The 265,350-nt window shown below is 34.2% G+C and overlaps 11 protein-coding genes across 28 annotated transcripts; 8 read left to right on the top strand and 3 right to left on the bottom strand.

Annotated features, from left to right (window-relative positions):
• Window positions 1–1,919: 1,919 nt before the first annotated feature.
• Window positions 1,920–5,324, top strand: LOC131943371 (uncharacterized). The gene is made up of 5 exons (XM_059303456.1): window positions 1,920–2,046; window positions 2,929–3,059; window positions 3,894–4,041; window positions 4,960–5,075; window positions 5,222–5,324. Exons 1-5 carry the CDS (start codon window positions 1,924–1,926, stop codon window positions 5,283–5,285), a joined length of 582 nt encoding a protein of 193 aa, XP_059159439.1. The 5' UTR covers window positions 1,920–1,923; the 3' UTR covers window positions 5,286–5,324.
• Window positions 5,325–21,366: 16,042 nt separating this feature from the next.
• LOC131943368 (uncharacterized) lies at window positions 21,367–24,798 on the bottom strand. Its single transcript, XM_059303453.1, has 4 exons — window positions 24,651–24,798; window positions 23,810–23,974; window positions 23,015–23,041; window positions 21,367–22,847 (listed from the first exon to the last, which is right to left on the bottom strand). The coding sequence occupies exons 2-4, from the start codon at window positions 23,859–23,861 to the stop codon at window positions 22,150–22,152; spliced, it is 777 nt and encodes a 258-aa protein (XP_059159436.1). The 5' UTR covers window positions 23,862–23,974; window positions 24,651–24,798; the 3' UTR covers window positions 21,367–22,149.
• A 17,793-nt stretch (window positions 24,799–42,591) lies between these two features.
• Window positions 42,592–46,296, top strand: LOC131943367 (uncharacterized). Its single transcript, XM_059303452.1, has 2 exons — window positions 42,592–42,650; window positions 44,794–46,296. Exon 2 carries the CDS (start codon window positions 44,798–44,800, stop codon window positions 46,010–46,012), a length of 1,215 nt encoding a protein of 404 aa, XP_059159435.1. The 5' UTR covers window positions 42,592–42,650; window positions 44,794–44,797; the 3' UTR covers window positions 46,013–46,296.
• Window positions 46,297–58,855: 12,559 nt separating this feature from the next.
• Window positions 58,856–164,393, top strand: LOC131943378 (zinc finger protein OZF). 9 transcript variants are annotated; one of them, XR_009386887.1, is made up of 4 exons: window positions 59,031–59,094; window positions 106,146–107,450; window positions 161,618–163,224; window positions 163,582–164,393. XR_009386887.1 is itself a non-coding variant. In XM_059303464.1 (3 exons), exons 2-3 carry the CDS (start codon window positions 106,171–106,173, stop codon window positions 162,195–162,197), a joined length of 1,860 nt encoding a protein of 619 aa, XP_059159447.1. In that variant the 5' UTR covers window positions 59,031–59,094; window positions 106,146–106,170; the 3' UTR covers window positions 162,198–164,393. The 9 variants fall into 9 exon arrangements, 7 of the variants coding, with proteins under 7 accessions (XP_059159450.1, XP_059159447.1, XP_059159448.1 ...); XM_059303464.1 differs by having other exon boundaries at window positions 161,618–164,393; XR_009386888.1 differs by lacking the exons at window positions 59,031–59,094; window positions 106,146–107,450; window positions 161,618–163,224; window positions 163,582–164,393 and adding exons at window positions 122,791–122,893; window positions 131,710–133,662; window positions 134,215–134,418.
• LOC131943376 (zinc finger protein 271) lies at window positions 58,987–110,122 on the top strand. 3 transcript variants are annotated; one of them, XM_059303461.1, is made up of 4 exons: window positions 58,987–59,115; window positions 64,534–66,991; window positions 67,545–69,617; window positions 109,848–110,122. In XM_059303461.1, exon 2 carries the CDS (start codon window positions 64,560–64,562, stop codon window positions 66,726–66,728), a length of 2,169 nt encoding a protein of 722 aa, XP_059159444.1. In that variant the 5' UTR covers window positions 58,987–59,115; window positions 64,534–64,559; the 3' UTR covers window positions 66,729–66,991; window positions 67,545–69,617; window positions 109,848–110,122. The 3 variants fall into 3 exon arrangements, with proteins under 3 accessions (XP_059159444.1, XP_059159442.1, XP_059159443.1); XM_059303460.1 differs by adding an exon at window positions 62,436–62,483 and having other exon boundaries at window positions 59,073–59,115; window positions 64,534–69,617; XM_059303459.1 differs by having other exon boundaries at window positions 64,534–69,617.
• LOC131943377 (zinc finger protein 883-like) lies at window positions 82,441–87,031 on the top strand. The gene is made up of 2 exons (XM_059303463.1): window positions 82,441–82,543; window positions 82,828–87,031. Exon 2 carries the CDS (start codon window positions 82,853–82,855, stop codon window positions 84,734–84,736), a length of 1,884 nt encoding a protein of 627 aa, XP_059159446.1. The 5' UTR covers window positions 82,441–82,543; window positions 82,828–82,852; the 3' UTR covers window positions 84,737–87,031.
• LOC131943380 (uncharacterized) lies at window positions 145,451–151,232 on the bottom strand. Of its 3 annotated transcripts, XM_059303472.1 has the most exons (3): window positions 150,481–150,513; window positions 145,736–146,537; window positions 145,451–145,562 (listed from the first exon to the last, which is right to left on the bottom strand). In XM_059303472.1, the coding sequence occupies exons 1-2, from the start codon at window positions 150,503–150,505 to the stop codon at window positions 145,774–145,776; spliced, it is 789 nt and encodes a 262-aa protein (XP_059159455.1). In that variant the 5' UTR covers window positions 150,506–150,513; the 3' UTR covers window positions 145,451–145,562; window positions 145,736–145,773. The 3 variants fall into 3 exon arrangements, with proteins under 3 accessions (XP_059159455.1, XP_059159457.1, XP_059159456.1); XM_059303474.1 differs by lacking the exons at window positions 145,451–145,562; window positions 150,481–150,513 and adding an exon at window positions 151,166–151,232 and having other exon boundaries at window positions 145,598–146,537; XM_059303473.1 differs by lacking the exon at window positions 145,451–145,562 and having other exon boundaries at window positions 145,598–146,537; window positions 150,508–150,557.
• Window positions 164,394–172,088: 7,695 nt separating the features above from the next.
• Window positions 172,089–180,384, top strand: LOC131943365 (zinc finger protein 271-like). Of its 3 annotated transcripts, XR_009386885.1 has the most exons (3): window positions 172,095–172,233; window positions 174,878–178,385; window positions 178,739–180,384. XR_009386885.1 is itself a non-coding variant. In XM_059303449.1 (2 exons), exon 2 carries the CDS (start codon window positions 174,885–174,887, stop codon window positions 177,357–177,359), a length of 2,475 nt encoding a protein of 824 aa, XP_059159432.1. In that variant the 5' UTR covers window positions 172,089–172,170; window positions 174,878–174,884; the 3' UTR covers window positions 177,360–180,384. The 3 variants fall into 3 exon arrangements, 2 of the variants coding, with proteins under 2 accessions (XP_059159432.1, XP_059159431.1); XM_059303449.1 differs by having other exon boundaries at window positions 172,089–172,170; window positions 174,878–180,384; XM_059303448.1 differs by having other exon boundaries at window positions 174,878–180,384.
• Window positions 180,385–199,628: 19,244 nt separating this feature from the next.
• LOC131943366 (zinc finger protein 883) lies at window positions 199,629–210,373 on the top strand. Its single transcript, XM_059303450.1, has 3 exons — window positions 199,629–199,736; window positions 207,569–208,621; window positions 208,790–210,373. Exons 2-3 carry the CDS (start codon window positions 207,594–207,596, stop codon window positions 209,451–209,453), a joined length of 1,692 nt encoding a protein of 563 aa, XP_059159433.1. The 5' UTR covers window positions 199,629–199,736; window positions 207,569–207,593; the 3' UTR covers window positions 209,454–210,373.
• Window positions 210,374–228,711: 18,338 nt separating this feature from the next.
• LOC131943402 (uncharacterized) lies at window positions 228,712–230,884 on the bottom strand. The gene is made up of 6 exons (XM_059303503.1): window positions 230,777–230,884; window positions 230,497–230,598; window positions 230,202–230,291; window positions 230,044–230,112; window positions 229,854–229,946; window positions 228,712–229,749 (listed from the first exon to the last, which is right to left on the bottom strand). The coding sequence occupies exons 2-6, from the start codon at window positions 230,570–230,572 to the stop codon at window positions 229,199–229,201; spliced, it is 879 nt and encodes a 292-aa protein (XP_059159486.1). The 5' UTR covers window positions 230,573–230,598; window positions 230,777–230,884; the 3' UTR covers window positions 228,712–229,198.
• Window positions 230,885–240,969: 10,085 nt separating this feature from the next.
• Window positions 240,970–255,572, top strand: LOC131943381 (zinc finger protein ZFP2). 4 transcript variants are annotated; one of them, XM_059303475.1, is made up of 2 exons: window positions 240,970–241,099; window positions 252,124–255,572. In XM_059303475.1, exon 2 carries the CDS (start codon window positions 252,149–252,151, stop codon window positions 253,955–253,957), a length of 1,809 nt encoding a protein of 602 aa, XP_059159458.1. In that variant the 5' UTR covers window positions 240,970–241,099; window positions 252,124–252,148; the 3' UTR covers window positions 253,958–255,572. The 4 variants fall into 4 exon arrangements, with proteins under 4 accessions (XP_059159458.1, XP_059159459.1, XP_059159461.1 ...); XM_059303476.1 differs by having other exon boundaries at window positions 240,970–241,162; XM_059303478.1 differs by lacking the exon at window positions 240,970–241,099 and adding an exon at window positions 241,212–241,552.
• Window positions 255,573–265,350: the final 9,778 nt, after the last annotated feature.

Genomic DNA, 265,350 nt, shown 5'->3' with positions numbered 1-265,350 from the left:
TGCAAAAGAATTAATTCACCATGTATGTCATTTAAATTACTTAATTACGTTGTGTTGTCCTATAAAATACAGAGGAATACATTGTTTCCCTTGTACAATCAATACAAACCTGTTAAAATTGAAGAGCTAAGCATGAGTTATACTACATCTACCATGAGCTACGTTTTGGCTTTTCTGCTGATTGCAAGTCTGACCCTTTATAGAGATGCGAGCACAGCTTCGAATTGTGCAGGTAAATATGTTTTTAAAAAGTTTATGTAATACTAGCATGCCCGTCCCCGGTCGTTGCCGCGGAGTTAGAAGAAATTCTGACAAAATATCTTAAGAGGGTTTCATCATTTCGTTACCAGTCATGTATTCTTTAACGTGTGACTGAGTTGTTTAAATGCAAACAATGCCCACGTAAAAGGGCGATCTCGGGAGCCTACAATTACATTACCAAAGGGGCGCCTCGTAGACCCCTGGCTCCATAAAACTAACGTAGTTGCCATTGTGCTCACAGATTAACCCAAGGGCGCTGGGGCGCAGGCAGACGCTTCTCACTCAATGTAATGAGCGACTATAACGTCCCATTTAGAACGAACGTAGGCACCATTGCTCTCACGGAAGAGTTCAGAGCGCCATATATATATATATATATATATATATATTGGATTTTTAAAAAAAGCTATTTAAATTTCTAAAAAAGAAAAGTGTGTGTTGCTTATATAATTTTAGATATATTAAGTGTTTAAGATACAGGAAAAACGATCCACGCTTTTCGTTTTATAGTTATATAAATAATTTTGCATCATATCATACGCGGCCAAGTAGTGTGTCATACCTTTGGTCCTTGAATCATCGGTCTGGCCACTTTGTTTTCACAGGTGGGGTGGTGTAATTAGAGAGTTTCATGCCTGGGGAGGGCTCTCCACTTTATTTTATATAAAAGTTGCGTTACTAAAATGTGTGCACCATTTGAACGCACCGATTTGTGTTGATAGCGTGATAAACTTAGTTACTTTTATAAGAAACTTTAATTAATTTAAAAAAAAAATTATTAAGCAGCTAAGACAAAGTTATGTCACATTGCATTGTCATCGGATCTTGATCCACGTGCCAAGTTTGAATGAAATGGTCCGGTAGAAGTGCTCTAGATTTCGATCGCCAAGTTTGATCCATAATGGACGACAGACAGAGAAAGTAAGTTTGTATAATGACATTCGTATTTTGTATGTTACATGTTTTTTTTTGTTGTCAATATCATTATTTTGTTAATGGCATTCTTTTTAAACGTCAGTCTATTATCTATCAAATTTCGACACTGTCAAACTTTTGTCAATTTATTATATCTATATCAGTCCATATCAATTTCAGCCGTGTGAGTTTTTATCCGTCAGTCTTAAAAACCGTCACTGTATGTTTACTTTTCCTTGATGGATCTTTAGCAATGATAAAAGTTCCAATCCAACACTGGCATCACACAATTTTATTCTGACCACCGCCTAAAAGATGTTTAGGACTCTGCCGTCCAACCTATTAGGTTTAGTAAATAAATGTAGGGGTGCGAGCAAATCACACCTAGCTCACCTTTGAGAAATGTTGATGCTCAGACTAACACGAAAGTGTCGAGTACGAATTCGGGTTAAATTTAGTAAAATGTCTTCGACGAAATTAATACTATTCACACAAAATGTCCTACGTACACTTTTTAAAATCATCATTCGACGCAAGTATCATTTTTCAACAGAGCCATTAAAACACAAACGTTTTCATCTCAGTAAAAGCTCTATAAATACCAACACTATCTATTGAGAGAACTATTTTTCATGAAACAAACCCTTCTCTACTGAGACACATTTTAATTGAAAGAAACCTATCTATTAAGACAATAAACTGTGTACCTCACCAGCGCCATCTTCTCGCCTGTCCACCTTCCTCTACATGTTGAGCGGGTACTACAGCGCCATCAAGATGGTCAAGAAGGACATCCTGTTTGAAGAGGACGTCATCCATGACGTCATGAACGTCACATACACCCCCATCCAGCTGGACGTTTTACTGCCCGTAAGTAAAAGTTAGTTCAGTTGTTTCTGTGACTTCGATATATGCAGAGATAGACTGGTTAGCACTTTCCCATTCGCCTTTACTTTCTCTAACGTAAAGCAGGGCATATGGAGCCGGGTTTAAAACTTAGGGACTAAGCCCAGGATCCAAACTAAGAGACGGAATTCGCAGGTTCTACCATCTGACCACCCCATACTCCGCGTAACCTTTCAGTGAAACAAAAAACTAACCGTTTCCTTCACCTATATCTTTTAAATCCTAGCTGTATTCGTTAGATAAATTCAGCAGATAGTGCAAAGATAAACATTGTAAGCAACATTTTAAAACTGATTAGCTCTTCTTCTCACTACATCCAATTTTAGAGTAATAGCGAAATAAAATTATATCATTAATTTGCATTTCGAATTTTAAATGCACAAGTCGTCATTTTTTATAGATATCAAGATGCTCATAAATTATTTTTATTTGTATAGCGCGTCTCTGGTGTTTTCTGTTAAAATTTGAAAACAAAAAGCCAGATTACTGGTAGAGTTCAAGACAGACAACTCTGAATACCTGTAGTTACCGGCCTTTACTCAAGCATAAGTTAATGGAAAAAAACTATGACATTTTTCATGGCTATATATATATATATATATATATATATATATATATATATATATATATATATATATATATATATATATATATATATTTGTCAACAAACTTCTTTAACAAACTTCTTCAACAAATAAAAACGTATTTATTAAAAGTGATTCAAAATTAGATAAGGATTTTTAAGCCAATCTTTTAAGCTAGTATTAAATTTACGTATGAAGATAACAAATAAACAAGCTAGTAGCATTCATTAGTAATATATTGAACGGATCTCAACCCTTTCAGGACTGTGCGTTTCTGTTGGAGGAAGATATCAACGGCAAGGTGTTCAGACTGCAGGTTTTGAGAATCTCTGAAGATGACATGGGCTTGATCCGTATACAGCCGTACAACTTTACTGACCCTTCTAAGTACAGGTAAACAAAGAGACAATTTTTCAATTGGCCCTCTTAGCATATGTAGGCAACTGTGGCGGAAATAGAAAAATAATGCCGCCACGCAAAATTATAGTGTATAGTGACATATATATCTGAAATAAAATGTGAAACTGACTTGACATCTGTAAATGATGTGACATGTGGATCTGATGACATATGTTACTGACGTGATATCTATCTATAAAATGACATATAAGTCCACCATTGCGTCTTCAGCCCGATTAACATGCGGTATAGTCTAATAGTTAACACTCACAGTACACTAGTTATGTTACATTCGAAATTAATTCATCACTAACATTTGTTTTAAAATATGTATTGCATGGTCATATAGTGGTTTTTAACCTTTTTGGTAATACCGAACCCCCACCAGTTTCATATGCGCACTCACAGAACCCTTCTAAATAGCTCTGAACTGGCACAATCCAATCTCCAATCACATGAGTCAGCTGTGTGTCTTGACCTCCACCGAACCAGTGAGACTAACTCACGTAACCACTGGGTTAAGAACAGCTGATAAACCAACACTGTCCATTTGCTTGATTTACATTGTACATACTACATCAATACACTATCTGTACACGATTCACATAAATCTGTTTTTAACCAAGTAAACTGACGAATATGTAAACTATTGTAAACTTTTTTTATCATGTAAACTGAACACAATTCTAACAATTGTAAGCTATATTACACATTAATTTGTCAACGATTCTATTGTAATCTATTTACATAAATTAAACTAAAGAAAATGCCTTCTATTATAATCTATGTTTTAAAAAAGTAAACTGGCTAGGAAGCTAACTATTGCAGACCTCGTCAGTTTGACCTAACCACACTGAATGACCTAAAGATGGAGGACCTACACACGAGGGATGAGTGCGATGTCGTCTTTAAACAAATAGACGACACAGTCTTCGTTGGGACCTGGCCGGACTGTTCTCGTATGGACGAGTATGGGGTAATAAGTCAGATCTGTTGTAGTTTATATCTTATGGGCTGCACATAATAGTACAAGAACACGAACACGAACACGAACACGTACACGTACACGTACACGTACACGTACACGTACACGTACACGTACACGTACACGTACACGTACACGTACACGTACACGTACACGTACACGTACACGTACACGTACACGTACACGTACACGTACACGTACACGTACACGTACACGTACACGTACACGTACACGTACACGTACACGTACACGTACACGTACACGTACACGTACACGTACACGTACACGTACACGTACACGTACACGTACACGTACACGTACACGTACACGTACACGTACACGTACACGTACACGTACACGTACACGTACATATATCTTGCAAAATGATGTAAGGAAGCAGTTATTTTTACTTTCTCGTATATACGAAGTATAAAGAAAGTCTTGTATTTTATCAAAATAGTAGATCCTGATCAACTTTTGAGCGATTTCCGATAATCGGAAGTGGTACTTTTTCTTCTTTGAATTTTTCAAAAGCCTATAACTTGAGTTCTATTTCAGATAGATAAATGAAATTTCACATGTAAATGAAAGATCTAATTGTCTACATTCGTTCAAATTTTGAGTAATTTCCGTTGACTGGAAGTACTACTTTACGCTATTTCCGACTTCTCAAAAAACGCATGTAAATTTATAAAGTACTAATAATATTGCGCACTATTATGCACATTTTGTTTTGGCGTTCGCTTGGTGCGCAATTCTTTTTCTATGAGATTCTATTCTATTTTTAAAAGTTTAAGTATTTAAAAATCATGTCTATATTCCAAGTTATATAAGAATATTCGAGAAAGTTTAGGGGAGATCACTCCCGGTTTATTTTTTTACACTGATATCATTTTGTATTTCTGATAGCAACATCCTAAGTACCCTGTCACATATTCATGCAACGCGTTTGCCGCACTGATCTACTGGCGGGAGTCACGTGAACAAGACAACGCGGTACCATATGACAACAAGAGGCTGGCCTGGTAGGTAGCTCTAAACGTCATAGTCCGTGGCGTTGTAGGTAAAGTGTCACTTACTGCTGCATATATATATATATATATATATATATATATATATATATATATATATATATATATATATATATATATATATCCATCTATATATCCAGGTTTCCACTGTTGCCCTACATGACAAGTGGAGCTGTGGACTTTCAGCCGCCATGCAAGTTTTAGTGACGTCATTACACACAGAATCATTTTCTTATCAACATACTGGCGGTTTTAAGAATTTATGTTACTTAGTGTGAAACCTATTTTCAAAATAAAACTTTGGTAGACCATGGCAACCACCAATGGCTTTCTAAATGTAGTTATTTGTGAAATTGTTGTTTTCGGTGTTCTACTTACGTGACGGTAATTGTTTATGTGCAGAGAAATTGGATAAAAGAAAAGAAAAAAAAAACAACCTTTTCTGACATAGCGATCCGTTGTGCAGATGAAGTAGAGTTTACATTTCTTGACCTCGGCCAATGAAGCGAATGTGTGGTCAGCACTTTGACCAGTCGTGTTTACCTTTCATAAAATACTTAGGTACCCATCAGAGCTGGGTGGACTCAGGAACGTTCTACTGACTTGGACCCGGACTCGAACTCGAGGCTTTCGGGTTAGAAGCCTAGCGCTATACCACTTAGCGCACACCGTCCCAGACAGGTAATTTTGTACACCAAGTTAACGGCGTCACACCTGGTTGTATCATTTACGTCTGTGGCAGGTGTATCGACATTTGATTTAATGCTACTGATCATTAAGATATACAGAGGCTTAAATTAGCAATTGTTTTGTTTAGCAGGCTACATAATTTAAAAGTGAAATGACTGAGGTCTAATGCTGTATTGGTTTGGATTGTTGTGTGTTGTGCTCTGACCCAGTCTGCCGTGTAGCCAGGACTACAGATTAGAAAGTCTGGTGTGACGTTGGCATAGAATATTGGCTTTTGTAGTAGCCTAATGTTCGAACAGGGTTGCGAATCTATCGTCTATAAATATATATATATATATATATATATATATATATATATATATATATATATATATATATATATATATATATATATATATATAAAGAATATAAAAAATAATGAACGCTACTGTTGTATTATTGACTGTAGTGGTGTTTCTTTTACTTCTTTTTTTTTGTTTGTTTATAATAAACGCCGTTAACCCCAAATATAGGCTGTCTTTTTTGTTTTGGAAAAATGTCTTCCATAGTCTCTGTCCATCCAAAAACCAATTACAACGCAGCAGTTGTTTGTTTTTGGAGTCGTCTTTCAAAGAAAAATTGAGCCAGGTATTGTGCCTCATCTGCACGGGTAGCTGCGGTTAAACCTTTCGCACCAGCGAACGCGATTTAACATGTTGTAGGTCAGTTATAGATCACTCATGTCAATGAATCACCTCCCTTGTGAAGGGTAGGTGATCTATATTGACCTATATGACAGCATAGCTGGCGCAACTTCTGTTATGCTGTAATTTCTTTCGTTTTTTATTGTTTCATCCACTTTTTTGTTGGACAAAATTCATAATTTATTCAAAGTTATAGTCAATAATTAATAATTTGAATATAAAAAAATGAATTAACGTTGTACCCAAAATTGTCCAAAAAAATGTCAATTGACTAGAAGGAACTGATTTGTCGTACACAACAGTAAATGTTCAGCCTTTAGCACTGAATGGTAATAATCTACTCACGTTTGTTATGTGTCTGTTAAATTTAGTGTTGGTTTTGAATAGCTCCATGTCCACCACATTTCTAATAGAACAAAATAAAACTAAAATCTAAACCTAAAATTTTAAACTCACCAAAACAAATTTTAGCCTAATTTTGTAACTTTTCTTTTTTCGACCCAAGTCTATTCACTACATTTTAATTCATATAAATATTATATTTAATATATCATCTAATACCTCATGCTCCACACCTCACACCCATATCCCAATATATATATATATACATATATACATATACACATTATACACATATATATATACACATATATATATATATATACATATATATATACATATATATACATATATATACATACATATACATACATATATATATATATATATATATATATATATATATATATATATAAATATATATATTGTGAAGTCCAATATTAAATTAACATGTCACTAATGGAGAAATGCCTGTAACAGTACAAAATGCGACTTTTGTCCCGTTTGAGCTTGGGTGCAAGGCTTAGAGTATGACTACGACTATGCTTAGTATCAATGTGCAGCGACTACTTGTAGGTCAAGGTAATGTCTAAATATAGCGTCTTTACACAAAATAAAATGGCATCACTGATTGTTGAATGAAAATTAGAATAAAAATCGAATGCCGAAAATAATACTCATTAATAATGAAGTTATTGATAGATAAACACATTAAACGCCTAATTTGAATGTAGATATAGAAAGCAAATACCGGAATAGTAACATGTTAATTGTATCAGGATTATCGTTGGGGTTATTAAGTCTTTTATTTCAGTTTGAATTTCTGGATCCGGTTAAAATGCCCTTTCGTGATAAACATCCGTTGTCCTTAAATATTAATTGAGGTGGCGAATAGGGTTTTCATTTCAGTTTCGAGAAATTAACCTAGCGTCCATTGTATTTCTCCCTCAACGGGCCATTTGTCTAGTTATAATTAATTAAATAACATAATGCAAAACTTTCTCTAGAATAATTTTATGTTACATTCTAAAGGTTTTCATGTGATGTTTTGTGGTTGTAATGCAAATAATGTTAGACCTGGCATCTGAAAAAGACTTGTTCTAATTTGAATAACGATATGATGATAGTGTTAAATCCATGTTAAACAGCAGATATCGCTATTTATCTCAAACTGAATCAAACTTTTTTTAAAAAAAGGTAGGGTTTTAAATGTAAATTTAAAAAAAAAATGTGTGTGTGTTTGAAAACTCTAAAATGTTTTCAGTCTTTTTCAGATGCCTGGTCTAACATTATTTGTAAATAATCACATGTCCTACCAAAATTAATTTAAAATGCACCTACATTCAATATTATTTTTTTTAAAGGATGATTTTCCATACTTGTAATATTATTAAAAAAACATTTATAGATTTTATGAAGGTATTTAAAATTAACAATTGTGTATCTTAACTAAACTTGTTATGCACTTTCTAAAACCTTTAAGATAGTTAAATGAATAAATGTCAACGTTTTTAGACGTTTAATTTGTTCAATGGTATAGCTCTTTAAAACATTGTTCAACCATTTTTTTATAAATTTAATTTTACCCATATTAAGACAATGAGATTCAATGTAAAAGAACTGCATAGTTTGATGGCTACTTTTATAGTTCCAAAATCTTTAGCGATGACTAAATGACTTAATGACACACTACTACCAGCCTTATATTATAGATATATAAGAAAATCCATTTCTAGACGTTTGAATAAATGTGTTGAACATTTTCAAAATAATCGTTTTGTACATATCAAACCTTTAGCTCCATCACGTATTAGCTATTATGTAAATAAATATTACCTTATTACATGTTGCTGTAAATATCCTGATTGCTTCTACAGACTTAGAAATAAACAAACATGTTGTTGTAATTTGTTTTATTGAAAATAAAAGTAATAAAACAAAACAAAGAAAACATTTAATTTTACTTACAACCAAAACAGAAATCAAATAGTAATTATCTAGTCGATTCTACTAAAATAAATTCATACAAATAAAAATGTTCTATTGTAGATACCATCATGAGTTAACCACAATATCAATCCTTAACAAATATTAAATATAGCACTTATCTCCATATACCAATTAATCATGCAATAAAGATAAGCGCCCCAGCATGGTGAGATTTGGCTCCCCGGGCTGGGCTAGAAATGCAATCTCGCTTAGACACTAGCTACATTCTCGACTCGGGTAAAAAAAGAAAGACCAAAGCGGTCAGTCGGCCTTATTTACATTTGCTCGGCTGGGAATTTTATATATATATATATATATATATATATATATATATATATATATATATATATATATATATATATATATACTAGACTACCAGTCATCCCTTGGATAACAGTGGATTACGGGGGTCATCCATAAACAGCACGTCTGTCACTTATCATCACAAAATAACAAGACCCCCACATTCAAAAATACTTTTTTTATCTTTTAAATACACCGATTTCGGCTGAGCATAGGTCTGACCACACGATCACTTCATATACTGACGTCACTGATTACCTACTCAACTCTACTTCACCTGCCCAGTGTCCCGCCAAGTCTCAGACAATATGTCTGTGTCGTTTTAAAAAAAACGATTCCGGCCGTGCATGTCTCTGACCACAATATCCCTTCATATGCTTAGGACAAAGAAACAAATGAACTCTGACTTCACCTGCCATGTATCCCGCCAAGTTCAAATGAACTTTATCATTCACATCTAAAAAAAATTGAAACATTTTTTAAACATTGCCGTGATGTGTCTAGAACCAGTGCCACCCACATGAAAGCCTATTACACTAACAACTTAGCTATCTAGACTCGTGATGTTTTTTTGTGATATAATTTAATACTTTGAGTCTCCTTATGTAACTTGATTTACGCGCATAGGTCCTATCTAGATCTAGATCTTAAGTCTAGTAACTTTCAAATAACATTTTATCTTAAATTAAAACTACTTTAGTCCTTAAATACTTGATATAAATCTTTGTGATTTATCTATCTAGATCTAGAATAGGTCTAATCTAGATCTAGCAAGAGTTACGCAAAAACTAGACTTAAACAAACGAGTCGTAAAATCTAGATTATTTTATTTAGATCTAGATATTAATGAGTTTCTATAGTAAACTATTTTAGACCTTCGTTATTTTATGTAAATCTTTGTTTAGCTATGGAATTGGCTAATAAAGAAACTCAAAAATGCATTATAATTTTAAAATGGATTGTATTTTTAACTAATTAATCTTTAGCTTGGCCTAGATTCTAAATCGAGATCTATTAATACACTTCTTGTATTAGCTTTATAACGCGTTAAAGATTTAAAAGGGCAACGAAATGTTGTATTGAAGCTGTCATTTATTGTAATAAACAAATCATGTGACGTCACTATTCCCACAAATTAAAGTCAATGATTTGAACTTTTATATCTAATGTGGTTAATCTACATATGAATAAATCAATAAATTAATTAACGTCTTTAACAAAATGTGTGATTAACAGACTGTCTCGGAAAAAATATGTTCTCTACCTACATACTATTTTACAGCTCTACACATAGTGCAGATTCTCTGCAGTAGCCAATCAGACAAACAAACAAACAAATAAATATTCAAACATGTAAACAAACTTGAGTTTTATATATATATATATATATATATATATATATATATATATATATATATATATATATATATATATATATATATATATATATATATATATATATATATATATATATCAATATTTTTGACTAAACAAGAGACTGGTGATTTAAAAATGAATGTTACATGGTGTGGAAACAACGTTCACAATAAAACTTCTCTAGGAACTCGAGACTTTCAGTTGAGCTACTAATTGACTACTCCCACGGTATTCTAATTGCGTGAAGTTAATTTGTTGACGCTGGAAATGAACATGTCCTAACTGTCTACGCTTAATTAACCGTGTCAAGCCTCGTTGCATCGACCAGTCACATGAGTAACAGGTGTTGTTATGTGATCATTGCATATTGGCACGACATTATTAATCTCTAACCTGTTAGGCTTACAGAGTCGCTTTTTCAAAGGCTCTAATTAACTATTATTTTGAAAACTAAATTTTCAACGGCCTGATGCTTTAACGTTATACTCTTTACCAAATCACACTTTCAGTAAAACAATAAATAAAAATAAAACCTGAAACTAAAATGTAAACCTAAGATTTAAATCCACCTCACAAAGACTCATTTTGTTGCATTGTCTTTTCGACCAAATTTTACTAACTTCATCATCGTCCATATACATTTTATCATCCATGTATCATTTCCAAATATAATATCTGAAACACCACTATACATCTTCCATATCCGATATCCATCATTATACAAACCATATCCATTATAACAGTTCCCTTTCTATAAATCGCATTTATTAAATTCCGAATATCACACCATATAATCCACATCTAATCCACCAAACACTTTTTGCTAAAACATGTTCGAACCTAAATTATATCCACAAACAAAAGAAGTGAACCTTATCCATATATTTGTATTCAAGTCTGTACAAGAACTCAGACATTTATCATTTTAATTATGTGCCTTAAACCTAACCTAACATAACCCAACCTAACCTATTCTAACCTAACCTAACCTAACCTAACCTAACCTAACCTAACCTAACCTAACCTAACCTAACCTAACCTAACCTAACCTAACCTAACCTAACCTAACCTAACCTTACCTAACCTAAACTAACCAAACCTAACTTAACCTAACCTAACCTAAACTAACCTAACCTAACCTAACCTAACCTAACCTAACCTAACCTAACCTAACCTAACCTAACCTAACCTAACCTAACCTAACCTAACCTAACCTAACCTAACCTAACCTAACCTAACCTAACCTAACCTAACCTAACCTAACCTTACCTTACCTTACCTTACCTTACCTTACCTTACCTTACCTTACCTTACCTTACCTTACCTTACCTTACCTTACCTTACCTTACCTTACCTTACCTTACCTTACCTTACCTTACCTTACCTTACCTTACCTTACCTTACCTTACCTTACCTTACCTTACCTTACCTTACCTTACCTTACCTTACCTTACCTTACCTTACCTTACCTTACCTTACCTTACCTTACCTTACCTTACCTTACCTTACCTTACCTTACCTTACCTTACCTTACCTTACCTTACCTTACCTTACCTTACCTTACCTTACCTTACCAAACTAACCTATTCACAGCACGTAGGCCCTATTTGTTTTTTACATTTTTAACTAGCACAAGCTGTCTGGCCCTTTCAAATACTAATCATTGCTTCACATTATCTCTATACAATTTTGCAAGAGCAAGGCTATTTGTTTTCAACGATGACGTATTTGGCTTGAGGTTCTTAAATTATTCGCCCATCTGCAAAATAATTAATTCACCATGTATGTCATTTAAATTACTTAATTATTTTTTGTTGTCCTATAAAATACAGAGGAATACATTGTTTCCCTTGTACAAATGATACAAACCTGTTAAAATTGAAGAGCTGAGCATTTGTTATACTACTTCTACCATGAACTACGTTTTGGCTTTTCTGCTGATTGCAAGTCTGACCCTTTATAGAGATGCGAGCACAGCTTCGAATTGCACAGCTTCGAATTGTGCAGGTAAATATGTTTTTAAAAAAAATTATATTATACTAGCGTGCCCGTCCCCGAGCGTTGCCGCGGAGTTAGAAGAAATTCTGACGAAATATCTTAATAGGGTTTCGTCATTTCGTTACCAGTCATATATATGTATATATATATATATATATATATATATATATATATATATATATATATATATATATATATATATATATATTGGATTTTAAAAAAGAAAAGTGTGGGTTGCTTATATAATTTTAGATCTAGTAAGTGTTAAAATAGAGCAAAAAAGATCCACGCTTTTCGTTTTAGTTATATAAATAATTTTGCATCAAAATATACGCGGCCAAGTAGTGTGTCATACCTTTGGTCCTTGAATCATCGGTCTGGCCACTTTGTTTTCACAGGTGGGATGGTGTAATTAGAGAGTTTCATGCCTGGGGAGGGCTCTTCACTTTATTTTATATAAAAGGTGCGTTACTTAAATAGGCGCACCATTTGATCGCACCAATTTGTGTTGATAGCGCGAAAAAAATTGTTACTTTTATAAGAAACTTTAATTAATTAAAAAAAATCATTAAGCAGCTAAGACAAAGTTTATGTCACATTGCATTGTCATCGGATCTTGATCCACGTGCCAAGTTTGAATGAAATGGTCCGGTAGAAGTGCTCTAGATTTCGCTCGCCAATGTTGACCCTTAATGGACGACAGACAGAGAAAGTAAGTTTGTATAATGCATTTGTATTTAGTATGTTACATGTTGTTGTTTTTTTTTTGTTGTCAATATCAGTATTTTGTTAATGGCATTCTTTTTCAAACGTCAGTCTATCATCTATCAAATTTCGATACTGTCAATCTTTTGTCAATTTATTGTATCTATATCAGTCCCTATCAATTTCAGCCTTGTCAGTCTTTTATCTGTCAAATTTTGACACTGTCAACCTTTTGTCAATGAATTGTATCTATATCTGTCCCTATCAATTTCAGCCTTGTCAATCTTTTATCTGTCAGTCTTAAATACCGTCAATGTATGTTTACTATTGCTAGATGGATATTTAGCATTGATAAAAGTTCCAATCCAACTCTGGCATCACACAATTTCTATCTGACCACCGCCTTTAAGATGTTTAGGACTCTGCCGTCCCTTCTATTAGGTTTAGTAAATAAATGTAGGGGTGCGAGCAAGTTACACCTAGCACACCTTTGAGAAATGTTGATGCTCAGACTAGAGACACAATATGGGCCTAGCGGTAGAGAGCTAGACTGTTAACCTAAAAGTATCGAGTACGAATTCGGGTACAAACTACTAGAATGTCTCAGAGTCCACCCAGCTTTGATGGGTACCTAACTAATTTAATGCAAACAAGTGCGTCAAAACATAATGCTGACCGCACTATCCTATCCCTTCATATGTCGAGGTCTCTGAAACAGATGAACTCTAATTCATCATTCCCGTGCGTCTTGGGCAGGAACGGGAAAAGGAGAAGAAGAATTGACACGATACTTGTCCAGAAACAATTATTTCTATAAACAAATCTGTTCTTTTTTTTTTCAGAAAATTTTCACAATTGTTTTTAATCAGGCAACTACATATGTTGGTACACCCGTTTCAATAAAATGAACTGTGCCATTATCAAACCTATTCTAATATCAAAACATTTCTATCAACACAACTATTTTTTCTTCACCCAGTAATACATATTGGCATACAGTCTTATAACACATATTTTCTATTCTACCACTTTTTCTTCATAAAAAACAAAGCCCTTTTAAAACAACCCACCTATTTTTGATAACACACCATTATTTTTGTATACTTTGTATAAAAAAATTCATAAAAAACGTTTTAATAACAAGCTTTTATGTACTAATGCGCTAAAAAGTAGAAAATAAATTATACACTACTATTAAAATTACTATAAAGGAAAGCGTGGGGCACATTAGTATCTATTGGATACCTTTACTAATATTTAGGAAGAGACTCGCGCTTTTCTTTATAGTAATTTAAATAGTAGTGAACATTTTTTTCTACTTTTTAGTGCATTAGTACATAAAAACTTGTTATTAAAACGATTTTTATGAATTTTTTAGTACTTTACATGTTTTATTTACAATAGAGTTGCATGACTAAAAACCATTACGTGCCTATTGAACGGGATGACGCGCTTTTGCCGTGATGACGCGTGTGGATAGAACTGCCTATTAATTTGGTCAAAATTTTAATTAATTCATAAAAAATTAATCAAGCGACCAATTAAGTCAAATTTAATGTCACGATGCATTGTCTTCATCTCTTGACCCACTTACCAATTACGAACCGTATCTGTCAGTTAGAAGTGCCTGCAATTTCGCTCGGCCGTTTCGATCTAGACAGACTGACGACTAACAAGGAAATGAGTTAAATATAAGCTTGTAATAAAAATAAAACACATATTATTAACATTTCTACTTATTAATTTAATACACTTACTATAGACATTTGTTATTATCGACGAAATTAATATCATTCACACATAATCCCTTACATTATTTAAAATGATCATTCGAATACAATCTTAACTATCGACGCAAGTATCATTTTAAACAAAGCCATTAAAAAACTAACATTTTCATCTCAGTAAACGCTCTATAAACACCAACACTATCTACAGAGAAAACTATTTTTCATGAAAACAAGCCTTTTCTACTGAGACAATTTTTAATTAAAACAAATCTATTACCACACCATCTTTTGATACGACACCAGCGCCATCACCCCGCCTGTCCACCTTCCTCTACATGTTGAGCGGGTTCTACAGCACCATCAAGATGGTCAAGAAGGACATCCTGTTTGATGAGGACGTCATCCATGACGTCATCAACGTGACCTTCACCCCCATCCAGCTGGACTTTCTGCTGCCAGTAAGTAAAAGTATAAGCTAACCTTTCGAACCTGGCCGTGTCCATAGGGCAGCTGAAGTAGAGTTCACCAGTTTCTGTGACGCTTTTACTTTCCCTAACGTGGGTGGACTCTAGCTAATGATTTAAACTCGAGACTTCTGGTTAAGTACTCATTCGTCTACCATCCGACCACGCGGTCCCATACTGAAAAGTAAAACATAACAGTCGTATCTTTCAACGGTTTCTTTTATACCCTGGAAAGAAAAAAACATTTTATGGAACTTTGAGAGTTAGGTCAGAAGGAAAAGATGATTAGCACATTTTTATTGTGATTGGTAAAAAGTTAAATTTGTTCATTTTTAAAGTCAGCAACAGATCTTGAGATGTCCCTACATTAATATTATTTTAGTTATACAGAGCTGCTTTTTCTATCCCGTGAAAACTTGAAGAGTAAGAAGCGGATTTGAGTAACCAGCACAGATAGCGGAAGTTACTGGCCCTTAGTTTAACAATAATTTGGAGAGGAAACGAAGACTATCTTTATTTTTATAGCAATTTACCTCAGCAAATGAAACTTTAGTCATTTAAAATAATCATGACAGAAGTTTTTTAGTATTGCAGCTATGTGTACGCTGTATTTTCATATGAAGATGTTGTATAAACAAGTATACCTACGGGTTGATCAGTAGGGAAATAATGAACGGATCTCAAACCTTTTAGGACTGCGTGTTTCTGATAGAGCAAGACGACAACAACAAGGTGTTCAGGCTGCTGGTTTTGAGAATCTCTGAAGATGACATGGGCTTGATCCGTATACAGCCGTACAACTTTACTGACCCCTCTAAGTACAGGTAGGCAAGGGGACATTTCACTGACCTCTCTACAGAAAGGCTAGAGAAATAATATTTTGAACTAATAAAATGCTGACTATAACAAAATAGTGTAATCTATATTGTAAAGGTGAACTTTCCACAATGCTGAATTTTGTAATCTGGATTGGGGGTCGGCGTGGTCGATGAGGCTCGTTAGCTGGGTACAGCCACTCTTCTAGGAGAGACAACTCCTAAATCAAACAACTGCTGTCTTGTAGTTTGTTCTTGGTTGGACGAAGGCTATGGAAGCAAATCCAAAAAGAAAAGCAGGCTGAAATCGGAGTCAATGGCCTCAATGGCGCATAACCAGTTGACACGTAATCCTTAATTGTGATGGGCGTGGTCGAGTCGGCAAAAGCTCAAGGTCGATAAATTCGAAAAAAAAGTCTCGAGTTCAAACCCTCTGGCAGATAAGGCTCGATCCCTTCCAACACTGAAAATTAAGAACGAGGAAGAAAAAGAAATAATCTGTATTGAACATGCAAAACTAACCACTCCGTTGACTAATGTAGTCAATGCTGAGAGCGTGAACTGACCACATTGCTGATTATTGCAGACCTCGTCAGTTTGACCTAGCCACACTGAATGACCTCACGATGGAGGATCTACACAACAGGGAGGAATGTGAGGTCATCTTCAAGCAGATTGACGACACTGTCTTCGTTGGGACCTGGCCGGACTGTACTAGGGTGGATGAATATGGGGTAATAAGTCAGATTTGTTGTAGTGTTAGGGGGGGATTGGCGTAGTCGGGCATGTAAACTTAAAGATAGCTTGTCAAAAATATAGAACCCCCAGGCTGAATAGGTAGTTGAGGATAGCTAGACATCTAGGAGAGAAAACAGTACTATCTGATGTCTTGTAGCTTGTCCTTGATATTCTTCAAATCTATAATAATAGTTTCGCTGTCTGTCTATCTATCTATCTGTCTATGTATCTGACAAGAACGCTCAAGAGAAAACACAAGCAAATTAAAAACATGCACAGTCAGACGAAAACGAAGTATGACGTCATATAGTAAAAAATAATCTCAAGCCGGAGAGCGCACACAGTAATATGACGTCATTGATTCTCGAGTAAACAATTAATAAAAAGTCAATTTTGTCTAATCTAAATGATTTGCGTGAAGAGTTTCTTTCATACAATTCTTCGGGTAGGGGCGAAGCCCCACCCCCAGCGTAAGAACGTCTGAGCCCCCCCCCCCCCCTCCCCAGCTCAAAAGAAATTTCTTCATCGATACTCTATAATAAAATTACCGCCTAATTAATGTGTCTAATCTAAAAAGTGGTTTTCTTGCAATTTCTTTAATGCAATTCTTCGGGTAGTGGCTAAGCGCGACACCAGTGTTTCTTTCAGACTTTCCGGTCTTCCGGTAGGGGCGAAGCCCCGCCCAGATTCTTCCTTTAGTTTGTATAATCTACAAATGCGAACAGTGTTTCTTTCAGACTTTTTCCTCCCCGGAGAGGGGTGGGGGTACTTGAAATTTTCGGGGGCGGGGGTAGAATTTTCTGGGAGAGGGCGGACACTGGAAAAATTATATAATTATATTTCGTTGAATGGGACGGTAGACATGTTTTGGGGGGTGTGTGGGGGGGGCGGAGCCCCCTCCTCCCAATTAGAGTTGCCTGAAAGAAACTCTAAATGCGACTTTTGTCATGAATGAGATTAGGTGCATGGTTTAGGGATATGCCTATGACTATATTTTGTATAAATTAAAGTACCGAGAAAATAGACAGCACTATCAACCTAGCGCCCGTTGTATCCTTCCTCAACAGGCCATTTTTCTCGTACAAAAAGAAAAGCGGAATGAAATTGAAATCATCGGGCAATAATGGATCGTAAAATTTTGGTGCGTAATACTTAATTGTGTTGGAGCGAATCTTGTAAAACATTTCAATTGAGATCGGAGAAGGACTCCTTGGGTAATAAGTTAGACCTATTGTAGTTTATTTATTTGGGCAACCTGACTGGAATTAAACAAACAGAATGAGGTAATTACTCCGGTTAGTGATGTGAATAATAATTCTTTGTTCTTGGTCGGATAGAAATCGTATAGGCGAGTAGACTAATGGGTAATTACTCAGACTCGTCGCAACATCGTGAAAGATTTTATAGGGGTCTTAATCTAAATGTAATGGCAGAGAATGTGTCATTAAATCAGTATAGATAAACAGTGACGACTTTTTAAAAAAAAATTACTTACAAAGCAGTTACGGTAAACTACTCTTTAAAGCCCGATTGTTCACAAAGTAGTTGAAATAGAGTTGAACTATGTCGGTGAAAACGGATAGTGTGGTCAGCCGCCACGCTCTCACGAACTTAAGTCAGGACCTGACTAGAGCTGGGTGGACTCAGGTACTTCAGACTTAACCGCGGCACGACTATCTTGTTAGAAGTCGTATACTTTACCCACCAACCCATACAAATCCGAATTGTTTCGTTATCCCCCCCCCCTACCCACTGCCTACCCTGTTCCACTGTTTTTGCAAAGTTGTTGTGTTTATGAACATCAGTTTTTCATTAAAATTATAATATGAGGAGCGTAGTCAAATGCTGATATATGATGATGGGTACAAAACTTTACCCCATATATATATATATATATATACATATATATATATATATATATATATATATATATATATATATATATATATATATATATATATATATATATATATATATATATATATATATATATATATAATGTATACATAAATAAAAAATATGTATATATATATATATATATATATATATATATATATATATATATATATATATATATATATATATATATATATATATATATATGTACATAAATATAATATATCCATAAGTATATTTATTTATTTTCCTCAAAAATGAAGTAAGAAAGTAACAGTGACTTTATAACATTTGACATACGGTTGTACTTGCCATAGGAACGCCCTAAGTACGCATTTACTTTCTCCTGCAACACGTTCGCCACGCTGATCTATTGGCGGGAGTCACGTGAACATGACAACGTGGTACCATATGACCACAAGAGGTTGGAATGGTAGGTAGCTCTTTACGTCATAGTCCTCGCCATTTTAGGCAAAGTGTCAATTAATGCTATATATATATATATATATATATATATATATATATATATATATATATATATATATATATATATATATATATATATATATATATATATATATATATATATATATATATATATATATATATACGTATACATATATATATATATATATATATATATATATATATATATATATATCATATATCCATATATATATATATATATATATATATATATATATATATATATATATATATATATATATATATATATATATATATATATATCATATATCCAGGTTTCCATTGCTGCCCTACATGACGAGAGGAGCTGTAAACTTTCAGCCACCATGTAAATTTTAGTGACGTCATTATCGACCCTTTGACGTGATGTAATCACTGGCAATAAAAAAAACAAGAATAAAAACAAATGTTCAAAAGTTTGCTTATGTTTTTTTTTTTCATTTGAATTTGATTAGCAAAAACTAAAAACTGTAGCAAGTCCTCCATGAACATAAGTATCCGGTTACATAGTGGTATAGCAGATTGAGATTAGAATTGCGACACCTCTAATAGGTTAAGCCGTAAGGTTGTTTGACTAGCCATAAAAGTAAAAAGTAAAGTTTCCCTTTCAAACCTGACGGTCTATTGACTAGCCATAATGAGCCATTATCATCGTATCATGTTTGTGCACATATGACGGATGAAGTAGAGTTCCTCTGTTTCAGCCGCCTTTTCATTCCGTAATGTAAGTCAGGTACCCATCAAAGCTGATTGTACTCAGAAACGTGGTACGGACTCGCGCCTGGGATTCGAACCTAAGATTTTTGTATTAGCAGTCGTTAGCTCAACTCTTCGAAACGACCATCTAGAATAGCTTCTGGGCCTGAATAAAATAACAGTTTAGTGCAATGTGTTAGAGGATTATAGAGTTGTACACTTGATATACTTATCACTATCTTCGGAGGTTCTACACAACGGCGTATCATACGTATCAAATTATCTGCCCCTAATAGCCGTCACTAAAACCGGCTCTACGATTGTAAAAATTTAGCGTGAACCACAGCTCACCAGACCATGTAGGGGTGGGGGTGATAGGGAGCGCGCTTACAGCATGGTGTTTTCTATCGTCTCCAAGAAGAGAATTATATATATAGATTGTTACATTGTGTCAAAAAAAAAACGTATCCAGCAGACGTAATTATGTAAGTTCTGCATTCTATAAATACCTGTCTACGCCTATTGAGTTGAGTCATGTCTGGATTTCGCTACCATTCACGTCAGTTGCTTGTGTCACGTCAGTTGCATGTGTCACGTCAGTTACTCGACGTGTTATTATGTCTTCTATGTGTCATCGATCACACAGGTGTACTAAATATGCTACCTTTTTAAAGGTGTCGAGTTCAGCATACTTTTATTTAGATAGATAGAGGGTGTAAAAGTTGATTGATAGCTGTCGAATGGCGTATTGATTGTGGTTGTATTGTGTGTTGGGTGCTGAGGTAATCAGCCGTGTAGTCAGGCCTCTACTGATAAGTTTAGGTGTGTCATTGGTAGTGTCTGTTGGCTTATGTAGTAGCCTTCATTTGTAAACCGTAACACAGTGAAATCGCTTACTCTGTCTTTTACATGCACACACACAGTTTTTCTTCCAGACTTTTTTCTCCGGGGGGGGGGGGGCGGTAGACATTCTTCGGGGGGGGGGGGCGGACACTGTTAAAAGTATATATTTTCTATATAAATTATATAAATTTAATTTCGTTCGGGGGCGGGGGGGGGGGCGGTAAAAAAAATTCGGGGGCTCCCCGAAGAGATTCCTGGAAGAAACTCTGCACACACACACATACTCGCACGCACGCACACAGACTCGTAGATACACACGCACACATAGAGACACGAATACACACACATACGCACACACAAGCTCACACATACAGACACAGATACACACGCACGAACGCCGACAAACACGTACATGCACACACATACACAGATACACATACACAAGCACACATAAACACAGACACAGATACACACACGCACGCACACGCAGACACAGCATTTATATACACTCAATACAAGGCGCTAACAATTACAAGTGGAAATCACTTTTAATTTTTAATAAAAAGATACACATCTAAAGGTAATGCGACAAAATAATCTGAAGCACAATGGTAGTAAATTAAAAATTAAAAAAAAATTCTAAATACTAGTTTTTTTTTAAATAGAACGCGGTCCTAAATTTACAATATGTTTTTGTATACTCTCATCCTAGTTCGGTTTCGAAAGAAAAAAAAACATCGTTTACTAATAAAAATACTAATGCAGAAATTCGACAGATACGATTCTTATAGTTATAGTTATATTCACATTACTGCAACAGAAATAGATTTCTCTAAACAGGTAACTTCAAGTGAGAAACAACAGCTAAATATAACATTTAAACAGTAAAAATCAATAAACATGTACTAGGGGATTGAAAACCACATTTATACCAACTAGCCATTTATGTAAATTTAGGCCTAGTTATTACTCATATAAAAACTTTTTTACTGCTACGAAAAAAGTTTAATGAATACACATTCTTATAAAATGATTGTCTCTTTTGAAATTACAAACTTACTGTTATTAAAGCTGTTCTAACTACTTTTTAAAATCTCATGCGATCAGTTGTTTGTGCATTAGCGGGATTAGCCCAAGGTAAAGTGGCAATGTGTAGCCACACTTATTTTTTCTCCCAATCTTGGTTCTGCCAACCCTTTCCTTGCCAACCCTGTCCCTGCCAATCTTTACCCTGCCAACCCTGTCCCTGCCAATCTTTACCCTGCCAATCTGTCCCCTGCCAACCCTGTCCCTGCCAATCTTTTCCTTGCCAATCTTTACCCTGCCAATCTGTCCCCCTGCCAACCCTGTCCCTGCCAATCTTTCCCCTGCCAACCCTGTCCCTGCCCATCTTTACCCTGCCAACCCTGTCCCTGCCAATTTTTTCCCTGCCAACCCTGTCCCTGCCAATCTTTCCCCTGCCAATCTTTACCCTGCCAATCTTTACCCTGCCAACCCTGTCCCTGCCCATCTTTACCCTGCCAGTTCTGTCCCTGCCAACCCTGTCCCTGCCCATCTTTCCCCTGCCAACCCTGTCCCTGCCAATCTTTCCCCTGCCAATCTTTACCCTGCCAACCCTGTCCCTGCCCATCTTTACCCTGCCAACCCTGTCCCTGCCAATCTTTACCTTGCCAATCTTTACTCTGCCAATCTTTACCCTGCCAATCTTTACCCTGCCAACCCTGCCAACCCTGTCCCTGCTTATTCCAACCTAGCCATAAACGTAGTGCAGCCACCTTGGACCACACATCTCCCCACTTTTTGTCACCTTCCTCTGACGTCTCCTCCTCCTCAGTTTCATCGTCGTACACCTCCATGTTGTCAGTCGTCTTCTGCGATTCCCCCTCCACATCTGTCACGTCATCGTACACCTCAGTGGTGAGAGTGGTCCCATCGGGGGTGCGAGTGGTCCCATCGGGGGTGCGAGTGGTCCCCTCAGCTTTCTCCACTGGGCCCTGAGGTGCCACTGTCGTCTCTGTTGTAAAAAAATAAAAAGAAAATAGTTTAGGTACTGCTTGAAAAAAAATTATTTGATACAAAAATTATCTATATAAAAAAATAATTAAAAAAAACAACTATGAAAATATAAATCAAGAAATAAATAAACGGTAGGTTTATGTTGTATGTAAAATATCTTTTTACCTGTTAACTTTTCGTCTTTAATGGCGGCTGTTTTAAAAAATAAAATGTATAAATTAAGGTATTAATAGTCAAACTATTGATGAAATGTAAATAGAAACATACGTATTATTTAAACGTATTTACCAACATTTCCTCTTTAGGACTTAATAAGAAATAAATTACAAAAATAAATAAAATAATAACAATGTTAAACTAAACGAAATGTTAAAAAAACGGTTGTATATCTAGTTGCAAAAAAATATTTAACAGGCCTACTATTAGGAGACACGTATAAGAAAAAAGAAACGCTTCAAATTTTAAACTAAAGCGTCACTCTACTTTTGATAAGTAACATGAAATCCGATTTATTGATACATGCACGTGCTAAATAAAGAGCAAGAAAAGTCTTTTTTTTTTTTAAAATGGAAACGAATGAATATCTCAGGTACCAGAGAACTCTTGACACGTCAGGTATAAAAATGTGAGCACTGTCTAATAGAATTGGACAACAATCGGCAGTGGCGTAGGTAAGGGGGGGGGGGTGTTAGGGTGTTATAACCCCTCCCATGGACCCCTATATATATATATATATATATATATATATATATATATATATATATATATATATATATATATATATATATATATATATATATATATATATATACATATATATATTTATTTATATATATATATATATATATATATATATATATATATATATATATATATATAAGATAATATACGTATGGAAACATTTTTGAACCCCTCCCACGACCAATTCCTGGCTACGCCACTGACAATCGGTCCACTCACCTCCTGCAGCCAAGGTAACCATGGTTACCAGCACCGCGATCTGCAGCTGCATGATGTCAGCTGACCAGCTTGGTGTAGTGAGATGGTGAAGAAAATGTTTTCTTTGCTTGTTGCTGCCGCAAGGATTCTCTTCTAGGGTGTTCGCCCCTGCTGTCCTTACTGTCTCTGTATGAGATTTTCAAATAAAATGCTGGTTATGTGATGCCAAAACTAAAACGAGCATGGTGAAATAACACTCGGGTAAACGAAACTTGTGAGTATTCGAAAAAGTTTTGCTAAAAATCAGATCCTTTTAACATGGTTTAAAATCATGATATGTGACTGTTTTTGGCCATGGTGTAGAGCTTAAGATTAAGTTGAGGTCTACGGTTCGCATCTAGGAGTTCCTAGCCCGTACTTCGTCGCTGGCAAAATCACGAATGTAAATCTCATTAAGAAATGACGTCACCTTGAATGTAACTTTAGGAGGGGGGGGGGGGCGCTAAGATATTATGACGTCAGACTTTTGTATTTAAAAAAAGGTTCTGTTAGAAACATAATTGTAGCTATTATTTCGCGCTTTTAAAAACTTTTTTGTAAATTGTAATAGGAGTTCCTAGCCCGTAGTACATCGCTGGCTAAATCAGGAATGTAAAGCTCATCACACCGTTTGTAAAAAAAAAAACATGAACACATGGTCTAAGACCAAAAAAATTTGCTGCAAAATAGTACTTTTTTTCTTAATTATAAATTTTATAATGATATTTAGACATAAATATATCCTCTGTACCATGCTACTGAAAGACTAAAGTAATATCGTTTTGTTTGTTTTTTATTTCAATAATTAACACTTAATAAGTACCTTGACTTGTCTGTAGACTGAAGCGTAGCTTTGATTCAATTCAATGAAGTCGGTAGCGCTTTGTTTATAGATAAAGAATTCTGTAAAATTGCAATCAAACTAACAAGTATACCCGAATCTGACGTCCTAGAGTCGATTAACCTAAAGCTTCGAGGTGACCGACTTATATAACCCGAGGTGCACATTTTTTTATCTATTCCGTGCTGACATCGGAGTTTCTTCCGCCCCCCCCCCCCCCCCGAAGAATGTCTACCGCCCCACCCCCCACCCCCCCCCCCCCCCCCAAATGAAATGAAATTTATATAGAAAATATATAGTTTTAAGAGTGTCCTCGCCCCTCCCCCCTCGTAAATTTTAGTCCGCTCACCTCCCCCCGAAAATGTCAAGTGCCCCCACGGAGAAAAAAACCTGGAAGAAACACTGGCTGACGTAATCACGAAAATAAGGAATCTTTTCTTGAAAAAAAGTAATTTGTAATTTCTTTGAATAAAGGAATGTGTATTCTTCGCAAACCTCGTCATTTGAATTATATTATGCAAAATTTTCCTGAAAAAAATAAAGAATTTTTTTATTGCTATATTGGGAGAATGTTTATTCTATTGATTTTATACATCTATTTTTGATTATATTACATACAAGTAGACGAACGAGGCGCTGACGCAATGTTTATGACTGGCTTACCTTTGGCACCAGACAAAAGATAAATTTGTTAGCTGTTTTGTTTTTGAGGTTGTGGTGGAGGGGGTAGGCTTAAAGTGGTTAGAGGCTTTTGTTTCTGTGAAAATGTGTTGTCAGACTAGGTGAAGTTTGACAGCCTATGTGTCAGGGGCGTCACAAGAGTCAACGACAGCCCAGGCGTCAGGGGCGTCACAAGAGTCACCGACAGCCCAGGTATCAGTGGCGTCATAAGAGTCGACAGCCCAGGTGTCAGGGGCGTCATAAGAGTCGAGAGCCCAGGTGTCAGGGGCGTCACAAGAGTCAACCACAGCCCAGGTGTCAGGGGCGTCACAAGAGTCAACGAAAGCCCAGGTGTCAGGGGCGTCACAAGAGTCAACGAAAGAATGTTAGGTCATTATGTAATGTTTCTTTTAATGTAATGTACTGTAATAGTATAAAGTTGTTTAAAACAAATGTAGTATCATAGTATAAAGTGCTCTTTAAAACAAATATAGTACCATAGTATAAAGTGCTCTTTAAAACAAAAGTAGACCACAGTATAAACTGCTCTTTAAAACAAATATAGTACCATAGTATAAAGTGCTCTTTAAAACAAAAGTAGTACCGTAGTATAAACTGCTCTTTAAAACAAATGTAATACCATAGTATAAAGTGCTCTTTAAAACAAAAGTAGTACTATAGTGTAAACTGCTTTTTAAAACAAATGTAATACCATAGTATAAAGTGCTCAAAAGTAGTATTATAGTCTTAAGTGCTCTTTAAAACAATAGTAGTAACAGCTGGGATACTCTGGGGCGCCTATTCGTAATCTACTGCAGGGCGCCACCCTAAAGACAGAAACCTTCCCAGGATTCATAGCTTCTTTCTGGCATCTCTTCGGTAGAGGGGGTGGGGCACTGCTCTTCTTGTGTGGGAGTGAGGTAGAAAATTTTCCAGTCAGTTCAGTTGTAACTATGTATATACATCTATAAGTTCCGGATGCAACAAAGAGTCAAAGTTCAACTTGTAGCTTAACAAAAGAAAACATTGCAGCAGTCACAGAAAAACACGTTTGGCGGCTGTAAGGTGTCAGCCAGGTATCGCCTATCTACGCCTCTATTTATAGGTTAATCCCCTCAATAGCTTGCCCGAGAAAACATATTTATTAAGAAAATGGGAATGTGCTGCGAAACAGGCTCAGACTGGTTCCCTGTACCCAAGCATGCCGATTTCTGTAAACTATGGAAACACATGGGATCTTTTACAGATTTTAAAATATTTTCTACAACATCGAAAAAATTTAATTTCCATGTTCTTTTAACATTATGTATGTATAACAAATATTAAAATTCCAATGTGAAAGTTTAAATTTTTCGAAGTAGGAAAAGTCTCCCCATTTTCCGTGTGGACCTTGTGCCCTGCTTATGCTAGCTTTACGGTACCTATGCCGTTGGAGTATTTAAATAAACAACTAAGTGTTCAGAATATTTTATTTTTAATGTATGGAAATCGTAGAATGACAAAATCTTATAAACTTTAAATAAACAATAACATGTTCTAATTCTCCTTTAAGCAAGAACTCTAATTCAGTAGGCATTAATTTCAAAGATGATAGTTGGTGATCGTTTATCTGCAAAAAACAAACACAAATTAAGAATCTAGCTAAGCTGCGCTCATGTTTAAATTAAATACATTCCTAGAAGTTATAGAGCATTCCTGTTATCAAAGAAACATTGTAGAGAACATCATATTTATTTTTATCTTCCCTACAAATAACTTCTGAGATTATAATGGTGTTTATTGGGAAAATAAATCAGCCAGAAATAGAATTCCCGAAGTTACTTTTTAAAGCTACGTTTGCTAAGACGAATAAACTAATAATAGTATTCTTTTGTCAGCGTTATGGAAAGACACGAAAACGAATAAGTGCGACAGATTAGAGGATTGGTTTATGAGCAGCCTAGTGTCGTAAATGTCAGTTGTTTGATGCCTAAATCTAATGTTAAACACCAATGTCAGCTTTTTTTTGCGATTTCCAGTTCTAATGTTTGACGCTCTTTTTAGTTTTTGAGAGATGTCTTACATCAATGTCAAGTTTTGAGCGATTCATAACTCTAATGTCTGACATAAAACACAGGTTTTTGATTGATGCTTAACTCTAATGGATTACAATTATGTCAGTTTTTGATTGGTGTCTAGCTTTGACATAAATGCCAGATTTTGTTTGATGTCTAGCTCTATGTGATGCTAGTTCAGGGTAGAAGCTAAGTAGATGGTAGAAACAGACTGTAGCTTAGTTAGTTAAACAGACCAATGGATATAAAGAAGCTGGCCGATCACGTGGGACGGTCAGCTGACCACTGAGGCGTGGGTCGGAGACGGTGGGTATCCTGACAAAAGGCCGACATGGACTAAAGGCCGACAAGATAAAAGGCCGACAAGACAAAAGACCGAAAGACAAAAGGCCGAAAGACAAAAGGCCGAAAGACAATAGGCCGACAAGACACTTTCTCGCTTTATGCCTAGGTCAAAAAAACAGGTCAACTTGGCTCTTGGACAATAAAGTTTGAAAAGGGAGCTTTACTTGTTACGTGTGGAGATCATATATTTTAATAAGCCTTATATATGTAGATCTTGTATTTTAATCAGCCTTATGTGTGCAGAGCGCATGATTTAAACAATCTTATAGGTGTATATCATATTTGTTATACAGCCTTATGTGTGTAGATCATATTTGTTATACAGCCTTATGTGTGTAGATCATATTTTTTACAGACTTATATGTGAAGAGTATATTTTAAACAGCGTTATACGTGTAGATCATATGGTTTAAACAGCTCGTATTCTTATCATTTAAAATCATGTTCCATAACAATATTTTTAGAACCACTTTCCGTTTTTATCTTCCAACAACTACCACGGGTATCTTATTATCTTGTATTGTCTGTTTATAAAAAAAAACTCCAGACTTCAAACCGTACCTGCTAATTTATTCACGCCACGTGATTATAATCACCACCTTGACCAATAATACAAATATTAATTTTACAAACTAGCTCAATGAGTAAAGTTTTGTGTGGCGAAAAAATAATTAGAGTGATTTTGACTTGAGAGTTATAGTTAGGAGGGGAGATTTACGCTTTAAATGTGTAAGGAGCGTGGGAATATTGAATCTAGATCTATATAGCTGTAATTTTGTTAGACACATTTTCATTTGCTGGGGTAAAGACGAGGAGTACTAACTAAAGGTAATATACATAGAATGTTTGGTTCTGATTTTGTCGTTACCATAATGTCACGTTACGTTTGTTTAGTTCTGATTTTATTATCACTGCAATGATTTAATACTTTTGTGTATATATTCTGATTTTTTTTTGTATGACAAATAGCTTCTGATTTCTGTGTCGATTTGAATGCGTTTTTCCCTAATGACAAGGTTCGATAGCTGGGGCAGTAACTCTCGGGTCGGCTCGTAAATTATATTGTGACAGGTCTGATTGCTGCGCTGCCACTCCAAGCGAGGTCGGGTGTCACCCGATGCGGCACTTAATGGTGTCACTTCCCCAGAGGCGTAGCGACCCTTCTCGGGGACAAACTTTCAAGTTTTCGATTTGCATCCCCCCCTCAAACTTTCGATTTGCAACTCCCCTCAAGTTTTCGATTTGCACCCAACCCCCTCAAGTTTTCGATTTGCAACCCCCCCCCCCCCCCCTCATGTTTTTCTCTATATATTTTGATATTTTTTGCCTTGGTGTCACCCCCCTAAATGGTATCACCCGGTGCGGTCCGCACCCCCGCCCCCCCCCCCTCGCTACGCCCCTGACTCCAAGTACGTAGTTTACAGCCGTATCAATATAATAAAGATCATGGCTGACGGGCCAGAAGATCACGTGACTGAAAGATTTACGGCAGCAAATAAATTTCAGAACGGTTCAATGTTTACGAATTGATTCTATGCCCTCAGTTTACGACCTGTAATAAAATTAGGCTCATATATTCTACTTATTTAACACTAGGTTAACTGCTACATGTGAATTTATCACACATAGAGATTCCTGGTCATTTAGGTAATAATTTATGAGTTACAGTGAATATAATAATGATAACTAAGTACGAGCCAAGGAGGGAAAAACCAGATTATCTCTTGGAACTCGAGGAGCGCTGGCACAAGGGACGCAACCACAGATAGACCCACAGTAGAAAGTCAAGTAGTTAGCGATGTTGTTTATTACCGCCCCTAATACGAACATGAGCCTTTCTGACTAAGGGATTGGTCACTATATCAACTCCACCCCAACTGGACAGTCTAACGGCCGGATCAGAGATCGCTGTCAGCATCCCTGTATATAGGTGATTAAGGGTGGGGTAGCAATAGCGCAGATACCGTGACGTAACTGATCAGCCTGTGGCCCGTGGACATTAAAAAAACTGGGGGCCCTTATCACAGGGGGGTCCGCAGGTTCTTAGGATAGGGGAGTGGTGCAAGTCCAGATAAGGGACATTGGGGGCTCTCGGTTCTTGGGGCCGGTGAACTTTGTCTTGAGTAGATGGGTGTCCGCCACTGACGCTGGTAAAGGTATTGCACAAAATGGATGTAACTTGTTTTACAGTCAAACTTTAGTTTTGGACAATATTTTAAAAAAAACTGTTTCTATTTATAGATGGAGAAAATGAGAGGTCACGTGATAGAGAGACTCATCTTTCACCTGGCTCTGTGGGCGGTCACTGCAGGTATGTCGCTGGTTAGATCACATGCCAGGTGTACGCTCCTATAGACACTTTATACTGAGGTAACAAAAAAGTAAAGTTCCCTTTTCAAACCTGTCGGTCTATAGGGCAATTGAAATAGTGTTCACTTGTTTCTGTGACCTCGTGAGTTAGGTACCTATTAGAGTTGGGTGTACTCAGGGATGGTCTACTGACTTGAACCCGAATTCGAACTAGCGACATACGGGTTAGCAGTCCACCGAGACCACTCCGTCCCCTGAGGTGATGATGAAAAATTCTCAATATTTTCATTTCATCTATGTGTATGTGTGATTGCTTATGTGAGTGTCGCTGCGCGAGATAGTGTTTTTGTATGACTGTATGCATGTTTGTGTGCAAGAAAAAAAATGTCAAGATTCCTCTTTAGACAGCGATCCATTAAGATGATGAAGTAGAGTTCACATGTTCGTTGACCTCGGCATATGATGGGAAAGTGAGGTCAGCCCCATGCCCAACCGAACGTGAGTTCGGTACTCATCAGAGCTGGTTGGATTCATGGACTTTATACTGAAATGGACCCGGATTCGATCTAGAGAGTTTAGGGTTAGCATTCTAGCGCATTACTGCAAGGCCACACCGTCCAATTGTGTACATGAAGCAATAGTTTGATATACAAAAGCGACCCCCCCACCCATTCCTCATTTTCTATCAGTAAATTTGTTAAACAAACACCCATAAGTGATTTACGTTTTAAATTAATTATGGTTCTACATTTATTCATTATTTTAATATTATTTACAAATGCAAAAACAAAAATAATTCGTCCGTAGATAACATTTACACTTTTTTAAATATAAAAATATTAACGAAAACGTAACCTTTATTTTACTATTCGTTTGCAATATTTTAAAAATTAAAAAGCAATCAATTACTGTCGTTTATAAGCAACTGTTAAAACACTATTCGGTCATTGTCTACCTTGCACATGCCAACATTTTTAAATTAATTAATACCGTAAGAAAATTTTATTCTCTACAAAACATTTTATAGTCACTATGTCCCCCCCCCCCGGCCCTCCAGCACAGAAAATAAATAATATATTATACTTTCAATACAGTCCAGCCGACAATAGTTTCAAGATTTATTTCTCCTTCCCCCCACACACCTCAAACTTCCGCCACAGGGAAAAATGTATGAAAGAAACAAGAAGTTCCAGAAAAATATTTAAAAACACTTAGTTTAGAATGTTTGGTCTATATAGATTAATTTTTTTGAAGTTTTGTCCGGGGAGGGGTTGGGCAGGTTAGTTTTTTTATTAAATTGTTTCTTTTTATCTACATCCCCTTTTCGGTGCAGTTAAATTAATATCCCATACTAACCTTTAAAAAATGCAACGATTACATTTTAGTTTACTTTTGTAAAATAAACAAACCTTTTTAAGATCTAGTTAGATCTAAATCTTGCTTTGAATAAAAATCGTGTAACGGATGACTTTACTTTGTTTTTATCTTTGTTGTCTATGTATTTTTATGTATATTCCCAATGCTTAAAGCTAGACATTATTTGTGGTCACTGCACGTCTTTCTAAGAGCCTCATTTGTTTTGAGTCTCAGAGGGTTTCTTTCATACATTTTTCCCTGTGGCGGAAGTTTGAGGTGTGTGGGGGGAAGGAAAAATAAATCTTGAAACTATTGTCGGCTGGACTGTATTGAAAGTATAATATATTATTTATTTTCTGTGCTGGAGGGCCGGGGGGGGGGGCATGTGCCCCACCCCAGTTTGCTGGAGAGCTGCCTGGAAGAAACACTTCAGAGTTTTATTAAAGCTGGCATTACCGGACTGTATGTTTTAACTTCCCGTTCTCTACACGTCATTGATTGAAAACAAAGCAATTCAATCAGCCCATTGTACATGCTTTTTTTGTATTATTGCCCTGAGACATCCCACGAGTCGTCGTCCTGAGCGATTTACGGTCTTTTTATAGCCTCATATATCATACAGTCAAACCATTGAGCCAATGTCTTATCTTATCAACACTTGGATAGTGAGAGAGATTAGGTGGGCGTACACTGTAGGTATGTGTCTAGATCAGGGGTTCTTAAACTGAGTGGGGTTTGATCGAACCCCAGGGGTTCGGTGAGTCAATTTCAGTGGTTTGGCGGAGGTCAAGACACACCCGAATTATATGATTCGCGATCAGGTTTTGTCCAGGGGGGGGGGGGGGGGGGTCGGCGGGGGGGGGGGGGGGGGACTAGATAACCATCATGAAGTGTACGTTAAGTAGGCTATTTATTTCTTTTTATTAGCCATGCATATCATAAATGCTAATATTAAACTGGTGGGGTTCGGTACCTCAAAAACTGTTAAGTATAACTGCTTGAGACAGATCACGGCAAGATTTATAGACACTTAAACTGAATGATTGATAAATTGTCTCTACAGTTGACATTTCTATTTTGTGTTAGTGTGATTGTTTGAATTTCTCTATGTGAAAGTGTGTTTGAATATGTCTGTATGTGTGTGTGTGTGTGTGTGTGTGTGTGTGTGTGTGTGTGTGTGTGTGTGTGTGATGGGTGGTGATGAGGTAGTCCTTAAATGAAAAAAAAAACACAATCCTCAGTTTTAATCAATACATATGTAGAAAAAACACAAATAGGCTACGTGTTTTGAAAATCACACTGGATTTACATTTGTCCATTACTTTAATATTATTTAAAAAAAAAAAAACAATTAGCCGAAGCTAAGCTCACTTTGACAGATGATTTTTAATAAAAATTCTTGCTATAAAGCTTACATAAGAATGATATAAATATATAAATATAAAAAAAAACGTCAGTAATATATTCTTCGCTCTACAATACCACAACATTATAGTAACATGTGGTATTACATAAAAAAGATGTAGAAAACACTTAATTTGTTATTCTCTAAAATATGAAGAATTTCGGTCAACATAATTGAATTTAAAAGAAAATGGAACAAAAAATAATTGGACATTTCCGCTGTGTAAATATAGACACGTTTCATAAACACGACTAATTGAATTTAATTAGACATGCTGTAATGTGTTCTTAAAAATGAATTGATATATTTAAGAACAAAGCCAATGTCATCGCTATAGTTAAAAGTTTTTTACAAATCATTTAAAAATGGACCTTTTCTTAATTAAACCCAGATTGGTAATTTCCGTTGTAGAAAGCAAAGTGTAGTATCGGAAATTCCCTTATGATAAAGTTTCACAGATTTATCGAGCAGCCATATTGCAGGCAAGTTTTATTGATCTTATAATCTTCACCGTTTATTGATCTTATAATCTTCACCGTTTATTGATCTTATAATCTTCACCGTTTATTGATCTTATAATCTTCACCGTTTATTGATCTTATAATCTTCACCGTTTATTGATCTTATAATCTTCACTGTTTATTGATCTTATAATCTTCACCGTTTATTGATCTTATAATCTTCACCGTTTATTGATCTTATAATCTTCACCATTTAATGATCTTATAAACTTATAACCCAACACAATACGTTGTGTATAGAAATAGAACGAGCATAAATACGAATAGTAGACTGAGTTTGTTTTAACTAAAGTCTACATTCTACATTAATGTGTATTGTGAGATCTTTCACACATACTTTGGTAGCATTGTTTAACTTGATTCATTACTATCCAACACAATATTACGCTTCAAGATTTTTAACAATGATTATGTTACTGAACATTCCTACTGGTGTAGGCCTATGCAGGTTTTGGGATAAAGGGAATAGTTGGTAGTGGGTCGATATATATATATATATATATATATATATATATATATATATATATATATATATATATATATATATATATATATATATATATATATATATATATATACATATATATATATATATATATACATTATCATTATTTTAGTAAACAAAACACTACTACCTCCTGTCAATTACCTTTATAAAACATAATAGTCACATATTATGATATTTCAGGTTTTTAGCAGGAGCAAAATGTCGCAAACGGTTGTTGGAACAGACAGAACAGTGTCTAAAATAGATGTAGAAATAGCCGCCGATGTTTTCCAATGTTTCCAAAACAACATGGTCAACTTTTGTGACTTTACGGTCAACGTTGACGGCACCAAGTTCAACTGTCACAAGTTTGTCTTAAGTTCCTGCTCTGGTTTCTTTGAAGCTCTCATGAGGACAGATATGAGAGAAAAATCGGAATCTAGCTGTACCATAGAGGGCATCTCGCCAGAAATATTTGGTATGATACTGGGTGTTATCTATAAAGGAGAAAATGTCCTGAATACTGGAAACATGTTGGAAATGTGGAGGGCTGCAACCCAACTGCAAATTCAATTGTTAATAAAAGCTTGTGAAAAGTTTGTGATTAATCATACGAACGTTAAAAACTACATAACTATTTTACAAAACGCAGAAATGCTGAATTCTTCAAGTGTAATAACTGCAGTAAAGAACGTACTTGCAACATCATACTATGACTTAGTGTATTCCAATAATTTTAAGCAGGTTTCGTTTGAAGAACTGCTAGAAATTTTTCAAAACTCTAAACTTAAAGTATGCGCCGATTTTTCTGTTAAATCCGTGTTGATGTGGGCGAGTGCATATGGTAAACCAAGTGCTACAGACACGAAACTTGAGGACTCGGCAGAGATAACATTCCGCAGACAATGTATGTATGAATTATTTAAAATGATCCCACTACAAAGCACCAGCAAAGAATGGCTGTCTAAGTTGATGAGCAATGAATTTGTCGTTGAAAACAAAAGTGCAATAATATGGGTAAACAGATTTGCGGCAGAGAGAATGGATGTTCAAAAGTATATCAAGCTGAATGAGAATAAAGAATGTCAACATTGCAAAAATTCGATAAAATATTGGAAATAGTATAATAAATGAAATTATTTTAATGCCGTCATTACATGAATACAATTAGATGCATCTCCAAAATGTGCAATAATTAAAACACATTTTATAATAGTCTTAAAACGGAAATGATATTAAGCCTCGTTTTATTGTGTGTAAAGTAAAATAATGATAATAACTGCTTTCTATGACTCGACTAAACAACGCCGCCGTCTTTGACCAACTGCGCTAACACCACTAACTTCTAACTTCATTATCTACGTCCAACTCTTTGCACGTTCTAGTGACCAGATCAACTGCTAAATACTGACGCTTGGTCAGCTGAGTGACTGTCTCTAAATTTCCTCCTTCTATTTGACCTATTTATAAATAGCCTAAGGGGTCATCCATAAATGACGTCACGCTTTTTTTACGATTTTTACCTCCCTCCCCTTCCCCCCCCCCCCGTCACACATCGTCAAAAAAAGCCAGACCCCCCCCTAAAATGATGTCACACATCAGCCTACAACCCCCATCAAAATTGCAGTTAAATTTTTCTTAAAACATCGATATTTTTTCCAAAATCTTATCTGAACTCTCTCAACATAGAGTATTTTAATCCATTCCTATTACAATTTATTAAAACAGTTTTCTAAAACGCGAAATAACGGATAAAATTCGTTTTCCATCATTACTTTTTGTTAATTACGGACCCCCCCCTCCCCTATGAGTGTGACGTCATTTATGGACGACCCCTAAAGTGCGTCATCACAACAAGACATAAAGATTCAGACCTTGGGTTGACAACGAAGAGTGAGACAGATCAGTATAGGTAGTGTATAGTGTTTAACTTCCATTTGTTGCGTGTAAATAATTTCTATTATAAAACCAGGATGTTGTTCAAATTTATTTTTATTACTTTTAGTTGTTAATACATTGTTATTAATAATTTGTATTTGTTAATGCCAAATATTTATCTCTGTAATTTTTTTTAGTGTATGTTAAATCTTTCAACATAATGATTTCAGTATTTGGACAAAGGACTCGAGCTGTGTTTAGATAGGGTCTGGTGGTAACAAAATATAAGATAAATCAATACGTTCTATTTATTAAAAACTCTGAGTTTTGCTTTTAATTATGCCTTTTATTATTATGAAATATGTAAAAGAAAAACATATTTGTATAAGTACAATGTAATATTATAATTATAAATAACACACCGAAATAATTATAAATTTATAACAGCCTTACTTGGGTTCAAACATTTAAAAAAAATATATATTAAAACTGGTTTCTTAAAATTTCTTTATTTGTTGTATTTACTTTTCTTTTCCTTTACTGTTCATCTGTAAATGACACGTGATCAATGTAAATAATAATACAAACATTTATTACTGTATTGGGACGTGTATAAAATTGTGATAATGATTGTGATAAAAATAACATTAAAAATTAAATATGTTACATTACATTGTAAAAAAAAACAGCAATCTGATTTAGTTGTTTTTTTCAAATATGTATTAACAGTATGCGTTTTAAAGATTTAACTGATTTTATATGAAGCATGTATTCGGAAATATGAAAAAAATTATACGTTTTCTGTTGTAAACAGCCTTTCATTGAATGTTGAATTGCAAGAGGCTACAATAAACTTTTTTATATTCGATTTTTATTCGTGTTTTGTTTTATATACGTTTTATGTATTTAAAAAAATCACCACTTTAATATTTCTTTTGTGCATTATAACTTGCAAAAGCAAAAATTACACCAACAAAATCGGATTTCTAATAGACTGTTTCATTTCTGTGGTGAGACGAATGATATCAACATGAAGCAGCTAAATGCCAATATTTATGCATGATCACGTATGGAGTATTGATGGAGGGTTTGAATTATTTTTTATAGTCATAAAACGTACACTAAACAAAATAAACCGTGAGTGATCTCCTATAAACTTTCTAGAATATTCTTATATAACACTACGGGGAATGCAACTCGGGATGTAGACATGATTTTTTAATCAATTTATAGAAATCTCAAATAGAATCTCGTAGAAAAATTAATTGCAAACCACATTTATAAGCGTTTTCGAGAAATTAGAAAGAACGTAAAGCACTACTTACGTTAAACGGCAATTACTCAAAATATGACAGAAGGCAGAGAATTAGATCTTTTACTTAAATGTGCAATTTCATTTATCTATCTGTAACAGTACTTAAGTAATAGGATTTTGAAAAACTAAAAGTAGAATAAGCCCTATACCAAAAATCGCTGAAAAGTTGATACAGAACTACAAATTTGATATAATACTTATATATGCAATTACATTAACCTAGCTGTAACGGTACTCAAGTTATTATGTTTATACACACAAACACACACACACACATACACACAGACATACGGACAAGATTGCAAAACTATGTTTTTCCGACTCAGGGAGCTGTAAAACGTCGAGATTTGCGAAAATCTCCATTTTTTTTGCACGATTACAAGACTTTCTCTATACTTCGTATATACCAGAAAGTAAAAAGGATTAGGTAAAATCTTAGTTATGGAAATATTTATATTTCTTAATGAACATGGTTCCACTTTCAAATGATATTTTGAAACTGGTTTGTGTACAACATGTTTTAGGGATCAATACGAATTTCGTAGCAATTATATTATACTGTAAAGAACAAAATAATTAAAGTGTAGCAGTCATTATTTACACAACTACTATACAGCAGATATGCTGGTGTATTTCCAAATGTAATATAATTATCGGCCCAACTTCTGATAAAATAAAACAAAATACTCATTAAGTGAAAAAAAATTTTAATACAATTTATGTCAATGAAATAATACTAAAGTAACATTTTACAATAATAACATTTCAAATCTTAGGACCCATCTGAAAATATTTCGACTTTATATAAAAAAAAACAATAACATTTATCGCAGTATATAAACGAAGATTATGCTATTTTGAGTATTTAAATAAGCGTCGAATTCGAATAACCTGAAAAGTACATTTTGACGTGAAAAATATTTGAAAGTAATTAAGTATACACTTTAACTCTATTACATAATTAAAATACATGATTTTTTTTCCATTAGTGCCATTATAGCTCTGATTACAGAAATTTACTTTGAAGATGCTGTTTAGCAAAGTATGCAAATGGTCATCAAAACAGAAACATGCGCTGTTTAACAATCCCGCACGAGTTGAGCAATAAATTGAACATCGGATATATCAATTTTCATGTAAACAAAAAAGTAAAAATTATGGTGGTTAAAAAAAAACACGAAAAATGTACTGAATTGCGTACGCACCTGTATTTTTTTTTTATATATATTCTAGGCAAACTTAAATCGTATAATATTACATAAACAAATAAAAATGTATAAGTGTATGCTATATTTTATTTTTACTTTCTCGTATATACGAAGTATAGAGAAAGTCTTGTAATCGTGCAAATAAAATCGAGACTTTTACAAATCTCGACGTTTTACATCTCACTGATACGAAAAAAACATAATTTTGCAATCTTGTCCGTATGTCTGTGTGTCTGTCTGTGTGTCTGTCTGTGTGTGTGTGTGTGTGTAAACACGATAACTTGAGTACCGTTACAGCTAGGTTGATGCAATTTCATATATAAGTATTTTATCAAAATCGTAGATCCGTATCAACTTTAGAGCGATTTCCAATAACCGGAAGTGGTACTTTTCCTACTTTGAAATTTTCGAAAACCTATAACTTGAGTACTATTTGAGATAAATAAACGAAATTTCACATGTAAGTAAAAGATCTAATTTTCTACCTTCTGTTATATTTTGAGTCATTTCCGTTGACCGGAAGTAGTAATTTACGCTACTTCCGATTTCTCAAAAAACTAATATAAATTTTTAAAGTACTAATAATATTGCGCACTATTATGCACTTTTTTATTTAGCGTTCACTTGGTGTGCAATTCTTTTGTCTACGAGATTTTATTCTATTTTTAAAACTTTAAGTAATTAAAATGGATTAAAAATCATGTCTATAGCCCGAGTTCCCATCCCCTGTTATTTTATATAAAAATATTCGAGAAAGTTTAGGGGAGATCACTCCGGGTTCATTTAAAAATATAACATTGTAAAACAAAATAGGATACAACACTAGTAATACTCACATGATATTTTGTATGAAATTAAACAGCAGAAGGTAATTGTTTTGAAACAAACAATCCGTTACCGCTCTATTCATTTGTATCTAGCCAATGTACTAAAGGTAGTTATAACTTATTTAATTGTAATTAAGCTAAGCTTACCGACCTTGCATCAAACAACAGCTATGTGTTTGAACTTTATTGGTGTCTGTCATGGGGTAACAACTTTAGTTTTTTCTATCTAGCAGTCAACATGAATTAAGAAAATTGATAAATAGCAATCAACATGACATCAGAAAATTAATGAATAGCAGTCAACATGACATTGGAAAATTGAGGTGGTTTATTTAGTTGATAAATCTAGTAAGGCATTCGTCTAATTTTTACGTATAGAGTGGTGTGTGGCGTATACATCTAGCTGGTGTGGTGTGTGTTGAATACATCTAGCTAGTATGGTGTGTGTTCTATACATCTATCTAGTATATTATGTGTGCTGTATATATCTAGCTAGTGTGTTGTGTGTTGTATACATCTAGCTAGTGTGGAGTGTGTTGTATATATCAAGCTAGTGTGGTGTGCTTGTATGCATCTAGCTAGTGTGTTGTGTGTTGTATACATCTAGCTAGTGTGGTGTGTGTTGTATACATCTAGCTAGTGTGCTGTGTGTTGTATACATCTATCTAATGTGGTGTGTGTTGTATACATCTAACTAGCGTCGTGTGTGTTCTATACAGCTAGCTAGTATGGTGTGTGTTGTATACATCTGGTTAGTGTGGTGTGTGTTGTATACAGTTAGCTAGTGTGGTGTGTTGTATACATCTAGCTAGTGTGGTGTGTGGTGTATACATCTAGCTAGTGTGGTGTGTGTTGTATACATCTAACTAGTGTGGTGTGTGTTGTATACATCTAGCTAGTGTGGTGTGTGTTGTATACATCTAGCTAGTGTGGTGTGTGTGTGTTGTATACATCTAGCTAGTGTGTTGTGTGTTGTATACATCTAGCTAATGTGGTGTGTTTTGTATACATCTAGCTAGTGTGCTGTGTGTTGTATACATCTATCTAGTGTGGTGTGTGTTGTATACATCTAACTAGCGTCGTGTGTGTTCTATACAGCTAGCTAGTGTGGTGTGTGTTGTATACATCTTGTTAGTGTGGTGTGTGTTGTATACAGTTAGCTAGTGTGGTGTGTTGTATACATCTAGATAGTGTGGTGTGTGGTGTATACATCTAGCTAGTGTGGTGTGTGTTGTATACATCTAACTAGTGTGGTGTGTTGTATACATCTAGCTAGTGTGGTGTGTGTTGTATACATCTAGCTAGTGTGGTGTGTGTGTGTTGTATACGTCTAGCTAGTGTGCTGTGTGTTGTATACAAATAGCTAGTGTGGTGTGTGTTGTATACATCTAGCTAGTGTGGTGTGCTTGTATACATCTAGCTAGTGTGGTGTGTGTTGTATACATCTATCTAGTGTGGTGTGTGTGTTGTATACATCTATCTAGTGTGGTGTGTGTGTTGTATACATCTAGCTAGTGTGGTGTGTGTTGTATACATCTAGCTAGTGTAATGTGTGTTGTATACCTCTAGCTAGTGTGGTTTGTGTTGTATACATCTAGCTAGTGTGGTGTGTTTGTATACATCTAGCTAGTGCGGTGTGTGTTGTATAGATCTAGCTTGTGTGTTGTATACATCTAGTTAGTGTGGTGTGTGTTGTATACATCTAGCTAGTGTGGTGTTCTTTTCTATACATATAGCTTGAGTTGAGAGTGTTGTATATATCAAGCTAGTGTGATGTGTGGTGTATACATCTAGCTAGTGTGGTGTGTGTTGTATATAGCTAGCTAGTGTGGTGTGTGTTGTATACATCTAGCTAGTGTGGTGTGTGTTGTATACATCTAGCTAGTGTGGTGTGTGTTGTATACATCTAACTAGCGTCGTGTGTGTTCTATATAGCTAGCTAGTGTGGTGTGTGATGTATACATCTAACTAGCGTCGTGTGTGTTCTATATAGCTAGCTAGTGTGGTGTGTGTTGTATACATCTGGTTAGTGTGGTGTGTGTTGTATACAGTTAGCTAGTGTGGTGTGTTGTATACATCTAGCTAGTGTGGTGTGTGGTGTATACATCTAGCTAGTGTGGTGTGTGTTGTATACATCTAACTAGTGTGGTGTGTTGTATACATCTAGCTAGTGTGGTGTGTGTTGTATACATCTAGCTAGTGTGGTGTGTGTGTGTTGTATACATCTAGCTAATGTGGTGTGTTGTATACATCTAGCTAGTGTGATGTGTGTTGTATATATCTAGCTAGTGTGGTGTGTGTTGTATACATCTAGCTAGTGTGGTGTGTGTTGTATACTTCTAGCTAGAGTTGTGTGTGTGTTGTATACATCTAGCTAGTTGGGTGTGTTGTATACATCTATCTTGTGGTGTGTGTGTGTGTTGTATATGTCTAGCTAGTGTGTTGTGTGTTGTATACATCTATCTAGTGTGGTGTGTGTTGTATACATCTAGCTAGTGTGGTGTGGTGTGTGTTGTATACATCTAGCTAGTGTGGTATGTGTTGTATACATATAGCTAGTGTGGTATGTGTTGTATACATCTAGCTAGTGTGGTGTGTGTTGTATACATCTAGCTAGTGTGGTGTGTGTTGTATACATCTAGCTAGTGTGGTGTGTGTTGTATACATCTAGCTAGTGTGGTGTGTGTTGTATACATCTATCTAGTTTGGTGTCTGTTGTATACATCTAGCTAGTGTGGTGTGCTGTATATATCTAGCTAGTGTGGTTTGTGCTTGATACGTGTCAACTGGTTATGCACCATTGAGGCCATTGACTCCGATTTCAGCTTACGAGCCTCATGTGCCCGAGGCTTCGAACTTGAGACTTTTCGGTTTAGCAACCAAGAGCTCTACCGACTCACTATCTAGCTAGTGTGATGTCTGCTTTTTACGTCTAGCCAGTTTTTTTTTTTGTCAGCTTGACAAATCTGTCCAGCGTGGTGTCTGCTTGTTATGGTGGCTAATATGTGGACTGTATGGTCGACACAAATTTCTTAGCTGTGCTAAACATAAAAGCGTTAATCACGTCATGAATGATCTTTTTTTTTACATGATGCACATACACATTACATTAGAACGTCGGAATTTAGTCTTTAGACAGATCAAGAAGATTTAACCTATTTCAATGACCACGGCCTTCTTGAGGATAGTAATCAGAATTCCACCCTGTCGTATGTTTTTCTCTTACGTAATTCACGTACTCGCCAGAGCTGGGTAGGCTTAGGGATGTCCTACAGACTAGAGCCCGGGATCCGAACTCGTGACTTTCGGTTTACCAGACGTTAGCTCTACCATTCGACCACTCCTTCCAGTAAAATGGTATTGCCTATAAAGAAACAAAATAAAATCGTAAGCAAGTAATAATATCATGTTCATTAAACTATTCTTAAGGCAGAAATATCCCAGGGTCAACCCAGTCTTTCTCTTTTCATACTCACAACACGAATATCCAAAAACTTGCTTGGTTGAAAAGTAATAGACGCACTAGCACCATTAGTGAACCATTTGACATGACTTTTGGTGCGTCTTGTTTATCATGACAACAGCTTCTTGTGAAGACCGGACGACCCGCGTTTAAGTAAGGCTGTAATTTTGGTATACCTTAAAACATTGTTGTTTACTCATACCTGAAATGTAGTGGGTGTTATTGTATAGATCTATGCTTTTTATTTTCATTATTTTTATATCCCCTAAACTTTCTCGGTCTAGAATGATCAGATAAATAGATCTATAACTATTCTAGATTCTATGTCGGTAATATCACGATATAAAGTCGGAAATTATCCGGTAATGTTTCTTGAGTTTCGTACACTTTTGTTACTGTAAACCCATTGTTTATTTGACCGTTGATATATAAATATAAATAAAGTCGAGTGTATTAAATTAATATTGTAACTTAACTTTACGGTTAATTGACAGAAAATTAGCAGCAATTAATAGACCTAGATCTAAATATTAATAATAAACTCTAGTGTAGTAATTAATTTTTTTTTAAAGAAACACAGAAACAAAATGTAACCCTCACTCAGTGGAGATGCTTTTACCCACTGAGGTGTTGTGGTTAAGACGGACTGACTCTGAGATTTAGGACACACTGACACTGACAGTTGTTGTCAAGTACTGGCTTTATTCACTACATCGAGCCATACACGGCGATGTAGAATAACAGTAGACACGACTTATAGGTGAATAATGAAACAAAACAAAAAACTGTAGCCCTAAAACAAATGTAAACAAAAGGTGACATCAATGATAATACCACGTGTAGGCTACAAACATACACGGGTACAATAAAATATGTTTCGGCCAGTACACAGTACTGCCAACAAGTACCAATAAGTAATACAACAATAAATACTTAAATAAATACTCAACCTAACTAGTGTGCAACATGCAGCACTAGCAGGAATACACAAATAAGTATTCTAACAATAAACATAATTTATATAACCACATTACCTTCATTAGGGGGTCTATATTGTTATTTCCACCTCTAGGTACCGTCACCCTCCGTGCCCACAGACAGCAGCCTTGGGTTTGACTGTCACGGCTAGGCACGAACTACCCATAATCCCATGTCACATGACATGGGACACAGGTAAAATCGCTCACTGAAGAGCATGCAAAAAAACATCAGTTGCGATCCCACAGGGGCCGCAATCCAATAAATTATAAAGTTATACTTATCCCGCCTTGGCTGGTAACCATATGTGTTACAAAAAAGTACGAGATTGGCGACAACTAGATCTAGATCTAGGCCTAATAATATAAATTAATTGGATCTACTAAAGTAGCAAGAATGACTAGAACAATATTTAGTAGCAGCAATAATAAGCACATACGCTTAAAATAATTAGAAATACAAAATAATTGGGAAAACAGTATTTAAAATGCAATAAAAATCAATATATTCATTTTTTAAACACCATGTATTACAAAAATAAATAAATAAAGCGTCAAATAAAATACGGTTTACAGTACTTCCCGTGGTTTCCGGTACGGCGTGACAGTCTTCGGCGTGGTTTTACTGTTTTTTACTGCTGTACCATTTCGGAATAATAACCGACGCTATATCGTGAGTTTACCTCTATGTCTTTCAATGTTTTCTTGGTCTTATTAACCCAAATGTTAGAAATTGCAAAAGTATTATTGTAGTTTGTGAGCGACGTGGTTTTCATTTAGACTGATCATTATCCAAGCGTTGTTGACATAAAACTGGGTCCTATTTTGTGTTAAGGCTATTGCTAGCTTTAAACAGTTATATAAACTGAGATTCTGTGGACTGTACAAAGTAACGTTACACAATGAAGCAGGAGGAGACGAAGTAAAGGCCCGATGTTCCATAGGTCATGTGAAGTAGAGTTCACCTGTTTATGTGAACTCTGCATATTTAGAGCTTCTGTGATCAGCACTATGCCCAGCCGCCTTTACTTTCCCTAACTTTAGTCAGATACCAATCAGAGCTGGGTGGACTCAAACATGTCGTATGGAACTGAAGCTGAATTCGAAGAGGTAGGGTAAACTTTGGAGTTACATTTTTAGAAGTATTTTGGACATGAGAGGGAGGTTGCGTTCGGGGTTTATAATGCGCACTGTCTACCATAAGACCACGTCGTCCCCGCAAGTAATAAAACAACAACGAACTGATTTATAAAAATATTTTTAAAAATATTTTTATAAAATTAAAAAAGTTTACATACAAACTTCTTTCACGTTCGCAGCGTCATGAACGAACACGAACCCAACGAAGTGGGCGGCGACAATGCCAGACACATCATGGCACACGCGGCGACTCAGAAAACCAGCAGCCACAGCATCCACCCTTTGATGAACAATCAACACAACACGCAAAACCCTCATCACGATCATCTTGCTGCCGAACGCTGTTACAAACACGAATGTCTGAGCAGACACCACCTTTCACTGAGCCATCACCACCTTATATTATCCCAGACACGCTTCAACCCATCTTTGATTCATCAACATCTAGTTTCATGCCGCCGGCACCAAGCTTTAAGCCATTACCATCAAATGTTAAGCACCAACCAGTTACCGTTGGATTACCACAGTCTGAGACTGAATCTCTACCGACTTTCAATGAGTCTCCCCCACATGTCCAACCACCAACAGCTATCAACAAGACGCCTCCCCCATCTCATGTCATTGACCCCCCAACGCCATACGCACATGCAGTCATCGATCCCTCCGCTCATGAGCTCAACAAGCCACCACCACCCACAGCTGTTTAAAGGCCGACCTCAACCAACTTCTTTTAGTCCCAGCCCTATGTCTTTCAAAATACAACCCCAACCCCTAAATTTGAAAAGCCAACCCCGTCCTCTACTTTTGAAAAACAACCCCCGCCTGCTATTCATGATCCCCCGTCCCATAAAGTTGAACCAACTGTGTAAGAGCCCGGACAACCTGTCCCTAAGCCGTCGTCAACACCTCATGATGAGCCGTCAGCTCCTGACCTTGAGGGGTCAGAAACTGTGTATGAGTCTGGACGACCTGTCCCTCAGCCGTCGTCAACAGCTCATGATGAGCCGTCAGCTCCTGACCTTGAGGGGTCAGAAACTGTGTATGAGTCCGGACGACCTGTCCCTCAGCCGTCGTCAACAGCTCATGATGAGCCGTCAGCTCCTGACCTTGAGGGGTCAGAAACTGTGTATGAGTCCGGACGACCTGTCCCTCAGCCGTCGTCAACACCTCATGATGAGCCGCCAGCTCCTAACCTTGAGCGGCCAACAACTGTTGATGACCCCGGACAACCAGTCACTCTACCGTTTACAGCTAAAATTGAGCCGAGGCCACATAGCGTCAGCCCACCGCCTCCTGTTGAATCCCCACCTCAAGTACCCCAGCCGACATCGTAACTTTAGCCAACACCCCCACCGTACAACTCTGACAGACACAGAACCGCACGAGAATGATATCTAACCACCTAAACCAAAGATCTCACAATCAAGAGATGGTGAAGCCACATGGTTCTTCTTATGCCGGTTCCATGAGTATTTTTACCTTAACTTAGCAAATGGTTTTAGTCTTCGGGTGGAACTTAATTGACGGGTTGTCTATCTTTCCGTCACGGGTAAAAACTTATTAGCAACATTTTAACAATTTACACTATTCCTTTTTTATGTACATGTGATGTGAAATTAGACTTAGTTTGATAATGACTTTTTAAAATATAAATTACGGTTTAATCATTTGTTTGATAAAAATGAAACTTCTAACAATGACAAAGTGTATGTCATAAATAATCGTTCCTATGTCTTTGTTTACGTGTTGTGTTTTAAATAAATCGCGCGGCAAAAAATCAATAAAAGCTTTTATAACGCTTGTACAAAAATTGTAGAAATAAAAAGACATACCACTATAATCTCTGCTATTTCCCTATTCATTCTTTTTTTACACGATGCATGTTATCAAAAGTATTAAGCAACCTCTAATGCAGGTAATATAAGTATAAACAAAACTTGTAGATCCCCCCCCCCATGCCAGCAAAGGGCCTCCTATTCTAAACTTTTTAGACCTAGCGATCCATTGGGCAGATGAAGTGGGGTTCATATGTTTCTGGACCTCGGCATATAAAGGGATAATATTATGGTCAGCACTATCCACTTTACTTTCCCTAACATGAGTTAGGTACCCATTAGAGTTGGGTGTACGTTCCACCAACTTGAACCCGGATTCAAATTCAAAACTATCGGGTTTGCAGTGTTGCGCTCCATCGCTAGGCCACGCCATCCCACATGTAAAGGGTGAGTTTCTATAGATAGTGCGACTTCATCGGGAGTGAGGGACTGCTGACCTATGTTGTGTGTAAATTTGTGTGAGGGCCTTTTATTTACATATCGTGAGGTTGTGTATGTTACTCTCCCCCCTCCTTCCACCGCATAAGCTTTCACTCAACACCCCATCCATCCCATAACCATCCTTCACACCCATCTCACACACACACCATCCATCCCATAACCATCTTTCACACACCCCTCACACACACACCATCCATGTTAACTCACCCATTTGAACATCTGCTTGGACATGTGTTAACATTAGAGATTCTTAACAAAAGGCGCGGCTACTTCGCCTGAATGTCACAATTCCCCCCCCCCCCCCCCACCTTTGCTACCCCAGTCATTGCGATACACGGACAAAGGACAACACACGGGCAGACACACGGGCAGACAATTGGGCAGACACACACGATCAGACACACACGGGTAGACACACATGAGCAGACACACACGGGCAGACACACACGGGCAGACACACACGGGCAGACACACAGACAGACACACACGGGCAGATACACAATATGACACACACGGGCAGATACACACGGGCAGACACACACAGGCAGACACACACGGGCAGACACATACGAGCAGACACACACGGGCAGACACACACGGGCAGACACACACGGGCAGACCATCAGACAGACAATCGGGCAGACACACGGGCAGACAATCGCGCAGACACACGGGCAGACAATCGGGCAGACACACGCGGGCAGACACACGCGGACAGACACACGGGCAGACAATCGGGTAGACACACACGGGCAGACACACACGGGCAGACACACACGAACAGATACACACGGGCAGACACACACGGGCAGACACACACGGACATACACACGGGCAGACAATCGGGCAGGCACACACGGACAGACACACGGGCAGATAATCGGGCAAACACACACGGGCAGACACACACGGACAGACACACGGGCAGACACACACGGACAGACACACGGGCAGACACACACGGGCAGACAATCGGGCAGACACACACGGGCAGACAATCGGGCAGACACAAACGGGCAGACACACGGGCAGACACACACGGGCAGACACACACGGGCAGACACACACGGGCAGACAATCGGGCAGACACACACGGGCAGACACACACGGACAGACACACGGGCAGACAATCGGGCAGACACACACGGGCAGACACAAACGGATAGACACACACGGGCAAACACACACGGGCAGACACACACGGGCAAGTGTGCTGTATTGGCTTTTGTTCCCACTTAACATATTAAGTGGAACATGCACACTTTTGAAGGCTGGCCATTAAAGAGTGTTTGCGAGGCACCGCTCAAAATCTCTCTTTTTAAAGTTATAATAAAACACTTTTTTTTTCTAATTTTTGTTTTGTTTTTAATTATTAATTTTGGTTCCCATTCAGAGGCGTAGCGACCATTGCCGGCGCCCGGGGACAAACTTTCGATTTGCACCCCCTCCCCACTAGAACTTTCGATTTGCACTGCACCCCTCCCCCCCTCGAACTTTCGATTTGCATCCCCCTCAAACTTTTGATTTGCACCCCCACCCCTCAAACTTTCAATTTGTCTTTCAAACCCATTTTGGCGCCCCCCCCCCTAAGGTCGGCGCCCGGGGACATATGTCCCCCCCCCCCCCGCCCCATCCCCCCTCGCTACGCCTCTGTTCCCATCATCTATGGTTTTTCGTTATATAAACTTCAATTGGGGGGTGTCCAGTGGGTTTATATATCGCGGGGGGGTTTTGTCCACGGTGTTCATAACGCGGGGGGTTTATGACCAGGGGGTTTATGTCGGGGGGGGGGTGTCCAGGGGGGTTTTGTCCAGGGGTTTATGACTGGACACCCTAAAAGACTGAGTTACTCCAATGCAAACTTTTTCAAGTACATCCACTCTGGATTTAGCATTCAGTCTGATCTAGAAGACATACTTCTGATGCAAAGTGGTATTCAAAAAACTGACGAAGAAAAGTTGTCTACTGACCCAGCACCTGGTAAGCCTCATTCACAAATATTGACAGACCTTAAGCGATTAGCCCCAGAATCCACGATGACAATAGTACAGAAAACAATACCAACGCAAGTCAAAGCTCGGCAAGGCGGGATGCGACTTCTTTATGGTGGTTTCATCAATTTCAGAGATAAAATGCAAGAACAGAGTTTCTTCCAGGCATATCATCGGAGGACTGCCCCCCCCCCTCAACCCCCCCCTACACCCCTCCCCCCGTAGAAAGTCTACCGCCCCGCCCCCCCCCCCCCCCTTAACGAAACGGATTTTATATAGAAAACATACTTTTACCAGTGTCCTCCCCCTCACCCCCCGAAAATATCCTGGAGAAAAAAGGAAACACTGTCCAAGAATATGATGTATTTGCGATTTTTACTACGCACTAATTGCAAAGGTAGATTGAAAACAGGAGAAGGGCCTAGATCTAAGCGATATACTTAATAAATGGATGACGAAATAAAATAATGTTTTGCTCATTTTGTTTCTAACTCGTATGTATTTCAATGAATTCATAAATTACATATTTTACAACTGACAAAAAGTCAGCTTTTATACCGCAATCGACCTTGGGATAATAATACATAAACACACCGATGTTAACAATACTATAGGGTAAACGCAACTCACACACACACTTTCCTCTAATTCTAGATTATTCTATCCTATTTCCATCTAACCTACAACTGACCCGTAACACCCTCTCCTCCCCCCCCCCCCCCCCCGCCCCTACGAGTTTGACATCTTTTATGGACGACCCCTTATACAACGTTGAAAGCAAAACCAACCCATACTTTAAATTTACTAAAAATTGCTTATAATCAAAACCATAACTAACCTAACTTTTCATCCAAAGCATAATCTAACACAACTCCAAGCTAATATATGAACGCGTATGATTATAATAAACATAGATCTAACATAGAACATCGCAATGTAATCTCAACATATAAATTAAACTAAATTAAACTAAACTAAACTGAACTAAACTTAACTAAATTAAATAAAACTAGAATATGTAATCTATAGTAATTTATAGATTGCCTCTAACATACGATTAGATTAATTGTAACTCTAAGCGAATCCTAACCTTAACACAACACCAACAGAGATTTTAACTGTAATATAATAACTTCAAATTAGGATTTCCCCACCCCTCACGCTAGAAGTGCGACATCCAGTGGCATAGCTAGGATTTTTGGGCTCCTATGCAAAAATTGTAAGTGGGCCCCTTAGTCAGACGTTAGGCTACAACGAAGTTCAAAAAAGAAATCAACTGCTACTCACGATGAAGGGTTTTAATTAATATAAATATTCTGTACTTTTTGTATTGTATACGTACTGATACTATATTATTATGTAGGCCTACAACCGCTTAGCTTTAAAAATGTTACAGGCTTAAAGATAATTTGTTTGTTTTTTAATGTGACTAAACACAGTAGCGTGACAAGGTGGGGGTAGAGGTGTGGTCCGCATCTAATGACAACATTTAGGCATGACACAATGACAAAACAATGAAAAATTTACTTTCAATAAACGATGCACAATTCTAAGGGGTCGTGAGGTGACACCTTTAGTAAAAGCACATGGTGACACCTAACCTTGAGACGCCTCTCACCAAACACATTTTTAAAAATTGCTCATGAGATTTTTTTTATCTTGTTTTTTTTTACTTTCTCATATACACGAAGTATGGAGAAAGTCTTGTAATCGTGCACAAAAAAATCGAGTTTTACAAATCTCGACGTTTTACACCTCACTGATACGGAAAAACATAATTTTGCAATCTTGTCTGTATGTGTGTGTGTGTGTGTGTGTCTGTGTGTGTAAACACGATAACTTGAGTCCCGTTACAGCTATGTTGATGAAATTTCATATATAAGTATTTTATCAAAATCGTACATCCGTATCAATTTTTGAGCGATTTCCGATAACCGGAAGTGGTACTTTTTCTACTTTGAATTTTTCAAAAGCCTATAACGTGAGTGCTGTTTCAGATAGATAAATGAAATTTCACATGTAAGTAAAAGATCTAATTCTCTACCTCCTGTCAAATTTTGAGTAATTTCCGTTGATTGGAAGTACTAATTTACGCTATTTCCGATTCCTCAAAAAACGCATGTAAATTTATAAAGTACTAATAATATTGCGCACTACTATGCACACATTTCATTTGGCGTTCGCTTGGTGTGCAATTCTTTTTTCTACGAGATTTTGTTCTATTTTAAAAATTTTTAGTATTTAAAATGGAGTTCCCATCCCCTGTTTTTACTTTCTCGTATATACGAAGTATAGAGAAAGTATTGTAATCGTGCACAAAAATCACTTGAAATTTTAACAATTTTCACCGTATTACACCTCAGTCATTCATCACATCCGAAGTATAGAGGACTTATTTTAATCGGGCAAAAATTATCAATCCAGATTTATCAAAATTAAGAGGTTTTATGCGTAATCCAGTCTGAAAAACTGGGCTTTGCAATTCTGTCCGTATGTCTGTGTGTCTGTGTGTGTGTGTGTCCGTGTGTAAACACGATAACTTGAGTACCGTTACAGCTAGGTTGATGAAATTTCATATATAAGTATTTTATCAAAATCGTAGATCCGTATCAACTTTTGAGCGATTTCCGATAACCGGAAGTGGTACTTTTTCTACTTTGAATTTTTCAAAAGCCTATAACGTGAGTGCTGTTTCAGATAGATAAATGAAATTTCACATGTAAGTAAAAGATCTAATTTTCTACCTTCCCTAAAAATATGAGTAATTTCCGTTGAACGGAAGTAGTAATTTACGCTACTTCCGATTTCTCAAAAAACTAATGTAAATTTATTAAGTACTAATACTATTGCGCACTATTATACACACCTTTATTAGGCGTTCGCTTGGTGCGCAATTGTTTTTTACTGAGATTCTATTCTATTTTTAAAAGTTTAAGTATTTAAAATGGATTAAAAATCATAACTATATCCCCAGTTACCATCCCCTGTTGTTTTATATAAGAATGTTCGAGAAAGTTTAGGGGAGATCACTACCGGTTTATTTTATATAAGAATATTCGAGAAAGTTTAGGGGAGATCACTCCCGGTTTAATTTTTATAGTTTTAATTTTGCAAAATGATTAATAAGTTCTCTGAGATCCATTTTAGCTGCTTCTGTATGTACTATACTTTGGATGGTCAAGTTACTGACCCATTGGGCATATATGCAATTTGTTTCATTGCTGCGATGTAGTTCCACATACTGGGGTAACGAAACATTTTGTGAGGGTTTCATCAACGCGTTACCAATACAAATTGTGTATTTTTGTCGGGTGACTTTGTTTACTAAAACTGAGATAACTGAAATGTAAACAATGCCACTGCTATTTTTTCGTATCTTTGTTGCTGGGGTGTAGGTTGGTCCACATTAACGCTCAGATGCGGTTTAAATAATCGAACGCAGAGGCCGACAGTGTCCTTACTATAGAATACTCGCCATTTATGTCATCCGTACGCCGGCGGCGTCAAAAGTCGGCTCTCATACAGTTTGACCGTTGAATCAAGAAGTAGAGCCTACCCCTGACTCTGCAGGACGTGAAATAATCGGATCATTTGTACTCAGGTAGTCGCTAGGTAACTCGGGGCGCCCAATAGTCACTACTGCTGATCCGTATCCATAGTGTATGGCGCCCATTTAAACGAATATAGGAGCCGTAGTGCCCGGGGCACATCGCTTTACACGACCGCCGGGGCGTCGGCTGATGCGCCCGTGCAATTTGACAGCTAAAATCAAGTAGTAACACTAACAAGCTATGCAGGTCCCCAATCAAACGGACCCCAGGTGGAAAGATAGCCGCTGGGAAACTCTGGGTGGCAAACCGCACCACCTACGGCCGGGGCACCCCCCTCAGAAATAAAATAAAAGTTTAATGGTAGAAACCTTCCCTAAAGTCAAAGTTTCTTTCTGGCACTTTAAAAAAAAAATTGAAAAATAACTCTGCCTAAAGTATTCTCAACTACTTCCCAACGTTTCTTGGCGATTTGATAAAAACCAAAAACGGTTAGTGTTTATAGCGCCATATTGATTAAAGATTAATTACATGAACAAATGAAATGTCATTAAGGTAAAAATGAGAAAATCATTGATAACTGTAGGCAATAGCTTGTTGTGAAAACACTGTCCATGGTTGTTTTTTTTTAAATGCCTCATTTGTTATCATGGCATTTTAGTAGTATGAAATTTTGGGAGGACTGACGGATGGGAAGGAAGTGCAAGTACACGTACGATTATTTTGTAACACCGATTTGCGCTGCGATTATCTTTTTACTTTCTCGTATATACGAAGTATAGAGAAAGTCTTGTAATCGTGCAAAAAAACGAGATTTTTATAAATCTCGACGTTTTACACCTCACTGATACGGAAAAACATAATTTTGCAATCTTGTCCATATGTCTGTGTGTCTGTCTGTGTGTGTGTGTGTGTGTGTGTGTGTGTATGTGTGTGTGTGTGTCCGTGTGTAAACACGATTTCTTGAGTACCGTTACAGCTAGGTTGATGAAATTTCATATATAAATATTTTATAAAAATCGTAGATCCTTATCAACTTTTGAGCGATAATCGGAAGTGGTATTTTTTCTAATTTGAATTTTTCAAAAGACTATACCTTGAGTACTATTTCAGATAGACAAATGAAATTTGATATGTAAGTAAAAGATCTAATTCTCTACCTTCTGTCAAATTTTGAGTAATTTCCGTTGACCGGAAGTACTAATTTACGCTATTTCCGATTTCTCAAAAAACGCATGGTAAATTCATAAAGTACTAATAATATTGCGCACTATTATGCACACCTTTATTTAGCGTTCACTTGGTGTGCAATTCTTTTTTCTACGAGATTATATTCTACGAGCCGACCCGCAGCGTATCATACGCCGCTATATAGTTGTTTTATTTTCTACTTTTCAGTAATTCATAATTTGTAAATTCGACAATACCAATGCTGCCACTGAAAGTATTTGCTTCAAAACACTACCCCCCCCCCCCCTTTCCCCTAACCCCGACCCTGCCCCTAATAGAAACCCGGCTGTACGGCTCAACGATTTGTAAACATTTAGCTTTGTAAAAATTTAGAGTGAACACCGCTCACCAGACAATGTTGGGGTGGGGTGGGAATGGTAGTGATAGTGATAGAGAGAAAGAGAGGGGACTGCAAGGAGGCGCTTGCAGCTTGTTTTCTAACTGATCCCAGAAGAGAATTATATATACAGATTTTAAAAAGTGTGAGTATTTAAAATGGATTAAAAATCATTTCTAGAAGTCTATATCCCGAGTTGCCATCTATCTATCTATCTGTCTGTCTGTCTGTCTGTCTGTCTGTCTGTCTGTCTGTCTGTCTGTCTGTCTGTCTGTCTGTCTGTCTGTCTGTCTGTCTGTCTGTCTGTCTGTCTGTCTGTCTGTCTGTCTGTCTGTCTGTCTGTCTGTCTGTCTGTCTGTCTGTCTGTCTGTCTGTCTGTCTGTCTGTCTGTCTGTCTGTCTGTCTGTCTGTCTGTCTGTCTGTCTGTCTGTCTGTCTGTCTGTCTGTCTGTCTGTCTGTCTGTCTGTCTGTCTGTCTGTCTGTCTGTCTGTCTGTCTGTCTGTCTGTCTGTCTGTCTGCCTGCCTGCCTGCCTGCCTGCCTGCCTGCCTGCCTGCCTGCCTGCCTGCCTGCCTGCCTGCCTGCCTGCCTGCCTGCCTGCCTGCCTGCCTGCCTGCCTGCCTGCCTGCCTGCCTGCCTGCCTGCCTGCCTGCCTGCCTGCCTGCCTGCCTGCCTGCCTGCCTGCCTGCCTGCCTGCCTGCCTGCCTGCCTGCCTGCCTGCCTGCCTGCCTGCCTGCCTGCCTGCCTGCCTGCCTGCCTACCTACCTACCTACCTACCTACCTACCTACCTACCTACCTACCTACCTACCTACCTACCTACCTACCTACCTACCTACCTACCTACCTACCTACCTACCTACCTACCTACCTACCTACCTACCTATCTATCTATCTATCTATCTATCTATCTATCTATCTATCTATCTATCTATCTATCTGTCTATCTATCTATCTATCTATCTATCTGACAAGAACGCTCTAGAGAAAACACAAGCAAATTAAAAACACGCATAGTAAGACGGAAACGAAATATGACGTCACATTGGAGCATATAGTAGAAAATAATCTCAAGCCGGAGAGTGCACACTGTAATATGACGTCATTGATTCTTGAGTAAACATTGGATTAAAAAGCTAATTTTGTCTAATCTTAAAAGTGGTTTGCGTGAAGAGTTTCATTCATACAATTCTTCGGGTAGGGGCGAAGCCCATACCCCGCGTAAGAACGTCTAAGCCGACGCCCCCCCCCCCCCCCATCTCAAAAGAAATGTCGTCATCGATACTCTATAATAAAATTACAGCCTAATTCATGTGTCTAATCTAAACAGTGGTTTGCGTGCAGAGTTTCTTTCATGCAATTCTTCGGGTAGTGGCTAAGCGCGACACGAGTGTTTCTTTCAGACTTTTTCCTCCCCGGAGTGAGGAACTTTTTCTAATCTATTTAGCGTGCACAGCTCTTTTCATGCATCTCTTCTGGTAGGGGCTAAGCCCCGCTCAGGTTCTTCCTTTAGTTTGTATGATCTACAAATGCGACCAGTGTTTCTTTCAGACTTTTTCCTCCCCGGAGAGTAGTGGGGGTACTTGAAAATTTCGGGGTCGGGGGTAGAATTTTCTGGGAGGGGGCGGACATAATTATATTTCGTTGAATGGGACGGTAGACATGTTTTGGGGTGTGGGGGGGGGGAGCCCCCTCCTCCCAAGTAGAGTTGCCTGAAAGAAACTCTAAATGCGACTTTTGTCATGAATGAGATTAGGTGCATAGTTTAGGGATATGCCTATGACTATATTTTGTATAAATTAAAGTACAAATTCTGGATAAAAATCCGTTGTCAATGTCATGTTTGGTTCCGGTTAAATTGAATTAAGATGGTGATTTTGGTTTTGGTTTTAGTTTAGAGAAAATAGACAGCACTATCAACCTAGCGCCCGTTGTATCCTTCCTCAACGGACCATTTTTCTCGTTTTAAAATAAAGATGGCAGCTGTTTTTCAGATGATGTTGAGATTGCGTAACTCATCCATTAAGTTGTTATTTTATTATTTGGCTCTCGCATGGTAATATTCATTCAGGATGATTTTAGATACTGATGTCCGATAATAGACTCATGCATAGAATAGGTGTGTTTGGTTGTTAGTAGTATTGTTGGTAATCTATCGTTTTAAGTTTTAGGGTACGTAAAACACCCGCGACTAGTAATGTGAAAAACATATTACTCCTAAAATTTTAATAATTATTTCACGTTTCGAGGAGGATTTATGTTTTGAAAAATACAAAAATGTTTCCCTGTTTCATTTATGTACCTGTTTTTAAACAAATTGAATTAAAACTTTTCAGTAATAAATGAAGACTAACGATGTTTCCAACAGATGCAACCATGCTCATTTTCTATAGCAGCCATCTTGTTTAAGTTCTTTTTTTGTTAACTTATAGCGCGAGATTCAGGGGAAGGCAACTCTATTTTACAAATGGCTGTATACAGGAAATCGTGCTCGCAAACACTGCTGTTTAAAGTCAATTTCTTGCCTATATTGATATATTTAGCTATTGATTTAGGTTTATTATTCATTTATCTATAATATTTGACACAAATTAATTTAAATACTTATAAAAATTCATTCTAGATGTAATCCAGGAAATTCATCATGACTAAAAACCAATTTAGTGTCATTTTTAACATAAATAATTTAATACTAGAGCAAATTATTATTTAATTTTTTCTCTTAACATAACTTAACTAGTGGTCATGTAATAGTGCGCCATTGTTTATTAATTTTAATATTTGTATTCTGTAAAGGTTGTTTTGTCAAAGTGTATACCATGTCAATTATTATACATACTCTAAAAAGAAATTGCATTCTATTATGTAAGCTGCATGTGTACAACTTTTTCTTTATGTAGCCTACTTCTTTTTGTGTTATTTGTAAATGTGTATATTAGGAGAAGTAAGCTATAACTTGAGAAACCCAGGGTTTTCTTTTTATACCGGCATGGTTTTGTTCAGGCCACACAGTTAATTTGCCTATTGTTTTCAAATATTATAAAATTGACATTGCACGTTCATTGGAACAATGAAGTGAACTAAATATGCTCAAACAAATTACACACATTATTAACAACGAGTCTATCCGCGGTGTATCATACGCCGCTATTTAGTTGTTGTTTTTTCTACTTTTCAGAAATCATAATTTGTGAATTCGACAGTCCCAATGCTGCCACTGAAAATATTTGCTTTAAAACACTTACCCCCCCCCCCCCCCCCCGTGAAAGCAGCCTCCTCTAAGTTTAAAATTGTTTCAAACTAAACTATCTGCCCCTAATAGCCGTCACCAAACCCGGCTCTATGATTGTAATAATTTAGTATGAACCACAGCTCACCAGACCATGTGAGAGGGGGGGGGGTGGTAGGGGGAGTTAGCGATAGAGAGGAAGAGAGGGGACTGCAAGGCGCGCTTGCAGCTTGTTTTCTAACGTCTCCCAGAAGAGAATTATATATATAGACTAGCGTACCCGACACCCGCGCGTTGCCGCGGGGATAGAAGAACGTTTGATGAAATATATTAGGGTTTCACCAACGCGTTATCAATTATAATTATATGTTCTTAGACGCGTGACATTCTTTTCTAAAAATGAGTTATTTAAATGTAAACAATGCCTGTTCTTGGATCATAAATATCAGGACACGGGTTTACCTACACTACCGCATGTAAACCTTGAGTGTACATTAATCACTCACCGAAATAATATGGTAGAACACACTTCGGTGACCGAGACGTACAGGGGTGCTTTCAGGGCCCCCACCCCCCGATTACACTACCGCATAGGCGCGGCGTACGACCCCCGGCTCCTTAAAAGTAATAGGCGCCATCGTACCAAATAGCATCATGTTAATAATGATGCAGATTTCATCATTCGCTAAAATCCCAAAAATGAACAGGCTTTTTTTGTTTAACACGTAAAAAAGTATTTGACAGGTTTTAAAATTCAGTGTGACTGATGCAATATGCTAGCGTTACTAATGGTCTATTATTAGATGCTCGATCTCAATTTCTGACTGGATTGTCTAATAGTAGATGCTTATTGCATCATTCGCAAAGTGACGAAACTCTACAGTAGGCTCGTCATATTCAAAAAGTTAGTTTTTCATCTTTCGCAAGGTGACGAAACCGGACAGAAAGATTTCCTTCGCGTTACAAAGTTATTTTTAGAAGCCTGTTCTAGTTTTATGGCTGAATATAGTAGTACCGCTTTCTCGCGATGCAGGACACCCGATTAACGGCTGCCAAGTGCCAACATGGTCGCTCTAAAACTCTGGGCTCCAAACCGTGTATTGACGAAAGTTATACCATATATGGCGCCGCCCATAAGAAACTTTAGTTTTCTTTTTCGCAGAAATATTCTCGGGAGTATTCTCATCTACTCCCTAAAGTTTCATGGCACTCGGATGAACCGCATTCGAGTTTGTGTACCGTATATAGAGAAAAAATATCACCCCCCCCCCCCCCCGGGGCGCCCCCCTTGCAATATTAAACAATATTTTTTTTTTTTTTTTTTGCAGAACCCTACCATTGAGTGATCTAATCATCTCCCCAAACTTTCATGGTACACGGATGAACGGTGTGAAACCGAAATTTTATAAAAAACAAAAATAATATTTATTTTATTTCAGTACTTTTGTTTCGGTTCATATTTTAAACATTTTTTTCCCTTACAATAATTGAGTATAAAGTATTAACACGTATGATTAATTTGTAACACCGATTTGCGCTGCGATTTTTTTTTTAATACACAAAATTGCATATTGCATTTGTGATATATTTTGAGGAAATCAAAAACGTTTATAACTATAATCAATATCTAATATTTTAAATAGCAAAAAAGAATTTCGCCAGTACTGGCAGTAGGCCTAAGCAGTAAAATTTCGGTACTTCGTGTCGCTTGATTGCTAACCTAATTCTTTGTGGCGCCACCTACCGGCGCTTTCTGAAAAATACGGCCCATTTTAAAATAAAGATGGCAGCTGTTTTTCAGATGAAGTTGAGATTGCGTAATTCAGAAAAACTGATCTATTAAGCTGTTATTTTATTATCTGGCGTTTGCATGGTAATATTCATTCAGGATGAGGTAAAACTCTATTTTAGCGTATTTTATCCCCCCCGCTTCACGTTCCCCTCCAGTTGAGCGTATTTTATTATAAACACAACCGAAACACAAAAACACTAGTGACTAATAATACTAATACTAGGCTTTTCGATTCGCCGCCATCTTGCGATCCAAACTACATCCGGACTTTTTCAAGCGTACTTGAAAAAATTCGCCGTTCCGATGAATGCTAATTCTAGCCATCAGAATCGAAAAATTAAATATATTCGATACTATCATATGCGTTGAATTTTATCATTTAAATGTTTCATTGATAGAAGTAGCTGTCACTTTACAATACTCGATACTGAAAGCGACCTAACGATGATAGCGAAAATGGATCGAAACCGCGCAGTACCGAACCGATACTTTCAGAACTATATTTCGGCTTTAAAAAAAAGAGAATAAGTACTACTAAATAAGTAATGCCAAACCATTTTGATGGATGGAAATGTTGGTTTTATGGGCTTTAGAGCTCCTTATATATGAGATATTGCTCCTTGCGTGAAGTGATATACTAGATCTACGCAATTTTAATAATGGCGGCCGAGTTAGAATTTTCATGACGGCCCATAGGCATGAAATAAAAAATTCCCACATTATTGCTATTTAACAGTCTTTATTGAATTGGCAAGATCTAAGCTTATAAAATAGCTTTTTTATGGATTAAATAAAATTTAAAGCATTGGAATTAATAGTCCCATTCATTAATAGACTCAATAGGGTAAATAATAATTTAAATTTTAAATAGGTCATAGATTCCTCTAGATCTAAATATTAAATAAATATTGCTCTCCAGTCTAAACAAATTCCATTTAAACTTTTTATTAGTAGTCTATATTTATAGCCTAACCAATGAGTAAAATAAAAATCAAATAGTCTAGAAATAATGGTAAACACTTTAACAATGTGATCTAAAGTCTAAAGCAACAGTAATACATTTTTTTTAAAAGTCAAAAAGAAAGCAGTAACACTTTCAACAATGTGATTTAATTTTACTTAAAAATAACAAACTAAACAACAATAGGCCTAATGTTTTTTTTATTTAGAATCTAGTAGGTTCAGATCAGCAAATAAGGCGGTTGTCTATCCTTTGGTTGCCACACATCTCGTCTAGTTTCTGTCACACTATTTATTGATTAGCAATCCTTGGCTACTTATTAAAAGTAGCCTACAACTAATGCTCCTAATAATTTGATACTTCAACATAATCCTAAACATATCATATTTCAGTATGAGTGTAATACCCAGGTATTATTAATGCAAAATTTCAGTCCCACCCCCTTAGTTAGACTTCATTATATGTGATAGTCTTTTTCTTCTAGCATGTATTAAACTTGTAAGTTTCTATTTCCAACATCCTTAAGCATCAATGTGCTATGTTTTATCTTTATATCATCAATAACAACATAGATATGCAGTGTGAAAAGTGACTTGCGACAGTCATTGTAGAACTGCACCACACACCTTAATTGGGCTTAATTAAGTTAATTATAAATTCTTTTCCTTTAAATTGATCTTTATTTCACTTGCATATTCCTGTTGTCTACACTCTCTAGCATCAGTATGAACATTTTTTACATTATATGTTTAATAACAACAATGTTATACAAACCCAAAGAAGGGCACTAAATATTTTGCAACTTTACTTGAACATATAAGCTGTTTTACCTAACACTTTAAAAATTCTTATAAAAAAAACTACTGGGCCTAGAATGATAATTTTTTGTAGTTTATTAAATGGCAGATTCTCTTCTTGATTCTATGTAAAATTTATCATTCTGTGTTAAATAGAAATATTTTTACCAAAATGCCTAACTAATACTAATATTAATATAGTCACTATGAAAACACTAGATTAGATCTAGAATCTAGATCTTATTTTTTTATGAATGTGATTTTTAATTAGAAAAGGTAAAAAAAAAAAACATAAAAAATCATTAGAACTGTTCCAATTAAATATCGTGATCGTCAGCGGGAGAAAAATCCTATCACGGTCATGGGTTCACCGTGAGTTCACATTGACTTTAATTATCAGCATACGTCATAGCTCGGGCAATAGATCTAGATCTAGTTGTTTGAAATTGTGTTGGCCTCAGTTTTGGGGTCATTTTAATTTCATAAATGTTTATTTATAGTATAGTATCATGCCTGGGATGTACTTGTAACAATACAAACTTAACCACCTTGCAATTGTGAGTTACGTTTACGACCTTCACCCATTGACCATTGCCATGAAAATTCTAACTGACACACGAACATAGCACATCCAATATTCTAAATTTGGATTTTTCTCAAATTTTGACAAAAGTAAATTATCAAAATCTAAAACAAAGTCAGTCTTTTTTTTTTTTTTAATTCATTTTTATTCATTTGTTAAAACAAGGTGAGGGGTGGAAGCAGGCGTTGTGACTGAAATAGCAATGTAAACAGAAAGTGTTATTTCAACGCCAAGGGTAGACAAAGGTACAGAATATAGTCCAAGTTAAGACAGAACAGACAGACCCGACGGGTTCCGAACCTACCACTCCTCACGGCACCGAATCGCCTCGCCTTCCATGCATCAAGTCAGAAGTGTAACCGATTCTGCCAATCAGCTCTACAAAAATAAAGCTTTCATGGCAGAGCACAATCACAACCTATGCACGAAAGACGCGGGCTGGCGTGACCTTTGAACCGCGAATGGGACTGACCGTTAGCCTCAAACACAACAAGGACCATTATTCGACCACTCAGGCGACACAAGTATAGGGACGATGATACAGACAAATAGTAGCTTCCTTAAATGGGTATTGTGTAAACATGGTGAGGGGTGGAAGCAGGCGTTGTGATTGAAATAGCAATGTAAACAGAAAGTGTTATTTCAACGCCAAGGGTAGACAAAGGTACAGAATATAGTCCAAGTTAAGACAGAACAGACAGACCCGACGGGTTCCGAACCTACCACTCCTCACGGCACCGTTTTAATTTTTGTAGAGCTGATTGGCAGAATCGGTTACACGTCTGACTTGATGCATGGAAGGCGAGGCGATTCGGTGCCATGAGGAGTGGTAGGTTCGGAACCCGTCGGGTCTGTCTGTTCTGTCTTAACTTGGACTATATTCTGTACCTTTGTCTACCCTTGGCGTTGAAATAACACTTTCTGTTTACATTGCTATTTGTTAAAACAAAAATACAATACAAATAAATAAATTGTGTTTTCCTAATGTTTTGGTGTGTTTCGGTTATAATAATAAAATATGCTCAACTGGAGGTAAACAAGCAGCGGAGAATCAAATACACTAAAGCATAGTTTTACCCAGGATGATTTTAGATACTGGTGTCCAATAATAGACTCATCCATAAATTAGGTGTGTTGGGTTGTTAGATGTTGATCTAGATCTAGATCTAGTACTTAACTTTAGTAGTACTAGTAGCATTGTAATCTCTGCTAGATCTAGTTTTATTAGGCCTAGGCCTATTTATTATAATTATTATAATTATTATTTTATGAATGATTAGAAATGTTAGGCGTATGCATACGGTAGGACTAACTACTCATAGTAACTAGGGTTTGGGTTAAGGACAGGGTTAGCATTGACATAAGCCAGCAATGTGTTTATTTAGATAACTACCAGTAGGCCGTTCGATTCAACGCTTTGATTCATTTTTGTGGCATCTCACAATGAAAAACGTGGGGCGCCGGGTTTTTTTTTACAGTTTTTAATACTGTTGACTCTCTACAAGCTTCCTAATAAAACGCAATAGTATTATATAATCAACAGTAATATAACTTTTACATCTTATATTAGCAATGACCGATAAAAAACTTTTACTTCGGCGCCCCAAGTTTTTCATTTTTTGGCATATTGCGCACGCAGTTTGCGATCACTTATAGTAGAGTGATCGCTTGCATTATTGTGATGTATAGCATTTATTTTCTACTTTTTAGTTCAATCAGAAAACGTGGGTTTTTAAAAACTTTTTTAATGATAATTATTTAGGAATTATTAATATTTTTTTTAGATACATGAATAATGTATTATATGGAAATACTTATTTTATAGCCACGAACAATAGAGAAAATGCATCAATCTTATATCCTCTCAAATCTTGTGGTTATATTTTGCTTGAAGGCTTACATATTTTTTTTAGAAATTTTTAATTGAAGTGTATATTTTAGAATTTTTCAGAGAGGTTTATTTAATTTAATATATTATTATTATTTTTACTAATTATTTCGAGCACTGCATGGTTAGAATCACTAGTGTGAAGAAATATCAAGTATGTGTTTTGCACTTAAAACCTGTTTTAATTGAGTTTTTTGTTATTAGTGCTAATGACATTAATATTTCATTTTTTTTTTCCTTATATCTTAAGTTTAGGGTCAAGGTTTGAGTTGAGGGTTAATGGCTAGGTTAAAAGGTCAGGGCTAGAAATAGTCTAAGAAAATAGTATTAATTTATTTTTCAATACAAATATTAAGTATTTTAGCTGAATTAATATAAATAAGTATATTTTGACATATAAAATGTGTCATTGTTTTTCATCTGCCAATTAAGTCTTATGTTCGAAGAAATATGCAATATCTTTTCTCATTTTTCAAAGACATAAACACTGTTCTTATTTCCTGCCAACCAAGGCACAATATATATAACCTCGACTGGATGTGAGAGGATCTAAGCACATTTGGTAATTCCGCAATCCTTAGCCAAAATAAGCAGTACTGGATTACAAATTTGTGTTTTTAAAAGAATATTTAAAGAATATTAATATGCAGTCCTAATCTATTGATAGCCTTGGCATTACTGGCAATCTACATTTAGATCACATCAGACAGAGTGAAAAGATTAACAGACCTTCAGCCATTAATTTTGCCATTTTTATAATAATTATAAATAAAGAATAAAGTATTATTATTGACTTACTTGACTTAGTCCTCTTTGCTCCTTATGGAGCATAGGGCCTCCACCATTTCCTTCCATTTCTTCCTATTCTCGGCTATTAATTTTGACATCTCCCAAGACATCCCTATTGGCTTCAGTTCTTCAAGAAGACTCCGCCTCCATGTCTGTCTTGGGCGCCCTCTCTTCCGCTTTCCCTGGGGGTTCCACTCAAGCGCTTGGCGTGTAACATTTGTGTGAGCCTTTCGCAGTGTGTGACCCACCCAATCCACTTCCTCCTTATTTGCATACCTATAGGCTCCTGCCTAGCTTTCCTCCATAGTTCCAAGTTCGGCACTTTGTCCTGCCATCTCAGTTTCAGCATCTGTCTAAGGCATCTATTCATGAAGGTCTGTATCTTTGCTGTGCTTGCCTTGGAGACTCTCCATGTCTCTGCTCCATACAATTAATAATACTTTATTCTGACTTTATAATCACCACTTTTCAATTTAACATTTATAACATTTTTAATCATCAGTTGATTTATAAAAAAAGCTGTCAAGAATGGAAGAGGAAAAAGAACATTTAGCTGCAATGTTATCAATTGTAGATGAACAGTCACACAAATTAACAGAATTTTTAAACTCTGAAGATTTGAAACCAGATCTATCAACAATATTTTCATCTTCTCAAGACATAAAAACAGAATTTACAACATTTTCATCTATGGTTGATGCAAAACCCAACTTGACATTCACAGCTTCTCAAGATGTTAAACCATATACTACAACAGAATTTTCATCTTCTAATGACACAGAAACAGAATTTTCAAGTTTTTCATCTCTTGATAAATTTAAACACAACAAAACATTTATTAACTTGCAAGATGTTAAACCTGATGTTACAACTGAGTTTTTAATTTGTAAAGATAAAAAGCCTGCTGTATCAACATTATCAACATCTGAAGATAACAAATCAGAAGTAACAACTTTATCAAGTAGTAAAGATTCAAATCCAGATTTATTTACAGGATTTTTATGTTTTGAGAATAAACAACAAAAAAGGCTTGAACTTCAAGTTGAAGAAAATCTCCAACTTTCTAGAGACAAAAGATATCAAAATTTTTCTAGTCACAAACACAAATGGTTTTCTCAAAGTTCTAACTTAAAAAAACATAAAACAGCTCAAGAAGGAAATAAGCAAGTTGATTATGAAAGCTACCATGAGAATCTTTCTCAAAGTTGTAATTTCAGTAAAAATAAAAAAGAGCACTCAAGAGATAAGCAATACATAAGTAATGTTTGTAATAAAAGGTTCTCTTATCAATGTAAATTATATACACATGTGAAAATGCATTCAGGAGATAAGCCACATGAATGTGAAGTTTGTCATAAAAAGTTTGGTCAGAAGAAAAATTTATTACAACACAAAAATGTTCATTCAGGAGATAAGCCATATGAATGTGATGTTTGTCATAAAAAGTTTGGTCAGAAGAAAAATTTATTACAACACAAAAATGTTCATTCAGGAGATAAGCCATATGAATGTGATGTTTGTCATAAAAAGTTTGGTCAGAAGATAAATTTATTACAACACAAAAATTTTCATTCAGGAGATAAGCCATATAAATGTGATGTTTGTCATAAAAGGTTTACTCGAAGTTCTGGTTTAAGTAATCACAAAAAAATTCATACAGGAGTAAAGCCATATGAATGTGATGTTTGTCTTAAAAGGTTTTCTCAAAGTTCTACGTTAAAAACACATAAAAAGGTTCATTCAGGAGATAAGTCGTATGAATGTGATGTTTGTCATAAAAAGTTTTCTCAAAATTCTACTTTGAAAATACATAAAAAGGTTCATTCAGGAGAAAGGCCACATGAATGTGATGTTTGTCATAAAAGGTTTTCTCAAAGCTCTACGTTAAGAACACATAAAAATGTTCATTCAGGAGATAAGTTATATGAATGTGATGTTTGTCATAAAAAGTTTTCTATAAACTGTCTTTTAAAAACGCATAAAAAGGTTCATTCAGGAGAAAGGCCAAATGAATGTGATGTTTGTCATAAAAGGTTTTCTCAAAGTTTTAATTTAAGAACACATAAAAAGGTTCATTCAGGAGAAAGGCCACATGAATGTGAAGTTTGTCATAAAAAGTTTTCTCAAAATTCTAATTTAAGAACACATAAAAAAATTCATTCAGGAGAAAGGCCACATGAATGTGATGTTTGTCATAAAAAGTTTTCTCAAAGTTCTCATTTATTAAGTCATAAAAAGGTTCATTCAGGAGAAAGGCCACATGAATGTGATGTTTGTCATAAAAGGTTTTCTCATAGTTCTACTTTGAAAAACCATAAAAAGGTTCATTCAGGAGAAAGGCCACATGAATGTGATGTTTGTCATAAAAAATTTGCTCAAAATTCTACTTTGATAACACATAAAAAGGTTCATTCAGGAGAAAGGCCACATGAATGTGATATTTGTCACAAAAGGTTTTCTCAAAGTTCTAATTTATTAAGTCATAAAAAGGTTCATTCAGGAGAAAGGCCACATGAATGTGATGTTTGTCATAAAAAATTTTCTCAAAATTCTACTTTGAAAACACATAAAAAGGTTCATTCAGGAGAAAGGCCACATGAATGTGATATTTGTCACAAAAGGTTTTCTCAAAGTTCTAATTTATTAAGTCATAAAAAGTTTCATTCAGGGGAAAGGCCACAAGAATGTAATGTTTGACATCCAAGGTTTTCTCAAAGTTCTTGTTTATTTTTACACCAAAAAAATTTTATTATAGAGAGAAACAATGTAACTGTTATATTTGTCACAAAAAGTTGACTCAGAATAATAATTTGTTATGATATATGTGTTTTTACAGGTTGTAAGCCATATGTATGTATACAAGATTTCATTCAGGAGATAAGCCACATGAATGTGATGTTTGTCACAAAAATTTTTGTCAAATATCTAATTTAAATACTCATAAATAATTCATTCTATAGGTAAGCCAGGAAATTCATCATGACTAAAAAAAAACAATTTTTAACATAAATAATTTATTTTAGAGCAAATTATTATTAAATATCTTGTTATACTTTTTTCTCTTCACATAACTTTAACTAGGGCCATCGAATAGTGGGCCATAGTTTATTAATTTTAATATTTGTATTATGAAAAGGTTCTTTTGTCAAAGAGTATACCATGTCTATTATACATACTCAAAAAGAAATTGTATTCTGACTGTAAAAGGAAATAGCATTCTATAATGTCAGCTGCATGTGTACAATTTTTTTCTTTATGTAGCCTACTTTTTATGAGTGTTATCTGTAAATGTGTATGATAGGAGAAGTAAGCTATAACTTTTAGAAACCCAGGGTTTTATTTTTATACCCGCATGGTTTTGTTTACATTATTAACAATAACAGAAGCTAACTAAAATAAAACACAAAGTTCAATTCATTTATTTACATTTACTAGATGTTTACAATATATGTAGGCCCTACTGTTACACAATCCTAATTCATAACTTAACACATTTACACTATTCACAAACAGCTCAGTCAGACATACAGCAACATGACAGAATATCAGGTTGACAGGTAAAACAACCTGCATTAGACAAGTACAATGACATCAGGCCAGCAGTCACAGTGGCATCTGGCCAACAGGTAGTGACATCAAAACTTCTGAGGAGACAATCTTTTTTTATAAACACTTTAATAGCATTAATTCTAAAAGTATAAAATTTCTGAACTAATTTTAGGCTTAGGTTTTTTTTTTAATTTATAGCGCAATTTCCATACTGGCAATTTCATTTTCACTGGCAATGCGTCATTTCTGGATGGATGGATGGATGTGTGTCCGCAGCTTCAAGTCGTATCTCCTCCTCAACGAAGCAATATCGAGGACTAGTTCCAAAGCAAATATGTTAAGCAAGTTCCAAGGATGATTGTGGGCCCAAAAAATTCCCGGAATTCCTTCCTGGATTTCCCGGAAAAGCCAAAATACCTCAAAACAACCCAGACCACTTAGCGACTTGAAACATTTACCAATCGATTCCTGCCATCATTTAGAACAATATTGCCGAAGAAAGTTTTCAAAAATATCCTTTCGTTCAGTCAAAAAAATTAATTAAGAAATATTTACTACTTTTTTAAACTGAGCATCGTGTAGGCCTACTCGTTACAATAAAACTATTTCCGTTCCTGAATATATGATTTATCTCGATTTAAAATTTTTATAGATAACATAAGGAAATTGCGCTTAAATTGTCACTAGACTTTTTATTAACTTGTTTATTTTTACGGTCGCTTTATTTGCTAAATATAAAAAAGCATATTGAATACCCATTTAATGAATTATAAATGGTTACAAAGTGCTAAGGTAAAAACAAAGTAGTACATATTTTTCTTCAAACCTAGCAACCCATAGGGTATATAAATTAATGTTCTTATGTTTTTTGACCTGGTCAGATGTAGAGATGCACCACATGCAGCTGCCTTTACTTTATACCATATACTCACAAGTCCGAACTAGGATCCGAACTCGAGCCGCACTGACTAGCAGCATAACGCTCAACCAAACAACCACGCCATCACAAAATAGCACGGTGAATATAAATTAACAATTTAAAAATACAAATTCCAAGTAAGTATCAATCGAAAGCCTCTGTAGCGCAGTTGCCAATAAAAAAAAAAGAAAGCATTCGTTTATTACCGGCACTTTTTACGGCCTTGGCGAAGGACCTGTAGCATATCAATGGTCTCGGTCGCAAACCGTCTAACTCAAAAAAATTCGATTTCCTTTTTTTTTACATAAATCAAAAGCCAGTATGATTCCCCATAATGCCTGAAAATATTAGAGAAATCTGTTGAATTATTATCGAGATATAATCATTTGAACAAACCGCCTATTATTTCAAGTGCTAATTAAAAATCTCGGCGCAAAACGAATATCGCTATATTTGTCATTACGTGGAAAACGCAGTAGCACGCCGCAATCACACAATTTTACAGCACATCAGTCACAGTACTTATAGGTAAGGATATTTGGTTAATTATGTTCAGATATTCTATTACATTATCATTTAAAAGAATAATAAACATATAGTATTTGTTTATTATAGCCTATTTCCAGATTTTCAATAACCAAACTGATGTTTTAAAATATATAGGCCTATAATTCACGTGAAACGGATACCGATGGCTAGTCTATTACTATTATACAAACAAATGAATCTTTTTTTACTCATATTAGAACAAATATGATTAAAATGGTCTTTGCATTATGTATTTATTTAATCTTACTTGTTATTTACATGTCAAATATATAATACCAATTGCAATTCTATATCTAAATGTATATTTCTATTCGCTGGGTCAAATGTAACCGGCGTGCGGCACATAATAGTGTCAAACACCCCCCCCCCCCCCTGAAAAATATCTATTTATGGCCTAATCCGTTTTTTTTCTCATATATACTTTCATGTTTATTAATATTATGCAAACTAGCTTCCAATTGCTTTTTGAAGGGAAATTTCATTGTGTTTAAAATGTAACATCATAGGCTTGAAAAGTCTAGGTAATCTTACTAAACTTAAAATACAATCTTTAAAAAATATGGGTGTAGGTAATGAGTGAGGGTGGGGTGAATGATGTTTATACTTTGTACCCTATCCCGTTCGTCCCTATTCAAAGCTTGTGCTGTGAGTCTAGACAACCAGCTGGTACCTGTTTTCTGTCACGATATTTAAGGTGTGTGAGAACGATTGTCTCAGTTTAGCTGGGTTCTCCAAACAAGGTTTGTGTAGGTTAGTCCTGCACTTTCATATTTCTTTGTGTACTAGCGTGTGTATTTAGAATAGCCTATAGTTGTAGATATTATTAAATTGATGTATTGTTATTGAGCCTTTGTTTTATTTACTCGCGTTTTGTAACTTCTTGGTGGTTGTTTTGTCTTATATGCTGTTTCTTCGTGTGTTCACAACGACGCCATATTTGAAAAGCCGTTTAGAATTGTTTTATAAACTCAAAAATTTATAACAACTACTCTCAACTCCTTCTTAAAGTCATCTGGAGTGGCCAGGGTAAGTAAAACAATGAAAGTCACAACAATTGTTTTTCATGATAAAATACACAATTGCTGTCTATGGGGTATATCCTAATAGTTTTTTAATATTTAGTAATATAACATCGCCTGTTACTATAATTTAAAAATTAAAGAGTTGACTGTATTAAGGGGGAAGGCTCCGGTAAAAAAAAACTTTTTTAATACTCGTTAGAAAACAGTTATTTCTTTACAGCTTTATTAAGATACATCCGCACATGCATTTCCACTAAAAAAAAATTTTGAAAAAATCTTGGTAACTATGACAATGGCGGCCATCTTGAAAAATTAACCCCTTCGTAGGTTTTCCACCATTCATAAAATATTACATTTTAAGCCCAAGAAACAATCAATTCATAATCTACTTCCATATTTTGGGGTAATCAGCTAAAAATTTTAAGTGCATATCTTCAAACTAATGTTTTATGAATTTTCAAAATTTGTGTCCGTTCAAAACACTTAACATTGGGGAATTTTGGGGCATTAAAACTAGTGTTTTGATCGGACACAAATTTTGAAAATTCATAAAAAATTAGTTTGAAGATATGCACTTAAAATTTTTAGCTGATTACCCCAAAATATGGAAGTAGATTATGAATTGATTGTTTATTGGGCTTAAAATGTAATATTTTGTGAATGGTGGAAAACCTACGAAGGGGTTAATTTTTCAAGATGGCCGCTGTTGTCATAGTTACCAAGATTTTTTCAAAATTTTTTTTTAGTGGAAATGCATATGCGGATGTATCTTAATAAAGCTGTAAAGAAATAACTGTTTTCTAACGAGTATTAAAAAAGTTTTTTTTACCGGAGCCTTCCCCCTTAAATATTTATATGTAGACTTCGGGAACGTTAGCTTAATATTTATTGTTGTAGATGAATCGGCCAAAGTCTCAATACGAACCGTTGTCTTGACTAATTATTTTTGATAAAACAAAAGTAAATATGTGCTTTCACAATAACCACATGGTTAGAAGAAATTAGTGTTTATGGAAGTAAACACAACAGTTTTACATATTTCAATTGTAAGCAAAATCCAATATGACATAAATACTGTTTGCTTATTAAGTGTATTCTAAACGGATGTGAATTATCTAACATATAGCATTGAATTAACACCAGCACACACCCAGCACTACGTTTAATATAGGTTATTTGACCTGCGAGATAGAGGGAGTAACACGTCATTTGACCTGCTAGATAGAGGGAGTATTTGCGATGTTTGCTACGCATTAATTGCATAAGGTAGATTGAGAACAGAAGAAGGGACTAGATCTAAGTGAAATAATTAATAAATGGATGACGAAAAAAAAAATTTTCTCATTTTGTTTCTAACTCGTGTGTTTCAATGAATTCATAAATTACATTTTTTACAACTGACAAAAATTCATTTTTCCGCTCTTTAAGCTATAGATAAACGAAATTTGCAGGCGCTTAAAATGGTAGGTGTACTCTATAAATTATGCTAATTGTAGTGACGTTCTCGGAGCTGAATCATTCACATCTAAGCACTAACTGACTCGCCTGCTGTTGGGGCGCTCTGGGTAAAGGCATTAGATTTCGTATGCATGTTCAACTAAAAAATAACGAAGCCGCCGAGGGTTGGCAAGTTATATACTTAGGCCGGCGATGAACCCAAAGCTTCGAGGCAGCATTTCGGGGAAACCTCCCATTAATTGATTGAGTATGCTCAAAATTTACATCGTTTTTTATTTCATGTCGATCAGATGAAAGGTGTAATCATGCATAAACGACACCCCCCACACATAGACATTTTTTGTTCACTTAATTATGTGACCAAATATAAAAAAAGATTTATGGACGACCTTATACAACGTTGAAAGCAAAATCAGTGTTTCTTACAGATTTTTTTCACCAGGAAGGGGGAATTAATGGATTTTAATAGAAAACATACCTTTACTGTGTCCGAGTGGGGGTGGGGGGGGGGGGGGAAGCGGACACTGGAAAAGTATGTTTTCTATATAAATCCATTTTATTCCCCCTCCCCCCCCCCCACCCACCCCCACCCCCCCCCCCCCCCCCCCCCAGAAGAGATGCCTGAAAGAAACTCTGACCCAGACATGACACAAAAAGCACGAGGAATCAAGTCAAATAAAAGCCTGTAAACATGCCCTTAACTCTGTTTCTAAATGATGATTTCAGTTTTTGTTAATTAAAAAAATAAACCGGGAGTGATCTCCCCTAAACTTTCTCGAATATTCTAATATCAAATTACGAGGGATGGTAACTCAGGACATAGACAATATTTGTTATCCATTTTTAATTACTTAAACTTGTTATAATAGAATAGAATCTCGTAAAAAAATAATTGCACACCAAGTGAAAAGTTTCCCTTTCAAACCTACGGTCTATGGGGCAAGTGAAGTAGAGTTCACTTGGTTCTATGACCTCGGCATATGAAGAGATAGTGTGGTCAGCACTATGCCCAGCCGCCTTTACTTTCCCTAACAGGAGTTAGGTACCCATCAGAGTTGGGTGGACTCAGGGACGGTATACTGTCTTGAACTTGGATTCGAACTCGAGACTAACGGGTTAGCAGTCCAGCTCTCTACCGCTAGACCACTCCGTCCCACACCAAGTGAACGCCTAATAAAATGTGTATAAATGTGCGGGATATTATTAGTACTTTATAAATTTACTTGCGTTTTTGAGAAATCGTAAATAGAGTACATTAGTACTTCCGGTCAACGGAAATTACTCACAATTTGACAGAAGGTAGAGAATTAGATCTTTTACTTACGTGTGAAATTTCATGCATCTATCTAAAATAGTACGCAACTTATAGGCTTTTGAAAAATTCAAAGTAGAAAAAGTACCACTTCCGGTAATCAGAAATCGCTTAAAAGTTGATCAGGATCTACGATTTTGATAAAATACTTATATATGAAATTTCATTAACCTAGCTCTAACGGTACTCAAGTTATCGTGTTTACACACGGACACACAGATAACGGACAGAATTGCATAGTCCAGTTTTTACGACTCAATGACGCATAAAACGCCAAAATGTTTATATATTTGTATTTATAATTTTTGCCTGATTAAAATAAGTCCTCTATACTCCGGATGTGATGAAGGACTGAGGAGTAAAACGGTGAAAACTGTCAAAATTTCATGTTATTTTTGTGCACGATTACAATACTTTCTCTATACTTCGTATATACGAGAAAGTAAAAAGCGAACAAAAATAATATTTATTTTATTTCAATATTTTTTGTTTCGGTTCATATTTTAAAACAATTTTTTTCCCTTAAAATAATTGAGTATTAAGGGGGAAGGCTCCGGTAAAAAAAACTTTTTAATACTAGTTAGAAAACAGTTATTTCTTTACAGCTTTATTAAGATACATCGGCATATGCATTTCCACTAAAAAAATTGGTGGAAAAATCTTGGTAACTATGACAACTGCGGCCATCTTGAAAAATTAACCCCTTCGTAGGTTTTCCACCATTCATAAAATATTACATTTTAAGCCCAATAACAATCAATTCATAATCTTCTTCCATATTTTGGGGCAATCAGCTAAAAATTCTAAGTGCATATCTTCAAACTAGTTTTTTATGAATTTTCAAAATTTGTGTCCGTTCAAAACACTTAACTTTGAGGAATTTTGGGGCATTAAACCTAGTGTTTTGAAAGGACACAATTTTTTTTCCATCTTTCGCAAGGTGACGAAACTGTACAGGATTTCCTCGCGTTACCAAGTTATTTTTTAGAAGCCTATTGTAGTTTTACCACTGAATATAATAGTACCCCTTACTCGCTACGCAGGACGCTCGATTAACGGATGCCAAGTGCCAACATAGTCGCTCTAAAACTAAAACTCTGGGCGCCAAACCGTGTATTAACGAAAATTGTACCCTACATGGCGCCGCCCATAAGAAACTTTAGTTTTCTTTTTCGCAGTAATATTTTCGGGAGTATTCTCATCTACTCCCTAAAGTTTCATGGCATTCCGATGAACTGCATCCGAGTTTTATTTTTTATATACCGTGTATAGAGAAAAGAATCGCTCCCCCCGGGGGCACCGCCCTTGCGATATTAAAAAATATTTTTTTTTTGCAGAACCCTACCATTGAGTGATCTAATCATCTCCCCAAAGTTTCATGGTACACGAATGAACGGTGTGAAACCAAAATAGACTTTTTATTTTATAAACCGTATATAGAGAAACTACAATCGCGCCCTGCCGGGGCGACACCCCTGCGAATTTGAAAATGTTTTTAGCGCAGAAACCTCCCCAGGAAAATTCTCAACATCTTCCCAAAGTTTCATGGCGATCGTGTAAACGTTGTCACTGCAATTCACGTTCATTATTTTTATAAACGGTATATAGAGAAAAATCGCACCCTCCCGTGGCGCCGCCCTTGTGAAATTAAAAATGATTTTTTTACAGAACCCTTCCTTAAAGTGTTCTAATGAACTCATCGAAGTTTGATAGCGATCAGATGAATGGTGTCAAAGTAAAAATCAACTTTTATTTTTATATACCGTATATAGAGAAAAACAAATCGCGCCCCGCCGGGGCGCCACCCCTGCGAATTTGAATTGTTTTTTCGCAGAAGCCTCCCTAGGAATATTCTCAACAACTTCCCAAAGTTTCACCGCGATGTAATGAGAGGTATAGTAATGCATAAAGGACAAAAGGACAAACAAACAAACAGACAGACATACATTGTTATATATATATATATATATATATATATATATATATATATATATATATATATATATATATATATATATATATATGACATAATTTAATTGAATTTGATGTACACAAAATAGAGGTACATTTTAATATTTTGATCTGCACTTGTTTTGTTGTGATTTTTAATTAAATAGATAAATTTTTCACAAGTAACAGCACCTAAAACGACCAATGTCATTGATACATAAGTTATTTTGAAAAACAACAAATTGAGTCAATACATACAATAAAAAGTTCATTAATATAATACAGCAGTTCTTTACAAAATACAAATTGAAGCATTGGGAGATACAATATTCTTCCTGAAGTTACATAAAAAAAACATACCTTAAGTATTTAAGTAGCTAGTCTACTTTCTGATGAATTTAAAGGCTGTTTACACATTTTGTAAACATTTGCCATACCAATAATCCTTTCAACATGAACCCTTTTGCTTGAAATGAACTCCTTTTATGCCACATATTTATTTCCCCCCACTGAACAGCACAAAAATTAATCCATGTAACAAATATATTTTGAACAGTATAACTGGAAATATCAAACATTCTAGCAAGTTCAATTACAGGGTAATGGTGCCTTAATCTAATTAACATTAATAAAAATTGGTCATGTGTACAAAGACATTCACAAGACTGTGTATAAATGTAATTTAATTTATCAACCCCTCTCCCTAATGACCAAGACACAGTAAAAAAAAGTCGCTGTACTGTCCAAGCCAGTGTAGTGCTTGACAAGTTTGTCATTGTCCTTTATCCTTTCAAATGAAAGATAACGTTGTTTAACTGATTCTAATACATTTGTCTCCTCTTCTGTGGTATTACTGCACCCAATAGCTATTACTTCTGGACCTGGGTCTTCACAGAACTCACCAACAATTTCTTCTTTATCTAGCCACTTTAAGTGTCTTTTGTGGATATTGTTCATTCAAAAATAGATGGCACTGCCATCTTTTTCAAACATTTAAGAATTCTGGGATTGCCTGAAATAAATATTTTATCATAGAATTAATATAAGCAGTTTTTCTGGCAATGGTTAATTCAATTTAGAAATAGTAATTTTAAATTTATGCCAGGTCTCTTTTACTTCTCTCTTCTTCTTCGTTCTTAATTATTAGTGTTGTTATTATTATTATGCCAGGTCTAAAGTAATAGAAATCGAATGTCGGACCTAGATTATAATGAATGATTATAATGAATAATACAGTAGGCCTAATCAGATAATTTGACCTACTTAATAAATTACCAGAATTTATGCCTAATCTAAAATTAAAGACCTATTATTAAATTTAAAATAAATAGGCCTAGGGCCTATAAAATGGTAATATTTATTTGAGAGTATAGGCCTATAGATTATTGAGTAGCGTGGTAATAGTAGTCTAGATAGAGATGTAAGACTACGATTGGTGATTAGACTAAGAGTACAGGCAACACTTAGTTCAAGGCCTACGATTCTGACATATATATATAATAATATATATATATATGGTAATCTATCGTTTTGGGTACGTAAAATCGCCCGCGGCTATTTATGTACGAAAACGTTACCTCATTGTCAAGGCTTTAAATTACTTTAATAGAAGTATATTGTCATACTTTTGTGTCAAATATTATAGATAAATGAATAATAAACCTAAATCAATGGCTAAATATATCGATATAGGCCAGAAATCAACTTTAAAGTACTTTAAACAGCAGTGTCTGAGAGCAAGATTTGCTATATAAACAGCAGCCATTTGTAAAATAGAGTGGCTTCCCCCTGAATCTGGCGCTAAAAGCTTATAAAAATAAAACTTAGACAAGATGGCTGCTATAGTAAATGAGCATGGTTGCATCTTTTGGAAACATCGCTAGTCTTCATTTATTACGGAAAAGTTTTAATTCAATTGTTTAAAAACAGGTACATAAATGAATCAAGGAAACATTTTTGAATTTTTTAAAACATAAACCCTCCTCAAAATGTGAAATAATTATTAAAATTTAAGGAGTCACCTGTTTTTCACATTACAAATCGCGGGCGATTTTACGTACCCAAAACGATAGATTACCGAAAAAACTGTTTATATCGCAAATTCTCATCATTATTTTAATGCAAATTGCTAATAAAATGGATAATATGCCTTAGAATGTCAGAAAAAATCGCAAGATTCGTGGTTGTAAATAATGAGAGGATTTCTAGTGGAGCACTCTCCGTAAAAACTGAACCGCCGCCAAAAACGACCGACTAACGGGGAAAACGGCTCGACTAACTGTACATTAATATATAATTGATATATTTATCATGTATATTTACAGTATTTTTGATTACTTTTTCTAAAATCTTCCTCGAGGATGAGGTACCCACGCTGACATTTCTATCCGCTATTTTTAGTATCATGACGTCATTGTTACGCTAGTTGCCAGACTGAAACAACTAGTTTTTGTTTTTTACGGAATGAACTGTTAAGTCTAGTATTTTAATTATAATTCAATTGTAGCATGTGTGGAAATAGTAAAATTATAGACATTATTATTGTATTAGTAATTTTATTAGTATATTAATTTTTTTCTTCACTGTGGGCCGACCGTTGCTGCATTCGTGACCGGTGGTTGACCTCGTCAACGCTGCGTGGCCTATTCGTTTATATAATCAGTGATGCTCGTTCAGTGGCCTTTTTCAGAGCTAGGCCTAATTACGGGCGATTTTTAGACTTAATTTATTGGCCGTTAGCCTTTTTCATTGCTGCGTATTGTAAAAAATGCTCGTTCAGGGGCCTTTTTTTTTTGCCGCTAAATAATCTGTTTACGGGCATTTTAAGCGTTTATTTATTAATTTTTTTTAAGCTAGACGTAGATCATCTAGATCTAGTTTAAAAAATATTTTTTTTATACAGCTGGCTGTCTAGCATGCCTGATATGTGAACTAAAAAAAAAATTGACCGAACTTTAAAAAAAAAAATGACCAGAAGTAGGGAAGTAGGTCTCTTTTTCAATTTGCTTGAAGAAGAGGGGGGGGGGAGAGAGAGAGAAGTGAAGACACCGACCATCTCGTGTACGCGTGTTCATTCTATGACGTGTACTATAGGCCTGCTGAAGTCACGGTGACCCCGCGACCGTGGTGGGATTTTTCATCCACAGGATAGTAAACATAAGCAAGCAATCACGCGAGTGTTGATGTTTGGAGATTTTATTTTTAAAAAAATCACATACGTCATGTTTTCAAGAAGAAAAAAATGTAATGTAAAAAAAAAGACATTAATACCATGTATGAACCTCAGCTGCCACACTGTTGACTCAATATAATGTGATTGAGTGTAAAATGTATTTGCATTTATAAACTATTTAAACTATTACTATCATATTATTTTATGCATATTTATTATTTAAAATTAGAATTTGAAATAAAAAATATTTATTATGGTCGTTTGATTTATGTAGGTGTTCATTATTTCTTAAAATGTTATGAATAACACGTAGAGTAGAATTTAATAAATAATAAAATAACTAGATCTAGTTTTATTATCAACCAGTTGGTTTTTGTTATTTTCCGGTGAGTAAATGACCTAAGCTGACGCAATTACCATGGCGGGAATTAAAAGCTCGTGCACACAAGTCCACGGCGTCATGTTATGCCGGTCCAGGAGCAAGATTCTTGTTTTGTCGTTCATTTTCCATTCTAGCTAAATTTTCAAATTCTCTCTTTTCTCGTCAACCGAATAAGCTAGATATTTAAATGTGGTGTCAAATGTTCTCTTAAGGGGTAAGGAACTTAATGGTGTATTTGAAATAACAGAATATTTTATTTTAAAAAATCCATAATTCAACCTAGTATTTAGTATTGTAATCTCGACTAATTTTTAGTAATTTAAAATAAATAGGCCAGAAATTAACTTTGAACAGCAGTCTTTACCAGCAAGATTTGCTTTATAAACAGCAGCCATTTGTAAAATAGAGTGGCTTCCCCTGAATCTCGCGCTATAAGTTTACAAAAAAAAACTTAAGCAAGATGGCTGCTATAGTAAATGAGCATGGTTGCATCTGATGGAAACATCGCTAGTCTTCATTTATTATGCTACTGAAAAGTTTTAGGCTAATTCAATTGTTTAAAAACAGGTAGATCTCTACATAAATGAAAAAAGGAAACATTTTTGTATTTTTCAAAAAATAAATCCTCGACAAAATATGAAATAATTAATAAAATTTAAGGAGTCACCTGTTTTTCCCATTACTAGCCACGGGCGATTTTACATACCTAAACGATAGATTACCCTAATTTTATTAGGCTATTATTTTAATTATTTTTATGATTAGAAATGTTAGGCGTGTATGGCGTATGGTAGGACTAACTAACTACTCATAGTAACTAGGGTTGGGGCTAGGGTTAAGGACAGGGTTAGCATTGCCATCAGCCAGCAATGTGTGTATTTAGATAACAACCACTACCAGTAACCTAACACCCCCCTTTTAAAGAAGATTCTATTCTCAGACACTGGTATATATTATAAGGTCTCCCTTCATTCAATTAGAACTGAATTTACTGTTAATAAACTATTATCTAGTAAACTAGTAATATCTAGATTTATAGCTCTAGGCCTATTTAAATTGAATTTTTTGTTTTAAAATGTTTTTATATTATAATTTAATGGACTTTCCTTCTGCGTCACATGGTCTTGCCTCGGTTTGTATCTTACTAGATCTAGAATAGATCTAGCGGATGTTACTAGTATAAACACAGCCAATGCTCGCTATCTCTCCTTTATTACAACTCCAATATTTTCAATACTTTTACAAAATTTTAATTTCTTTGAATTTATTAACACTGTACTATGAAGCATCTAGATCTATTCTAGATCTGCTCACAAATCATGATAAAATTAAAGGAAACAATTTTTAAATTGTTTCTTGCTTGAAAGACTATCACTGACAGTCAGTGATAGGGTTAGTATTGATTTAATATTTTTATGTTGATCTAATCTATTTACTATTCAAAGTGTCTATCTCCAGACAACTGTTGAACTTGGAATAGCCGTATTAAGGCTATTCACCATCATGACTTTTGTTTTATAATGTTAAAAACCCCCAAATGTTCATGAAGCAGTGTGGTCGAATGAGCATGATAGTGTGGGTTTGAACCCATCAAATGCTTTTTTATTGATGGCATGTGATGTAGACCACCTGTTGTCCAAATTGTATTTTTTGCAATTGTTAATGATAGGGTTTTATATTTTCAATTTAGAAAACCCTGATTGATTAGTATAGATTTAGTTAGAGTGTATAATTGATCACTGAGACTAAGACCTATGTACTATGCAGCTGATATAACCCAAAGGCTTAACTAATAATAATTTTGTTTTTTAAAACTATAACATAATAAAAAAACAAAATTCATAAAAAACGTTTTAATAACAAGCTTTTATGTAATGATGCACTAAAAAGTAGAAAATAAATTATAGACTACTATTTAAATAACTATAAAGAAAAGCGTGGGTCACTTTAGTATCTATTGGATACCTTTACTAATGTTAAGGAAGACACCCACGCTTTTCTTTATAGTTATTTAAATAGTAGTCTATAATTTATTTTCTACTTTTTAGTGCATCATTACATAAAAGCTTGTTATTAAAACGTTTTTTATGAATTTTGTTTTCAGTACTTTACATGTTTTATTTACAATAGAGTTACATGACTAAAAACCATTGCGCGCCTACTGAACATCACGTTCAGTAGGCGCGCAATGGTTTTTGAACGCAGCCATTGAAGCTATTGAAGGTGATGACGCGTGTGGTGTGGTTGGCTAGACATGCCTGCTAATTCGGTCCAAATTTTAATTAATTAATAAAAAATTAATTAGGCATCCAATTAAGTCAAATTTAGTTTCAGATTGCATTGTCTTCATGTCTTGACCCACGTGCCAACTGTGAATCGTGTTGGTCAAGTAGAACTGTCCGAATTTTCACTCCTGCGTTTCTATCTAGACAGACTGTCGACAAACTGACGACAGAGGAAGTGAGTTAAATAAAAGCTTGTAAAATTGAACTGCTCTCATAATTTATACTTCATTCCCCAGTCACAATAAATGCTTTTGTTATCTTAAAATATTAGGCCCATTCCCAGTCATATATAGCAAAAATGACAGCTGACTGTGAATAGCCTTGGGTACTATTCCTAGTCTGCTTGAAATAATCCAAATAGTGCTATGCCTAACCAGCTGGGAATAGCCTTGGCCTTTACTATTTAGTCTCTACCTTGAAAAACGATTGCTATGTGCAAGAGTTAAATGTAAATAATTGAAATACAGAATTTTTTTTTTTTACAAACATGTTCCAAGCCGACATGACATTGGAAAAGTCACTAAATGTAGACTATATTTTGTGGCAGCAACATTTTTTTAATAACTTATAGTACTTATAGGCCTAGAAGAATCATTTATGGTTGATAAATGGGGAACTAATGACAAAATATGTTTTATTTTTTTTGCTCAATTGTTTGTGTACCTAAAAAGCCTTGTTATAAATCACAATAAAGACAAACAGATCACATGACCGGTGGCCATTCAAATATATTTTTAGGAATGACTGGATTTTTTTTTAGATACATGAATAATGTATTATATGGAAATACTTATTTTATAGCCACCAACAATAGAGAAAATGCATCATTCTTATATCCTCTCACATCTTATGGTTATATTTTGCTTCTATTTGTAGGCTTACATATTTTTAGAATTTTTTAATTGAAGTGTATATTTTAGAATTTCCAAGAGGTTAGTTTAATTTAATATATTATTAATATGTTTACTAATTATTTCGAGGACTGCATGGTAGAATCGCTTTTGTGAAGAAATATCAAGTATGGGTTTTGCACTTGAAACCTGTTTTGAGTTTTTTTTTTGTTCTTAGTGCTAATGATATTAATATTTTATTTCTACAATGCACTATATCTTATTTAAGTTTAGGGTCATGGGATGGATTTAGGGTTTAATTGATAGGTAAAAGTTCAGGGCTAGAAATAGTCTAAGAAAATAATATTAATTTTTTTTCAATACAAATATCAAGAATTTTAGCTGAATTAATGAAATAAGTATATTTTAAAATGTGTTATTGTTTTTCATCTGCCAAGTTAGTCTTATGTTTGAAGAAATAAGCAATATCTTCTCTCATCTTTTCAATAAAATAAACACTGTTCTTATTTTTGTCAACCAAGTGACAATGTATATAACCTCGACTGGATGTGAGAGGATCTAAGCAAATTTGGTAATTCCTCAATTGTTAGCCAAAGTAAGCAGTACTAGATTACAAATTTGTGTTTTTTAGCCGTTTGAGCCAGACAAGCCGGTAAACTGGCTTTAACATTAGGCAGAATTTTTTTTTTTTTTACAAACATGTTCCAAGCGGACAATGACATTGGAAAAGTCACCAAATTTAGACTATATTTTGTGGCAGCAACATTTTTTTATAACTTATAGTACTTATAGGCCTAGAAGAATCATTTATGGTTGATTAATGGGGAACTAATGAGAAAATATGTTTAATTTTTTTTGCTCAATTGTTTGTGCACCTAAAAAGCCTTGTTATAAATCACAATAAAGACAAACAGATCACATGACCGGTGGCCATTCAAATATATTTTTAGGAATTACTGGATTTCAGAATCTTGCTGAATTGTTGTTTGATACTGAGCCTTGATATCAGATGTGGTTTGATTATCTCAAACAATACAAAAGTTATAGGCAAAGCTAGAAACAGGTAAGTGAAAATAGTTTTGGGCCTGGGAGCTCAGGAAATGGGAGAAATTAGGCCAGGGAGACCCGGGCTCAAAGGGTTAAGAATATTTAAAGAATATTAATATGCAGTCCTAATCTAATGATAGCCTTCGCATCACTGGCAATCTGTTTTTAGATCACATCAGACTGAGTGAAAAGATTAACAGACCTTGTGCCATTAATTTTGCCATTTTAATAATAATACTTTATTCTGACTTTATAATCACCACTTTTCAATTTAACATTTATAACATTTTTAATCATCAGCTGATTTACAAAAAAGCAGTCAAGAATGGAAGAGGAAACAGAACATTTAGCTGCAATGTTATCTATTGTAGATGGACAGTCACACAAATTAACAGAGTTTTTAAACTCTGAAGATTTGAAACCAGATCTATCCACAATATTTTCATCTTCTAAAGACATAAAAACAGAATTAACAACATTTTCATCTATTGTTGATGCAAAACCCAACGTGACATTCACAGCTTCTCAAGATGTTAAACCCTATACTACAACAGAATTTTCATCTTCTAAAGACACAGAAACAGAATTTTCAATTTTTTCATCTTTTGATAAATTTACACCCAACAAAACATTTATAAACTTGCAAGATGTTAAACCTGATGTTACAACTAGGTTTTTAATTTGTAAAGATAAAAAGCCTGCTGTATCAACATTATCAACATCTGAAGATAACAAATCAGAAGTCACAACTTTATCAAGTAGTAAAGATTCAAATCCAGATTTATTGACAGGATTTTTATTTTTTGAGGATAAACAACAAAAAAGGCTTGAACTTCAAGTTAAAGAAAATCTCCAGTTTTCTAGAGACAAAAGATATCAGATTGTTTCTAGTGTCAAACACAAAAGGTTTTCTCAAAGTTCTAACTTAAGAAAACATAAAACAGGTCAAGAAGGAAATGAGCAAGTTGAATATGATGGTGACCATGAGAATCTTTCTCAAAGTTGTAATTTCAGTAAAAATAAAAAAGTGCTCTCAAGAAATAAGCCATACATATGTGATGTTTGTAATAAAAGGTTCTCTCATCGATGTAGCTTATATACACATGTGAAAATGCATTCAGGAGATAAGCCACATGAATGTGATGTTTGTCATAAAAGGTTTTCTCGAAGTTGTAGTTTAAATTTACATAAAATGGCTCATTCAGGAGAAAGGCCACATGAATGTGATGTTTGCCTTAAACAGTTTGCATATAAATCTAATTTAATAGCACATAAAAAAGTTCATTTAGGAGATAGGCTACATGAATGTGATGTTTGTCAAAAACGTTTTTTACTTAAGATAAATTTATCACATCACAAATATGTTCATTCAGGAGAAAAGCCATATGAATGTGATGTTTGTCACAAAAAGTTTTCTCAAAATTCTAGTTTAACTACACATAAAATAGTGCATTCAGGAGATAAGCCACATGAATGTGATGTTTGTCATAAAAAATTTAGTCAGAAGATACATTTATTACAACACAAAAATGTTCATTCAGGAGATAAGCCATATGAATGTAATATTTGTCATAAAAGGTTTTCTCAAAGTTCTGGTTTAAAAAGACATAAAAAGGTTCATTCAGGAGAAAGACCGCATGAATGTGATGTTTGTCATAAAAAGTTTTCTCAAAATTCTAGTTTAAAAACGCATAAAAAGGTTCATTCAGGAGAAAGGCCACATGAATGTGATGTTTGTCATAAAAGGTTTTCTCAAAGTACTTATTTAAGAACACATAAAAAGGTTCATTTAGGAGAAAGGCCACATGAATGTGATGTTTGTCATAAAAGGTTTTCTCAAAGTACTTATTTAAGAAGACATAAAAAGCTTCATTCAGGAGGTAAGTCATATGAATGTGATGTTTGTCATAAAAAGTTTTCTCAAAATTCTAGTTTAAAAACACATAAAAAGGTTCATTCAGGAGAAAGGCCACATGAATGTGATGTTTGTCATAAAAGGTTTTCTAAAAGTTCTACTTTAAAAACACATAAAAAGGTTCATTCAGGAGATAAATCATATGAATGTGATGTTTGTCATAGAATGTTTTCTCTAAATTTTAATTTAAGAACATATAAAAAAAACTCAGGAGAAAGGCCACATGAATGTGATGTTTGTCATAAAAAGTTTAGTGAGAAGAGAAACTCACAAAAATGTTCATTCTGGAGATAAGCCACATGAATGTGATGTTTGTCATAAAAGGTTTTCTCAAAGTTCTAATTTAAGAAAACATAAAAAGATTCATTCAGGAGAAATGACACATGAATGTGATGTTTGTCATAAAAGGTTTTCTCAAATTTCTTGTTTATCTTCACACGCAAAAAATTCATTAAAGTTAGAGGCCACATGAATGTGATATTTATCACAAAAAGTTGACTTAGAAGAATAATTTGTTATGATCTATGTGTTGTTACAAGTTATAAGCCATATGTATGTATACAAGATTTTCTTAAAGCTATTATTTGAGTTCTCTTGAAAAATTCATTCAAGAGACAAGCCACATTAGTCTGGTATTTGTCAGAAAAGATTTTGTCAAAGTTCATTCAGGAGATAAGCCACATAAATGTTGATGTTTGTCACGAAAGATTTTGTCAATCATCTTATTTAAATACATATAAAAATTCATTCTAGAGGTAAGCCAGGAAATTCATCATGACTAAAAACCAATTTAATGTCATTTTTAACATAAATAATTAATACTAGAGCAAATTATTATTTAATATCTGGTTTTTTTTTCTCTTCACATAACTTTAACTAGTGGTCATCCAATAGTGCGCCATTGTTTATTAAATTTTATATTTGTATTATAAAAAGGTTCTTATGTCAAAGAGTATACCATGTCAATTATTATACATACTCTAAAAAGAAATTGTATTCTATTATGTAAGCTGCATGTGTACAATTTTTCTTTATGTAGCCTTCTTCTTTTCGTGTTATTTGTAAATGTGTATATTAGGAGAAGTTAGCTATAACTTTAGAAACCCAGGGTTTTCTTTTTATACCAGCATGGTTTTGTTCAGGCCACACAGTTAATTTGCCCATTCTTTTCAAATTATATAAAATTGACAATGAACATTCATTGGGACAAGGAAGTGAACTAATTATGCTCAAACCAATTACACACATTATTAACAATACCAGAAGCTAACTAAAATAAAACATGAAGTTCAATTAATTCATTTACATTTACAAGATGTTTACAATATATGTAGGTCCTACTGTTAAACAATTTTTAACTTGAAACTTTTACACTACTAACAAACAACTCAGTCAGACATACAGCAACATGACAGAATATCAGGTTGACAGGTAAAACAACCTGCATTAGACAAGTACAATGACATCAGGCCAGCAGTCACCGTGGCATCTGGCCAACAGGTACAGTGACATCAAAACTTCTGAACAGACAAAATATTTTTTGTAAACACCTTATATTGAGAGGTATAGAATCTCAAATCAATTAATAGCATAAAGATGTATAAACAAGATGCTCATTATTGTTCCATTTACAAATGCTTGCTTTGTACTCAAGTTTCTGTTCCGATCAGTAAAATGATGCAAATAACTTTCTATACAAACTTATTTGGTGAAAATAAATTTAAAACTTCTACTTTAATTGTTTGACATTATTTTATTCATCCCATTTAAGAATCCCTCCTCCTTCCTCCCCCTCATTTACATGTCTTATGGAACTAACCTTAAGTTTCAAGTTGGTCCAACCATTGCTAAGGCTTATGGTCACTTCCTTACTTTTGATAGATGAATGTTTTTTATTCAGTTAAATTAAATGCATTTGTAATATGTTATATAAGCCTATAGATTTTATCATTCTGCACGCCTTCTCAATATGAACTTTATGCCAAACCTCAGACACCTCGCTACATGCAATGTGTTTAACAAGAGTACAGAATAATTTTCTTCACATATTCACATGAGCTATAGAATTTAGATATTAACCACACATAACAATTTTATAAATAAACTTTGAAATTTTTTAAAACAGCATAAAAATTATCAATTTGAAGAAAAGAAAGACTTAAGCTGCAATTGTTACATTTTGGTATCTTAGTTTCAACATAGTTATTGTTGATTAATCATTATTTAATTTTGTATTCTTTACTATTTAAAAAACAAACATCGTAGGGCTTAATGAAAATTCTAAATCTAATGTAGTGAATCATTAGAAATTATAACATGAAAATTTCATAAAATAAAATAGCTAAATTGTTTTTTTTTTATTGTTATTGTTATTTTTTTATCAACACTTCCTGCATGTTAAAATTCCAATGAGGCCAATGTGTTTTGGATGCTGGGGTATGTTTTTCTCTCTTGTGATGCTCCAAAGCCTGTACGTGCCAGGTATGTGATGGTCAGTGTCAGTCAACTTATGCTTGTTAGGGAAACATTTCTAATTTCAAACACTTGTTTTACTAATTATTTTTTTTTACCAACAATAAGTAAAATAAAAAAAAAATGAATGACTATCCTGCAGTCTTGAGTTGTTTTCTCCAAAAAATGATGGTTGTGTCAAAAATTTCTATAAATAGACTACAAAAAGTGCACAATCCAGACTATTACTATTATATAAGTTTATACCATTACCATAACAACACTTAGTTTGCTTTATAATAGCATAAAAGTCCGATGACTAGGCTACACTCTTTGAGGTTAGTTTACAGAATAAAACAATTTATTACAACCAGGCAAAATGAACACTCAACAAGGGTTTTGGGCCGGAAAATAAAACAGGTCTATTGACTAAGAGACAATTCAAAGGCGTCAGTTTACGGCCTGTAGTTAAATACTGTTTAAATATTGTTAAAACGTATTGATACTTATTTTCAAAAAAAGTTAAATGAAAAAGAACTAGAGTCTATTTAATATACTTAAAAGAAGCTTAATCATATTGATCACACATTTAAAGAATTATAAATGGTTTCAAAGTGCTAAGGTAAAAACAAAGTAGTACATATTTTTCTTCAAGCCTAGCAACCCATAGGGTATATACATTATAGTTATTATGTTTTTTGACCTGGTCAGATGTAGAGATGCACTAAATGCATTTGTGATGAAACAAAAATAATATTATGCAAGTTCCAACTGTATTATTAACAGACTAAAGATACACATCGTTATTTGGGTGACACCCGATCTAGCTATGGTATTGAGCCTTAGACCAAAGCACTTTATTTAAATTTTTACTACTTTCAAAGCTTTAATCTTCATCTTCTCTCAACATGGAGACAGGAAAAGGACAGACACATGGACAAAGATAACAACGTTTTAGACTTGAACTCTTTTAACATAGAGCATTTTTATCAATTCCTATTACAATTTATTTAAACCGTTTTCTAAAAGGCGAAATAACGGCTAAAACTCGTTTTCTACAATTGCTTTTTTATAGTCACGTCAAACCATCTGAACCCCCCCCCCCCCTCCCCCTCATCATTACGGTCCCCCCTCTGTTGCGTCCGGGTTTAGTTCAACTAACCGCTACCAACTAACTCTTTACAACCGTTCACTCCAGCTTTTATACCGCATTCGACCTTGACCGCCTTGGGATAATAATATATAAACACACCGGGGTTAACAATACTCTAGGGTAAACTTAACTCACACACGCACTCTCCCCTAATTCTAGACCATTCTAACCTATTTCTATCTAACCTTCAACTGCCTTATAACACCCTTCGAGTGTGACGTCATTTATGGACGACCCCCTTATACAATGTTGAAAGCAAAACCAACCCATACTTAAAATTTACTAAACAATGTTTATAATCAAAACCATCAGTAACCTAACCCTTACCCTAACACAACACCAACAGATATTTTAAGTGTAATATTTTACAAATCGTCAATTTCAAATTAGGATTTCCCCACCGCCCCACCCCTCAAGCTAGAAGTACGACATCACTTAGAATCCCTTACATATTTTCCTTCTTTTCCTTTTACTAATTATATTTTATTTAAAAAATTTAAAAAAAGATTTCTAAGTTTAAACTTGCTCGGAGAATTCCAATTTCAGCTTTAAACATAACGAGCCGACCCGCAGCGTATCATACGCCGCTATTTAGTTGTTTTATTTTCCCACGTTTTCTTTAACTTGCTTTCTCTGTTTGTCTTTCCAATCAAATCTTGCGATCGAAATTTCTGGCACTTCCCAGTTAGCTAGCGCGCTGAAATTTTCAGGGAAGCTTTCTTTTGGATGACCATAGAATATTCAATTGTTATTATTACTAAATTGATCAATGGAAACATTTTATTGAGCATTTTAGACCGCTATATAATCTATATATATAATTCTCCTCTGCGAGCCATTAGAAAAAAAACGAGCGACGCGTAGCTCGCCTCTCTCTTGCCGCGCGCAGTGAAGCGAACGATCCCACATCGCGACAGGCTTAGGGGCAGATAATTTAGTTTGAACCGACTTTAAACTTACAGGAGGTAACTATTACCACTGGTGGCCAGTTTGGGGGAGACGATATGGTCGAGTGGTTGGGCACACGATTGCTATCCCACTCGACACGGGTTCAAATCTATGTGTTCTAGTCAGTAACCAGCCCTCGTCCTAACCGCTATCAACTAACCTCTGACAATCATTCACTTGCGATTGAGACCGAAGAAGAAAGGGTCTCTCGTTTTTTACGAGTTGTCTTTTAACGAGTTGTCTTCGTTTACCCAAAAAAAAGTGAAAAGATAAAATCGATGGCAAGATTTCAATGCAAACAAACACACAAAGACTAAAAAGTAGAAAATAATAATCATTAAAAAAGTTTAAAAAAAACCCACGTTTTCTGATTGAACTAAAAAGTAGAAAATAAATACTATACATCACAATAATGCAAGCGATCACTCTACTATAAGCGATGAAAAACGTGGGGCGCCGTGATTTTCTTACAGTTTCTAATACTGTTGACTCTCTACAAGCTCCCTAATAAAAGTCAATAGTATTATCTAATCAATAGTAATATAACTTTTACTTCGGCGCCCCACGTTTTTCATCGCTTATAGCAGAGTGATCGCTTGCATTATTGTGATGTATAGTATTTATTTTCTACTTTTTAGTTTAATCAGAAAACGTGGGTTTTTTAAAACATTTTTAATGATTATTATTTTACTTTTCAGTAATTCATAATATGTGAATTCGACAGTACCAATGCTGCCACTGAAAATATTTGCTTTAAAACACTAACCCCCCCCTTTCCCCTAACCCCGACCCTACATCCCCCCCCCCCCCCCCCCCGTGAAAGCAGCCTCCTAATAGTTATTTCTTAGTTACCTCCTGTAAGTTTAAAATGGAACTAAATTATCTGCCCCTAATAGAAACCCGGCTCTACGACTCTACGATTTGTAAACATTTAGCTTTGTAAACATTTAGCGTGACCACAACTCACCAGACAATGTGGGGGTGGGATAGGGGTGGTAGTGATAGTGATAGAGAGAAAGAGAGGGGACTGCAAGGAGGCGCTTGCTGCTTGTTTTCTAACGGCTCCCAGAAGAGAATTATATATATAAATAATTAATGCACCACATTTTATATGAACCAACTAGATTATATAAAATAAAGCATGGGCTGCTGTATATTATGCTTGGGAGAAGGGTGTACGTATAGTTATATAACGAGCAGTTGTGTAAATATGGCGCAATTATATGTTTAAAGCTAATAATTTTTTTATCATTATGTAGTTTTAGATCTAGATTTACATCTGTTTAGTGCACGCATATATTTTGTTACTATTTACGTATTTCTTTTTTTAAAAAAATACCTATATTTATTATATATAGGTCTTAAATTATAAGCAAGTGTGCACTGTAGGCCATAGGAATGTTTAATTAATTTTAAAAAGGAACGAAACATCTCTAATTATGTCAAAGTTCGTGGCACATTGCATTATCAGATCTTAACCTAAGTGACATTCAAGTTTAAAACACATCGGTTCGGGTGTAATTATGTTAGCAAAGTTTTCACCCAGACCAGTGTTTCTTACAGACTTTTTTTCACCTGGAAGGGGGAAATTAATGGATTTTAATAGAAAACATACCTTTACTATCCGAGTGGGGGGGGGGGGGGGTGGGAAGCGGACACTGGAAAAGTATGTTTTCTATATAAATCCATTATTTTCCCACTCCCCCCCCCCCAGAAGAGATGCCTGAAAGAAACTCTGACCCAGACATGACACAAAAAGCACGAGCAATCAAGTCAAATAAAAGCTTGTAAACTCTGTTTCTAAATGATGATTTCAGTTTTTATTAATTAAAAAAATAAACCGGTAGTGATCTCCCCTAAACTTTCTCGAATATTCTAATATCAAATTACGAGGGATGGTAACTCAGGACATAGACAATATTTGATATCCATTTTTAATTACTTAAACTTTTTATAATAGAATAGAATCGCGTAAAAAATAATTGCACACCAAGTGAAAAGTTTCCCTTTCAAACCTGACGGTCTATGGGGCAAGTGAAGTAGAGTTCACTTGTTTCTGTGACCTCGGCATATGAAGAGATAGTGTGGTCAGCACTATGCCCAGCTGCCTTTACTTTCCCTAACAGGAGTTAGGTACCCATCAGAGTTGGGTGGACTCAGGGACGGTCTACTGACTTGAACTCGGATTCGAACTCGAGACTAACGGGTTAGCAGTCCAGCTCTCTACCGCTAGACCACTCCGTCCCACGCCAAGTGAACGCCTAATAAAATGTGTATAAATGTGCGGGATATTATTAGTACTTTATAAATTTACATGCGTTTTTGAGAAATCGGAAATAGAGTAAATTAGTACTTCCGGTCATTGGAAATTACTCAAAATTTGACAGAAGGTAGAGAATTAGATCTTTTACTTACGTGTGAAATTTCATGCATCTATCTAAAATAGTATGCAACTTATAGGCTTTTGGAAAATTCAAAGTAGATAAAGTACCACTTTCGGTTATCGGAAATAGCTTAAAAGTTGATCGGGGTCTACGATTTTGATAAAATACTTATATATGAAATTTCATCAACCTAGCTCTAACGGTACTCAAGTTATCGTGTTTACACACGGACACACAGACAACGGACATAATTGCAAAGTCCAGTTTTTACGACTCGATAACGCATAAAACGCCAAAACGTTTATATATTTGTATTTATAATTTTTGCCTGATTAAAATAAGTCCTCTATACTCCGGATGTGATGAAGGACTGAGGAGTAAAACGGTGAAAACTCAAAATTTCATGTTATTTTTGTGCACGATTACAATACTTTCTCTATACTTCGTATATACGAAAAAGTAAAAAGCGAACAAAAAAATATTTATTTTATTTCAATATTTTTTGTTTCGGTTCATATTTTAAACAATTTTTTCCCTTAAAATAATTGAGTATTAAGGGGGAAGGCTCCGGTAAAAAAAACCTTTTTTAATACTCTTTAGAAAACAGTTATTTCTTTACAGCTTTATTAAGATACATCGGCATTTCCACTAAAAAAATTGGTGGAAAAATCTTGGTAACTATGACAACGGCGGCCATCTTGAAAAATTTACCCCTTCGTAGGTTTTCCACCATTCATAAAATATTACATTTTAAGCCCAATAAACAATCAATTCATAATCTTCTTCCATATTTTGGGGCAATCAGCTAAACATTTTAAGTGCATATCTTTAAACTAGTTTTTTATGAATTTTCAAAATTTGTGTCCGTTCAAAACACTTAACTTTGAGGAATTTTGGGGCATTAAAACTAGTGTTTTGAAAGGACACAATTTTTTTTTCATCTTTCGCAAGGTGACGAAACTGTACAAGATTTCCTTGCGTTACAAAGTTATTTTTTAGAAGCCTATTGTAGTTTTACCACTGAATATAATAGTACCCCTTACTCGCTACGCAGGACGCTCGATTAACGGATGCTAAGTGCCAACATAGTCGCTCTAAAACTCTGGGCGCCAAACCGTTATTAACAAAAATTGTACCCTACATGGCGCCGCCCATAGGAAACTTGCGATATTAAAACATATTTTTTTTTGCAGAACCCTACCATTGAGTGATCTAATCATCTCCCCAAAGTTTCATGGTACACGAATGAACGGTGTGAAACCGAAATAGACTTTTATTTTATAAAAAGTATATAGAGAAACCAAAATCGCGCCCTGCCGGAGCGACATCCCTGCGAATTTGAAAATGTTTTTGTAATATATTGAGAATTGTGAAGTCAAGGGAACTCACTCTTCTTGTATTAGTCTTATATTTATAATGTTATTTTGAGTGATATCCCTTGTTAATATATATATTATTGTCTCGTCACTTCCTGCTGTTTCCATCATGGTGGCTGAGGCTGAATAAAGTTCTATATACAAACAGCATGGTTTCTGTCGTCAGTGTTTCATTCTATTACAACTGGCGACGAGGATGGGATCAATCCACTAGAAAGAGCACCTGCTTACTTAAAAAGAAGCTTGCTAGAGCATATTTCTAGGATAATGGCGCTGTATGGCCAAATAAAAGAATTTGATTCATGATTATCTAGATAGGTTAAGGTTTTACCTTGAAGCTAACGACGTGACGATAGAAGCCAAAAAGAGAGCTGTTTTGTTAACAGTCATAGGGCCTCAACAATTTATGCTATTAAAGGACTTATGCGCACTAGCTAGTCTAGCTACCAAGAGCTTTAATTAACGAGCTGAGCAAACTGCTAACAGACCACCATGCGCCCACACCACCCAAGTTCCTGTGTAGAGCCAGATTTGACGGTAGGACTCGTCAACCAAACGAATCAATATCAGAATATGTTGCTGCTTTACGTCATCGAAGTGAATTTTGTGAATTCGGGGACACGCTGTCTGACAGACTATGTGAAAAGTTTGTGACAGGCGTAAACAGCCCTGATCTTCAAAGAAAGTTGCTTCTCGAGTCAGATCTAACATTGGAAAAAGCAATACAACTTGCAACTTCATTCCAGCAGTCATCCGAGGCGGCAAGATCTCTAACGCCCTCAGGGATCCATGCAGTAAACAGCAGGTTAGTCAACAAACACCAACCCCATCAGAGCATTTCAACTTATGCTAAACAGCCTGCACGTTCAAATCTTAGATCTAAATCTAGTAATAATTATCAAAAATGGCATCGATGCAATGGTCCCCATGCATCTCATCGATGCAAGTTCAAGTCAGCAACTTGCTATATGTAAGCCTTGCTAGGGGGGGGGGGGATACCTAAAATCTACCCTTCTAGGCTTATCTAACTACTGTCCGGTCAGTGCAAGTCCGGCTAAACCCAGACTGGTTAATAACCTAACCTTAGTCTCAATAATAAAACTACTAAAAATAAAACAAAAACTTTAACAATATAATAAAATTTATTTAACAAAAAAAATATGGAACCAAGCTTATAAACAAACTAGAATTTAGGTAAAACAGAACACTGGAGACATACAAAACAGAAACAGAACTCAACGGAACAAAACACCCAATTTCGGACCACCGTCCTAGAAAGAGGAAAAATAGACAAATCAATTCAAAATGTAAAAACAGATATACACAAGGCACTAAGAAGTTGACACAATTGAAAATAAAATGGATATTGTACAAAATGAACTTTCAAATGAAAGTAGTACAAAGAACACACTTAAACGTAAATATCAGGTCACTGAGCATAAAACTACTAGTTCAGTGCACACAATAATCAGCCTCATCAAGAGGTTCTCATAAAATATGTAAGTAAAATCTAGAGATAGATTCTAGATCCATGACTAAAATCTAAACACAGACCACCATACTACCACGTGGTCTAGATACATCAACCATTGAGATTTCTCAAAGTCGAAGTGACTAAATAGTATGTAGTCACTTCGTATATAAAATAAGAAAACCATTAAAAGGAAACCATAATAAAACAGTATAAAAATAGCTCTACGTTACCATACACCATATACATGTGTTACAGAAACACTTAACACACAGGCCTCGACATTCCCGCTGAATGTCCCTCCCTGTCCACACACCAAAAGACAGACTCGAACTAGCCGAAAATCGACTTCCACACACCTCACACACTACACGTAAACAAATAGTCCCTAATTCACGGATAACAAACCATACGCCACGAAACATGCAACAGAAATATATAAAAAGACACTTAATATAAACAATGACAACAATATAAACGAAATATATACAAACTAGCTATAAACAGGGACATAAACAGTGAGACAGCGGCGCCATAATACGGGACTACACAACTAAAAACTACGAACAATTTACGACATGAAACGAAACGATACTAAGTTACAAATAATAATATTACACTCCAGCCGCTCACATATAAGTGCAGTAAGCAAGGTCACATTGCTAAGGCCTGCTTTGCAAAGTCTTCGTCTGTTGCTAAATCTAGCCAGTCAAGACAGTACCGCAACCAAAGGCAGCACTATGTTAACTCTAACCAAGACAACCTAACCCAACCAATGAACCACTCTATCTGTGAAAATTCTCAAACTGATTTGCAGCCGGAGTTCAACCTGTTCTCTGTGAAATCAAAAAGACATGCTCCCATCAATGTACCAGTTTGTATAAACGGTAAGAGCATTATCTTCCAACTTGACACTGGAGCATCTCTAACTGTCATCACAAAGAAGGACTTTGACGCTGTCACAGGAGGATCAGTGCCTCTACAACCATGTCACAAGTACCTAACAACATACACAGGTGACAATGTTCCAGTGATAGGAGAGTGTATGGTTCATGTAAGTTATAATGGTCAAAGTGTTAAACTTCCTCTTATTGTGGTTGAAGGAAATGGACCACCGTTACTAGGTAGGAACTGGTTAGTTGATCTTAAGTTAGACTGGGGGAGTATATTTTCAGTGAACAAGGCAAGAGATTCTAGTTTTACTTCAATAGATAAAGTAATATCTGAAAATGAAGGTGTCTTTGGTAATTCAGGATTACTAAATGATAGAACGGTGAAGATAAGCATTAAAGACACAAATCCAAGATACTGCAAAGCTAGAGTTCCACCTTATGCAATGAGGGATACAATTGAAAATGAGCTAAGTAGATTGGAATTTAATGGCATCATAAAGAAGGTAGACTATTCCGATTGGGCAACGCCCATTGTGCCAGTATTAAAGAAGGATGGTTCTGTGAGAATTTGTGGAGACTATAAAGCTACAATGAATAAGCAAATAGAGCTAAATACTAAAATAGGTACCCTATTCCTAATATTGAGGAAATTTCTTTGAATTTGGCAGGAGGAGACAAATTCACTGAATTAGACTTTAGTCATGCTTACACTCAACTAGAACTGCATCCAGATTCAAAAGTCTATACGACAATAAACACACATAAAAGACTCTACCAATATGAAAGACTATGTTTTGGTATATCATCTAGCCCTGGAATTTTCCAAGCTGTCATGGAGAGTATTTTTAAGGATATTCCAAATGTTTGTGTTTACTTTGACAATGTGTACATAACTGGTAAGAATGACACTGAACATCTTAAAACACTTGATAAAGTCTTGAAAATAGTTGGTGAAAAGGGTTTAAAGATAAACAAAGATAAATGTCAATTCATGCTGACAGATATTAGTTTTCTTGGTTATATTTTAAGCAAGCAAGGCATCAGACCTCAACCTGAGAAAACAAAAGCCATTAAAGAAGCACCCAAACCTGAAAATACCCAACAACTAAGAGCTTTTTTGGGCTTGATAAATTACTATGCAAAGTTCATAGGGAATCTGTCTGGTAAACTATCACCACTGTACAAGCTGCTGCAGATAAATGCAACTTGGCACTGGGGTATACAACAAGATGCTGCTTTTAATGCAGCAAAAGAAGCTTTGTCTTCTGACACCTTACTAACTCACTATGACCCAGGGAAAAGACTTATCTTAACATGTGATGCTTCACCAGATGGTGTAGGAGCAGTCTTATCCCACATAGATGAAAAGGGTGACAGACCCATTGCTTTTGCCAGTAGATCTTTGAACAAGGCTGAGAAAAATTATTCTCAGCTAGATAGGGAAGGCTTAGGCATCATTTTTGGTGTTAAGAAATTTCACAAGTTTCTGTTTGGTAGGGAGTTCAGCATCTTTACAGATCATAAGCCATTGCTAGGTTTGTTTGGGGAAAACAAACCCCTGCCTGAGCATATATACAAACCTGGATCTGATAACAGTGCAGATAGTCTTAGTCGTTTACCTTTAAGAAACCAAAGCCTTAGTTATGTACCAGAAGGTGTATTTGTTCTGTTCACTATCACGGATAACTCCAATATAAATGTGAATGATGTTAAAAGAGAAACACAAAAAGATGAGTGCTTGATAAAAGTATATGAGTACTGTAAGAATGGTTGGCCTGAAGAGTCAGTGAATGATGACTTAGGCCATATAAAATAAGAAAAATGGAGTTAAGTCTAGAAGATGGATGTGTACTATGGGGGTCAAGAGTTATTATCCCCAAAATGTTACAAAAAGAAGTTTTAAGAACTTTACTTGATACTCATCTTGGTTCTTCCAAAATGAAGAGTCTTGCACGATCGTGGTTCTGGTGGCCACATATGGGTGCTGATATTGAAAAATATGTAAAGCTTTGTTCAAGATGTGCACAACATTCAAATCAACCAGCTACAGCACCTTTGCAAAATTGGGATTGGCCAATCGAACCATGGAAACGTATACATATAGCTTTCGCAGGACCCTTCATGAACAAAATGTTCTTAATTGTTATTGATTCACATTCTAAGTGGTTAGAAGTTAAAATCATGAACACAATCACTGCAAATGATACCATTATAGAACGTAAGGAAATATTTTCAACTCATGGATTACCAGATCAAATTGTTTCAGATAATGGTCCTAGTTTGACTGCTTATGAATTTAAACTGTTTTGTGTAGCAAATGGTATTGAGCATATAACCACATCACCCTATCATCCTGCTGGGAATGGTTTGGCTGAAAGAGCGATAGGCATATTCAAAACCGCTATGGTAAAAATGAGTACCGGTAACAAGTTTTCTCTCAGAGAAAGAGTAAACAGGTTCTTAGCCAAATACCGCACAACTCCTAATATAACAACAGGTGTTGCACCATGCGAATTGTTATGTGGTAGGAAAATTAAAACTCATCTTGACCTACTACATCCAACTGTTCAAAGGTCTGTTTCCCAACATCAACATACACAAAAATTAAATCATGACATATCATCCATTGAAAGAGAATTTGCAATTAATGATAATGTGTATCTGAGAAATTATGGGAGAAGGGAAAAACGGATACCAGGTCAAATTGTTCAATGTACAGGACCTGTGTCTTATAAAGTAAAAACAAATGGACTTGTTGTCCGTAGACATGCAGACCAGTTAAAAATAACTTGTGCAGATAATAAGTGTGAATCTGTCAATCCCACCAAATCTGAACAGTTCACACCAACTCAGTTTGTTCCACAACCAAGTTCTGTTGATATGAGTGAAACAAGTAGTCTAGAGTCAGAAAATGTAAATTCTGGAATTAATGATTTAGATCCTAGACTTCCTGAGATAGAGAATCCAGATAGTCAGAATCTTGAGTCACTAAATCAAAAGCCACTGAGAAGGTCAAACAGGACAATCAAAGTCCCAGATAAGTTAGACCTATGATTTTAAAGGTCAAAAGGACTTTGACATCATTGTTTTGTATTTTAATTATGCTGTGGCATATTATGCATTTGTTTGTAAGGGTGTAATCTACCAAATGATTCAAATCATATAATGTTCATGTTGCAATATATTTGGTGATTTTAAGATACAATAATTTGTTCTATTGAGAAATGTGTTGTTGTTTACTAAGGGTAAAGGGATTTAATATATTGAGAATTGTGAAGTCAAGGGAACTCACTCTTCTTGTATTAGTCTTATATTTATAATGTTATTTTGAGTGATATCCCTTGTTAAAATATATATTATTGTCTCGTCACTTCCTACTGTTTCCATCATGGTGGCTGAGGCTGAATAAAGTTCTATATACAAACAGCCTGGTTTCTGTCGTCAGTGTTTCAGCGCAGAAACCTCCACAGGAAAATTCTCAACATCTTCCCAAAGTTTCATGGCGAACGTGAAAACGTTGTCACTGCAATTCACTTGTATTATTTTTATAAACGGTATGTAGAGAAAAATCGCACCCTCCCGTGGCGCCGCCCTTGTGAAATTAAAAATGACTTTTTTTACAGAACCCTTCCTTAAAGTGTTTTAATGAACTCACCAAAGTTTGATAGCGATCAGATGAATGGTGTCAAAATAAAAATTCGAATTTTTTTTTTTCGCAGAAACCTCCCTAGGAATATTCTCAACAAGTTCCCAAAGTTTCACCGCGATTTAATGAGAGGTATAGTAATGCATAAAGGACAAACAGACACACAGACATTGTTTTATATATATATATATATATATATATATATATATATATATATATATATATATACTAGCGTACCCGACCCCCGCGCGTTGCCGCTGGGATAGAAGAAAGTTTGACGAAATATATTAGGATTTCACCAACGCGTTATCAATTATAATTATATGTTCTTAGACGCGTGAACTTCTTTACTAAAAATGAGTTATTTAAATGTAAACAATGCCTGTTCTTGGATCATAAATATCAGGACACGGGTTTACCTACACTACCGCATAAAAACCTTGAGTGTACATTAATCACTCACCGAAATAATATGGTAGAACACACTTCGGTGACCGCCTCTGTGTCAGAGACGTAGAAGGGCGCTCTCAGGGCCCCCACCCCCCGATTACACTACCGCATAGGCGCGGCATACGACCCCTGGCTCCTTAAAACTAACAATAAAGATGCAGATTTCGTCATTCGCTAAAGTGACACAAATGAACAGGCTTTTTTTCTTTAACACGTAAAAAAGAATTTGACATGTTTTAAACATCAATGTGACTGATGCGATATGCTAGTGTTACTAATGGTCTATTATTAGATGCTCGATCTCAATTTCTGACTGGATTGTCTAATAGTAGATGCTTATTGCATCATTCGCAAAGTGGCAAAACTCTACAGTAGGCTCATCAAATTCAAAAAGTTATTTTTTCATCTTTTGGCAAGGTGACGAAACTGTACAGAAGGATTTCCTCGCGGTACAAAGTTATTTTTAGAAGACTGTTGTTGTTTTGCCGCTGAATATAGTAGTACCCCTTAATCGCTGTGCAGGACGCTCGATTAACGGATACCAAGTGCCTACATAGTCGCTCTAAAACTCTGGGCGCCAAACCGTGAATTAACGAAAGTTGTACCCTATATGGCGCCGCCCATAAGAAACTTTAGTTTTCTTTTTCGCAGAAATATTCTCGGGAGTATTCTCATCTACTTCCAAAAGTTTCATGGCACTCGGATGAACAGCATCAGAGTTTTATTTTTTATATACCGTGTATAGAGAAAAAAAAAGCGCCGCCCTTGCAATATTAAACAATATTTTTTTGCAGAACCCTACCATTGAATGATCTAATCTTCTCCCCAAAGTTTCATGGTACACGGATGAACGATGTGAAACCGAAATAGACTTTTATTTTTATAAACCGTATATAGAGAAAAATTGCAGCCTACCGTGGCGCCTCCACTGCGAAATTAAAAAGGATTTTTTTTTTACAGAACCCTTCCATGAATTGTTGTAATCAACTCCCCCAAAGTCTCATGGCTATCGGATAACGGTGTCACACCAAAATCGACTTTTTAAAAAATATACCGTATATAGAGAAAAATTGCAGCCTACCGTGGCGCCTCCACTGCGAAATTAAAAAGGATTTTTTTTTTTACAGAACCCTTCCATGAATTGTTGTAATCAACTCCCCCAAAGTCTCATGGCTATCGGATAACGGTGTCACACCAAAATCGACTTTTTAAAAAATATACCGTATATAGAGAAAAATCGCACCCTACCGTGGCGCCGCCCTTGCGAAATTAAAAATGATTTTTTACAGAACCCTTCTCTAGAGTTTTATAATGAACTCCCCAAAGTCTCATGACTATCGGATGAACGGTGTCACTGCAATTCACTTTTATTATTTTTATATACCGCACATAGAGAAAAATCGGACCCTCCCGTGGCGCCGCCCTTGCGAAATTAAAAATTATTTTTTTACAGAACCCTTCCCTAGAGTTTTATAATGAGCTCCCCAAAGTCTCATGGCTATCGGTTGAAGCGTGTGAAATCAAAATAGACTTTATTTTTATATACCGTATATAGAGAAAAACAAATCGCGCCCTGCCGGGGCGCCACCCCTGCGAATTTGAAATATTTTTTTTTCGCAGAAACCTCCCCAGGTATATTCTCAACAACTTCCCAAAGTTTCACGGCGATGTGATAAGAGGTGTGGTAATGCATAAAAGACACACAGACAGACAGACAGACACACACATACATTGCTTTTTATATATATAGATATATATAGATGACATAATTTAATTGAATTTGATGTACACAAAATAGAGGTACATTTTAATATTTTATCTGCACTTGTTTTGTTGTGATTCTCAATTAAATAGATAAATGTTTCACAAGTAACAGCACCTAAAACGGCCAATGTCATTGATACATAAGTTATTTTGAAAAGAAAAAAAATGAGTCAATACATACATAAAAAGTTCATTAATATAATACAGCAGTTCTTTACAAAATACAAATTGAAGCATTGGGAGATACAATATTCTTCCTAAAGTTACATAAAAAAACATACCTTAAGTATTTGAGTAGCTAGTCTACTTTCTGTTGAATTTAAAGGCTGTTTACAAATTTTGTAAACTTTTGCCATACCAATAATCCTTTCAACATGAACCCTTTTGCTTGAAATGAACTCCTTTTATGCCACATATTTATTTCCCCCCACTGAACAGCACAAAAATTAATCCATGTAATAAATATATTTTGAACAGTATAATTGGAAATATCAAACATTCTAGCAAGTTCAATTACAGGGTAATGGTGCCTTAATCTAATTAAGTTGGTCATGTGTACACAGACATTCACAAGACTGTGTATAAATGTAATTTAATTTATCAACCCCTCTCCCTAATGACCAAAACACAGTAAAAAAGTCGCTGTACTGTCCAAGCCAGTGTAGTGATTGACAAGTTTGTCATTGTCCTTTATCCTTTCAAATGAAAGATAACGTTGTTTAACTGATTCTAATACATTTGTCTCCTCTTCTGTGGTATTACTGCACCCAATAGCTATTACTTCTGGACCTGGGTCTTCACAGAACTCACCAACAATTTCTTCAGCCCCAATGTCTAGGTTGCACACGACCATTTCTGATGTTCCTGGGTCTTCAACTGTTGATCCTTCTCCCAAGATACTTTTCACCACAGTAATGTTGTCCTCTTGGTGGGGTTCCGCAGTTTCTGTCCTTTCTCTTCGTTTTAATAGCCTTCTTTTTCTAGCCACTTCAAGTGTCTTGGGGGATATTGTCCATTCTTTTTCAAACATTTAAGAATTCAGGGATTGCCTGAAATAAATATTTTATCATAGAATTAATATAAGCAGTTTTTCTGGCAATGGTTAATTCAATTTAGAAATAGTAATTTTAAATTTATGCCAGGTCTCTTTTACTTCTCTCTTCTTCTTCGTTCTTAATTATTAGTGTTGTTATTATTATTATGCCAGGTCTAAAGTAATAGAAATCGAATGGCGGACCTAGATTATAATGAATGATTATAATGAATAATACAGTATGCCTAATCAGATAATTTGACCTACTTAATAAATTACCAGAATTTATGCCTAATCTAAAATTAAAGACCTATTATTAAATTTAAAATAAATAGGCCTAGGGTCTATAAAATGGTAATATTTATTTGAGAGTATAGGCCTATAGATTATTGAGTAGCGTGGTAATAGTAGTCTAGATAGAGATGTAAGACTACGATTGGTGATTAGACTAAGAGTACAGGCAACACTTAGTTCAAGGCCTACGATTCTGACATATGATATATATAATATATATATATATATATATATATATTTATATATATATATATATATATATATATATATATATATATATATATATATATATATAACACATAGGCCCTATACTATTTGTATTAGATTAGAATGATTAGAATTACTGAATTAGTATTAGACAGAATTAATTTTTAATAGCTTTTAAACTGTTAATAATAGCCATTAATAAATAGTAAATGAAATAGGAAGGCCTAGATAGATAGATCATAGATGCGATCCATCTGGAACGAAGTTCTTTATTTTTGGGGAATAGGTGTCCACCTTTTCCCCTACACTTTGGTACAGCGCAATATGCTGCCATTTTTCAGACTTATACACTTTTATTATTATATAATTAAAATGGGAGTACAATAACTAGAAAGGCTATCCAGTAAATAGTACAATACTATTTATGTATTTAAATATCAGCATACATGTTTGTTTACAAATGGTTTAACCTTGGTGTGCGTGTCGCCACCTAGTGTCAAGGGTGGCTACTCTGTGTAGCAATATTGACCATTCTTTGTGGCGCCACCTACCGGCGTTTTCTGAAAAATACAGCCCATTTTAAAATAAAGATGGCAGCTGTTTTTCAGATGATGTTGAGATTGCGTAATTCAGAAAAACTTATCCATTAAGCTGTTATTTTATTATCTGGCGCTTGCACGGTAATATTCATTCAGGATGATTTTAGATACTGATGTCCGATAATAGGCTCATCCATAAAATAGGTGTGTTGGGTTGTTAGATGTAGATCTAGATCTAGATCTAGTAGGCCTAGTAGGCTTTTCGACTCGCCGCCATCTTGCGATCCAAACTTTATCCGGACTTTTTCATGCGTACTTGAAAAAATTCGCCATCAGAATCGAAAAATTAAATATATTCGATACTATCATATGCGTTGAATTTTATCATTTAAATGTTTCATTGATAGAAGTAGCTGTTTACAATACTCGATACTGAAAGCGACCTAACGATGATAGCGAAAATCGATGGAAACCGCGCAGTACCGAACCGCTACTTTCGGAACGAAATTTCGGCTTTAAAAAAAGAGAATAAGTACAGGAACCTAGTAAGTAAGTAATGCCAAACCATTTTGATGGATGGAAATGTTGGTTTTATGCCGAAGTAAAAGTTTTTTATCGGTCATTGTTAATATAAGATGTAAAAGTTATATTACTATTGATTAGATAATACTATTGACTTTTATTAGGGAGCTTGTAGAGAGTCAACAGTAATAAGTATTAGAAACTGTAAGAAAATCATGGCGCCCCACCTTTTTCATCGCTTATAGTAGAGTGATCGCTTGCATTATTGTGATGTATAGTATTGTATAGCATTTATTTTCTACTTTTTAGTTCAATCAGAAAACGGGTTTTTTAAAACTTTTTTAATGATAATTATTTTCTACTTTTTAGTCTTTGTCTGTCTTTTAAATCAAATAACTGAAGTATTGCTTTAATCATAAACCAGCTTACGCGAATCATAAACTTTAAAGTATTAATTTAACACACATTACAATTAACTGGTAATAATTTATGCCATTTTATTATAATCTTTTTTGGTGAAAACAAGGCGTCGGAAAATGTGTGCTGCGCAAGATAGTTTTATGTCTGATTTATATCTAGATTTATGTCTGTTTTTTATCATACCTAAAAATTGAATGTTTACGCTTTCTTCATTGATGATCGTTTTTATTATTTTTTAAACTAAAATTATGAATTATTAGTTAGGTTGCATATTTTGTAACTTGGTATACTTCCCCTTTATCAATTTTCAAAAGCATAGCATGCTGATTGTGTATAAATAATAAACATAGTCATAAAACACAGAAATATAAAGTTCCAATTGCAATGTGCCATACCCCCTTAAAAAAACTCGTGATTTATTAAATGTTTATCTAAATTAACAATAGTAATTAAAATAAATGTTCTAATTTTTATTACTTATTTGGGTAAGATTAAGCACATTTTTAATACTAATAAAAAAAAAACATCAGTAAATTCTGTTTTAATGAAGGTCACAGGTCAAGTATTTTATTTTTCAGTCAAGTTCAGTGGAGGGTGACACAGGCTGACCTGACTGGAATTTTTTTCAGTAATAATGACTTTGCACAGAAAGTTAAAATATTGCTAAATTGGCTTAGTTTACTAGTGTGCTAGCTACTATTGGTACATTTTTTATAAAAAAAATAAATCATTTGAAATTTTCATCAAAATGCCTACTACCAGTAACCTAACACCCCCTGTTAAAGAAAATTGTATTATCGGACACTGGTAGGCCTATATAAATTCCCCCTTCATTCAATAAGATCTGAATTTACTATTAATAAACTATTATCTCGTAATATCTAGATTTATAGACCTAGACTTATTTAAATTGAATTTTTTGTTTTAATTTGTTTTTATATTATAATTTAATGGACTTTCCTTTGTGTCACGTGGTCATGCCTCAGTTTGTAACTTACTAGACCAAGAATAGATCTAGAGGCTGTAACTATAAGCAATGCTGACAGGCCTAGAAGAATTATCTATGGTCAATAAATGGGGAACTAATGAGAAGATATGTAATTTTTTTTTGCTCAATAGTTTTTTGCACCTAAAAAGCTTTGTTATAAAGCACAAAAAAAGACAAACAGATTACATGACTGTTGACCATGCAAGTATATATTTAGGAATTATTAATATATTTTTAGATACATGAATAATGTATTATATGGAAATACTTTTTTTATAGCCACGAACAATAGTGAAAATGCATCATTCATATATCCTCTCATATCTTGTGGTTATATTTTGCTTCTATTTGTAGGCTTACATATTTTTAGAATTTTTTAATTGAAGTGTATATTTTTGAATTTTCAAGAGAAGTTTGTTTAATTTAATATTTTATTATTTTTTTTACTAATTATTTTGAGTGCTGCATGGTAGAATCACTAGTGTGAAGAAATCTCAAGTATGGGTTTTGCAATTAAAACTTATTTTAATTGAGTTTATTTATTTATTAGTGCTAATGACATTAATATTTTATTTTTTTAATTCATTATATCTTAATTAAGTTTAGGGTCAAGGTTTGGGTTAAGGCTAGGTTAAAAGGTCAGGGCTAGAAATAGTCAAAGAAAATATTAATTTTTTTTTTCAATACAAATATTAAGAATTTTAGCTTAATTAATGAAATAAGTATCTTTTGACATTAAAAATGTCATTGTTTTTCATCTTCGATTTAAGTCTTATGTTCGAAGAAATATGCAATATCTTCTCTCATCCTTTCAAAGAAATAAACACTGTTCTTATTTCTCTCAACCAAGTGACAATATATATTTAACCTCAACTGGATGTAAGAGGATCTAAGCACATTTGGTAATTCCTCAATCGTTAGCCAAAATAAGCAGTACTGGATTACAAATTTGTGTTTTTTTAAGAATATTTAGAAAATATTAATATGCAGTCCTAATCTTATGACCTTGGCATTACTGGCAATCTATTTTTAGATCACATCAGACTGAGAGAAAAGATTAACAGACCTTCTGCCATTAATTTTGCCATTTTTATAATAATACTTTATTCTGACTTTATAATCACCACTTTTCAATTTAACATTTATAACATTTTTAATCATCAGCTGATTTATAAAAAAGCAGTCAAGAATGGAAGAGGAAACAGAGCATTTAGCTGCAATGTTGTCTATTGTAGATGAACAGTCACACAAATTAACAGAAGATTTGAAACCAGATCTATCAACAATATTTTCATCTTCTCAAGACATAAAAACAGAATTTACAACATTTTCATCTATGGTTGATGCAAAACCCAACTTGACATTCACATCTTCTCAAGATGTTAAACCATATACTACAACAGAATTTTCTTCTTCTAATGACACAGAAACAGAATTTTCAAGTTTTTCATCTCTTGATAAATTTACACCCAACAAAACGTTTATAAGCTTGCAAGATGTTAAACCTGATGTTACAACTGAGTTTTTAATTTGTAAAGATAAAAAGCCTGCTGTATCAACATTATCAACATCTGAAGATAACAAATCAGAAGTCACAACTTTATCAGAAAGTAAAGATTCAAAACCAGAATTATTGACAGGATTTATTTTTTTTGAGGATAAAACACAAAAAAGGCTTGAACTTCAAGTTGAAGAAAATCTTCAGTTTTCTAGAGACAAAAGATATCAAATTGTTTCTAGTCACAAACAGAAATGGTTTTATCAAAGTTCTAACTTTAAAAAACATAAAACAGCTCAAGACAGTGAGAAGATAAATTTATCAACTCACAAAAATGTTCATTCTGGAGAAAGGCCACATGAATGCGATGTTTGTAATAAAAGGTTTACTCGAAGTTCTGGCTTAAGTGATCACAAAAAAATGCATACAGGAGTAAAGCCATATGAATGTGATGTTTGTCATAAAAGGTTTTCTCTAAAATCTAATTTAAGAGCACATAAAAAAATTCATTCAGGAGAAAGGCCACATGAATGTGATGTTTGTCATGAAAGGTTTTCTCAAAGTTCTACTTTGAAAACCCATAAAAAGGTTCATTCAGGAGAAAGGCCACATGAATGTGATGTTTGTCATAAAAGGTTTTCTACAAATTCTAATTTAAAATCACATAAAAAGGTTCATTCAGGAGAAAGGCTACATGAATGTGATGTTTGTCATAAAAGGTTTTCTCAAAGTTTTAATTTAAGAGCACATAAAAAGATTCATTCAAGAGAAAGGCCACATGAATGTGATGTTTGTCATAAAAGGTTTTCTCAAAGTACTAATTTAAGAAAACATAAAAAGGTTCATTCAGGAGAAAGGCCATATGAATGTGATGTTTGTCATAAAAGGTTTTCTCAAAGTACTTATTTAAGAATACATAAAAAGGTTCATTCAGAAGAAAGGCCACATGAATGTGATGTATGTCATAAAAGGTTTTCTAAAAGTACTTATTTAAGAACACACAAAAAGGTTCATTCAGGAGATAAGCCACATGAATGTGAAGTTTGTCATAAAAAGTTTTCTCAAGATTCTAATTTAAGAACACATAAAAAAATTCATTCAGGAGAAAGGCCACATGAATGTGATGTTTGTCATAAAAAGTTTTCACAAAATACTCATTTATTAAGTCATAAAAATGTTCATTCTGGAGAAAGGCCATATGAATGCGATGTTTGTCATAAAAGGTTTTCTCAAAGTACTAATTTAAGAAAACATAAAAAGGTTCATTCAGGAGGTAAGTCACATGAATGTGATATTTGTCATAAAAGGTTTTCTCAAAGTACTCATTTAAAATCACATAAAAAGGTTCATTCAGGAGAAAGGCCACATGAATGTGATGTTTGTCATAAAATGTTTTCTACAAATTCTAATTTAAAATCACATAAAAAGGTTCATTCAGGAGAAAGGCTACATGAATGTGATGTTTGTCATGAAAGGTTTTCTCAAAGTTCTACTTTGAAAACCCATAAAAAAGTTCATTCAGGAGAAAGGCTACATGAATGTGATGTTTGTCATAAAAGGTTTTCTTGCAGTTCTAGTTTATTAAGACATAAAAATGTTCATTCAGGAGAAAGACCACGTGAATGTGACGTTTGACATCCAAGGTTTTCTCAAATTTCTTGTTTATCTTCACACAAAAAAAATTCATTAAAGAGAGAGACCACATGATAGTGATATTTATCACAAAAAGTTGACTTGGAAGTATAATGTGTTATGATTTTTGTGTTTTTACAGGTTATAAGCCATATGTATGTATACAAGATTTTCTTAAAGCTCTTATTTAAGTGCTCTTGAAAAAGTCATTCAAGAGACAAGCCACATTAATCTGGTATTTGTCATAAAAGATTTTCTCAAAGTTCATTCAGGAGATAAGCCACATGAATGTTGATGTTTGTCACAAAAGATTTTGTCAATTATCTAATTTAAATACTCATAAAAATTCATTCTAAAGGTAATCCAGGAAATTCATCATGACTAAAAACAAATTTAATATCATTTTTAACATCAATAATTAATTCTAGAGCAAATTATTATTGAATATCTTGTTATAATTTTTTCTTCACATAACTTTAACTAGGGTCATCGAATAGTGGGCCATAGTTTATTAATTTTAATATTTGTATTATGAAAAGGTTCTTTTGTCAAAGAGTATACCATGTCAATTATTATACATACTCTAAAAAGAAATTGTATTCTGACTGTAAAAGGAAATAGCATTCTATAATGTCAGCTGCATGTGTACAATTTTTTTTCTTTATGTAGCCTACTTTTTATGGGTGTTATCTGTAAATGTGTAAGATAGGAGAAGTAAGCTACAACTTTTAGAAACCCAGGGTTTTTTTTTTATACCCGCATGGTTTTGTTTACATTATTAACAATAACAGAAGCTAACTAAAATAAAACACAAAGTTCAATTCATTTATTTACATTTACTAGATGTTTACAATATATGTAGGCCCTACTGTTACACAATCCTAATTCTTAACTTTACACATTTACACTATTCACAAACAGCTCCGTCAGACATACAGGAACATGACAGAATATCAAGTTGACAGGTAAAACAACCTCCATTAGACAAGTACAATGACATCAGGCCAGCAGTCACAGTGGCATCTGGCCAACAGGTACAGTGACATCAAAACTTCTGAGCAGACAATCTTTTTTTATAAACACTTTTTCATCTTTTGCTAAATGACCTTAATCATTATATTGAGAGGTATAGAATCTTAAATCATATGATCAAACTCTACTGTCTGCAATGTATAACTCATACAGACCATATGTAAAAACTTTCTGCCCCTTTTTTGGGTAAACGAAGACAACTCGTAAAAAGACAACTCGTAAAAAACACGTTGTGTGAATACGTTACTGACTAGAACACATAGATTTGAACCCGTGTCGAGTGGGTTAGCAATCGTGTGCCCAACCACTCGACCATATCGTCTCCCCCATACTGGCCACCAGTTGTTACGTTCTGGTTGTTTGTAGACAAACACCGCGTGACAACAACTCAGTAAGAAAAAGAGGGAGAGTACCGAACCTTGTTTTCATCAAATTACAGTTACTGGGTTATGTCCCTTTTCCCCCCACGTTTTTTGTACAATTATATAGGGGTATAAAATGTTTCCATGGATCAATTTAATAATAATAACAGTTGAATATTCTATTGTCATCCGAAACAAAGCTTCCCTGAAAAGTTCAGCGCGCTAGCTAACTGGGAAGTGCTCGAAATTTCGATCGCAAGATTTGATTGGAAAAACAAACAAACAAACAAACAGAGGCGAAAGCAAGTTAAAGAAAACGTGGGGAAAAAAATATGGGTGTAGGTAATGGTGGGGTGAATGATGATTATACTTTGTACCCTATTCCCGTTCGTTCCTATTCAAACTCGTGCCATGAGTTTTGACAACCAGTTAGTACCTGATTTCTCTAACGGTATTTAAGGTGAGTGAGAACGATTGTCTCAGTTTAGTTGGGTTCTCCAAACAAGGTTTGTGTAGGTTAGTCCTGCACTTTCATATTTCTTTGTGTACTAGCGTGTGTATTTAGAAAAGCCTATAGTTGTAGATAGTGTAGATATTATTAAACTGATGTATTGTTATTGAGCCTTTGTTTTATTTACTCGCGTTTTGTAACTTCTTGGTGGTTGTTTTGTCTTATATGCTGTTTCTTCGTGTGTTCACAACGACGCCAAATTTTTGTATCGATTATAAACGTTGAAAAGCCGTTTAGAATTGTTTTATAAACTCAAAAATTTATAACAACTACTCTCAACTCCTTCTTAAAGTCATCTGGAGTGGCCAGGGTAAGTAAAACAATGAAAGTCACAACAATTGTTTTTCATGATAAAATACACAATTGCTGTCTATGGGGTATATCCTAATAGTTTTTTTATATTTAGTAATATAACATCGCCTGTTACTATAATTTAAAAATTAAAGAGTTGACTGTATTAAATATTTATATGTAGACTTCGGGAACGTTAGCTTAATATTTATTGTTGTAGATGAATCGGCCAAAGTCTCAATACGAACCGTTGTCTTGACTAATTATTTTTGATAACACAAAAGTAAATATGTGCTTTCACAATAACCACATGGTTAGAAGAAATTAGTGTTTATGGAAGTAAACACAACAGTTTTACATATTTCAATTGTAAGCAAAATCCAATATGACATAAATACTGTTTGCTTATTAAGTGTATTCTAAGCGGATGTGAATTATCTAACATATAGCATTGAATTAACACCAGCACACACCCAGCACTACGTTTAATATAGGTTATTTGACCTGCGAGATAGAGGGAGTAACACGTCATTTGACCTGCTAAATATAAGTAGTAACACACGTCATTTGACCTGCTAAATAGAAGTAGTAACACACGTCATTTGACCTGCTAGATAGAGGGAGTATTTGCGATGTTTGCTACGCATTAATTGCAAAGGTAGATTGAGAACTAGATCTAAGTGAAATACTTAATAAATGGATGACGAAAATTTTTTTTTTCTCATTTTGTTTCTAACTCGTGTGTTTCAATGAATTCATAAATTACATTTTTTACAACTGACAAAAATTCATTTTTCCGCTCTTTAAGCTATAGATAAACGAAATTTGCAGGCGCTTAAAATGGTAGGTGTACTCTATAAATTATGCTAATTGTAGTGAGGTTCTCGGAGCTGAATCATTCACATCTAAGCACTAACTAACTGACCTGCCTGCTGTTGGGGCGCTCTGGGGAAAGGCATTAGATTTCGTATGCATGTTCAACTAAAAAATAACGAAGCCGCCGAGGGTTGGCAAGTTATATACTTAGGCCGGCTATGAACCCAAAGCTTCGAGGCAGCATTTCGGGGAAACCTCCCATTGATTGATTGAGTATGCTCAAAATTTACATCGTTTTTTATTTCATGTCGATCAGATGAAAGGTGTAATAATTGTGACCTACTTAGGTCGAGTCAGGTTCCACTTTTATTTTGACATTGTATAATACCTTATATGGAATGATTGTGTAACTCCTGGGGTTTTTCCACTGTCTTACCAAGGGTGTCTAAGACGTAGAAATTTTCCATTAAGATCTGATTGAATGATTCTGATCAGATGACTATCCCAACCAATGGCTACATGAGTTGAGGATGACCTCCCCTGTGGCAGAAGTCTTTAATTGCCCCGCACACTCGCCACACGTGGCAGTTTTACCTTGATCAAGAGTCTACCTGGAACAAACGGTCCATTACGACCAAGCCGTCCATATTGTCCGGCAATAGATTCTGACCATTTGAACGTGAGAGAACTTAAGTCCTGTGTGTGCCTTGCTTTCTTAAGTTGATTTAGTCTTCTAGTATAATATTACTTGTCGCCAAGTAATTCTTGAAGCTATAGCAGTGTTGTGTGGCCTGTGGCTAGTTTTTACAGTGGTGAAATCTGTGATAGTGTTTTTTCTTACATTTTGTAAGTTGGGTTTTGATATTTTATACATTAAATATTTTATCTAGTTTAACCTTGTGTTCTGCCACAACTGTGTTCGCTTATTAAAGGTTGTATGCAGATTGGATGAGTGTTAATTACAATAGTATCACTAGTTTTCCCTAGACATCGAATTCGAGCCCTAGTGTGTCGTTGTGTTAGTGTTCATCCATTTAGGCCGTAAGGCATTTGCATATAACCCCGAAAAAAGAATCCGGGGACGTTCACCTTCTATCTGGCTGATAGATAGGTAAACGTTACATAATGCATAAACGACACCCCCCACACATAGACATTTTTTGTTCACTTAATTCTGTGACCAAATATAAAAAAAGATTTATGGACCACCTTATACAACGTTGAAAGCAAAATCAGTGTTTCTTACAGACTTTTTTTCACCTGGAAGGGGGAATTAATGGATTTTAATAGAAAACATACCTTTACTGTGTCCGAGTAGGGGGAAAGCGGACACTGGAAAAGTATGTTTTCTATATAAATCCATTTTATTCCCCCCCCCCGACCTCCACCCCCCCCCCCCCCCCAGAAGAGATGCCTGAAAGAAACTCTGACCCAGACATGACACAAAAAGCACGAGGAATCAAGTCAAATAAAAGCCAGGTAAACATGCCCTTAACTCTGTTTCTAAATGATGATTTCAGTTTTTGTTAATTAAAAAAATAAACCGGGAGTGATCTCCCCTAAACTTTCTCGAATATTCTAATATCAAATTACGAGGGATGGTAACTCAGGACATAGACAATATTTGTTATCCATTTTTAATTACTTAAACTTTTTATAATAGAATAGAATCTCATAAAAAAATAATTGCACACCAAGTGAAAAGTTTCCCTTTCAAACCTGACGGTCTATGGGGCAAGTAAAGTAGGGTTCGCTTGGTTCTGTGACCTCGGCATATGAAGAATATTGTGGTCAGCACTATGCCCAGCTGCCTTTACTTTCCCTAACAGGAGTTAGGTACCCATCAGAGTTGGGTGGACTCAGGGACGGTCTACTGACTTGAACTTGGATTCGAACTCGTGACTAACGGGTTAGCAGTCCAGCTCTCTACCGCTAGACCACTCCGTCCCACACCAAGTGAACGCCTAATAAAATGTGTATAAATGTGCGGGATATTATTAGAAATTTACATGCGTTTTTGAGAAATCGTAAATAGAGTACATTAGTACTTCCGGTCAACTTATAGGCTTTTGAAAAATTCAAAATAGATCAAGTACCACTTCCGGTTATCGGAAATCGCTTAAAATATGATCGGGGTCTACGATTTTGATAAAATACTTATATATGAAATTTCATCAACCTAGCTCTAACGGTACTCAAGTTATCGTGTTTACACACGGACACACAGACAACGGACATAAATGCAAAGTCCAGTTTTTACGACTCGATAACGCATAAAACGCCAAAACGTTTATATATTTGTATTTATAATTTTTGCCTGATTAAAATAAGTCCTCTATACTCCGGATGTGATGAAGGACTGAGAAGTAAAACGGTGAAAACTGTCAAAATTTCATGTTATTTTTGTGCACGATTACAATACTTTCTCTATACTTCGTATATACGAAAAAGTAAAAAGCGAACAAAAAAAAATATTTATTTTATTTCAATATTTTTTGTTTCGGTTCATATTTTAAACAATTTTTTTCCCTTAAAATAATTGAGTATTAAGGGGGAAGGCTCCGGTAAAAAAAACTTTTTTAATACTCTTTAGAAAACAGTTATTTCTTTACAGCTTTATTAAGATACATTGGCATATTCATTTCCACTAAAAAAAATTGGTGGAAAAATCTTGGTAACTACGACAACGGCGGCCATCTTGAAAAATTTACCCCTTCGTAGGTTTTCCACCATTCATAAAATATTACATTTTAAGCCCAATAAACAATCAATTCATAATCTTCTTCCATATTTTGGGGCAATCAGCTAAACATTTTAAGTGCATATCTTTAAACTAGTTTTTTTATGAATTTTCAAAATTTGTGTCCGTTCAAAACACTTATCTTTGAGGAATTTTGGGGCATTAAAACTAGTGTTTTGAAAGGACACAAATTTTTTTTCATCTTTCGCAAGGTGACGAAACTGTACAAGATTTCCTTGCGTTACAAAGTTATTTTTTAGAAGCCTATTGTACTTTTACCACTGAATATAATAGTACCCCTTACACGCTACGCAGGACGCTCGATTAACGGATGCTAAGTGCCAACATAGTCGCTCTAAAACTCTGGGCGCCAAACCGTGTATTAACAAAAATTGTACCCTACATGGCGCCGCCCATAAGAAACTTTAGTTTTCTTTTTCGCAGAAATATTCTCGGGAGTATTCTCATCTACTCCCTAAAGTTTCATGGCATTCCGATGAACTGCATCCGAGTTTTATTTTTTATATACCGTGTATCGAGAAAAAATCGCTCCCCCCGGGGGCACCGCCCTTGCGATATTAAACAATATTTTTTTGCAGAACCCTACCATTGAATGATCTAATCTTCTCCCCAAATTTTCATGGTACACGGATGAACGATGTGCAAACGAATAGACTTTTATTTTTATAAACCGTATATAGAGAAAAATTGCAGCCTACCGTGGCGCCGCCACTGCGAAATTAAAAAAGGATTTTTTTTTTTACAGAACCCTTCCCTGAATTGTTGTAATCAACTCCCCCAAAGTCTCATGGCTATCGGATAACGGTTTCACACCAAAATCGACTTTTTAAAAAATATACCGTATATAGAGAAAAATCGCACCCTACCGTGGCGCCGCCCTTGCGAAATTAAATTTTTTTTTTTCAGAACCCTTCCCTAGAGTTTTATAATGAACTCCCCAAAGTCTCATGGCTATCGGATGAACCGTGTGAAATCAAAATAGACTTTTATTTTTATATACCGTATATAGAGAAAAACAAATCACGCCTTGCCGGAGCGCCACCCCTGCGAATTTGAAATTTTTTTTTTCGCAGAAACCTCCCCAGGAATATTCTCAACAGCTTCCCAAAGTTTCACGGCGATGTGATAAGAGGTGTGGTAATGCATAAAAGACACACAGACAGACAGACACACACACAGACACACACATACATTGCTTTTTATATATATATAGATGACATAATTTAATTGAATTTGATGTACAAAAAATAGAGGTACATTTTAATATTTTTATCTGCACTTGTTTTGTTGTGATTTTTAATTAAATAGATAAATGTTTCACAAGTAACAGCACCTAAAACGACCAATGTCATTGATACATAAGTTATTTTGAAAAGAAACAAATTGAGTCAATACATACAATAAAAAGTTCATTAATATAATACAGCAGTTTTTTACAAAATACAAATTGAAGCATTGGGAGATACAATATTCTTCCTGAAGTTACATAAAAAAACATACCTTAAGTATTTGAGTAGCTAGTCTACTTTCTGTTGAATTTAAAGGCTGTTTACAAATTTTGTAAACTTTTGCCATACCAATAATCCTTTCAACATGAACCCTTTTGCTTGAAATGAACTCCTTTTATGCCACATATTTATTTCCCCCCACTGAACAGCACAAAAATTAATCCATGTAATAAATATATTTTGAACAGTATAACTGGAAATATCAAACATTCTAGCAAGTTCAATTACAGGGTAATGGTGCCTTAATCTAATTAACATTAATAAAAATTGGTCATGTGTACAAAGACATTCACAAGACTGTGTATAAATGTAATTTAATTTATCAACCCCTCTCCCTAATGACCAAAACACAGTAAAAAAAAGTCGTTGTACTGTCCAAGCCAGTGTAGTGCTTGACAAGTTTGTCATTGTCCTTTATCCTTTCAAATGAAAGATAACGTTGTTTAACTGATTCTAATACATTTGTCTCCTCTTCTGTGGTATTACTGCATCCAATAGCTATTACTTCTGGACCTGGGTCTTCACAGAACTCACCAACAATTTCTTCTTTTTCTAGCCACTTTAAGTGTCTTTTGGGGATATTGTCCATTCAAAAATAGATGGCACTGCCATCTTTTTCAAACATTTAAGAATTCTGGGATTGCCTGAAATAAATATTTTATCATAGAATTAATATAAGCAGTTTTTCTGGCAATGGTTAATTCAATTTAGAAATAGTAATTTTAAATTTATGCCAGGTCTCTTTTACTTCTCTCTTCTTCTTCGTTCTTAATTATTAGTGTTGTTATTATTATTATGCCAGGTCTAAAGTAATAGAAATCGAATGGCGGACCTAGATTATAATGAATGATTATAATGAATAATACAGTAGGCCTAATCAGATAATTTGACCTACTTAATAAATTACCAGAATTTATGCCTAATCTAAAATTAAAGACCTATTATTAAATTTAAAATAAATAGGCCTAGGGCCTATAAAATGGTAATATTTATTTGAGAGTATAGGCCTATAGATTATTGAGTAGCGTGGTAATAGTAGTCTAGATAGAGATGTAAGACTACGATTGGTGATTAGACTAAGAGTACAGGCAACACTTAGTTCAAGGCCTACGATTCTGACATATATATATGTAACTGGGGTAGGCCTAACTACCAGTTACAAATGATAACGAACGAGAAGCCGCGACGCAGTATGAAATCTGACGCAACTATAACAGGTGGCTTATTGGATCGGTCTGATAACAATCTCAAAGCCAACGCGTGCTATTTTGGGAAACGGTACGAGAAGTTTCAGACGAGCTGTCAACTTTGATGGATAGGATGCAGGTGTTTTATTAGTCGGACTGTACGTAGAACTGCGCAACTAGTATTCGGAGACATCGATTACAAGTATCGATTACGGAAATGGATACAAGTACGACTACGATTTCAAGGGATAAATAGGGGGGGGGACGGCGGAGCTCGACCCTTTTCCCCTCTTGCCTCTTTCATCGCTCGCTTAGATCAGTCAGTCTGTGTGACTAGTTCAAGTCGGTTATAGAACGGGTTAGCCGTATTGTGTTAAGGAGGATTATAGACATGTGGATTCAGTTATATGAAGCCTAGTGAAGGACTGTTAGGGGTCAGTTGATTCAGACTATTATTGAGAAGCATTCCTGTTGATTTATTGTGTTATTATGAAGCATTTCTTGATTCATGTAATAAAGGATCAATAGCGAACCTGCATCTTGAGTATCTATACTGTGGTCAATGTTGTCTAGAATGAGTGGTTAAACTCGTTAACACGTGGCACTACAGGCAATTAGGTCTCATTACATGTGGCGTTGCGAGCATGGTAACTGTTGGCTCGTTACAATTGGCGTTGTCGGCAGGATAAATGTTCGCTCGTCACAATTGGCGCTGCGAGCAGGGTAAATGTTCGCTCGTCACAATTGGCGCTGCGATCAGGATGAAAGGAAAAGACCATAGGTTGAGGTCTGACACATGCATGCGCCTGACGGCGGCTAATGGACTAACCATTCCATACTGTGGTTATTTTCTGGCGGATGTCGTGGTGGCAGGACATAGGTTGAAGCAGGTTGGGGTGTTCGTTACGAAACACAACCTAGAGACAAATGTGTCAAATATACCTTGCCTGTTGGGCATGAATATTCTTGGCCAGTTGCCAGAATTTCTTACAAATATTGTCGGATCGACCACACCAGGTCGGGGATCCAAGTTGGCCAGGTTTGCCAAGACCAGAGGAAGGACAGCAGTCCCGGCAAACACGGTCAAGGCAATCACATTACAAATTGGTGATAGAAGCGTGAATGGTGATGTGATGATAGAACCATGTGGCGCCGCACTGAGGGCAGGCGTCGTGTTAATGCGGACGCCTTATCAGGATGAATTCAACTAGACTTGCCGTTTAAGGCACCTATAGTCAACCTTGTGCATAACTGTGTTTAGTGTGTGTGTGAATTCGGACATTCAGGAACTGTGAAAATTGAGGAACGAGGAAAAAATTTTCATACACACACGGTAAGAAAGAACTCTTTTTTTTAGTACTTAAGGAAGAAAATATCTACTCTGGACGAGAAGCAGACCCATATAGTGGTCCTACCCAGAGAGTCCCATATTAACAAATTTTACGGGGACGGAGATCCAACTTTAACCAACAGGTTCAGTGAAGAGGTCAAAGCGGCCTGGGCCTCGAGACATATGTCACCAGAGGAAAGATTAAGACTGCTGATGGGCAGTATAGGTGAAACGGTTAGGGCAGAGGTTAAGTGCCACGATAGGACCGTCCAATCAGATCCAGATAAGGTGCTAGATCTGATTATGGAGACCTTTGGGGAGAGACGGTCGGGAGTGCAACTGCTATCGGGATTCGTGGGCTTAAAGCAGAGAATGGCGGAGAGTGTGATGGAGTACTCACACAGGATGAACAGGGCCTTTGATTTGGTAAAGGGCAAATCACCGGACATTGATGTACGCCTACTGAGGGACCATTTCATCGAGGGGCTAGCAACCCCGATCTTAAGGAGAGAGTTGAAAGAGGAGGTCCACAGAGACCAGCAGTTGACCTTCCTTCAGGTCAGGAACTCAGCGATCCGCAGGTCCGAGGATGAGGACCAATCGAACTGTTCGGTGGACAAAGTCTCTGTGCCTGAACAGAGACAATCCCCACCCACAGGGGCCGACACGATGGAGACCATGATGGCTCAACTGTTGGCCCACCTAGAGAAGGTTGACCAACGATTGGAGAGGTTGGAAAGCAGGTCAACAGCTGAGAATCAGGAAAAGAACGGGACAAAACAGGGACGGGTTGGACGGCCGCGTCCTGCCAAGCCATCACTCCAATGGACGGCAGACGGTCGACCAATTTGTTTGTCTTGTTCACAACCCGGACATATGGCACGGTACTGTCCGGTGAAACGATCGCCCTCTGTACGGCAGGTCAAGGCTACAGAGCGGCGAGGTAATGACTTAGTAAACAAAATGACACAGAAACACAGTAAGGAGAAAAAGAAAGATAAAACACAACTAATGAAAAAAATGAACTGTGAAATGAACTGGGATGTTGAAAAGTTTCAAGTGAACAATTTGTTGGTAGAGAAAAATGATGATAAGAAGAAAATTGGTAGACTTAATAAAGGAATTCAAAGTCTAACCAGGAAACTGGATAGGAAAAGTTCATGCAAATTAAAAGCACAGGAGAAATGTTCATCTTTAGAGTGTCTGTTATCGGAAGAAGTAAATAAAAATAGTGGACAACAGAACAGTGTTGGCAAACTAGAAAAATTATCAGATATTGAAAAAGAACTTCAAATTACAGCAAAGTTGGGATCCATCGAACAGCGATGGGCAGCAGAATTGGCACTCTTTGACCTGGAGAGAAAATATCGCCCAGGGCAGTCCAATGGTAATGCTGACGCGTTATCAAGGAATCCTTACGAGAGACCGGGTGATGAGGAAGAAACACTGACAGGAATATGTGAGGTCAGAGCGTCAACAGATATCCCTCATGGGGTACAAGTGATGCAGAACGGGCAGACCGGGGTGGAGCACATATCCACGGAACCCGAACATATGGACAGTAGTGATTTTATTTGCCTTAATCACAAAAAGATAAGAGATGCCCAGAGAACGGATAGTGGCTTACAACCGCTATTGAAATACGTCCAGGAACAAAAATTCCCAGGAAGAAGGGAAAGAGAACAATTTGGTCGAGAAACAAAGAAAATACTGAGTCAGTGGGACCGTCTCAGTATAGAGGATGGTGTTCTCATACGGAGAATTCATGACCAAATTGATGGGACAATACACCAGGTGGTGGTGCCTGGACAGTTAAGAGAAGAAGTGCTAAGGTTGGCACATGACAGGGCAGGACACCAGGGTCAGGACAGGACGCACAAAATATTACGACGGAGGTGTTACTGGCCCAATATGGAAATGGAGGTCAAACGCCATTGTGAGGCTTGTGTGAGGTGTCAGCATGCGAAAATGCCAGTTGTCAAAATGAGACAGCCATCAGGACACCTACTAGCGACAAAACCACTAGAGATTGTGGCGATGGACTTTACGTCGTTGGAGCAATCATCGGATGGGACGGAACATGTGTTGGTAATGACTGATGTATTCACCAAATGGACTGTGGCGGTGCCCACACGAGATCAGACTGCCAAAACAGTGGCAAAGGTATTAATAGAACATTGGTTCATCAAATATGGCATACCAAGACAATTACACTCTGACCAAGGAAGGGCTTTCGAGTCAGAAGTAATTAACCAACTGTGCAGCCACTACGGGATCAACAAATCTAGAACAACCACATTTAATCCGAAGGGAAACGGACAGTGTGAACGGTTCAACCGCAGCATGCATGATTTGCTGCGTACGCTAGAACCTGAACAGAAAAAACGTTGGCCTGATTTTCTCCCAGAGTTGGTATATCTATACAACTGCACACCCCATGCCACAACCGGCTTTACGCCATACATGTTGCTGTTCGGACGAGAGGCTCGACTCCCTCTTGATTTGTTCCTAGGAAAAAGGGAGAGTATGACTGGCTCATACACCGCACTGGAATATGTGAATGAACATATGAGAAGAATTAGAGAAATGTACAGGGTAGTACAGGAAAGACTAGAACATGAATCTCGGCGAAGGGAACCGCCGATACAGACGAAGGACCCGCCACTCAAACTGAATGACAGGGTATTACTGCGTAGCCACCCGTTAGGCAGAAACAAAATCCACGATCTCTGGGGACAGGAGATATGGCAAGTCGTGGAGATGCCTAAAGCAGCAGGTGGCCCCTTTAAGATAAGACCCATCGATCACGCCAAACCGGATCGGTGGGCGAATATTGCTCAATTAAAGAAATATTGGAATAGGCAAGAAGAGCAGTTACACACAGAGAAACCCAAGACAATTAGGGAACCGGAAGTTATAACGGAAATTCACATACCCATTCCGGAACCATATCACCATCAACAGAACAACCGCGATACGCAAGGGGAGGATACCGGCAACAATGAGGATCCCGGTTCCTCCAGAAGCAGAGAGACAGTAGACCATCAGATAAGTGGTCCGCGGAGAAGTTTAAGGAACAGAAGGAATACGAAATTTTTTGTCAGCAACCATCAATTCTTTCATGGTCGCGCTGGTATGAAAACAGACTGTTCAAAGAGCTATAGAAGTGAACTGGTGAAGGCACCAAATGGAAAGGGTGGATGTGAATTCTAGAACTGTTTTGTGTCTCAGGAAGATGATGTAGACACAGTTGATATGTGAAATAGGTAGAACTGTCAATCGTATACGAATGGAACGTCGTGGACAGGGAGTGGAACAATAAATATTTTTTTTTACGACTGTGCGATTGACTTTGGAGGAGTGCACCTGCCAGGCGTTGTTTGTGGTTGAAACACACAAAAAAAGCAGGGGTGGATGTAACTGGGGTAGGCCTAACTACCAGTTACAAATGATAACGAACGAGAAGCCGCGACGCAGTATGAAATCTGACGCAACTATAACAGGTGGCTTATTGGATCGGTCTGATAACAATCTCAAAGCCAACGCGTGCTATTTTGGGAAACGGTACGAGAAGTTTCAGACGAGCTGTCAACTTTGATGGATAGGATGCAGGTGTTTTATTAGTCGGACTGTACGTAGAACTGCGCAACTAGTATTCGGAGACATCGATTACAAGTATCGATTACGGAAATGGATACAAGTACGACTACGATTTCAAGGGATAAATAGGGGGGGGACGGCGGAGCTCGACCCTTTTCCCCTCTTGCCTCTTTCATCGCTCGCTTAGATCAGTCAGTCTGTGTGACTAGTTCAAGTCGGTTATAGAACGGGTTAGCCGTATTGTGTTAAGGAGGATTATAGACATGTGGATTCAGTTATATGAAGCCTAGTGAAGGACTGTTAGGGGTCAGTTGATTCAGACTATTATTGAGAAGCATTCCTGTTGATTTATTGTGTTATTATGAAGCATTTCTTGATTCATGTAATAAAGGATCAATAGCGAACCTGCATCTTGAGTATCTATACTGTGGTCAATGTTGTCTAGAATGAGTGGTTAAACTCGTTAACACGTGGCACTACAGGCAATTAGGTCTCATTACATGTGGCGTTGCGAGCATGGTAACTGTTGGCTCGTTACAATTGGCGTTGTCGGCAGGATAAATGTTCGCTCGTCACAATTGGCGCTGCGAGCAGGGTAAATGTTCGCTCGTCACATATATATAACACTTAGGCCCTATACTATTTGTATTAGATTAGAATGATTAGAATTACTGAATTAGTATTAGACAGAATTAATTTTTAATAGCTTTTAAACTGTTAATAATAGCCATTAATAAATAGTAAATGAAATAGGCAGGCTTAGATAGATAGATGCGATCCATCCAGTGTTTCTTCCAGACTTTTTTCTCCGGGGGGGCACTTGAAATCTTCGGGGGGGCGGTAAACTTTCTTCGGGGGGGGCGGACACTGTTAAAAGTATATATTTTCTATATAAATTATATAAATTTCATTATGTTCGGGGGGGCGGTAAAAATTCTTGAAGAAACTCTGGATCCATCTGGAACGAAGTTCTTTATTTTTGGGGAATAGGTGTCCACCTTTTCCCCTACACTTTGGTACAGCGCAATATGCTGCCATTTTTCAGACTTATACACTTTTATTATTATATAATTAAAACGGGAGTACAATAACTAGAAAAGCTATCCAGTAAATAGTACAATACTATTTATGTATTTAAATATCAGCATACATGTTTGTTTACAAATGGTTTAACCTTGGTGTACGTGTCGCCACCTAGTGTCAAGGGTGGCTACTCTGCGTAGCAATATTGACCATTCTTTGTGGCGCCACCTACCGGCGTTTTCTGAAAAATACAGCCCATTTTAAAATAAAGATGGCAGCTGTTTTTCAGATGATGTTGAGATTTCGTAATTCAGAAAAACTTATCCATTAAGCTGTTATTTTATTATCTGGCGCTTGCACGGTAATATTCATTCAGGATGATTTTAGATACTGATGTCCGATAATAGGCTCATCCATAAAATAGGTGTGTTGGGTTGTTAGATGTAGATCTAGATCTAGTAGTAGGCTTTTCGTTTCGCCGCCATCTTGCGATCCAAACTTTATCCGGACTTTTTCATGCGTACTTGAAAAAATTCGCCATTCCGATGAATGCCAATTCTAGCCATCAGAATCGAAAAATTAAATATATTCGATACTATCATATGCGTTGAATTTTATCATTTAAATGTTTCATTGATAGAAGTAGCTGTTTACAATACTCGATACTGAAAGCGACCTAACGATGATAGCGAAAATCGATGGAAACCGCGCAGTACCGAACCGCTACTTTCGGAACGAAATTTCGGCTTTAAAAAAAGAGAATAAGTACAGGAACCTAGTAAGTAAGTAATGTCAAACCATTTTGATGGATGGAAATGTTGGTTTTATGGGCTTTAGAGCTCTTTATATACGAGATAATGCTTCTTGCGTGAAGTGATATAGTCTTCTACTTTCTAGAAATAGATCTACGCAATTTTAAAACGAAGTGTCTACTCGGAATAAGATTTTTCGGCAAAAGATAGTTCTGCGCATGCGCAGTGACCTATGTCTAGGGTTAGGGCTAGAATGAGGGTTAGGGGTAGGATTAGGAATAGGGTTAGGGATAGAATGAGGGTTAGGGGTAGGATTAGGGATAGGGTTAGGGATAGGATTAGGGTTAGGGGTAGGATTAGGGTTAGGGATAGGATTAGGGATAGGGTTAAAGATAGGATTAGGGTTGGTATTAGGGTTCTGCGGTTGTAAACACACGCATGCGAAGTACCATCGAAAACATCGCCGCTAAGTCGTAGTTTCTCTCCATTGCGCATGCGTATCGCATGCGTATCTTATTCCGACTAGAATCGGCCATTTTAAAAATGGCGGCCGTGTTAGAATTTTCATGACGGCCCATAGACTAGGCATGAAATAGAAAATTCGCACATTATTACTATTATTGCTGTTTAACAGTGTTTATTGGATTGGCAAGATCTAAGCTTATAAAATAGGTTTTTTATGGATTAAATAAAATTTAAAGCTGTGGAATTAATAGATCTAGTCCCATTCATTAATAATCTTCCATATTAGTCAATAGGGTAGGCCTAAATATTGAAATAATAATTAAAATTTTAAATAGGTCCTAGATTCCTCTATCTAGATCTAAATAAATATTGCTGTCCAGTCGAAAGTGACAAAAGTCTAAACTAATTCCATGCCATTTAAATTTTAAACTTTTTATTAGTAGTCTATAGCCTAACCAATGAGTAATATAAAAATCAAATAGAAATACCCTAATAGTTAAAATATAGTACTACAGTATAGAGGCAATGGAAATTTAAAAAAAAAAAACTAAGTCAAAGATAAAATAAAATAGGAACATTTAGCACTTTAACAATATGATCTAAAAATCTAAAGCAACAGTACTACATTTTTTTAAAAGTAAAAAAGGAAACAGAAACAGTAACACTTTGAACAATGTAATCTAATTTTACTTAAAAATAACAAACTAAACAACAGCAGGCCAAATGTTTTTTATATAGATCTAGTAGGTTCAGATCAGCAAATAAGGCAGCTGTATATCCTTCGGTTGCCACACACCTCGTCTAGTTTCTGTTACACTATTTATTGATTAGCAATCCTTGGATACTTATTAGAGTAGCTTACAACTAATGCTACTAATATTTAGATACTTCAGCATAATCCTAAACATATAATATTTCAGTATGAGTATAATACCCAGGTATTATTGATGCAAAATTTCAGTTCCACCCCCTTAGTTAGACTTCATTATATTTGATTTTCTTTTTCTTCTAGCATGTATTAAACTTAAAAGTTTCTATTTCCAACATCCTTAAGCATCTATGTGCTAAGTTTTATCTTTATATCATCAATAACAACATAGATATGCAGTATGAAAAGTGACTTGTGACAATCATTGTAGAACTGCACCACACACCTTAATTGGGCTTAATTAAGTTAACTATAAATTCTTTTCCTTTAAATTGATCTTTATTTCACTTGCATATTCCTGTTGTCTACACTCTTTAGCATCAGTATGAACATTTTTTACATTATATGTTTAATAACAACAATGTTATACAAACCCAAAGAAGGGCACTAAATATTTTGCAACTTTACTTGAACATATAAGCTGTTTTACCTAACACTTTAAAAATTCATATAAAAAAAACTACTAAGCCTAGAATGATAATTTTTGTAGCTTATTAAATGGCAGATCCTCTTCTTGATTCTATGTAAATTTTATCATTCTGTGTTAAATAGAAACATTTTTACCAAAATGCCTATACTCTAGCGATGCTCACTAACTTGAAAGCGTCCTTGGTTGGATAAAATTCACGATATAGCGTTGGAAATTATTGGGTAATGTTCGTTGAGTTTCGGTAACATTCGTTACTGTAAACCATACTTTATTTGACTGTTGAAAGAAAAATAAAGTCAAGTGCATTAAATTTATGTTTTAACTTAATTTAATGTTTAACTGACAAAAAATAAGCAACAATTAGTAAATCTAAAATCTAAATATTATTAATAAAGTCGAGTGTAGTAATTAATGTTTTTTTAAGAAACACAGAATAATTATCATTAAAAAAGTTTTTAAAAACCCACGTTTTCTGATTGAACTAAAAAGTAGAAAATAAATACTATACATCACAATAATGCAAGCGATCACTCTACTATAAGCGATGAAAAACGTGGGGCGCCGAAGTAAAAGTTTTTTATCGGTCATTGTTAATATAAGATGTAAAAGTTATATTACTATTGATTAGATAATACTATTGACTTTTATTAAGGAGCTTGTAGAGAGTCAACAGTATTAGAAACTGTAAGAAAATCACGGCGCCCCACGTTTTTCATCGCTTATAGTAGAGTGATCGCTTGCATTATTGTGATGTATAGCATTTATTTTCTACTTTTTAGTTCAATCAGAAAACGTGGGTTTTTAAAAACTTTTTTAATGATAATTATTTTCTACTTTTTAGTCTTTGTCTGTTTGTTTGCTTTAAAATCTTGCTATCGATTTTATCTTTTCGCGTTCACTTTTTTTTGGGTAAACGAAGACAACTCGTAAAAAACACGTGCCTTGAATCCGTGTCGAGTGGTTTACCAATCGTGTGCCCAACCACTCGACCATATCGTCTCCCCCATACTGGCCACCAGTTGTTACGTTCTGGTTGTTTGTACACAAACACCGCGTGACAACTACTCAGTAAGCAAAAAGAGGGAGAGTACCGAACCTTGTTTTCATCAAATTACAATTACTGGGTTATGTCCCTTTTCCCCCCACGGTTTTTGTACAATTATATAGCGGTCTAAAATAATTAATAAAATGTTTATATGGATCAATTTAGTAATAATAACAATTGAATATTCTATTGTCATCGGAAACAAAGTTTCCCTAAAGATTTCAGCGCGCTAGCTACCTGGGAAGTGCCCGAAATTTCGATCGCAACGTTTGATTTGAAAGACGCGAAAGCAAGTTAAAGAAAACGTGGGAAAAAACCTGCAGAAGATTTGCCACAACCAGCTCTAGTAGTCTAGTTCTGTTAGTAAAATAAATAAGATGATTAGATTTACTAAAGTTAAGTAAAGTTTACTAAAGTAGTAAGAAGAACTAGAATAATGTTTAGTAGCAGCAATAATTAGCACATACACTTAAAATGATTAGAAATATAAAATAATTAGCAAAACAATATTTAAAATGCAACTAAAAGCAATCCTTGCACATTTTTAAACATTATGTAATAAAACTAACGCGCCGACCCGCGGTCATACGCTGCTATTTTTAGTATTAAGTTGTTGTTTTTTCTACTTTTCAGTAATTCATAATTTGTGAATGCGACAGTACCAATGCTGCCACTAAAAATATTTGCTTTAAAACACTAACCCCCCCCCCCCCCCCAAGTGAAAGCAACCTCCTCTTAGTTACCTCCTCTCAGTTTAAAATCGTTTCATACTAAATTATCTGCCCCTAACAGCCGTCACTAAACCCGGCTCTACGAATGTAAACATTTAGCGTGAACCACAGCTCACCAGACTATGTGAGGGGGGTGGTAGCTATAGAGAGGAAGAGAGGGGACTGCTAGGAGCGCTTGCAGCTTGTTTTCTAACGTCTACAAGAAGAGAATTGTATATATAGATATAAAAATAATATGGCAGCAAATAAATGATGGTTTACAGTATTTCTGGTGGTTTCCGGAACGGCTCGACAGACTACGCCATGGTTTTACTGTTTTTTACTGCTGTACAATTCCAGAATAATAACCGAAGCTATTTCGTGATTTTACCCTTGGTTGCTAACCAGAACATGGCTACCACACCTTGGCCTACGATTGGGCAATTTTTTCTGCTCTGTTCGAGAGACCACCTTAACACTAACTTTAAAAATAATTATCATGCGAAATATGGCGTAGTTTAAGCTATCTGAAGATGACAAAGCTATTTTTGCCTGAAAAAAAAGTAAATTTGCTACCGACAATGTAGGTCAAACGTAAACATGGGTATAGTTTGAGTTGTTTAAAAACTTTAAATAATGGTCTGTAAGGTGTCCAAATGGCACTGTAAGGTAGGGTATTATTAGATTAATCGTTTAGTGAAAAAATATTGTAATTATTTTGTATCCATTTTAAGAAATCGGCATCCCAAAACGGTCACTGAAAGCACGTAATTTTTTTATTGTGATGTCATCGCTATTGTTACGGAAGCTGTACAGTAGTATCCTCTCGCTGCTTATATAATTGTGTTTTCTTTTCACTTGACACTCTTTTTCAGCTTATTTTGCTAGCGTAATTAGATTAATTAAGCCTAATTAATAATTTATGGATATTTCACCTGGCTTATTCATTATACTATGACTCTAAAAGCCCTTAAACCACAACGATCTGTTATTTTATTTTTTTATTTTGTGTTGATCCCTGGACTTTGTAGTGAGCATTGGTCTTTGTGTGCTTATTTAGGCCTAATTATTTGTTTTCAAATTTGTTATAGCTTAATTAATTTGTCTTATTTCGTATTGATTTCCTAAATTTTAATTAGGCTAATTATAATATTATTTTCACTGGTCTTCATTGAAACATTTTTTAGGCTTAATAATATTTATATTATTAAGAATTTAGAGGCCTGATAAATTAAATGATTTTAGCGTTGGGTCTAAGTTTACATTACTAATTAGTACTTAGTAAACCAAGTACGCATGGACTAGGACATGTATGTGATGTGCCCGCGTTGTGGCGGGCGGTGCCTCTCTCGCTGAAAAAAACAGCGCGAGCAAGTGAGTCGTGTGTCACACTTGGCCTGTGTCGATGTTTGGAATGCATAGGCATAGGCCTAATTAACGCTCTTGGGTGATCAATTTAATTTAATGTGCTGACATTTTAAAAATCAAATAGACACACATCTTAATTAAATTCATTTAATTTGAACTTTATATTAATCTAGGCCTACAATACTAATTATAACTTCAGATAACAAAGTACTTGGACTAGATTTAGCGCATGCTCACACTGTGCTGTGAGTTTTCTTCCGCTGGTTGACAAAAGAACGCAAGCGGGCTGGCTATGTTTGTAATTTACACATAGGGCCTATCTTCGCTCACATGTGATCATTTTAATGCGATTGGCCTCTTTTTATTTTATAGGCCTGATTCATTGTATTTGATAGGCTAACTTTTCTGGTTGACAAAACTATGCGAGCGAGATGTCTGTCGCGCGCACTGCCCGTGACGCTGTTTAGAAGGCATTTCTCGCTGACTTGATCAATTTTAATGCTATTGCAGTTTTTTTTAAATAAATCAAATCTTAACAAAATTTTAAACTGAGCAACGACAAAACTTTGTAAATAACACACCTGTCCCAAGTCAAGTGAGAGAGGAGGGTCAGATTCATTTTACAATGACATAACTATATTTTATGAATTGCCCTAATTAAGCATTGCTAAAACACTTACACTAGTTAATAAAACATGCATGCGATTGAATATCTTTAAAAAGATTAGATCTATACTATATATTCTTAAACATGTTTTTCATTAATTTGGGTTTAGTTTTCCATTTTAAACACCCTTCCATTTAAAAAAAATTAAATCAAATATTAAAAAATTCTAGAAATAAATCTAATTCCATCATGTGAATTATTCTTATAATTATTATTTTATGAATGATTAGAAATGTTAGGCGTATGCGTACGACGGTAGGACTAACTACTCATAGTAACTGGGGTTTGGGTTAACGACAGGGTTAGCATTGACATCAGCCAGCTATGTGTTTATTTAGAAAACTACCAGTAGGCCGTTCGATTCAACGCTTTGATTCATTTTCGTGGCACCTCACGGCTCATGCGCTTATTAAAATGGCGACCAGTTTCGCATTTATTAAAGGGTAGAGGGATAAAACTATCGATTACTAGGCTAGCGTTAATTTTAGGAAACAGAACTATCCGTTTCAATTTCAGTCTGTTATTTAAGAATTCTCAGATGTACTTTTGACCTATTTTTTTTTTGTTTTTCTCGCAAGCAGCGCGTAAGTGAAAATAGCTCTATGTAATCTTGTCTTTTAAATCAAATAACTGAAGTATTGCTTTAATCATAAACCAGCTTACGCGAATCATAAGCTTTAAAGTATTAATTTAACACACATTACAATTAACTGGTAATAATTTATGCCATTTTATTATAATCTTTTTTGGTGAAAACAAGGCGCCGGAAAATGTGTGCTGCGCAAGATAGATTTATGTCTGATTTATATCTAGATTTATGTCTGTTTTTTATCATACCTAAAAATAGAATGTTTACGCTTTCTTCATTGATGATCGTTTTTATTATTTTTTAAACTAAAATTATGAATTATTAGTTAGGTTGCATATTTTGTAACTTGGTATACTTCCCCTTTATCAATTTTCAAAAGCATAGCATGCTGATTGTGTATAAATAATAAATATAGTCATAAAAATCAGAAATATAAAGTTCCAATAGCAATGTGCCATACCCCCTTTAAAAAACTCGTGATTTATTAAATGTTTATCTAAATTAACAATAGTAATTAAAATAAATGTTCTAATTTTTATTACTTATTTGGGTAAGATTAAGCACATTTTTAATACTAATTTAAAAAAAAAACATCAGTAAATTCTGTTTTAATGAAGGTCACAGGTCAAGTATTTTATTTTTCAGTCAAGTTCAGTGGAGGGTGACACAGGCTGACCTGACTGGAATTTTTTTCAGTAATAATGACTTTGCACAGAAAGTTAAAATATTGCTATATTGGCTTAGTTTACTAGTGTGCTAGCTACTATTGTTACATTTTTTATAAAAAAAATAAATCATTTGAAATTTTCATCAAAATGCCTACTACCAGTAACCTAACACCCCCTGTTAAAGAAAATTGTATAATCGGACACTGGTAGGCCTATATAAATTCCCCCTTCATTCAATTAGATCTGAATTTACTATTAATAAACTATTATCTCTTAATATCTAGATTTATAGACCTAGGCTTATTTAAATTGAATTTTTTGTTTAAATTTGTTTTTATATTATAATTTAATGGACTTTCCTTTGTGTCACGTGGTCATGCGTCAGTTTGTAACTTACTAGACCAAGAATAGATCTAGAGGCTGTAACTATAAACAATGCTGACAGGCCTAGAAGAATTATCTATGGTCAATAAATGGGGAACTAATGAGAAGATATGTAATTATTTTTTTTGCTCAATAGTTTTTTGCACCTAAAAAGCTTTGTTATAAAGCACAAAAAAAGACAAACAGATTACAAGACTGTTGACCATGCAAGTATATATTTAGGAATTATTAATATTTTTTTTAGATACATGAATAATGTATTATATGGAAATACTTTTTTTATAGCCACGAACAATAGTGAAAATGCATCATTCATATATCCTCTCATATCTTGTGGTTATATTTTGCTTCTATTTGTAGGCTTACATATTTTTAGAATTTTTTAATTGAAGTGTATATTTTAGAATTTTCAAGAGAAGTTTATTTAATTTAATATTTTATTATTTTTTTTACTAATTATTTTGAGTGCTGCATGGTAGAATCACTAGTGTGAAGAAATATCAAGTATGGGTTTTGCAATTAAAACTTGTTTTAATTGAGTTTATTTTGTTATTAGTGCTAATGACATTAATATTTTATGTTTTTAATTCATTATATCTTAATTAAGTTTAGGGTCAAGGTTTGGGTTAAGGCTAGGTTAAAAGGTCAGGGCTAGAAATAGTCTAAGAAAATATTAATTTTTTTTTCAATACAAATATTAAGAATTTTAGCTTAATTAATGAAATAAGTATCTTTTGACATTAAAAATGTCATTGTTTTTCATCTTCGATTTAAGTCTTATGTTCGAAGAAATATGCAATATCTTCTCTCATCCTTTCAAAGAAATAAACACTGTTCTTATTTCTCTCAACCAAGTGACAATATATATTTAACCTCAACTGGATGTAAGAGGATCTAAGCACATTTGGTAATTCCTCAATCGTTAGCCAAAATAAGCAGTACTGGATTACAAATTTGTGGGTTTTTTAAAGAATATTTAGAAAATATTAATATGCAGTCCTAATCTTATGACCTTGGCATTACTAGCAATCTATTTTTAGATCACATCAGACTGAGAGAAAAGATTAACAGACCTTCTGCCATTAATTTTGCCATTTTTATAATAATACTTTATTCTGACTTTATAATCACCACTTTTCAATTTAACATTTATAACATTTTTAATCATCAGTTGATTTATAAAAAAGCAGTCAAGAATGGAAGAGGAAACAGAGCATTTAGCTGCAATGTTGTCTATTGTAGATGAACAGTCACACAAATTAACAGAATTTTTAAACTCTGAAGATTTGAAACCAGATCTATCAACAATATTTTCATCTTCTCAAGATATAAAAACAGAATTTTCAACATTTTCATCTATGGTTGATGCAAAACCCAACTTGACATTCACATATTCTCAAGATGTTAAACCATATACTACAACAGAATTTTCATCTTCTAATGACACAGAAACAGAATTTTCAAGTTTTTCATCTCTTGATAAATTTACACCCAACAAAACGTTTATAAGCTTGCAAGATGTTAAACCTGATGTTACAACTGAGTTTTTAATTTGTAAAGATAAAAAGCCTGCTGTATCAACATTATCAACATCTGAAGATAACAAATCAGAAGTCACAACTTTATCAAGTAGTAAAGATTCAAATCCAGATTTATTTACAGGATTTTTATGTTTTGAGAATAAACAACAAAAAAGGCTTGAACTTCAAGTTCAAGAAAATCTCCAGTTTTCTAGAGACAAAAGATATCAAATTGTTTCTAGTCACAAACAGAAATGGTTTTATCAAAGTTCTAACTTAAAGAAACATAAAACAGATCAAGAAGGAAATAAGCAAGTTGATTATGAAAGCTACCATGAGAATCTTTCTCAAAGTTGTAATTTCAGTCAAAATAAAAAAGAGCACTCAAGAGATAAGCCATATATAAGTAATGTTTGTAATAAAAGGTTCTCTTATCAATTTAAATTATATACACATGTGAAAATGCATTCAGGAGATAAGCCACATGAATGTGAAGTTTGTCATAAAAAGTTTGGTCAGAAGAAAAATTTATTACAACACAAAAATGTTCATTCAGGAGATAAGCCATATGAATGTGATGTTTGTCATAAAAAGTTTGGTCAGAAGAAAAATTTATTACAACACAAAAATGTTCATTCAGGAGATAAGCCATATGAATGTGATGTTTGTCATAAAAAGTTTGGTCAGAAGATAAATTTATTACAACACAAAAATTTTCATTCAGGAGATAAGCCATATGAATGTGATGTTTGTCATAAGAGGTTTACTCGAAGTTCTGGTTTAAGTAATCACAAAAAAATTCATACAGGAGTAAAGCCATACGAATGTGATGTTTGTCTTAAAAGGTTTTCTCAAAGTTCTACGTTAAAAACACATAAAAAGGTTCATTCAGGAGATAAGTCGTATGAATGTGATGTTTGTCATAAAAAGTTTTCTCAAAATTCTACTTTGAAAATACATAAAAAGGTTCATTCAGGAGAAAGGCCACATGAATGTGATGTTTGTCATAAAAGGTTTTCTCAAAGTTGTGATTTAAGAACACATAAAAAGGTTCATTCAGGAGAAAGGCCACATGAATGTGAAGTTTGTCATAAAAAGTTTTCTCAAAATTCTAATTTAAGAACACATAAAAAAATTCATTCAGGAGAAAGGCCACATGAATGTGATGTTTGTCATAAAAAGTTTTCTCAAAGTTCTAATTTATTAAGTCATAAAAAGGTTCATTCAGGAGAAAGGCCACATGAATGTGATATTTGTCACAAAAGGTTTTCTCAAAGTTCTAATTTATTAAGTCATAAAAAGATTCATTCAGGGGAAAGGCCACAAGAATGTAATGTTTGACATCCAAGGTTTTCTCAAAGTTCTTGTTTATTTTTACACCAAAAAAAAATTATTATAGAGAGAAACAACATAACTGTTATATTTGTCACAAAAAGTTGACTCAGAATAATAATTTGTTATGATATATGTGTTTTTACAGGTTGTAAGCCATATGTATGTATACAAGATTTTATTCAGGAGATAAGCCACATGAATGTGATGTTTGTCACAAAAAATTTTGTCAAATATCTAATTTAAATACTCATAAATAATTCATTCTAGAGGTAAGCCAGGAAATTCATCATGACTAAAAAAAACAATTTTTAACATAAATAATTTATTTTAGAGCAAATTATTATTACATATCTTGTTATACTTTTTTCTCTTCACATAACTTTAACTAGGGTCATCGAATAGTGGGCCATAGTTTATTAATTTTAATATTTGTATTATGAAAAGGTTCTTTTGTCAAAGAGTATACCATGTCAATTATTATACATACTCAAAAAGAAATTGTATTCTGACTGTAAAAGGAAATAGCATTCTATTGTCAGCTGCATGTGTACATTTTTTTCTCTATGTAGCCTACTTTTTATGAGTGTTATCTGTAAATGTGTATGTTAGGAGAAGTAAGCTATAACTTTTAGAAACCCAGGGTTTTATTTTTATACCCGCATGGTTTTGTTTACATTATTAACAATAACAGAAGCTAACTAAAATAAAACACAAAGTTCAATTCATTCATTTACATTTACTAGATGTTTACAATATATGTAGGCCCTACTGTTACACAATCCTAATTCATAACTTAACACATTTACACTATTCACAAACAGCTCAGTCAGACATACAGCAACATGACAGAATATCAGGTTGACAGGTAAAACAACCTGCATTAGACAAGTACAATGACATCAGGCCAGCAGTCACAGTGGCATCTGGCCAACAGGTACAGTGACATCAAAACTTCTGAGCAGACAATCTTTTTTTATAAACACTTTTATAGCATTGATTCTAAAAGTATAAAATTTCTGAACTAATTTTAGGCTTAAGTTTTTTTCAATTCATAGCGCAATTTCCATACTGGCAATTGCGTTTAATAATGTGTCATTTCTGGATGGATGGATGGATGTGTGTCCGCAGCTTCAAGTCGTATCTCCTCCTCAACGAAGCAATATCGAGGACTAGTTCCAAAGCAAATATGTTAAGCAAGTTCCAAGGATGATTGTGGGCCCAAAAAAATTACCGGAATTCCTTCCTGGATTTCCCGGAAAAGCCAAAATAGCACAAAACAACCCAGACCACTTAGCGACTTGAAACATTTACCAATCGATTCCTGCCATCATTTAGAACAATATTGCCGAAGAAAGTTTTCAAATATATCCTTTCGTTCGGTCACAAAAAATTAATTAAGAAATATTTACTACTTTTTTAAACTGAGCATCGTGTAGGCCTACACGTTACAATAAAACTATTTCCGTTCCTGAATATATGATTTATCTCGATTTAAATTTTTTATGGATAACATAAGGAAATTGCGCTTAAATTGTCACTAGACTTTTTATTAACTTGTTTATTTTTACGGTCGCTTTATTTGCTAAATATAAAAAAGCATATTGAATACCCATTTCATGAATTATAAATGGTTACAAAGTGCTAAGGTAAAAACAAAGTAGTACATATTTTTCTTCAAACCTAGCAACCCATAGGGTATATAAATTATAGTTCTTATGTTTTTTGACCTGGTCAGATGTAGAGATGCACCACATGCAGCTGCCTTTACTTTATATCATATACTCACAAGTCCGAACTAGGATCCGAACTCGAGCCGCACTGACTAGCAGCATAACGCTCAACCAAACAACCACGCCATCACAAAATAGCACGGTGAATATAAATTAACAATTTAAAAATACAAATTCCAAGTAAGTATCAATCGAAAGCCTCTGTAGCGCAGTTGCCAATTAAAAAAAAAAAAAGCATTCGTTTATTACCGGCACTTTTTACGGCCTTGGCGAAGGACCTGTAGCATATCAATGGTCTCGGTCGCAAACCGTCTAACTCAAAAAAATTCGATTTCCTTTTTTTTTACATAAATCAAAAGCCAGTATGATTCCCCATAATGCCTGAAAATATTAGAGAAATCTGTAGAATTATTATCGAGATATAATCATTTGAACAAACCGCCTATTATTTCAAGTGCTAATTAAAAATCTCGGCGCAAAACGAATATCGCTATATTTGTCATTACGTGGAAAACGCAGTAGCACGCCGCAATCACACAATTTTACAGCACATCAGTCACAGTACTTATAGGTAAGGATATTTGGTTAATTATGTTCAGATATTCTATTACATTATCATTTAAAAGAATAATAAACATATAGTATTTGTTTATTATAGCCTATTTCCAGATTTTCAATAACCAAACTGATGTTTTAAAATATATAGGCCTATAATTCACGTGAAACGGATACCGATGGCTAGTCTATTACTATTATACAAACAAATGAATCTTTTTTTACTCATATTAGAACAAATATGATTAAAATGGTCTTTGCATTATGTATTTATTTAATCTTACTTGTTATTTACATGTCAAATATATAATACCAATTGCAATTCTATATCTAAATGTATATTTCTATTCGCTGGGTCAAATGTAACCGGCGTGCGGCACATAATAGTGTCAACCCCCCCCCCTGAAAAATATCTATTTATGGCCTAATCCGTTTTTTTTTTCTCATATATATTTTCATGTTTATTAATATTATGCAAACTAGCTTCCAATTGTTTTTTGAAGGGAAATTTCATTGTGTTTAAAATGTAACATCATAGGCTTGAAAAGTCTAGGTAATCTTACTAAACTTAAAATACAATCTTTAAAAAATATGGGTGTAGTTAATGAGTGAGGTTGGGGTGAATGAAGTTTATACTTTGTACCCTATTCCCGTTCGTTCCTTTTCAAACTCGTGCCATGAGTTTTGACAACCAGTTAGTACCTGATTTCTCTAACGGTATTTAAGGTGAGTGAGAACGATTGTCTCAGTTTAGTTGGGTTCTCCAAACAAGGTTTGTGTAGGTTAGTCCTGCACTTTCATATTTCTTTGTGTACTAGCGTGTGTATTTAGAATAGCCTATAGTTGTAGATATTATTAAACTGATGTATTGTTATTGAGCCTTTGTTTTATTTACTCGCGTTTTGTAACTTCTTGGTAGTTGTTTTGTCTTATATGCTGTTTCTTCGTGTGTTCACAACGACGCCATATTTTTGTATCGATTATAAACCGTTGAAAAGCCGTTTAGAATTGTTTTATAAACTCAAAAATTTATAACAACTACTCTCAACTCCTTCTTAAAGTCATCTGGAGTGGCCAGGGTAAGTAAAACAATGAAAGTCACAACAATTGTTTTTCATGATAAAATACATAATTGCTGTCTATGGGGTATATCCTAATAGTTTTTTGATATTTAGTAATATAACATCGCCTGTTACTATAATTTAAAAATTAAAGAGTTGACTGTATTAAATATTAATATGTAGACTTCGGGAACGTTAGCTTAATATTTATTGTTTTAGATGAATCGGCCAAAGTCTCAATACGAACCGTTGTCTTGACTAATTATTTTTGATAAAACAAAAGTAAATATGTGCTTTCACAATAACCACATGGTTAGAAGAAATTAGTGTTTATGGCAGTAAACACAACAGTTTAACATATTTCAATTGTAAGCAAAATCCAATATGACATAAATACTGTTTGCTTATTAAGTGTATTCTAAGCGGATGTGAATTATCTAACATATAGCATTGAATTAACACCAGCACACACCCAGCACTACGTTTAATATAAGTAATTTGACCTGCGAGATAGAGGTAGTAACACACGTCATTTGACCTGCTAGATAGAGGGAGTATTTGCGATGTTTGCTACGCATTAATTGCAAAGGTAGATTGAGAACAGAAGAAGGGACTAGATCTAAGTGAAATACTTAATAAATGGATGGCGAAAAAAAAAAATTTCTCATTTTGTTTCCAACTCGTGTGTGTTTCAATGAATTCATAAATTACATTTTTTACAACTGACAAAAATTCATTTTTCCGCTCTTTAAGCTATAGATAAACGAAATTTGCAGGCGCTTAAAATGGTAGGTGTACTCTATAAATTATGCTAATTGTAGTGAGGTTCTCGGAGCTGAATCATTCACATCTAAGCACTAACTGACTCGCCTGCTGTTGGGGCGCTCTGGGTAAAGGCATTAGATTTCGTATGCATGTTCAACTAAAAAATAACGAAGCCGCCGAGGGTTGGCAAGTTTTATACTTAGGCCGGCGATGAACCCAGAGCTTCCAGGCAGCATTTCAGGGAAACCTCCCATTGATCGATTGAGTATGCTCAATATTTACATCGTTTTTTATTTCATGTCGATTCGATGAAAGGTGTAATAATGCATAAACGACACCCCCCACACACACATAGACATTTTTTGTTCACTTAATTATGTGACCAAATATAAAAAAGATTTATGGACGACCTTATACAACGTTGAAAGCAAAATCAACCCATACTTTAAATTTACTAAACAATGCTTATAATCAAAACCATAATCTAATACAACTCCCAGCTAATATATCAACGCGTATGAATAAAATAAACATAGATCTAACATAGATAATCACAAACTAATATAAACAAATAAATTACTCTAAACTAAATTTAACTAAACTGAACTAAACTCAACTGAATTAAATTAAACTAGAATATGTAATCTATAGTAATTTATTGACTGCCTCTAACATACGATTAGCGAAACCTAACCCGCCTAACACAACACCAACAGAGATTTTAACTGTAATATTTTACAAATCGTCACCTAGAACTAACTTCAAATTAGGATTTCTCAACCCTTCACGCTAGAAGTGCGATATCGCGTAGAATCCCTAACAGATTTTTCTTCTTTTCCTTTTACTAATTATATTTTATTAAAAAAATAAAAAGATTTCTAAGTTTAAACTTGGTCGGAGAATTCCTAATCTCAGCTTTAAACATAATAATAAATTCACCAAATTTTATATAAACCAGCTATATAAAATAAAGAATGGGTCGCTGTATATTTTGCATGGGAGAAGGGTGTGTATATAGTCACGAGCAGTTATGTAAATATGGTGCATTGATATGTGAAAGCTAATAATTTTTTGTCATTATGTGTTTGAACTAGATTCTAGATCTACATCTGTTTAGTGCACGCATATATATTTTGTGACTATTTACGTATTTCTTCTTAAAAAAGGTCTATATGTATTATATATAGGCCTTACATTATAAGCAAGTGTGCACTATAGGCCATAGGGATATATAATAAATTTTAAAAAGGATCGAAACATCCCTAATTATGTCAAAGTTCGTGGTACATTGCATTATCAGATCTTAACCTAAGTGAAATTTAAGTTTAAAACACATCGGTTCGGGTGTAATTTTGTTAGCAAAGTTTTCACCCAGACCAGTGTTTCTTACAGACGTTTTTTCACCTGGAAGGGAGAATTAATGGATTTTAATAGAAAACATACCTTTACTGTCCGAGTGGGGGGGGGGGGGGAAGCGGACACTGGAAAAGTATGTGTTCTATATAAATCCATTTTATTCCCCCCCCCCCCCCCCCCAGAAGAGATGCCTGAAAGAAACTCTGACCCAGACATGACACAAAAAGCACGAGCAATCAAGTCAAATAAAAGCTTGTAAACATGCCCTTAACTCTGTTTCTAAATGATGATTTCAGTTTTTATTAATTAAAAAAATAAACCGGTAGTGATCTCCCCTAAACTTTCTCGAATATTCTAATATAAAATTACGAGGGATGGTAACTCAGGACATAGACAATATTTGTTATCCATTTTTAATTACTTAAACTTTTTATAATAGAATAGAATCTCGTAAAAAATAATTGCACACCAAGTGAAAGGTTTCCCTTTCAAACCTTACGGTCTATGGGGCAAGTGAAGTAGAGTTCACTTATTTCTGTGACCTCGGCATATGAAGAGATAGTGTGGTCAGCACTATGCCCAGCTGCCTTTACTTTCCCTAACAGGAGTTAGGTACCCATCAGAGTTGGGTGGACTCAGGGACGGTCTACTGACTTGAACTCGGATTCGAACTCGAGACTAACGGGTTAGCAGTCCAGCTCTCTACCGCTAGACCACTCCGTCCCACACCAAGTGAACGCCTAATAAAATGTGTATAAATGTGCGGGATATTATTAGTACTTTATAAATTTACATGCGTTTTTGAGAAATCGGAAATAGAGTAAATTAGTACTTCGGTCAACGGAAATTACTCAAAATTCGAGAGAAGGTAGAGAATTAGATCTTTTACTTACGTGTGAAATTACATGCATCTATCTAAAATAGTACGCAACTTATAGGCTTTTGAAAAATTCAAAATAGAGAAAGTACCACTTCCGGTTATCGGAAATCGCTTAAAAGTTGATCAGGATCTACGATTTTGATAAAATACTTATATATGAAATTTCATCAACCTAGCTCTAACGGTACTCAAGTTATCGTGTTTACACACGGACACACAGATAACGGACAGAATTGCATAGTCCAGTTTTTACGACTCAATGACGCATAAAACGCCAAAATGTTTATATATTTGTATTTATAATTTTTGCCTGATTAAAATAAGTCCTCTATACTCCGGATGTGATGAAGGACTGAGGAGTAAAACGGTGAAAACTGTCAAAATTTCATGTTATTTTTGTGCACGATTACAATACTTTCTCTATACTTCGTATATACGAGAAAGTAAAAAGCGAACAAAAATAATATTTATTTTATTTCAATATTTTTTGTTTCGGTTCATATTTTAAAACAATTTTTTTCCCTTAAAATAATTGAGTATTAAGGGGGAAGGCTCCGGTAAAAAAAACTTTTTAATACTAGTTAGAAACCAGTTATTTCTTTACAGCTTTATTAAGATACATCGGCATATGCATTTCCACTAAAAAAAATTGGTGGAAAAATCTTGGTAACTATGACAACTGCGGCCATCTTGAAAAATTAACCCCTTCGTAGGTTTTCCACCATTCATAAAATATTACATTTTAAGCCCAATAACAATCAATTCATAATCTTCTTCCATATTTTGGGGCAATCAGCTAAAAATTCTAAGTGCATATCTTCAAACTAGTTTTTTATGAATTTTCAAAATTTGTGTCCGTTCAAAACACTTAACTTTGAGGAATTTTGGGGCATTAAACCTAGTGTTTTGAAAGGACACAATTTTTTTCCATCTTTCGCAAGGTGACGAAACTGTACAGGATTTCCTCGCGTTACCAAGTTATTTTTTAGAAGCCTATTGTAGTTTTACCACTGAATATAATAGTACCCCTTACTCGCTACGCAGGACGCTCGATTAACGGATGCCAAGTGCCAACATAGTCGCTCTAAAACTCTGGGCGCCAAACCGTGTATTAACGAAAATTGTACCCTACATGGCGCCGCCCATAAGAAACTTTAGTTTTCTTTTTCGCAGAAATATTCTCGGGAGTATTCTCATCTACTCCCTAAAGTTTCATGGCATTCCGATGAACTGCATCCGAGTTTTATTTTTTATATACCGTGTATAGAGAAAAGAATCGCTCCCCCCGGGGGCACCGCCCTTGCGATATTAAAAAATATTTTTTTTTGCAGAACCCTACCATTGAGTGATCTAATCATCTCCCCAAAGTTTCATGGTACACGAATGAACGGTGTGAAACCAAAATAGACTTTTTATTTTATAAACCGTATATAGAGAAACTACAATCGCGCCCTGCCGGGGCGACACCCCTGCGAATTTGAAAATGTTTTTAGCGCAGAAACCTCCCCAGGAGAATTCTCAACATCTTCCCAAAGTTTCATGGCGATCGTGTAAACGTTGTCACTGCAATTCACGTTCATTATTTTTATAAACGGTATATAGAGAAAAATCGCACCCTCCCGTGGCGCCGCCCTTGTGAAATTAAAAATGATTTTTTTTACAGAACCCTTCCTTAAAGTGTTCTAATGAACTCATCGAAGTTTGATAGCGATCAGATGAATGGTGTCAAAGTAAAAATCAACTTTTATTTTTATATACCGTATATAGAGAAAAACAAATCGCGCCCCGCCGGGGCGCCACACCTGCGAATTTGAATTGTTTTTTCGCAGAAGCCTCCCTAGGAATATTCTCAACAACTTCCCAAAGTTTCACCGCGATGTAATGAGAGGTATAGTAATGCATAAAGGACAAAAGGACAAACAAACAAACAGACAGACATACATTGTTATATATATATATATATATATATATATATATATATATGACATAATTTAATTGAATTTGATGTACACAAAATAGAGGTACAAACAAACAGACAGACATACATTGTTTTATATATATATATATATATATATATATATATATATATATATATATATATATATATATATATATATATATATATATATATATATATATATATATATATATATATATATATATATATATATATATATATGGTAAAATCTTAGTTTAGCGTCGTAAATTCCAACGTAGCGAGTAATGAGCGATGAAGGTAACTAATGAATATTTCTTTAATTTAGCCATATTTATGTCATATTTTACATAATATAACAGATAATTGAATAACAAATCACAATCCAAGACCAAACCAGTCATAAATATCATGAAATAAACTTTAAACTATCCCGTTCGAGACGACAATGAGTAAATACAAGCACCGGCCATGTTTCAAAAACAATAATAGAGTAGTTTCCCTTGAAAAATTGTCTATTCGCATGTCTTTTGTGTTGATTTTGTGGTTTAATATGATTGTTTAGTATTGTTATAATATATGCCTGGGGGTCGTCCATAAATGACGTCACACTCGTAGGGAGGAAGGGGGGTCCGTAATTTTGAGACGGAGTGTGATGAGGGGGAGGGGGGGGGGGGTTCTGATGGTGCCACGTCACACTTTTGCATTATAAAAAAGCAATGTTAGAAAACGAATTTTAGACGTTATTTTGCGTTTTAGAAAACTGTTTTAATACATTGTAGTAACAATTGATTAAAATACTCTATTTTGACAGAGTTCAGACAAGATTTTGGAAAAATATAGCTGTTTAAAAAAAATTCAACTGCAATTTTGAGGGAGGCTGAGGTGTGACGTCATTTTAGGGGGGGGCGCTGGTTTTTGTGACGGAGGGGAGGGGGGGGAGGTAAAAATCGTCAAAAAAAGCGTGACGTCATTTATGGATGACCCCCCTGTATAGTAATTTTTTTTCAATATAGTTGACATGAATGACTAATAGACCTTTTCAGACTTAATAGTGTGCATCCAAGACCACAACAATTGTTGGGAGGTCGAACTTTTGAACACTTTATTTGCAGTAATCAAATCAATATGAGATCGCTCATAAATGACGTCGCTCTTAGGATAGTAATGACAGTGTGCATTATTACAGAACAAACATATGAACATATTGTTTCAGATAGAAATTGTGATTTGTGGTGGGGAGAGGTTGAGTAGAACTCAGCGATGTGATTTTGGAGACGGGTCAGGTTTTTTTTTTCGTGAAAACAGGGGATGGTTGTGGGAGAAAGACCAGCTGTAGAAGTATGACGCGTCATTCATTGGTGATCCATTTTCTCAGTGGGGACGATAGAACCATTAAGAAGGGTCAAGAAATATAAAAAGCTTGCTGAGTCGCATTTCTTGAACCCCACCTTTTTCATTCACCCACTTAGTACATCGTCACAGAGTTAACGCTCGCATGTGACGTCATGTACCGGTACCGCCGACCGTTAGGCTAATTTTATATAAAAAAAAACAACAAGCACTGCCTTTTTGACGCTTATGCGACGTTTAATTTGATTACATAAGTTGGTGTTCATTAAACAGCCCCTAACACACCTATCACTAGTCCATATAAACGTACGTGGTTATTTCTGCAAGCTTGCTGTCTTGAGACATTCGGCCCTTTAAAAATGTATTAAGCTCTCACCGTATAGAACTAGACTACCCATATTAAGCTCCAAAAGAAGCTTGGTGAAAATGGCCGTCCGATTTTGAAGCTGCTATGCGCTTTATAAAAAGCACAATAAACGATAAAATTACACTTATATTAAAGTAAATTATAGTTCTGAATCTTGATACATTAAAAGTGATATTCGGAAATTAAGAGCCAGACAGTCAACATGATATTTCAATTTAAGTCCAAGAAAAAAAATGTCCTCAAACGATGGAACATTACTAAATTTTCGCGCAGTTTAGCGAAATTGAATTTAAGTATTTACGTCATCTTACAAAGCGCGATAGCCTACTGGTGCTCTAACGCGGCCCATGCTAATGGCCGTATTCCTAACGCCCCGCATTAGACGCCGCTTATTCGTCGGCAGGCATTTGGTGGCAAGCCTTTTTGACGGGGATAATGTGTTAAGTTAAGGCCGTTTTGCCAAATGTCTTAAACTAGCAGGCTTGCAACATTTGTGATGATTAGTTTTAAGCAAGGTATACGCATACTAATGCTTAGTTATCGTTATTTTGATTGAACAAAGCATTATAGAGGTTCTCCATCAACCACCTAGGTATTTTTCCCCGTTCACCTCCTTTCATGAGACCGACACGTCATAAATTACGGAACCGCCTGAGTTGACGTCACAAATCTTCACTCACTCCCATAGCAAATCATATGTGACATCATTTATGGACAACCCCATATCACTCACTTGGGTACTTGAATTGACATTTTGACAACAAAGGATAACCAAAATGTGTCTGACAGGTAGAGACTTGCGATCGACCATAATGACAACACGCACTTAAGGGGTGGAGTGGCTGATTATTTTAGATGATGTTTTACGAGGGAAGCTGGTGGATAATACATTTTGTCTCTCTGTATATATAAATGATGACAAACATTTATTGAATTGTTGTCAAAATTATGGCTAGAGATCTTAGATATGGCAGAGCGAAGAGTAATATTTTACATTAGGGGTCATCCGTAAATGACGCCACGCTTTTTTTGGCGATTTTTACCTCCCCCCCCCCTCCGTCACACGTCGTCACAAAAAGCCAGACCCCCCCCCTAAAATGACGTCACACCTCAACCTACAACCCCCCTCAAAATTGCAGTTGAATTTTTTTTAAACATCGATATTTTTCCAAAATCTTGTCTAAACTATTACAATTTATTAAAACAGTTATCTAAAACGCGAAATAGCGTCTAAAATTCGTTTTCTAACATTGCTTTTTTATAATGCCTAAATGTGACGTCGCAACATCAGAACCCCCCCCCCCCCCTCCCCCTCATCACACACCGTCTCAAAATTACGGACCCCACTTCCCACCTACGAGTGTGACGTCATTTATGGATGACCCCTTATGACTTGTGGTGACATTGACAACAAAAATATGACGGAGGTTGGAATTTAATTAAGGTAAAGAGAAGTAAAAAATGTCATAAGTTACGATAGAATCACTAATTGATGAAAAGAAAAACCTGAAATGAAAATAATGAAATTCAAACAATAAGAAAAAACTCAAACTATATAGTAATAGTAAGATCAAATAAACATTAGTAAAAAAACGTGATTTAAAACATGGATACAAGTTGCGTCTCACAATGCTTCTAGAATTAATAAAGTTGTTTGTTAGGAAATTCAGTTTTTAAAGAGCAGAATTTAAAAAAAAATGTTTTGTAATACGGACTATACAACAAGACAATCATATTTAAATACATTTTCATACGAATAGAAATGAAAGGGAAGCTACTCTAAATAACATTTTCTTAAGATGGCTGCTGTTTTTAATAGCAAATTTACTATCTCGAACAGGGTTGATAAAAATTAATTTCATGATATTTAAATTGATTTAACCATAAATGGTGATCTATTATTCAATTATTTATAATATTTTATCAAAATATACGAAAATATACTCATATTTAATGACATATTCATTAATGCACTCTCTCCTACATTACTAGTTTTGGCCGAATTTACGACGCTAAACTAAGATTTTACCATATATATATATATATATGACATAATTTAATTGAATTTGATGTACACAAAATAGAGGTACATTTTAATATTTTGATCTGCACTTGTTTTGTTGTGATTTTTAATTAAATAGATAAATGTTTCACAAGTAACAGCACCTAAAACGACCAATGTCATTGATACATAAGTTATTTTGAAAAACAACAAATTGAGTCAATACATACAATAAAAAGTTCATTAATAGAATACAGCAGTTCTTTACAAAATACAAATTTAAGTTTAAGCATTGGGAGATACAATATTCTTCCTGAAGTTACATAAAAAAACATACCTTAAGTATTTGAGTAGCTAGTCTACTTTCTGTTGAATTTAAAGGCTGTTTACAAATTTTGTAAACTTTTGCCATACCAATAGTCCTTTCAACATGAACCCTTTTGCTTGAAATGAACTCCTTTTATGCCACATATTTATTTCCCCCCACTGAACAGCACAAAAATTAATCCATGTAATAAATATATTTTGAACAGTATAACTGGAAATATCAAACATTCTAGCAAGTTCAATTACAGGGTAATGCTGCCTTAATCTAATTAACATTAATAAAAGTTGGTCATGTGTACACAGACATTCACAAGACTGTGTATAAATGTAATTTAATTTATCAACCCCTCTCCCTAATGACCACAACATAGTAAAAAAAGTCGCTGTACTGTCCAAGTCAGTGTAGTGATTGACAAGTTTGTTATTGTCCTTTATCCTTTCAAATGAAAGATAACGTTGTTTAACTGATTCTAATACATTTATCTCCTCTTCTGTGGTATTACTGCACCCAATAGCTATTACTTCTGGACCTGGGTCTTCACAGAACTCACCAACAATTTCTTCAGCCCCAATGTCTAGGTTGCACACGACCATTTCTGATGTTCCTGGGTCTTCAACTGTTGATCCTTCTCCCAAGATACTTTTCACCACAGTAATGTTGTCCTCTTGGTGGGGTTCCGCAGTTTCTGTCCTTTCTCTTCGTTTTAATAGCCTTCTTTTTCTAGCCACTTCAAGTGTCTTGGGGGATATTGTCCATTCAAAAATAGATGGCACTGCCATCTTTTTCAAACATTTAAGAATTCTGGGATTGCCTGAAATAAATATTTTATCATAGAATTAATATAAGCAGTTTTTCTGGCAATGGTTAATTCAATTTAGAAATAGTAATTTTAAATTTATGCCAGGTCTCTTTTACTTCTCTCTTCTTCTTTGTTCTTAATTATTAGTGTTGTTATTATTATTATGCCAGGTCTAAAGTAATAGAAATCGAATGGCGGACCTAGATTATAATGAATGATTGTAATGAATAATAAAGTAGGCCTAATCAGATAATTTGACCTACTTAATAAATTACCAGAATTTATGCCTAATCTAAAATTAAAGACCTATTATTAAATTTAAAATAAATAGGCCTAGGGTCTATAAAATGGTAATATTTATTTGAGAGTATAGGCCTATAGATTATTGAGTAGCGTGGTAATAGTAGTCTAGATAGAGATGTAAGACTACGATTGGTGATTAGACTAAGAGTACAGGCAACACTTAGTTCAAGGCCTACGATTCTGACATATGATATATATAACACATAGGCCCTATACTATTTGTATTAGATTAGAATGATTAGAATTACTGAATTAGTATTAGACAGAATTAATTTTTAATAGCTTTTAAACTGTTAATAATAGCCATTAATAAATAGTAAATGAAATAGGCAGGCCTAGATAGATGCGATCCATCTGGAACGAAGTTCTTTATTTTTGGGGAATAGGTGTCCACCTTTTCCCCTACACTTTGGTGCAGCGCAATATGCTGCCATTTTTCAGACTTATACACTTTTAGGTAATCTATCGTTTTAGCGTAATCAATTCGGTCGTCACTAGCAATGTAGGGATAAGGTAACTAATAAATATGGCTTAAATATGAATATATTTTTGCATATTCTACTAAAATACTAAAGATAATTGAATATTAAACCACATTTAAGGGTTAAATCAATAAAAATGTCATGAAATTAAGGTTTAACAACGATGTTCCAGATACTAAATTTGCTATTAAAAACAGCAGCCATCTTAAGAAAATATTATTTTGAGTCATTTCCCTTTCATTTCTATTTGTATGGAAATGTATTTATGTTTGCTATTAAATACGTTTGTCTTGTGTTTAAATACAAAGCATGCGTTTTTTTTTAATTCTGCCCTTTAAACAATTTAATTGCCTGACAATAAACATCAGTTCTACAATTATTATTATGATATGCAATTTTTATGCATAAGAAACTCCCTATTTTTATAGAGCTACCACTACATATCTAATGTTTATTTAAATATTAGTTTGAGTTAATTGTTATTGCTTGTGTCATTGTTTGTTTGCTATTTTCATTTCATATTTTCATGCTTTTTTCCTTTGATTAGTTATTAAATCATAAATGACGTCACGTTTTTTTTTACCTATCTTCACCTTAACCCCCCCCCCCCCCTCCCCCCATTTTCGCCGTCACGAAATAGTCGTAATGTCGAAAATTACCTTTTTGCCCTGCCTGTTAAAAAGTCAAGCCATAATTCAAACGAAAAAGAATTTTTTTTCAGCATTTTTGTATTAGGCGAAATACTTAATGTTTCCCGTTTCTTACCCCTCCCCTTTCCCGCGTAAAACGTCGTCTCAAAATCAGTTACCCCATCCCTTAAGTGCGTGATGTCATTTATGATAAATGTCAAGTCCTAACCTCCAATACACATTTTGAACAACCTTTGTTGTCAAAATGTTGATACCAAATACCCAAAATGAGTTATATGGGGTTGTCCATAAACGATGTCACATATGCTATTCTAATGTGACGTCAAGTTACGTAGGACTGCAATTTATGACCTATAATGAAGGGGTGATCGGGGGGGGGGGGGGGAATGAGTGACGTCAATTATGGAAGACTTCTATAAAGCTGTGCTCAATGAAAATGAGGAACATAAAGCGTTCGTTTTCATGCATGCCTTTGCTCATAACGAATGATCATAACTATTGCAAGCCTGTTGTCCTAAGCGGTGTTAAAGTTAAACAACCTCAGCACATCATCCCCGCCAAAAAGGGCCTGCCACTAAATGCCTACCGACGAAAATAGGCCGCACTACATTGACTCCAAATGTAATAACTTCTGACAATAAGGCTCAAACCAACTAGCTCCTGGCAACGATATTCGACAAGAATCCAAGACAATTATTGGCTTGCAGGTAAAATTGGACAAAACAGCAAGTTTCGCGACATGGGGCATAACAAAAGATCAACCCTTAATTCGAAAGCAGCTAATGTAAAAAGCCAGAGCTCAGTATAGGCTTGAGTTTAATATAGAAATAGTGTTAGCAGAGGACGGTGCATTAGGAATACGGCAGTCGGCTAAACGCTCGAGTCCGACGATGTCTGAACATCAATTTTGTCTTTTATAAAGTGCGGAGCACCTTTAAGAGCTGAGCTTGGGGAGGGGGGGGGGGGGGTCCCTTTTGACACCACCACTATCGCCGCTTATGTCCACATATCAATCTCAAGTTTTACGTGGAGCTTAATGGGCAGACGAAGTTTATAGGTGGGACTGGGAGCCTAAATGCATTTACGGAAGCCGCTGTGTCACGGGCATTTTACAGCCGAACGTCTCAGGGCAGCAGGTTGCAGAAATTAAAAGCACGTGAATTTGTATAGTAGAGGGAGCACCGCATGCCACTGTAATAAATTAAACACCAATTTAATTTACCGAACTAAAGTCATTTAGATCTATTCGTCAGGCTAAACGTCGCTCAAGTCTCAACTCCATAGTGCCTGTTTTGATTTTTTTTTAATTACGCGGTATCTCTTTCTTTAACATTAGCCTAATGACTAATGACGTCACGCGCGCCGAGAACTTGGTGACGTTGTGCTAAGTGGTGGATGAAACGGCGGGGTTGAGAAAAATGACGTGTTTCTTTTTTTAACAGACGAATAAGTGATAGATTCTAATTCTCCTACGAACCATAGGTTGATCTAGTTTTTTTTTTCTAGATGGAGATATCACCATATATTGAGTGGTTTTTGTTTTTGTAATAATGGATGGTGGGGAGGGGTAAACAACGACTATTGAACAAATAAAAAACCATGTGGTATTCAAATGTAACTAATTAAAATTTAAAACTATTTTTATAAACACAATAATCTTAATTCAGAAAAAGTGTAGGCTTAAGACTAATGTCTACAGACAAAATAAACAACTAGGCTTAAATGGATCACCCATAAACAGTGCCGGCGCCAGATTATTATAGGCAAAACTTATTAAAAGCGCCCCCCCCCCCCCCGCAATTTTTTTCATGCCCCCGTACTATCAGAGGCGTAGCGACCCTTCCAGCGCCCGGGGACAAGCTTACGATTTGCAACCCCCCCCCCTCAAACTTTCAATTTGTTTTTCCAACCCATTTCTGCGTCCCCCCCCCCCCCCCCCCTACGAACAGCGCCCTAGGCGACAGCCTAGTTCACCTTATAGGTAGCGCCGGCCCTGTCCATAAATGACATCATACTTTTCCCGACGAATTCCCTTTCCCCAAATCGTCACTAAAAGCGAGATGATGATTTAATATCATATCGCAGTTCTACTATACCCGAACGCGTAACCACAATTTCTAACGAAAACGAATATATTGTTCATCATTTTAAAAAAAAATATTTTACCCGTCCCATATTTTGAGTCCAACGTCATTTATGAAGAATATGGACGACCTAATAATTGACAAGTTCATCAGTACAAAAGGGTTTAATAAATGATGGACCTCCCAAAAGTTTTTGAGATCTTGGATGTACATACATACATAGCCTTCATTTCAATTGAAATTAAAGATAAGAAGACGGCCCTCTGTACTACTTACATTAAACAAGACAGCTATGCATATTAAACAACAAAATCAACACAATATACGTACGAATAGACATTTTTATCAAGGGAAACTACTCTAAATTTTATTTGGAAAGAGTACAATAATTGGGAGTACAATAACTAGAAAAGCTATCCAGTAAATAGTACAATACTATTTATGTATTTAAATATCAGCATACATGTTTGTTTACAAATGGTTTAACCTTGGTGTACGTGTCGCCACCTAGTGTCAAGGGTGGCTACTCTGCGTAGCAATATTGACCATTCTTTGTGGCGCCACCTACCGGCGTTTTCTGAAAAATACAGCCCATTTTAAAATAAAGATGGCAGCTGTTTTTCAGATGATGTTGAGATTGCGTAATTCAGAAAAACGTATCCATTAAGCTGTTATTTTATTATCTGGCGCTTGCACGGTAATATTCATTCAGGATGATTTTAGATACTGATGTCCGATAATAGACTCATCCATAAAATAGGTGTGTTGGGTTGTTAGATGTAGATCTAGATCTAGTAGATCTAGTAGTAGGCTTTTCGACTCGCCGCCATCTTGCGATCCAAACTTTATCCGGACTTTTTCATGCGTACTTAAAAAAAATTCGCCATTCCGATGAATGCCAATTCTAGCCATCAGAATCGAAAAATTAAATATATTCGATACTATCATATGCGTTGAATTTTATCATTTAAATGTTTCATTGATAGAAGTAGCTGTTTACAATACTCGATACTGAAAGCGACCTAACGATGATAGCGAAAATCGATGGAAACCGCGCAGTACCGAACCGCTACTTTCGGAACGAAATTTCGGCTTTAAAAAAAGAGAATAAGTACAGGAACCTAGTAAGTAAGTAATGCCAAACCATTTTGATGGATGGAAATGTTGGTTTTATGGGCTTTAGAGCTCTTTATATACGAGATAATGCTTCTTGCGTGAAGTGATATAGTCTTCTACTTTCTAGACGCAATTTTAAAAATGGCGGCCGAGTTAGAATTTTCATGACGGCCCATAGACTAGGCATGAAATAGAAAATTCGCACATTATTATTATTGATGTTTAACAGTGTTTATTGGATTGGCAAGATCTAAGCTTATAAAATAGGTTTTTATGGATTAAATAAAATTTAAAGCTGTGGAATTAATAGATCTAGATCTAGTCCCATTCATTAATAATCTTCCATATTAGTCAATAGGGTAGGCCTAAATATTGAAATAATAATTAAAATTTTAAATAGGTCCTAGATTCCTCTATCTAGATCTAAATAAATATTGCTGTCCAGTCGAAAGTGACAAAAGTCTAAACTAATTCCATGCCATTTAAATTTTAAACTTTTTATTAGTAGTCTATAGCCTAACCAATGAGTAATATAAAAATCAAATAGAAATACCCTAATAGTTAAAATATAGTACTACAGTATAGAGGCAATGGAAATTTAAAAAAAAAAAAACTAAGTCAAAGATAAAATAAAATAGGAACATTTAGCACTTTAACAATATGATCTAAAAATCTAAAGCAACAGTACTACATTTTTTTTAAAGTAAAACAGAAAACAGAAACAGTTACACTTTGAACAATGTAATATAATTTTACTTAAAAATAACAAACTAAACAACAGCAGGCCAAATGTTTTTTATATAGATCTAGTAGGTTCAGATCAGCAAATAAGGCAGCTGTAGTGTATATCCTTCGGTTGCCACACACCTCGTCTAGTTTCTGTTACACTATTTATTGATTAGCAATCCTTGGATACTTATTAGAGTAGCCTACAACTAATGCTACTAATATTTAGATACTTCAACATAATCCTAAACATATAATATTTCAGTATGAGTGTAATACCCAGGTATTATTGATGCAAAATTTCTTTTTCTTCTAGCATGACAATGTATTAACCATTAATGTCCCATTCATTCTACCAAAACCCCACCCATGACGGCCCAATGTAAGGAGCATAACTCTGTATGATCAAGTGAATAGTTTCACAAAATATTTGTTTTTGTCTAAATGAAATTGAAAATTAAGATAAAAACTACTGCTTAATGTTGGGAATAAACCTGGCTTTCCAACAGTATTAAATAGAATATATTATATTCGGTAGGCTTACAAGTACAGAATAAAAATAAAAAATGTCGGAGAAAATTCAAAACAGGTCATTTTCGGTAGTCAACTTTGTTTATTTTTGTCTAAACAACTATGCATCGAATTTAACAGATAAATATCAATTTGATTATCTTTAAGATATATAATTCATAAAATACATGCCTAGATACGTTTAGAGGCATTATTTTATTTTATTTGTAATATTAAATCAACTAAAAATTGGACAGATGAGTCTAAAATTTCAAGATGGAAAGAAACTATTATTTTTTATCTTTCAAAAGCGCCATTGAAATTAGAAGACCGGAAAAAGATGCTGAAACTATCCGACTTCCTGTTTAGTTAAAAATTAGGATTTGTAGGCCAAATTTTAATGAAACAAATGTAATTTTTCTATGCGTATTGTAAGCGGGAGTTACGGGACATAAAAGGTGTCGGGCGGCAGCAGGCGTTACGGGACATTAATGGTTAAACTTAAAAGTTTCTATTTCCAACATCCTTAAGCATCTATGTGCTAAGTTTTATCTTTATATCATCAGTAACAACATAGATATGCAGTATGAAAAGTGACTTGTGACAATCATTGTAGAACTGCACCACACACCTTAATTAGGCTTAGTTAAGTTAATTATAAATTCTTTTCCTTTAAATTGATCTTTATTTCACTTGCATATTCCTGTTGTCTACACTCTCTAGCATCAGTATGAACATTTTTTACATTATATGTTTAATAACAACAATGTTATACAAACCCAAAGAAGGGCACTAAATATTTTGCAACTTTACTTGAACATATAAGCTGTTTTACCTAACACTTTAAAAATTCATATAAAAAAAACTACTAAGCCTAGAATGATAATTTTTGTAGCTTATTAAATGGCAGATCCTCTTCTCGATTCTCTGTAAATTTTATCATTCTGTGTTAAATAGAAACATTTTTACCAAAATGCCTATACTCTAGCGATGCTCACTAACTTGAAAGCGTCCTTGGTTGGGTAAAATCACGATATAGCGTCGGAAATTATTTGGTAATGTTCGTTGAGTTTCGGTACATTCGTTACTGTAAACCATAGTTGATTTGACTGTTGAAAGAAAAATAAAGTCAAGTGCATTACATTTATGTTTTAACTTAATTTAATGTTTAACTGACAAAAAACAAGCAACAATTAGTAAATCTAAAATCTAAATATTATTAATAAAGTCGAGTGTAGTAATTAATGTTTTTTTAAGAAACACTGAATAATTATCATTAAAAAAGTTTTTAAAAACCCACGTTTTCTGATTGAACTAAAAAGTAGAAAATAAATACTATACATCACAATAATGCAAGCGATCACTCTACTATATGTAATAGATTGAGTTAATTGTGAGGTCAAGGGAACTCACTCTCTGTATTAGTATTATATTCATATTGTTATCTTGAGTGATGTCCCTTACATGTTGTTATCTATAAATAGTTCTCTCTCGCCACTTCCTTCCTCTTTCTCTCTCTTTGCATCATGGCTGTCTGTAAATAATAAAGGCTGTTAACAACCAATGTGGCTCCTCGTCAATCTACCTCATATTGGCGACGAAGGATAAACATCTACTAGAAAGAGCACCTACTTACGCAAAAAAGAGGTTTGCTAGAGCTTATTAGCTAATTATTTCTAGAATTATGGCGCTGTATGGCCAAATAAAAGAATTTGATGCGAATGATGAAATCATTCAAGATTACCTAGAGAGGTTAAGCTTTTACCTAGAAGCTAACGACGTGACGATAGAAGCCAAAAAGAGAGCTGTTTTGTTAACAGTCATAGGGCCTCAACAATTTAGGCTACTAAAAGACTTATGCGCACCAGCTAGTCTAACTACCAAGAGCTTTAACGAGCTGAGCAAATTGCTAACAGACCACCATGCGCCTACCCCATCAAAGTTTCTATGTAGAGCTAGATTTGACGGTAGGACTCGTCAACCAAACGAGTCAATATCAGAATATGTTGCTGCTTTACGTCATTTAAGTGAATTTTGTGAATTCGGAGAAACGCTGTCTGACAGACTATGTGAAAAGTTTGTGACAGGTGTAAACAGCCCTGATATTCAAAGAAAGTTGCTGCTCGAGTCAGATCTAACATTAGAAAAAGCAATACAACTTGCAATTTCATTCCAGCAGTCATCTGATGCGGCGAGATCTTTAGCACCTTCAGAGATCCATGCAGTAAACAGCAGGTTAGTCAATAAACATCAACCCCTTCAGAGCATTCCAACTTATGCTAAACAGCCTGCTCGTTCAAATCCTAGATCTAAATCTAGTAATAATTATCAAAAATGTCATCGATGCAAAGGTCCCCATGCATCTCATCGATGCAAGTTCAAGTCTGCAACTTGTTATAAGTGCGGTAAGCAAGGTCACATTGCCAAGGCCTGCTTTGCAAAGTCTTCGTCTGTTGCTAAATCTAGCCAGTCAAGACAGTACCGCAACCAAAAGCAGCACTATGTTAACTCTCACCAAGACTACCTAACCCAACCAATGAACCACTCTACCTGTGAAAATGCTCAAATTGATTTGCAGCCGGATTTCAACCTGTTCTCTGTTAAATCAATAAGTCATGCTCCCATCAATGTACAAGTTAATATCAACGGTAAGAGCATCAGCTTCCAACTTGACACTGGAGCATCTCTAACAGTCATAACAAAGAAAGATTTTGACGCTGTCACAGGAGGATCAGTGTCTCTACAGCCGTGTCACAAGTGTCTAACAACATACACTGGTGACAATGTTCCGGTAATAGGAGAGTGTATGGTTCATGTAAGTTATAATGGTCAAAGTGTTAAACTTCCTCTTCTTGTGGTTGAAGGAAATGGACCGCCATTACTAGGTAGGAACTGGTTAAGTGATCTTAAGTTAAATTGGGAGAGTATTTGTTCATTGAAGAATGTAAAAGAATCTAGTCTTACTTCACTAGATAAAGTTATATCTGAAAATAAATGTGTTTTTGGTAATTCAGGTTTACTAAATGATAGAACAGTGAAGTTAAGCATTAAAGATACAAATCCAAGATACTGCAAAGCTAGAGTTCCACCTTATGCAATGAGGAATAAAATTGAAAATGAGCTAAGTAGATTGGAATCTAATGGCATTATAAAGAAGGTAGACTATTCCGATTGGGCGACACCCATTGTGCCAGTGTTAAAGAAGGATGGTTCTATAAGAATTTGTGGAGATTATAAAGCTACACTGAATAAGCAAATAGAGCTAAATAGGTACCCTATACCTAACATTGAGGAAATTTCTTTGAATTTGGCAGGAGGAGACAAATTCACTGAATTAGACTTTAGTCATGCTTACACTCAACTAGAACTGCATCCAGATTCAAAAGTCTATACGACAATAAACACACATAAAGGACTCTACCAATATGAAAGACTATGTTTTGGCATATCATCTAGCCCTGGAATTTTCCAAGCTGTCATGGACAGTATTTTTAAGGACATTCCAAATGTTTGTGTGTACTTTGACAATGTGTACATAACTGGTAAGAATGACACTGAACATCTTAAAACACTTGATAAAGTATTGAAAATTGTTGGTGAAAAAGGTTTAAAGATAAACAAAGATAAATGTCAATTCATGCTGGCAGAAATTAGTTTTCTTGGTTATATATTAAGCAAGCAAGGCATCAGACCTCAACCTGAGAAAACAAAAGCCATTAAAGAAGCACCCAAACCTGAAAATACCCAACAACTAAGAGCTTTTTTGGGCTTAATAAATTACTATGCAAAGTTCATAGGAAATCTGTCTGGTAAACTATCACCACTGTACAAGCTGCTACAGAAAAATGCAACTTGGCACTGGGGTAAACAACAAGATACTGCTTTTAATACAGCAAAAGAGGCTTTGTCTGCTGACACCTTACTAACTCACTATGACCCAGGGAAAAGACTTGTATTGACATGTGATGCTTCACCAGATGGTGTAGGAGCAGTCTTGTCCCACATGGATGAGAAGGGTGACAGACCCATTGCTTTTGCCAGTAGATCTTTGAACCAGGCTGAGAAAAATTATTCTCAGTTAGATAGGGAAGGCTTAGGCATCATTTTTGGTGTTAAGAAATTTCATAAGTTTCTGTTTGGTAGGAAGTTCACCATCTTTACAGATCATAAACCATTGCTAGGTTTATTTGGAGAAAACAAAACCCTACCTGAGCATGCCTCACCAAGAATTCAAAGATGGGCTATCACACTAACTGCATACAATTATGAATTGAAATACAAACCTGGATCTGAGAATAGTGCAGATAGTCTTAGTAGATTACTTTTAAAAAACCAAAGCCTGAGCTATGTACCAGAAGATGTATTTGTTCTCTTCACCATCATGGATAACTCCAATATAAATGTGAATGATAGTAAAAGAGAAACACAAAAAGATGAGTGCTTAATAAAAATATATGAGTACAGTAAGAATGGTTGGCCTGAAGAGTCTGTGAATGATGACTTAAGGCCATATAAAATAAGAAATAAAAACCTTTGTGAAGATAATATAAAAGATGGAGAAGATGCAGTCCATTATCAGTCAGAGTTGCCTAAACAAAGTACTTGTAACTTAATAAATGATTATGGTGATATGGCAATTTCAAATGTTTTAAAGAAAATACATTAGTAAGAAGGAATGTGATCATCAAACAACTTTGCTAACATCATTAGCACTTACAGAAACTAAAAGGGTAACATCAAAAGAAAAAAAAAAGATTTTTTGCCATTTAATACTTTCAGATGCCAATTCAAAAATAGTTCCATTAAATCATGACAACTCATGCATTGAAAGAGAATTTGGTGTTAATGATAATGTGTATCTGAGAAATTATGGGAGAAGGGAAAAATGGATACCAGGTCAAATTGTTCAATGTATAGGACCTGTGCCTTATAAAGTTAAAAATAACTTGTGCAGATAATAAGTGTGAATCTGTCAATCCCACCAAATCTGAACAGTTCACACCAACTCAGTTTGTTCCACAACCAAGTTCTGTTGATATGAGTGAACCAAGTTGTCTGGAGTCAGAAAATGTAAATTCTGGAGTTAATGATTTAAATCCTAGACCTCCTGAGATAGAGAATCCAGATGGTCAGAATATTGAGTCACCAAATCAAAAGCCACTGAGAAGGTCAAGCAGGACAATCAAGGTCCCAAATAAGTTAGACCTATGATTTTAAAGGTCAAAAGGACTTTGACATCATTGTTTTGTATCTTGATTATGTTGTAGCATATTGTGCATTGTTTGTAAGGATGTAATCTACCATAGTGTTCATGTTACAATATAATTGGTGATTTTAGGATACTATCAATTGTTCTATTGAGAGATGTGTTATTGTGTTCTAAGGGTAAAGGGATTAATAGATTGAGATAATTGTGAGGTCAAGGGAACTCACTCTTCTGTATTAGTATTATATTTATATTGTTATCTTGAGTGATGTCCCTTGTGCATTTACTTCCGTCCTTTCCGGTTAACAAATAAAGCTGTTTACATGTCGATGGCTTCTGTCTCCGTTGTATTCATAATCTACCTCACTATAAGCGATGAAAAACGTGGGGCGCCGAAGTAAAAGTTTTTTATCGGTCATTGTTAATATAAGATGTAAAAGCTATATTACTATTGATTAGATAATACTATTGACTTTTATTAGGGAGCTTGTAGAGAGTCAACAGTATTAGAAACTGTAAGAAAATCACGGCGCCCCACCTTTTTCATCGCTTATAGTAGAGTGATCGCTTGCATTATTGTGATGTATAGCATTTATTTTCTACTTTTTAGTTCAATCAGAAAACGTGGGTTTTTTTAAACTTTTTTAATGATAATTATTTTCTACTTTTTAGTCTTTGTCTGTCTTTTAAATCAAATAACTGAAGTATTGCTTTAATCATAAACCAGCTTACGCGAATCATAAACTTTAAAGTATTAATTTAACACACATTACAATTAACTGGTAATAATTTATGCCATTTTATTATAATCTTTTTTGGTGAAAACAAGGCGCCGGAAAATGTGTGCTGCGCAAGATAGATTTATGTCTGATTTATATCTAGATTTATGTCTGTTTTTTATCATACCTAAAAATTGAATGTTTACGCTTTCTTCATTGATGATTGTTTTTATTATTTTTTTAAAAATAAAATTATGAATTATTAGTTAGGTTGCATATTTTGTAACTTGGTTTACTTCCCCTTTATCAATTTTCAAAAGCATAGCATGCTAATTGTGTATAAATAATAAATATAGTCATAAAACACAGAAATATAAAGTTCCAATTGCAATGTGCCATACCCCCTTAAAAAACTCGTGATTTATTAAATGTTTATCTAAATTAACAATAGTAATTAAAATAAATGTTCTAATTTTTATTACTTATTTGGGTAAGATGAAGCACATTTTTAATACTAATTAAAAAAAAAACATCAGTAAATTCTGTTTTAATGAAGGTCACAGGTCAAGTATTTTATTTTTCAGTCAAGTTCAGTGGAGGGTGACACAGGCTGACCTGACTGGAATTTTTTTCAGTAATAATGACTTTGCACAAAAAGTTAAAATATTGCTAAATTGGCTTAGTTTACTAGTGTGCTAGCTACTATTGTTACATTTTTTATAAAAAAAAACAAATCATTTGAAATTTTCATCAAAATGCCTACTACCAGTAACCTAACACCCCCTGTTAAAGAAAATTGTATTATCGGACACTGGTAGGCCTATATAAATTCCCCCTTCATTCAATTAGATCTGAATTTACTATTAATAAACTATTATCTCGTAATATCTAGATTTATAGACCTAGACTTATTTAAATTGAATTTTTTGTTTTAATTTGTTTTTATATTATAATTTAATGAACTTTCCTTTGTGTCACGTGGTCAAGCCTCAGTTTGTAACTTACTAGACCAAGAATAGATCTAGAGGCTGTAAATATAAACAACGCTGACAGGTCTAGAAGAATTATCTATGGTCAATAAATGGGGAACTAATGAGAAGATATGTAATTTTTTTTTGCTCAATAGTTTTTTGCACCTAAAAAGCTTTGTTATAAAGCACAAAAAAAGACAAACAGATTACATGACTGTTGACCATGCAAGTATATATTTAGGAATTATTAATATTTTTTTTAGATACATGAATAATGTATTATATGTAAATACTTTTTTTATAGCCACGAACAATAGTGAAAATGCATCATTCATATATCCTCTCATATCTTGTGGTTATATTTTGCTTCTATTTGTAGGCTTACATATTTTTAGAATTTTTTAATTGAAGTGTATATTTTTGAATTTTCAAGAGAAGTTTGTTTAATTTAATATTTTATTATTTTTTTTACTAATTATTTTGAGTGCTGCATGGTAGAATCACTAGTGTGAAGAAATATCAAGTATGGGTTTTGCAATTAAAACTTATTTTAATTGAGTTTATTTATTTATTAGTGCTAATGACATTAATATTTTATTTTTTTAATTCATTATATCTTAATTAAGTTTAGGGTCAAGGTTTGGGTTAAGGCTATGTTAAAAGGTCAGGGCTAGAAATAGTCTAAGAAAATTTTTTTTTTTTTTCAATACAAATATTAAGAATTTTAGCTTAATTAATGAAATAAGTATCTTTTGACATTAAAAATGTCATTGTTTTTCATCTTCGATTTAAGTCTTATGTTCGAAGAAATATGCAAAATCTTCTCTCATCCTTTCAAAGAAATAAACACTGTTCTTATTTCTCTCAACCAAGTGACAATATATATTTAACCTCAACTGGATGTAAGAGGATCTAAGCACATTTGGTAATTCCTCAATCGTTAGCCAAAATAAGCAGTACTGGATTACAAATTTGTGTTTTTTTTAAAGAATATTTAGAAAATATTAATATGCAGTCCTAATCTTATGACCTTGGCATTACTGGCAATCTATTTTAGATCACATCAGACTGAGAGAAAAGATTAACAGACCTTCTGCCATTAATTTTGCCATTTTTATAATAATACTTTATTCTGACTTTATAATCACCACTTTTCAATTTAACATTTATAACATTTTTAATCATCAGTTGATTTATAAAAAAGCAGTCAAGAATGGAAGAGGAAACAGAGCATTTAGCTGCAATGTTGTCTATTGTAGATGAACAGTCACACAAATTAACAGAAGATTTGAAACCAGATCTATCAACAATATTTTCATCTTCTCAAGACATAAAAACAGAATTTACAACATTTTCATCTATGGTTGATGCAAAACCCAACTTGACATTCACATCTTCTCAAGATGTTAAACCATATACTACAACAGAATTTTCTTCTTCTAATGACACAGAAACAGAATTTTCAAGTTTTTCATCTCTTGATAAATTTACACCCAACAAAACGTTTATAAGCTTGCAAGATGTTAAACCTGGTGTTACAACTGAGTTTTTAATTTGTAAAGATAAAAAGCCTGCTGTATCAACATTATCAACATCTGAAGATAACAAATCAGAAGTCACAACTTTATCAGAGGGTAAAGATTCAAAACCAGAATTATTGACAGGATTTATTTTTTTTGAGGATAAAACACAAAAAAGGCTTGAACTTCAAGTTGAAGAAAATCTCCAGTTTTCTAGAGACAAAAGATATCAAATTGTTTCTAGCCACAAACAGAAATGGTTTTATCAAAGTTCTAACTTTAAAAAACATAAAACAGGTCAAGACAGTGAGAAGATAAATTTATCAACTCACAAAAATGTTCATTCTGGAGAAAGGCCACATGAATGCGATGTTTGTCATAAAAGGTTTACTCGAAGTTCTGGCTTAAGTGATCACAAAAAAATGCATACAGGAGTAAAGCCATATGAATGTGATGTTTGTCATAAAAGGTTTTCTCTAAAATCTAATTTAAGAGCACATAAAAAAATTCATTCAGGAGAAAGGCCACATGAATGTGATGTTTGTCATGAAAGGTTTTCTCAAAGTTCTACTTTGAAAACCCATAAAAAGGTTCATTCAGGAGAAAGGCCACATGAATGTGATGTTTGTCATAAAAGGTTTTCTACAAATTCTAATTTAAGAGCACATAAAAAGATTCATTCAAGAGAAAGGCCACATGAATGTGATGTTTGTCATAAAAGGTTTTCTCAAAGTACTAATTTAAGAAAACATAAAAAGGTTCATTCAGGAGAAAGGCCATATGAATGTGATGTTTGTCATAAAAGGTTTTCTCAAAGTACTTATTTAAGAATACATAAAAAGGTTCATTCAGAAGAAAGGCCACATGAATGTGATGTATGTCATAAAAGGTTTTCTAAAAGTACTTATTTAAGAACACACAAAAAGGTTCATTCAGGAGAAAGGCCACATGAATGTGAAGTTTGTCATAAAAAGTTTTCTCAAGATTCTAATTTAAGAACACATAAAAAAATTCATTCAGGAGAAAGGCCACATGAATGTGATGTTTGTCATAAAAAGTTTTCACAAATTACTCATTTATTAAGTCATAAAAATGTTCATTCTGGAGAAAGGCCATATGAATGCGATGTTTGTCATAAAAGGTTTTCTCAAAGTACTAATTTAAGAAAACATAAAAAGGTTCATTCAGGAGGTAAGTCACATGAATGTGATGTTTGTCATAAAAGGTTTTCTCAAAGTACTCATTTAAAATCACATAAAAAGGTTCATTCAGGAGAAAGGCCACATGAATGTGATGTTTGTCATAAAAGGTTTTCTACAAATTCTAATTTAAAATCACATAAAAAGGTTCATTCAGGAGAAAGACAACGTGAATGTGACCTTTGACATCCAAGGTTTTCTCAAATTTCTTGTTTATCTTCACACAAAAAAAATTCATTAAAGAGAGAGACCACATGATAGTGATATTTATCACAAAAAGTTGACTCGGAAGTATAATGTGTTATGATTTTTGTGTTTTTACAGGTTATAAGCCATATGTATGTATACAAGATTTTCTTAAAGCTCTTATTTAAGTGCACTTGAAAAAGTCATTCAAGAGACAGGCCACATTAATCTGGTATTTGTCAGAGATTTTCTCAAAGTTCATTCAGGAGATAAGCCACATGAATGTTTATGTTTGTCACAAAAGATTTTGTCAATTATCTAATTTAAATACTCATAAAAATTCATTCTAAAGGTAATCCAGGAAATTCATCATGACTAAAAACCAATTTAATATCATTTTTAACATCAATAATTAATTCTAGAGCAAATTATTATTGAATATCTTGTTATAATTTTTTCTTCACATAACTTTAACTAGGGTCATCGAATAGTGGGCCATAGTTTATTAATTTTAATATTTGTATTATGAAAAGGTTCTTTTGTCAAAGAGTATACCATGTCAATTATTATACATACTCTAAAAAGAAATTGTATTCTGACTGTAAAAGGAAATAGCATTCTATAATGTCAGCTGCATGTGTACAATTTTTTTCTTTATGTAGCCTACTTTTTATGGGTGTTATCTGTAAATGTGTATGATAGGAGAAGTAAGCTATAACTTTTAGAAACCCAGGGTTTTATTTTTATACCCGCATGGTTTTGTTTACATTATTAACAATAACAGAAGCTAACTAAAATAAAACACAAAGTTCAATTCATTTATTTACATTTACTAGATGTTTACAATAAATGTAGGCCCTACTGTTACACAATCCTAATTCATAACTTAACACATTTACACTATTCACAAACAGCTCCGTCAGACATACAGGAACATGACAGAATATCAGGTTGACAGGTAAAACAACCTGCATTAGACAAGTACAATGACATCAGGCCAGCAGTCACAGTGGCATCTGGCCAACAGGTACAGTGACATCAAAACTTCTGAGCAGACAATCTTTTTTTGTAAACACTTTTTCATCTTTTGCTAAATGACCTTAATCATTATATTGAGAGGTATAGAATCTTAAATCATATAATCAGACTCTACTGTCTGCAATGTATAACTCATACAGACCATATGTAAAAACTTACTGCCCCAAAAATATTTTTTTTCCTATATTTGTCCTTGAAATGTATGTATTGTCATCACTAATGCAGATTTTATTGTAAATTGAATTGAGATTGAAATTTAAATGGTAATTTAGTACCTGGATAAATTAAAAATAAATTTAAAACTTCTACTTGCATTGTTTGACATTATTTTATTCATCCCATTTAGGATCCCTTCCTCCCATCATTTATATGTCTTATGGAACTAACCTCAAGTTTAAAGATGCTCCAACCATTGCTAAGTCTTATGGTCACTTCCTTACTTTTGCTAGATGAATGTTTTTTTATTCAATTAAATTAAATGCATTTGTAACATGTTGTATAGGCCTATAGATTTTATCATTCTGCACTCCTTCTCAAATGAACTTGATGCCAAACCACAGACACCTCTCTACATGCAATGTGTTTAAAAACAGTACAACATAATTATCTTCACATATTCATATAATTGCTATAGAATTTAGATATTAACCACACATAACAATTTTATGAATAAACATTTAAATTTTTTAAAACAGCATAAAAATTATCAATTTGAAGAAAAGAAAGACTTAAGCTGCAATTGTTACATTTTGGTATCTTAGTTTCAACATACCGTGATTATTGGTTAATCATTATTTAATTTTGTATTGTTTACTATTTAAAAAACAAACATTGTCGAGCCTAATGAAATTTCTAATGTAGTGATTCATAAGAAATTATAACATGAAAAGTTTTTAAAATAGCTAAATTGTTTTTTTTTATTGTTATTGTATTTCTATCAATACTTCCTGTATGTATAAATTCCAATGAGACCAATGTGTTTTGAATGCTGGGGTATGTTTTTCTCTCTTGTGATGCTCCAAAGCCTGTACGTGCCAGGTATGTGAAGGTCAGTGTCAGACAACTTATGCTTGTTAGGGAAACATTTCAAATTTCAAACGCTTATTTTACAATTTTTTTTTTCAACAAGAAGTAAAATAAAATAAATGAATGACTATCCTGCAGTCTTGAGTTGTTTTCTCAAAAAAATGATGGTTTTGTAAAAAATTTCTATAAACAGACTACAAAAAGTGCACAATCCAGACTATTACTATTATATAAGTTTATACCATTACCATAACAACACTAAGTTTGCTTTATAATAGCATGAAAGTCCGATGACTAGGCTACACTCTTTGAGGTTAGTTTACAGAATAAAACAATTTATTACAACCAGGCCAAATGAACACTCAACAAGGGTTTTGGGCCGGAAAATAAAACAGGTCTGTTGACTAAGACAATTCAAATGCGTCAGTTTACGGCCTGTAGTTAAATACTGTTTAAATATTGTTAAAACGTATTGATATTTATTTTCAAAAAAAGTTAAATGAAAAAGAACTAGAGTCTATTTAATATACTTAAAAGAAGCTTAATCATATTGATCACACATTTAATGAATTATAAATGGTTTCAAAGTGCTAAGGTAAAAGCAAAGTAGTACATATTTTTCTTCAAACCTAGCAACCCATAGGGTATATAAATTATAGTTCTTATGTTTTTTGACCTGGTCAGATGTAGAGATGCACTAAATGCATTTGTGATGAAACAAAAATAATATTATGCAAGTTCCAACTGTATTATTAACAGACTAAAGATACACATCGTTATTTGGATGACACCCGATCTAGCTATGGTATTGAGTCTTAGACCAAAGCACTTTATTTAAATTTTTACTACTTTCAAAGCTTTAATCTTCATCTTCTCTCAACATGGCGACAGGAAAAAGACAGACACATGGACAAAGATAACAACAATGTTTAGACTTGAACTCTTTTAACATAGAGCATTTTGATCAATTCCTATTACAATTTATTTAAACCGTTTTCTAAAACGCGAAATAACGGCTAAAACTCGTTTTCTACAATTGCTTTTTTATAGTCACGTCAAACCATCTGAACCCCCTCCCCCTCATCACACACCGTCACAAAATTACGGATCCCCCTCTGTTGCGTCCGGGTTTAGTTCAACTCAGGAAACGATTCGTTGTTAACTTCAATACTTTTATTTGGACTTAATTCTTCACATAACAGAGTAGCCCTCGCCCTAACCGCTACCAACTAACTCTTTACAACCATTCACTCCAGCTTTTATACCGCATTCGACCTTGACCGCCTTGGGATAATAATATATAAACACACCGGGATTAACATTACTCTAGGGTAAACTTAACTTAAACACGCACTCTCCCCTAATTCTAGATCATTATAACCTATTTCTATCTAACCTACAACTGCCTCATAACACCCTTCGACTGTGACGTCATTTATGGACGACCCCCTTATACAACGTTAAAAGTAAAACCAGCCCATACTTAAAATTTACTAAACAATACTTATAATCAAAACCATCAGTAACCTAACCCTTAAGCTAACACAACACCAACAGATATTTTATGTGTAATGTTTTACAAATCGTCAACTTCAAATTAGGATTTCCCCACCGGCCCACCCCTCAAGCTAGAAGTACGACATCACTTAGAATCCCTTACAGATTTTTCTTCTTTTCCTTTTACTAATTATATTTTATTTAAAAAATTAAAAAAAAAAGATTTCTAAGTTTAAACTTGCTCGGAGAATTCCAAATTCAGCTTTAAACATAACGAGCGTATCATACGCCGCTATTTAGTTGTTTTATTTTCTACTTTTCAGTAATTCATAACATGTGAATTCGACAGTACCAATGCTGCCACTGAAAATATTTGCTTTAAAACACTAACCCCCCCCCCCTTTCCCCTAACCCCGACCATACACCACCCCAAATATATATAGATAATTAATGCACCACATTTTATATAAACCAACTAGATTATATAAAATAAAGCATGGGCTGCTGTATATTATGCTTGGGAGAAGGGTGTACGTATAGTTATATAACGAGCAGTTGTGTAAATATGGTGCAATTATATGTTTAAAGCTAATAATTTTTTTATCATTATGTAGTTTCAGATCTAGATTTACATCTGTTTAGTGCACGCATATATTTTGTTACTATTTACGTATTTCTTTTTTTAAAAGAATACCTATATTTATTATATATAGGTCTTAAATTATAAGCAAGTGTGCACTGTAGGCCATAGGAATGTTTAATTAATTTTAAACAGGAACGAAACATCTCTAATTATGTCAAAGCTCGTGGTACATTGCATTATCAGATCTTAACCTAAGTGACATTCAAGTTTAAAACACATCGGTTCGGGTGTAATTTTGTTCGCAAAGTTTTCACCCAGACCAGTGTTTCTTACAGACTTCTTTTCACCTGGAAGAGGGAATTAATGGATTTTAATAGAAAACATACCTTTACTATCCGAGTGGGGGGGTGGGGGGTGGGAAGCGGACACTGGAAAAGTATGTTTTCTATATAAATCCATTTTATTCCCCCTCCCCCCCCCCCCCACCCACCCCACACCCCCCGCAGAAGAGATGCCTGAAAGAAACTCTGACCCAGACATGACACAAAAAGCACGAGCAATCAAGTCAAATAAAAGCTTGTAAACATGCCCTTAACTCTGTTTCTAAATGATGATTTCAGTTTTTGTTAATTAAAAAAATAAACCGGTAGTGATCTCCCCTAAACTTTCTTGAATATTCTAATATCAAATTACGAGGGATGGTAACTCAGGACATAGACAATATTTGTTATCCATTTTTCCCACGTTTTCTTTAACTTGCTTTCTCTGTTTGTTTATTTGTTTGTCTTTCCAATCTAATCTTGCGATGGAAATTTCTGGCACTTCCCAGTTAGCTAGCGCGCTGAAATTTTCAGGGAAGCTTTCTTTTGGATGACCATAGAATATGCAATTGTTATTATTACTAAATTGATCAATGGAAACATTTTATTGAGAATTTTAGACCGCTATATAATCTATATATATAATTCTCCTCTGCGAGCCATTAGAAAAAAAACCAGCGACGCGTACCTCGCGCGCAGTGAAGCGAACGATCCCACGTTGCCACAGGCTTAGGGGCAGATAATTTACTTTGAACCGAGTTTAAACTTACAGGAGGTAGGCCAGTTTGGGGGAGACGATATGGTCGAGTGGTTGGGCACACGATTGCTATCCCACTCTACACGGGTTCAAATCTATGTGTTCTAGTCAGTAACGTATTCACACAACGTGTTTTTTACGAGTTGTCTTTTTACGAGTTGTCTTCGTTTACCCAACAAAAAAGTGAAAAGATAAAATCGATAGCAAGATTTTAATGCAAACAAACAGACAAAGACTAAAAAGTAGAAAATAATAATCATTTAAAAAGTTTTAAAAAACCCACGTTTTCTGATTGAACTAAAAAGTAGATAATAAATGCTATACATCACAATAATGCAAGCGATCACTCTACTATAAGCGATCAAAAATGTGACGATGTGTGATGAGGGGGAGGGGGGAGGGGGGGTCAGATGTTGCGACGTCACATTTTTGCATTATAAAAAAGCAATGTTAGAAAACGAATTTTAGACGTTATTTCGCGTTTTAGATAACTGTTTTAATAAATTGCAATAGTTTAGACAAGATTTTGGAAAAATATCAATGTTTTAAAAAAATTCAACTGCAATTTTGAGGGGGGGTTGTAGGTTGAGGTGTGACGTCATTTTAGGGGGTGGGGTCTGGCTTTTTGTGACGAAGTGTGACGGAGGGGAGGGGGGGAGGTAAAAATCGTCAAAAAAAGCGTGACGTCATTTATGGATGACCCCATATCTTTAAACTAGTTTTTTATGAATTTTCAAAATTTGTGTCCGTTAAAAACACTTAACTTTGAGGAATTTTGGGGCATTAAAACTAGTGTTTTGAAAGGACACAATTTTTTAGCGCAATATCCATTCTGGAGAATTGCGTTTATTAACTCGTCATTTCTGGGAATGGATGGATGAATGAATGAATGAATGTATGGATGAATGTGTGTCCGGGCTTTAAGTCGTATCTCCTCCTCAACGAAGCAATATCGATGACTAGTTCCAAAAGCAATTATGTTAAGCAAGTTACGAGAATGAGCATAGGCCGTAAAAATTCCGGGTTTCTTTCATGTATTTCCCAGAAAAGCCAAAAAACCTCGAAAAATGCAGTTTTTGGCCCATATCTCGGCAACCAGACCACTTAGCGACTTGAAACATGTACCAATCGATTCCTGCCATAATTTAGAACAATATTGCCGAAGAAAGTTTTCAAAAATATCCTCTCGTTCGGTCACAAATTTTAAAATTACATAAACACCTAAAAAAGATCGTTCTTCTAGCTTGAACGCACCCCAGCATTATACGTCAGAGCTATTTTTAGATAACATAAGGAAATTGCGCATAAATGTCACTAGACTTTTTTAATTAACTTGTTTTTTTATCTTTCGCAAGGTGACGAAACTGTACAAGATTTACTTGCGTTACAAAGTTATTTTTTAGAAGCCTATTGTAGTTTTAACACTGAATATAATAGTACCCCTTACTCGCTACGCAGGACGCTCGATTAACGGATGCCAAGTGCCAACATAGTCGCTCTAAACCTCTGGGCGCCAAACCGTGTATTAACAAAAATTGTACCCTACATGGCGCCGCCCATAAGAAACTTTAGTTTTCTTTTACGCAGAAATATTCTCGGAAGTATTCTCATCTACTTCCAAAAGTTTCATGGCACTCGGATGAACAGCATCAGAGTTTTATTTTTTATATACCGTGTATAGAGAAAAAAAATCGCCCCCCCCCCTGGGGGCGCCGCCCTTGCAACATTAAACAATATTTTTTTGCAGAACCCTACCATTGAATGATCTAATCTTCTCCCCAAAGTTTCATGGTACACGGATGAACGATGTGAAACAGAATAGACTTTTATTTTTATAAACCGTATATAGAGAAAAATTACAGCCTACCGTGGCGCCGCCACTGCGAAATTAAAAAGGATTTTTTTTTTACAGAACCCTTCCCTGAATTGTTGTAATCAACTCCCCCAAAGTCTCATGGCTATCGGATAACGGTGTCTCACCAAAATCGACTTTTTAAAAAATATACCGTATATAGAGAAAAATCGCACCCTACCGTGGCGCCGCCCTTGCGAAATTAAATTTTTTTTTTACAGAACCCTTCCCTAGAGTTTTATAATGAACTCCCCAAAGTTTCATGACTATCGGATGAACGGTGTCACTGAAATTCACTTTTATTATTTTTATATACCGCATATAGAGAAAAATCGGACCATCCCGTGGCGCCGCCCTTGCGAAATTAAAAATATTTTTTTTTACAGAACCCTTCCCTAGAGTTTTATAATGAACTCCCAAAAGTCTCATGGCTATCGGGTGAACCGTGTGAAATCAAAATAGACTTATTTTTATATACCGTATATAGAGAAAAACAAATCGCGCCCTGCCGGGGCGCCACCCCTGCGAATTTGAAATTTTTTTTTTCGCAGAAACCTCCCCAGGAATATTCTCAACAACTTCCCAAAGTTTCACGGCGCTGTGATAAGAGGTGTGGTAATGCATAAAAGACACACAGACAGACAGACACACACACACATACATTGCTGTTTATGTATATAGATATATATAGATGACATAATTTAATTGAATTTGATGTACACAAAATAGAGGTACATTTTAATATTTTTATCTGCACTTGTTTTGTTGTGATGTTTAATTAAATAGATAAATGTTTCACAAGTAACAGCACCTAAAACGACCAATGTCATTGATACATAAGTTATTTTGAAAAGAAACAAATTGAGTCAATACATACAATAAAAAGTTCATTAATATAATACAGCAGTTCTTTACAAAATACAAATTGAAGCATTGTGAGATACAATATTCTTCCTGAAGTTACATAAAAAAACATACCTTAAGTATTTGAGTAGCTAGTCTACTTTCTGTTGAATTTAAAGGCTGTTTACAAATTTTGTAAACTTTTGCCATACCAATAATCCTTTCAACATGAACCCTTTTGCTTGAAATGAACTCCTTTTAAGCCACATATTTATTTCCCCCCACTGAACAGCACAAAAATTAATCCATGTAATAAATATATTTTGAACAGTATAACTGGAAATATCAAACATTCTAGCAAGTTCAATTACAGGGTAATGGTGCCTTAATCCAATTAACATTAATAAAAATTGGTCATGTGTACAAAGACATTCACAAGACTGTGTATAAATGTAATTTAATTTATCAACCCCTCTCCCTAATGACCAAAACACAGTAAAAAATAGTCGCTGTACTGTCCAAGCCAGTGTAGTGATTGACAAGTTTGTCCTTGTCCTTTATCCTTTCAAATGAAAGATAACGTTGTTTAACTGATTCTAATACATTTGTCTACTCTTCTGTGGTATTACTGCACCCAATAGCTATTACTTCTGGACCTGGGTCTTCACAGAACTCACCAACAATTTCTTCAGCCCCAATGTCTAGGTTGCACACGACCATTTCTGATGTTCCTGGGTCTTCAACTGTTGATCCTTCGCCCAAGACACTTTTCACCACAGTAATGTTGTCCTCTTTGTGGGGTTCCGCAGTTTCTGTCCTTTCTCTTCGTTTTAATAGCCTTCTTTTTCTAGCCACTTCAAGTGTCTTGGGGGATATTGTCCATTCAAAAATAGACGGCACTGCCATCTTTTTCAGACATTTAAGAATTCTGGGATTGCCTGAAATAAATATTTTATCATAGAATTAATATAAGCAGTTTTTCTGGCAATGGTTAATTCAATTTAGAAATAGTAATTTTAAATTTATGCCAGGTCTCTTTTACTTCTCTCTTCTTCTTCGTTCTTAATTATTAGTGTTGTTATTATTATTATGCCAGGTCTAAAGTAATAGAAATCGAATGGCGGACCTAGATTATAATGAATGATTATAATGAATAATACAGTAGGCCTAATCAGATAATTTGACCTACTTAATAAATTACCAGAATTTATGCCTAATCTAAAATTAAAGACCTATTATTAAATTTAAAATAAATAGGCCCAGGGCCTATAAAATGGTAATATTTATTTGAGAGTATAGGCCTATAGATTATTGAGTAGCGTGGTAATAGTAGTCTAGATAGAGATGTAAGACTACGATTGGTGATTAGACTAAGAGTACAGGCAACACTTAGTTCAAGGCCTACGATTCTGACATATATATATAAAAAAAAAAAAAAATATATATATATATATATATATATATATATATATATATATATATATATCACATAGGCCCTATACTATTTGTATTAGATTAGAATGACTGAATTAGTATTAGAGAGAATTAATTTTTAATAGCTTTTAAACTGTTAATAATAGCCATTAATAAATAGTAAATGAAATAGGAAGGCCTAGATAGATGCGATCCATCTGGAACGAAGTTCTTTATTTTTGGGGAATAGGTGTCCACCTTTTCCCCTACACTTTGGTACAGCGACATATGCTGCCATTTTTCAGACTTATACACTTTTATTATTATATAATTAAAATGGGAGTACAATAACTAGAAAAGCTATCCAGTAAATAGTACAATACTATTTATGTATTTAAATATCAGCATACATGTTTGTTTACAAATGGTTTAACCTTGGTGTGCGTGTCGCCACCTAGTGTCAAGGGTGGCTACTCTGCGTAGCAATATTGACCATTCTTTGAGGCGCCACCTACAGGCGTTTTCTGAAAAATACAGCCCATTTTAAAATAAAGATGGCTGATGTTTTTCAGATGATGTTGAGATTGCGTAATTCAGAAAAACTTATCCATTAAGCTGTTATTTTATTATCTGGCGCTTGCACGGTAATATTCATTCAGGATGATTTTAGATACTGATGTCCGATAATAGACTCATCCATAAAATAGGTGTGTTGGGTTGTTAGATGTAGATCTAGATCTAGTAGATCTAGTAGTAGGCTTTTCGACTCGACGCCATCTTGCGATCCAAACTTTATCCGGACTTTTTCATGCGTACTTGAAAAAATTCGCCATCAGAATCGAAAAATTAAATATATTCGATACTATCATATGCGTTGAATTTTATCATTTAAATGTTTCATTGATAGAAGTAGCTGTTTACAATACTCGATACTGAAAGCGACCTAACGATGATAGCGAAAATCGATGGAAACCGCGCAGTACCGAACCGCTACTTTCGGAACGAAATTTCGGCTTTAAAAAAAGAGAATAAGTACAGGAACCTAGTAAGTAAGTAATGCCAAACCATTTTGATGGATGGAAATGTTGGTTTTATGCCGAAGTAAAAGTTTTTTATCGGTCATTGTTAATATAAGATGTAAAAGTTATAGGCCTATTACTATTGATTAGATAATACTATTGACTTTTATTAGGGAGCTTGTAGAGAGTCAACAGTATTAGAAACTGTAAGAAAATCATGGCGCCCCACCTTTTTCATCGCTTATAGTAGAGTGATCGCTTGCATTATTGTGATGTATAGCATTTATTTTCTACTTTTTAGTTCAATCAGAAAACGTGGGTTTTTTTAAACTTTTTTAATGATAATTATTTTCTACTTTTTAGTCTTTGTCTGTCTTTTAAATCAAATAACTGAAGTATTGCTTTAATCATAAACCAGCTTACGCGAATCATAAACTTTAAAGTATTAATTTTTAACACACATTACAATTAACTGGTAATAATTTATGCCATTTTATTATAATCTTTTTTGGTGAAAACAAGGCGCCGGAAAATGTGTGCTGCGCAAGATAGTTTTATGTCTGATTTATATCTAGATTTATGTCTGTTTTTTATCATACCTAAAAATTGAATGTTTACGCTTTCTTCATTGATGATCGTTTTTATTATTTTTTAAACTAAAATTATGAATTATTAGTTAGGTTGCATATTTTGTAACTTGGTATACTTCCCCTTTATCAATTTTCAAAAGCATAGCATGCTGATTGTGTATAAATAATAAACATAGTCATAAAACACAGAAATATAAAGTTCCAATTGCAATGTGCCATACCCCCTTAAAAAAACTCGTGATTTATTAAATGTTTATCTAAATTAACAATAGTAATTAAAATAAATGTTCTAATTTTTATTACTTATTTGGGTAAGATTAAGCACATTTTTAATACTAATAAAAAAAAAACATCAGTAAATTCTGTTTTAATGAAGGTCACAGGTCAAGTATTTTATTTTTCAGTCAAGTTCAGTGGAGGGTGACACAGGCTGACCTGACTGGAATTTTTTTCAGTAATAATGACTTTGCACAGAAAGTTAAAATATTGCTAAATTGGCTTAGTTTACTAGTGTGCTAGCTACTATTGTTACATTTTTTATAAAAAAAATAAATCATTTGAAATTTTCATCAAAATGCCTACTACCAGTAACCTAACACCCCCTGTTAAAGAAAATTTTATTATCGGACACTGATAGGCCTATATAAATTCCCCCTTCATTCAATAAGATCTGAATTTACTATTAATAAACTATTATCTCGTAATATCTAGATTTATAGACCTAGACTTATTTAATTTGAATTTTTTGTTTTAATTTGTTTTTATATTATAATTTAATGGACTTTCCTTTGTGTCACGTGGTCATGCCTCAGTTTGTAACTTACTAGACCAAGAATAGATCTAGAGGCTGTAACTATAAGCAACAATAGTGAAAATGCATCATTCATATATCCTCTCATATCTTGTGGTTATATTTTGTTTCTATTTGTAGGCTTACATATTTTTAGAATTTTTTAATTGAAGTGTATATTTTTGAATTTTCAAGAGAAGTTTGTTTAATTTAATATTTTATTATTTTTTTTTACTAATTATTTTGAGTGCTGCATGGTAGAATCACTAGTGTGAAGAAATATCAAGTATGGGTTTTGCAATTAAAACTTATTTTAATTGAGTTTATTTATTTATTAGTGCTAATGACATTAATATTTTATTTTTTTAATTCATTATATCTTAATTAAGTTTAGGGTCAAGGTTTGGGTTAAGGCTTGGTTAAAAGGTCAGGGCTAGAAATAGTATAAGAAAATATTAATTTTTTTTTCAATACAAATATTAAGAATTTTAGCTTAATTAATGAAATAAGTATCTTTTGACATTAAAAATGTCATTGTTTTTCATCTTCGATTTAAGTCTTATGTTCGAAGAAATATGCAATATCTTCTCTCATCCTTTCAAAGAAATAAACACTGTTCTTATTTCTCTCAACCAAGTGACAATATATATTTAACCTCAACTGGATGTAAGAGGATCTAAGCACATTTGGTAATTCCTCAATCGTTAGCCAAAATAAGCAGTACTGGATTACAAATTTGTGTTTTTTTAAAGAATATTTAGAAAATATTAATATGCAGTCCTAATCTTATGACCTTGGCATTACTGGCAATCTATTTTTAGATCACATCAGACTGAGAGAAAAGATTAACAGACCTTCTGCCATTAATTTTGCCATTTTTATATTAATACTTTATTCTGACTTTATAATCACCACTTTTCAATTTAACATTTATAACATTTTTAATCATCAGTTGATTTATGAAAAAGCAGTCAAGAATGGAAGAGGAAACAGAGCATTTAGCTGCAATGTTGTCTATTGTAGATGAACAGTCACACAAATTAACAGAATTTTTAAACTCTGAAGATTTGAAACCAGATCTATCAACAATATTTTCATCTTCTCAAGATATAAAAACAGAATTTTCAACATTTTCATCTATGGTTGATGCAAAACCCAACTTGGCATTCACAGCTTCTCAAGATGTTAAACCATATACTACAACAGAATTTTCATCTTCTAAAGACACAGAAACAGAGTTTTCAAGTTTTTCATCTTTTGATAAATTTACACCCTACAAAACATTTATAGGCTTGCAAGATGTTAAACCTGATGTTACAACTGAGTTTTTAATTTGTAAAGATAAAAAGCCTGCTGTATCAACATTATCAACATCTGAAGATAACAAATCAGAAGTCACAACTTTATCAAGTTGTAAAGATTCAAAACCAGAATTATTGACAGGATTTTTATTTTTTGAGGATAAAACACAAAAAAGGCTTGAACTTCAAGTTGAAGAAAATCTCCAGTTTTCTAGAGACAAAAGATATCAAATTGTTTCTAGTCACAAACACAAAATGCTTTATCAAAGTTCTAACTTAAAAAAACATAAAACAGATCAAGACGGTGAGAAGATAAATTTATCAACTCACAAAAATGTTCAGTCTGGAGAAAGGCAACATGAATGCGATGTTTGTCATAAAAGGTTTTCTCAAAGTACTAATTTAAGAAAACATAAAAAGGTTCATTCAGGAGTTAAGTCACATGAATGTGATGTTTGTCATAAAAGGTTTACTCGAAGTTCTGGCTTAAGTGATCACAAAAATATGCATACAGGAGTAAAGCCATATGAATGTGATGTTTGTCATAAAAGGTTTTCTCTAAAATCTAATTTAAGAGCACATAAAAAAATTCATTCAGGAGAAAGGCCACATGAATGTGATGTTTGTCATGAAAGGTTTTCTCAAAGTTCTACTTTGAAAACCCATAAAAAGGTTCATTCAGGAGAAAGGCCACATGAATGTGATGTTTGTCATAAAAGGTTTTCTAGAAATTCTAATTTAAAATCACATAAAAAGGTTCATTCAGGAGAAAGGCTACATGAATGTGATGTTTGTCATAAAAGGTTTTCTCAAAGTTTTAATTTAAGAGCACATAAAAAGGTTCATTCAGAAGAAAAGCCACATGAATGTGATGTTTGTCATAAAAGGTTTTCTCAAAGTACTAATTTAAGAAAACATAAAAAGGTTCATTCAGAAGAAAGGCCATATGAATGTGATGTTTGTAATAAAAAGTATTCTCAAAGTACTTATTTAAGAAAACATAAAAAGATTCATTCAGAAGAAAGGCCACATGAATGTGATGTTTGTCATAAAAGGTTTTCTCGAAGTACTTATTTAAGCTTTCATAAAAAGTTTCATTCAAAAGAAAGGCCACATGAATGTGATGTTTGTCATAAAAGGTTTTCTCAAAGTACTTATTTAAGAATACATAAAAAGGTTCATTCAGAAGAAAGGCCACATGAATGTGATGTATGTCATAAAAGGTTTTCTCTAAGTTCTACGTTAAGAATACATAAAAATGTTCATTCAGGAGAAAGGCCATATGAATGTGATGTTTGTCATAAAAGGTTTTCTCAAAGTACTTATTTAAGAATACATAAAAAGGTTCATTCAGAAGAAAGGCCACATGAATGTGATGTATGTCATAAAAGGTTTTCTAAAAGTACTTATTTAAGAACACACAAAAAGGTTCATTCAGGAGAAAGGCCACATGAATGTGAAGTTTGTCATAAAAAGTTTTCTCAAGATTCTAATTTAAGAACACATAAAAAAATTCATTCAGGAGAAAGGCCACATGAATGTGATGTTTGTCATAAAAAGTTTTCTAAAATTACTAATTTATTAAGTCATAAAAATGTTCATTCTGGAGAAAGGCCATATGAATGCGATGTTTGTCATAAAAGGTTTTCTCAAAGTACTAATTTAAGAAAACATAAAAAGGTTCATTCAGGAGGTAAGTCACATGAATGTGATGTTTGTCTTAAAAGGTTTACTCGAAGTTCTGGCTTAAGTGATCACAAAAAAATGCATACAGGAGTAAAGCCATATGAATGTGATGTTTGTCATAAAAGGTTTTCTCTAAAATCTAATTTAAGAGCACATAAAAAGCTTCATTCAGGAGATAAGCCACATGAATGTGATGTTTGTCATAAAAGGTTTTCTCAAAGTTCTACTTTGAAAACCCATAAAAAGGTTCATTCAGGAGAAAGGCCACATGAATGTGATGTTTGTCATAAAAGGTTTTCTACAAATTCTAATTTAAAATCACATAAAAAGGTTCATTCAGGAGAAAGGCTACATGAATGCGATGTTTGTCATAAAAGGTTTTCTTGCAGTTCTAGTTTATTAAGACATAAAAAGGTTCATTCAGGAGAAAGACCATGTGACGTTTGACATCCAAGGTTTTCTCAAATTTCTTGTTTATCTTCACACAAAAAAAATTCATTAAAGAGAGAGACCACATGATAGTGATATTTATCACAAAAAGTTGACTCGGAAGTATAATGTGTTATGATTTTTGTGTTTTTACAGGTTATAAGCCATATGGCTGTATGAAAGATTTTCTCAAAGTTCCTATTTAAGTGCCCTTGAAAAGTCATTCAAGAGACAAACCACATTAATCTGGTATTTGTCAGAGATTTTCTCAAAGTTCATTCAGGAGATAAGCCACATGAATGTTGATGTTTGTCACAAAAGATTTTGTCAATTATCTAATTTAAATACTCATAAAAATTCATTCTAAAGGTAATCCAGGAAATTCATCATGACTAAAAACCAATTTAATATCATTTTTAACATCAATAATTAATTCTAGAGCAAATTATTATTGAATATCTTGTTATAATTTTTTCTTCACATAATTTTAACTAGTGGTCATCCAATAGTGGTGCATAGTTTATTAATTTTTATATTTGTATTATAAAAAGGTTCTTTTGTCAAAGAGTATACCATGTCAATTATTATACATACTCTAAAAAAAATTGTATTCTGACTGTAAAAGGAAATAGCATTTTATTATGTCAGCTGCATGTGTACAATTTTTTTCTTTATGTAGCCTACTTTTTATGGGTGTTATCTGTAAATGTGTATGATAGGAGAAGTAAGCTATAACTTTTAGAAACCCAGGGTTTTATTTTTATACCCGTATGGTTTTGTTTACATTATTAACAATAACAGAAGCTAACTAAAATAAAACACAAAGTTCAATTCATTTATTTACATTTACTAGATGTTTACAATAGATGTAGGCCCTACTGTTACACAATCCTAATTCTTAACTTTACACATTTACACTATTCACAAACAGCTCCCTCAGACATACAGGAACATGACAGAATATCAGGTTGACAGGTAAAACAACCTCCATTAGACAAGTACAATGACATCAGGCCAGCAGTCACAGTGGCATCTGGCCAACAGGTACAGTGACATCAAAACTTCTGAGCAGACAATCTTTTTTCATAAACACTTTTTCATCTTTTGCTAAATGACCTTAATCATATTGAGAGGTATAGAATCTTAAATCATATGATCAAACTCTACTGTCTGCAATGTATAACTCATACAGACCATATGTAAAAACTTACTGCCCCAAAAATTTTTTTTTCCTATATTTGTCCTTGAGATGTATGTATTGTCATCACTAATGCAAATTTTATTGTAAATTGAATTCAGATTGAAATTTAAATGGTAATTTAGTACCTGGATAAATTAAAAATAAATTTAAAACTTCTACTTGCATTGTTTGACATTATTTTATTCATCCCATTTAGGATCCCTTCCTCCCATCATTTATATGTCTTATGGAACTAACCTCAAGTTTAAAGTTGCTCCAACCATTGCTAAGTCTTATGGTCACTTCCTTACTTTTGCTAGATGAATGTTTTTTTATTAAATTAAATGCATTTGTAACTTGTTGTATAGGCCTATAGATTTTATCATTCTGCACTCCTTCTCAAATGAACTTGATGCCAAACCTCAGACACCTCTCTACATGCAATGTGTTTAAAAAGAGTATAACATAATTATCTTCACATATTCATATAATTGCTATAGAATTTAGATATTAACCACACATAACAATTTTATGAATAAACATTTACATTTTTTAAAACAGCATAAAAATTATCAATTTAAAGAAAAGAAAGACTTAAGCTGCAATTGTTACATTTTGGTATCTTAGTTTCAACATACCGTGATTATTGGTTAATCATTAATTAATTTTGTATTGTTTACTATTTAAAAAACAAACATTGTAGAGCCTAATGAAATTTCTAATGTAGTGATTCATAAGAAATTATAACATGAAAAGTTTTTAAAATAAAATAACTAAATTGATTTTTTTATTGTTATTGTATTTCTATCAACACTTCCTGTTTAAATTCCAATGAGGTCAATGTGTTTTGAATGCTGGGGTATGTTTTTCTCTCTTGTGATGCTCCAAAGCCTGTATGTGAAGGTCAGTGTCAGACAACTTATGCTTGTTAGGGAAACATTTCAAATTTCAAACGCTTATTTTACAATTTTTTTTTTCAACAAGAAGTAAAATAAAAAATAAATGAATGACTATCCTGCAGTCTTGAGTTGTTTTCTCAAAAAAATGATGGTTTTGTCAAAAATTTCTATAAACAGACTACAAAAAGTGCACAATCCAGACTATAACTATTATATAAGTTTATACCATTACCATAACAACACTTAGTTTGCTTTATAATAGCATGAAAGTCCGATGACTAGGCTACACTCTTTGAGGTTAGTTTACAGAATAAAACAATTTATTACAACCAGGCCAAATGAACACTCAACAAGGGTTTTGGGCCGGAAAATAAAACAGGTCTGTTGACTACAAATCATACGCGTCAGTTTACGGCCTGTAGTTAAATACTGTTTAAATATTGTTAAAACGAATTGATACTTATTTTCAAAAAAAGTTAAATGAAAAAGAACTAGAGTCTATTTAATATACTTAAAAGAAGCTTAATCATATTGATCACACATTTAATGAATTATAAATGGTTTCAAAGTGCTAAGGTAAAAACAAAGTAGTACATATTTTTCTTCAAGCCTAGCAACCCATAGGGTATATAAATTATAGTTCTTATGTTTTTTGACCTGATCAGATGTAGAGATGCACTAAATGCATTTGTGATGAAACAAAAATAATATTATGCAAGTTCCAACTGTATTATTAACAGACTAAAGATACACATCGTTATTTGGGTGACACCCGATCTAGCTATGGTATTGAGCCTTAGACCAAAGCACTTTATTTAAATTTTTACTACTTTCAAAGCTTTAATCTTCATGTTCTCTCAACATGGAGACAGAAAAAAGACAGACACATGGACAAACATAACAACGTTTAGACTTGAACTCTTTTAACATAGAGCATTTTTATCAATTCCTATTACAATTTATTTAAACCGTTTTCTAAAAGGCGAAATAACGGCTAAAACTCGTTTTCTACAATTGCTTTTTTATAGTCACGTCAAACCATCTGAACCCCCCCCCTCCCCCTCATCATTACGGACCCCCCCCCCCCCCCCCCCTCTGTTGCGTCCGGGTTTAGTTCAACTCAGGAAACGATTCGTTGTTAACTTCAATACTTTTATTTGGACTCAATTCTTCACATAACAGAGTAGCCCTCGCCCTAACCGCCACCAACTAACTCTTTACAACCGTTCGCTCCAGCTTTTATACCGCATTCGACCTTGACCGCCTTGGGATAATAATATATAAACACACCGGGGTTAACAATACTCTAGGGTAAACTTAACTCACACACGCACTCTCCCCTAATTCTAGACCATTCTAACCTATTTCTATCTAACCTTCAACTGCCTCATAACACCCTTGGAGTGTGACGTCATTTATGGACGACCCCCTTATACAATGTTGAAAGCAAAACCAACCCATACTTAAAATTTACTAAACAATGCTTATAATCAAAACCATTAGTAACCTAACCCTTACCCTAACACAACACCAACAGATATTTTAAGTGTAATATTTTACAAATCGTCAACATCAAATTAGGATTTCCCCACCGGCCCACCCCTCAAGCTAGAAGTACGACATCACTTAGAATCCCTTACATATTTTCCTTCTTTTCCTTTTACTAATTATATTTTATTTAAAAAATTTAAAAAAAAAGATTTCTAAGTTTAAACTTGCTCGGAGAATTCCAATTTCAGCTTTAAACATAACGAGCCGACCCGCAGCGTATCATACGCGGCTATTTAGTTGTTTTATTTTCCCACGTTTTCTTTAGCTTGCTTTCTCTGTTTGTCTTTCCAATCAAATCTTGCGATCGAAATTTCTGGCACTTCCCAGTTAGCTAGCGCGCTGAAATTTTCAGGGAAGCTTTCTTTTGGATGACCATAGAATATTCAATTGTTATTATTACTAAATTGATCAATGGAAACATTTTATTGAGCATTTTAGACCGCTATATAATCTATATATATAATTCTCCTCTGCGAGCCATTAGAAAAAAAACGAGCGACGCGTAGCTCGCCTCTCTCTTGCCGCGCGCAGTGAAGCGAACGATCCCACGTCGCGACAGGCTTAGGGGCAGATAATTTAGTTTGAACCGACTTTAAACTTACAGGAGGTAACTATTACCACTGGTGGCCAGTTTGGGGGAGACGATATGGTCGAGTGGTTGGGCACACGATTTCTATCCCACTCGACACGGGTTCAAATCTATGTGTTCTAGTCAGTAACCAGCCCTCGTCCTAACCGCTATCAACTAACCTCTGACAATCATTCACTTGCGATTGAGACCGAAGAAGAAAGGGTCTCTCGTTTTTTACGAGTTGTGTTTTTACGAGTTGTCTTCGTTTACCCAAAAAAAAGTGAAAAGATAAAATCGGTGGCAAGATTTCAATGCAAACAAACAGACAAAGGCTAAAAAGTAGAAAATAATAATCATTAAAAAAGTTTAAAAAAAACCCACGTTTTCTGATTGAACTAAAAAGTAGAAAATAAATACTATACATCACAATAATGCAAGATCTCTCTCTTAAAGGTAATATCAACTCTGAAACAGCAAGTGGATGAAACATCTCCAACTACATCTAAAGAATTAAGGAGAGATTGCACCAAATGTGCTCTTAAAAGAAGATCCACTAATCAATTGATTATCACCAATAAAAGGTTAAAATTATCAATAAAAAATTACAAATCTGAATTTGAAAAATACAAAATATGTGAAATAAAAAGATTGAATCACACAATCAAAAGAAAAAATGATCAAATAAGAAATAAAGATGTCACAATTGTTCAACTGAAAAAAGACAACAATGAATTGAAAAAACAAAACAAAAATATTATGGAACCATCAACATCATCAATACAAATTCAAATCATCAAAAGTAAACTGAAATATGCCACAGCTGTTAAAAACAAAAAAATCATCCAAGATAATTGAATTAAATGAATCAATCAAATTAAAAAATAAAGAGATCAATGATTTGAAGAATGAAATAAGCACATTGAAATTAAGTCTGGATCATCTGATGTGTCAAATTGAGGAGTCACAAAATGAGAAAGAAACAATCAGTTTAAAAGAGGGCAAAACTTACAATACAAAAACGAGGTTGTGCATGTATCAGCCTTTGATTCGTAATGTCTCTGTAGCAGCTGCTATTCAGCTGCTACAGTTTTATCTGGAGCAGGAGGCCGACTGAAACTTGATTGCGTGCCTCAGCAATCTACAGTTGCCCAAATGTCCTACGAGTTAGGTATTTTGGCGGATCTGCAGATTGCTGAGGCACTTGCATCCCAGGAGAACATCTCGTTGTCCTGGGATGCAACCTCACTTGACAGCCATCATGTTAATGAAGTCCACATTACTTCTGCTCCAGATAAAACTTTGGCCCTAGATGTGAGATCTATACCAGGTGGTAAGGCCGTGGACTATTTTGATCATATTAGTGATAAATTAAAATACTTAGTTGATTTACATTATAAATTTTCAAATTTTGAATCAAATAAGGATTTTTTTTTACAAATCACTAGTATCATCAATCAAGTCCACATTAACAGATAGAGCTCGTGTCAATCATTGTGTTGTAACACATCTCAACGCTTTGTTTGACAGGCAGCTATTGGAGCTTAACTGTAATGTCCACATCCTTGATGGATTTGCTGCTGGAGCAAGAAGAGCTTTGCTGGTGGTTGATAGTGAGATAGGCAAAAGAACGCTTGGATGCATCTTTGGAGTATCTAAGCTTAGATACAGCCAAGGTAGTGGTGACCCCAGTGGATTCAAGACATTTTTTAAGAGCAGAAATATTCCAGTTGGGATATTTGTCCGGTATGTGGGTAACCGGCTAAATGTCTTGTTCCACTCAGCAGGAATTATTGTTTTACATCTGGAGGAGTTAAAAGATTATGTTAGAGTAGGAAACTTATCTTTAAACAAGCAGCTCAGAAGTGACCTAGGAGACCCTTGCATCTTTGCTCAACTCATTGCACTTGGGCTCATTGGCAAAGTCACCACTGGACCATGGATGACAAAATTCTACTCAAACACCAGGAATTTAGAAATGTGTTCAGTGATCCAAAGCTGCAAACCAACTTTGGACAGATTTGCCAGACAGCCTGAAGAGTTGCTAAGCCCCCTAGCTATAGTTAATGTTTTTAGTGAGTCCTTGAGTACCGACTCAGACCAAGTCCTGGCAGCTCTCCTTAAGACTGGTGAAGCCCACAAGGGTAAAGTAATAGATACTCTAAAACATGTCTTGAAGGAAGTCGTCCAGGTGTTTGACCGCCAGCTTGCTCGATTCTTCAGTGGTGATCTGTCAAACCCCACTCCCCAGCAGATGAACCAAGCTTCATCTGCTCCATCCCATAACATGGCATCTGAGCGAATCTTGGGCATTACAGACTATTTCTGGAGACGTGCCCCCAACTCGACATTTGACTTCATTAGTGGGAAGATAAGAGGACGGACAAATGACACAGTGACTTGGGTTTTGGGACACAAGGAGCAGGATAGGTTAGTGAGGTTTGCTGTTAGAGAAGGGTACAGGGCTAGGGAGGAGGCTGCTCAGAGGAAAATGATCCTGGAAGCTGTGAAGATACGTCGGCAATTGGAGCTTCAAAAGCAGCATGAGCAATCTCAGTGTAAGGAGCTGGAATCCAAGGTTAAGATTGCTCTTGCTGCTAAGACTCTGAATGCTGAAGTATTTTCTTCAGCTTCCAGTGAGGTCAAGGTTTTTATTGAAAAGCTATTGATCTCAGGTGATCCTGCCTCTGAGTTGTCAGGGGCTTATTTGGGAGAGTTAGTGAGACATGTGTGGACAGACAAGGGGGTGGATACAGTTTATAATGGGAAGGTTGTGGGGTTCTTTGAGGAAGGGGGGGGGTTGTTAGTTGCACCATTTCCTACTGGAGACTAGACGAGTTAGAAACGGACAGCGATGATTATGACATGACAATGACAGCAACTGTGACAGATTTACTGTTAGGTGACTTACGTTTTGTTGACTGACAAACTCCAAGTGTTGCTTTGATATCCATGTTATATGGCACCCCTGTGAAAATCTCACATCAGTTTGTAAATAAATAATTGTATATACATACACATATTGTAAAGTTTGTACATAATGTAAACTTTTGATGTAATGTAATTTATTCCTAATGTTTCTTGGTGACTATATCCTATTAGTAAAAAAGTAACTAATGACAAAACATACAAAAAGTGGCCATAGCATAATTTCTTTTGCATAAATGTACTCAGTTGTTAAACAATAGCTCATCATTCAACCTAAATATATCCCAACATACTAAAACTGTCAGAGATAAATTGTTTGGAAATTGCTTTGTAATAGTCAATGCTCTATACAAATTTTGAAGGCTCGTTCATATTAACTCATATAATTTACAAATAATTCACCATTCAACATATAATAATCCTGACATGTTATAAATAACTGGCAGAGATAAGTTGTTTGGTATTTATTAACTCTATGTAATTTACAAATAATTCACCATTCAACATATAATAATCCTGACATGTTATAAATAACTGGCAGAGATAAGTTGTTTGGAATTAATAAATTTGTGAAGTAAATGCAATCTTAATGAACTCATTCAAATTATTTTATTCACATGAGTTAGAGCCAAATACCCATTCAACATAGAACAATCCTGGCATGTTGTAAATTGTAAAAAAAAAAACTGTCAGAGAGGAGTTGTTTGGGTTTCGTTTCAAAAAGTATTGCAACTGCTTGTTACATTATTTTAATATATTAAATGCAATTTTCAAATAACATATAATAGTAATAGTCCTGACATGTTTCCTGGTAAAACTTCAAGATGGCCGCCGTTGTCATAGTTACCAAGATTTTTCCACCAATTTTTTTTAGTGGAAATGCATATGCCGATGTATCTTAATAAAGCTGTAAAGAAATAACTGTTTTCTAAAGAGTATTAAAAAAGTTTTTTTTTACCGGAGCCTTCCCCCTTAATACTCAATTATTTTAAGGGAAAAAAATTGTTTCATATATGAACCGAAACAAAAAATATTGAAATAAAATAAATATTTTTTTGTTCGCTTTTTACTTTTTCGTATATACGAAGTATAGAGAAAGTATTGTAATCGTGCACAAAAATAACATGAAATTTTGAGTTTTCACCGTTTTACTCCTCAGTCCTTCATCACATCCGGAGTATAGAGGACTTATTTTAATCAGGCAAAAATTATAAATACAAATATATAAACGTTTTGGCGTTTTATGCGTTATCGAGTCGTAAAAACTGGACTTTGCAATTATGTCCGTTGTCTGTGTGTCCGTGTGTAAACACGATAACTTGAGTACTGTTAGAGCTAGGTTGATGAAATTTCATATATAAGTATTTTATCAAAATCGTAGACCCCGATCAACTTTTAAGCGATTTCCGATAACCGGAAGTGGTACTTTATCTACTTTGAATTTTACAAAAGCCTATAAGTTGCATACTATTTTAGATAGATGCATGAAATTTCACACGTAAGTAAAAGATCTAATTCTCTACCTTCTCTCGAATTTTGAGTAATTTCCGTTGACCGAAGTACTAATTTACTCTATTTCCGATTTCTCAAAAACGCATGTAAATTTATAAAGTACTAATAATATCCCGCACATTTATACACATTTTATTAGGCGTTCACTTGGCGTGGGACGGAGTGGTCTAGCGGTAGAGAGCTGGACTGCTAACCCGTTAGTCTCGAGTTCGAATCCGAGTTCAAGTCAGTAGACCGTCCCTGAGTCCACCCAACTCTGATGGGTACCTAACTCCTGTTAGGGAAAGTAAAGGCAGCTGGGCATAGTGCTGACCACACTATCTCTTCATATGCCGAGGTCACAGAAACAAGTGAACTCTACTTCACTTGCCCCATAGACCGTCAGGTTTGAAAGGGAAACTTTTCACTTGGTGTGCAATTATTTTTTACGCGATTCTATTCTACGAGAAAAATGGCCCGTTGAGGAAGGATACACCGGGCGCTAGGTTGATAGTGCTGTCTCTTTTCTCTAAACTAAAACCAACCCACAAGAGTGGCTTCCCCTAAATCTTGCGCTATAAGTTTACAAAACTAGAGTTGGGGCTAGGGTTAAGGACAGGGTTAGCATTGACATCAGCCAGCAATGTGTGTATTTAGATAACAACCACTACCAGTATCCTAACACCCCCTTTTTTAAAAAGATTCTATTATCAGACACTGGTATATAAGGTCTCCCTTCATTCAATTAGAGCTGAATTTACTGTTAATAAACTATTATCTAGTAAACTAGTAATATCTAGATTTATAGGCCTAGGCCTATTTAAATTGAATTTTTTGTTTTAATATGTTTTTATATTATAATTTAATGGACTTTCCTTCTGGGTAACGTGGTCTTGCCTCGGTTTGTATCTTACTAGATCTAGAATAGATCTAGAGGCTGTAACTATAAACACCACAAATGCTCGCTATCTCTCCTTTGTTACAGCTCCAATATTTTCAATACTTTTACAAAATTTTAATTTCTTTGAATTTATTAACACTGTACTATAAAACTTCTAGATCTATTCTAGATCTGCTCTCAAATCATGATAAAATTAAAGGAAAACACATTTTTAAAATTGTTTCTTGCTTGGAAGACTATCACTGACAGTCAGTGATAGTGAAAGAGTAGTGATAGCTTACAACATGATTTCCTATTTTGCCCATTCACATTGGGCTGCCACAGAAAGCTCCCTCCTCAACATAGTATTGAAGCTAGATACATAAGTAAATTATAAATAAAAAGGCTAGGGTTAGTATTGATTCAATATTTTTATGTTGATCTAATCTATTCACTATTCAAAGTGTCTATCTCCAGACAACTGTTGAACTTGGAATAGCCGTATTAAGGCTATTCACCATCATGACTGTTTTGTTTTATAATATTAAGAACCCCCAAATGTTCGTGAAGCAGTGTGGTCGAATTAGCATGATAGTGTGGGTTTGAACCCATCAAATGCTTTTTTATTGATGACATGTGATGTAGACCACCTGTTGTCCAAATTGTATTTTTTGCAATTAATAATGAAAGGGTTATTATTTGAATGTAAATAATTGAAATACAGAATTATTATTTTTTTTGCAAATATGTTCCAAGCAGACAATGGAATTAGAAAAGTTACTAAATGTAGACTATATTTTGTGGCAGCAACATTTTTTTAATAACTTACAGCCCTATAAGAATTATCTATGGTCGCTAAATGGGGAACTAGTGAGGAAATATGTTTAATTTTTTTTGCTCAATTGTTTGTGCACCTAAAAAGCCTTGTTATAAATCACAAAAAAGACGAACAGATCACATGACCGGTGGTTATTCAAGTATATTTTTAGGAATTGCTGGATTATTTTTTTAGATACATGAATAATGTATGATATGGAAAAACTTATTTTATTGCCACCAACAATAGAGAAAATGCATCAATCTTATATCCTCTCACATCTTGTGGTTATATTTTGCTTGTAGGCTTACATATTTTTAGAATTTTTTAATTGAAGTGTATATTTTAGAATTTTCTAGAGGTTTGTTTAATTTAATATATTATTATTATTATGTTTACTAATTATTTCGAGCACTGCATGGTAGAATTGCTTTTGTGAAGAAATATCAAGTATGGGTTTTGCACTTGAAACATGTTTTTAGTTGTTTTTTTCTTAATGCTAATGGTATTAATATTTTATTTCTTTAATGCATTATATCTTACTTAAGTTTAGGGTCAAGGGTTGGGTTGAGGGTTAATGGCTAGGTTAAAAGTTCAGGGCTAGGCTAGAAATAGTCTAAGAAAATAATATTAATTTTTTTTCAATACAAATACCAAGAATTTTAGCTGAATTAATGAAATAAGTATATTTTAAAATGTGTCATTGTTTTTCATCTGTCAATTAAGTCTTATGTTTGAAGAAATATGCAATATCTTCTCTCATCCTTTCAAAGAAATAAACACTGTTCTTATTTCCTGCCAACCAAGGCACAATATATATAACCTCGACTGGATGTGAGAGGATCTAAGCACATTTGGTAATTCCTCAATTGTTAGCCAAAATTAGCAGTACTGGATTACAAATTTGTATTTTTCAACCATTTGAGCCAGACAGGCCGGTAAACCGGCTTCAACATTAGGCATAAATGTCAGAAAAGCAGGTTTTCCGGCCCAATGATCTAGCCTCATATTCCTACCGTCTTATTAAATAAAATTAGTGGCGTACTGAATAAAATGGCTCATATATCTTTTTATTGCGGGTTTATGATTCTAAAAAAATATTTTGGGGAAAGTTGAAAGTGAAAGTGTTTGCATTTCGTAAAATACATTGTCAACAAAAAAAATCGTATATTTAATATTGTTTTATTATTCAGTTATAATTATTATTAATATGACAATAAATAAATATGTTACTATAGTTTTGTCATTATGTTTAGTAAGTTTTATAAAACAATTATCGGTATATAAATATTTTATTATTGCAAACTGTTGTTGTACAAATACTTTTTTAAAAGCAATGCTGCCGAAACGAAAAAGTGAACCACAGCCATTGGCTGTGTTTGTCTTATATACATTGTTTTATTATTCAGTTATACTTATTATTAATATAACAATAAATAGATACGTTACTATAGTTTTGTCATTATATTTAGTTAGTAGTAAAAAACAATTTTCTGTATATAAATATTTTATTAGTGCAAACTTTTGTTATACAAATACTATTTTTTTAAAGCAATGCTGCCGAAACGAAAAAGTGAGCCACGGCTATCGGCTGTGTTTGTCTTATATACATTGTTATGTTCATACGTTGTAAAAATTAAAGTATTTCAGATTCTTGCTGAATTGTTGTTTGATACTGAGCCTGGAAACCAAATTTGGCTTGATTATCTCAACCGGTTCAAAAGTTGTAGTCTTTTGAAGAAATCCAAGACTAAAAAACAAAGAATTTCCTAATCGTGCTGAATTGTTGTTTAATACTGAGCCTTGATATCAAATGTGGTTTGATTATCTCAAACGATACAAAAGTTAAGGGCAAAGCTAGAAATTGGTAAGTGAAAATAGGTTTGGGCCTGGGTTAAGAATATTTAACATTTATAACATTTTTAATCGTCAGCTGATTTATAAAAAGCACTCAAGAATGGAAGAGGAAATAGAACATTTAGCTGCAATGTTATCTATTGTACTGTAGATGAACAGTCACACAAATTAACAAAATTTTTAAACTCTGAAGATTTGAAACCAGATCTATCAACAATATTTTCATCTTCTCAAGACATAAAAACAGAATTTACAACATTTTCATCTATGGCTAATGCAAAACCCAACATGACATTCACAGCTTTTCATGATGTTAAACCATATACTACACCAGAATTTTCATGTTCTAAAGACACAGAAACAGAATTTTCAACTTTTTCATCTTTTGATAAATTTACATCCAACAAAGCATTTATAAACTTGCAAGATGTTAAACCTGATGTTACAACTAGGTTTTTAATTTGTAAAGATAAAAAGCCTTCTGTATCAACATTATCAACATCTGAAGATAACAAATCAGAAGTCACACCTTTATCAAGTAGTAAAGATTCAAAACCAGATTTATTGACAGGATTTTTATTTTTTGAGGATAAACAACAAAAAAAGGCTTGAACTTCAAGTTGAAGAAAATCTCCAGTTTTCTAGAGACAAAAGATATCAGATTGTTTCTAGTGTCAAACACAAAAGGTTTTCTCAAAGTTCTAACTTAAAAAAACATAAAACAGGTCAAGAAGGAAATAAGCAAGTTGAATATGATGGTGACCATGAGAGTCTTTCTCAAAGTTGTAATTTCAGTACAAATAAAAAAGTGCTCTCAAGAAATAAGCCATATATATGTGATGTTTGTAATAAAAGGTTCTCTCATCGATGTAGCTTATATACACATGTGAAAATGCATTCCGGAGATAAGCCACATGAATGCGATGTTTGTCATAAAAGGTTTTCTCGAAGTTCTAATTTAAAAAGACATAAAATGGTTCATTTAGGAGAAAGGCCACATGAATGTGATGTTTGTCATAAAAAGTTTAGTGAGAAGAGAAACTTATCAGCGCACAAAAATGTTCATTCTGGAGATAAGCCACATGAATGTGATGTTTGACATCCAAGGTTTTCACAAATTTCTTGTTTATCTTCACACACTAAAAATTCATTAAAGATAGAGGCCACATGAATGTGATATTTATCACAAAAAGTTGATTCAGAAGAATAAATTGTTACGATATATGTGTTGTTACAAGTTATAAGCCATATGTCTGTATGAAAGATTTTTCTCAAAGTTCTTATTTAAGTGCACTTGAAAAAGTCATTCAAGAGACAAGCCACATTAATCTAGTATTTGTCATAAAAGATTTTTTCAAAGTTCATTCAGGAGATAAGCCACATGAATGTTGATGTTTGTCACAAAAGATTTTGTCAATTATCTAATTTAAATACTCATTAAAAATCATTCTAGAGGTAATCCAGGTAATTCTTCATGACTAAAAAGAATTTTAATGTAACTTTTAACATAAGTAATTAATTCTAGAACAAATTATTATTGAATATCTTGTTATAATTTTTTTTCTTCACGTAACTTTAACTAGAAATCATCCAATAGTGGGCCATAGTTTATTAATTTTAATATTTGTAATATGGAAAGGTTCTTTTGTCAAAGAGTATACCATGTCAATTATTATACATACTCTAAAAAAAATTGTATTCTGACTGTAAAAGGAAATAGCATTCTATTACGTCAGCTGCATGTGTACAATTTTTTTTCTTTATGTAGCCTACTTTTTTGCGCAATTTCCATACTGGCAAATTGCGTTTAATAATGCGTCATTTCTGGATGGATGTGTGTCCGCAGCCTTTAAGTCGTATCTCCTCCTCAGTGAAGCAATATCGAGGACTAGTTCCAAAGCAAATATGTTAAGCAAGTTCCAAGGATGATTGTGGGCCAAAAAAATTTCCGGAATTCCTTCTTGGATTTCACGGAAAAGCCAAAAAACCTTGAACAAATGCAGTTTTTGCTCCATATCTTGGCAACCAGACCACTTAGTGACTTGAAACATTTACCAATCGATTCCTGCCATAATTTGAACCAATATTGCCGAAGAAAGTTTTCAAAAATATTCTTTCGTTCGGTCACAAAAAATTAATTAAGAACATTTAAACTGAGCATCTTGTAGGCCTAGGATGATATTTACTACTTTTTTAAACTGAGCATCTTGTAGGCCTACTCGTTAAAATAAAACTATTTCTGTTGATATAGGTTAATATAGTTGTCTTTTTTCTAGCGCAAAATTAACTTGTTTACTTATTAATTCAAACGTTATTTTTGTACCCTATTAATTTATTTATAATTTATATGAGAGTGATAGGGAGTTACAATTACAAGGTTTTGTTTCGCTAGGCCTAATAATTTTTTCACATTTTTTAAAAACAAACTTGATCACTATCTATTTTAGATAACATAAGGAAATTTCGCTTAAATTGTCACTAGACTTTTTATTAACTTGTTTGTGTGTTATTTGTAAATGTGTATGATAGAAGAAGTAAGCTATAACTTTAGAAACCCAGGGTTTTCTTTTTATACCAGCATGGTTTTGTTCAGGCCACAAGTGCAAGTTCAATTCATTTATTTACATTTACTAGATGTTTACAATACATGTAGGCCTTACTGTTACACAATTCTCATTCATAACTTTACACATTTACACTACTCACAAACAGCTCAGTCAGACATACAGCAATATGACAGAATATCAGGTTGACAGGTAAAACAAACTGCATGAGACAAGTACAATGACATCAGTGGCATCTGGCCAATAGATACAGTGACATCAAAACTTCTGAGCAGACAAAATATTTTTTTATAAACACTTTTTCATCTTTTGCTAAATGTCCTTAATCATTATATTGAGAGGTATAGAATCTAAAATCATATGATCACTCTACTGGCTGCAGTGTATAACTCACACAGATCATATGTAAAAACTGTCTGCCCCAAAAAAAATTTTTCCCCAATGTTTGTCCTTGAAATATATTTATTGTCATCACTAATGCAGATATAAAATGTTTGGAAATTGAAATCAGATTGAATTTAAATGGTAATTTAGTACCTGGTAAAAGTTAATTTCTACTAGGAACCAAGTGCGGATCCAGTTAAAATTTTACAATTAATAGCATAAAGATGTATAAACATGTTGCTCATTATTGTTCCATTGACTAATGCTTGCTTTGTACTCAAGTTTCTGTTTCGATCAGTAAAATGATGCAATTAACTTTCTATACAAACTTATTTGGTAAAAATAAATTTAAAACTTCTACTTCCATTGTTTGACATTATTTTATTCATCCCATTCTGCACTCCTTCTCAATATGAAATTAATGCCAAACCTCAAATTTGTATTCATATAGGCTCTAGAATTTAGATATTAACCACACATAACAATTTTATGAATAAACATTTAATTTTTATAAAACAGCATAAAAATTATCAATTTGAAGAAAGACTTAAGCTGCAATTGTTACATTTTGATATCTCAGTTTTAACATAATGAATAATGTGTTTATTGGTTGTTATTTTTGATTTGATATTCTTTACTATTTAAAAAACAAACATTGTAGGGCCTAATGAAAATTCTAATGTAGAATCTAGTGAATCATTAGAAATTATAACATGAACATTTTATAAAATAAAATAGCTAAATTTTTTTTTTATTGTTATTGTATTTTTATCGACACTTTCTGTATGTTAAAATTCCAATGAGGCCAATGGGTTTTGAATGCTGGGGTATGTTTTTCTCTATTGTGATGCTCCAAAGCCTGTATCTGCCAGGTATGTGAAGGTCAGTGTCAGACAACGTATGCTTCTTAGTGGAACATTTTAAATTTCAAACGCTTGTTTCACAATTTGTTTTTTTTTTTACCAATAATAAGTAAAATAAATTTAAAAAAAAAAAAGACTGACTTAGGGATATCCTACTTTTATTAATTTATTGGAGCTAAATGTGTAAGGAGTTATTTTTTTAGAAGTATAGTGAGACGGATAGAATCAAGGACATTAACTTGATCATTAACATAGCTAGTTAATTCAGTGCACAGTTAAAAAATTCATAAAATACGTTTTAATAACAAGCTTTTATGTACTAATGCACTAAAAAAAGTAGAAAATAAATTGTAAACTAATATTTAAATAACTATAAAGAAAAGCGTGGGTCACTTTAGTATCTATTGGATATTTAATAATGTCTAGGAAGATACCCACGCTTTTCTTTATAGTTATTTAAATAGTAGTCTATAATTCATTTTCTACTTTTTAGTGCATCTCTAGACTACTAAAACTCCCTTTTTTTACATGTTTGAATATTTATTAACTTATCGAGAGTACGAGCCTAGCTAGCTAAGGTGTTAGCACATTAGGTTATTATTTGGGTGGCATGGGTTTTAGACATGCCAGTGTTGTTTTTTTTTTTTTTTTTTTTTTTTTTTTTTTAGTTGTGAATGATAATTTTGCCTTTGCCTATTGGAACTTAGCCTGATACAGGGCAGGTGAAGTAGAGTTCACCTATTTCTTTGTTCTCAGTATATAACGTGGATAGTGTCGTCAGAACCATGCTCGGTCGGAATCTTTTCTCTTTAAAGATAAAATATGTTGTATGAGACTTGGCGAAACACTGGGCAGGTGAAGTAGTGTTGGGTAGGTGTAAAGTTCACCTGTGACGACAGCATATGAAAAGATTATGTTGTCAGACGAAGTCAGTGTTTTTAAAAGACAAAAACGTCTGAGGTGTGACGCCTTTCTGAATGTGGAGTAGAAAAAAGTAGAAAAAGTAGAAAATAAATTATAGACTACTATTTAAATAACTATAAAGAAAAGCGTGGGTCACTTTAGTATCTATTGGATACCTATACTAATGTTAAGGAAGACACCCAAAGTAGGCCTACTGGTTTAAAACTGTCAAAATTTAATGTTATTTTTGTGCACGATTACATGACTTTCTCTATACTTCGTATATAGGAGAAAGTAAAATAGGAAAAAAAAACAACTTGAAAATGCAATTGCTACATTGAAAAAATGTGTTTTTATCGTGTAAATAAGTAGACATTATTGGTTAAACTAAAGATTCACTAATTAAAATATTTATTACTACAATTTGTTAAGGTTTCTTTTATTTAACGTATACAGATTATTATATTGTTATAGAAACAGGTGATGGTAAAATTTTATGAAATATCAATAAATAGATAAGGTTTCTCGGGCAGATGAGGCTCATTAGCTGGGGACAGCCACTCTTCTAGGAGAGACAACTCCAAAATTAAACAACTGCTGCCTTGTAGTTTGTTCTTGGTTGGACAAAGGCTATGGAAGCAAATCCAAAAAGAAAAGCAGGCTGAAATCGGAGTCAATGGCCTCAAGGGCGCATAACCAGTTGACACGTACCGCTTAATTGTGTTGGAGGCGTGGTAAAAGCTCATGGTTGATAAATTCGAACAAAGTCTCGAGTTCAAACCCACTGGCAGATAAATTTTGATCCCCTTCAACACTAATAATTAAGAACGAAGAAGAACAAAGAAGAGATAAGGTTTCTAAGATAAAAAATATCCACGTGCATTTTACTTTGTTTCTTTTGTGTGTCTTTTATTAACTGTTTGTGATTAATAGTTACTTCCCTTTACTATATTCCATTCAAGTACGAACATCTATCGACGGAGCCATGATGTCTATGACTATTATACAAATGAATCTTTCTTTATAAACTTTATCCATAATAGGACAAATAAAATGAAAATGGTATATAGCAGTTTATATTTATTTAATCTTACTTGTTATTTACATGTCAAATATGTAATACCAATTGCAATTCTATATCTAAATGTATATTTCTATTCAGTGGCGTCGCTGGGTCGGGTGTAACCGGTGTGTGGCACTTAGAGTGTCACTCCCCCCCCCCCTGAAAAAATCTAAATGTCCTAATCCGGTTTTTTTTCTCATATATTTTTTCATGTTTATTAATATTATGCAAACTAGCTTCCAATTGCTTTTTGAAGGCATATTAGCTCTGGAATTATTGTATTGTTTTTAAAATGTAACATCATACATTGAAAAGTCTATGTAATCTTACTAAACTTAAAATACAATCTTTAAAAAAAATATGGGTGTAGGTAATGAGTGAGGGTGGGGTGAATGTTGTTTATACTTTGTACCAGTGTTCCCTCTAAGCTGCGCGGCTGCGCGGCCGCGCAGTACTTTCAAATGTGCCGCGCAGACATTTTCTGACCCCGCGCACAGATTATCAGAACGTCGGGCTAGCCTGATTCACAAAAAAAAATATGTGGCCAGTGGTTTGAATTAAGCGACATTTTTATTGCCTGTTTTGTTAAACGAACAATCTTTGTGTTTTGATGCATAAACAGAAACCAAGGGGTATCATTGACTTGGGGGGGGGGGGGGGGGTGTGACCTTGGTTGTCATACCACAGGTCCAGTTAATGACTTCACTCTAAACTGAGCGGGGCGGGTACCGATGTGATGTCTGGGTGACCCTCCCTCTGCTTGATTTAATGGTTTACTGACACCTAATACCGGAAAGGGATTGTGGCTACTAGCTGACCATGCAAGGTTTTATTTTCTATTGTCACTGCCCTCCCCCATCTCCCAACCACCACCACCTCCTGATACTAAGACGGTTTACCCAAGTCAGATGTAAAATCTACTTTACTAAAGGTGGATGTCTTTTTTTCTGTTTGGTTTAAGGATTTATATACTATATATCCAATTCTTGGGATTATTACGTGCACCTGGATCGAACTGTTTCAGTATTCACAGACTGGTTAGGTAAATCAGGAATAAATGTCCACTACTGTGTGCTATTTGAAAATGTTGAAAAGAAAAATGTGTGTAACAAGCAGTACAACAATGTGGCACAAAAAAAAAGCGATAGATTCGTTTAAACTGGAATGGCTCAAAGTTATAGTAACAACCGATACGCCATATCATATAATGTTTCGGTTGAATTAGAAAGCATCTACGAATATTCAGATGAGATTGGACTGAAGTGTAAGTTCTGTGCTGCTACTACTTGTAACAAAACCAACATAAACAACGAATTGGTCACAGGAAAGCTCTGGGAATCATGGGCGCTTGACTACTGTAAACGTCAACTATTGTCTCTCGTTTACGTAGGAAATGTTGCGATTTCGTACAACAGCTCACATGGAACTGACCTTAAACGTCTGCTGGTTGAAACTTACATTGAGCGAGGAAAACTAATTGAGCAAAACGAGCGCCAGCGATCAAACGAGGATAAAGTTCGAATCCTAACGGATAATGTTCTTCTTATCATTAAGATGAACGCCTCGATGCGGTCGGTACAACTGATTCATAACCACATGGGGAAGTAGGTTTCTATACCAGACAGTTGGCGAAGTAAGAACTACATCTTTGAGTTTGTTTAAATAATCAACGAGGTTGTTGTAAAGAACATACTGACAGAACTTCGAGCAGCATCATTCCACACGCTTATAGTTGATGGCATAACAGTACATAAAATGCTAATCCTTTATTTTAAATTTCGTCCAGTCAATTCTGTATTCTACAAAACCATTTTTAGTGGAATAACTCAGCTTACTGCAAGTGATGCCCTTAGCTCTGGAGACAGGCGTAACACAGCACTACACTGAACATTAAAGCCAAGAAAAGTGTGAGTTAAACGAAAGAATCGACACAAGGCAAACCACACAGTACATACAATCAGTCTGCGACCATTTAAATGTTAGGTTTCTAGGAGATGAACTGCAGTTTTTGTCATCTTTTTTTATGCTACAGGTTTTAAAAAATATGCATTTGAGTTCGGCGTCAAAGATATCAAAGAACTGTGCGTAAAGTACAAAGACGGGTTACGTACAACAAATGATCAGTTAATTACCATCCAATACAATGACTTCAAATTTCGATAAAGTGAAAAACTCAAATCTGTTTCTGTAAATTATATGTCTGAATATGCAAGATTTGTCAAAACAAATAACAAAATTTAGCTCACTGGCAAAGTTAAGTGACATTATTGTACCTTCCAAGCATGCAGTGCTGATTACGAACAAGGTTTTAGCCTTATTAACATAATAAAAGTGCAAGCATGAAATAGACTTGAAGCCACACATTTGGAGAATCTGATGCAAATTAAATTATATCTAAATGCTGGAGAGTATGTGGATTTAAACAAAGCATATAAGGTGTGGAAGCAATGCAAGGTTAGACGCGAGAAATTGCAATAAATGCCCCTGAAAGGTTAGCTAATATTTGTTTTTAAGTCAGCTTTATTAAATGTTGCATATGTTAAACTATTGCGTTTGTATTACCGTTATGGTATTAGCATTATTACCATATGACTGTCTTACTTTAACATAGTAAGTCGACCATATAACTTGTTGTCTAAGTATAACTGAACGTTTTTATTAGTTTTTTATTTATTTTGATGGTATTCGTATCTCCATTTAATTGCATACGTTTCATAAGTCACACACATTATACTATTAATTTATCAAAATGCATGCCTTCATTATTATGCTTAATTGCAAGCCTAAACATACATATAAAGTTGCCCAAGTCATTTTTAGCACCGCGCACACAACATATTTTTTGCACACACACTCTGGGTCCTTAGAGGGAACATTGCTTTGTACCCTATCCCGTTCGTCCCTATTCAAAGCTTGTGCTGTGAGTCTAGACAACCAGCTGGTACCTGTTTTCTGTCACGATATTTAAGGTGTGTGAGAACGATTGTCTCAGTTTAGCTGGGTTCTCCAAACAAGGTTAGTGTAGGTTAGTCCTGTGCTTTAGATATCTTTGTTTGTGTACTAGCGTGTGTATTAAGAATAGCCTATAATTGTAGATATTATTAAACTGATGTATTGTTATTGAGCCTTTGTTTTATTTACTCGTGTTTTGTAACTTCTTGGTAGTTTGTTTTGTCTTATATTCTGTTTATCCGTGTGTTCACAACTATGCCATATTTTTGTATCGATTATAAACCGTTGAAAAGCCGTTTATAATTGTTTTATAAATTTATAATAACTACCCACAACCCCTTCTTGAAGTCAACTGGAGTGGCCAAGGAAAGTAAAATAATGAGAGATTGAGAGTCACAACAATTGTTTTTCATGATAAAATACACAATTGCTGTCAGTGGGGTATAGCCTAGTTTTTTATTTATATTAAATAATATAACATCGCCACAACAATCTGACTCTACTAATCCAAATTAAATGACATAAGTGTTCGGTAAACTACTATTATATTACTTGTAATTATTTGGATAATAATTTTTAGTCTTAACATAACCAGGTAGTTATTTTGGACTAATTTCTCAAATGTTATAAATCTTCAATTTCTTGCAACAACCACTTGGAGCCATCTAGAACCAGATTTTCTAACCTATTGTATACATAATTTGTATTAAACTTATCGGAAATGTAGCGCTTACTGAAGTTGTTTTAGTCTCACCCTGCTGCCATAGATCCCCAAATCCTAATCCGATTATTCAGTTCTACAATTTTTGACATCCAATACAAGATTCATTTTCCACAATATTAAAGGTAAAAACAAAACAAAAATGTGATTACATTTGAACACAATAAAGATGTCTAAAGATTATCTTAATTCAAATATTAAATTATTAACAATGTTTACACCCAATTTAATTCAGATCTTCCAAATACATGTGTACTTGTATATCTTGGCATGTGACCTTATTTGAATGTAGCTAAGCTAAGGGAAATAACCAGCGATACATTTAGCAAAAGTAGTTATATAAAACAGTGAATAGAAAATGGTACAAAAGAAAACTCAATAGTAATTATGTGAATGACTTAGAAATAAAGCTGATTATATTTTGTCAATTGTAATAACAGTAGTTAAAATGTAATTTTAATTATATTATAAATAACTTGAAAATCTATCCAGTAAATAGTACAATACTATTTATGTATTTAAATATCAGCATACATGTTTGTTTACAAATAGTTTAACCTAGATGTACGTGTCGCCACCTAATGTCAGGGGTGGCTACTCTGCGTAGCAATATTGACCATTGTTTGTGGCGCCACCTACCGGCGCTTTCTGAAAAATACCGCCCATTTTTAAAATAAAGATGGTAGCTGATTTTCAGATGCCGCTTGCATGGTAATATTCATTCAGGATGATTTTAGATACTGATGTCCGATAATAGACTCATCCATAAAATAGGTGTGTTGGGTTGTTAGATGTAGATGTAGATCTAGTAGTATTGCAATCTCGGCTAGATCTACTCTAGAAGTAGGCTTTTCGACTCGCCGCCGTCTTGCGATCCAAACTACATCCGGACTTTTTCATGCGTACTTGAAAAAATTCGCCATTCCGATGAATGCTATTTCTTTATTCTAGCCATCATAATCGAAAAATTAAATATATACGATACTATCATATGCGTTGAATTTTATCATTTAAATGTTTCAATGATAGAAGTAGCTGCCATTTTACAATACTCGATACTGAAAGCAACCTAACGATGATAGCGAAAATCTATGGAAACCGCGCAGTACCGAACCGCTACTTTCGGAACAAAATTCCGTCTTTAAAAAAGAGAATAAGTACAGGACAGGAGCCTAGTAAGTAATGCCAAACCATTTTGATGGATGGAAATGTTGGTTTAATGGGCTTTAGAGCTCTTTTTATAGGAGATATTGCTTCTTGCGTGAAGTTATATAGATATCTAGATCTACGCAATTTTAATAATGGCGGCCGAGTTAGGATTTTCATGACGGCCCATAGGCATGAAATAGAAAATTCGCACATTATTGCTGTTTAACAGTGTTTATTGGATTGGCAAGATCTAAGCTTATAAAATAGGTTTTTTTTTTTTAAATAAAATTTAAAGCATTGGAATTAATAGATCTAGTCCCATTCATTAATAATCTTCCATATTAGTCAAGAGGGTAAAGTAAATACTAGATCTAATAGGCTATTGAAAAAATAATTAGGCCTAAAATTTTAAATTGGTCCTAGATTCCTCTAGATCTAGATCTAAATAAATATTGCTCTCCAGTCGAAAGTGACAAAAGTCTAAACTAATTCCATTTAAATTTTAAACTTTTTATTAGTAGTCTATAGCCTAACCAATGAGTAGGCCTAATATAAAAATCAAATAGAAATAATAGCCTAGGTAAAATATAGACCACTACAGTGTATAGTACTAGATCTATACTATAGAGGCAATGGAAATTTAAAAAAAAAAACTAAGTCAAAGATAAAATAGGAACATTTAGCACTTTAACAATGTGATCTAAAGCAACAGTAATACATTTTTTTAAAAGTAAAAAAGAAAACAGAAACAGTAACACTTTGAACAATGTAATTTAATTTTACTTAAAAATAACAAACTAAACAACAGTAGGCCAAATGTTTTTTATATAGATCTAGTAGGTTCTGACCAGCAAATAAGGCAGCTGTATATCCTTTGGTTGCCACACACCTCGTCTAGTTTCTGTTACACTATTTATTGATTAGCAATCCTTGGCTACTTATTAGAGAAGCCTACAACTAATGCTACTAATATTTAGATACTTCAGCATAATCCTAAACATATAATATTTCAGTATGAGTATAATACCCAGGTATTATTGATGCAAAATTTCAGTCCCACCCCCTTAGTTAGACTTCATTATATTTGATTTTCTTTTTCTTCTAGCATGTATTAAATTTAAAAGTTTCTATTTCCAACATCCTTAAGCATCTATGTGCTAAGTTTTATCTTTATATCATCAATAACAACATAGATATGCAGTGTGAAAAGTGACTTGTGACAATGATTGTAGAACTGCACCACACACCTTAATTGGGCTAAAATAAGTTAATTATAAACTCTTTTCCTTTAAATTGATCTTTATTTCACTTGCATATTCCTGTTGTCTACACTCTCTCGCATCAGTATGAACATTTTTTACATTATATGTTTAATAAAAACAATGTTATACAAACCCAAAGAAGGGCACTAAATATTTTGCAACTTTACTTGAACATATAAGCTGTAAACTTTAAAAATTCATATAAAAAACTACTGAGCCTAGAATGATAATTTTTGTAGTTTATTAAATGGCAGATCCTCTTCTTGGTTCTATGTAAATTTTATCATTTCGTGTTAAATAGAAACATTTTTACCAAAATGCCTATACTCTAGCGATGCTCACTAACTTGAAAGCGTCCTTGGTTGGGTAAAATCACGATATAGCGTAGGAAATTATTGGGTAATGTTCGTTTCGATAACATTCGTTAGTGTAAACCATAGTTTATTTAACCGTTGAAAGAAAAATAAAGTCAAGTGCATTAAATTTATGTAATAACTTAATTTAATGTTTAACTCACAAAAAATAAAGCAACAATTAGTAAATCTAAAATCTAAATATTATTACTAAAGTCGAGTGTAGTAATTAATGTTTTTTTTAAGAAACACTATAAAAAACCTGCAGAAGATTTGCGACAACCAGCTCTAGTAGTCTAGTTCTGTTAGTAAAATAAATAAGACGATTAGATTTACTAAAGTTAAGTAAAGTTTACTAAAGTAGTAAGAAGAACTAGAATAATGTTTAGTAGCTGCAATAATTAGTACATACACTTAAAATAATTAGAAATACAAAGTAATTAGCAATACAGTATTTAAAATGCAACTAAAATCAATCCTTGCACATTTTGAAACATTATGTAATAAAACCAATGAGCCGACCCACGGTCATACGTCACTATTTTTAGTTTTAATTGTTGTTTTTTCAACTTTTCAGTAATTCATAATTTGTGAATTCGACAGTACCAATGCTGCCACTGAAAATATTTGCTTTAAAACACTAAACCCCCATTCCCCCCCCCCCCCCCCCACCCCGTGAAAGCAGCCTCCTCTTAGTTACCTCTTCTAAGTTTAAAATAGTTTCAAACTATAAATTATCTGCCCCTAACAGCCGTCACTAAACCCGGCTCTACGAATATAAACAATTAGCGTGAACCACAGCTTACCAGACCATGGGAGGGGGGGTGGTAGCGATAGAGAGGAAGAGAGGGGACTGCTAGGCGCGCTTGCAGCTTGTTTTCTAACGTCTCCTAGAAGAGAATTATATATATAGATATAAAACTAATATGGCGGCAAATAAATGATGGTTTACAGTATTTCTGGTGGTTTCCGGAACGGCTCGACAGACTACGCCATGGTTTTACTGTATTTTACTGCTGTACAATTCCAGAATAATAACCGACGCTATATCGTGATTTTACCCTTGGTTGCTAACCAGAACATGGCTACCACACCTTGGCCTACGATTGGGCAATTTTTTTCTGCGTTGTTCGAGAGACCACCTTAACATTAACTTTGAAAATAAATATCACGCGAAAAATGGCGTATTTTAAGCTATCTGAAGATGAGAAAGCTATTTTTGCCAGAAAAAAAAATTAAATTTGCTCCCAACAATGTAGGTCAAACGTAAACATGGGTATAGTTTGAGTTGTTTAAAAACTTTAAATAATGGTCTGTAAGGTGTCCAAATGGCACTGTAAGGTAGGGTATTATTAGATTGATCGTTTAGTGAAAAAATATTGTAATTATTTTGTATCCATTTTAAGAAATCAGCATTCCAAAAAGGTCAATGAAAGCACGTAATTTTTTATTGTGACGTCATCGCTATTGTTACGGAAGCTGTACAGTAGTATCCTCTCGCTGCTTATATAATTGTGTTTTCTTTTCACTTGACACTCTTTTTCAGCTTATTTTGCTAGCGTAATTAGATTAATTAAGCCTAATTAATAAATTATGGATATTTTACCTGGCTTTTGGATTATACTATGACTCTAAAAGCCCTTAAACCACAACGATCTGTTAATTTTTTTTTTATTTTGTGTTGATCCCTGGACTTTGTAGTGAGCGTTGGTCTTTGTGTGCTTATTTAGGCCTAATTATTTGTTTTCAAATTTGTTATAGCTTAATTAATTTGTCTTAATTCGTATTGATTTCCTAAATTTTAATTAGGCTAATTATAATATTATTTTCACTGGTCTGCATTGAAACATTTTTAGGCTTAATAATGTTTATATTATTAAGAATTTAGAGGCCTGATTAATTAAATGATTTTAGCGTTTGGTCTAAGTTTACATTACTAATTAGTACTTAGTAAACCAAGTACGCATTGCCTAGGACATGAATGTGCTGTGCCCGCGTTGTGGCGGGCGGTGCCTCTCTCGCTGAAAAAAACAGCAAGCGAGTCGTGTGTCACACTTGGCCTGTGTCGATGTTTGGAATGCATAGGCATAGGCCTAAATAACGCTCTCGGGTGATCAATTCAATTTAATGCGCTGACATTTTAAAAATCAAATAGACACACATCTTAATTAAATACATTTAATTTGAACTTTATATTAATCTAGGCCTACAATACTAATTATAACTTGAGATAACAAAGCACTTGGACTAGATTTAGCGCATGCTCACACTGTGCTGTGAGTTTTCTCTCGCTGGTTGACAAAAAACGCAGGCGGGCTGACGATGTTTGTAATTTACCCATAGGGCCTATCTTCGCTCACATGCAATCATTTTAATGCGATTGGCCTCTTTTTATTTTATAGGCCTGATTCATTGTATTTGATAGGCTAACTTTTCTGGTTGACAAAACTATGCGAGCGAGATGTCTGTCGCGCGCACTGCCCGTGACGCTGTTTAGAAGGCATTTCTCGCTGACTTGATCAATTTTAATGCTATTGCAGTTTTTTTTTTAAATAAATCAAATACTTACAAATCTTTACAATACTTTAAACTGAGCAACGACAAAACTTTGTAAATAACACACCTGTCCCAAGTCAAACGAGAGAGGAGGATTAGATTCATTTTACAATGACATCTCTATATTTTATGTATTGTCCTAATTAAGCATTTGCTAAAACACACTAGTTAATAAAACATGCATGTGATTGAATATCTTTGAACAGATTAGATCTGTACTATATATTCTTAAACATGTTTTTCATTAATTTGGGTTTAGTTTTCTTTTTTAAACACCCTTCCATTTAAAAAAAAATTAAATCAAATATTAAAAATTTCTAGAAATAGATCCAATTCCATCATGTGATTTTTATTCTGACGAAAACAGTGTCCATACGAATAGAAATGTGGTAATAAAATCAACAGTACTGTGCATATTCTGCTAAAATCAAATCAGCTGCAAGGTCCATCCTGCAGAGTTCTCCTTTTCAGATAGACACATGGTTGTCACGGTTTTTTTTTACTTGCAAAGCTGGGAGTGGCCAATTAATAAAAATCAGTAATTAAGCTCCAAATGAGTTTATCATCAACAAATTAAGTATTTGATTGATTTAAGATTGATCTTAAGTTTTCATTGGTAATGTTTACGTCGAAAAATAACAAAATTTATAAGTTAGTGAGCATCGCTAATCTAGTCTAGTTAATCTAGTTTTATTAGGCCTAGGCCTATTTATTATAATTATTATTTTATGAATGATTAGAAACGTTAGGCGTACGACAGTAGGACTAACTACTCATAGTAACTGGGGTTGGGGTTTGGGTTAAGGACAGGGTTAGCATTGACATCAGCCAGCAATGTGTTTATTTAGATAACTACCAGTAGGCCGTTCGATTCAACGCTTTGATTCATTTTCGTGGCATCTCACGGCTCATGCGCTTACTAAAATGGCTACCAGTTTCGCATTCACTAAACTGTAGAGGGATAAAACTATCGATTACAAGGCTATCATTAATTTTAGAAAACGGAACTATCCGATCTATTTCAGTCTGTTATTTAAGAATTCCCAGTTGTACTTTTGACCTATTGTTTTTTTTTTCTCGCAAGCAGCACATAAGTGAAAATAGCTCTATGTAATCTTGTCTTTTAAATCAAATAACTGAAGTATTGCTTTAATCATAAACCAGCTTATGTGAATCATAAACTTTAAAGTATTAATTTAACACACATTACAATTAACTGGTAATAATTTATGCCATTTTATTGTAATCTTTTTTGGTGAAAACAAGGCGTGGGAAAATGTGTGCTGCGCAAGACAGATTTATGTCTGATTTATATCTAGATTTATGTCTGTTTTTTATCATACCTGAAAATAGAATGTTTACTAAAATTATGACTTAATTAGTTAGGTTGCATATTTTGTACCTTGGTATACTTACCCTTTATCAATTTTCAAAAGCATAGCATGCTGATTGTGTATAAATAATAAATATAGTCATAAAACACAGGAATATAAAGTTCAAATTGACAGTCAGTGATAGTGAAAGAGTAGTGATAGCTTTTAACATGATTTACTATAGCCCATTCACGTTAGGCTGCGACAGAAAGCTCCTTCCTCAACCTTGTATTAAAGCTATATAGATAATTAAATAATAAATAAAAAGGCTAGAGTTAATAATATTGATTCAATATTTTTGTTCATCTAGTCTATTTACTATTTAAAGTGTCTATTTGCAGTCACCTGTTGAACTAGGACTAGCCGTATTAAGGCTACTCGCAGTCGTGACTGTTTTGTTTTATGCATATAATGTTAAAATGTTAAAAATGCCCAAATGTTCATGAAGCTGTGTGGTAATCTATACTTCATTCCCCAGTCACAATAAATGCTTTTATCGTAAAATATTAAACCTATTCCCAATTGTATATGGTAAAAATGACAGTTGACTGTGAATAGCCGTGGATGCTATTCCTAGTCTGCTGGAAATAACCGAAATAGTGCTTTTTCCAACCAGGTGGGAATAGCCTTGGCCTTTACTATTTAGTCTCTAACTTGAAAAACAATTGCTACATACAATAGTTGAATGTAAATAATTGAATTGAATACAGAAATTTTTTTTTTGCAAACATGTTCCAAGCGGACAATGACATTGGAAAAGTCACTAAATGCAGACTGTATTTTGTGGCAGCAACATTTTTTTAATAACTTACAGGCCTAAAAGAATTATCTAAGTTCAATAAATGGGGAACTAATGAGAAGATATGTAATATTTTTTTGCTCAATAGTTTTTGCACCTAAAAAGCTATAAAGCACAAAAAAGACAAACAGATCACATGACTGTTGACCATGCAAGTATATATTTAGGAATTACTAATATTTTTTTTAGATACTTGAATAATGTATTATACGGAAATACTTTTTTTATAGCCACGAACAATAGTGAAAATGCATCATTCATATATCCTCTCATATCTTGTGGTTATATTTTGCTTCTATTTGTAGGCTTACATATTTTTAGAATTTTTTAATTGAAGTGTATATTTTAGAATTTTCAAGAGAAGTTTATTTAATTTAATATATTATTATTATTTTTACTAATTATTTCGAGTGCTGCATGGTAGAATCACTAGTGTGAAGAAATATCAAGTATGGGTTTTGCAATTAAAACCTGTTTTAATTGAGTTTATTTTGTTATTAGTGCTAATGACATTAATGTTATTTTATTAATTCATTATATCTTAATTAAGTTTAGGGTCAAGGGTTGGGTTAAGGCTAGGTTAAAAGGTCAGGGCTAGAATTGTCTAAGAAAATAATATTAATTTTTTTTTCAATACAAATATTAGGAATTTTAGCTGAATTAATGAAATAATTATATTTTAACATATAAAATGTATCATTGTTTTTCATCTGCCAATTAAGTGTTATGTTCTAAAAATATGCAATATCTTTTCTCATTTTTCAAAGACATAAACGCTGTTCTTATTTCCTGTCAACCAAGTGACAATATATATAACCTTGACTGGATGTGATAGGATCTAAGCACATTTGGTAATTCCTCAATCGTTATCCAAAAAAAGCAGTACTGGATTACAAATTTGTATTTTTTTTAAGAATATTTAGAAAATATTAATATGCAGTCCTAATCTTATGACCTTGGCATTACTGGCAATCTATTTTTAGATCACATCAGACTGAGTGAAAAGATTAACAGATCTTCTGCCATTAATTTTGCCATTTTTATAATAATACTTTATTCTGACTTTATAATCACCACTTTTCCATTTAACAGTTAAAACATTTTTAATCATCAGTTGATTTATAAAAAAGCAGTCAAGAATGGAAGAGGAAACAGAGCATTTAGCTGCAATGTTGTCTATTGTAGATGAACAGTCACACAAATTAACAGAAGATTTGAAACCAGATCTATCAACAATATTTTCATCTTCTCAAGATATAAAAACAGAATTTTCAACATTTTCATCTATGGTTGATGCAAAACCCAACTTGACATTCACATATTCTCAAGATGTTAAACCATATACTACAACAGAATTTTCATCTTCTAAAGACACAGAAACAGAATTTTCAAGTTTTTCATCTCTTGATAAATTTACACCCAACAAAATGTTTATAAGCTTGCAAGATGTTAAACCTGATGTTACAACTGAGTTTTTAATTTGTAAAGATAAAAAGCCTGCTGTATCAACATTATCAACATCTGAAGATAACAAATCAGAAGTCACAACTTTATCAAGTAGTAAAGATTCAAAACCAGAATTATTGACAGGATTTTTATTTTTTGAGGATAAACAACAAAAAGGGCTTGAACTTCAAGTTGAAGAAAATCTCCAGTTTTCTAGAGACAAAAGATATCAGATTGTTTCTAGTGTCAAACACAAAAGGTTTTCTCAAAGTTCTAACTTTAAAAAACATAAAACAGCTCAAGACAGTGAGAAGATAAATTTATCAACTCACAAAAATGTTCATTCTGGAGAAAGGCCACGTGAATGCGATGTTTGTTATAAAAGGTTTACTCGAAGTTCTGGCTTAAGTGATCACAAAAAAATGCATACAGGAGTAAAGCCATATGAATGTGATGTTTGTCATAAAAGGTTTTCTCTAAAATCTAATTTAAGAGCACATAAAAAAATTCATTCAGGAGAAAGGCCACATGAATGTGATGTTTGTCATGAAAGGTTTTCTCAAAGTTCTACTTTGAAAACCCATAAAAAGGTTCATTCAGGAGAAAGGCCACATGAATGTGATGTTTGTCATAAAAGGTTTTCTACAAATTCTAATTTAAAATCACATAAAAATGTTCATTCAGGAGAAAGGCTACATGAATGTGATGTTTGTCATAAAAGGTTTTCTCAAAGTTTTAATTTAAGAGCACATAAAAAGATTCATTCAAGAGAAAGGCCACATGAATGTGATGTTTGTCATAAAAGGTTTTCTCAAAGTACTAATTTAAGAAAACATAAAAAGGTTCATTCAGGAGAAAGGCCATATGAATGTGATGTTTGTCATAAAAGGTTTTCTCAAAGTACTTATTTAAGAAGACATAAAAAGGTTCATTCAGAAGAAAGGCCACATGAATGTGATGTATGTCATAAAAGGTTTTCTAAAAGTACTTATTTAAGAACACACAAAAAGGTTCATTCAGGAGAAAGGCCATATGAATGTGATGTTTGTCATAAAAGGTTTTCTCAAAGTACTTATTTAAGAAGACATAAAAAGGTTCATTCAGAAGAAAGGCCACATGAATGTGATGTATGTCATAAAAGGTTTTCTAAAAGTACTTATTTAAGAACACACAAAAAGGTTCATTCAGGAGAAAGGCCACATGAATGTGAAGTTTGTCATAAAAGGTTTTCTCAAGATTCTAATTTAAGAACACATAAAAAAATTCATTCAGGAGAAAGGCCACATGAATGTGATGTTTGTCATAAAAGGTTTTCACAAATTACTAATTTATTAAGTCATAAAAATGTTCATTCTGGAGAAAGGCCATATGAATGCGATGTTTGTCAAAAAAGGTTTTCTGAAAGTACTAATTTAAGAAAACATAAAAAGGTTCATTCAGGAGAAAGGCCACATGAATGTGATGTTTGTCATAAAAGGTTTTCTACAAATTCTAATTTAAAATCACATAAAAAGGTTCATTCAGGAGAAAGACCACGTGAATGTGACGTTTGACATCCAAGGTTTTCTCAAATTTCTTGTTTATCTTCACACAAAAAAAATTCATTAAAGAGAGAGACCACATGATAGTGATATTTATCACAAAAAGTTGACTCGGAAGTATAATGTGTTATGATTTTTGTGTTTTTACAGGTTATAAGCCATATGTATGTATAAAAGATTTTCTCAAAGTTCTTATTTAAGTGCTCTTGAAAAAGTCATTCAAGAGACAAGCCACATTAATCTGGTATTTGTCAGAGATTTTCTCAAAGTTCATTCAGGAGATAAGCCACATGAATGTTTATGTTTGTCACAAAAGATTTTGTCAATTATCTAATTTAAATACTCATCAAAATTCATTCTAAAGGTAATCCAGGAAATTCATCATGACTAAAAACCAATTTAATATAATTTTTAACATCAATAATTAATTCTAGAGCAAATTATTATTGAATATCTTGTTATAATTTTTTCTTCACATAACTTTAACTAGGGTCATCGAATAGTGGGCCATAGTTTATTAATTTTAATATTTGTATTATGAAAAGGTTCTTTTGTCAAAGAGTATACCATGTCAATTATTATACATACTCTAAAAAGAAATTGTATTCTGACTGTAAAAGGAAATAGCATTCTATAATGTCAGCTGCATGTGTACAATTTTTTTCTTTATGTAGCCTACTTTTTATGGGTGTTATCTGTAAATGTGTATGATAGGAGAAGTAAGCTATAACTTTTAGAAACCCAGGGTTTTATTTTTATACCCGCATGGTTTTGTTTACATTATTAACAATAACAGAAGCTAACTAAAATAAAACACAAAGTTCAATTCATTTATTTACATTTACTAGATGTTTACAATAAATGTAGGCCCTACTGTTACACAATCCTAATTCTTAACTTAACACATTTACACTATTCACAAACAGCTCCGTCAGACATACAGGAACATGACAGAATATCAGGTTGACAGGTAAAACAACCTGCATTAGAGAAGTACAATGACATCAGGCCAGCAGTCACAGTGGCATCTGGCCAACAGGTACAGTGACATCAAAACTTCTGAGCAGACAATCTTTTTTTATAAACACTTTTTCATCTTTTGCTAAATGACCTTAATCATTATATTGAGAGGTATAGAATCTTAAATCATATGATCAAACTCAACTGTCTGCAATGTATAACTCATACAGACCATATGTAAAAACTTACTGCCCCAAAAAATTTTTTATTCCTATATTTGTCCTTGAAATGTATGTATTGTCATCACTAATGCAGATTTTATTGTAAATTGAATTGAGATTGAAATTTAAATGGTAATTTAGTACCTGGATAAATTAAAAATAAATTTAAAACTTCTACTTGCATTGTTTGACATTATTTTATTCATCCCATTTAGGATCCCTTCCTCCCATCATTTATATGTCTTATGGAACTAACCTCAAGTTTAAAGTTGCTCCAACCAATGCTAAGTCTTATGGTCACTTCCTTACTTTTGCTAGATGAATGTTTTTTTATTCAATTAAATTAAATGCATTTGTAACATGTTGTATAGGCCTATAGATTTTATCATTCTGCACTCCTTCTCAAATGAACTTGATGCCAAACCTCAGACACCTCTCTACATGCAATGTGTTTAAAAAGAGTACAACATAATTATCTTCACATATTCATATAGGCTATAGAATTTAGATATTAACCACACATAACAATTTTATGAATAAACATTTAAATTTTTTAAAACAGCATAAAAATTATCAATTTGAAGAAAAGAAAGACTTAAGCTGCAATTGTTACATTTTGGTATCTTAGTTTCAACATACCGTGATTATTGGTTAATCATTATTTAATTTTGTATTGTTTACTATTTAAAAAACAAACATTGTAGAGCCTAATGAAATTTCTAATGTAGTGATTCATAAGAAATTATAACATGAAAAGTTTTTAAAATAGCTAAATTGTTTTTTTTTATTGTTATTGTATTTCTATCAATACTTCCTGTATGTTTAAATTCCAATGAGACCAATGTGTTTTGAATGCTGGGGTATGTTTTTCTCTCTTGTTATGCTCCAAAGCCTGTACGTGCCAGGTATGTGAAGGTCAGTGTCAGACAACTTATGCTTGTTAGGGAAATATTTCAAATTTCAAACGCTTATTTTACAATTTTTTTTTTCAACAAGAAGTAAAATAAAATAAATTAATGACTATCCTGCAGTCTTGAGTTGTTTACTCAAAAAAATGATGGTTTTGTCAAAAATTTCTATAAACATACTACAAGAAGTGCACAATCCAGACTATTACTATTATATAAGTTTATACCATTACCATAACAACACTTAGTTTGCTTTATAATAGCATGAAAGTCCGATGACTAGGCTACACTCTTTGAGGTTAGTTTACAGAATAAAACAATTTATTACAACCAGGCCAAATGAACACTCAACAAGGGTTTTGGGCCGGAAAATAAAACAGGTCTGTTGACTAAGACAATTCAAATGCGTCAGTTTACGGCCTGTAGTTAAATACTGTTTAAATATTGTTAAAACGTATTGATACTTATTTTCAAAAAAAGTTAAATGAAAAAGAACTAGAGTCTATTTAATATACTTAAAAGAAGCTTAATCATATTGATCACACATTTAATGAATTATAAATGGTTTCAAAGTGCTAAGGTAAAAGCAAAGTAGTACATATTTTTCTTCAAACCTAGCAACCCATAGGGTATATAAATTATAGTTCTTATGTTTTTTGACCTGGTCAGATGTAGAGATGCACTAAATGCATTTGTGATGAAACAAAAATAATGTTATGCAAGTTCCAACTGTATTATTAACATACTAAAGATACACATCGTTATTTGGGTGACACCCGATCTAGCTATGGTATTGAGCCTTAGACCAAAGCACTTTATTTAAATTTTTACTACTTTCAAAGCTTTAATCTTCATGTTCTCTCAACATGGAGACAGGAAAAAGACAGACACATGGACAAAGATAACAACGTTTAGACTTGAACTCTTTTAACATAGAGCATTTTTATCAATTCCTATTACAATTTATTTAAACCGTTTTCTAAAAGGCGAAATAACGGCTAAAACTCGTTTTCTACAATTGCTTTTTTATAGTCACGTCAAACCATCTGAACCCCCCCCCCTCCCCCTCATCATTACGGACCCCCCTCTGTTGCGTCCGGGTTTAGTTCAACTCAGGAAACGATTCGTTGTTAACTTCAATACTTTTATTTGGACTCAATTCTTCACATAACAGAGTAGCCCTCGCCCTAACCGCTACCAACTAACTCTTTACAACCGTTCACTCCAGCTTTTATACCGCATTCGACCTTGACCGCCTTGGGATAATAATATATAAACACACAGGGGTTAACAATACTCTAGGGTAAACTTAACTCACACACGCACTCTCCCCTAATTCTAGACCATTCTAACCTATTTCTATCTAACCTTCAACTGCCTCATAACACCCTTCGAGTGTGACGTCATTTATGGACGACCCCCTTATACAATGTTGAAAGCAAAACCAACCCATACTTACAATTTACTAAACAATGCTTATAATCCAAACCATCAGTAACCTAACCCTTACCCTAACACAACACCAACAGATATTTTAAGTGTAATATTTTACAAATCGTCAACTTACAATTAGGATTTCCCCACCGGCCCACCCCTCAAGCTAGAAGTACGACATCACTTAGAATACCTTACAGATTTTCCTTCTTTTCCTTTTACTAATTATATTTTATTTAAAAAATAAAAAAAAAAGATTTCTAAGTTTAAACTTGCTCGGAGAATTCCAATTTCAGCTTTAAACATAACGAGCCGACCCGCAGCGTATCATACGCCGCTATTTAGTTGTTTTATTTTTTACTTTTCAGTAATTCATAATATGTGAATTCGACAGTACCAATGCTGCCACTGAAAATATTTGCTTTAAAACACTAACCCCCCTCCCCCCCTTTCCCCTAACCCCGACCCTACACCCCCCCCCCCCCCCTGTGAAAGCAGCCTCCTAATAGTTATTTCTTAGTTACCTCCTGTAAGTTTAAAATCGAACTAAATTATCTGCCCTTAATAGAAACCCGGCTCTACGACTCTACGATTTGTAAACATTTAGCTTTGTAAACATTTAGCGTGACCACAACTCACCAGACAATGTGGGGGTGGGATAGGGGTGGTAGTGATAGTGATAGAGAGACAGAGAGGGGACTGCAAGGAGGCGCTTGCTGCTTGTTTTCTAACGGCTCCCAGAAGAGAATTATATATATAGATCCGAGTGGGGGGGGGGGGGGGAGCGGACACTGGAAAAGTATGTTTTCTATATAAATCCATTTTATTCCCCCTCCCCCCCCCCTCAGAAGAGATGCCTGAAAGAAACTCTGACCCAGACATGACACAAAAAGCACGAGCAATCAAGTCAAATAAAAGCTTGTAAACATGCCCTTAACTCTGTTTCTAAATGATGATTTCAGTTTTTGTTAATTAAAAAAATAAACCGGTAGTGATCTCCCCTAAACTTTCTCGAATATTCTAATATCAAATTACGAGGGATGGTAACTCAGGACATAGACAATATTTGTTATCCATTTTTAATTACTTAAACTTTTTATAATAGAATAGAATCGCGTAAAAAATAATTGCACACCAAGTGAAAAGTTTCCCTTTCAAACCTGACGGTCTATGGGGCAAGTGAAGTAGAGTTCACTTGTTTCTGTGACCTCGGCATATGAAGAGATAGTGTGGTCAGCACTATGCCCAGCTGCCTTTACTTTCCCTAACAGGAGTTAGGTACCCATCAGAGTTGGGTGGACTCAGGGACGGTCTACTGACTTGAACTCGGATTCGAACTCGAGACTAACGGGTTAGCAGTCCAGCTCTCTACCGCTAGACCACTCCGTCCCACACCAAGTGAACGCCTAATAAAATGTGTATAAATGTGCGGGATATTATTAGTACTTTATAAATTTACATGCGTTTTTGAGAAATCGGAAATAGAGTAAATTAGTACTTCCGGTCATTGGAAATTACTCAAAATTTGACAGAAGGTAGAGAATTAGATTTTTTACTTACGTGTGAAATTTCATGCATCTATCTAAAATAGTATGCAACTTATAGGCTTTTGTAAAATTCAAAGTAGATAAAGTACCACTTCCGGTTATCGGAAATCGCTTAAAAGTTGATCGGGGTCTACGATTTTGATAAAATACTTATATATGAAATTTCATCAACCTAGCTCTAACAGTACTCAAGTTATCGTGTTTACACACGGACACACAGACAACGGACATAATTGCAAAGTCCAATTTTTACGACTCGATAACGCATAAAACGCCAAAACGTTTATATATTTGTATTATAATTTTTGCCTGATTAAAATAAGTCCTCTATTCTCCGGATGTGATGAATGACTGAGGTGTAAAACGGTGAAAACTCAAAATTTCATGTTATTTTTGTGCACGATTACAAAACTTTCTCTATACTTCGTATATACGAGAAAGTAAAAAAGACAAAATAGAAAGGGGGAGTGGGTTGAGTGGATATGGGCCTATAACGAGGGCTGAATTAAGTTTGCAAGGAAAGAAAATTAATGTGATATATATTCGCATATGCATAAAAAAAACAGAACAATGATGAAAGTAGGCCTGCTGGTTTAAAGGTCTGCTTACAAACAATTTAATTTTACAAAACGATTTATGTATAAACTGCTGTTTGATTGTTCTAATAACATTAAAAATAAAAGCAACAAATATTTTTAGAATTGTTTTTTTTTGTCAAAGTATAATACTCATAACTAATGAGACTTTAAATAACAAGGTTCATTTTAAAGCGTTGCCAAAAAATTATATATGCATTTTCAACTTTATTAGTAATATAATCATATGTTTCTTCCCATTTCGAAACTAATACTACTTTACCGTGTTTCTCTCTCCCCTTTTCCCTATAACCGCTGGACTGTATTAGCTCATTACCTCCTTCTGTACTCACATGAGTACTACTGTTTAAGGCGTGATATTATATTTTCTATAATAATTATCCTGGAAGTATTTACCCATTTCAACAACAGATTGCACTCGTTGTCCACACAAAATTCAATATAGGGACAGTGTAATATTTTTTTACTATTTCTTTATCGAAATATACAATAAGACAACAGTAAAGCATATAGTGTTATTGTTTTTACAGCCTGTTTATATTAGATGCAGTAAGCTACATTTTATAGCCCTGTACTCAGGTGAGTGCAATGGGCAGATCTGTACTAAAAATATTAATATTTTGTAGCTACACAATTTCTACAATCGCATCCCGTCGCATCTTTACAAGCCAAAATAACTATATAGGGCTAGAAGAAGCTCTTGAAGCGATAATGGCTGCTGTTATGAATAAATGTACCAGGTACTAATGACCGGTGTTTATAAGAGAAAACAAGTTAATTAAAAAATCTTGTGACAATTTAAGCGCAATTTCATTATGTTATCTAAAAATAGCTCTGACGTATAATGCTGGGGTGCGTTCAAGCTAGGAGAACGATCGGTTTGTAGGTGTTTATGTAATTTTAAAATTTGTGACCGAACGAAAGGATATTTTTGAACACTTTCTTCGGCAATATTGTTCTAAATTATAATAGGAATCGATTGGTAAATGTTTCAAGTCGCTAAATGGTCTGGTTGCCGAGATATGGGCCAAAAACTGCATTTTTCCGGGAAATCCAGGAAGGAATTCCGGAATTTTTTTGGCCCACTATCATCCTCGTAACTTACTAAACATAATTGCTTTGGAACTAGTCCTCGATATTGCTTCGTTGAGGAGGAGATACGACTTAAAGCTGCGAACATACATTCCCAGAAAAGACGAGTTAATAAACGCAATTCTCCAGAATGGAAACTGCGCTAAAAATGGTGGTGGGTTATCTTTACTTATCTACTGGATATGGCCATTTCTAATGCTTGGTGGCTGCATGTTTTGATTAACATGACTGATGAGCTGCCATATATGAATCAGTTAGCATTTTTAAAAAGTCGTCGACTCGTCATACATCATCAACAGTTCCTACAGTTGATAAAATATGATGGTCATAATCCAGAGCAACTTGAAAATAATGAAAACCAATTGCATTGTGTTATTTCCCATAGCCGGATGCGCTGGCGATGAGAAAAATGCAAACAAAAAACACTTTGTGTTGAGCGACCTTGCTTTGGGCAATTTTACTCCTAATCTGCTCAGTGTACCCGGCTATGTACACCACTTTACCTTTTTGATTATGTGAATTTCTCTGTATTTTTTGTAATAAATGTTCTAATCTACCCAATATGTCATAATAAATAACTATTAAAAGTAATTTTTACATGTAGTTTTCTTTTGGGCGTTAATTGTTTGATTTATTTTAAAAAGTACGTTTCATTTGTATTCATGCCCAAATAAAGAAAAAGTAAAGATCACAGTTAAACATTGTTGGGTTAAAACACGTGGCTGGATAAGGACTGGGGTTAGGTTTAGGCCGAGTCTATTGTACAGTTGTTTGATTAGAGTATCATATGTTTTTTTCCCACAATCATGTATTAATAATGTTCTCTTGGGTATATTATTATCAGCGTTTCTTTATAAATGATACCCACGTCGCCTTTTCTAGTGTTGTGTTGTGATGCTTTTTATATTTTCATACCAATTAAATAGTATGCAAATAGGTGATACTTTAGTTATATTCTGATTCTATCTTAGTGTTAGAATCACATTTGTTTTTATATCTTAAACGCCATTTTCTTAAACTGAATGTGGTGTGTATTAGTGAATTGATACATTGAAATTTTTGTTCGCCTCAGACAAGTAATTAACAGCGTCAATTTGCCTTGCATGTTCGCTTTAATATTACAGTTTTCATCATCGGCTTGTGAAGACTGATACAGATTTACAATAGTAGTATTTCTTTTTGTACTTGTAGCCTACTTTCATTCTTTTAAGATGGTTTACTTATAAATAGATCTAATACAAAACGTCTAATTAATAAAAAAAATAAACCGAGAGTGATCTCCCCTAAACTTTCTCGAAAAAAACCAGGGGATCACAACTCGGGATATAGACATGAATTTTAATCCATTATAATACTTATACTTTTTAAAAAAGAATAAAAACTTGTAGAAAAAAGAATTGCACACCAGTGAACGTTAAATAAAATGTGCATAATAGTGCGCAATATTATTAGATTATTATTATTAGATATTTTACTTACATGTGAAATGTCATTTATCTATCTGAAATAGTACTTCCGCTCATCGGAAATCGCTCAAAAGTTGATACTGATCTACGATTTAAATATAATACTTATATATGAAAGTTCATCAACCTAGCTGTAACGGTACTATTGTTATCGTGTTTACAGACACACACACACAGACATACGGACAGAATTGCAAAGTCCAGTTTTTTCCGACTCGATAACGCATAAAAAGCCAAAATGTTTATATACTTGTATTTATAATTTTTGCCTGATTAAATAAGTCCTCTATACTTCGGATGTGATGAATGACTGAGGCGTAAAACGGTGAAAACTGTCAAAATTTCATGTTATTTTTGTGCACGATTACAAAACTTTCTCTATACTTCGTATATACGAGAAAGTAATATAGGAAAAAAAACAACTTGAAAATGCAATTGCTACATTGAAAAAAATGTGTTTTTATCGTGTAAATAAATAGACATAATTGGATAAACTAAAGATTCACTAATTACAATATTTATTACTACAATTTGTTAAGGTTTCTTTTTTTACCGTATACAGATTATTATATTGTTATAGAAACAGGTGATGGTAAAATTTTATGAAATATCAGTAAATAGATAGTTTCTAAGATAAAAAAATATCGACGTGAATTTTTACTTTGTTTCTTTTGTGTGTCTTTTATTAACTGTTTGTGATATAATAATAGTTACTTCCCTTTACTATATTCCATTCAAGTACGAACATCTATCGACGGAGCCATGATGTCTATGACAATTATACAAATGAATCTTTCTTTGTTCATAATAGGACAAATAAAATGAAAATGGTATATTGCAATTTATATTTATTTAATCTTACTTGTTATTTACATGTCAAATATGTAATACCAATTGCAATTCTATATCTAAATGTAAATTTATATTCAGTGGCGTCGCTGGGTCGGGTGTAACCGGCGTGTGGCACTTATAGCGTCACCCCACCCCCCCCCCCCCCCCTGAAAAAAATCTAAATGTCCTAATCCGTTTTTTTTTCTCACATATTTTTTCATGTTTATTAATATTATGCAAACTAGCTTCCAATTGCTTTTTGAAGGCATATTAGCTCTGGAATTATTTCATTGGTTTTTAAAATGTAACATCATAAATTGAAAAGTCTATGTAATCTTACTAAACTTAAAATACAATCTTTAAAAAAAATATGGGTGTAGGGTGGAGTGAATGATGTTTATACTTTGTACCCTATTCCCGTTCGTCCCTATTCAAAGCTTGTGCTGTGAGTCTTGACAACCAGCTGGTATTTATTTTCTGTCCAGTGGCGTGCAGGGGGGGGGGGCGGACGGGGCCCAGGCCCCGGGCATCCAATTCGAGGGGGGCATCCGATGGAGTGAATTTAATTATTATTTTTTTTTTTTGGAAATTGTGTCTTTGAGTCATAATGCGTTTTCATCTGCCTCAACAACAATTGCTAAAGGTATTCAGTGGACACTCACGGGAAACTAGAAGATCTGGAGTTTGCAGATGATCTTGCCTTACTCTCGCACAGGCTACAGGACATGCAAGAAAAAGTTGATGCATTAGGAGCCATCTCGCAGCGCGTAGGTCTGAAGATCAACAAAGAAAAGACGGAAGTGATGAGAATTAACAATAAACAGGAGGCTCCAGTGTCAATAGACGGAAGTCAGGTAAATGATGTGCAAGAATTTGTCTACCTTGGCAGCAAGATCAGCAAAACGGGAGGCACAGAGGAGGACATACGCGCTAGAGTTAATAGAGCCCGCTGCGCTTTCACAGTCCTGCGACCCATATGGAAAAGTTCGGCCATCTCCATTACCACAAAAATTAGGATATTTAACTCTAATGTCAAGGCAGTTCTGCTGTATGGAGCAGAGACATGGAGAGTCTCCAAGGCAAGCACAGCAAAGATACAGACCTTCATGAATAGATGCCTTAGACAGATACTGAAACTGAGATGGCAGGACAAAGTGCCGAACTTGGAACTATGGAGGAAAGCTAGGCAGGAGCCTATAGGTGTGCAAATAAGGAGGAAGTGGCGCTGGGTGTGTCATACACTGCGGAAGGCTCACACAAATGTTACACGCCAAGCGCTTGAGTGGAACCCCCAGGGAAAGCGGAAGAGAGGGCGCCCAAGACAGACCTGAAGGCGGAGTCTTCTTGAAGAACTGAAGCCAATAGGGATGTCTTGGGAGATATCATAATTAATAGCCGAGGATAGGAAGAAATGGAAGGAAATGGTGGAGGCCCTATGCTCCATAAGGAGCAAAGAGGACTAAGTCAAGTAAGTCAACAACAATTGCTGACTGATTTAATTTTTTTTACCAACCCCCCACCCAAAACACATTGTCATTCTCAATCGTCTATCACTCGTTATGAAATTCTATATGTATAGCTCAACTTTTATGGAAAAAGCGGGCTTTAAAGTTTCTTTAATAAATGCAGTCTTTATATTAAAGTGTGTATCTGATATTTTTTTTGTATAGTCTAGGGGCATTATTTTGAATACTTTTTGCCCATTTAATTCCTAAGCACTGAAGGGGCATCTTTTTAAAGTATTTAAAGTAATTATGTCCATATTCGTTTTACTACTTTTTAATGAGAACCTTCAAGTAATAATTATTATATCCATATATTTATATTTATACACTGCAGACTGCAGGGGCATCTTTGAAGTTATTAAGCTTATATTGGTTTGATGTATTTGAAGGGCATCCATACAGTAACTATACCCATCATTATTTTATTTATTGTTGGGGGCATCTTTAAAGTATTTATGTATAATATATTCATTATAATACATTTTAAGGGCATCCTTACAATTTTTGGGGGGAATTTTTTGTAAAATAAATTTAAGGGCATTTGCAGATGAAGTGAGCCCGTATTATTTTTTGATAAATTGTAGGCGCACCCTAGAGAATTTATTCGGTTTTATGCATATGAATATACTAAAGAATTAGAATGTTCGTATTGTTTCTGAGACACTGTAAGGACACCCTCAAGAATATGCATCACTAGATTTTTTAAATATACATTGGAGTGATATCATTTCAAACAAATGTGCCCATATTATTTTTTTATGAGTTGTAGGGCATGCTAAAAGTTGTGTAAAAGTATTTTAAAGCAAAGTAGAGCTATCTGTAAAGTAAATGGGCTCTTAAATAGAACTGATGTTATAAATAGTAGAGCCATCTGTAAAGTAAGTGAGTCCACGTTGATTTAATGAATTGTGATAGTTATAACGGCCCTGGTAGCTGTACTGGATTAATTCCCACACAGGGCTGGCATAGGAATACTCGGGGCCTGGAGCCGACCATAACGCGGGGCCCAAGTTTACCATTGTTGTCGTATACGTTTACAGCGATGCTGTATCAACCCAGGGAAATAGTGTAAGAATTTAGGGACTAATTGGTCGTAACCTTTTCTTCCAATTTGGAAAAGTAGCATTTTTTTCTTCTGCTCAAAGCGAATTAATATATGACGACGATATAATTATAATATTGTTTTGCATTCATATTAGCTCCACTATTATATCTCTGGTCTCGACATTCACCAATCTCTATGCCATATTTCTCGAGAACTGCTGGCAGTCAAGCTAACTATCTTGGTCTGTTGTGTCTTTAGCGATACAAAAATTCTATTAAACATCGACAAAGCGAACAAGTAGAAATCGCCGTTCTCTATGACTAGTATCGATATTTTCTCAATGTATCGAGTTAAGACGAGAAGCTTTATTCCTACGTATTCGACTACTTCGACGTACGAGACAAGACTAGCATTTCTAAGGTCCGTACAGGCATCCAAAAAAAAAACCTACTTTGGTCCGAATACAATAGGGTATCAAATTACGTCTTTTTCCCAAATATACATACCAGGTACACGGGGGTGGAGGCGGATGGGGAGGGCTCACTCAGTGGACCCATCGCCAACCACCTCAGGTAAAACAATCAGGTGTGACACTAATGTCTTCCTATAAAATACAGCAATGTTCAAGTTCAGCTGGAGGGGGGGGGGGAAGGGAGAGAGAGAGAGCGAATTCACTAGGTCTAACATCAACCGTGACCTCAGTTGTAGCAATAAACAATGGCGACCTTTGACCTTTTAGTGGTTTTTTTCCAATTTAATTCAACTGTGACCGCAGCCCGACCCGGTAGGGTAATGGAAACTGGAAACTCTTTTGTTGGACTTGGCATATTGCCCCTCCCCCCACCCCAACATCCGCTCCCCGAAATTCCATCCAGTATAACATTTGTTGAGTCAGTCATTTCTTTGGATATATTCGCATGGAGTCTTCTCAAGAGTTTAGCTAAGTCAATTTTTAAAAAAATGCTTTTCTATTTGTATTTTGTTTAATAACATAATGTGTGTTATAATTTATCGTCAATTGTTGGGCTACTAACACTTTTAAAACCGTATGATATTATATATATATATATATATATATATATATATATATATATATAATTTATGGGGGCATTTTCCCTTGGGTTTGCCCCGGGCATCTACATAGCTCTGCACGCCACTGTATGTTCTAGTATCATTTTTTCTTTGCAAAACTTATTACAATATAATAAAGTACAGTGTTGCTATGATATAATTTGAATAATTTCTGTAGGTCTATTTTGGATTGCTGTTGGTTTTTTTCTAGTACTAGATTTAATAGTCTAAATGATGGGTATAGTGTTGCATGACAATAACTTGAATAACACAATTTGTAGGTAGACGTAGATGTTTGCCATCCAATTAAGACATTAGTAGCTGACAACAGCCTGTTAGGCAATTTTTTGTGCTCGGTCCAGGTATTACTTAAGTTGCATCTTATGTATCTTATGTTTTTTTCTTTTATCCTTGGAGATTTCAGGTCAGAGCATTTCTTGCTATACTGGTCAGTACTGGTCACCGGTCTTGAGTTTGGCTAGTCAATCATCATAAGTATGTACATTTTTTTTTTTTTTAAAAAGACAGAAAATTTATAAGTTTTAATTTAATTTATTTTTTTCCACAGAAAAATTGAAGATTCCGATACGTTGTATTTTTCAGCTGTTCTTTTGACACCTATTGTTTCTGATTGGGTCAAAATTTCTGCTTTCTGCACACTGTATCTTTTTTTTTTTACCTACAAAAATAAACAATACCTTTGAATTTATTTTTTTTATAAAATAAATTATATTTTGTAAGCACATTAATTCATTAATGATACATTTTTATTTTATTTTAGGCATTAGTTCTCTTACCCATTTTGATGTAAGTGGGAGTTTCTGGAACAACATTTTCAATTTGAGCTTGTGTCAGTGCTATTGATTTATCTAGATTTAATGAAACAACAGAAATAGAGTTTAATAAAAAAAAAATTTCTTCTTTTACATATAATAAATAACTGAGGTTTACTCTACTTGTCAATTGTAATACCATAACATAAGTTTACATTATTACCTTGGTTTATACTAAGGATACTCGGTATCTCAAGCTCAGTTATTTCTGTTTGTTCTGTATTTGTACTTGATTCATCTGCAGCTAAAACAATCCCAGCTACAGCTTCATTTAAGTCTGAAAAAAATAGCATACAAAGTTTTGTGAAACTTAATGCTTCAGCTCAAGTAAAGCCATGATTTTTCAAACCCAGCACCACCACAACACAATATCAATAAATAACACAGTTATCATCTTACCAAGTTCCAAAACCTGAATTTCAGTCTTTGAAGGATGACTCTTCCTTTTCAGGATATTGCAGCTTTTTACTTTCATCTAAAAAAGAAATAATTCATAAATAATTAATTATCTAAAATATATAATATAATATTGATATGGATTATTATTGCATACAATTATTAAACACCAGTTTGTCAAAAAGTAATACCTTCGATTAACACTCGACCTCTAAAATTTTTTGAAAGGACTTTCAAGCTTTCTAATGAGCTTAGCAAACCTGCAAGGAAGAATATACATCAGTGTTTGAAACACAATAGGTTCAATGACAACACAATAAATTTTTTTAATAATAGGGACATAAAGAATTCCTTAGAAATTGCTAATAAAAACAGAAGAAATGATGCACAATACTGCAATATAACATGTTTATTAGTAGGCCTACTTCAGAATATTTCTCAAATGTTAGGTTTAGGAATCAGCATGGAATGCAACTTAGTATGAGAACTTAGAAGTTCCAGTCTTACATTACTTACAAGATAAATTAAATTTGATATAAGAATATTAGAAATCTACAGGAGTTTAACTATCTCAAATTAAATAAATAATTTGAACTTCAGGAATACAAAGATAAACTCACAATCATAATCCATTGTTTTCCTGGAAAAAATTAAATATTTACTTTGCATTAGTTACTAAAAAAGTTTTTACTCATGGAAGAATAATCTTACATGATGAGCAGTAAAATTTTTTTAAAAATTATTAATAATTATATATTTTTAAAAATAGGGCTACATTATAAGTAATTGATTACATTTTTAAAATCTATTATATATTATAAATCATACTAAAATAACTCACAAGGTTATAGCCATCTGTATATTGTATTTGTCTTCTGCTATGATTTGATTTAATTCATTTACAGTGTACAGTTGAGGGTGCTTGAATGGTATCCCTGTAGGCAGCCCAGTGACAGTTATGTTACTACTAAAGTATGGTACTTGAGTATTGTGTTTCATGCAACTTTTTGAAACACACATATTTATAAATGTAAGTTTGTGCACACATAAACAAATCTAATAATTTTAACCATTACCATTTGTTTTTAGGTTGCAAAAGATTTAGACCAGCCAAATAGTTTTTCAATAAAATAAATTTAAATTATATTATTCTTGAACACAATCTAGTGTAGCATATTTTTAAAATTAGAAATGCAAAGGCAATAAAAGGAACATTGTCTTAAATTGACCTACCCCATCTTTCCTGAAAAATCTCCATCACTAATTGGCGCAGTCTGACAGATTTAGTGCAGCTTTGTAATGGATCTGTAAAATAAAAGATTTTAATAATTACAAATATAGGTAGAAACTACATAAAAAGTATAACACTATGATTGCTAATCTATACAATCATTTAAATATTAAATTCACAAATAAATATTTATAATGCAGATTTAAAATAGGTTTTCATAAGAGGTATTCAAGGTCTTAGCCTAAAGTTTAGCAGATATGAACTTTTTCTACATTTAACAAAATATAAAAAAGAATACCAGTATATATAAATATTTCTTTTTTTGGCGAAGTTTTTTTTTTTTAAATCTCAAAACTTCTTAAATTATTTTAAATTTCTAAAATATATAAGGCCTAATTAAACTCATTGATTATTTCTGCCTGCGCAAAGAAAAAAATCTCACCTTTGCATACAAAATCTACTATGTCTTTTTTTAAATGTTTTGCATTCATGGTGTGGAACACTTCAACTTTGTTAATTGGGTCAAAGTAAGAACTAACACCAATAAATTTTACATTAGCCTTTTCCATATCTTTAACCTGCAAAAAAAAGTGAACGAATTATTAAGATATTTACATGTATTAGTATTATTAATCTGTTGTATAGTTGACAAGTGATCTTAACATCTTACCAATAATTTTAATCTTTTCTTCAACCCCTTTACAATATCACTATCGTCGAGCCCATAAAAAGGTTGTTTGTTTTTCTCCTGTGCCTTCCTGTCCATTCCAACTTTTGTCACATGATCAAGCAATTTCCATTCTTGGGAAATTCTTCTTAAAAATGACCTGTTATCTTCATCAGCACCTGAATGATGAAAATATGAACAAAAAGTATCTTTATTAAAAGTCTATAGTTTATCTTAATATGTTGGAGCATAATTATAATTCTAAAAGATGGTTAGCAAACCTTGCTTTTGCATGGCTCTAAATTCATCCCAACCACTTCTTCTTTTTCTGGGGAGCTTGCTAACAGAGTTATCCTTTTGCCTCTTCATGTTGTATATGTACTTCTGCAGATATAAATGTATCAATAAATTAACAGTCAAAATGAGCTATTATCAACTTTAATCTATTAGTATACATTTTATTTTAATATTTCAGCATTTAAAACATTAATACATTACTTCAATTCTAAATGGCTCAATTTTGAATTCCCTTGCCAGCTTTCCTATCCATTCCTTATCTCTAGTTGTCATTCCATTTTCAATCGCAGAATTGAGCTGTTTTTTTTCATCAACAGTCAAATATTTCCTCTAAAAAATGTTAATCAAAAACGTTTTTAAATATAAAGAACAATTAGTAATTGTCATAGTCTAATAACATATCTATTTTTATTATATATGTTATTAATTGTTTTTAAAATGTAAATAGGCACTGTGATATAATTATAAATACCCTATTGCTATTGATTATCAATAATTAATCTTCTAATGTAATAAGTAATAGTCAGAGACAGCGTGGTTAGAGCTAATGACTGCTCGAGTTCGTTCCCATGTTGGAGTCTGTAGGACGTCCCTGAGTCCACGCAGCTCTGATGGGTACCTGACTCACATTACTCATTACGGACAAAGGGCAGGTATGAAAAGCGGTTAAGAACTGCTGAGGATATAAAATATAAAATATTAATTATAAATTAACAATCATTATACAAAATATATAGAACTAGATATTCTAGATCTAGCTAGATTAATTTACTTCTAGATTAAAAATTACAATGAGAATGTAGATCTATGTAAATGTTTCTATATAATTAGTATTAATTAATAATAATTTAATTAATTAATGATAATCATGATAATGATAATTTTTATTTTTAATTTAATTAGCTGTCGAGTACGGATTTAATAGATCTAAACTTCGTCTTACACTCATTGAACTCATTTTATTTAATAGCAAACTGTACAAGGTAAGATAAAGATGCAGATGTAATCTAGATCTAGATCTATTTTAGATCTAGATTCCTGATCTCCCAGCTTGGTTTCACCTAACAAGCTTAACTTACAATATTGTGCGAAAATAAGCAATATGGCCAGGAATTTTTGCGATCAGCCATACTTGCCAAAATTGTGTGGTAAAGTACAGTGAAGATAAATTTATTAAATTAATTAAAAAAAAATATTCTCCGTATTGGGCCATTTATATATATATATATATATATATATATATATATATATATATATATATATATATATATATATATGTATATGTATATATATATGCATATATATAATTTCAAATAACCTACCCCCAGCGCCTTTTGAGTATGGCAAGATGTAATTTGGACTATCATAAGGAAATACAACATCAAACAAAATCTTAAAATAATTAATATAATACAAAACGGGACGTAGTTGCCCTGGGACGGGGTACCTAACCTTACAGGGAAAGTGAAGGCGGCTGGGCATAGTGCTGACCACACTATTCATATGCCGATGACACAGAAACTGGTGAACTCTCTACTTCACTTGCCGTCAGCTTTGGAAGGAGAACTTTACTTACACATATGGCTAAACGTCAAGCGCATCGTACCTCAACAATATGAATGGGTCCGTATATGAGAATACGTTCTTCTTAGCCCCGTCACTTATGCAGAAAGTGTACGGGCCAAAAGTTAAAAACAACTTCTTATCTGCCGATAGGGCTAGGGTTAGGGTTAGGGTTAGGGTTAGGGTTTGGGCTAGGGTTAGGTTAGGGTTAAGGTTAGGGAATAATGGAAGGTGATTTAGAAAGCTATAGTGTTAAGGCTAGGGTTAATGTTAGGGCTAGGGAATAATGGAAGATGATTTAGAAAGCTATAGGGTTAAGGCTAGGGTTAAGGTTAGGGTTAGGGAATAATGGAAGATGATTAAGAAAGCTTTACGGCTAGGGTTAGGAAATAATGGAAGATGATTTAGAAAGCTATAGGGTTAGGGCTAGGGTTAAGGTTAGGGAATAATGGAAGACGATTTAGAAAGTTATCGGTAGCAAGTATGCCTAAGGGCCTAGAACTACCTGTTTGTTAAAATGGACTGAAATTGATCTCATGTATTTTTGTTGAAATATTCTGTATGTTTAATAAAAGTGACGTTTAATTTTTTTTATCCCGGGATCTATACCGAGATTACTTTCCTATCTGCCCTATCATGCAGACGAAGACCAAACGCTTGGATCGATGAGAATAATTGAGAACGACATTGTGAGAGAATTGCAAATGGTACACTGTGGAGCTGATAATATCGTTGATTCATAAAGTAAGTTATGGACGTTTCCTACGCACTGGGGGTGGAGAGAAAATTTCTGCTCAAAAGAAGTGTGTGGCACTTTGATAGACAGCCGCCAGAACTCTCCGTGAGTTTTTCTCCACGTGCATATGCTGTTGTTGTTTTTTTTTTGTTTTTTTGTAGCTGAGTATATATTAATTTAGTTACCGTTTTGCATACGTTAAAATTTTTTGCTACATCATGACAAGACATATATTGCAAGGTTTCATCAAGTAGTTCTACTAGATCTAGTTCCGTGTGTCTTTACTCCAGCAAATGCATATAGACCACATGTGCAATAGTAATTTTATATTACTTTAAGTTTTAAGTAGAAATTGTAGAGCCTCGAAGTGCGTTTCCTTAAATGTCGGGGCTGATATTTCTGCCCTCATCACTTTATAATCCCAACCAGTCTTAATTCCTAAACATTAAGTGAATGAAACACTACCAAGCTAGCTAATGCCCCGTTCAGAATAACTTCCACTTTAACAAACTGAGATTTATTTTGTTTTTATTGGTGTCTGTTGGTTTCATAGACGTCTGCTTAGATTGTGAGATATAAAGCGGATAGGGGTCATCCATAAATGACGTCACACTTTTTTTGACGATTTTTACCTCCCCCCCCTTCCCTCCGTCACACGTCGTCACAAAATTATGGACCCCCTACAAGTGTGACGTCATTTATGGATGACCCCATAACAGTTTTTCAAAAAGTTAAATGTGTAACATGTTCTCTGAGTGACACTGGCAGATTAGGACTAAGGAAAAATTGTAATATAACTATTGTAACACCAACATTTGTTTTGTAAACTTAATTTAATTTGATACTTTTAGTGAAGTCAATAGATCAGCAACATAAAATTCAAATGGAAATTTTAATTATAATAGCAGCAGTGGAAGTAGGTCTTCATTAAAATAAAAACAGTTTGTTGGGCATAAAATTTTTTGTTATTAAATTTGTATCACATATGACACTCATTTGTACATAATCTGTTAGACTAAAAAATTGCATCAAGACTGGTAAGAGCTTATCATTATGCATGTTTCAAACTTAACAAACATAATGTGTTTAAAAAAATTCTATACCAATCAAGACAATGTATTGATTGGTGTAAAAACTAACAAAAACTATTTAATTAAAATAATGGTAGGCTGTTAAAGCAACCTATTGTCTTATTGGGCTAGAACACATACATGCCTTAAAAGTATTTATAACGTAGGGTAAGAAAACCAACCATATATAATACAGATCTAACCTATAAAATAGGTTAAAATTTTTAAAAGGCTAATATGACTAAGCTAATACAGCAGCAAAAAGTTATAGTAAAACAACATTGTAAATTAAACTTCAGTATCTTCATCATCCTCATCTTCAATCATTGAACTATTGGCATCTACCTCACCTGAGTCTATACTTAAAATATCTTCACTATTTTCAAAATTAACAAAATCATGTTCATTAACAACAGCAAATTTGGAAAATTTAAGATCAGATAGAAAGGGTGTAAATAAATCAAGAAGAAAATTAAAGTACAATTTTAATCTAAACATGTCAAGAAAAAGTCTTGGTCGAAATTTTGTAATGATTATTCTACAAGCTTTATTTATGTGATTAATTTGAAGTTCATAAAAATTTAAAACAGAAATCATTTCTTTTTTAATCAATTCATCTTCTTCATGACATCTTAAAATAATATTATTTAAATCAATTGTTTGCCTTTTTAAAAGCTCTATCCCATAATTTTGAACCCATGAAGAATCAGATAAATTTATAACTTGATTAAAAGTAACTGGAATTAGTTCTGATTTGTTGTGATCATCTATAGCTTTTTGCAGTTTCTTAGCGTTTGTGGAAAGTTGTCTGCTAATTCTCTTAGCAATTGATTGGCCTCCTAGGAGAAAAAATTAATTGAATGATTAAACAATTATTATTCTAAAATGCTTTATGTATATTTTTGTTTAACAATTTAAAGGCATATTTGATATAATAACTGACTTGCATATTTCCTGATCTGCTCCTTCAAAAAATGACGCTCAATAGCAAAGTTCTGTATTAGCAAAAATGAATCCTTCTTTGCAGATTTTTTCACTGGTAATAAAAAAATTATGTTTCATATTAATTTTTCATAATCAGATATATTTTACTAACTTATGCTAGTACTATATTCATCATGATAATTACTTACTGCTTATATCCTTTTGAACAGATTCAACTTCTTCTTTAGTCCATTTTGATATAATTTCTTTGTTTATGTCTGTAACATTTTAAAAGTTTATCATTCATTTTCCAAACACTTTTTGATTGCAAATTACTTAGAACATTTTGAAAGTAAGTATAGGTTACCTGGGTGAAGCTGTTGTAACTCTGCCAAAGATTTGATGGCAGTTTCTTTGACTACAGTTGCTCTTCCGAACCGTGCAACTAAAGAGTGGCCTAAGATGAAAGAATGACTTTTTGTATTGTGTACAATATATTCTCAACAAAATATGTATGAATTAATAGCTTGTTAAAAAGTTAAAAAAACAACAACAAGGCTATATAGGCCTATTTTTAATTATTAACCACAAAAAGTCATAACTATTCTAAAATAAGATACTTAATAGCAAGAGAATTCATTATCAATTTAAAAAAAATATACCTATATTCTTCTTTTTTCTCTCACTAAAATGTAGAAGTCCATCTGACAGCATATCTTGTCTAGTTTCAGGCTTCATTTCTTTACAAATTTTTGAAAACTTGCCTAAATAAGACCATATAATATGTATATATATATATATATATATATATATATATATATATATATATATATATATATATATATATATATATATATATATATATTTATATATGGTTTAATACAATTTGAACTATGTTTAATTTATTTTTATTTTAATTAAATGTGTCAATTTTAATTTTACCTGCAAATGTTTATTTAGCTTACAAGCGATGTCATATGATGTGATGAGCTTGCTTCCTTGAAAATTATCTACAAGTTTTTCTAGAAAGTACACTGGATAAGCAAGTCTGCAAAATAAAATTAAGTGAACTAAATTGATATTACTTAAAAAAATACATTTATTTAATGTATCAATACTCATTCTTTGTTTACTGGGGTAAGAATTAGCTGTGCACAATCTGATAAATTATGAACTTACCTTTAATGTTAAATTTTAAATATGTATTTTTTGCAAATAATTACACTAAAATCCGTTTCACATTTTTTAAAAGAAGAACTTTATTGAAAGTTTGATGAACTAATTTTGCCCAATGAAAAAATAATTTAGCAAATACTTGAAACGATGAAATTAGGTACACTATATAAAATAAAATTTAGTCACACTAACTTTCTCCATGTTTTAAACTGGCAAATTTATTGGGAATTTCATGTCGACAGACTGACCCAAATATACCTTTGTCCGAAAGTTTTACGTCTTTGGATTTTGATCGTAGATTGTTTCCGGCTTGGAAATCCGAACACTGATCCTAAAGAAAAAACTGCAACTGTACTTCAGATAAATGTAAATTATTTAAGGCTTTAGCAATAATAACTATCTATCTAGTTCAACTTACATTTGCAACACTTTGTTCCTTATAAGTTGAAACAAATGTTTCAACAGCATCTTGTTGATGGAAAAAAACCTGTCTTGTTGGCGTTTCCCATTGTCTCCCTGCTGATGCTTTCCGCACAAGTTGAAAATCTGCATCCAGGCAGATGATTTTGGTTGGAGCCTTTAAAGACATGTAGTTGGTGGGAATTTAGTATTATATTTTTTCTTAAAAAAAAAATAAAAAATTACATACATTAAAGCAAGCAGGACACTGAGTGCCATCATCAAGACCATCAACAAATTCAACAGGGTGTTCCACCCCATACATAAAATGTTTAAATTCTTCAAATGCTTCTAAAAAGCATGATGAGTATATATTTTTCTGAAAAAAAATTGTGTATATATATATATATATCCCCTGTACAGAAATTAAACAATGAGCCTATTTGTAAAAAATATATACATTAATTAAATTTATTTTGTTAATAACTGCAATAAACTATTTTCAATTAAGTCTTAAGCAAAAAATATAATAAAATAATTGACAGTGATATTTCTTTCATTCAGCCGGTCTACCAGGAAAAACCCATGTGCCCCACAGAGACAAATCTTGATAGGCCCCCATGAAATGTGCTGTATTAGTTCTTTTAATGTTTTGATTTTTAAAAAATGATTTGTAGGTATTTCTCCATGCTTTGATAGAGAAAAAATGTTCGGTGAAAACTTCTATCCAAGGTTTGGCGGCCCTTTTAAATATTTCCCAAGCCTCTTGGACACAGTCCACCAATGTTAGTGCTGTTAACTATAACTTTCCCTGGCTAACTAATAATTTTGCTAGACTAATGTTCAAAACTAATAAATATTAAATTCATTATGCTTATTATTACTCATTTTTATAAATTATATTAATTGTTTATTAAACCTAGAACTATAAAGCTACCTATAGACCTGCAAAAAAAAAATAATTATCATATAGGTCTATATAGGCCGAGATAGTGAATTTGTTAAATTATTACGTTTAAATATTAGTAATTACTAACAGAATTTCTTCCAGGTATTCTCTACGCCCCCCCCCCCCCCCACTCCAGCCAGAGAAAAATTCTGGAAGAAACACTGATAACTAATTAAGCCTGTAAGAATGGTAAGGTTTTAAATTATAATCCTTATTAATTTAATCTTAATCTTTCTTAAATTATTGTTTTAAATTCAAATTTCTTGATTTATCATTCCTTTAATTAATGGCCGCATCTATTTGGACCCGGGTCTGATTACCCATGGCCGCTATTAGGACTAGAGTCCTTATAGACTTGGCCACAATTCAGACCAGATATTAAATTTGTTGACATTTAATTACACAATAATACTTTTTAAGATGTAGAATATATATTTTCTGTTGTTATGACTTCTTTCTTGTAATTCCATAAATATCTAGAGATCTTGCTTTAAATATCCTATATCATTTCTGACAAATGTCATGGCAAAGATTAATCGTTAGGTCTATTATATATGGCCTATGGTATGAACTTCTCAGACCCAATGAATGTTGGGCGTGCATGTAAAATGATCCATTATTTTTTCTCATCTTATTTAACCGTAATTTAATTTTATAGTAAATTATACTAGGCCTATCAGTCCAAAATTTTAAAAAATTAAAAAATTATAGAATAGCTGAATTAAGGCTACAACATCTGGGGGACAAATAAAAGTGGTGTCATTAGCAATCTTAAATAGCAATGTTCTTGCTATGTTGCCTATGTTGTATGCTATAGGCTTACACTACTGATATCTAAACCAAAGTGAACTCACTGACCTTTTTTTTCTTCTACTGACAAGATAACGTTGGCGGGCAATCATAGGAGCAACAACGTTTAGAAATGACATATTTAAATATCTAAATCTAGGAAAGATATAGAATATATAAAACAATTTTAAAAAAAGCATTCTATACTTGCGACAGAACTATCTTAGTTTAATACTATTTTTCTCGCACAAAACTAAGTGATTTTCAAGGAACAAGTGAAGAGGAATTCCTGTTCAGTTTGGTTCCAGCCCAGTAACTCCCAATATTTTTAATAGCACGACATTCTCCATCCGATCATAATGTCTTTTGTTAAATAATCAATATTTAATGATTTTGTATATAGGGCTAAATATAGAGTATTTACATATAGAAGGACCTAACAGTTAGCAAATCCACAAAAACTATTTAACACACACACTGTAATATATTGGGAATTGTGAAGTCAAGGGAACTCACTCTTCTCGTATTAGTATTATATTTATAATGTTGTTTTGGGTGATGTCCTTTGTTTGTATCTCGTGACTTCCTCTTCCTGTTTCCATAATGGTGGCTGATTAAAAGATCTCTATACAATCCAATGGCTTCTGCGTCAGTGTATTATAATAGAACGGCCCAATCCACCACAACTGGCGACGAGGATAAATCAATCCACTAGAAAGAGCACATGCTTACTTAAAAAGAAGCTTGCTAGAGCATATTGGCTAAGTATTTCTAGGATAATGGCGCTGTATGGCCAAATAAAAGAATTTGATTCGAATGATGAAACCATTCATGATTATCTAGATAGGTTAAGCTTTTACCTTGAAGCTAACGACGTGACGATAGAAGCCAAAAAGAGAGCTGTTTTGTTAACAGTCATAGGGCCTCAACAATTTAGGCTACTAAAGGACTTATGCGCACCAGCTAATCTAACTACCAAGAGCTTTAACGAGCTGAGCAAATTGCTAACATACCACCATGCGCCCGCACCATCAAAGTTCCTGTGTAGAGCCAGATTTGACGGTAGGACTCGTCAACCAAACGAGTCAATATCAGAATATGTTGCTGCTTTACGTCATTTAAGTGAATTTTGTGAATTCGGAGACACGCTGTCTGACAGACTATGTGAAAAGTTTGTGACAGGTGTAAACAGCCCTGATGTTCAAAGAAAGTTGATTCTCGAGTCAGATCTCACATTGGAAAAAGCAATACAACTAGCAACTTCATTCCAGCAGTCATCCGAGGCGGTAAAATCTCTAACGCCCTCAGGGATCCATGCAGTAGACAGCAGGTTAGTCAACAAACACCAACCCTATCAGAGCATTTCAACTTATGCTAAACAGCCTGCACGTTCAAATCCTAGATCTAAATCTAGTAATAATTATAAAAAATGTCATCGATGCAACGGTCCCCATGCATCTCATCGATGCAAGTTCAAGTAAGCAACTTGTTATAAGTGCAGTAAGCAAGGTCACATTGCCAAGGCCTGCTTTGCAAAGTCTTCGTCTGTTGCTAAATCTAGCCAGTCAAGACAGTACCGCAACCAAAGGCAGCACTATGTTAACTCTCACCAAGACTACCTAACCCAGTCAATGAACCACTCTACCAGTGAAAATGCTCAAACTGATTTGCAGCCGGAGTTCAACCTGTTCTCTGTGAAATCAACAAATCATGCTCCCATCAATGTACTAGTTTATATCAACGGTAAGAGCATCATCTTCCAACTTGACACTGGAGCATCTCTGTCATCACAAAGAAGGACTTTGACGCTGTCACAGGAGGATCAGTGCCTCTACAACCATGTCACACGTGCCTAACACATACACAGGTGACAATGTTCCGGTGATAGGAGAGTGTATGGTTCATGTAAGCTATAATGGTCAAAGTGTTAAACTTCCTCTTCTTGTGGTTGAAGGATATGGACCACCATTACTAGGTAGGAACTGGTTAGTTGATCTTAAGTTAGACTGGGGGAGTATATTTTCAGTGAACAAAGCAAGAGAATCTAGTTTTACTTCAATAGATAAAGTTATATCTGAAAATGAAGGTGTCTTTGGTAATTCAGGATTACTAAATGATAGGACAGTGAAGATAAGCATTAAAGACACAAATCCAAGATACTGCAAAGCTAGAGTTCCACCTTATGCAATGAGGGATAAAATTGAAAATGAGCTAAGTAGATTGGAATCCAATGGCATCATAAAGAAGGTAGATTATTCTGATTGGGCAACGCCCATTGTGCCAGTGTTAAAGAGGGAAGGTTCTGTAAGAATTTGTGGAGACTATAAAGCTACACTGAATAAGCAAATAGAGCTAAATAGGTACCCTATTCCTAACATTGAGGAAATTTCTTTGAATTTGGCAGGAGGAGACAAATTCTCTGAATTAGACTTTAGTCATGCTTACACTCAACTAGAACTGCATCCAGATTCAAAAGTCTATACGACAATATGAAAGACTATGTTTTGGTATATCATCCAGCCCTGGAATTTTCCAGGAAATTTACTGTCATGGACAGTATTTTTAAGGATATTCCAAATGTTTGTGTTTACTTTGACAATGTGTACATAACTGGTAAGAATGACACTGAACATCTTAAAACACTTGATAAAGTCTTGAAAATAGTTGGTGAAAAGGGTTTAAAGATAAACAAAGATAAATGTCAATTCATGCTGACAGATATTAGTTTTCTTGGTTATATTTTGAGCAAACAAGGTCTCAGACCTCAACCTGAGAAAACAAAAGCCATTAAAGAAGCACCCAAACCTGAAAATACCCAACAACTAAGAGCTTTTTTGGGCTTGATAAATTACTATGCGAAGTTCATAGGGAATCTGTCTGGTAAACTACCACCACTGTACAAGCTGCTGCAGAAAAATGCAACTTGGCACTGGAGTAAACAACAAGATGCTGCTTTTAATGCAGCAAAAGAAGCTTTGTCTTCTGACACCTTACTAACTCACTATGACACAGGGAGTAAACTTATCTTAACACGTGATGCTTCACCAGATGGTGTAGGAGCAGTCTTATCCTACATAGATGAAAATGGTGACAGACCCACTGCTTTTGCCAGTAGATCTTTGAACCAGGCCGAGAAAAATTATTCTCAGTTAGATAGGGAAGGCTTAGGCATCATTTTTGGTGTTAAGAAATTTCACAAGTTTCTGTTTGGTAGGGAGTTCACCATCTTTACAGATCATAAACCATTGCTAGGTTTGTTTGGGGAAAACAAACCCCTGCCTGAGCATGCCTCACCAAGAATTCAGAGATGGGCTATCACACTAGCTGCATACAATTATTAATTGAAATACAAACCTGGATCTGAGAATAGTGCAGATAGTTTTAGTCAATTACCTTTAAAAATCAATGCCTTAGTTATGTACCAGAAGATGTATTTGTTCTTTTCACTATCATGGATAACTCCAATATAAATGTGAATGATGTTAAAAGAGAAACACAAAAAGATGAGTGCTTAATAAAAGTATATGAGTACCGTAAGAATGGTTGGCCTGAAGAGTCTGTGAATGATGACTTAAGGCCATTTAAAATAAGAAAAATGGAGTTAAGTCTAGAAGATGGATGTGTACTATGGGGGTCAAGAGTTATTATCCCCAAAATGTTACAAAAAGAAGTTTTAAGAACTTTACATGATACTCATCTTGGTTCTTGCACGATCGTGGTTCTGGTGGTCATATATGGATGCTGATATTGAAAAATATGTAAAGCTTTGTTCAAGCTGTGCACAACATTCAAATCAACCAGCTACAGCACCTTTGCAAAACTGGGACTGGCCAATCGAACCATGGAAACGTATACATATAGATTTCGCAGGACCTTTCATGAACAAAATGTTCTTAATTGTTATTGATTCACATTCTAAGTGGTTAGAAGTTAAAATCATGAACACAATCACTGCAAATGATACCATTATAGAACTTAAGGAAATATTTTCAACCCATGGATTACCAGATCAAATTGTTTCAGATAATGGGCCTAGTTTCACTGCTCATGAGTTTAAACTGTTTTGTGTAGCAAATGGTATTGAGCATATAACCACATCACCCTATCATCCTGCTGGGAATGGTTTAGCTGAAAGAGCGGTAGGCATATTCAAAACCGCTATGGTAAAAATGAGTACCGGTAACAAATTTTCTCTCAGGGAAAGAGTAAACAGGTTCTTAGCCGAATACCTCACAACTCCTCATATAACAACAGGTGTTGCACCATGCGAATTGCTATGTGGTCGGAAAATTAAAACTCACCTTGACCTACTACATCCAACTGTTCAAAGGTCTGTTTCCCAACATCAACATACACAAAAAGTAAATCATGAAAAAACATCCATTGAAAGAGAATTTGGAGTTAATGATAATGTGTATCTGAGAAATTATGGGGGAAGGGAAAAATGGATGCCAGGTCAAATAGTTCAATGTACAGGACCTGTGTCTTATAAAGTAAAAACAAATGATGGACTTATTGTCCGTAGACACGCAGACCAGTTAAAAATAACTTGTGCAGATAATAAGTGTGAATCTGTCAATCCCACCAAATCTGAACAGTTCACACCAACTCAGTTTGTTCCACAACCAAGTTCTGTTGATATGAGTGAACCAAGTAGTCTAGAGTCAGAAAATGTAAATTCTGGAATTAATGATTTGGATCCTAGACTTCCTGAGCTAGAGAATCCAGATGGTCAGAATCTTGAGTCACCAAATCAAAAGCCACTGAGAAGGTCAAACAGGACAATCAAAGTCCCAGATAAGTTAGACCTATGATTTTAAAGGTCAAAAGGACTTTGACATCATTGTTTTGTATCTTAATTATGTTGTGGCATATTGTGCATTTGTTTGTAAGGGTGTAATCTACCAAATGATTCAAATCATATAATGTTCATGTTGCAGTATATTTGGTGATTTTAGGATACTATCATTTGTTCTATTGAGAGATGTGTTGTTGTTTACTAAGGGTAAAGGGATGTAATATATTGGGAATTGTGAAGTCAAAGGAACTCACTCTTCTCGTATTAGTATTATATTTATAATTTGTCAACTCCCCCCATCTTTTGTGTCGACTTAGAATACCACCTTGTTCGAAACCGAGGGAAATACCGCCGACGATAGATCAACTTCTGTCTTTTGTGTGGAACGCCGAGGCCGCCTGATTTACCGTCTTTGAAAATCACCGTGCCCGGATCCGCTGCCGCCGCAAACATATTTTCTATTGTTGCATAGAAATTTTGTATTATAGCCGCCGCCTACGATGATTTTTTTCTAGCTTTTTTACTTTCTCGTATATACGTAGTATAGAGAAAGTATTGTAATCGTGCAAAAAAAAAAATCGTGATTTTTACAAATCTCGACGTTTTACACCTCACTGATACGGAAAAACATAATTTTGCAATCTTGTCCGTATGTCTGTGTGTGTGTGTCTGTGTGTGTGTCTGTGTGTCCGTGTGTAAACACGATAACTTGAGTACCGTTACAGCTAGGTTGATGAAATTTCATATATAAGTATTATATCAAAATCGTAGATCCGTATCAACTTTTGAGCGATTTCCGACAACCGGAAGTGGTACTTTTTCTACTTTGAATTTTTCAAAAGCCTATAACTTGAGTACTATTTCAGATAGATAAATGAAATTTCACATGTAAGTAAAAGATCTAATTCTCTACCTTCTGTTAAATTTTGAGTAATTTCCGTTGACCGGAAGTAGTAATTTACGCTACTTCCGATTTCTCAAAAAACTAATGTAAATTTATTAAGTACTAACACTATTGCGCACTATTATACACACCTTTATTAGGCGTTCGCTTGGTGCGCAATTGTTTTTTACTGAGATTCTATTCTATTTTTAAAAGTTTCAGTATTTAAAATGGATTGAAAATCATAACTATATCCCCAGTTACCATCCCCTGTTGTTTTATATAAGAATATTCGAGAAAGTTTAGGGGAGATCACTACCGGTTTATTTACCATATAAATATAAGCACAAGGGTGGATGTACTATGTGTGAAAGATGGTGTCACGAGGTGCGTTTGAGTAGTGCTAGGACTGTTTCAGAAGATTTTGTATGTAAATTTTGTTTGTAATTAAAATTACTTAATAAAAAAATAAATTGCACTTTTTAGAATTGTTTATACTTTTACACTTTTTGCAAGTACAAAATCCATAAATACATGTTGCAGAATATCTCTCCTGCTTACAAGATTATACCAATCCACAATGACACAGCTCACGTTTGTTTAAACATGAGTGGGCTTGATTTTTAAAATTAATGTCGACTGAGACGGGATTTTCCTCTCGCTAACGAGAGCGGGCGATGACAGTAGCACAGCAACGATGTTAGGATTTTTTAATAGATATAGATCCATCTATCTTCTTAGTATCTATCAATCTATATTATAAAATCTAGATAAAAAATAACAACATACAACACTCGTGTTAAAGGGTGTGCTTGTTTATTTTAAAACAAAAAAACAAATAATTTAAATAAATAAAGATGAAAAATACTTTTTTTTCGCAAAAAGTGTCTCGCTATTTACCCTTAATTCCACAGGTATGTCTCGCTTTATCTTCACGCATTTTCCCGCCTCGCCATTTCGCTTTTCGCGTCTCGCAATCTCCCAACACCCCACAACGCCGGCACAGCACACACATGTCCTAGTCCATGCGTACTTGGTTTACTAAGTACTAATTAGTAATGTAAACCTAGACTCAACGCTAAAATCATTTAATTTATCAGGCTCTAAAATCTTAATAATATATAATAAAATATAAAAATATATTTATATAATATAAACATTACTAAGCCTAATAAATGTATCAACGAAGACCAGTGAAAATAATATTATAATTAACCTAATTAAAATTTATGAAATCAATAAGAATTAAGACAAATTAATTAAGCTATAACAAATTTGAAAACAAATAATTAGGCCTAAATAAACACACAAAGACCAACGCTCACTACAAATTCCAGGGATTAACACAAAATTAACAAAAATAAAAATAACAGATCGTTGTGGTTTAAGGGCTTTTAGAGTCATAGTATAATCCAAAAGCCAGGTGAAATATCCATAATTAGGCTTAATTAGTCTAATTACGCTAGCAAAATAAGCTGAAAAAGAGTGTCAAGTGAAAAGAAAACACAATTATATATATAAGCAGCGAGAGGATACTACTTCACAGCTTCCGTAAAAATAGCGATGACGTCACAATAAAAAATAACGTGCTTTCAGCGACGTTTTTGCAATGCCGATTTCTTAAAAGGAGAACATAATAATTACATTTTTTTTTCACTAAACGATCAATCTAATAATACTCGACCTAGGCATGCAGTTTTGACACCTTAGAGACCATTATTTAAAGTTTTTTAAGCTACTCAAACTGTACCCATGTTTACGTTTTACCATCAATGTCGGAAGCAAAAAAAAAAAAAAAAAAAATCTGCCAAAAATAGAATTGTCATCTTCAGATTGCTTAAAATACGCAAAAAAAAAACGCCATTTTTCGCGTGATAATTATTTTTAAAGTTAATGTTAAGGTGGTCTCTCGAACAAAGCAGAAAAAAATTGCCCAATCGTAGGCCAAGGTGTGATAGCCATGTTCTGGTTAGCAACCAAGGACGCTTTCAAGTTAGTGAGTCTCGCTACTATTTATGTATTTAAATATCAGCATACATGTTTGTTTACAAATAGTTTAACCTAGATGTTCGTGTCGCCGCCTAGTGTCAAGGGTGGGTACTCTGCGTAGCTTTATTGACCATTCTTTGTGGCGCCACCTACCGGCGCTTTCTGAAAAATACGGCCCATTTTAAAATAAAGATGGCAGCTGTTTTTCAGATGATGTTGAGATTGCGTAATTCAGAAAAACTTATCCATTAAGCTGTTATTTTATTATCTGGCGCTTGCACGGTAATATTCATTCAGGATGATTTTAGATACTGATGTCCGATAATAGACTCATCCATAAAATAGGTGTGTTGGGTTGTTAGATGTAGATCTAGATCTAGTAGTATTGTAATCTCTAGATCTAGTAGATCTGGTAGTAGGCTTTTCGACTCGCCGCCATCTTTCTAACCAACCTTTATCCGGACTTTTTCATGCGTACTTGAAAAAATTCGCCATTCCGATGAATGCCAATTCTAACCATCAGAATCGATAAATTAAATATTCTCGATACTATCATACGCGTTGAATTTTATCATTTAAATGTTTCATTGATAGAAGTAGCTGTTTACAATACTCGATACTGAAAGCGACCTAACGATGATGATAGCGAAAATCGATGGAAACCGCGCAGTACCGAACCGCTACTTTCGGAACAAAATTTCGGCTTTAAAAAAAGAGAATAAGTACAGGAACCTAGTAAGTAAGTAATGCCAAACCATTTTGATGGATGGTAATGTTGGTTTTATGGGCTTTAGAGCTCTTTATATACGAGATAATGCTTCTTTCGTGAAGTGATATCCTGATATAGTCTTCTAGATCTAGATATAGATCTACGCAAATAATGGCGGCCGAGTTAGAATTTTCATGACGGCCCATAGACTAGGCATGAAATAGAAAATTCGCACATTATTATTGCTGTTTAACAGTGTTTATTGGATTGGCAAGATCTAAGCCATTCTAAGCTTATAAAATAGGTTTTTTATGGATTAAATAAAATTTAAAGCTGTGGAAGTAATAGATCTAGTCCCATTCATTAATAATCTTCCATATTAGTTGGTTTTCTTATTAGGCCTAAATTCTTTAATTAAAATTGTCTGTCACTTATGATATATTATTACAAACCATATCACTTACTGGTTAATTTGAGACCAAATTTAATGGTCTAGCTTAATTCGGGGCCAAGAAAACAAACAAAAACAAAATGACCAATTAACTTCTTAAAATGCGAAACTCTTTTTCGCCATCAAAAAAGCTCAAAACGTTAGGTTGGTTTGTGTTTTCCATTCGTAGCATGATGTCATAGCAATTACGACAACATTGGGTATTTTAGTTACCAAAAAAAAACCAAAACATTTTGTTAGAAATAAAACTTTATATTCATTATGTTTATTAAAGAAATATCAGACATATTTATTATAAATTCTATGTACAATGTGCAATTTAAGACATTAGGCCTTCCATGATGAATTGAACAATCAATACCCATGAAGATGATAATAAAATTAATATCCAAAACTAAAAATAGATCTGACAGAAATCTAGATCTAGGCATTCTAACTGTAAAGACAATACAGTATTAGGTTAGATGATAAATCAACTTTTTTTAAAACTTTAAAATAAATACTCCACAATTATTTTTCTCTTCTGTAGTAGCATTAGGTTAGGCGAAGTTTTTTTTTTTTTACCTGCTATGCGTAGTAAATCTATAGTCCTGTAAGCTTGCATGAACTTAAAATGACCCTAAGTTGTTTTACAATTTGCTTGGTTTATGCGGGGAGGGGTGGGATTGCCCACTGACGATCTCTAACAGCAATCGTTAATGCTGTGACGTATGTATGGTAGGCCTGCTGAACTCACGGTGAACCCTCGACCGTGTCAACGTTTTTCTCCTGCAGACAAGAAAATGTAAGCAGTCGATCTCGCGAGCGATGCGAGCAATGATGTTTGGAAAATCTTGAATAATTATTTTATAAAATATTATTTCGATCAAAAAAATATTTTTAAAAAAGAAAGAAAGTAAAGCCGCTCGTGGCATTTCCTATGTGAAACAATAAAATAAAGCACAACTGATTTACTTCGGATTCGAACTCGGAGATTCTAGGTCACCTACCGCACCGTTCTGTTTACTCTGCCACACACCACGATGTATTGGAAAATAAAATATTAGACATTTTGTATCAAAAGATTGCTAAAAGGAAATAAATACTACTATATTTATTGATATCGTACTACGTAATAACTGAGTAACTGCGTAAATTTTACACACAATTCCTATATGTTTAACTAACACAACAGCATTAACGAGGTTGACCAAGTATATAAATAAAAAAAATTGCCAGTAGGCCTAATTAGATTTAACACAATAAAGGCTCGGAATGAGCATTGTTTAAAATACAATACTAAGGCCTAATTAAAAACTACATATAATTTCATATAAATTATGCAGTCGGGTAGGCCACGAAGTATTTAGATCTAGTATTTACAAGGTTAACGACCGGTCACGAATTATGTTCAATGAAACTAACAGTGCAGTCGACCTACTTGGCTTGCAGTGAAGAAAAAATTCAATATACTTATAAAATTACTAATACTTTAATACAATAATAATGTCCACAATTTCTACACACGCTACAACTGAATTATAATTAAAATACTAGACTTAACAGTGCATTCCGCAAAAAACAAAAATTAGTTGTTTCTATCTGACAACTAGCATAACAATGACGTAACGTTACTAAAAATAGCAGAGGCATGGTATTTCTATGGGGAATTGGATTTTGGAAAAGTGAAACATCATCAATGTAATTAATCATGGTAAATATCTCAAATATATATTTATCTAGGATCTGTCGAGCGCTGTTGCCCGGTGGTCGGTCGTTTTTCGTTGAAGTTCAGTTTCTCCTGAGAGTGCTCAACAAGCAATGCTTGTATTAATTATAACTAGATATCTCGCAAATTTTTCTGGCATTTAAGCCATAATATCCATTTCCTTAGCATTTCGCATTAAAATAATGATGAGATATTGCTAGATTAGCAGTTTTTTCATTTTTGTATATAGGCCCCCCCCCCCCCCCCCCCCCAAAAAAAAACACTTAAAATGCGAAAACCAAAAGAGCATGACGTTTCAGGGTCAGGCTCTGACTTCCGGTTTTGGTAAGGAGATTAACTAATATTAGTCAATAGGGTAGGCCTAAATATTGAAATAACTAAAATTTTAAATAGGTCCTAGATTCCTCTATCTAGATCTAAATAAATATTGCTGTCTAGGCGAAATTGACAAAAGTCTAAACTAATTGCATGCCATTTAAATTTTAAACTTTTTATTAGTAGTCTATAGCCTAACCAATGAGTAATATAAAAATCAAATAGAAATAATAGTTAAAATATAGTACTACAGTATAGAGGCAATGGAAATTTAAAAAAAAAAAAAACTAAGTCAAAGATAAAATAAAATAGGAACATTTAGCACTTCAACAACATGATCTAAAAATCTAAAGCAACATTACTACATTTTTTTAAAAAGAAAAAAGAAAACAGAAACAGTAACACTTTTAACAATGTAATATAATTTTACTTAAAAATAACAAACTAAACAACAGCAGGCCAAATGTTTTTTATATAGATCTAGTAGGTTCAGATTGGCAAATAAGGCAGCTGTATATCCTTCGGTTGCCACACACCTCGTCTAGTTTCTGTTACACTATTTATTCATTAGCAATCCTTGGATACTTATTAGAGTAGCCTACAACTAATGCTACTAATATTTAGATACTTCAGCATAATCCTAAACATATAATATTTCAGTATGAGTATAATACCCAGGTATTATTGATGCATAATTTCAGTCCCATCCCCTTAGACTTCATTATATTTGATTTTCTTTTTCTTCTAGCATGTATTCAACTTAAAAGTTTCTATTTCCAACATCCTTAAGCATCTATGTGCTAAGTTTTATCTTTATATCATCAATAACAACATAGATATGCAGTGTGAAAAGTGACTTGTGACAATCATTGTAGAACTGCACCACACACCTTAATTGGGCTTAATTAAGTTAATTATAAATTCTTTTCCTTTAAATTGATCTTTATTTCACTTGCATATTCCTGTTGTCTACACTCTCTAGCATCAGTATGAACATTTTTTACATTATATGTTTAATAACAACAATGTTATACAAACCCAAAGAAGGGCACTAAATATTTTGAAACTTTACTTGAACATATAAGCTGTTTTACCTAACATTTTAAAAATCATATAAAAAAAACTACTGAGTCTAGAATGATAATTTTTGTAGTTTATTAAATGGCAGATCCTCTTCTTGATTCTATGTAAATTTTATCATTAGTTTAAATAGAAACATTTTTACCAAAATGCCTATACTCTAGCGATGCTCGCTAACTTGAAAGCTTCCTTGGTTGTGTAAAATCACGATATAGCGTCGGAAATTATTGGGTAATGTTCGTTGAGTTTCGGTAACATTTGTTGCTGTAAACCATAGTTTATTTGACCGTTGAAAGAAAAATAAAGTCAAGTGCATTAAATTTATGTTTTAACTTAATTTAATGTTTAACTGACAAAAAAGAAGCAACAATTAGTAAATCTAAAATCTAAATATTATCTAAATGTTTTTTTTTTTAAGAAACACAGAAAAAACCTGCAGAAGATTGGCGACAACCAGTTCTAGTAGTCTAGTTCTGTTAGTAAAATAAATAAGACCATTAGAAAAATAACTAAAGTTAAGTAAAGTTTACTAAAGTAGTAAGAAGAACTAGAATAATGTTTAGTAGCTGCAATAATTAGCACATACACTTAAAATAATTAGAAATACAAAATAATTAGCAATACAGTATTTAAAATGCAACTAAAATCAATCCTTGCACATTTTTAAACATTATGTTATAAAACCAACGAGCCGACCCGCGGTCATACGCCGCTATTTTTAGTATTTAGTTTTTTTTTAGTATTTAGTTGTTTTTTCTAATTTTCAGTAATTCATAATTTGTGAATTCGACAGTACCAATGCTGCCACTGAAAATATTTGCTTTAAAACACTAAACCCCACTTCCCCCCCCCCCCCCCCCGTGAAAGCAGCCTCCTCTTAGTTACCTACTCTAAGTTTAAAATTTTAAAATAGTTTCAAACTATAAATTATCTGCCCCTAACAGCGTCACTAAACCCGGCTCTACGAATATAAACATTTAGCGTGAACCACAGCTTACCAGACCATGCCAGGGGGGGTGGTAGCGATAGAGAGGAAGAGAGGGGACTGCTAGGCGCGCTTGCAGCTTGTTTTCTAACGTCTCCTAGAAGAGAATTATATATATAGATATAAAAATAATATGGCGGCAAATAAATGATGGTTTACAGTATTTCTGGTGGTTTCCGGAACGGCTCGACAGACTACGCCATGGTTTTACTGTATTTTACTGCTGTACATTCCAGAATAATAACCAACGCTATTTCGTGATTTTACCCTTGTTGATAACCAGAACATGGCTACCACACCTTGGCCTATGATTGGGCAATTTTTTTCTGCATTGTTCGTGAGACCACCTTAACATTAACTTTAAAAATAATTATCTCGCGAAAAATGGCGTATTTTAAGCTATCTGAAGATGACAAAGCTATTTTTGCCAGAAAAAAAATTTGCCACTGACACCGACAATGTAGGTCAAACGTAAACATGGGTATAGTTTGAGTTGTTTTAAAACTTAAAATAATTGTCTGTAAGGTGTATAAATGGCACTGTAAGGTAGGGTATTATTAGATTGATCGTTTAGTGAAAAAATATTGTAATTATTTTGTATCCATTTTAGGAAATCGGCATCCCAAAAAGGTCACTGAAAGCACGTAATTTTTTATTGTGATCTCATCGCTATTGTTACGGAAGCTGTACAGTAGTATCCTCTCGCTGCTTATATAATTGTGTTTTCTTTTCACTTGATAGGCCTAATTAACGCTCTCGGGTGATAATTTAATGCGTTGACATTTTAAAAATCAAATAGACACACATCTTAATTAAATACATTTTATTTGAACTTTATATTAATCTAGGCCTACAATACTAATTATAACTTGAGATAACAAAGTACTTGGACTAGATTTAGCGCATGCTCACACTGTGCTGCGAGTTTTCTCTCGCTGGTTGACAAAAGAACGCAGGTGGACTGGCGATGTTTGTAATTTACCCATAGGGCCTATCTTCGGTCACATGCGATCATTTTAATGCGATTGGCCTCTTTTTATTTTATAGACCTGATTCATTGTATTTGATAGGCTAACTTTTCTGGTTGACAAAACTATGTGAGCGAGATGTCTTTCCCTCGCACTGCTCGTGACGCTGTTTAGAAGGCATTTCTCCCTGACTTGATCAATTTTAATGCTATTGCAGTTTTTTTTAATAAATCAAATACTTACAAATCTTAACAATATTTTAAACTGAGCAACGACAAAACTTTGTAAATAACACACCTGTCCCAAGTCAAGTGAGAGAGGAGGGTTAGATTCATTTTACAATGACATCGCTATATTTTATGAATTGCCCTAATTAAACATTGCTAAAGTAAAACACTTACACTAGTTAATAAAACATGCATGAGATTGAATATCTTTAAAAAGATTAGATCTATACTATATATTCTTAAACATGTTTTTCATTAGTTTGGGTTTAGTTTTCCTTTTTAAACACCCTTCCATTTAAAAAAAAATTAAATCAAATATTTAAAAATTCTAGAAATAGATCTAATTCCATCATAAATCAAATATTTAAAAATTCTAGAAATAGATCTAATTCCATCATATGATTTTTGTTCTGACGAATACAGTGTCTATACGAATAGAAATGTGGTAATAAAATCAAAAGTACTGTGCATATTCTGCTAAAATCAAATCAGCTGCAAGGTCCATCCTGCAGAGTTCTCCTCTTCAGATAGACACATGGTTATCACGGATTTTTTTTTTCATTGGTATTGTTTACGTCGAAAAATAACGAAATTGATAAGTTAGTGAGCATCGCTAATCTACTCTAGTCTAGTTAATCTAGTTTTATTAGGCCTAGGCCTATTTATTTTAATTATTATTTTATGAATGATTAGAAATGTTAGGCGTTGCCTACGACTGTAGGACTAACTACTCATAGTAACTGGGGTTTGGGTTAAGGACAGGGTTAGCATTGACATCAGCCAGCAATGTGTTTATTTAGAAAACTACCAGTAGGCCGTTCGATTCAACGCTTTGATTCATTTTCGTGGCATCTCACGGCTCATGCGCAGTCACTAAACGGTAGAGGGATAAAACTATCGATGACGAGGCTATCGTTAATTTTAGAAAACGGAACTGTCCGTTTCTATTTCAGTCTGTTATTTAAGAATTCCCAGATGTACTTTTGATCTAATTTTTTTTGTTTTTCTCGCAAGCAGCGCATAAGTGAAAATAGCTCTATGTAATCTTGTCTTTCAAAATCAACTGAAGTATTGCTTTAATCATAATCCAGCTTACGTGAATCATAAACTTAAAGTATTAATAAAGTATTAATTTAACACACATTACAAAACTGGTAATAATTTATGCCATTTTATTATAATCTTTTTTGGTGAAAACAAGGCGCAGGGAAAATGTGTGCTGCGCAAGACAGATTTATGTCTGATTTATATCTCGATTTATGTCTGTTTTATGTCTGTTTTTTATCATACCTAAAAATAGAATGTTTACTAAAATTATGAATTATTTGTTGGGGTTGCATATTCAGGGCTGCCTACCCCAAAACATTTTTCCCCGTAACAAGAGCATAGGTTTTCCGTAACTTTCCGTAACTTTCCGTATTTTTACACATTTTTTAAATACAATGTAAATAAGACCCATATTATATGATCGTAAAGCTCATCAGCGTAATGATGACAGTCGGCGACTCGTGCTACTTTTTATTTTATGGACTAATAATTAGTTTTTTAAAAAAAACGCTGTTAAATTCAGAATGTAAGGCGACAATGGAAAATTTCAAATAGGAATTGTTCTTGCAATGAGTAGTATGACGTATGTTATAGGCCAACACTACGGATATCTAAACCAATGTGAACTCAGTGACCCCTCGACTGTGCGTGTGTCAGGATTTTTTCTCCCGCGAACAAGAAAACTTAAGCGGCCGACGGGTGACGATGTTTAGAATTAGCATATTTCTTGAATATTTTTTTTTAATCTACATTTTATCAATGTAATATCTAGAAGAAAAGTACACTTTTAAAAATATGATCCGTAATTGATCTAGGTGAGCCTAGATCTCGTTGTTTAGTAAAATCTTGTCTTCTCGCACATCTCAAACAAAATGCCTCGATATCTCGCTATTTAGGCATTTAGCCGCAATCTATATATATAATTCTCTTCTGGGAGCCGTTAGAAAACAAGCCGCAAGCGCGCCTTACAGTCCCCTCTCTTCCTCTCTATCGCTACCACCCCCCACCCCCACACATGGTCAGGTGAGTTGTAGTTCACGCCAAATGTTTTGTTTGGTGACGGCTATTAGGGACAGATAATTCAGTTTGAAACTATTTTAAACTTAGAGGAGGTAACTAAGAGCAGGCTGCTTTCACGGGGGGGGGGGAATGGGGGTTTAGTGTTTTAAAGCAAATATTTTCAGTGGCAGCATTGGTACTGTCGAATTCACAAATTATGAATTACTGAAAAGTAGAAAAAAACAACTAAATAGCGGCGTATGATACACCGCGGGTCGGCTCGTATTAAATATTCCCCTTTCACCGCCTCAGCAAATATGTCTCGCCAGCCTGCGCGATGAGACTTTCAATGATTTAGGCCACGCCTTTTTTTTCTCTACGGACAACACCGACTCATGAGGTAACACAGACCACTCGCAGGGTCAATAGTTCACAATATAAACACGACTGCCGCCAGCCAAGACAAGAGCGGGAAGGGGAGGGGGGATTGTTACGGAATAGGCTGAGAACCTTAGAACCGGATAACACACTGAAATACTGAAATATAACTAGCTAAATTGAAATATAAAACTCAGACCGGGAACATACAGTTAAGTTACTACCAGAAATTATTTTTTTTTACACTAAAGTCGATTTTGATCTCTACTGAAATCAAAACCGTAATTTTGCAGCATAATCGTAATTCCGTAACCTGGGTGTCAAAATCGTAAAGTTACGGGCAAAACCGTACAAGTAGGCAGCCCTGCATATTTTGAAACTTGGTATACTTACCCTTTATCAATTTTCGAAAGCAGAGGATGCTGATTGTGGGTAAAACCTTAGTTTAGCGTCGGTTATTATTCCGGAATCGTATAGCAGTAAAAAACAGTAAAACAATGCCAAAGTCTGTCACACACTTCCAGAATTCACCGGAAGTACTGTAAACCTTACTTTATTTGGCATCATCTTTTATTTTTATACAGAATGTTTAAAATTTTGATAGATTTATTTTTGTAATCATTTTTTACATTTTTTAATCATTTTTACTATTTTCGTAATCTAGATTTTTTAAACTTGGCCTAACAGCTAGATCTAGATCTAAAATTAATTAATGGTCGCTAATCCGCTGCAAGCCAAAAACATTAAATTATTACATTTGACTTCATTATTTATATTAATATAGGGGGCCTATGTTTTTTTTTTTATTTTTAGATCTACTAATTTAAATCTACTATTATATTTATTCTTGTTTCCTTTTGTCGATTAAACTTAAAAAATTAAAAAGTTAATTTACTACAATCGACTTTCAATTTATTTATATTTCAATGGTCAAATAAACCATTGTTTACCGTAACTCTAGTTACCGAAACTCAACAAACATTACCCGATAATTTCCGACGCTAAACTAAGGTTTTACCTGATTGTGTATAAATAATAAATATAGTCATAAAACACAGAAATATAAAGTTCCAATTGCAATGTGCCACACCCCCTTTAAAAAACTCGTGATTTATTAAATGTTTATTTCAATTAACAACAGTAATTAAAATAAATTTTCTAATTTTTATTACTTATTTGGGTAAGATTAAGCACATTTTTACTATTAATTTAAAAAAAACATCAGTAAATTCTGTTTTAGTGAAGGTCACGGCAAGTATTTTATTCTTCAGTCAAGTTCAGTGGAGGGGGACATAGGCTGACCTGACTGGAATTTTTTTTTCAGTAATAATGACTTTGCACAGAAAGTTAAAATATTGCTAAATTGGCTTAGTTTACTAGTGTGCTAGCTACTATTGTTACATTTTTTATTAAAAAAAAATCATTTTGAAATTTACATCAAAATGCCTACTACCAGTAACCTAACACCCCCTGTTAAAGAAAATTCTATTATCGGACACAGGTAGGCCTATATAAATTCCCCCTTCATTCAATTAGATCTGAATTTACTATTAATACAGAAATTTTTTTTTTGCAAACATGTTCCAAGCGGACAATGACATTGGAAAAGTCGCTAAATGCAGACTGTATTTTGTGGCAGCAACATTTTTTTAATAACTTACAGGCCTAGAAGAATTATCTATAGTCAATACATGGGGAACTAATGAGAAGATATGTAATTTTTTTTTGCTCAATAGTTTTTGCACCTAAAAAGCTTTGTTATAAAGCACAAAAAAGACAAACAGATCACATGACTGTTGACCATGCAAGTATATATTTAGGAAATACTAATATTTTTTTACATATTTACATAATGTATTATACAGAAATTATTTTTTTATAGCCACGAACAATAGTGAAAATGCATCATTCATATATCCTCTCATATCTTGTGGTTATATTTTGCTTCTATTTGTAGGCTTACATATTTTTAGAATTTTTTAATTGAATGTATATTTTAGAATTTTCAAGAGAAGTTTATTTAATTTAATATATTATTATTTTTTTTTACTAATTATTTTGAGTGCTGCATGGTAGAATCACTAGTGTGAAGAAATATCAAGTATGGGTTTTAATTGAGTTTATTTTGTTATTAGTGCTAATGACATAATGTTTTATTTAATTAATTCATTATATCTTAATTAAGTTTAGGGTCAAGGGTTGGGTTAAGGCTAGGTTAAAAGGTCAGGGATAGAAATTAATGAAATAAGTATATTTTGACATATAAAATGTGTCATTGTTTTTCATCTGCCACTTTCGTGTTATGTTCGAAGAAATACGCAATATCTTCTCTCATCCTTTCAAAGACATAAACACTGCTCTTATTTCCTGCTAACCAAGTGACTTTATAATATAATCACCACTTTTCAATTTAACATTTATAACATTTTTAATCATCAGTTGATTTATAAAAAAGCAGTCAAGAATGGAAGAGGAAACAGAGCATTTAGCTGCAATGTTGTCTATTGTAGATGAACAGTCACACAAATTAACGGAATTTTTAAACTCTGAAGATTTGAAACCAGATCTATCAACAATATTTTCATCTTCTCAAGACATAAAAACAGAATTTACAACATTTTCATCTATGGTTAATGCAAAACCCAACTTGACATTCACAGCTTCTCAAGATGTTAAACCATATACTACAACAGAATTTTCATCTTCTAAAGGCACAGAAACAGAATTTTCAAGTTTTTCATCTTTTGATAAATTTACACTCTACCAAACATTTATAGGCTTGCAAGATGTTAAACCTGATGTTACAACTGAGTTTTTAATTTTTAAGGATAAAAAGCCTGCTGTATCAACATTATCAACATCTGAAGATAACAAATCAGAAGTCACAACTTTATCAAGTAGTAAAGATTCAAAACCAGATTTATTGACAGGATTTTTATTTTTTGAGGATAAAACACAAAAAAGGCTTGAACTTCAAGTTGAAGAAAATCTCCAGTTTTCTAGAGACAAAAGATATCAAATTGTTTCTAGTCACGAACACAAATGGTTTTATCAAAGTTCTAACTTTAAAAAACATAAAACAGCTCAAGACGGAAATGAGCAAGTTGAATATGATGGTGACTGTGAGAATCTTTCTCAAAGTTGTAATTTCAGTAAAAATAAAAAAGTGCTCTCAAGAGATCAGCAATACATGTGTAATGTTTGTAATAAAGGGTTCTCTAATCAATGTAAATTATATACACATCTGAAAATGCATTCGGGAGATAAGCCACATGAATGTGATGTTTGTCATAAAAAGTTTGGTCAGAAGACAAATTTATTACAACACAAAAATGTTCATTCAGGAGATAAGCCATATAAATGTGATGTTTGTCATAAAAGGTTTACTCAAAGTTCTGGTTTAAGTAAACACAAAAGAATTCATACAGGAGTAAAGCAATATGAATGTGATGTTTGTCATAAAAAGTTTGGTCAGAAGATAAATTTATTACAACACAAAAATGTTCATTCAGGAGATAAGTCATATGAATGTGATGTTTGTCATAAAAGGTTTACTGAAAGTTTTGTTTTAAGTAAACACAAAAGAATTCATACAGGAGTAAAGCCATATGAATGTGATGTTTGTCATAAAAAGTTTTATCAGAAGACAAATTTATTACAACACAAAAATGTTCATTCAGGAGATAAGTCATATGAATGTGATGTTTGTCATAAAAGGTTTACTCAAAGTTCTGGTTTAAGTAAACACAAAAGAATTCATACAGGAGTAAAGCCATATGAATGTGATGTTTGTCATAAAAAGTTTGGTGAGAAGATACATTTATCGACTCACAAAAATGTTCATTCAGGAGAAAGGCTACATGAATGTGATGTTTGTCATAAAAAGTTTTCTCACAGTTCTACTTTGAAAAACCATAAAAAGGTTCATTCAGGAGAAAGGCCACATGAATGTGATGTTTGTCATAAAAGGTTTTCTCAAACTTCTACTTTGAAAACCCATAAAAAGGTTCATTCAGGAGAAAGGCCACATGAATGTGATGTTTGTCTTATAAGGTTTTCTCAAAGTACTTATTTAAGCATTCATAAAAAGTTTCATTCAGTAGAAAGGCCACATGAATGTGATGTTTGTCATGAAAGGTTTTTTCAAAGTCATCATTTAAGAAGACATAAAATGGTTCATTCAGGAGAAAGGCCACATGAATGTGATGTTTGTCATAAAAGGTTTTCTCAAAGTCATCATTTAAGAAGACATAAAAAGGTTCATTCAGGATAAAGACCACGTGAATGTGATGTTTGACATCCAAGGTTTTCTCAAATTTCTTGTTTATCTTCACCCAAAAAAAAATCATTAAAGAGAGAGGCCACATGATAGTGATATTTATCACAAAAAATTGACTCTGAGGAATAATTTGTTATGATTTTTGTGTTTTTACAGGTTATAAGCCATATGTATGTATACAAAATTTTCTTAAAGCTCTTATTTAAGTGCTCTTGAAAAAGTCATTCAAAAGACAGGCCACATTAATCTGGTATTTGTCAGAGATTTTCTCAAAGTTCATTCAGGAGATAAGCCACATGAATGTTGATGTTTGTCACAAAAGATTTTGTCAATTATCTAATTTAAATACTCATAAAAATTCATTGTAGAGGTAATCCAGGAAATTCATCATGACTAAAAACCAATTTAATGTCATTTTTAACATAAATAATTAATACTAGAGTAAATTATTATTGAATATCTTGTTATAATTTTTTCTCTTCACATAACTTTAACTAGTGGTCATCCAATAGTGGAACTTTAACTAGTGGTCATCCAATAGTGGGCCATAGTTTATTAATTTTAATATTTGTATTATGAAGAGGTTGTTTTGTTAAAGAGTATACCATGTCAATTATTATACACGAGCCGACCCACTTGGCGAAACACTGGGCAGATGAAGTAGTGTTGGGTAGGTGTAAAGTTCACATGTGACTACAGCATATGAAGAGATAGTGTGGTCAGACCCACGCTCAGCCAAAATCTGTGTTTTCACAGACAAAAACATGTCTGAGTTGGGAGGACACTGGGTAGGTGAAGTAGAGTTGACCTGTTTTTATGACCTCAGCATATGAAGATTATGTTGTCAGACCCATGCTCAGACGAAGTCAGTGTTTTTAAAAGACAAAAACGTCTGAGGTGTGACGCCTTTTTGAATGTGGAGTCTGGTTATTTTGTGATGATAAGTGACAGACGTTATGTCATTTATGGATGACCCCCGAAACGCACATTTATCTAATGATAACGGGTAGTCTAGTTAGTACATAAAAGCTTGTTATTAAAACATTTTTTTAATGAAATTTTTTTTTAGTACTGTACATGTTTTTATTTACAATAGAGTTTCATGACTAAAAACAATTGCGCACCTATTGAACGTGATGACGCGTGTGGTGTGGTTGGATAGATACGCCTACTAATTCGGTCCAAATTTTAATTAATTCATAAAAAATTAATTAGGCATCCAATTAAGTCAAATTTAATTTCAGTCAGACCGCATTGTCTTCATGTCTTGACCCACGTGCCAACTGTGAACCGTATGGGTCAAGTAGAAGTGTCAGAGTTTTCGCTCCGGCGTTTTGATCTAGACTGACGACAGAGGAAGCGAGTTAAATAAAAGCTTGTAAAAATTGGAATTCGTTGATCGCCATATGGTTGGGTTAGTAAATAAGTTAGTATCAAGCTCTTCAAGAAAAAACAATACTTCTGAAGAATTTTTTTTTTTTAAATTAGCAAACATCTAAATCGTTCTTCCAAAAGTGATTTTAATTACCTAAAAATAAAACATAATTTTCAAAAGGTTGGCAATGTACAACAAGAAAATATAAATGTCAACAGTATGTGTAATGACCAATACAATAAATACACCAACAACATGACTCGTCTAATACTCCGTGAAACTTCGATGTTGCAGTAAGGCAGAGTAAGGGGTCGTCCATAAATAACGTCACACTCGTAGGGGAAGGGGGGTCCATAATTTAGTGACGGTGTGTGATGAGGAGGAGGGGTGGGGGTGGGTTCAGATGGTGTGACGTCACACTTTTGAATTAACAAAACAATGTTAGAAAATTAATTTTAGCCGTTATTTCGCGTTTTAGAAAATGATTTTAATAAATTATAATAGGGAGTGATTAATGATTAAAATACTCTATGTTGGCAGTTTTTTGGAAAAATATCAATGTTTTAAGAAAAATTCCACTGCAATTTTGAGGTGGGGGGGTGTCGGCAGAGGTGTGACGTCATTTTAGTGGAGGGGTTCTGGCCTTTTGTGACGACGTGTGACGGAGGGAAGGGTGGGAGAGGTAAAAATCGTCAAAAAAGCGTGACGTCATTTATGGGTGACCCCTAAGGTCTCCCACTGTAACGTGAATTAAATCACATGCAGGACAAGCTCTTCGTGTAATAGTGATGGTGTAACATCTAGAAGCCCTATAAAATATAAGTAACACTTAGTTTGCTTTATAATGGCATGACAGTGCGATGACTAGGCTACACTCTATGTGGGTAGTATACAGACTAAAACAATGTATTACAACCAGGTCAGATGAACACTCAACAAGGGTTTTGGCCGGCAAATAAAACAGGTCTGATGACTACGTGACATTTCAATGGCGTCAAATTTCGGCCTGTAGTTAAATATTGTTTAAATATTGTTAAAACGTATTGAAACTTATTTTTAAAAAAAAAAGTTAAATGAAAAAGAACTAGAGTCTATTTAATATAATTAAAAGAAGCTTAAACATATTGATCACACATTTAATGAATTATAAATGGTTACAAAGTGCTAAGGTAAAAACAAAGTAGTAAACATTTTTCCTTAAACCTAGAAACCCATAGGGTATATAAATTATAGTTCTTATGTTTTTTGACCTGGTCAGATGTAGAGATGCACTACATGCAGCTGCCTTTACTTTATATCATATTATACTCACAAGTCCGTTGGGTGAACCATTGTATGTAGAAACAAGGTGGGGGGAGTAATAGAGTCCTTTCATATGGCGTCACGTCCGTTCGTGAATGTAAACATCTGCCATCCCGGTGTACAGATCTACATTTAAAATGGTGATTTGTGCGGTGAAAGGTTGTGATACTCGAAGTGGCAGATCTAAGGGGATTCCTTTATTTCGACTGCCAAGGTTCATATTAAACCAAGATGATAGAGATCGACAGTTAACAGAACGTAGAAGCCGTCAATTTTTAGCCAATATTTACCGCAGCGGTGTGAGTGAAGCAGAGGCAATTAACATGCGAATCTGTTCTCGACACTTTGTTTCAGGTAGGGACAGTAAAATAGTAATCTTCATTTTAATTTTAAAAGATAACTACTAATAAAAAAATTATGCTCGACCTTCACAAACACTAATAGTAAAAGACAAAGTCAAAAATAATAAGAAGAATAATCTATATACTACTAAAACTCAAGTTTGTTTACATGTTTGAATATTTATTTGTTTGTCTGATTTGGTAAAAAAGTAAAAGTTTCCCTTTCAAACCTGACGGTCTATGGGGCAAGTGAAGTAGAGTTCACTTGTTTCTGTGACCTCGGCATATGAAGAGATAGTGTGGTCAGCACTATGCCCAACCGCCTTTACTTTCCCTAACGTGAGTTAGGTACCCATCAGAGTTGGTTGGACTCAGGGACGGTCTACTGACTTGAACCCGGATTCGAACTCGAGACTTACGGGTTAGCAGTCCAACTCTCTACCGCTAGACCACTCCGTCTGATTTGGAACTGTAAGGAAACTGCTCTATATAAAATAGTATGTAGGTAGAGAACAATTTTTGTTTGCTGACAGACTGTTAATCAGACATTTATTTAAAGACGTTAATTAATTTATTGATTTATTCATAGGTAGATTAACCACATTAATTTTAAAGTTTTAGAACAATGGCTTAACTTTAACTGAATATTGATGTTTGATAACTCATTTTTTTGTTTGTTTTTCTGATTTGTTATTGGGGAAATTCTGCATTATGTGTAGATCTGTAAAATAGGATTTTGTGTGGTAAATATTGTTCTTTCTTAAACACACTGTTAATTACAAACTAATTTAAAGCCGTTAATTAATTTATTGATATATTCATTGGTAGATTAACCACATTAATTATAAAAGTTTAGAACAATAACTTTAGTAATAGTAAAAAGATTTATTTTCTTTTTACAACAATGGTTTTAATTATTTTTTCTTAAGGCCTATATGTGAATGATAAGGTTGACTATCAAGACCTCGCGGGCCACAGGGCAGGTGAAGTAGAGTTCACCTGTTTCTATGTTCTCAGCATATGAAGTGATAGTGTGGTCAGAGCCATGCTCGGCCGGAATCGTTTTTTTTTTTTAAATACAAACATGTCTGAGACTTGGCGGGGCACTGGGCAGGTGAAGTAGAGTTTAGTAGAGTTTTAAAAATATAAAAAACGTCTTTTTGAATGTGGGGTTTGGTTATTTTGGAATGATAGGTGCTGGCAGACGTAACGTCATTTATGGATGACCCCTCGAAACCCACAGTTATCTAACTAGACAACGGGTTGTCTAGTAAGATTTAATTGTTATAATAGAATAGTGATTTAATATTGAGATCTAGCTCTAAACATGGCGTAAACAAAATTCGGACCACAGATCTAGATTCTGGATTTAGGGTGACTGGCTCCGCTGGGTAGACATAGAATCTAGAATCTACTTAGGCCTATTTACTTAAATTTAATTACAAAATTTAGATCTACATTCGTTTCAAAATACACCCATAATAAATCAAACGTAGTCATAATAATAAAGCATTTAATTGTCTCTAATATCTAAAATCTCGCTCTATAATCTAATCATTTTTTTAGCAAACGAAATTTTCTGAAATTGAAATAGATCTAGATTGTATGACTAGACGTAGATCTAGAATCTGTTACTTAACCCTTTATTACGGAATTAAGTTCTGAATGAATTTTTTTCTTAAACAATGTGTTAGCATATTGCTTTTGGCACATTTAAAGCATATGCCGAAGGAAATTTCGTTTCATAAATTTTTAACGGCCCAAACATGTATTTGGTACTTATAAGTACCGTCAGGAATGTAGGACATTTTTTCCAAAAAAATTTTTTTTCCGAAACAGGAACAAACGATACCATTTAGTAACTAATAACATGGCAATGATTATAAAAATCATTTTTGTAATTTTCACACATAAATACAGCACAAAAGTGTATTTTGAGTACGATTTTTACTGGATTTTCTATCGGAACACATCTTAGACTTCAAACAAAGCAAACGTTGCCGACATGTCATGCTCCCTCATTCTTATCTGTGGTCTTTTTGGTGTAGCAACGGATGCCGGACTGAACAGGCCTTTTCTGGATGCTTCCAATAGCTATTACAATGAGCCGCATAAACAAACAAAAGCCTAGTCATTCAGCACACAACTAGGGCCTACTAGTAATACTAGTATATTTGTAGGCTACTAGAATCTTATGACAAGTCTACACTACAGTGTAAAGTTCATTAAATTTTGAAAAGTTTATACAAGCATATAGTTGATATTATTCTAGTAGAAAGCTTTAATAAATTACCAAGGCCTATCTACTTTGTGTCTTTTTACAGCAATATGTATCTGATACTGGACTGAGTTTAATTATATCCAAATGCATATCTAGTAATTAGTCTACTAAGTTTATGTAGCCGAGTACTAGAATCTAGATCATACCAGCCAACAGGAAATAATCACATTATTATTATTTGGTTAATGATTAGGCTAATTATTTTTTTTAAATTCACTGTTTATAAAAGAAACAAATCAAGCTAGATAGAAACATTTTACGTGAGATGGTTTAGAATAATAACAATGGACCCAGTCTGCAATTGCAGGTCTACATAGGGCCTACAGTCTAGTAGTTTACAGTAGGCACCTAGTGTGTAGCTAGTATACTAGTGTGTAGCTGTCCAGAGTTAAAATTCTTAGATGTAAAAAGGAATGGTACAAACTAATCTGCCTTAATGCTTTCCCCTGATAAGCCATGTGTGCTATAAATAACATAACATGACATCGAGGTGAGAAATGTTAAGGGGAGAGCAGTGGGACTTTCCTCTTTGTTCTCCCTGCTGGGCTTTGAGGGTCAAAATTATTTAAAAGATACTATCTCTGTGGGGCTGGGTATCACGGAGGTGAGAAATTTTTAGGAGAGGGCAGTGGTACTAACTCAACTTTGGTTTTATTGTGGGCTAGAAAAGGTGGGGGCTGGCCATCATGAGGGTTGAACATCAGTATGTCAGTACTGTGTCTGATCACTTCCCTGCTGGATTATAAGGGTCTTAAATTGTATAACATGCTACCCAGATTGGCTGAGATCTAAGAACAGCAGTGGTTATTACCCATCTATCTATCTATACATATAAAAAGTAATGTTTGTGTGTGTGTGTGTGTGTGTGTCTGTTTTATGCATTACTACACCTCTTATCACATCGCCGTGAAACTTTGGGAAGTTGTTGAAAATATTCCTGGGGAGGTTTCTCTACATGGGTATATATAAAAATAAAAGTCGATTTTGGTTTGACAGCGTTCACCCGATAGCCATGAGACTTTAGGGAATTGATTAGAACTATCTCGGAAAGGGTTCTGTACAAAAATAATTCTTAATTTCGCAAGGGCGGCGCCACGGGAGGGTGCGGTTTTTCTCAATATACGGTATATAAAAATATTAAGTGATTTACGTGACACCGTTCACACGATCGCCATGAAACTTAGGGAAGTTGTTGAGAATATTTCTGGGGAGGTTTCTGCGAAAAAAACATTTTCAAATTCGCAGGGGAGGCACCCCGGCAGGGCGCGATTTGTTTTTTCTCTCTATACAGTTTATAAAAATAAAAGTCTATTTCGGTTTCACACCGTTCATCCGTGTACCATGAAACTTTGGGGAGATGATTAGATCACTCAATGGTAGGGTTCTGCAAAAAAAATATTTTTTAATATTGCAAAGGCGGTGCCCCCCGGAGGGGGGGGGAGCGATTGTTTTCTCTATACACAGTATATAAAAAGTAAAACTCGGATGCGGTTCATCCGAGTGCCATGAAACTTTAAGGAGTACATGAGAATACTCCCGAGAATATTTCTGCGAAATAGAAAACTAAAGTTTCTTATGGGCGGCGCCATGTAGGGTACACTTTTCGTCAATACACGGTTTGGCGCCCAAAGTTTTAGAGCGACTATGTTGGCACTTGGCATCCGTTAATCGAGCGTTCTGCATAGCGAGTAAGAGGTACTTCTATATACAGCGGTAAAACTACAACAGGCTTCTAAAAATAACTTTGTAACGCGAGGAAATCCTGTACTGTTTCGTCACCTTGCGAAAGATAAAAAAATAACTTTTTGAATATGAGGAGCCTAGAGTTTCGTCACTTTGCGAATGATGCAATAAGCATCTATTATTAGACAATCCAGTCAGAAATTGAGATCGAGCATCTAATAATAGACCATTAGTAACGCTAGCATATTGCATCAGTCACACTGATGTTTAAAACTCGCCAAATAATTTTTTTACGTGTTAAAGAAAAAAATCCTGTTCATTTGTGTCACTTTAGCGAATGACGAAATCTGCATCATTGTTTACAGGATGCTATTTGGCACGCTGGGTTATCCTATGAGTACGATGGCGCCTGTTAGATTTAAGGAGCCAGGGGCCGTACGCTGCGCCTATAGGGTAGTGTAATCGGGGGTGGGGGGCTCCTGAGAGCACCCCTCTACGTCCCTGACACATGGGCGGTCACCGAAGTGTGTTCTACCATATTATTTCGGTTAGTAATTAATGTACACTCAAGGTTTTCATGCGGTAGTGTAGGTAAACCCGTGTCCCGATATTTATGATCCAAGCGCAGGCATTGTTTACATTTAAATAACTCACTTTTAGTAAAGGTCACGCGTCTAAGAACATATGATTGGTAACGCCTTGGTGAAATCCTTCTAATATATTTCGTCTAACTTTCTTCTATCCCGCGGGGGGCGGGTACGCTAGTGAATTATATTAGTCGTTGTAGTGTGGGTTTTGTAGGAGTTTTGTGGTCTCATGTTTGCTACAGTAGATTACCTATAATATATTACTGCATTTGATCAGATTCGTGTATTTAAACTCTAAACGCAAACAGTATTACTAACAGTATTTTTATTTAGAAATTTCGGCCACATATTTATATTATCCACGAAACTGTCAATAACAGTATCTTCTTCTTCTTCTTCGTTCTTAATTATTAGTGTTGAAGGGGATCGAGATTTATCTGCCAGTGGGTCTTGAACTGGTTATGCGCCATTGAGGCAATTGACTCCGATTTCAGTCTGCTTTTCTTTTTGGATTTGCTTCCATAGCCTTTGTCCAACCAAGAACAAACTACAAGGCAGAAGTTGTTTAATTTTGGAGTTGTCTCTAGAAGAGTGGCTGTCCCCAGCTAACGAGCCTCATCTGCCTGAGGGTTCGAACTCGAGTCTTTTCGGTTTAGCAACCATGAGCTTTACCGACTCGACCACGCCGACCCCACAATAACAGTATAAGGATCTTCAATTCCTAAGAGTTCAAGTTTTTTAACGTATTTTTCCTTTTCCGCGGGTGCGGTTCTTTACACACAGTGAACACGTCCAGCGCTGGTGAACAGCTGATTGTGTTTACGTCTGGTGTACACCACTGTGGCGGCGGGCGTAGGTATCACGTGATTTAGGTCACGTTTTTGCAAGGACTCTATAGGACATGAAGCTGATGGGGGTCGTAGGCAAGATGGCGGTAACATTAGTTCTACCCTTAAAATAGCAAATTTACGTTTTGTCCAAGTTTGTCGTTTTGTTTTACACCCAGCAACAGTACAGTTATGTTTGTAATGCGGCATTTGAAGATGTTTATGTTTGCATTTTATTGTATGTAGAAAAATGATTCCAGATTTTTTTCTTAAAGTGCTAATTAATCAGACATTTCGCAGGTATAAAATAAAATATGCAATGCAGCTATTAGTTTACTTTTTAAGTTAATATCACTTTATTGTCGTGGAGTTAGGTTTAATTAAAATTGTATTTCTAAACCTGAAACTGCAACCATCGATAAGGTTATTTTTTTCTCTTTTTATTTGTTTCCTTTCTCTTGATTAGGTACGGGCTTACAAGTGGGGTAAAATGCATTTGTGATGAAACGAAAATATTATCCAAGTTCCAACTGTATTATTAAGAGACTACAGATACACATTGTTATTTGGGTGACACCCGATCTAGCTATGGTATTGAGCCTTAGACCAAAGCACTTTATTTGAAATGTTACTACTTTCAAAGCTTTAATCTTCATGTTCTCACAACATGGAGACAGGAAAAAGACAGACACATGGACAAAGATAACAATGTTTTAGGCTTGATTTCTTTTAACATAGAGCATTTTGATCAAATCCTATTACAATTTATTTAAACCGTTTTCTAAAACGCGAAATAACGGCTAAAACTCGTTTTCTACAATTGCTTTTTTATAGTCACGTCAAACCATCTGAACCCACCCCCCTACCCCTCATCACACACCGTCACAAAATTACGGACCCCCCCCCCCTCTGTTGCGTCCGGGTTTGTTTCAACTCAGGAAACGATTCGTTGTTAACTTCAATACTTTTATTTGGACTCAATTCTTCACATAACAGAGTAGCCTTCGCCCTAACCGCTACCAACTAACTCTTTACAACCGTTCACTCCAGCTTTTATACCGCATTCGACCAACCCATACTTAAAATTTACTAAACAATGCTTATCATCAAAACCATCAGTAACCTCACCCTTACCCTAACACAACACCAACAGAGATTTTAGGTGTAATATTTTACAAATCGTCAACTTCAAATTAGGATTTCCCCATCGGCCACCCCTCAAGCTAGAAGTACATCACTTAGAATCCTTTACAGATTTTCCTTCTTTTCCTTTTACTAATTATATTTTATTAAAAAAATAAAAAAAATATTTCTAAGTTTTAACTTGCTCGGAGAATTCCAATTTCAGCTTTAAACATAATAATTAATGCACCACATTTTATATGAACCAACTAGATTATATAAAATAAAGCATGGGCTGCTGTATATAATGCATGGGAGAAGGGTGTATATATAGTTATATAACGAGCAGTTGTGTAAATATGGTGCAATTATATGTTTAAAGCTAATAATTTTTTATCATTATGTTTTAGATCTAGATTCTAGATTTACATCTGTTTAGTGCACGCATATATTTTGTTACTATTTACGTATTTCTTTTTTTTAAAAATGGCCTATATATAATAAATATAGGCCATTATAAGCAAGTGTGCACTGTAGACCATAGGAATGTTTAATTAATTTTAAACAGGAACGAAACATCTCTAATCATGTCAACGTTTGTGGCACATTGCATTACCAAATCTTATCCTAAATGACAGTAAAGTTTAAAACACATCGGTTCGGGTGTAATTTTGTTAGCAAAGTTTCCACCCAGACCAGTGTTTCTTCCAGACTTTTTTTTTAAAATGGCGGGGGGGGGGGGGGGGTGGGAGCGGACACTGATAAAAGTATGTTTGCTGTTTAAAATCCATTAAATGAGACCCCCCCCCCGGAAGAGACGCCTGAAAGAAACTCTGTTCCAGACATTACAGAAAAAGAACGAGGAATCAAGTTAAATAAAAGCTTGTAAGATTTTTCATAAAAAACGTTTTAATAACAAGCTTTTATGTATTCATGCACTAAAAAGTAGAAAATAAATTATACACTTCTATTTAAATAACTATAAAGAAAAGTGTGGTCAAGTAGAAGTGTTCGAATTTTCGCTCCGACGTTTCGATCTAGACTGACGACTGACGACAGGGGAAGTGAATTAATAAAAGCTTGTAAAAATTCCTTTACTGTGTTTTTAAATGAAGATTTCAGTTTTTGTTAATTAGAAAAAAACGAACAAAAATAATATCTATATATATAATTCTCTTCTGGGAGCCGTTAGAAAAGCTGCAAGCGCGCCTTACAGTCCCCTCTCTTCCTCTCTATCGCTACCACCCCCCACCCCCTCACATGGTCTGGTGAGCTGTGGTTTACGCTGTTTACATTTTACAATCATAGAGACGGGTTTGGTGACGGCTATTAGGGGCAGATAATTTAGTTTGAAACGATTTTAACCTTATAGTAGGTAACAAACAGGAGGCTGCTTTCACGTGGGGGGGGGGGGGGGGGAGGGGGGTTTAGTGTTTTTAAGCAAATATTTTCAGTGGCAGCATTGGTACTGTCGAATTCAAAAATTATAAATTACTGAAAAGTAGAAAAAAATAAACCGGGAGTGATCTCCCCTAAACTTTCTCAAATATTCTTAAACAAAAAAACAGGGGATGGGAACTCGGGATATAGTAATGATTTTTAATCCATTTTAAATACTTAAACTTTTTAAAATAAAATAGAATCGCATAGAAAAAAGTATTGCACACCAAGCGAACGCCGAATAAAGATGTTCATAATGGTGCGCAATATTATTAGTACTTTATCAATTTAGATGCGTTTTTGAGAAATCGGAAATAGCGTAATTTAGTACTTCCCGTCAACAAAAATTACTCAACATTTGACAGAACGAAGAGAATTAGATCTTTTACTTACATGTGAAATTTCATTTATCTATCTGAAATAGTACTC

This window comes from Physella acuta, unplaced genomic scaffold, assembly GCF_028476545.2.
Source record: "Physella acuta isolate Inbredline_101_S28 unplaced genomic scaffold, ASM2847654v3 ptg000454l, whole genome shotgun sequence".
NCBI classification, from domain to species: domain Eukaryota; kingdom Metazoa; phylum Mollusca; class Gastropoda; family Physidae; genus Physella; species Physella acuta.
This window is presented reverse-complemented; position numbering and strand designations above follow the sequence as displayed.

Excerpts from the sequence above, each read along its gene's own strand:
- LOC131943371 (XM_059303456.1), top strand. The coding sequence starts at position 1,924 with ATGTTGAGCGGGTACTACAGCGCCATCAAGATGGTCAAGAAGGACATC. Across the intron at positions 3,060-3,893 it reads ACTGACCCTTCTAAGTACAG|ACCTCGTCAGTTTGACCTAA; the intron begins GTAAACAAAGAG and ends TAACTATTGCAG. Across the intron at positions 5,076-5,221 it reads GACAACAAGAGGCTGGCCTG|GTTTCCACTGTTGCCCTACA; the intron begins GTAGGTAGCTCT and ends CTATATATCCAG.
- LOC131943381 (XM_059303475.1), top strand. The coding sequence starts at position 252,149 with ATGGAAGAGGAAACAGAGCATTTAGCTGCAATGTTGTCTATTGTAGAT.
- LOC131943365 (XM_059303449.1), top strand. The coding sequence starts at position 174,885 with ATGAAAAAGCAGTCAAGAATGGAAGAGGAAACAGAGCATTTAGCTGCA.
- LOC131943367 (XM_059303452.1), top strand. The coding sequence starts at position 44,798 with ATGAACGAACACGAACCCAACGAAGTGGGCGGCGACAATGCCAGACAC.
- LOC131943366 (XM_059303450.1), top strand. The coding sequence starts at position 207,594 with ATGGAAGAGGAAACAGAGCATTTAGCTGCAATGTTGTCTATTGTAGAT. Across the intron at positions 208,622-208,789 it reads TGTGATGTTTGTCATAAAAG|GTTTTCTCAAAGTACTTATT; the intron begins GTTTTCTCAAAG and ends TTGTCATAAAAG.
- LOC131943376 (XM_059303461.1), top strand. The coding sequence starts at position 64,560 with ATGGAAGAGGAAAAAGAACATTTAGCTGCAATGTTATCAATTGTAGAT.
- LOC131943380 (XM_059303472.1), bottom strand. The coding sequence starts at position 150,505 with ATGCTGATATTTAAATACATAAATA. Across the intron at positions 146,538-150,480 it reads GATATTTAAATACATAAATA|GCAATCCCAGAATTCTTAAA; the intron begins GTATTGTACTAT and ends TATTTATTTCAG.
- LOC131943368 (XM_059303453.1), bottom strand. The coding sequence starts at position 23,861 with ATGCAGCTGCAGATCGCGGTGCTGGTAACCATGGTTACCTTGGCTGCA. Across the intron at positions 23,042-23,809 it reads GGTTACCTTGGCTGCAGGAG|CCGCCATTAAAGACGAAAAG; the intron begins GTGAGTGGACCG and ends TTTTTAAAACAG. Across the intron at positions 22,848-23,014 it reads TAAAGACGAAAAGTTAACAG|AGACGACAGTGGCACCTCAG; the intron begins GTAAAAAGATAT and ends TTTTTACAACAG.
- LOC131943378 (XM_059303464.1), top strand. The coding sequence starts at position 106,171 with ATGGAAGAGGAAACAGAGCATTTAGCTGCAATGTTGTCTATTGTAGAT. Across the intron at positions 107,451-161,617 it reads TGTGATGTATGTCATAAAAG|GTTTTCTCAAAGTACTTATT; the intron begins GTTTTCTAAAAG and ends TTGTCATAAAAG.
- LOC131943377 (XM_059303463.1), top strand. The coding sequence starts at position 82,853 with ATGGAAGAGGAAACAGAACATTTAGCTGCAATGTTATCTATTGTAGAT.
- LOC131943402 (XM_059303503.1), bottom strand. The coding sequence starts at position 230,572 with ATGAAGCCTGAAACTAGACAAGATATGCTGTCAGATGGACTTCTACAT. Across the intron at positions 230,113-230,201 it reads GTTACAACAGCTTCACCCAG|ACATAAACAAAGAAATTATA; the intron begins GTAACCTATACT and ends AAAATGTTACAG. Across the intron at positions 229,947-230,043 it reads TGTTCAAAAGGATATAAGCA|TGAAAAAATCTGCAAAGAAG; the intron begins GTAAGTAATTAT and ends TTTTATTACCAG.